This window comes from Lepidochelys olivacea (assembly GCF_965140295.1).
Source record: "Lepidochelys olivacea isolate rLepOli2 genome assembly, chromosome: 8".
Classification (NCBI taxonomy): domain Eukaryota; kingdom Metazoa; phylum Chordata; order Testudines; family Cheloniidae; genus Lepidochelys; species Lepidochelys olivacea.
The window spans coordinates 45551650-45803599 of NC_140418.1; the positions used below are offsets into that span (position 1 = coordinate 45551650).

The window sequence follows — 251950 nt, forward strand, 5'->3', positions numbered from 1 at the left end:
CTAAACTTTCCAGTGTTTTTTTCTAAAACCAGTGGCTTTAGGAGTAAAACTCATATGTGACGCTTGCTTCATGAGAAGATCTAGATTTAAAAATATAAGGCCTCAGACTGATCTGACTCATAGCAAGGCTGGGAGCAACTCTACCAAAAACCAGTGCTGTCACCACCAGCGTAAGATGGGAGAATGAGGCACAGAGAGTTCAAATTCTCCATGGGGGCGGGATTTCTGCCTCAACGTGTTTGGAGTGAAATATCCAGCAGCGAGCCGCTGACAGATTCCTCCGTGGTTCAGGGCAAGGAATATCTTCTGCTGCTGAATTACTTATCAGAGGGTGCACTATTGAGACCAGTGGTTTCCAGCCTTTCCAGGCAACTGTGCCACTTTCCCACACTTAGGCCTGGAGCCTTAATCGCCTCTGCTTTGTACCTTGCATGAAGCGGTTGTAAACTACTACCAAGCTGTTCCAGTAGCATTTCACGCTCATGCTATGTGTGTGTGTGAATGACCACACAAGAGAGGAGGCCAAGGACATTCAGGCTCCTTGGTGCTGCCAATCAGCACTCAGCAACTCCCTTTCAATCGTGCTTGTGTAGAGCGGCAATGAAGCTAAAACAATTCTTGACAATAAGGTCAGGGCCAATAGCACAGTTTCTCTGGAACTCCTGAATAGTTTGGCAACCAGATCCAAACTGTATAAAATTCCTAGTGAGCTCCACAGATGGGACTGAAGTGGAAGGAGCAATGATCAGCAACCAGGATAGAATAATAGTACAAAGAGGTCTTGGGAAATTAGAAACAGAGACAGAAAAAGAGCAAGATGAGACTCAGCTGCAGCCAGTACATCTGGGGAAAAATAATTCAACCTGCATAGGGAAACCTAGGGAAGCGGTAATGCTTGAAAGACACTTAGAGGTCACATGATTAGACATGGGTTTGTAGCATGAGATGGGTGCTTTGGGCTGTATATGCAAAGGCTTACATTTCAGAAGCAGCAGGTAATATCCCCTCTCCAATGCCTGCTCTACACTAGGGACTTTTTAACAGAAAATTCCAACGATTGCTAACCGTGATTCAGCTGCTCCAGTGTGAACAATGGCAGGAGCCTTCGTGGAAACAACTCCGTAGTCCTGGCATTCATTTTCAGGAAACTCATTAGCCTCACTTCCGGCAGGGTTAGAGATCAGAGTGCTGGGAACAATGGCTGGAGCCAGCCAGCCATCTAAATTAAGCCTCCCAAAGTTCTCATTGCAGTGCAACTGAACTGGCATCAGCCACAGTGACAGTTGTTTTATAAAGTCTCTCATCTGGCTCTGGCACAGCTGCCCCTAGACCATTTTGATACGTTCTTGGCACTGCATGGCCAGAAAGATATTTACAAACTGGAGGGAGTTCAGAGAAGGTCAGTAAAAGTGACTTGGGAGCAGGAGGAAATATTGCCAATGTTTATCGTGGTTAATGGACGACCAAGGAGGGACATGACAACACTGGGAAAAAAAGTCAAAGCCATAAACACGGAGGAGGGAGAGGAATGATTTAGTGTGAGACCCGTGGAGGTGTCTAGGAGAAATGGGAAAGTTTAGGCAGAAAATAAAGAAAAATCTTCCTATTAATCAGTGGAAGAGTCTCCACAGGAAAAACAGGAGAAGCCCCTTCAGTTAAAACCAGACTGGACAAAACACTTGACTATGGTCAGCAGGAAACAATCCTTCACTGACAAGGCGATGGTAAGAATTCTTCGAGGCTGATCCCCACTCTAATCTATTAGCGGACATAGCTCAGTTACAGTCGCACCTGTGTAACTAACTGAGTGCAGCGTTGTCCTGCCATTCTAACTGTACAAGTACTCAGAGAGCTCAGTAGACTTACACAGAAGTGACATCTAGTGGGCTTACATGGCAATATATGCCAGAATTTTTTTTTTTTTTAAAAACTCCTGGGTATATTTTTAATCTTGATTTCTTTTGGGCTGGCTAATTTTGGGTACTGCAAAGCTGTAACAAACAAGTTTTCTTAAAACCACCTAACCCCCATCTTGGGCTGTTAAGGAAGAAGGTAATTTCCCCCAAGCAAATTTGGTTCTTCCTATACAAATCAGACCAGCAGCCAAATGGGGAAGTGAAATAAATGCCTGAGCCAGAGTGTTTAGTGGTACATGCTATAGGTGAAAAGTACCCTCCAGTCTGTACTGGCAAATGAAATGAATGGACATCTACCATGTATGAGAACTCTGAAGAACAGAAGAATTGCTATTTCTGATGACAATGGCATAGAATTTATGTCCTTATACCTTCAACCCCAAGAAGCTGCAGTAGTTAGTACCAGGTTATGGCAGGATCGTGGTCTGGTAATATCCCCAGATATCTCCCCAGATGTTGTGACCTCCCCAACTCAGACAAAAACTTTGACATCTATAGCACTTTCCATCCACAGATTTCGCATCAGGCCTACACAGAGTTACACTGGTTTAAACAAAAGGTGTGCTTTCAAACCAATCTGCTTAAACTGGTGCAACTTCGTGTGTGGACACTCTTTAATCAATACACATTTGGTTTATAGCAGTTTAGCTTGCACCAGTAAGCTCAGGTCCTATGTGCACACAGAAGTTGCACTGCTGGTTTTTCTGAAATCTGGTGAGATGCACCTGACGTGACTTGGGTTTTCTGAATCTTTGGAACCCTTTACTTAAAGAGGCACAGTATTTCAATGCCCCATGGAGAATCCTTGTCAAGTCCTTAACTGAGCTACTCTGATCTCAGAGACACAAATGAGCAAGACAGCTACTGTTCTGAATAGCGAGACTCGGAGTGAATAAAATACTCAATGTGTTTCATCAGAGAATAATTCCTAATCATGAACAGTTCTGAGAGCATCAATAAATCTGCTCACAGATATTCCAAGAGAGGAGACAGAGGCAATATCCACATTCACTCAGCTCTAATATGATTTATTAATACTAAGTCCAGACATGTGACCCCACTTCATCACTTACAACTGTGTTCAAATCCATCTGCACTGATGTGTCACTTACCCCAGGCTGCTGAGTTTGGCCTGGAGACTTATGTGGATGCTGTACCCAGTTCACTGCAACCTGAACTTGGACTCTGGAAGGCTCAGACCCCAGGTACCCAACCCACTTACTACCTAGAGAAATAAAGAAGTCAGGACGTTTTAGACAAGTTCTTCCACCTGAAAGATGGGAAATGGTGGTGGGGGGCGGGGTGGGAGGGATCATACTGGAAACTGCAAAGCATCACCACTCTCGACCCTGGGAGAAATTGGGTACAGCAGGAGAGCTTAGATAGAGCTGAGCCAGATAAAGTTGCCCTGGTGTTACTGATTACCACCTTCGCATCAAAAGACCCATAGACTCACAGTTGCCCCCCAAGCCTCCTCTTCCTCATTTGCTTCCCCCTCCACCTCACTTGTCTCTGTGTTGTTGTGGGTGGGGTTAAATCTTTAAATGGGTCCAGTTAAACCCTGTTGAAACTTATGGCTGTGAATGCCCCCTTCATTTCAGCAGCTGTAAGAAACAGTTAAGGGGCCACACTAAAACCGGCCTCATGGCAACTGCCCAGAAACTAGCACCCTGTGAGCAGTAGATTCCCCTGGGTATTGTTCTGACCAGGTGGATGCGTGTTTGTCCGTAGAACAGACCAGCTGCAGGGAGCAAACAAGAAAATGGGAGAGACAGAGAGCAGAGCAAGAAAGCCAGGCAGTAGCCTATAAGCATGATGTGGCCTTGGGAGAAACCAAGGCAGATGTTTGGAGTCAGAGGTGCTGGCTTAGAGAAGCTTGGGCCTGTCAGCTGAGAAATTGCTCCTTTTATTTTTGGTTCCTCCTATGTTCGTAGAAACAGGACTTTGTAAATAAACAAGATTATGTTAAAAATATTTTTCACTCTATTGTCAATTTCTGCTCCCAGCTGGAACAACCTGCAAGGTCCCTACCTTTGACTAGGGTCGAAAAGAGGGAAGAGTGTTATTGTCTGCCAGCGAGATCTGGGGGTAGAAACTGCCAGCCAGCGCCAATGCCAGCTGTGACGATGTACACGGGCATGTCCTCAGGAAAGGGATTGACCAGGCCCGGGACTGAGCCCATCCAATGGCACAAAAGCCACCAGTAGTTATCACTGTCCATCGCTGGATCCAAAACAGCACTCCAGAGCTGACAAGCTCTCAGTCTCATTCTGAAATCATCTGTGCCTGCCACTCACAGCACGCAAAATAACCACCACCAACCAAAAAAATCCCTGGGACAGCAGCTGCCCTCTGTTAATCCCAGGCATTCTCCCTGGAAGTTGCTGGAAGTGGATTTCATGGAGCACAGTGCTCTTACTGGATACTAAACGTGCATCCTTGCAGTGTCTGACAAACACAGAGGAGAAGCTGCATGTAAGAGGAATGCATGAACCAGATTTTCAGAGCTGCTCCCCCTTTCCCATTTGCGTCCCCTGAAGCCTGCATTTGCATGTGCATGGAGCTGCTCTGGGCCATGTTGTAGTGGGGTATTAGGGACATCTGGAGAATCCAGCCCTATAAATTCAGCTTCCAGCTTCAGCTGATACGGTTCACGTTACTGAGATAGGAAATATTGACCAGTGCTCCGGGGTTACCTCCTGCTCTTCTCACCACTTCCCCAAGATCTTCAGTTTCCATGCACACAGAAATCAGGTACAGGCAGAAAGGACCCTAGCTTAACCTCTCCAAAGCACAGTGCATATAACAGTGCAGTCCCTCCTACTTCACCCAGTACTGCAGCTGGAAAGGATGAAGGCAGCATCCTTGGGACCCAGGCACAATATGTGGAGGGGGTCTCAATCCAGCCAGCAAGGTCAAACACCGGGTATGAGCCAGCGTCTCAGTTTGCCAGAATGTGTCTATTCAAGTCCCTCACCACGTGCACTCAGAAACAAAGCTGCCTGTGTTTGGGTACATGGAAAAGGTCACAGCAAAACCAGAGAGTTTCACAAAAAACAGACAATTCTGAAAGAAAACGATATGGGTTCGTTCTCTTCAGTGAATCTGAGTCAACTTTTTCATCTTAGTTTTTTGTGAAACTCTTCTGGTTTTCGGTGACCTTTCTTAGGCAGCTGTGACACGCTGCCAGCATTTGACATAACTGACATAACTGGGGGACACAATAAAGGGGAATTGGTGTTCTATTGTTCTCAGGTTCCCAGCACTGAGTGGGCGACACCAAACAATTTAGCAAGAGCATGTCTAGTGGTTAGAGCAGAGGGCTGTGCATCATACCTCCTGGGTGCTTTTCTTAGCTTAGCAGCATGCTCACTTTGGGCGCAATCCAACTTTCCACTGAAATGCATGGAAAGCCTCTCTCTAACATCAGTGGAAGTTGTACTGGGCCCTATGTGATGCTGGGAAAATCACTCAGGTCTTCATTTTCCCAAAAGGCCACTCATTGTGTGTCCCCAAATTTAGACACCTAGCATCTGATTTTCAGTGGCACTGAGCACCTACAACTGCACCTGATGTCTGTCTGCCTGCCAGTCCATTCGAGAGTTTTCTATTGCTGGCCCTCACAACAATATCAAAGCGTCTTCCCTGTAAAAATCATAGCAATAGAAAAGCCCCTAGTGAACTTATGGAGTCTCCCACGTGGTTCTTTCTTTGGAGTAAAAACTTGGCTTGGGGAAAGGCTTGTGGATTTGATTTAATTAATTTATTTGTTTTAGATTGATTTGTTCCAGATTTTTTTTAATGTTGGGGGGAGGGGAGTTGGGAGGGGTTGTTAGAAGGGGTGACAGTGCTGTGAGTGCCACTCCTTTTGAAGAGGGAGATTTTTGCAGTATTTTCCAAAGACGGCCACAGGTTAGACTACTCTCGTAGAGGTTAGACTACTCTTGTTGATGGCTATGGAACAGTCTCTTGTCTGTTTCATAGGCATCAACCTGGGACCAGAAGAATCTAGGTTTCCTGACTGCTAGTCTCACTTCCTATCCACTGGACAACATCACCCCCATCTCTCAGCACTTTCATTAGCACCAAAATTCAGAGGGACAAGACTGATCAAAAACAAGGTGAGGGGGAGAAATACTGAGAAGACAACAGAGGTGGTTTTATAGGAAGTCTCTCTGGCCCTCTGCAGATGCAGGAAATTCATATTTCCAACTGGGGTTAAGGCTGCATTCCTACATTGTGAGACAGCAAGCACATTTTTCATATTGAGTCTCCAGTCTGTGTTTTCTCAACTTGCAGTTTCTATTTCTTATCTTCAAGTTCACGATTCCTTCTGTCTGTGCCGTGCTCCGAGCAACTTCTCAGCTTCCCCCAGCCAAGTTCCTGTTACATTCTCATCTCAAGCACTTGCTTTCCTATAACCCTCCCACTCCTGGTGAAGAATCCTGCGCAACACAATTATTGACAGGGCAAGCGTATTGGTTTCCTTGGCTAGGAGACGGTTCTGTGTGGGAGGGGGGTGTCTGCTCTGCTGATTAATACATTAATGGGGTCAGGCATTGCTGAGTGCTTAATGATGTGGTTTTGCTAGTATTTTGCTAGTTTACAGTATTAAGCCCACCAGAACTTAGCCAAATAGGTGAAGATATATTCACCCAGGGACAGATAGAGACATACACCAAAGAAATCTCAGCTTAGTTCATCAGCAGTGCCAGGTTTTGAGTCAGGTCTCCGCTTGGCAATTCAGGCCTCCTGCTTAGTTAGAAGAGACACCAAGATCTGAGCAGACTGCTTACCAGCTGCTCCATTGTGCAATTCTCCCAATGCGCTGATCTCAGACTTCCAGTCACTTCCAGATAACTGCAGCTGAGGGGGCTGACTGGCTCATTTATGGTATCTCTGGAGGGCTTTGCTGAACCCCAGCAGAAAGTCCTGCTTAAAGAAACTTGCTCCTGCTCATTCAAGCTCTCCCCATTCTTTTCATCCCCTACTCAGAGCTTTCCTTGGCTCTGGCTGACTGCTTTACCTTCCTCTTCACCAACTCTGGTTCTGTCTCTCCATGTGTTCATTCGGCACTACTTAGCCTACCTGCCCCCCAGAATTCTTGTGACGCAGAAAGGCAGGAGCCCGTTCTGGCCCCTAGACTAAAAATCCCATTTACCTGCTTGCTCTCTGGAGCAGGAAGTAAAATTAAACCTGGCACTGAGCTGTGGTCAGTCAGGACTTCCCAGGAGAAGTATGCCAAAGGGCCCTGCCTTCCCCAGGCTCTCTTCACTGCAACATAATGCAATGGGGCATTCTTCACTTGCCTCAGGTGCCATGGACAAGCTGGACCCACATCCGAAGTTCCCCAGTGTCCTGGGATGCTTGGATCCAGTGTTCTGCTTTCCAGGGATTGGACACCAACAACTTCTCTTTATCACACGCCAGGTACAGCACGGGCAGTGGCAGGGCCTACTTCCTTGAAGCCCATGCCATAGCAATGTGCCTTGCCTGGATCAGTAAGGACTACCATTAGGGCTGGAAGTGTGGGAGGTTCTCCTTGCCTCACTCTGTCCTTGGCCTTTCTGCTGAGACTGCCAAAACAGGAGCCAGCTGTGGCTGTGATTTTTGAGGACACCTGTCCAGGAGGAACTGGACTGAGACCACCAACCCATTTCCAGAGACCCTGACTTGCTCGGTTCATTTTTAACACCTAATACATCCCTCTAACTGGGTGACACTAGATAAGCATCCCTGAATGGTTTCCCATATGTGGAGCTTGGTCCTGTCTAGCACAGGTCCAGAATGTTGCAGATACAAATGCAACACAAAGTGTGATAAGGCTGCTAGAGCAAGAGAAAGGATGGGCCAGTGGTTAGGGCACTTGCCTACGACTTGGAATACCTGGATTCAAATCCCTGCTCTGCTACAGACTCCGTGTGACTGTGGGCACGTCACTTAGCCTCTCTGTGCCTCAGTTCCCATCTGTGCAATGGGGTTAATAGCACTACCACTGTGAGGACCAATGCATTGAAAGAGTGAGAGTTGCTCACATCCCATGGTAGTGGGAACCATATAAGCACCTTAGATTTGGTGTGATGGGGACACTACCCCTACATTAAAGGGAGCAGGGAGGTCAGTTACTCCTACCTTGCAGCACAAGGAAGGTGAAAGAGGGTGCACAGACCTCACTGGCATGCCGAGGATCTCCTTCAGCTTTGCTCATTCTCCGCTCCATACCTGCGCCTGGGAGTAAGTGCAAGCATTCCGAGTCTCCCAGTTACTCAGCACAGCCGACTATGCCTAGTGCTTTATGTTACCTGGACTCGGCCATGCAGTAGCCTCTCGTGTTGTGTCGCTGGACACACAATAAACTTGTACTTCCTGTTGCACAGTGGAAAAGGGCTTGAAGGTTCAAGGCCTTCAAGAGGTAGGTACACATGCAAGTGCAAGAAGTCCCAGGAACACTGAAAAGCAGCTGCACTTTGGAGTTTTTCTCCTGTCTGTTTACACACATCTCCTGTGTGAGGTTCACACTTACTAGTGAGCGCATTCTCAACTGTGAGTCAGAAAAGCAAAAGTGCAGGAGGGCCACATGAGCAATGTTACATGTAACCACAAAACCACATCAGAGCAAGCCAGCCACTTCGTAAGCAGGGATAAGGCTGCTGCTCTGAGCTTGCTAGTCCCCAAACACAACTCTAAACATAGGGGAAAAGGGGGAAAAGAGGAAGTGTGGGCTGATCAAAACCCTTCCTGGCCCAGAAAGGAGGATTCATGCTCTACAATGAGCAGTGGGATCAAGACCTTGGTAATAAAATGAACAGAATGTTCAGTTGCAGATTTTCTTTTCTCTAGTTCCTGTTCAGCATCAGAAAGTCCCACATGTCTCCTCGATCAGGGATTAAAACTGGAATTAAAACCAACCTCCTCCAAACACCGTTGAAAAGCCAGTCACCATCGAACTATCTTTGAACACTAACTTCATTCCAGACAGGCAGGGGTCTCAGGGTTATGCTGAGTAGATCTGAATGTCAGTGAGGTTCAAGGTGCTGGGACTGGAGGCTTTAATTCATCCTGTTCCAGTGGTACTGTAGAGACTTTCAGACTTGCCTGTGGCTCTGAACCATCACTTCCCAAGGATGTAATTTGCTCCAGCACCTCTGACGTTCCGAGATGGATACACACATGAACGTAGGTAAAATTTGAGAGGGCTCAACACTATGGGTATTGTTTTGTCCCATCCATAATACTGAAACAATGTAAGGTATATACCTCCTTGTTATTGTCACCTCCATCTAGTGGCCAACTCAGCTATATGCTGTAGAGCTGAGAAGGCGAGCTTGGTTTGGGGAGACATTCTCTGGAATGCATTCCCAGCACTCGGATTTCCACAGAGAATGCAATGGGGGACTATAGAAGAAACAAACCCTCTTTCTTCCTTCCTTCCTTCCCATTTTCTCCTTTTCTGTCTGTTTGTTTTTCCTGTCCTTCTGGTCTTTGTTTTTTTTTCATGCTCTTGGTTGACCATCCTCTTCCCCTTCTTTTCTCTGGTGGCTCTGATCTCCCTCCCCATTCACTAGAAGGGTACAAGTGACTGGAAACGAGGCACGCTGGTTTGCATGGGAGCGGAACAGAGAAGCTTGGGGTGGCAGGCTGCTGCCTGAGCCTGCAGCCCTGTACATGTGAGCTGTTCTCACCATAAGGGGAGTAGAGAGGAAAGCTTTCAAAGAGTAACCCTGCTCCTGAGGCTTTTCTCACCCGCACTGATCTTTGGCCTCTGCCCCGAGCTAGTCTGGGGCCCTGCACAGGACCTGTGTCCAAGTTCGGGAGACGCCGGAGTACCAGTGTTTAAATCCATTTACTATTGGCCACAGCTGGCCTTCAGCATGTCCCCTGACACTGCTTAGTCTGGAGATGCAGCCCTGAGAGATCGGGGGGCCTACACCAACCCCAGCTGTTCAAGAATCAAGGGTCAGACTGCAAAAAAAATCATGAGATTGCCCCTCCGCCCCACGAAACATTAAATGATGTTTTTTTGGTCTCATGATTTTGAGCTCCCCCTGCCTATCCCCACCATGAGTGAGACGGCTACAATGCTCACATGTATCCAGTTCCTCCCGTTTATTCCCCATACTCCTTTTTCACCCTCCTCTGCAGCATGGGTATGGGGACTTGTAGGTTTAAACTAATGTAAATGGTGGATTCTCTGTCACTTGAAGTCTTTAAACCATGGTTTGAGGACTTCAGTAACTCAGCCAGAGGTTAGAGGTCTGTTACAGGAGTGGGTGGGTGAAGTTCTGTGGCCTGCAAAGCCCAGGAGGTCAGACTAGATGATCACGATGGTCCCTTCTGGACTTACAGTCTATGAGTCCTTGCGTTTGTGTAGAAACATCTAAAGTTTTGATTAGATTCCCCCACTGATTCCCTCTTGTTGCTTGTATGACTCTTTGGTAAGTTTTCAAGTCCCCCACAGCATCTAGCTCTCTGTTAAGGTCGCCTTTTTCTTATGCTTACTTGTGGGCTTTTGTCCTCTGTCTCCTTTGAACCTAGTTTAAAGCCCTCCTTGCTAGGCTGGCACGTCTGTGCATGACGATTCCGAGAGTCCAAGGCCAGAAGGCAGTGTTCTGATCATCTGACCTGGCCTCCTGTAGAACACAGGCCCTAGGAGAAGATGCTCTTCCCTTTTTGGGTCATCTCTCCCCAGCAGCCCTCCTTCCCAGAGCAGCATCCCATGGTCCAAGCCTTCCCGTCAACACTGTCTGTGCAGCCATGCATTCGTCTCCAGGATGCACCTGGCCCTGCCAGGGCCCTTACCCTTAACTGGGAGGATGGATGAGAACACAACCTTCACCCCCGAGTCCTTCCCCCTTGACCCCAGAGCCCTGTAGTCACTGCCGATTTGCTCTGGGTCACACCTGCTCCGGGTATCCTTGGTGCCCATGTGGATGAGCAGAACAGAGGATTGGTCAGAGGGACAGATGAGCCTCATCAACCTTTCTGTAATGTCTCAGACACGGGCTCCAGGCAGGCAGCACACCTCCTGGGACATCAGGCCAGGTCGGCAGATGGATGCTTCCATCTCCCTCAGATGGGAGCCCCAACCACCAGCACCCTATGCTGTTCATTTGTCCCCCAGTAGTTCTTCTAGACTGTGAGCATGGTCATAAGGCCTTTATCCTCCTCGTGTACTTCATCGCCTCCCTCTCCAGGCTTGATTAGGCCTCTCTTGGACTCAGTTACCATATGCAGGCAGTGGCAAGCACTGCAAGTCCCAACTTTGATGTGAGGGTGGGGTGACCGGATGTCCTGATTTTATAGGGACAGTCCCGATATTTGGGGCTTTGTATTATATAGGTGCCTGTTACCCCCCTACCCCATCCTGATTTTTCACACTTGCTGTCTGGTCACCCTATGTGGGAGTGCTCAGTAATGAGCATCCACCTGGACCCCAAAATGCAGTTCATGTGGCAGATTTCTGAAATGGGGTATTAGACTGTCACTTTTGATACTCCCTCCTTCCCTAACCACACAGGCATATACAGTCACATGGCCAGAGATTACAAGCCAGTGTGAGGCGTCTAATTGCCAAACAACAGAGCAACTCTCATGGGACAGTCTTCTACTCTCATGGGACAGTCAACAGAGCAAGTCTCATGGGACAGTCTGTCTGGGAAAGAACAGTCCGAGTCACAAGTCAGACTCCATACCTTGGCCCTCTCACAAAGAGCACTGAGCAATTTGGTCAATTGACCCAGATACCTGGGGGAAAATGTGGGCTTTCAGATGACGCAGCTTCCCCAAGCACACTGGGAAAAGACATGGAGAGATGGCTTCTGGGAGACAAACTGAAAGCAGGCTGCGTTCCTAGAGCTCCTGGCTTCCTGAAAGACCACAAACTGGTTCTGGGCTTGTAATGTCAGAGGAAAGCCCATCTAAATTAGCTTGTAGTGCAGCATGAGGTGAGATGTAGGCTGTTTGTTGTGAAATCCTCTCTCTAATGCTTTATTCCACTTGCTTTGTTTTAAAAAGGCTGCTGGTCATTATCACTGGTCTCAGGTTCCCACGTGGAGGAAAGGCAAGTACTGGAAACCCAGTCAGGCCTGCCAGGAGATAAATGGTGGGATACATGGGGTACTCTAGCCAGGCCTAAGAGTGGAAGCATTGCACAATCCCACCCTGAGACATGCAAGGGCAAGAGACCCAAGATCTGAGTGGGGTGCTCCTGGAGAGACCAGGAAGAGGGCAGTGGAGCAGCTACCCCTACTGCCATTCCCACTGAGCACACTGTCTGAACACATTACGTCTCCCCCTGGCAACTTTACTTACGCCCACCTACAACTATAACCCAGTCAGGGGAACTGGTTACAATATGGATAAAACACACAATGTGACCAGGTCCCCACAAATCCCTGGATTGGCCAGCCAGGTTACGGGGACCCAGCTAGGTCTCATCTACACCACAACTCTTTAATCATGTGCTATCTCGGCCCCTTGCACTCCTTATTACACCGCACAGATGATGCGCTAGCTTGGCATTCGGCCACCCCCTATTTTCCAGTGGCTGTGCCCCCCTGTTGCTCCTTCGTGCCCTGGGCACCCCTGCTGTCACCCAGCAAACTGAACACACCAGTGGGTTAGGGAGCAGCATTTCAGTGGTCCTTGTTTCAGCACAAGTCACACATCTTTGACTGCCACATCATACAGCAGTTTCCTCCCAGGTATGGGTACCACCTAGATACAGTCAATTGCCAGCTTTTGGGTCTCCCTTTTGTTCTCTAAACACTTTGCGTGACAGAGTTATACACTTCACTTCCTGGTCTGCTCGCTCTCTGTTCCGCTCTCAGCCTGGTCTTGCATAATGGACTCCAGGATTGCAGCCGATGGGGCATGCTCACTTCTGAGAGAGGAGCCTTGGTGCTAAGCCATCCTGACTCATGGGGAATGTGGAACTTCCTCTCTCGGGGAGGCATTCCAGGAAAAAGCTTCAGGACTTTTGGGATCAATTCCTGGTTTCACCATGGGCCTTGGGCCAGAGGCATCGCTGCTCTGTGCCTCAGTTTCCCTATTTGTAAAGCAGGCTAATACTGAACCTTGCCTCAGAGGGCTGTAGGAGATGTTACACATTCATATCTGTAAACCGCCTTGATCTTCTCAGATGAGAGGCGATACAGAAGTGCTACGTGTTATTGACACTAAATAATTATTAGTTTTTAAATTGGTAGGGTGTGGTGTTTAGATGTTGCTTGTAATTATTAGAACTGGGAGCACTGGCTGTTGGGAGTCTGAAAGGACAGGAAACAGGAAGGAGGGGGGAGGAGTTGAGAGGCTGGGAGAAAGCTATAGAGGGTGCAGCAGCAGCTTGGTAAAGAGGTTTCCACTTTGAAAATAAAGTCCTGTTGAAGCTTGCTAGTACCTTGCCTGGTTGATACAGCACAGGGATGGTACGAGAGCAGAAGAGGGAGAGAAGTTGAAGGTGACAGAGGTGAAAGCAGGAAGACAGAGTTGCAGAAGGTCACCTGGAAGGGGACAGACTGACTGGGACAAGGGGCCTTTCCAGCAATTCACTCCTCCCACCCTGCTGTTAAACCAGGACTGCCACGCAAAGCCAGGAGAGCACCCTCCCCCTTGCATTGCCTCTGTCACCTGTGCTCTCAAGAGGGCTCTGCTGGGAGATTCACTCAGTAGCTACCAGTGCTGATTCCCAAGCACATCTGGACCTATTTCTTTAGGCTGCTCCTAAACGGCCTGCTCCATTAAACTCAGCCAGTTGTAAAGCAACCCACTTTCATGCGTAGTCCTGCACTGCCCTCTAGCGGCTTTAGGTTGAAATCGGGATTTAAGCATGTTCCAGCCAGCGCCTGCTGTGTCCATATAAAAAACGCAGAAATTCAGTGGGGCAGATAGACTAAACCCACTGTACACAAGTGAACAGAAAGGACAAGAATGGAGAGTTCTTTAGGTACAAGAAAGCTCAGGAAGACTCTCCTGTTTCCAAGTTAATTTCTAGGCTAGTGCAGATCACCTGCACCTAGGGTACATCTTTGGGGCAAGAACCGTCTTTTTGTTCTGTGCCTGTACAATGCCTACTGCAGTGGGGTCCATGACCAGGACTCCGAGGCATTGCAAAAACACAGATAATACATAAATAAAAAATAAGAAAAAGAAAACAGTTTGGCCTGGCAGAATTAGACTTTTTGTTTTTAAATAATGTCAATGGATAAGATAAAATGTTTATTTTTAATCTTTTTTTCTATTTTTATTGCTTTTAATTATGGGGGAGGTCTGATAATTGAGGGGGGGGTCAAACAATAAATTACTTCATGACAACAGAATCATAGGACTGAAAGGGATCTCGAGAAGTCATCTAGTCCAGCCCCCTGCACTCATGGCAGGGCTAAGTATTACCTAGACCATCCCTGGCAGGTGTTTGTCTAACCTGCTCTTTCCTCTGGTATCTATTTTTTGCTCGCCTTATTCTATCATCTCATCATGGTCCTCCTATATCTCTTCCATTCATCGTCTCTCTCTCTCCCCTCCTTCCTCAAACACAAAAAGGTTAATTTGTAAATTAGTTGCCAGTTCTCAAGCTGCAGTGTGTTTTAAAGCCAATAACCCCGTGTACAGTAACTACTTTCTTGTGGTTCATTAAACCTGTCTAGGGCACCTGCCAAGCTCAGCTGCATTTCACTTTATACTGTGGCTTATGCTGCCATCTAATGGTCTCAGGTTAGAACGGCAACCGGTATGTATCTGCAATCACCATCATTATTACTCAAAAAGAAAAGGAGTACTTGTGGCACCTTAGAGACTAACAAATTTATTTGAGCATTATTATTACTGTATTACAGCGGTTTTCAATGTGTTTTCACTTGCAGACCCCTTTGGAAATTTCAAATGGAGATGCAGACCTCTTTGGAAATCTCCTGTCTGTATATATCGTTGGATTCTGTTCAGTCTAAGTTTTAGATTGAAAACTAACTGAACAGAATTCAACTGTTAAATGTTGTACGTGCTCAGCATGGCATTTGACACAGTGTGAGAAATAGCACTAAACCGTGGGCTTCTATGGTAAGGACACTACTTCTAGATTTTGACCTGTAGATAGGGCGATTCACATACTTTTGATCGATCAGAAAAACAGAAGGCCTTTTCTGGGATCTGAAACTTTATTTTCATAATCATCTTTCACGGACCCTTTAGACATAGTCCATGGAGCCCCAGGGGTCTGCAGGACCACAGCTTGAAAACCATTGCAATATTATTATTAGCAAGTCCTTGGTTCATGGCTAAAAGTTGTCATTATCTGACAGTTGCCAATAAGGGAAAGGCCCATTTTCAAGCGAACAGGTGCATGGATTGATGCGGAATAATGGTATGCTGTAGTTGCAGACATTCAGCAACTGTTTATTAAAGTTCTTTTGTAACTTTGTATCAAACAAAACAGAAAACAGAAAATGAAAAAGTTAGTTACACTTGTCAGTTCTGTAGATAATGCTGTAATCGAGCCTCCAGAGCACCTTCATGTGTCTGGGTGCTGTATTGCAGGGATTCCTTCAGTCTAGCGCCCCCTGTAGTCTTTCTGATGCCACAGCAGTCTGTCGTTTTATGTGGCCTTGCCCTCCAACCAAGTCACTGCTCAGTCCAGTCCCCTCCTGGGGTTACAAAAATCCAATTAAACAATCAAACTAAGCATCCCAAAGCAAACCCTGCTTCTGTCCCCTTGGGCTATTCAGCTGCGCCCCACAGCTTCTTTGCAGGGTTTCCCTATTGCCTCCATCACAGCCTTCTGGGGGGAATCGGCCCAGTCATGGGCCAGGTTTGCTTCAAAAGGCCAAGCAGCCTGTGACAAGTGCACTACAGCAAGCTTCACAGCTGTCAGGCTGCTGTCCCTACAATCAGTGGCGCCAGGGGAAGCCCATACAACGAACTTCTTCTCCAGTGTTGTCTGCTTTTTATGATCCATCTGTCAACCTCCCTCCATTTTATGTGCAGCCTCGTGTCCATTGTCCAAGCCGTGACTCTGGCATAGCCTGTGGAAAACATCTGCCGTATTGGCCTTCTTGGGAAGCAAAAGCTTCATGGCCCAGGTCACTATCCTGTGGGGACTCTTCAGCTTGTGGGTGCTTAACAGGCACAGCTGTGACTGCCCACAGAAGTGCAGCGTTAGGGGAGCCTGCGGCATCCGCAGGGCTGTCAAACTTAGTGGCCTCGAATTCCTCTGCGGGCAGATCATCAGGGCCCCAGCCGAGAGCACAGCCAGGTCTGCCAAGCTGCCATCATTAGCACAAAGCAGACCTTCGGGAGCAGCTGGGTGCAGGCCTGGGAAAGGACAGCAGGCTGCAGCCCCAGACTCCCAAGCAAGGTGAAGAGCATCAATGTTTTTTTCTTTTTTTCCCCAGCAGCATCCAACACTCTAAGGAGGAAACAATTGACTCATTCAGGTGAGTGCGGTGCCGGCCGCTGGAAGGTTTCTATCAATCAGTGGGCTGACTGAGGCGGTGTTTGCAGGCAAACATTGTAGAGCAATTGACAACAGCGCCACGTCGGCTGCACAAGCTGGGCAATTGTCAATCAGCCGCACACACAGTGGGCTCATAGGCAGCCCCTTCTTCCAATTTTTTCAGCCAATCTTGAAACCAAAAGCTCAGCGCGGGCAGAGTGTCTGTAGATCACAGCTTTGAGCCACCATTAGGGAAACAACAAGGGCATTTGCTCTTTCCGAGCAATAAAAGAGGCTGTTTCTCTGGCCTATCCATGTTTGCACAACATGATACAGCCCGTAGATACCCCCTCAAGCCCCCTCTCCCCCCCCCCAAAAAAAACCACACAACAACACTCTTCCATCAGCACCCAAGGCCTCTGGCCAGAAAGCCCCAGGAGCAGAGAGCCATTTTGTCAGTGCTGACAAGGTCATGTGGCTGTCACTCAGGCGGAATGCAGTGCAGGGCATCTGCTCTCTGCACAGCAGCTGCCAAAAGGGCAGGGCAACTTGTTGCTCGCTACGCTCCTTATGCCGACCCATGCTGCAATGGCCTTTCCACCGTTTTCAAAAGAACAGAAGGCCAGGAACTGAACCTCAAGAAGGAATTCAAAAAAGACTCAGAAACTAACTGTGATGCTGGCAGACAAGGTGCCCGCTCATGCCAAAGTGCTAGGTCAATTCACTTGTGTGTTAGTATAGATCAAAGTGCTTATTAAATGTATAAGAGTGTATTTGTTGTTTAAACTTCATGAAAACTAATGTGATGTTACTTGCATTGTTTTCACTTATCTGTATCCTGTTATAATGTAATAGCAAACATTTATATTGTGTATACCTCTGTAACGAAAGAACCCATCAAAGAAGTCTTGTGGAACGCTAAAGAAGGACTTTAACAGAAAAGTACTAATTTCAAAGCAAGTGTGGGTTGATCAGAGATCAATGACTCAAAGTGCATTCCTCATGTGAGCAGTGCCACTTTCAGCTTGTTTTCTGTGAGAAGGCGATATAAGAATGGATTCAAGGAAAGATCCTGCATCTCTGGACTCTTACAGGGAAATGTACCGGATGCAAAGCGCAGCTTCCCAGAGACAATCTAGGTATCCTGAAAAGACTTTTAGGAAACTGGCAGTTTATTACATCACTGCCACCATTTGGAATTGCAAACTTAGACTCACCTGTACATATATTTTTACCTGCTTTAACCGCTTTATAACTCTTATTTCCTTTTTCTAGCAATAAACCTTTAGTTAGTTTACTATAGAATTGGCTGCCAGAATTGTCTTTGGTGTACGATGTGGAGTACCAATTGATCTGGGGTAAGCGATTGGTCTCTTGGGACTGGGAGCAACCTGATGTGGTGTGATTTTTGGTTAAAGTACCCATTTTATCACAAAGTCCAGTTTGTCTGGGTGACAAGATAGACTGGACAGTCTCAGGGGGAATATCTGTGACTCCAGGGTAAGACTGGGATAGTGATCCAGGAGATTACATTTGTTACTGGTTTGGTGAAATCTAATTATAGAAAACACCACTAGCTGGGGGCATCTGCCCTGTTTTCTGACCATCTGCCCTGAAGTTGGCACTCACAGTTGTGAGCCATTCCAGACAGTGTGAAAACAACAGCAAAAAAGTGTTCAGTACATCAGAAGCAGGAAGCCTGCCAAACAATCAGAGGCGCCACTGGATGGTTGAGATACTAAAGGAGCACTCAAGAAAGATAAGGCCTTTGCAGAGAAGCTAAGTTAATTCTTTGTGTCGGTCTTCACTACAGAGGATGTGAGGGAGATTCCCACACCTGAGTCATTCTTTTTAGGTGACAAATCTGAGAAAATGTCCCAGATTAAGGTTTCACTAGAGGAGGTTTTGGAACAAATTGATACATTCAGACAGTAACAAGTCACCCGGAGCAGATGGTAATCACCCAAGAGTTCTGAAGGGATGTAACCTATCGCTTAAATCAGCTTTTTTACCAGATGACTGGAGGATAGCTAATGTGACACCAATTTTTAAAAAAGGCTCCAGAGGTGATCCTGGCAATTACAGGCCAGTAAGCCTAACTTCAGTACAAGGCAAACTGGTTGAAACTATAGCAAAGAACAGAATTATCAGACACAAATACAATTTGTTGAGGAAGAGAGTCAACACACCATTTGTAAAGAGAAATCAATCTATTAGAATTCTCTGAGGGTGTCAACAAACACGTGGACAAAGGTGATCCAGTGGATATAGTGTACTTGGACTTTCAGAAAGACTTTTACAAGGTCCCTCACCAAAGGCTCTTAAGCAAAGTAAGTGGTCAACGGATAAGAGGGAAAGTCCTCTCATGGATCAGTAACTGGTTAAAAGACAGGAAACAAAGGGTAGGAATAAATGGTTAGTTTTCAGAATGGAGAGAGGTAAATAGTGGTGTCTTCCAGGTGTCTGTACTGGGACCATAGGCGCCAAATTCTCCTCTTTCCCATGGGTGCTCGACCCCCCTCTGCCTCCAGCCCCGCCCCACTCCACCCCTTCCATGAGGCCCCGCACCTGCCCCACCTCTTCCCACCCCTGCCCCACCCCCATTCCAACCCCTTCCCCAAAATCCCTGCCCCAACTCTGGATAGTTCTCTGAAAACGTCTATTCAGTGGGCTGCGGCCATTAAAAAGGTGAACAGAATGTTGGGAATCATTAAGAAAGGAATAGATAATAAGAGAGTAAATATCCTATTGCCTCTATATAAATCCATGTGACATGTAACTGAAGAGGGTAGAGATGACCTTTTAGGGCAAGGACTGTCTTTTTGTTCTAGCACAGCTTGTGGTCCCACTACGCAAACACAGGCACGGCCACTATACAAACAATTATATCCAAAAATTATATATTACATTAAAAAAAACAGTGAGGCTGCAAAGTCAAGCACTCTAAAGTTAGGAAGCACCAGAATTTGGGTTGCCTGGGTAATCTTAATTTGGCCACTTTGTGCATTATGGCAAAGTCTTTAATTACATGAGTATGTCCTGTTTTTTCAAACAGGACCGCTGCCTCATTCAGTGCACAGGACAGATGGTGCTCAGGGAACGAGTCAGAGTTGTGTAATGAAAGAGGCTGTTGTCTGCAGAAGCCCAACCTCATTTGTTGCAGAAGTTGGAAGATGCATCATGAAGCATGGGATTGCAGGAAGACAAAGGATGCTCTCATGAAGCCTCTGCCCCAGAGTCCCTGTGTGATGCCAGGCAAGTCACTTAACTTAGACTTTTCATAGGGGGCCACTAGTTATGTGCTTCTCATTGTGTGGATGCCTGATGTGAAAGACTTGGAGCCAGACTTGCTGATGCTCTGAATGCTCACAAACTGTGAGTCACAACTGCAACTGTGGAGCTGCACTTTGTAAAGTGCTATACAAATGCTAAGTACACTGAAAAAATCAAGCCCTAGGTGTCTCAAGTTGGGCATTCAAAATTAGTGGCCACTTTTGACAATTCTGGCCTTAATTTCTCTCTGTGTCTCAGTTCCCCATGTGTAAAGTGGGGATAATACCACCACTCCCCTGACAGGGGCACTGTGGACATAAATACATTAAATAGTTCAGAAGCTCTCAGGTACCATGGTGAGAGTACAGCAGAAACACCCAGGATACAATTAATAATACTCTATTCAGTGCAGAGTGTGGATGGTTTGCAGTAAATAAGGCCCAGAGTCACAGATCGAATTAGGACAATAAAAAGGAATAAATGAATAAGTGCCCCATTGCTGACTGAGGCAGGGGTTCTGTGGAAAAAGTGGTATGTGATCATGTCATTAAAGACTCTATGATAATGCATATGCACAAGAGAGCTCAATTAAGGTTTCATGTGCAAACTAAATTCTGGTATTTCCTAACTTTCAAGTGCTTGGGCTTTGCAACCTTAGTGTTCTTTTCACATAGATTTTTTTAATGTCATTTCCTAATTTCTTTCTCTCTCTCACACACACACACACATCTCATTGTGATATTACATGGAACCATACAGAGTCATCAGCAGTGTTCAGACCAACCGCACAGGTCTCTGCCACTTGAGCTAGCAGAGTAGCAGTAGAGGTAGTAGAAGTAGCAGGCTCAGAACACGGATCAGGCACTAAAGGAGGGTTGGAACACACTCTTTGCCAGTGGGCTTCACAGCTATTTGCTGATGACAAAGACTGAATTCCTGGGTTCAATTCCAGGTTCTAGAGAGGAGTCTGTGCTGGTGGCTGTAAATCCCTCTGTCCTTAGACCCTCTGCTCTTATCCAACCCGTTGTCTCCTGCCTCCTCCCCCTCTGCTCCTGCCCACCAACACCCCAACTCCTGCATCCTTCTGCTCTGTGGCTATCTGCCCCTCTTATCTTCCTCCCACTCTGCTCCTATCCAACCCTCCTCTGCACTTCCACGGGCTCCAGCAACCCTCATCCTTCACCTCGTTCATTCTAAGTGTGGCTGCCTCCTCCCCATCCATGCTGCTTGGGCACCACTAGGGGGAAAGCACTGCACCCAGGAGAGAGTCTCCCTGCTCTTCTGGTGCCCAGCACCACAGTAGCTCACAGCAGCAATTGCAGAGAAAGTCCTGCTCAGCCCATGCAACCCTGGTCTGGAACAAGCTTGGCTGGTCTATGGGGATAGCACAGTCCAGTCACATGGGATGTTTTTGCTAAATTGTAACTATTTGGGCTAAGACATAAGCAACCCCAAACAGGTCTTCTAATGGGAAGTAGGGCTCCCAGCTCTGCCCGTACCTGTAACACTGTGCTGGAAGAAGACTAGAGAGAGGGTGGCAGTGAGAGAGGACGTCAGGGGCCGCTCACCTAAACTCCCCTTGTCATTACAGCGGGACGTATAGAGCCACCTGGGGATTGCACACAGTGTAAGGAGAATCTGGGGGTGGCCAAGGGCCACGCCACCCTCCTTACATTCCTGGGCATGATGGGAAGGGGGCAGTCACAGTGGAAAGGGCACACAGGTGGGACATCTCTGTGCTCTGGCTACTCTCAGCTGCTGGAGTGGCTCCTAGGGCTGTAAGCAGCTGAGTAAGTGTGAGACTAGTTGTCAGGCTGCTCCAACTTTCATGGGGAACTGGTGAAAGAGTCCAGTATTGCCAACTCCAAGAGGTCAAAAGAGAAGAGAGTGCTCTGCCCGCAGCAGCTCTGATTGATTGGCTGCCTGTCCCTCTTGCTCGCCTCCCGGGGCAGAATAACCAGAGGACTCAAATTTAGTAGTGGGCCAGAGCTTCCGGTCTAATCACTCTTGCAGGTGACATGATTTTGGCTAGGAACAATTGCAAGAGTTGGCGACACTGCTAGTCCCTGATTAGGCCTTAGATCTGTAGATTGCAAAGGTGACTTAAACCTACTGTTGCCCCATCCAGCCTAGGATCCCACATTGAACACAGCTCGGATAGAGCAGAGAATCAGGCCCATGGAATTCATCCATACTTTCAACCTCTTCTACGCGGTTACATCATGTTGGTGTGAGCTGTTACACAGCCAATCCCTGCACCCCAGAAGTGGCTGCATTTCAGCAGTGAATGAAGCATAGCCTATATTTCAGTATTTCCATATTTTTTTGGCCTTTACTAGAACATCGTCAAGGTAAAATATCATACAACTGTGAAAATGTGTTCACCTCATATACAAATAGCACCTAAGATTACAGTCACTGAAATCCACTGAAGGAAAAAACTCTGCAGAGCTGAAGAGTCCATCTGCACTGCAAAGACGTGACTGCAGCACACGCAGACATACCCAAGGCAGCTGGCTAGCTCTAGTAACAATAGCAGTAAAGCCAAGGGAGCATGGGCTCGCTGCTCAAGTACTCCTAGGTAGGCTTGGACAGCCCATGCTGCCACAGTTTCCCTGCTGTTGGTATTTGTGCCGGCGAGATCAAAGCTGGCTGGGATACATCTGCACCTGCAGTAGTCACCCCTCTGGTTGCAGTGCAGACATGCCCTCTGGGGCGCTTGGGACTGGCACTGGCCCTCAGTCTGGGATGAAGTCGAAGCACCGGTGTCCTCACTGCAGGGCTGAGGAGACTCCCACTTGCACTAGAAGCATCCCACCTCTGTCCCTCTGCCAGTTTCCTTTGCTCTCCTGGGCACTCCCTACTTCTCAGGCTGTTCTGTGCTCCTCCACCAGTCTGTTTCTCTCACTCCCTCTTAGTAGAAACAAATGCCTAGAGTAGGTAGCCAAGTAGGGGTGGGCTCCTTGCTCTATTTAACACAGAACTGCTCCCTTGGCCACCTATGCCAGGCACAGTGGGGAGTGCTGATGGCTTGACTGGGCCAGAAGAGGGGGCCCAATGGTTCAGAGGTGGGCAGCACTTCCACATGGCCAGCAGGAGGGAAGGAGGAGGATCCAGAGAACTACAGGCCAGTCAGCCTCACCTCAGTCACTGGAAAAATCATGGAGCAGGTCCTCAAGGAATCAATTCTGAAGCACTTAGAGGAGAGGAAAGTGATCAGGAACAGTCAGCATGGATTCACGAAGGGCAAGCCATGCCTGAGTAATCTAATTTCCTTCTATGATGAGATAACTGGCTCAGTGGATGAGGGGAAAGCAGCGGACGCGTTATTCCTTGACTTTAGCAAAGCTTTTGACACCGTCTCCCACAGTATTCTCGCCAGCAAGTTAAAGAAGTATGGGCTGGATGAATGGACTACAAGGTGGATAGAAAGCTGGCTAGATAGTTGGGCTCAACAGGTAGTGATCAGTGGCTCCATGTCTAATTGGCAGCCGGTCTCAAGCGGAGTGCCCCAAGGGCAGGTTTTGTTCAATATCTTCATTAATGATCTGGAGGATGGCGTGGATTGCACCCTCTGCAAGTTTGCAGATGACACTAAACTGGGAGGAGAGGTAGATATGCTGGAGGGTAGGGATAGGATACAGAGGAACCTAGACAAATTAGAGGATTGGGCCAAAAGAATTCTGATGAGGTTCAACAAGGACAAGTGCAGAGTCCTGCACTTAGGATGGAAGGATCCCATGCACCCCTAGAGACTAGGGACCAAATGGCTAGGCAGCAGTTCTTGCAGAAAAGGACGTAGGGGTTACAGTGGACAAGAAGCTGGATATGAGTCAACAGTGTGCCCTTGTTGCCAAGAAGGCCAATGGCATTTTGGACTGTATAAGTAGGGGCATTGCCAGCAGATTGAGGGACATGATCATTCTCCTCTATTCGACATTGGTGAGGCCTCTTCTGGAGTACTGTGTCCAGTTTTGGGCCCTACATTACAAGGATGTGAAAAAATTGGAAAGCGTCCAGCGGAGGGCAACAAAAATAATTAGGGGACTGGAACACATGACTTATGAGGAGAAGCTGAGGGAACTGGGATTGTTTAGTCTGCGGAAGAGAAGAATGAGGGGGGATTTGATAACTGCTTTCAACTACCTGAAAGGGGGTTCCAAAGAGAATGGATCTAGACTGTTCTCAGTGGTAGAAGAGGACAGAACGAGGAGTACTGGTCTCAAGTTGCAGTGGGGGAGGTTTAAGTTGGATATTAGGAAAAACTTTTTCACTAGGAGGGTGGTGAAACACTGGAATGCGTTACCTAGGGAGGTGGTGGAATCTCCTTCCTTAGAAGTTTTTAAGGTCAGGCTTGACAAAACCCTGGCTGGGATGATTTAGTTGGGAATTGGTCCTGCTTTGAGCAAGGGGTTGGACTAGATGATCTCCTGAGGTCCCTTCCAACCCTGATATTCTATGATGAATACAGGAAGGCGAGGAACATGGTGGGGCTGGGGATGCAGGGAAAGTGGGCAGATTCAGAGGGATCCAGCCTGCAATGCAGGAGAAAGAAAATCCAAAACCTAGCAGGAGTCTCTCCCCCGCCTGCGCTATGCAAATCTCCCTCAAACCTCTGGCTGTAACATGGCAGCTCTGCTCTTTGATCTCAGCAGCTGATTTTCATTTGGGGATGCCCATAAAATTGTCGCGGGCTGCAGAGAGCCGTTTGTGATGCATCTCACCTCCTGTGAGGAGCGATTGTTATCACGCTTAGAGAGTTGATCTCACAGTTTCTTGAGGGAATCTGCATTGTGAATCACCCAGGAGTGGGAGGGTGGTTTCTTGTTGTGTGCGTCGGCGTGATCTCAGTGTGTGAGATGGTTAAAAACAAAGCACATATAAGGGAGATTATGGGGGAAGGTGGACTATCTGGAAGAATGCCATTTTTTCCTAGTCCTTGAGCTACTGGGTACTATTATTTATTATCTGTATCACAGTAATACCCGGCTAAGATCAGGCCCTCATTGTGCTAGGTACTGTACAAACACATAGTCAGAATCCCTGCTCCAAAGACTTTACAATCTATATAGGCCAGGGGAGCAAAGGAGGAGACAAAACATTAGTATCCCCATTTTACTCACCATCTTCTGAGGTATATGAAATCCTGGCAGGAATGAGCTCGTGAAGCACTGAACCAAAATCTGGGATCTCTGGGACCAACAAAGAGGACAATTCTCTGATCTCTTCAATTCTCCTCCTCCAAAAAAGTTTCAAAAAGTGTATTTTTGCCAGTTGGAGACAATGATTGGAATGGCCATTGGGCCAGAACCTGAACTAGCATAGATCAGCGTTGCTCCCCTGAAATCAACAGAGCTGCAACTAGGTCAATCAACTGCAACAGCAACTAGGGATCTGGCCCTGTATATTTGTAAAGTTTTTCTCTGTACATTAGTCCCCTCTCTACCATGTTTCCCCACTTGCCATGGTTTCTGCTCCATTCCCATTTATCTTTATTAGTCTCCATTATCTTCTCCTCTTCTGACAAATGCTTTAGAGGGGCCTTATTCCAATAGATGGAGCAGCTCCCCCTGGACCCTTCTTATGGTTTGGTGTATATCCCATACTGCCCTGATCACACTGCCCTGGAGCAGCAGGTACCCAGTGGCTGATTTCAAGTGCCACTGAGACGTTCTGTGAGGGACCTATAGATTTCCTCAGGCAAAGTAAGCCCTGCAAAGACAGAGAGCTCTCCAGGAAAGCCATGCAGTGAAATTACGATACTGACCTTGCTGTGCAGTGAGGAGTTTTTCCTCATTTGTAAGAAACTGGGATGTCTTGAATTTGGGGTGCTAAACTTGTATAACTCCCAGGCCCTGTGACCATCCCTTCCACATCTTCTTCCCATTTTAAAGGGTTTCAGAAACACCGTGGTGGCTCTCAGCCCCTTCTCTTTATGGCATTGCAAGGCAGCAGAATGGTTGTGATGACTTATCCTGGTTAGCATAAATCCTTTTCTTTCCTCTCTCCCTGGGATCAGCTCCAGTCACTCAAGGGGCAGGCTGATTTCTCCAAAGAAAGGGAAAATAGCTTTCTAGATTCTGTTGCCACTGCTTGAGTCCCTCCTCTAATTGCACCCCTTCCCAAAGGCCTGTAGACACTAGCCCTATCCACAGGGAAATATTAAGTCTCCTGGTTGGTTAAAGACATAGGCACAAAGCATAAAATCCCTACACAAATTACACAACTCACCATGTGTGCTGTGTTTCACCATTCACGCCATTCCTCACTGCATCCCCTCCCACATAAGTTCTTTGCATGCCCTCTATTTGGATGGTAAACTCTTTGAGGCAGGTACCGTGTTTTAAACATACCTTCTATTTACAAAGTTGATGCTCTACAATTAAATAGTATTAATACAGATTTTGTAAACCTCTAGAGTTTGAGATCCTCAGATGAAAAGTGCTGTGAGAGTATTAGTGTTATTCTAAGTAATAGAGTTCCATCCAGGACAAAGCAATGGATCAGTGATGACCCTCAAGATCCAAGATATTCATTTAGAGATTGAATGTATGAAATAGTTAATGCTACTAGTTCCATGGCTCATTGAGTGAGCGTAAGCAAGCCGTAAACAATGCATTAATAAATGAATGTTATATAATAATCCTGCATCGGCTGAGGGGGGGATTAGAAGACTTGAATCAGATTCTCCAAAACTAGTGGTACACTTGCATGCCCAGAAATCATAAAGTCATAGACATGTAGGGCTGCAAGGGACCTTAAGGAGTCATCTAGCCCAGTGGTTCTCAACCAACAGTCCATGTACCCCTTGGTGCACACAGAGGTCTTCCAGGGAGTGCATCAGCTCATCTAGATATTTGCCTGGCTTTACAACAGACTATATAAAAAGCACTAGCAAAGTCAGTACCAACTAAATTTTCATACAGACAATGATTTGTTTCTACTGCTCTATATACTAGACACTGACATGCAAGTACAATATTTATATTCCAATTGATTTATTTGATAATTATATGGTAAAAATGAGAGAGCAATTTTTCAGTAACAGCGTGCTGTGACACCTTTGTATTTTTATGTCCGATTTTGTAAGCAAGTCATTTTTAAGTGAAGTGAAAGTTGGGGGTACGCAAGACAAATCAGACTCCTGAAAGGGGTATAGTAGTGTGAAAAGGTTGAGAGCCACTAATCTAGTCCATTCCCCATGTTGAGGCATGACCAAGTAAACCTAGACAGGTGTTTGTCTAATGTGTTCTCGAAAAGATCCAATGATGGGGATTCCACAACCTCCCTAGGTAACCTGTTCTAGTGGTCAACTACCCTTACAGTTAGAAGCCAACCTAAATCTCCCTTGCTGCAGATTAAGCTGATGTACTAGCAGCAAAAGCAACCATGCGTCAGTCCAGGTCCAGCGTATTCATATACAAATAGGTGTTGTTTTTTTAAAAACCATACAGATTTTGGAAAGTTATGGAGCAGCATGTAGGAGAATCAGATCAGGTTCCTCCTGGAAGGATTTTGCTAAGCCATTGAAATCCCAGATTTGTCTGGAAATGTGATGATCCAAGGGAACTGGAGTTTAAATTGAAATAAATAACACTCAGCTTACCAGTTCACTGTCATCAGGGCAAGTTTATAAGAGCAGAGGGACAGAAGCATGGTAATAACTAATTTCAAGCTAGAAAATGTCACAGTACTGCATAACACAGCAGGGAAAAAGCCCAAAACACACCAAAATGTGGAATTCCTTATGTCCGTTTTTAGAAGGAGACAGCATACTATGATCTAGAGGAGAAATTCCTTGGGTAGCCCTGCCAAGCTCAGTGACTGGGTCTCTGGCACTCAGAACTGTGGGTAAAATTTCCAAAATCGTCTTAGTGACTTAGGAGCTCAAATCTCATTTTCAAAAGTGATTTCAACTCATGGGTGCATAAGTCTCCCTGAAAGTCAGTGGGACTTAGGCTCCTAAGTCATGACCTAAGCTTTGAAATCCTTAGACGGAAGGTGCTCTCCCCATTGGCTTTCAAGCAGAACTGAGGGGCAGAGGTGGGGCAGAAGCATCATTTCATTAAAAAAAAAAAAAGTGTTAGGGTTTTGTTTCCACTTCGGTAGATTTTGCCAGATAGCAGCAAAACAAGCCCAGTCTCCTCTGCTATTTTCCAACCACGGTGCAGGGAGGAGGGAGCTGGAAAGAAACCCAGTTGAGACATGAGCAGGGGAGGAAGGTGAGATATGTTTGTGCCAGGCAAATGGAACAAGATTAAAGATCCCTTTAAAAAGGAGGATGCCTCTGGGTTAGTGCTGGATTAGGCAGCACAATTCATGGAGAAACGGTGTCTCTCTTAAAAGAGTGGATGGGGTCTGTATTGATCTAAAGCACCAATCACCTGAGTGTCGATCTGTTTCCTTGAAAGGTTACTGGAAAGCAAAACTAGCAGAACAAATGCCACAGTGTCGGGGATGGCTATGGGGCTGAGCCCCTTCTCCCTCCTTCTACGTCAATGTATGGAACCAATGTGATGGTGGAGGAGGAGAAGGTGCTATTTTTATGCCTGGTGGAAATATCGATGTACACTTCGACTGAGAACTCCTTATCTCATCAGATTAGCTTGAATATGGGAGGCTTTGGGTAGGATTTCATTCTGGTTACCCAGAACCTGAAATGGTTTAAGAGACTGTCTACAGGAGTCCCATGATACCTGTCCCTAACCCAAGTAAATTGATGTAATCAGAGCATTTTTCAAATCGGTGATCACCCTTATGCCAATAAGGCAGCATGAATGCATATAACTCCCTTACCTTTAGGGACATTCCCATTTACAGCTCCACTAGATCTGCGGCATGTCTGCCTGGCTCCCACAGCAGCTCCATTCTAATCCAGCAGGTTCCAGTCTCCTGTGTCCCAGAAACTTAGCCAGAAACAGGTTGGCGAGCTGTAGTGCTGCTGCTCACAAATCAGGGGATTTTCACATCCAGCTCCAGTCTTTGCCTGTGTAGTCTATCAGAAGCAAAAGAACACTCCCAGATAGGTCTTTTAATCAGCTCCTTAAGGAACAGCCAATAATCCTCTCAGAAGCAGATGAAATGCAGCTGTGGTCAGGTGAAATATCTGAGGCTGAGCTAACAGGTGGTTTCCTTTCTTGTAAACATATTTTGATTCCTGTTTGACTGCAGGGTTGGCTGCAGGGTTTTTCTCCCCTTTATTATCTTTTCCTGTACAAAACAACTTAGCCAGGATTTATTATTTCTATGTTGGTCCATGCTAAGAGAAGAAGATTTGACATTTCTATAGTATCTTTCATCCTGAAGAAACTCAAAGTACTTTAAAAAACTAAAACACCACGTGAAATGCAGCCATCTCTGGAATGGAAAGCTGTAAACAGTATGACACAAAGCACTATGTGGTCAAGCAGTGTTTTGGCCAAGGACACCAAGGCAAAATCCTGTCCTTAGGCAAAGCCCCATGGGATCATTCATATCCACGCAGATCAGATAAGACTTAAGCTTTTTAAGGTCTCACCTGAAAGAGACAGAGTAAACTGCCTTGCACTCAGTATATCTATCTGAGAAGGCTGAAGAGCTGAGTCAGCCCTGCTGGGCTTTGGAGAAAGGCACATGAACCACCAATGGCTGGAAGTTAAAGCCAGACAAGTACAAATTAGAAATTCAAATGAGAAAAAAGGCACAAGTTTTAGCAGGGAGGATGGTTACTTACTGGAACCTTCTCATTAAAGCAGGTCTTTCAAATTGGATGTTTATACTGCTAAAGCTCAATCCTCCAGAACCAGTTAGTGAGCTTTTAGGATGGCAGTCCCTCCACCTGGGCCACCCGTCTGGCCTTTGCAGCGCAAACTACCTGCAAGATCTAGAGACCCCGTTGTGTCAGTGACACTGCCCAAAAGAACAACAGCCACGCTGCAGCTCATGCGGCCAAAACAGTGAAGGAATAAGTGATTACAGCTGGGAGCAGATAATAGTTACCCTGCTCAGCGCCAAACTGGCTTCAAATTCCCACAGCAAGTCTGGAGTCACTGGTAAGTGTTTGACATGATTAATAGAATCTAAGGCCAGAATCATAGACTTGCAGGACTAGGAGGGACCATTAGATCATCTAGTCTGATGATTTGTATAACAGGTCCTTAAATTTCACCTAGTTATCCCTGTATAAAAAGTACCTTCCAGAAAGGCATCCAGGCTTGATTTGAAGACCTCAGTAGATGAACAATCCATCACTTCCCTTGGTAGTTTGTTCCAATGGTTCATCACACTCACTGTTAAAAGTCTGAACTTTATTTCCCATTTTAATTTGTCTGGCTTTAACTTCCAGCCACTGGGTCTCGTTACGCCTTTCTCTGCTAGACTGAAGAACCCTTCGGTACCTGCTATTTTCTTCTTATCAAGGTACTTATACGCCATAATTAAGTTACCTCTCAATCCCCTTTTGGATAAGCTAAAGAGAATGTGCTCTTTAAGTCTCTCACTAAACGGCTTTTTTGCCAGCCCTCAAATAACTTTTGTATTCTTTTCACCTTCTTCAATTTTTCAACATCCTTTTTAAAATGTGGATTCCAGAACCAGATGCAGTATTGGTCTCACTAATGCCACATGCACAGGTAAAATCACTCCCCTACTCCTATGCTCCTGTATATACAACCAAGGATCACATTAGTCCTTTTTGAAACAGCATCCCCCTGGGAGCTGATGCTGATTTACTTGTTCACTGTGACCCCTAAATCCTTTTCAAAGCCATTACTTTCCAGGATACAGTCCCTCATTCCTTGTTCCTAGATGTACAACTTTGTATGAGAACAGATTTTGTTTGAATGGGCCCAAGTTCCCAAGCAATCCAGACTGCTCTGTCTGATTGCCCTGCCCTCATCATTATTTATCACGCTGCTAATCGTTGTGTCATTTGCACATTTTACTCACCGTGATATATATTTACTTCCAGATCACTGGTGAAAATGTTGAACAACACTGGACCTAACACCAGTCCCTGGAGATCCCAACTGGAAACACCCCCATTGGACGATCAACCCTCACTAATGATTACTTGTTGCAATCTGTCAGTTAGCTAGCTCTCAATCCATTTAACATATGCTTTATTGATGTTGTTTTGTGCTAGGTTTTTAATCAGAATGTTGGGTGGTACTAAGCCCAACACCTTACAAACATCTACCTTTATCAACCAAATTTGTAATCTCATCAAAGAGGAGACAAGACCTATTTTCCATAAAACCATGTTGACTGGCATTAATTATATCCCTATCCTTAATTCCTTATTAATTGAATTCTTTATTAGCTTTTCCACTATGCCCAAGGTTGATGTCAGGCTAACAGGCCTACAGTTACCTGTCTTATCCCTCTTGTCCCTTTAAAATATTGGCACAATGTTAGAACTCTTCTGGCCTTCTGCAATTTTCCCAATAGTCCAAGATTGATTAACAGTTAATATCAGTGGGCCAGTGATCTCCTCAGCCAGTTCATTTAAAACACTTGGATGAACATTATCTGGGCCAGATCACAGAGGAGCATCCAAGTCCTGCCTTGGATGGGTGATTACTACTAAGGAGGAGTGTAACAGAAAGGCCTCATCCCTCTACTTCTCATATTAACTCTTGCCTTCCTGCATGGTCTAATAACTCTGTCAAGCTGGTGACGCACTCATACAAAACCTGGCCTTTCTTGGGAGGCTTTTTGCTTGTATAGCAGCCAATGAAGACACTAACTCAGCTAACAAGGTTACAAAAGGCAAGTGAGTCACCACTGAGCAATGTGATAGTTCAGCAGGGTAAGAGGTGTTTGGGACCATTTTGGTGTGCACAAGGTCAATTTCTCCCTCAAATACTAAATACTTCAGTGATAAGTGAGCTAAAACTGCTTGATTTGGATACACTTATGTTTGCTATCAGGAAACATCTCCTAGTCATGAGATGGCCTAAGGGAAGTGCTGGAAACCCCATTACTTGACTCAGTTAAAATTAAACTGGGCAAAAAACAGGAGAATATACCATAGGGAACAATCCTGCATTGGCCAGGTGGTGAATGGACTAGAGAAACTCACAAATTATATCCATCTCTAAGTTCTACAAAGTGAAAACTTCAAATTCTTATTTGGTTCTAAATGAACTCTTTGAGGCTCTTTTTTGTGTTTTAAATGGGTCAACTCAGCCTCCCATTTAACGTCTGCCATTAAAAATACAGCTGCACTCTGCCAAGTGGACATTAAGTATGAGCACCTTCCAATCAGGTGTGCGATGTCTAAAAGAATCTCCAAAACTGCAGGTGCAAAACAAGATGCTGGTTCTCAAATCCAAGCCTTTTAAAATTGTCCACCAGGGCTTCCCTCGCCATGACCTTCCAAATGTATCCTCACATTCCATCTTTGTCTCCCCTATAACTGTTCAAATCACTCCTCTCAAGGGTAGTTGGAAGCTCCTGAAGGAAGATAAAAGAACAAGGAGTACTTGTGGCATCTTAGAGACTAACAAATTTATTTGAGTATAAGCTTTTGTGGGCTAAAACCCACTTCATCGGATGAAGTTGTATCCAATGAAGTGGGTTTTAGCCCATGAAAGCTTATACTCAGATGAATTTGTTAGTCTCTAAGGTGCCACAACGACTTCTTCTTTTTGTGGATACAGACTAACACGGCTGCTACTCTGAAACCTGAAGGAAGATACTGTGCCTCCCGAAAGGACTCAGCTGGCCATGATACCGCCATTTGTATAGGGCGAAGGCTTGTGTAGAGAAATGCATGTTGCATTTGCCTTCAGGGAGGTAAGATTCAGTCTCCACTTGATTTGCAAGGGAAGGGAATTCCACAGATGAGGTGCTGATGCTTAGACCATGCAGCCTCCAGCTTCAGAGCATTTAATCCCAGAATCTATTGGGCTTCACATTCCCACTGATCACAGCTGCGCCAGCGGATTGCAGAACAAGATGTAATCGCCAAAGTAGCCAAGTACTGGGCACTTGAAAGTGTGACCAATGGTTTTCTATGGATCCAGCATTCATAGCTGGGTAGGACATTGATGAAAAGCAACAGAACCTTTGTACTGTTGCCCCTTTGCCAAGGTGTTGCAAAGTTCGCGGCCTTGCAGCTGGTCAGTTTCCGTTTGGGACAGAAAGTGGCGATGCAGATGCAGTTTTCTTAGTGCATTTTGCTTATTACAAAATGTAAAAAAAAGTCTTGATTTCCTCAGGCAGAGAAGGTCACAACCTGCACAGAGCCATGGTTCCCAGCCAATGGGAGCTACGGAGCCAGTGCTCGGATAGGGGCAGTGCACGGAGCTTCCCTGATTGCCCCTGCACCTAGGGGCTGCAGAGACGTGCCAGCCACTTCTGGAAGCCACGTGGAGCCAAGGAGTCTTCCTTAGCCCCATTGCACTGCCAACCAGACTTTTAATGGCACAGTCAGTGATGCTGATCAGAGGCACCAGGCATTCCAGTCAAAAAACGGACACCTGGCAACCCTAGCCCTGTCTCAAGAAGCAACAGCCTGGGGCCCCTCTCTCTCTCTCTCTCTCATGGATCTCCTGGAATCTCTCTGCAATCTAACTACATAAACACACTTCATTCCCCCAGTTTTCCCTTGGCCCCTGCACTTTACACCTGGGAATCTCCTGACCATAAGTACGGCTCACTCAGGATCACATGGCTTCCAAAAGCGGCGTGAACATTATCTCTCTTTTTGCAGCTGTTTTGCCTTACACAGAAACCTCAGCAAGGTGTTTACTGCCCAGCCGGAGAGTGCTTTCACCCACTTTTGCTTAATGACTGTGTGGGTGCAGCTACTGCATGGGTACTTTAAAGGCTTGTTTATATTTGAAATGCTACAGCAGTGCCACAGAACAGACAGAGAGAACAATGGGGTTCTCCCATTGGTGTAGGTAATCCACTTCCCCGTGAGACAGTGGCTAAGGCTTTGAGATCCTCTCCTATCTCTGGGTTCAGAGCCTGGGCTCTAGCCTGAGCCCAGAAGTCTACACAGCAATGAACAGCCCCGCGAGCCTGAGTCAACTAGCATGGGCCAGCTGCAGGTGTCTATTTGCTGTGTAGACAGACCCTGAAACTCAGTGTTGTGGAGTTTTTTGCAATGTAGACGTACCCGTGGCTCAGAGAGGCATGATGCCTCTGGGAGCAGCATGCCACCCCCTCTGCTAGGTGCAGTATACAACACAGATCTGCTGCCTGGTGCAGATGAGAATGCAGGGCTGTGGGTCTGGTGCCACAGTTTGTTCTAACCTTCCCAGATCCTTGTGTACTGGGAACAAAAGCACCCAGATCATAAGTGGCTCCTGGCAGGGATGGAAGAGGGAGAGGCTATGGGTGAGTGAAATAGCTGATGCTGTTGCCTAAGAGTGTGGGAGGTGGCTGGAAAGTTGAAAGGGGTCTGAGTGCTGAGAAGGACAGAGAGCTGCAGGATAGCAGCAGTCTCTGGTTTCTGTGATACTAGGAGCCTGTGAAGTTAGAATAAAATAATTTTTTTGGTTGAACACAAGCTGTCCTTGTAAAGAACAATACCCCATATGCCCTGCCCTCCTCTTGTACCCCCATAACAGGACTGAGTGTCATCTAGCTTTACATTTCCTAAAAGACCCATCAATAATGAGGGACGGGTGAATCAGTAAAGCATGGCCTTCTTCAACTTCTGCCCTCCAACCGTTGTGTATTGTTACTGTATCCCACACCGGGGTGGCTGCATTTCAGAGCTGATGGAAAAAATGGCCATGTGGGAGGGGAGTCGTTCTAGAAATGAGAGGATGACATTGTCCTCAGGCTGAGCTAGCAATGGATCCTTCCTGGCGTTCAGAAGGTGAACCTTTTCCCCTTTGAGAACCGGAGGGCTTGTGGCACCTTCGAGACTAACTCATTTATCTGAGCATGAGCTTTCCTGAGCTACAGCTCACTTCATCGGATGCACGCAGTGGAAAAGACTGATGAAGTGAGCTGTAGCTCACGAAGGCTTATGCTCAAGTAAATTGGTTAGTCTCGAAGATGCCACAAGTCCTCCTGTTCTTTTTGCGGATACAGACTAACACGGCTGCTACTCTGAGACCTTTTTTCCTTTGTCACACAACTCTGCTCTGCCCACTTTGGATGGTGTCTGCAAGTTGAAGAATCTGACCACCACCAGAAATGCTGCTTTCGTGAAATTTCCTGTCCAGCTGTGCAGACCAGACAGGTGGGAATGACTCCGTGAAGCTGGGAAAGGATCAGCAGGAGGTTCAACGCCAGTTGGCACCGTGCCCTGAGCACTGGGTGAGTGTGAAGTTCCCTAGTTCCATTGAGTGTGCAGTTTGGACATGTGTAAGGACACACGTGGAGCAGTGAGCTGGATGTGGGGATACTGGACATGTTCTTACAGATCTTGGCTAATCTATTTCATAGCAAATAAGGCAGTGAGCTATGGAGCTCACCTTCTCCACCTCTCAAACGTAGGGCCAGCTAATGTCCTGTTGATTTTCTTTCCCTTGTGTGTCCCTTTCTCAGTGAGCAGCAGAATTCTTGCATTTAGGGGTAGGAGGAAGAATTAACTCTACTTGGTTAATTCATTCTGGACCAGGGACATGAACTGCAGGCACACGTTGTTGTGTGGGTCACATTCATGACAGGGAAAAGGAGCAAAAGGGGCTAATGGATTAATGCTGTCCCCTCCCACCTCAGGGGGAGATTTGGGTTTGCATCCAGATTATCCCAGAGGAAACTGACTTTTGTCTTGGATGCTTGTCTTCGGTTCAAAACAACCACACACAACTCAGCATGACTTGGAGTGTCCTGAGACTGGCATACTGGGGACAGGGCTCTAGAGGACAGCACTGAGGTGCATGGGCCGGTTCCTGGCCACACAGACTAGTGTTATAAGTCTCATGACCACTCTTCTTCATGGAGTTCACAATATCCAGGGGCAATAGCAGAATGGTATTTGACCAGAAGCTTGGGCCTCACACATGTTAGCTGATGCCCCTCAACGCTGATCATCAGCACCCTGCTTAGTTCCGTCTGGTCCCCCTCTCAGGTCTGTCCCTGCACCTCAGTCCTGACTTGCAGCAAACCCTACTGTTAGACCAGAGCCTTGGCTGTGCATCTTGGTTGATGCACCTCAACTTTGACCTCCAGCTCCCCACTCCCCCACTAACCTGTTCTGCCCCCAAGCTGCTCCTCCCCAGAGCGAGCTTGGAGAGTTCCTGCCCTTTGTTTGCACGGCAAAGTAATGTGGCACCAGTAAAAGGAGCAGCAAGCTGACATTCAGAATGTGATTCCCGGCTCCAAAACAGCCCCGTGGAGGGCAAGGCCCGCATGTGATTCATAGTGATTTGCATTGTGTTATTGACTTTTCTTTCAGCCACTGGGACGGTTGAATCACACCAGATAATGATGAGGGCCTTTTTTCCACAAAGAGCAGTGGAGCCTTCCCAGAGATAGGCTCTCCCCTCTTCTTTAACCTCCTCCTTGTTTAGCAAGACATGGTTAATCCAGCAGAGTCTCCCAGAGGAGCACACCTCCTGTGCTGAATGAATCGTCAGGGATGCACTGAATGGGGTCACAGAGCAGGGGGAAAAGTGTCTTCTGAGCAGTCTGATACCCTGGCTGAGCTGGGTTAAATATGCGGTGGAAAGGAGATCCTCTTCATTCTGGGCTACCAGATTACCAGATGGGTTTCAGTCTAGACGACCCTTGTCATCCCTTCTAGTCCTATGGTTCTCTGATTCCCTCCTCCCATATGCAATCGGATGTCACATCCTCTCCCTTCTTGTAAGTCACAGGTTCTTAACCTGGGGTCACATACACATTTCAAAGAGTTGTGTCCACCCATGCTTCCTACATGACTAGACTGGAGGGGGTAACCCAGCATTTTTGTGTCATGGTATTACAATATGGAAAAGGTTAAGAACTGAGGCCGTAAGCCGGGAGGGGACACATCACGTCCTTTGGGGGTGAACCAGTGTTTCTTGCTATTTGGGGGCCAGAGGCTGGAATGGATTGAAGCCCTTCTTGGAATCACCGGTTTGACTGGCGTTGTGTATATATAGATGATACCACAAACAAAGTTCAAACAGGGCTGGAAGTTAGCAGCTCTATCAGATAAGCCAAAGGGAGCATCTGTTTGGCTGAGGTGGTGGGAGTTGTACCAAGCGTGCGTCCCATGGGAATCTGTTCTCCTTTCTGGAAGTTCTGTCTCCTGGAGGATGTACTTTTGTGGAGGAGGCTAGCTGCTGGCAGATCAGTGCTGAGGTGGCTCTGCCTGGGTACCCACAGAACTGACTCAGGCTCAAACGCCAACTCAGCTCTAAGCGCACGGGTGGAATGAAAGTATTTCTGTGCAGCTGCTGCATGGCTGTGGTGTGACAGGAGACTGGATGAGCCTGGCTTGTTTAACCTAGCAAACAAAAGGCTGAGAGGGGATCTGATTGCTCTACGTAAATACATCAGGGGGTAAATACCAGGGAGGGTGAAGAGCTCTTTAAGCTAAAGGACAATGTTGGCACAAGTTCAAATAGTCATGAACTAATTCAGACTGGAAATTAGAAGGAGGTGTCTAACCATCAGAGGGGTGAGGTTCTGGAGCAGTCTCCCAATCGGAGTTGTGGGGCAAAGCAATTAATTAGTTTTAAGAGAGAGCTGGACAGATTTGTGAGTGCTACTGTATGACAGGCTTGGTTGTGATGGTAGGGGACAGGGCTCAAAAGCCCTGGGTCTCACTTTGATTTCTCTCTTATGTTCCCAAAGCTCATGCTTCAGGGCTTCAGCTGGCTACCGCCAAGGGTCAGGAAGGGATTTGCCTAGTGTATTTTGGGACTTTTAAAAAAATATCTGTCCTCTGTAGCATCAGGGCTGCCATGGCCAGTGATGGGACAATGGGCAGGGAGAGCCAGGGCTCTGAGGTGGCCCCGAGCAAGCTCTCTCTCAGGCGCTTGGCTGGCTGGCTCTTGCTCACGTGCTCAGGATCTCACGGATTGCCGCATGTGGGGTTGGGAAGGAATTTCCTTCTAGGTCAGATTGGTAATGACCTAGGGAGTGAGGGTTCACCTTCCTCTGCAGCATGTGGGTCACTTAGCAGGATTATCTGGGTCTATCTCACTTCAACATTTCCCTTCCGTTGCAGGTACGCAGGCACTGGTGGACCTCAGTCCCTTCTGTTCTCTGCCTGGGGCACATAACAGTCCAGTCTCCTGTGTGTTGTAGCACTTCAGTCTAATTTCAGTGGTGGGGCTTCGCTTACAGGGGCTGGGTGGTGGTGTTGATGGCATGTGATATACAAGAGGTCAGATTGATCTAGCTGTAAACTCTATGCCACTTTCTCTCAGGGAACTCTCTCTCCTTCGGGTGGGGGAGGGAAAACTAGAGACAGGCGTTGATTAGGTTCTTCCTAGTCACAAGCACTTTTTGGGTGACCATGTTGTTCCACACATAGGTGCCTGTGATCATAACAGGCTCCTCTGAGTGACAGGCTCCATGATGTTGGGGGCGGGGTTAACTGCAGCTGCACATAAACAAGGGACTGCTAATTAGAGCAGGAAATACAAATAAAAAAGGCATTTCTTCTGTCTCTCGTGTACACACAGCGACAGGAAGCTGCACGCCAGTAGGTCGGAAAATGTAGGTTACAGATGTTAAGGTAGTGGTTTTCTTCATGCAGTTCCTGGTAGCAGTGTCTGTCTGTGGTTGCTCTCAGGTTTGTCAGCCGGGTGTCATTCTCCCAAGGGTCACCCAGGGAAGGCCTCTCCCTCAGAGTGTGTAAAGAACCCAAGCTCCCGTTGTCACCAGCTGGAGATGTCATTCTGCTATGCAGCCCACAAGGCTTGTTAGGACTCCTCTCTGTGATCTGGTGGGTCCCAGGTCAGCGTTCTAGGGTCATTCACACTGTTACAGCTACAGGGGTGAATGTCATGTGCACGGTTGAAAGCCCCCAGGGTGAAACTCTCCCTGGAAAAACTTAGGCCTGGTCTACACTAAAAAGAGAAAGTCACCAAGTGATTCTTGCCCAATAACATTTTGTTGAGCTAGAACAGATCTTTTAAAAAGACATCCAATTTTAATGTAAAGACCTCCAATGAGGGCAAAGCCACCTCATCCCTAGGTAAATTGTTCCAGTAGTTAATTACCCTCACTGGTGCTTATTTCCAGTTTGAATTTGTCTAGTTTCAAATTTCTGTTATTGGATCTTGTAATGCCTTGGCCTGCTAGATTAAAGGACCCTCTGCTATCTTGATCCATGTAGACTGTAATCTCTTATCCTTCTGTTCTGAAGTGAGACAGACCCAGATAATCCTGGCAAGTGACCCACAAGTGGCAGACGAATGTGATTCTCACTGCCAATCTGAGCTGGGGGGAAATTCCTTCCTGACACCACGCATGGCGATCAGTCAGACCCTGAGTAAGAACCAGCTAGCCAAGCAGCTGAGTGAACACCCTTTGCCATCTCAGAGCGCTGGCCCTCCCCACTCAATGTCCCATCTTCTTTTTATTATTAAATCTTTAGTCAGTTTACTAAGGACTGGCTGACAGCATGATAGTTGGGCAAGATCTGAGATTCATATTGCCCTGAGGATATCTGCCGGATCCTTTGGGATTAGAAAGAACCTGACATATGGTGAAACTGGTTTTCAGTAACCTCTCCCTGTATTAGATTGGGTTGCCTGGATGGGAGCCAAGGGCTGGAATGCCAATCGGACTATGTTTGTCTTCTGGTTAACCAGTGTGATACTGCAGAAGCTTTTTTGTTACTGGTTTGGTGAATATACTTATAGAGTAAACCACCAGCTCTGGGGATCGTCTGCCCTATTTCTTGCAGTCTGCCCTAAATGTGGCATTATCAGTGTGGTCTATCCCAGGCACCCAGTCGCAACATCCAAGAATTGCATTAGCCCTCTTAGCTGGAGCATCAGACTGGGAGCTCATACTCAGCCAGTTATCTACCATGACCCCTAAATATTTTTCTGGCTCACTGTTTTCCAGGATACATTTCCCCATCCTGCAAGTATGGTCTACACCCTTTGTTCCTAGATGTATGATCTTGTATTTAGCTGTACTAAAACGTGTTTGTTTGCAATGAGCTTACCAAATTATAGAGACAGCTCTGTATAAGAGACTGGTCATCATTATTTACCAGCCCACCAGTCTGCAGGCCACCTGCAAAGTTTATCATCAAGCAATGATTTCATATTTTCTTCCAGATCAAAGATATTGAATAACATGAGACTGAGAAGCCAGCTCTGTGGGACCCCATTAGAAACACCACCATTTAATGATGATTCCACATTAACAGTTACCTTTTCAGATCTATCAGCCAGTTTTTAATGGAACTGGTCAGGAATTTTCTGCCTACATAATTTTTTCACAGAAAATGTCATTTCCACAAAATCTAATTTTTTGGTGGGAAAATTTCTGATTTTCAGAAAGTTTTCAATTCTTCATTGGGAAAATCAAAATCAAATATTTTGTTTTGGGGTGGTTCCACTCAAATTGAAATATTTCATGTTGTAGACCAGAAACATTTAGGTTTTGGGTCAGGTCAATATTAAATGGTATCTGCCTATCGTGCCTCACGGGAGTTGTAATCCATATGTCCCCATTCATCCCTGTGAACTGTGCTCCTTGGTGATACTACTTTTCCCCACAATCCATTGTGGTCCTCCCTCTGACTGAAATGTGGTACATCATGGGAGTCACATGACTTCAGGTGCATCATGGGAGATGTAGTACTGTCAGGGAGCCCAGAATGGCAGGGAAGGGGAGCAGCAAGTAGAACCTGAACTATAAGTCCCATGAGACATCATGCACCTTAGGCATATGCAGTTTAAAATAGAACTCACTCCAAACAAAACATTGTGATCAGATTCAATAACTTGAAATAAAATGTTTCATTTCAGGAATGTCAAATAATTTAGTTTCAACAGCAAATATTAAAAGAAAAAACCTTTCAACTTTTCCAAATCAAAAGTTTTCTTCCCAGAAAAAAAATTTAAACTTTTTGTCCCAATTTGGGATGAAAATAAATATCAAAATATTGGAATTTACCACATGATGAAAATTCCAATTTTCACTCACTTCTAATTTTTAATCAAATTTAATATGTATAGTACAAATTTTTAAATCAGGATGTCAAATGCCTTACAGAAGTTCAAAAATATGTTAACACTAGGGCTGTCAAGCAATTCAAAAAATTAATCTTGATTAATCACGCTGTTAAACAAAAACAGAATACCATTTATTTAAATAGTCTTGGATTTTTTCTATATTTTCAAATATATTGATTTCAGTTACAACACAGAATACAAAGTGTACAGTGCTCACTTTATATTGATTTTTGATTACAAACATATGCACTGAAAAAAAACAATAGTATTTTTCAATTCACCTAATACAAGTATTGTAGTGCAATCTCTATAATGAAAGTTGAATTTACAAATATAGAATTATGTACAAAAGAACCTGTATTCAAAAATAAAACAAACAACGTAAACTTGTACAGCCTGCAAGTCCATTCAGTCCTACTTCTTGTTCAGCCAATCAGTCCGACAAACAAGTTATTTACATTTTCAGGAGATAATGCTGCCTGCCTCTTGTTCACAAAGTCACCTGAAAGTGAGAACAGGTCTTCGCATGGCACTGTTGTAGCCGGTGTCGCAAGATATTTACATGCCAGATGAGCTAAACATTCATATGTCCCTTCATCTTCAACCACCATTCCAGGGGACATGCATCCATGCTGTTGACAGGTGTGATGGGATCCTCCCAGGGTGCGGCCTGGGACCGTGGGACCACTGTGCCCCCTTAAGTCTCTCCAGCCCGGGCTGTCTCGCACAATGCCTTGCTAGTGACCAGCAGCAAACCCCTCCAGGCGCCGTGATCATTCAGCACAACAAACACCCAGCTATATTGCATGAATGCTCCCAGAGCCACTCATCACCCAGAGAAAGGCACCAGAGCCAAATCCCTCCAGCTCCCAGCACTGTACCCCAGGAATATACCATATTGTGCTGCTCAAGACGAAATTTTAAGGGATAGGCAAAAACTCAGAGTTAGTTACCAAAAGAAAAAATATAAGCACACAGTCTAAACTCTCAACCCTATTAGACTGGGCAACATCTAGATTAAGCAGTTTTTCTCACCCCACTGGATATTGCAGTCCTTAATATACAGGTTTGTTCCTTAAACCTGAACCAATCTCCTCTGTTGGAGTCTTGTCTTCTTCTCAGTGTCTTAGTTGCTTGCAGTGTAGGTGGGGGCAGGAGAAAAGGCCAAGCATGGGGCCCCTGTGGTCTCTTTTATACCCTCAGTCCCATGTGCTTGGAGAATGAAAATCCCTCCAGACATGTCTGGGGGCATTGCTGAGTCCCTAAGCAAGGGTGAGCAATTCCCCTGGTGTGGTCTCATGCAGGTGCATCATTGAATTGTAGTTCTCTTTCTGGACAATGGCTGGTGATTTCTGTTCAACAGCACCCATCCGGCTCTGGGTGTTGGTTACCTCCCTTGTCATTGTCTCTGCAGAGCCAGTATTTGGGTGCCTCCCAAACCCACAGTATATTTTAGTGACAACCATACAACATAATTCTCATAACTTAATATGCGTTGATGATACACACATTTAGATAGAACAATGACTTTCAGCAGATCATAACCTTTCCCCTGATACCTTACAAGGCATGCTTTATATGTAAGATCCAGATTATATAAAAATGAGGAATATGAGGGTTCCAGGATGCTCCCCCAAAGTATAGAATGTCACAACAAGTTCTGCTTGATAACAATCCAAAGCAGTACATACTGATGCATGTTCATTTTCTGAATCAGATGCCACCAACAGAAGGTTGATTTTCTTTTTTGGTGGTTCAGGGTCTGTAGTTTCCACATTGGAGTGCTGCTCTTTTAAGACTTCTGAAAGAATGCTCCACACCTCGTCCCGATCAGATTTTGGACGGCACTTCAGATTCTTTGACCTTGGGTCGAGTGCTGTAGCTATCTTTAGAAATCTTACATTGGTACCTTCTTTGCATTTTGTGAAATCTGCAGTGAAAGTGTTCTTAAAATGAACAACATGTGCTGGGTCATCATCCGAGACTGCTATAACATGAAATATATGGCAGAATGTAGGTAGAATAGAGCAGGGAACATACAACTCTCCCACAAGGAGTTCAATCACAAATTTAAAGCAAGCATTTTTTTTTTACCGAGTGTCATCAGCATGGAAGCATGTCCTCTTGAATGGCAGCCGAAGCATGAAGGGGCATACAAATGGTTAGAATATCTGGCATGTAAATACCTTGCACTGCCAGCTACAAAAGTGTCATGCAAATGTCTGTTCTCACTTTCTGGTGACATTGTAAATAAGAATAGGGGAGCATTATCTCTTGTAAATGTAAACATCAACCAACTCCCCCAGCACCCTCAGATGCAGCGCATCCAGCCCGATGGATTTGTGCATGTCCAGCTTTTCTAAATAGTCCTTAACCTGTTCTTTCACCACTGAGCGCTGCTCACCTCCTCCCCATACTATACTGCCCAGTGCAGCAGTCTGGGAGCTGACCTTGCCTGTGAAGACCGAAGCAAAAAAAAGCATTGAGTACTTCAGCTTTCTCCACATCCTCTGTCACTATGTTGCCTTCCCCATTCAGTAAGGGTCCCACACTTTCCCTGACCTTCTTCTTGTTGCTAACATACCTGTAGAAACCCTTCTTGTTACCCTTCACATCCCTTGCTAGATGCAACTCCAGTTGTGCTTTGTCCTTCCTGATTACACCCCTGCATGCTCAAGCAGTATTTTCAAACAACTCCCTAGTCATCTGTCCAAGTTTCCACTTCTTGTAAGTTTCCTTTTTGTGTTTAAGTTCACCGAAGATTTCTCTGTTAAGCTAAGCTGGTCGCCTGCCATATTTGCTATTCTTTCTGCATATCGGGATGGTTTGTTCCTGCACCCTCAATAAGACTTCTTTAAAATACAGCCAGCTCTCCTGGACTCCTTTCCCCCTCATATTAGCCTCCCAGGGGATCCTGCCCATCAGTTTCCTGAGGGAGTCAAAGTCTGCTTTTCTGAAGTCCAGGGTCCGTATTCTGCTGCTTCTCCCTTTTGTCAGGATCCTGAACTTGACCATCTGATGGTCACTGCTTCCCCGGTTGCCTTCTACTTCCCCTACCAATTCTTCCCAGTCAGCTGTTACAGAGGCTGATTTAAGCAATAAGCCATATACCACACTTTGTAGTTCTGCAATTTCATATTTGAGTTCCTTCAGAACTCTTGGGTGAATATCATCTGGTCCTGGTGACTTGTTACTCTTGAATTGATCAATTTGTTCCTAAACCTCTTCTACTGACACCTCAGTGTTGGACTGTTCCTCAGATTTGTCACCAAAAAAAGATTGGCTCAGGTGTGGGAATCTCTCTCACATCTTCTGCAGTGAAGACGGATGCAAAGAATTCATTTAGCTTCTCTGCAATGGCCTTATCTTCCTTGTGTGCTACTTTAGCACCTCGATCATCCAGTGGTCCCACAGATTGTTTAGCAGGCTTCCAGCTTCTAATGTATTTAAAAAAAATGCTGTTAATTTTTGAGTCTTTTGCTAGTCACTTTTCAAATTCATTTTTGGCCAGCCTAATTATCCTTTTACACTTCACTTGCAGGAGCTTATGTGCCTTTCTATTTCCTCAGCAGGATTTGACTTCCAATTTTTAAAAGATGTCATTTTGTCTCTAATCACCTCTTTTCCTCTGCTGTTTAGCCATGGTGGCTTTTTTGTTTGTTTGTTTGTTTTTGTTCTCTTACCATTTTTTTTTTAATTTGTGGCTTATCTGGGAAACACTTCAGTTATCTGACGAAGTGGGTATTCACCCACAAAATCTTATGCTCCAATACATCTGTTAGTCTATAAGGTGCCACAGGACTCTTTGCCACTTTTACAGATCCAGACTAACACAGCTACCCCTCTGATACTTCAGTCATGGATTCAGTTTACGCTCATCATTTTGCTATATCATGGTAAAATGCATATTACTGATCAGCAAGTTACAAGTTTTTCAATGATACCTCACCAGGCATGCCTTGTACAAAGATTATTACATTAGCATGTAGGGTGTGAATACAAGGGTGCACTCCATCACACTATACAATTGTTAACATTCTGTTTGTTCGTGATGTATTTTATGTCTGCATTTCTTGACTTGTAATTTATATTCATTGGTACAAACTTCCCCTTTGTTCTGTTTTATTATATACTGTCTTGTATTTGTTGTGACGCTTTCATTTCCCTTCTAAACCAGAGGGATTTTAATCAATCATAGCCTTCTTTCATGATCATGGCTTTTTAAGCAACAAACAAAATACTCTTAAACAGCTTACAACAACAGTTCACGTTTTCCTATTTAAATTTTCACTCCCAGTCAATTTTGCTCATCATTATTTTCAGCTTTGGGAAACTGGCCCTTTTAAATTACCAAGTATACTTAGAATCATAGGAAGGGACCTCGAGAGGTCATCTAGTCCAGTCCCCTGCACTCATGGCAGGACTCAGTATTAGTCCTTATTTCTGGCTGGAACTATACTCTGCTTGCATATAAAAATGTAATCAGGTCATGATCACTTACAACTAAGAAACCACTACTTTTTTTTAGTTCAGTGATCAATTCTTCTTTATAATGTTATGAGCTGGGTGAAACCTTCTTATGGGTTGAGTTAAAACCTCATTAAGATTGAAGGGTGCGTTCATACCTACCAATTAATATAACTGTAAGGATAAGCCCCTGACCTAAAACTAAAGGAGTATGTGAACCCACCCAGGAGATTTTTAGAGTGTGTTTTAGGAAAGAAAGAAAGAACACAAAAAATAAAAACAGACCGACCAAAGAGAGGCTGAGGGGAAAAAGCAAGAAAGCCCAGTAGTAGCTGGTGAACACAGTGTGACCCTGGGAAAACTAGAGAGAGTGTTTTTGGGTCTGTTGGCTAAAGAGGCTTGGGTCTAAAAAACTGCTCCTCTTGTTCTTGGTTTCTCCTCCATTCAGAGAAGCAGAACTTTGCATATTCCTTGTAAATAAACAAGATAGCATCAAAGCAAATACTGAACTTCATCAATTTATACTTCCAATTGGAACATCTCTAGTGCCCTGAACTTTGACTAGCTGATCAGATTGAACAAGAATGAGGTCTAATATAAAATTACCCTGCACTGATTGCAATATTTTGTGTTAGAAAATTATCTTGAATCATTTTTACAAACTCCAAGGACGTCTTACTCGTGGCAACATAAAACCTCCAGCATATATCCCCCAGATTAACACAGTTTTTCTTTCCACACGTAAATGATAGTTACTTAAGGAGGCATTCATCCTGTTCTCTAATCTGCTTTGGTGGTCTATAGCAGATCCACCCACTAGTAATTCATCTGGCATTTTGTTAACTAGAACACTGATCCATAAGCATTCAAGAGCCTGTGATTCTGAGTTGTCGGTAGCCCTAAAACAGGGAATGGGATCTGATCTAGAATGCCACCCAGCCCTTCCTTTTCCCCCCACTTTATCCTTCCTAAACAGACTTAACATTCCAGTCGTGCATCTTCCCACCAATTTTCAGTAACACCAACTAGATCACATTGCTTCTTCAAGAGTGTTTCCAGTTGATCCTGTTTTTTACTCAGACTCCTAGCATCAGTATGTGAGCATTTAAGGAACTTCTTCTCTTTGATCCCTCATTAATCCCCTGCAATGCATACCTATTTTTATATCCTGTAATCATTCTACGAATATGTCACAATGTCCAGATCGATATTATGGGGTAAATATTCAAAGAGCTGCAAAGTATTTGTCTAGCATGATTCAAAGCCCCACACAGCTGGTCATATACGTGTAATAGCACTTTCCACTTCTATAGCATATTCCATCTGAAGATCTCACAGCCCTTGAAAAGCCACTAATGAAACCAGCCTCACAACCCCCACAGAGAGGTAGGTATGTCCAGATCCTCAAAGGTATGTAGGTGCCTAACTTCTGCTTATTTCAATGGGAGTTAGGCACCTATGTACCTTTGAGGAGCTGGGCCACAATTCTTGTTAACCCCAGAGCGGAAACTGAGGCACAGAGTTTCACATGGTAGCAATGACTGGAACAATTTTGCAACGTTGCTTTGGTGTAGACAAGTCCTTGAAACTTTCCCTTCTTTGGGCGGTGCAGGAATAAGATCCCTGAATAACGAGCCACGAGCTGCTGACTCAGCGGTTATGGGTGAGGCTGATCGTTATTGGGAGCGGTTATGGGGTTCTGCCCACCCACCTACACCCTTTTGCACTCAGCAACAGACACTAAACAGGCACTCAAGATCTGGTTCTTCTCTGTAATCAACATGAGCCGAACAAAGACCACAGGAAGTAGCAGCTTCAGAATGTGAGGCCAAGGTGGTCGATGTGACATTCTCTTATTTGCAGAGGAAATTCTAGCGAACGCATCTGAGGGAGGTGGAGAGGAAGAGGAAGGGGTAAAAAAGAACATAAAAAAGAAGAGCAATTTTCCAGACTGGCTATGCAAAGCATGCTGCCAACAGACACAATTCAACGGCTTTGCAAGAGGTTTTCTCACTTTAATGCACAAAGGGGGAGCACTCACGTTCCCCAAAGCAAACTGTCAGCAAACAACAGAGGGGAACTAGCTGACTGGAAAAGGTGCACAAGTTACAGGGATGCTCCTAGTGATAAGAAGCGTATCCTGGCTAAATGAGGATATCGGAGGTCACCGACTCATGACGATACCTGGTCCCCTCATTATTCTAAGTCATTTCCCTCATGTAACCTAATTTTCCTCTTTCTTATTAAAGCCCCACATGTTCTGTTATTATGCTGAATGATTTTTGTGGCTGGGAGGGGGAAATGACCACCACCACCGAATACAGAATTGTTTATTTCCTGAGAGGCTTTGTCTCTGGTGAGCGTTTATGTAATTTCTAAGTGCTTCAGAAATATTGATGGATTTTATCTTCACAACATCCCTGTGACATTAGGTGATGTGATTTGCCCCATTTTATAGATGGGAAGTGGAGGCACAGAGAGATTAAGCCAAAAATGGTCAAAACTGCCTAAGAACAGTTTGATTCAAGTGACTTTCTTAGGCTCACACAGGAACTCCGTGGAAGGGGCAGGGATAGAATTCAACTCTCCAGGTGTCATTCAACTACCTTAGCCATGAGGCCGTCCTTTGTCTTCTTTCATCCCCTTCCTTCTTCACCACACACCTTCCAAATGCTGCAACAAATAAGACAGGGATCTTCCAGACAACTGCATCCTCCACTACACAGAACTGCCTCCTCCCCAGAGCAGGTCCATCCTGTGCACTGAATGTCTGGGGAGAATGTATCATAATGTATACACACAAATTCCAATTGCACAGAAAAGCCTTAAGTCTGGGATTTCCTAACTTTTCATGCTTCATTTTTGCCACCTGAACATTCATTTAAGTTAGTTGTTGTGTGTGTGCCATGTAAAAAAAAAAAAAAGCAGCTGCCTTCTCAGTGTTCCTTGAGGCACTCAGCGTTCAGTCCAATGGCCACTGAAATCAATGGAAGGATTCCCACTGGCTTCACTGCCTTGGGTCTGATCGTCAGCTGATTACTTTGCTCTCCAGAGAGCTACAGAATAAAAGACCATTCTGACTGAACAAACAATTAAACCTTTCAGATAAGGATCCTGCAGAGGAGAGGGATAAGTCTATTCACGAATTGTACAAAGGGCTGTTGCACACACACACACACACACTTCAATAGGCTGACTAGCTCTGCGGTGGTGATGAATGTTGCTTGCATCAGCATCCCTGGCAGAAGGACCACTGCTTTCCCAAGGTTCCAAGCCTGGATTTCATGCTGTCTGTCATGCTTTCTGATTTGTTATTTCCACTTGACTGATCAGCTAATGAGGTAGAAATGACAGAAACCAAATAGCCCACAATGTGCTTAATTCGACATACCATACCTAGAAACCATTCTAATTTTATCTCCCAGCATAATCACCAGACTATGTTCTCAACAGTGTGGTTTGCCTTCGGTCTCGCAGCTCAACGCAGCGTGGCCTTATCCCTCAGCTATCCGACACAAGAGGGGAAAGAGTTGGGCTCAATTTACACTCGGAGCCTTTGCTGCCAGGCACTCCTCCTGGTGACCACTGCCCAGCACCCCCAGGCAGATCACCACAATGTGACCTAGATAGGTCTGCATAGTATCGCACTCTGAAAGCTTAACCAGGCACAGAATGGGACTAGGACATCTCACGTTGCTAGGTTTTATGTCATGCAAATGTAAGCGGGAGAACGGCCCCGCTATTGTGGAGAACTTTCCTGGCTTATACGCTACCCCAATGAAGTGGGCTAGCGAAAGGATCTGAGTCCTTGCTCCCTTTATCCACAGGCCTGCCTGACCTCAAGGGCTCCCCTTCCACTCTCCTGTGTGGCAGAGTCCGCATAACCCCAACAAGGCTGGGCCCAGGATTCCCTCGGGGCTCGACCCCCAAACTTGTCATGGTCATTTAGGGCAGGGGCTAGGGAGTCCCCACTCCAGGGTGCTCTCGCTGCACTGGATGCTTCCCTGACCCACTGATCATTACATACAGTTCAAAGCAAATACAATTTATTAAACAGCAATCAATTTAAAAAAAATAAGGAAAAATGGGAAAGGTTAAAGGAAAACCTGTCACCCTGCTCTGTGGCACAGGGACATCACAACCAGAGTCTCTGGAATGTAAGGGAAGTTCAGTTTGTTCCTCACAAGTCCCAGGCCCTTTCTCAGGCCCTGGCTGTGCTGCAGGGATGCTGCCGGTCGGACACTTGCTCTGGCGGTAGCCACACGCTCTCAGGCTTTAGGTGGTAGGACCCTTCTTCCCAGTGTCGCCCCATCGGGGTTACGATCCCCCTCCAAGTCTGGCCTGCAAGGTGTCTTGGCTGGGGGCGTCTCCCTATGCTGGCCTCCTGCCCAGGGTCCTCCTCGCTTTCCCCAGCTGCTCACCACACCCGGCTCCGGTCTGCTCCAGCCCCCGCTCTGTCTCAGCTCCAGCTCCACTCTGCTTCAGCACGGCTGCTGCTGCTGCTCTGCCTCCAGCTCCCTGGCTCTGGTTGCTGCAGCTAGTGCCGGGTTTAAAATGGCACCAGTGGCTCCATGGAGCCAGCCCCATGCTCCGCTTGCACTGCGCCCCGAGACCCCGCTGGCTCCCCCTGCCCACCACTTGCTCCTCTCGGCCTGCCTGTCGGCTGGCCGAGTGCTCCTCTCCCGCCCCTGGCCCCACCCCCTGCTCCTCTCAGCCCCCTGGCCGGACCCCAGTGCACCTCCGGCTCTGGGCAGTTGCTGCTTCCCACCACCTGTGGGGCCCCACCTGTCTCCCCGGAGCTGAGCCGCCTGGGACTGGTGCAGAAGCCTGGCCAGTCTCAGCCAGGTGTGTCGGGGGAGGGGGAACAGTGTGGAGGGCGTGGCTGAGCCCCTCCAGGCAAATGCGTCTTGAGGGACCCGGCTGGGGCAGGTCCTTGCCTGGCTGATTGCGCCACTCCCGAGGGGCCAGAGTGATTCCCGGCCCTGGGACCAGACCTGGCTGCGCTCCCAGCTCAGCCCGGCAGACACAGCCACCAGCAGGGCTGGTGAGTGCAGCCAGGAGGTAGGGCTTGGGGGAGTGGGTCTGTGGGGAGTCTGGGCGGGTGCTGGGATGTGAAGGGGCAGGGAAGATCTGTGTGTGCTGGGGCACTAGGGAGTGGGGGTTCTGTGGGGGATGCTGAGCAGTTGTGGCAGGGCTGGGGGCAGGGGTGGTGTTGTGCAGGGCGCTGTGCATTTGTGGGTGGGTCTGCGGGGGGTGCTGGGCATAGTAGGTCTGGGGGGGCTCTGGCCATAGGGAGTCAGGGGGTGTTGGGCGGGAGGGGGGTTGTGTGGCATGGCATGGGCCTGCCCTCGAGGGGAACGGACATGCTGGCAGCACAGGGCCGGGCAGGCCACTTTGCATCTGGCAACTGCCGGTTTGTAAACAGCACGCTCGCATTGGATGGAGCAGGGCCACCCCTGCCACGCTATGCCCCATTGCCTCTGGCTGGCCCCTCACTCCGGAGACTGACCTTCCCACGCCATGCTCCATTGCCCTCATGGGGGCCCACAAAAGGTTAATCCGGCCCTGGCTGCAGCTCTCCACCGAGAACAGGTCTGCTCTGTGGGCTGCTTCTGTGACTCTGCTCCCAGCTCTGACTTGCTTCCTGGGCTGCTTTTCTGGCCCCTCTGGATCTGGCACAGCTCTGCTCCCTAGCTCAGCTTGGGACCCTGCTTTCTTCTTAGCTCAGCCCCACTCTGTCTAACACAGGCAATTCCAGCTCACACAGAGGATGGGACCCCACCCCGGCCTCCTGACTCCCTGATTAGCCTGCCCGCCCGGTCAATCAGGCTGACCTGGAGCATTGGCCTCTCCCCATTGTTCCTGGGGACTGTCAGTCTCAGTGTCCTGATTTCCCATTGACCCTTCCCCTTTCTTTTGGTACTGGGAGCTAGCCAACCAAAACACCCCCTGTCAGGGTTCCATCCCCACTCTGAACTCTGGGGTACAGATGTGGGGACACACATGAAAGACCCCCTAAGCTTATTTCTGCCAGCTTAGTTTAAAAACTTCCCCAAGGCACAAATTCTTCCTTGTCCTTGGATGGTATTGCTGCCACCACCAAGTGAGTTAGACAAAGATTCAGGAAAAGGACCACTTGGAGTTCCTGTTTCCCCAAAATATCTCCCCAAGCCCCTTCACCCCCTTTCCTGGGGAGGCTTGAGAATAATATACCAGCCAAATAGGTAAACAAGGTGAGCACAGACCAGACCCTTCGGGTTTTTTAGGACACTAAAAACCAATCAGGTTCTTAAAAGAGAACTTTATAATAAAGTAAAAGAAGCACCTCGGTAAAATCAGGACGGAAGATAATTTTACAGGGTAATAAGATTTAAAACACAGAGGATTCCCCTCTAGGCAAAACTTTAAAGTTACAAAACAGGAATAAACGTCCCTCTTAGCATAGGAAAAATTCACAAGCTAAAACAAAAGATAATCTAACGCATTTCCTTGCTTTACTTACAATTTTTTTAATCTTTGATGCTTATTTCAGATAGGGTTTTAGGAGAGGTTTTTTCCCCTGCCTGGTCCCTCTCTCTGTCCCGAGACAGCACACAAAGACAGCACAAACAAAACCTCCCCCCACAGATTTGAAATGATCTTCTTCCCTTATTGGTCCTTTTGGTCAGGTGCCAACCAGGTTATTTGAGCTTCTTAACCCATTACAGGTAAAGGAGGGATTTTATGCTACCCTTAGCTGTATGGTTATGACACCCCCACTGAACATTAGTAAGGGGACAACAGCCCCTTACACAAAGGAAAGAGAAAGCCACAGGGATGAGACACTAAGGGCTTTTTAAACAGTGTAAAGCAGCATCCAGGAGAATCAGGTCCCAAATTCTCCATTTTAACCACAGCACAGGCGGCAACCCCAACCATGACCTGGCTGTGTGAGGGGAGTTTGGTCTCCATCAGCCTGCCATTCCTTGGACTCTGGGCTAAGCTTGGTAACAAGAATTGGTGCTAATTGGGAAAGTGGTTTGTTCATCTAGAACCTGTACTGAGACTTTGCACTGATTCACTTACTCCACTGAGCAGACATCAAATCATACAGAATACCTAGTCCTTACCTAGTACATTTCACCAATAGATCTCCAAGCGCGTTACAAAGGAGGTCACGATCATCATCACCATTTTACAGATGAGGAAACTGAGGCACAGAGGTGTACTCTGGCTTGCCCAAGGTCAATGGCAGAGTCAAGAATAGAATCTATGTGTCTGGGCCCCAAAACACAGAACTCCAGTGTTCCATCCACATCTTTCATTTACAACCAGCCAAAGCAGATTTTAACCTTTGGTGAACAGGCTCTGCTCTGCTGCCAATCCCCTAAACCATTCAATTGCCTATGGTTTCTTATTTCGGGGAAACAGCCTCGTGGTCAAGTCTTATCTAGTGACTCAAGTTCATAACCAGAGGAAAGAAAGTGATATCCCTTGTCCTGATTTTATAAGCATATGAGCACCTCATATCATTGGAAGCACATCTATGAGGTTGGGAAGTATTGACCCATTTTAGAGATGGGGAGCTGTGGCACAGAGGAACTAAGTGACTTGCCCAGTCTGATTGACTGAGGCTATAGCTGTACAGTTTATGAATTATGATTAATGTTGTGAAGTTGCATTATGAAAATCTGCTGTTGGCAGTGTCTGCCAAGCACTGGCTCCATTTGAAAAGGCAGAGGGAATTCAAGCAGAAGCTGAACTTGCTCTGAGAAACCCAGGAAACTGAATTGCCATTAAGGAGGCACCCTCTGAAGTGGCGCAGCAAATTTGAGACCATTTATGGGATAGATGAGAAGGGTGGAGGAAGACAAAGGAAAATAGTAACAAACCAGCGAAGAACATGGGCACCAGCAACAGATGTTCTGCCCTAGATGAACTATAGCAGGATCAGACTGACAAGAAGCAGAGGACAGCCAGGGTCCGTCCAGCAATCATAAGGCAAGCCATGAAAGGGAGCCAGCAGAAAGGAAGAAGACGTAGGCCCTTTGATTAGTGGCTCAGTAGTGAGGACCCTGAGCCAAGGCCAGTTGGGACCCATATAGAGGAAACAGCATTGCATGCTGACCCCAAAATGGATATCACCAGCTGGTCAAGGGATATCCTAAATGCTGCTGGGGAGCTTCCACTGACTGTAGTCAAGGGGTGAATTCCTGGTCCATTGCGGTGAGTAGGAGTTTTCCCATTGGTTTCAATTAAGCCAGGATTTTACCCAGAGTGGGGAAGGAGATTCTGAAGAACCAAGGAGATCTGGAGAGAACTGAAGATAGGATTGATTGCAGTGACCTTCCCATGCCAGGTCCTGGGGAAGAAAGAAGAGTGATACTTTTCTCCATCAACCATTTATTGGTTCAGCTCAAGCAGGAAATTGGGGTTCACCAATTAGTGGCAAGTCTCCTATTATGAAAGGCAACTGTTTGGATTATATCATCTCAGTGTAAATGGGTGGGATGCCAATCAATGATATTTCTGGAGTGGCACTTTTCCAAAAAGGGAAGAATGGTTTCGCCCCCCATCCATTCGGAGAGGCCAGGAAGCCCTGTCTATCTTGTGTCCAAAGTCTCTCAAGTACTAGGTTAGTGTCCTAACCTCTGGACAACAGATGGACCACAACCATCTAGAATATAGTGGTGGTGAGGTCTGTGTCAGTGAGTTCAGCTGTTTAGTTTCCTCAGGCAGCAGCAGCCCTATGCTGTGCAGATCCCATACAAGTTACAGCCTCTTCATGTGGTTGATTTTGCTCCTCTTGCCCCTGCAGCTTACAGGAAACCACATAAAAAAGGCACCGAAAAGAGCCCTCAAGTGAGAGAGCTACCACTGTGCCTTGTGGAGCTGAGCTTTTAGTTAGGAAGCCATCACTGACAAAAATAAACCCGCTCCTTCCCTCAAGTGGCAATGCTATTCTTCAGCATTATGAAGCAAGGAGCTGTCTGGTTAGATGTTACTTCACATTACTATGCCACACTGATAGCACAATGGCATCCAGAAGAACTAGTCGTGATTGGGGCCCTGCCCCAGTGTGTTAAGCACTATGCAAACAAGTGGTCCCTGTCCAGAAAAGCCTATGGTCTAAAAAGACAAGTGCCACACTCAGAGCAGGGAGAAGGGATACAATTAAATAGATACACTTTTTATTTAGATACAGTCATTTGCAATTTAAAAATAAGAGTGTCTGCCCCTCAAGCCACCATCCACTGGCAGATTTCTTATAGGCAGCATGTCAGCTGAGGGGCTAGAGGAGATGTTTGATGGAGGTGAGGGTGTGGGTCTACCCCTCAGGGTAGAATTGTTCCTCCATCTCCACAGTATATTCTTGATCTAGAGTAGTGGCTCTCAACCTTTCTAGACTACTGTACCCGTTTCAGGAGTCTGATTTGTCTTATGTACCCCCAAGTTTCACCTCACTTAAAAACGACTTGCTTACCAAATCAGACATAAAAATATGCAAATGTCACAGCACACTGTTACTGAATAATTGCTTCCGTTCTCATTTTAACCATAGAATTAGCAAATAAATCAATTGTAATATAAATATTGTACTTACATTTCAGTGTATAGAGCCATATAAACAAGTCATTGAATGAAATTTAGTTGTGTACTAACTTTGCTACCGGCTGTTGTAAAAATAGGTAAATATCTAGATGAGTTGATGTACCCCCGGAAGACCTTTGCATACCCCCAGAACCACTGATCTAGAACACAACAAACCATCGCCTTTCTTAAGCCTTTTGAACAGTTCATTCTTCACTATTCTTGTTTGTGTTGTGGTAGCACCCCACCGCGCTAGGTGCTGTACAAACACATGGGCCCTATCTCAAAGAGCGATATCAATAACAACTACTTAGTCTGTAACAGTAAAGTCTGTTACCTTAAAGAAATCCATTGCAACCATGTGGTTTAATCCCCTGAGCAAACTGGATTTGTTCTAGTGCAAAAGCTCAATGGCCCTTAGCTATATCTACACAATGGACAGCTACTATAAATGTGATGCTTCCCCCTCCAGTCCCAAGATGTATCTGATTTTCTGTAATATGGAATGGCCTTTACGGGAGCCTGATCTCACTAATAGGGGGCTGTCCTTGACTAATAATAGGCAGTAGGGATCCTATTAGAGAATATTTTTCATGTATCTCTGTCTGCAAGTCCCTCTGATTCAGTGCAGAGATCACTGGATAATTCCAGTTAATGCAGTTTTACAACTAACGCTTACCAGATATGATCAAACAGCTGAGAATGGAACCAAACATTCCTACATCTCAGCCATAGTAGGGAATTTCATACCCATTTTTCAGCAGTGAAGCTCAGCAGGGTTAATTGATGCAGTGGTAAAAATGCCAGTGCTCTGTTTACACTAGAGTTTACACCATTGGTAGCAGCTGTACAGAGTCAGTTGCTGCAGCCATGATAGGAAACTCCTCCCTGCTAGCCAGAAGAGCTTAGTTTCCATGGCTCATTCAGTCCCCACTCCCCTTGCTCTGGCTATCCAATAAGGGGGCTTATTGGTGCTGATTCTAGTGGTGGATGTTCGTGAAGTGACATTCTGAACACTAAAAACAAGAGAGAGTGAAATTCATTTCCCATAGAACCCTCACCAGAACGTAAGGCCTCTCCCACCTTCAACTTCCAAATTGGATTCAAATTAGCAATCAGAGGGGAGTGGCTCCTGACACAATTACCAAAGGAGAGCACCTTGCAGAGCCTCAGAAGGGAGGGTGGGGTGCAATCTTTCCAGAACATTAGCTCAGCAACCCCACTGCTGTTTGTGGAAGGAGACCTGCTGAAAAGGCCAGAGGTCCAGGTATCTAAAGGAATGGATTCCCCAGCATCTGACCAGTCTTCAGTGGGTCTTGGAAAGTTACCTCAGTATTCAGCTCTCAAGACCCTGTAGCCCACAGGTGGCCAACATTAATCCCCTGTGGTCAAGGCTCTCAAAGCTTCCCAAGACAGGGAGTCATAGGAAATATGCTGTTACAAGAGTACGTAAAAGAGACTGAACAGTGGTGATGGTGGAAGTTAAAACAAATGACTATTGCAGGCAATAACAAAGGAAACTCTGCCAACAGTCTTTAGTGGACAAGACTTGAAATGGGGGGCCTGTAGAAAAAGTAACTGAGTTTTTATTGGAACCATTGGCTAGGAGCTGTTTAACATACATTTGCTTGAAACGTACTCCTTGATGTTTAACTGTGGGGTAAGGAAAGTACATGCAGTGCAATACAATTAATTAAACCTCAGCCCCCTGCACTGTCGGGTAGAATTATTAATCCCATTTTACAGATAGAGAGAAAGCAAGGTGCAGGCTGAGGTGAAGTGGTTTGCCTGAGGTCACACAGCAAGTCAGTGGTAATGCCAGGAATAGAAAGTCAAGTCCTGGTTCATTACTTCCATGACACCTGCAAGAAATCACTCAGCAACAGGTTGCTGGCTCTCTTTTGGTTTTTTGGGTTGAGGTTACCTGAATCATCAAGTTACTCACATATCTAAGCTGAGCATCCGCAGCCAAACCAGTTGTCCATCCTCACCCCATTCCCCCTACCTATTGCTTAACCTCATTCATGAAGTCATGTGTAAAATTAGATTCTAAACCCCAGATCCTCAAAGGTATGGCGGCACCTAAAGGCATGGAATCAATGGGCCTTAACAGACTAAATAGCTTTGAGGATTTAGGCCTAAGTTCTTTGTAGCAAGGCCCATCCATGCTCTAACCCCCCCGCACACACACACACAATTTTGAGTGCTATAAAAAGAACAGCATTAATAAATAATAATAATAATAATAATGAGTCGCCTGCTCTAACCATTAGGTAATACTCCTTGCTCCTGAGTTAAGAGTCTGGCTCACAGACACATGCCTTCTTCACAGCCCCATAGTGACAAGGGAAGTTCCGGATGTCACTGTAGACTCTTAAAGAGTGTTGTTTTAGCTTCAGATAGCAGATAATCAAAGTAGCAACTATGAGGAGGAACCCTCTGAATCCAAGATGGTGCCTGCAGCTGCTTTAGAAACATTAAAGTTTTGGTTTTGTTTCATTCTCTCTCTGTCAGGGCTGCAAAAACAGTCCCTTGTGTAAGACATTTCATCTGCTGTTCATTACGGCTAACAGTCTTAGCCAAGCAGTGTGAAACTGAGGGGGTTGAGTCACAGAAGTACACCTGAGTTGTTGGCGTTCACAACTCCAGCCATCTGGCACCGCAGTGCATTCTGGGTTGGAGAATGGGTAGAGACTTTTCTTCCCCATCTTTTGCTCTGTGGAGGTTCATAGTGCAGGAATCATGCTTCGTGACAATCAGCCAGCACGCTAGCCTTTCATTTCAGCTTCCAACACACCCAGGAGTTTGACACTGTTCCCACCTCTATCTGTCCATCAGCCCAGGTGAGCTCGCCTCAGGCTCGCTGGAGAACCTGGCTTGAGTTTCAGCTTTCAGAGGACATCCAGAAGTATGAACATGTTCCCTGCTTTAACAGCGTTCACACAGCCAACATTAAGGCTCTCCACTTGTCTGACCTCCACCCAGGGCAGGGCAGAATTCAGTGGAATAGGCTAGTTTCTCCCGTCGGCTCTGCAGTGCAAAGTGGATGGGTTTGAGTTCGAAAGGAGCCTCCTGCTTTGTGAGATAATATTGGCAGCAATCTTTAATACCCAGCTCTTGGATCTCAAAGCACTTTACAAAGGTCAGTGTTATTATCCTCATTTTACAGATGGGGAAACTGAGGCACAAAAAAGTGAAGGTGATTTGCCCAAGGTCACACAGCAGGCTAGCAGCAGACCCAAGAATTGAATGCAGGTCTCCTAAGTCCCAGTCCAGTGCCCTACCCTCTATGCTATACTGCCTCCAGTTAGAGGGAGTTATGTAATGATGCCCATTGCAGTGGGCCCATCTAGCCTCTAGGGCTGTGCATCTCCTTCCTCTATAACTGCACCTTACTCTGCACTTGGTGTGACATTCTCTCCCCCCTGCCCCCAAAGCTGAAACATCCTCTTCAAACCCCATGATGCACAAAGGGTTTCTCGTCATGATAGAAAAAACCTCCATCGCCCGTTTGACACAGTGTTCCCTCCTTGTCCCTCGCTGCCAGGAAACAGGCCCACTGCAGCATTACTGGTCCAATGTTTCTAAGAACTATGCATGCACCCTTCTCCTCTTCCTGTGCTAGGGCAGACACTTGATACAAGTCAACCACAAAAGGGATCAGACCTCGGTGACATTTCTCACTACAGCCTTCTCCATGTAGCACCTTTTCTGGGTCAGGGTTAGCCTAGCTCTGATGGGCTGCTGCACGGCTCAGACAAGCCTGTGCTGGCAGGAGCTGCTTTCAGAGCGTCTCACTGCGGCTGAAAAGTCCATTTAATCTTGGGCCAACCAGTCACTTGGTTTTTATTTTAATAAATGGGAGTGCAAACCTGATGCCCTTGGGAATCAGCTAACTGATTGCACCCACAGACAGCATGCAGAGAGCATGCAAGATTGGTACAAACTACCCCAATGCATGTAAGCTACTCTGGTAGTCCTGCCCCACCCCCAACCTGCCACTTGTGCCTCAGTTAATGGTGGATAACTGACTCATGTCAGATTGAAAACTAACCGAACTCCATCCTTTCTCCAACCCTACTTTTTTTTGTAAATACTTCAAGATCAGCACAGCTAAGGAGAAACCCACCCTTTTAGCTCTGTCTCTCTGCTCAGAGTCTTTTCTACTCTGTCCTTGGACCCCCGCCTTCCTTTTCAACCACCAAGTTTTGTTGTGGGGCCAGGCTGGCTCTCTCTTGGGCCTGTCCTCCTTTCAAGTCTGGTGTTCATTGGGTATGTCCCACAATGCACCATGAGCCGTAACATCCCAGAATTCAACCATGAGGCACCAAGACTCAGCAGATACCCATCATGACACTGCAGCACTTCTTCAAAGGTAGAGGACAACAGAGGCCCCCAGGCTGGCTCACATGGGAAAGAAGGGATGGCTCCTGCCGTGGTGAAAGGTGAAAGACAAGAGGTTCTGTGGCGATGGTTTTAAGGGATGAGGCAGTAGCATAGGGCCTCTAGAGATTTGGTAGTCCATTTCAGGTTTGGGCCAATATCTGAATCAAGTCTCGGACATTTCTGAGGTTCTTTTATCATTATTCAAGATCCATCTTCTCTGCTGGGCAAGTGACCACACTGTGTTTTGTCACCACTACAAATGTGAGTTTGCACCTGGCACATTCCCTCCACTCGTGCTTGGTCTCACGAGCAGTCAGAGTTATTGTCTAACACACTAATGTAGAAGAGACCCTTGGGGAAATGGCACTTGGTGACTGTTGGCCTGCTTTATGCTCCCCCACCCCCATGTGACACAGGAACGTACGGGCAGATCCTCCAGCCGCTAAGACTGGATGTGCCACATCCCAGCTTCCTCTTCCCACATTTCGTCTTTATTGCTGGTGCGTGAACCTTAGCTCAGCTTTGCGGCAAAAGGCAAGAGCCAACGTTTGGAAAAGTGAGGGTTTAAACCTGGGCACCTACATCTGTATTTAGCTCCCTCAAGGGCCTGATTTTTCAGAGGCGGGAGTTGTGGGAGCTCTGTACTTCTGAAAATTAGCCCACTAACTTTAAGCACTTCCTCCCAAAAATTTGGGCTAAGGCTCCTTGTGGAAACTAATTTCTTCCACGGTAAAGGCAGAATTCCCACAGCCCCAGTGAGGAGCAGAGCAATCAGTCCATTTTAGGGCAGGCTTGAGTATGGCAGGTTCTTGTAAGTCACTACCAGGCTTCCATTTGGTGCGGGGAGGAGAGTCCATGCCCATAGCCAAAGGCAGATTAAGGTCTCTTGGGGCCTTGCGCTGAAGCAAGTTGGGGGCCATGGCATGGGGGCCATGGCATGGGAACCGTGGCCCTGCCCCACCTCTTCACTTGCAACCCCATCCCATACACACACACACCCCACTGTGGCCCTGAGACTGGAGAAGCTCTTTGCTCCTGCTGCAGCCCCGGCACCACAGCAGGGAGCGAGCACTCCTCCAGCCCTGGGGCCACGGCAGGGGGAGACTTTTCCAGGGGTCCCAAATTTGCTGGGGCCTATGGGCCCATGTAGTAATCTGCCAGTGCCCACAGCCCATCTGAACACAGGTTGAATAGGTTGGATATTAGGAAAAACTTTTTCACTAGGAGGGTGGTGAAACACTGGAATGCATTACCTAGGGAGGTGGTAGAATCTCCTTCCTTAGAAGTTTTTAAGGTCAGGCTTGACAAAGCCCTGGCTGGGATGATTTAATTGGGGATTGGTCCTGCTTTGAGCAGGGGGTTGGACTAGATGACCTCCTGAGGTCCCTTCCAACCCTGATATTCTATGATTCTATGAACACAGAGGGAATTGGGATTTCTCACCAATGTAGAGATCTCCTATTTCTAAGGGCCCCATTCCAACACAGAGTTCTTAAGAGGGTAATTCTACTTCTTTTCAAAATGATTATGGCTTCTGCTACCCAGGAAATGAACTCTGCTTGGTTGGAAAGCGAGCTGATCTCCTCAGGAAGTAATGTTGAAATAAGAAACGGTACAGAGTTCAAGCATAGAAGTTTCTGGTTGTCAGGGGATAAGGTACAGATTATCAAGGGGTGTAAAATTCGATTTAGGAGCTGGTGGAGTAAGGATCACATAAGAATCTGCAATCTCCCCGACTGGGGGTAAAAGTTTAACCAGTCAGAGTACAGACATTGAGATATGGGGTAAGTTATCCACACAACGGCTATGTTCAGTATGCGGAGTATAGTGAGTGGATACGATGGTGGGGATGGGTCTACCCTCATTTGGTGGGGTTTAATGTTCAGCGGGTTTACGGTTCCAGTTCATACGGTACGAGGGGGAAGGCCTCTCAGTCTCTTTCCCACAGTGTGTGCACAATGTCGTACCGGCTCACTCCTCCTGGTACTGTCGGTGGCCAGTGATGTGCTCGATGTAGATGTCCCTGGACTATCGGATGGTGTCCGAGACCATGAGGCGCCGCATGAGCCGTGCATAGCGTCTACCGATCCCGCAGGTCCACAGCACACGCTCGTTGCAGGGGTCCCAAGCGCCCAGGGCTCTGACGATCAGGGCGTCCAGCTGCACCTCGTAGCCCTTCGCTCTCAGGGTGTTGGCCAGAGGGGCGTATTTTTCCAGTTTCCGAGCTCGGGCTTCTTGGAAGGCCGGGGTCTTGTTCTCGAAGGGGACCGTGATGTCGACGAGGATGATCTTTTTCTGGGTTTCGTTGGTGACAACCACGTCGGGTCGCAGCGGGCTGTCAGTACCGGGGATGGCGCAGTTCACGGCGACCTCCCCCAGGCACGGTGAGATGGCTCCAGGCAGTTCTAGATGGCGTTGTGCCACAGCTGCCAGGCTCTGGAGTGGGGCTTGCAGCTGCACAGGACGTGGGGCAGGATCTCTGAGTAGCCGCACTTCCTGCAACGCTTGTCTCGGTTCCCGTGGCAGACGGCTCCGTTGAGCGGGACGCAGTTGAGCCGTGCGCGGTGGATGAACCGCCAGTCAGCGAAGCAGGTGAAGCCGACCCCGGCGAGGAAGTGGTTGCTGGCGTCCCACTTGCTGGTCAGTTCGAAGGCTTTTCCCTGGTCCAGCTTACGCTTCAGGGCTTCTATGTACAGCGAGTGTACTCCCAACGGCAGCCAATGTGCTTCCCCAGGCGGCGCGTGGCATTGTGGGCGCGGGACCACAGTGAAGCGATGTCGCCCCCATCTCGGCCAAATTTGCCATCCAGGGAACCGCTCAGGAAGCTGGCGGTGTCTTGGCTGGAGGGGGCTCTACTGATCCGCTTTTGTGTTGCGTCATGGAGGGCTTTCGCTGCGATGCTCCTTACCATGGCATCGGGACACGTCAGCAGGTGGAAGGCATGGGTGATCACCGCGATGTCATACAGGTCACCCATGCAGGGGACATTGGCACCGCCATGCCTGTGGGCGATATAGACCACCTCGTTGCTGTCTCTCTGGGGAAGGAATAACCACTTCTTCACCATCTGCTGGATGATCTTGTCTGCCTTGTTGAGGGGTACCTTTGCCACGGCGGATCCCCTCAGGAAGAACGAGATGCGGGGGATCAGGAAGGTGTTCAGGGCGTTTATCTTTTGCCACGGAGCTAGCAGTGAGGTGTCGATCTTGGCGGCATCCTGTAGGATCTCTTGGATTGTGTCCTTGGGTGTCTGTCGGACACGGAAACCCATCGGTGTGCCGAGTTGTCGGTAGGCCTGCCCCTCTGCCAGGGGGATGATGGGCTCGCCCTGGATCTGGAATTCTGTCGCCTGCACGGAGTCCCTTTTGCTGCCATCTGTGTGGAGGGACGCGCACTTCTTTGCATTGAAGCAGAGCCCCATCCAATCGGCAACTCGACTGGTGGCATCTAGCATACGCTGGAGGTTCTCTGGGTCGTCTGCGGTCAGGACCAGGTCATCCGCGTAAGCCAGGACGCTCACCCTCTCACCGTGGAGGTTGAAGCCGTCTTCGCCCTTGGAGATCGCTTGCAGCAACGGCTCCATGGCAAGATTAAAGATGATGGGGCTAAGAGGACAGCCCTGCTTAACTCCGCTCCGGATCGGGATCTCGGCGGTCTCCCCTTCGACCGAGCGAATGGTGGTGCTGCATCCCTCGTAAATCTCTTGGATCACACGAAGGAAGTTCTCTGGCATCCCAAACTCCTGGAGCATGGCAAAGATGTGGTGGTGGAGCATGGACCCAAAGGCGTTGGCCAGGTCAAGCCATGCTACCATACACTGCCTCCGCGCCCTTCTGGCCGTTTCGATGATGGTTTGGAGGACAAAGTTGTGTTCATAGCAGCCCTCGCAGGACATGAAGCCTTTCTGGGTGGAGCTGATGGCCCCCCCACGCACCAACCACTCTGTGATCCTCGACGCCAGGCAGCTGGCATAGAGCTTGTACATCGTGGAGCAGAGGGAGATAGGCCTCCAGTTGCTGGGGTCATCCCACTCACCCTTCTTGTACACCAGAACCGTCATGGCCTTCTTCCAGGAGCTGGGAGTCCGGCAGAATCGCTTGCACTGGTTGAAGAGCGTGACGAGGACCAGGCAGCCGGGATCTGACTTTTTCAGGAGACTGTAGCAGATGCCGTCTTTCCCGGGAGCTGTGTTTTTTGTTTTTGAGAGTCTGGCCAACACTTCCTTGGGCGTGAAGTCAGCTTCCAGGGCACCCGCTTCGTCGACACGGGGCAGGGGGCGGAGGCACTCTGGGCGCTGCGCATCAATCTGGGCTGAGCGGTCAAATACATCCTTGAAGTAGCTGTAGAGGCGCTCAGATGGGATTGTGCAGTAGGGCGAGGGCCCGTCGAGGATCTCTCTCATGGCTTTGGAGCGGTTTGCCCGGTACAGCTTCTGGATCCTTGAAGCCGCTGCTGGATCGTAGCGGCGGTTGGCGCCTCTCCTTCTGGTTCCCCTGGTGGTGGTGTTGAGGTTTGGAGCAGGCGTTCTGTGGGCAGGCGGGGCGTTCTCCTGGCTGGGACGTCTCCTGGGAGCGGTTTCTGCAGACAGTTCTTGGGTGAGTCTGTCTACGAGGAGGTCAAAGTCGTCAAAGGAAGCTGTCGCTCTTAGCTCCTTGGTCCAGGCAGTCTGCCACGGAGTGGCAGCCCTCTCCACCGGCTGCTGGCCCTCATGGTCCTTGACCTCATCTGAAGCAGACTCAATGCCTGCACAGTCTACCTGCCGTCTATCCCGTGAGTCACCGTTCCCTTCGGTTGGGAGCTGGGGCGGGATCTGGCATTACTAGTGGTCGGAGGGACGCGGTCCGGCTCGGGGGGTGCTGGGACACCGCTGGTCCTTCTAGGGGTGGCTGCTGCCTGGGCAGTTGCTGCTGGAACGTGAGATCCGCTCTTGGCAGCGTCCCGCAGGATGGACTCGTGGGCCGGGCTGGGCCGTCTGGTGATGAGGGCCCGGTGGTTTTCTGTGGCTGCGGGGTTGGTTCCTTCAGTAATATCTGGAGCTTGCGGAGCAGCCTGTGCCACTGGCTCCCTCGGCGGTTGGGGTTCGCAGGGCAGTCTGAGGTGTGGATCTGGCTCCCTCGGCGGCTGGGGTTCGCAGGGCAGTCTGAGGTGTGGATCTGGCTCCCTCGGCGGCTGGGGTTCGCAGGGCAGTCTGAGGTGTGGATCTGGCTCCCTCGGCGGCTGGGGTTCGCAGGGCAGTCTGAGGTGTGGATCTGGCTCCTCCGGTGGTTGGAGTTCGTGGGGTGGTCTGAGGGGCGGCGCTGACTCTTCCAGCGACAGGATCTCGAGCAGCGATGCGCGAGGGGGCACTGATCCTTCTGGGGACGGGGACGTGCTGGGCAGGGGGCAAGGTAGTACTGAGTCGTCTCAGTATGGAGATTTGCCTGGCGACATGGGAGGGTGAGACGGGCCTCCTGCTGGCGAGGACCTGGGTGGCGTTCCCCGCAGCAGCAGGCACCTTCTCAAACGCAGCACCCCGTTGCGCTGGTCTGGCGACGGGGGCAGGCTTATTGACGGCAGCTTGCACAATCGCTGTTCTTTGTTGAGGCTCAGGAGCGGTGGGCCGGCGCACAGCAGCAGGGCTGGGAGCTGGGGCAGGAGGCTGTGTGGTTCCCTTGGGGCGTTTCCTGCAGGTGACTTGGTGCATCTTACATTGCTTCTGCGTCTCGAAGGGCAGGCTGCAGAGGGCACAGCTGAAGGCGACCCGCTTGCTGGGGCATCTCTTTAGGTGCCTGGTGACGCCACCAAGGAGGCGGACGCTTCGCAGAGGGAAGCAGATGGGGCAGATGAGCACGTCTGCCGCGAGGAGGTACTGCAGGTAGATGGTGTCCTTGTTACCTTGCAGCCGGGGGCTGCCAGCAGCACCAGTGGTATCGCTGGCTGGTTCATCCTGGTGTGGGCGGGTGGGGTCGAGAGGTCCGGCTGAGCGGGCATCTGGCAGGGGCCTGCGGTCTCTTTGGGTGCTTTCGGAGGCTGGGCAGGCATCTGGCAAGGCGCTGGTGACCCTCTGGGTGGTCTCTGGAGAGATGCTGGTCCCATCAATGAAGATTCCTCTCTTGCTGGTGTGTAGAGCAGTGAGAGCACCATCAGCGCCAGGGACCTGGGCAGCTGCGGGCGTGGGAGGAGATTGCCTGGGAGCCTCTTGCAGCGGCAGAGCGGGGGGGCTCTTCAGTGGCAGCTGGTGTTGCTGGAGAGCGGGGAGGCTCTTGGTCAGCAGCTGCTGTAAGGCAGGGGGGCTTGCCCTCGGCGGCTGGCACTGCTGGGGAGCAGGGGGGATGTTCCTTCTGGCGGTGACACTTTAACCAGATCTCATCAGCTAAGTGGGGGATTTGGCTCTGCCTGACCACAGCTGTGCTAGAGATCCCAGGCAGCTGTAAGAAGTGATGCTAGTGATTCAACAGGTGACATTCTTCCCTTTGAGCCAGTACTCAGCATAGCGTTAATTGGAATTACACTGCCAGGGAGGGGGCCTTTGGATCAGTTGGAAATTCACGGCAATTGACAATCTCGTAGCATTTTCTGCAAATGCAGGCCCGTTAGACCTAGTGACCCATCCTAATTAGAATCTCCCTGTCTACATTCCCCTAGTAATCTCGGCTGGAGAAGGGCTTTATTTTTAATCAGTCCCGCTCTCATGCTGTTGTTGTATGTTGGAACATTCTGCACCAGAGGTGGCTGTATGGCAGGTTAACTTGTCCATGAATCTGGGGCATTTTGTCACAAACCTTTGGGAGCCTTCCAGATGAAAAGTGCAATAAGATTTGTGTTACGCATTTGTATGAATAGGGTGGTGATACAAGCTGGAGGATTAAATCCACAGAAGAGGTAAGTAAGCCATATAACATTGTAAATATGCTCTGTTTGCCAGAAGCTGGGAATGGGCGACAGGGGATGGATCGCTTGATGATTACCTGGTCTGTTCATTCCCTCTGGGGCACCTGGCATTGGCCACTGTTGGAAGACAGGATACTGGGCTAGGTGGACCTTTGGTCTGACCCAGTCTGGCCATTCTTATGTTCTTAGCCTCGGCCCCGCCATTTAAAAGCATTTAGGCACCTGTCACTGCTCAGGAGTCATGGCTGTGACCCCTCTTCTGGAATTAGGTGTCTAAGGCAGCCCTTTCCCGTGAACCCTCATAGCATACTGGTTACAGCACACACCTGAGACGTAGGGGGTTCAAATCCCCTAGCTGCCGACTTTGGAGCATATCTCCCATCTCAGTGCCCTGACAAGTCAGTTACAGTTTCTCCTTCTCGGTGGCTCAGTGACTATTGAATTGTTTATACAAAGTGGAACAGCTGCCAGCAGAGAAAGGACGAGCACCCCATCTCACTACCCTCCAGCCCAGCAGTTATTGCAGTCACCTGCAATGCAGGAGACCCACCTTCATGCCTCTGTTCCCAATCAGACAGAGTGGCGATTTGAACCTGGTTCTCCCACATTCCAGGTGAATGTTTGAACTGGGGAGGGAAGGGAACACCATCCCCATCCCCATCCCCTCCTTTGCTATGCTTTGTGTAGGCCTGCTTTCAGACTGCTGTAAGAACACCTCCTGCATTAGGCCCCACTGGGGAGCTAGGCAGGAGACCTTCTAGCTGATGAATCCTACCACGACTTAGTGAGTTAGGTGCCAAGCAGCTCACCACTGTCAGGACTTCAGCAGCTGTGCACATGCCCCTGGGCAGAAATTCAGGTGTCTCAGGGACTTCGCCGGCAGAAACTCAGGCACGTGGGGTTAAGTGACTGCTAAGCGATAGCTTTGTGATTGCCAGCGACACCTGACCATTGGCCTTAGTGCCTAAGTCTCCCTTGCGAGCCCAGCCCTTGGTATAATTCTAGCTGTCTTTGAACATGATGCAGACAAAGAGAAGGAGCCAGGACCACGTCACCACCCAGCTCACTAGTGACCACCAGCAAGTGTTCCACCCACCACCGACAGCCTCTGGTGCATGAACTGCTGCTCTCAGCCGCACCCGTGGGGAGAGAGAGAGAAATCAGCAGGCCCCCAGTACAGATGCTGCCAATGAGGTGGTGACTTCAGGAGATTAAAGCGCTGTTCATCTGATAGCAGACTAGGGATCAGAGTCAGAGGAAATCTACATGGGTCCCTGGGGCCCAGTTATTATTTCTATTATAGCATCACATGAGATCAAGACCCCACTGTGCTAAGTGCTGTAGGAGACAGTCCTTGCCCCCAAAGAGTTTATAATCAAAAGAGATGAAGGGGAGAGGACAGGGAGGTAAGACAACTGACCCCAGATCACACAGCAGGTCAGTAGCAGAGCTAGGTCTACCTGCCCTTCCTCCCCTCCTCCACTCCAGTGTCTTAACTAACTAGACCCCTCTGCTTCCCCAAGACCCCCAGAGCAAACCCTATCTCCTCTCCTCTCCCAAACGGCACGGTGCTCAAAAACCAGATCTGGAGCCATATTTTGTGGCTTGGGCTCATCTCTTCCTTATTGTTTTGCCCGCTTTCACTCTCCTTCCCGGCTCAAACAATCACCAGGAGAGGAGCCTCCATAGTCAGGCTTCCTGCCTGCTGCTCCGAGGAGTGGTGCATCGCCGCCTGATAGCCAGCGTGCCCCTGATTCACGCCTTGATGCCATGTGGCTTCTTCCAGCAATTAAAATCATGCGTCCATCCCCCATGTGTCCCATCCCAGCCACCTAAACACTTACAGCTGGCAAAGACTGAAATAAATCCCAAGCTCGGAACGCGCTCAGCCTGCAAGGGGCTCAATTACCAATGTCACGCCTGCCCAATACTTCTGCCATGGGCCAGACCACACCAGAACACCAAATGGTGTGTGTTTGGTAGGATTGGAGGAGGACCGGAATTTGAACTGAGATCTGGACTCCACAGCTGGATCCAATCTTTATAATAGCCCATAAAAAAAAAATCTGGATCTGAACATCCTGGCGTTTGGAAGAACTCAGATCTGCCCTGTGTATAATAAAGACTGTTGAGGAGAGAAGGTTTAGTGCTTAGCTCTTATGAAATCCACGTTCCTAGTCACATAAATGAGACGAGGCCAATCACACTTATAAAAATAACATTATTTATGCTGTACATTTAGATATATATTATAGGAAACAATACATCAATAGTTTAAACAATTGCCTGCTTGACTGCTACATTGCTGTGTGTCACATTAATTACTCACAGTCTGGGGTTATGCTGCAACCTGTCCAGCAAGCTTCAAGTCCTGGTTTTCAGTTACTACCTAGGCCAAAAATAGCACTTCTGGTTAGGGTGATCAGATGTCCCGATTTTATAGGGACAGTCCCGATTTTTTGGTCTTTTTCTTATATAGACTCCTATTACCCCCCCACCCTCTATCCCGATTTTTCACATTTGCTGTCTAGTTACCCTACTTCTGGTAGCGACCGCATAGTGCTCACCAACATGTGCCATCCTTTGTGGAAGTGCCAGTAAAAACCATTACAGCCAAGTGATGGAACATGGAGTCAACTGATAGAAACTAACTGAGACTATGTGCTCATTCCGGGAAGGGCACTTGAGACATAGTACTTGGGGCATAAATACAAGCCGGGCCTTTATCTCAGGTATGGTCAGTGGAGGTTAGTCAGGGCAAGAATGGTTGGCTTTGCCTCCCATTTTCATTTCAGGTGCAGTCTGGCCAGTACCCACTGCTGTACGTTGGCTCTGATCGCAGCTTCCAAGCAGCTCTGCACTCTGCTTCTCCTGGGTATCCTAGTATTGCGCCCGTTCCCCAGACTAAGCACTAACTGGACAGACACCTGAACATATCCTGCAAACTCTGGGCCCTCCCTCGGACTCACAACAGCCATCCTATGTGAGAGCAATGGCTCCTCCAGCACATCCTCAGGGTTAGAGAAAGCTGGGGGGGAGCACTCAGCTGGTTTGCTGAATACTAGGGTTCCCTGGATGGGGACCAACTTTTACACAGCTGCCAGCTTTTGGAGGCACTCCCCCAGGGATGTTTGTGGCAGGAGTGGGTTTGTTAGGAGACCCGAATCAGGAGGACCCCCAGAGAGGAAATAGTGATTTTGTTCCCTTCCCTGATTATACTGTCTGCAGTTCACTCCCCTTCCACGCAATGCCCCGTTCCCCAAGTGAAGTCCCGCCCTGTCCCCTTTCCTCGCCAGGACCTGCCCAAAGTGAGATCCCTCTGCAGCGCCAGCCTCCTTCTTCCCCCACAACTAGCTGGTCTCACCTAACAGTGAGTCAGTGTGGGCTGGAGGTAGCCTGGCTACCTACCTGCGCCCCCGCCAGGGAGTGCAGGGGCACCTGGGCCTTGTGAAGGACCAAAGAGGTGGGGGATGGAGAAGATGGATAAAGAGGGATGAAGGGCCATGGAGGGCTGAGGGGGACCTGGAGAGTCAAGGAGGCCTGGGTGGCTTGGGGACCTGGAAGATGGGGCCCAGGGAGCTGGGTGGATGCTGGGAGAGTGGTGGGTAACAGTGGAGAGGCTAGACTGAATTGGGGGGGGCTGGAGATGCAGTTGGGGGCAGGGGAGCCATGGGAGACTGGGAGAAGTTGGGGAGACTAGGGAAGGCAGTGGGGTGTTTTGGGGAACTGCGAAAGGTTGGGGGGAGGAGCTGGGGGGTCATGTGGGAGCTGGGTTGCACTGGGGAGTGAGAGGAGGCCAAGGAGAGGTGCTGGGATGGATTGGAGGGCTGGGGAGCTGCTGAAGTGAAGCCTGGGGGAGGTGCTGTAGAGTGGTAAGTGCAGGGTAGACTGGGGGGTGCGAAGGCTGGGAGGCTATGGGGAGGGCTGGGTTGTGCTGGGAAGCCCAGGGAGGTGCTAGGGTGGATTAGGGAGGCTGGGGACAGGGTCTGGGTGGGCTAGGAGCTGTGGGGGTGGGGGAAGTTCTGGAGGGTTATGTGGGGGGATGGGTTGTGCTGGGAAGCCAGAGGAGGTGCTAGGGTGGGCTAGGTGTGTTGGGGAGCTGTGGGAGGCTGGGGTGGGTTGGGGAGCCAGAGGAAGGTGAGCTGAGGAGCTGGGGGTGGGTTGTGGTGGGCTGGGGAGCCATGGGGGTGGGGGAAGTTCTGGGGGGTTATGTGGCAGCTGGTTGAGCCATGGAAGGCTGAGGGGCTGCTGGGGTGAGTTAGGGAGGTGTGAGGAGGGGCTAGGGAGCCATGTTGGGGGGTGAGGGATGTGTTGAGGTGGTTTGGGGAGGCTGGGGAGCTCCAGGGAAGGTGCTGGGATCTCTTGGGAGTACCAGGGGCTACTGGAGGAGGGTCTGGGTTTAGGGTGGCCTGGAGCCAGGGGAATGGCCAGGGGAGCCAGGAGGGCTGGATTTGTGGAGGGGGCTGCTCTCTCCTCACCTTTCTCCAGAAGCTCCCATCCTTGCCCTGTTCCCTGACAGCTGTTGCCTGGTCCCAAGGAGCGGAGCCTACAGGGAGAACCCCCCAGGGGAGGCAGAGGCTGCCCAGCACCACAGCAGCCCCAGGGCTCAGGAGGAGCCTTGTGAGGTCGCCCAGCTGGATGCATGGCCCTTGCAACCTGCCCCGTCACTCAGGGGTTGCTGGAATTCCCCTCCACCCCCCGGGATCTCCAGGGACTCTGCAGTGAGACACGTGGGGTGTCCTGGGCTATTTTAGAGATGGGCCTGAACCAGCTCCCCAGCTGCAAACATCACCCACCTGGCGGGAGGCAGGGAGAGCTCAGACCCAAACCCATCTCTGGATGGTCACCTCAAAGTTCCTGTGTGCAGAGCAGGGCAAGGGCTGTCCTCAGAGCACCTCCTGTCCCAGCTCCTGGGGAGCTGCAGCCACGGCTCAGGAGAAGGCAGGCGACTGGGGTGCAGTTTCCCCTGGAAGAGGGGAAGGGGATACAGGCAACCTTGCACAAACCCCAGGAAAAATTCTGGATTTTTTCAGCCAAATTCATTTCTGGTCCCTAAACTACAGACCTCAATGGAGTCCCCGCCCGGGATTACGTGGGCCTTCTGGGTGTAACCCCATAACACTGTGCTCTAAATTCCCTCCAGCGCTCTTCCTTGCTGCTGGACCTTGCCTGAGTCAGCTGTGTTAGGACTCCAGATACCCACCGTGTATTGTTTGGCAGTGAAGCAGTTAAAAACAGGGTCTTCCCTCCCTCCACACTTCTGTATACTAAATTTTCCATGTAACTATTGCTTATCCTCTATAGAACATGGCCCAGATGAGCCCTGGGAATGAAATCTGGTCCTGGGAATTAAGCCATTTTCTAAGTCAAATGTGGGAAGTGGAGGGGGATACATTTTAGGATGAAAATGGCAAATAACTTTAAAAAACCCTACTACCCTGACATACCCTGCAGACACTTGGAGCACCTGCAAAAGCAAAGAGTTAAGGTGCTAAACGGCCATACATAATATAAATCTCCCCTCCCCACCCCAGCAGCAATGATTGCATCCTGCGCCAGGCAGCGAACACCCCAGCCCTGCGGAGATACACACAAACACCATCTCTCCAGGGGACCAAATGCTGTCCTTAGTAGGGTAATTGGGATTTTCATAGCTGTAACAGAGCAGAATTGGGCCCAATGCATCAGCTTCTTCTCAGGTAGTTAACACTCTCCTTGAGTGAGTAGTGAGTTTAAAGGAGGCCTTTGGCATGCTAGATTTTTTCATCTACACTTAAGGTTCTCCTAAGGTGATCCAAATAGTTCATAAGGTGAAAGTTTTAATCCTTGTAGATCCGTTTCCAAGTCAGTTTGGCTGTCGCATGTCAAAGACCAAACCAGGGATGCCTGGTGGGCTTCTTCCAGCTAGATCCTTGCTAGCCCAGCACAGTATTAGACTAGTCCTATGGACAGAATGTATCTTAAACTGTACAGTACCCAAGCCATGTTAATATCAGTCCAGAGTGCATATTTGCTGAAAGCAACGCTTTGGTGGTCAGCTCTAAAGTTTATATAAACCAAAAAATGTCTTGGTTTCCTCAAAATTAACCAGAGCCGTTTCAGAGACATTCACATACAAGCTGTCTGATTTGGTGAGGTTGAACAATGCCCCCAGGTAGCTGCCCCTGGCCCACATCTTCCCAGCCGCACAGTAGTTCATCTTTCTGTCCTCCATCAGCACCTGGCTAGCTGGGTAGGCTGGATTTCGTTTGAAAACCGTGTGATCTAAGGGCAGGTTGTTGCAGATCTTGCCTCGGAAGAACACCTTGGAGTACACAAAGTACAGGCCTGTTTCATTGATCACCAGGCTGCGCTGTCTGTATTGAATGCTGGAGGTGAAGGCATGCCCAAGAGTGGCCACCCATTCCAAAGGAAGGGCTTTCTGATCAGCTTTGCCTAGTAACAAAGATGAACAAGAAGCATTTAGACAGGCACGTGCATGCTAACAGTTTGCAAGTCAGACTAGTCGTGGGCAAGTTACTTAACCTCAGCTTCTTTCTGTAAAACAGACATGATGCCTGCCAAACTCAGAGTCAGGAGGCTGAGTTCATTCATGCATGTCAAATGCTCTGCAGTCTCCAGCCCACATGGTTACTCAGCCCAAAAGTGAAGCAAAAAACCCACATAAACATAAAAGTACCAGATGAAATGAATGGGGAAAGGAAGTGGGAGTAAATCAGAACCCTTGAGTCTCACAGGTCAATCCTGGAAGGTGAATGATCCAAAGGGAACGCTGCTGCTCAATAGCCAGATGACTAACTCGGAAGTAACCCAGAAACCACTTTCCCCATCCACATCCAGCTTCCTGCAGCCACTTCTTTCCCCAATATGCTGACTCTTTACCCTGTGTCACATACCTGTTAAATGTGCTGCCTTCCTGATCACCTTTTTCTCTGCTGTTACATTCAGAAGTCCTGCGTTAAAACAGAGAAAGGAGACAGCTTCAGGCTTTGTGGAGAAGACGCGGTGAGGAAATTAAGACTAGGAAGGGGGTCCCCTCCAGGGAATTACAGAGAGAGACAGTTACAATGGATTGGAGATATACTTTGTCAGGCAGGCATAATTAACCTGTGACACTACCTGCTGCAGGACAGCATTCAGGTATACTCTGTAGCTTGGTAAATTTAAAAAAAGGATTGGGCAGTTAATGCAGAAGACTCAGCGCAACATCCGTACCTAGAATAGCTAGGAAAAAATGCAAGGGCTATCAGATCACTTTAAGATGTCAAACTGATTCCCAGATGGGCTCAAGTAGAAATTTCTTTCTCACTCCACATGATACAATCCAGCTTTGCACAATCAGCTGCGGATCATTGGTCTGTTCTGATAAGACCATTTCCATGTCCCTAAAGAATAGGAGCCTTACAACATCTAAAGGTAGAAGGCCACTGAAGACTCTAACAGAGTGATTCTGTTGAACTTAGCAATCAAATCTTTGGACAAATGGAAGTAAAATGCATCTGTTTTAGCTCAGTTACAATTTTAAGACAAAGGCAGAATGATTTCCCAAGATGCTTCCTTTCAAACTGTTTTCTAAACAAAACTGCATTGAAATTGACACATTCATCCAGAAAGTTGCGATTTTGAGGTAACATTTTCCAGATGGGAAAATATTTGGTCAGAAAATGCTTAGCCAGTTTTAGTTACAACAATATAGCTTGTACACTAGAGACTCAAAAAAAATCAAGTTGCCCTTTAAAAGAGGCAAAAAGTCAAGGAAAACAAGAGGAAAAAATAATATAGTAATTTTGGAAACCCATCTGCTATCATTTTCCTTTCTACTCCTCTCTCCCTATATCTGTTTCTCACAGCATGGCAGGAAAACCAGAATCCCACCTTTACAGTGAAGCTCAGGCTATCACATGCATCATCCAAGAAAGGAAAAGGAGGGACCCTGGCTGCAGAGTTGGAATCCAAGGGAATCTGAATTTTTGCAATGTTTATGGGTGTTCAGATCTGGGGCCCATCTCTAATCAATGTTCCCCACAGGCTGCCTGCATTATGCCAACTTTCTTCTGCTTGAGGGCTAGAAGGGAGACCCCTACCGGCCCCCCAAGCCCATGACATGCACAGTTACTGCTACAGCCAAAGGAGTGAACGTGTCATCTGAAAAGCATCAGAACCTCACGGATATAACACCCCCATCTGCCACCCAAAATGAAGGCGTGGTAGGGGGCAGGAAGGGGAAAAAGCAGAGATGCTGCCATTCGCAGAATTCTTGGCCTGGGTTCTCCCCCACACACACTGACTCGCTGGGTAAGGATGGCTCACCTATGCGCTTCTCCATAGACGAAAGAACATGTCCGGTGCTGGTTAACTGTCAAAACAGAAGAGAGACAAGTTCACACCTAGTAAGTGACCATGACATGTAAAATAACCATCAGGAATAGGGACAGATCCTCAGCTGGGGCAAGTGGACATTGACTTCAATCCAGTTCCACCAACTTACATCCGCTAAAGGTCTAGCCCAGCATTCTCATTGCTGGCCACTTCTACGTCTATTAATAACCAGACGGACATTACCTCTCGGAGCTCAGCCAGTTCCTTCTGCAGCTGGACAATCTGAAACATCCCCAGCCCCACTCCAGCAAGGGCCAGCAGGATCAGTAAAAACACCACCAAGAAACAGAGGCATGTGCCATCCCTCTTGTTGCTCTGTTTTCTCCTCCTCCTCTCCGGCACGGGCGGTGGGCAGGTGGCAACGGGAGCCGACGGGGCACAAGTGGGACTGGCACAGCTGTCCACCCAAAAGATCTGGGGGTAGACATAATTCAGGTTCTGCTGCATGGTGGGCAGCGGAATGGCTGGGCCGCCCTGGCTATGGAACTCCTCTTTCATGCGGCAGCTAAATCCGGCTGTGCCAGCCACAGACTGAGCCCCAGGAGGGAAGCCGGCTCTGCCTTTATACGCCTGCATCACCCTAGCAGTGCGAGATCTACTTGTACGTGCCTGAGTCTGAAAAACCTGAGCCAGAAGCAGCAAACCTCAAAGAGCTTCCGCCCACCCCCTCTGATGCAAGACTGCTCCTCCCACATGAAGAGAGCAGGCACATTAGGTGCTTCTGAGTGAGCAACTAAAAGCTCAGCCATGGGCTGCAACGGTAACCTCCATGGGCCATCCCCATGAACTAGACCCACTGGCCAGGCCAAGAGAACAGGTGCCCTGAGTTAGGAAAGGGTTAAAAGAGTGGCAGAGGGGAGGGTTCCCATCCTCCATTCAGCCAGGTGCTGTGTAACCACATTAGAGCACAAACCTGCCTGCTCCTCCACCACCTATTTCCAACAGCCTACGCTGGTAGCGCTGCACCATCCCACCTCAGCAGCTGTTGACTTTGAAAGCTAGATGTGGGCCTGGGCATGGAGCAGGAGCAAACGAAAGGCAGGACAGTCTGGGTTTTAAGGCACTGGGACCCACAGAGCTTGGTTCAATGCCTATGTGACCTTGCGCAAGTCACTTAACTGCCCTGTGCCTCAACTCCCCCAGCTGTAAAATGGGGATAACAGCACCTCCATTGGCTTGCCTAGTGTGAACACTGAGGACGGGGACTGTGTCTCTGTACAATGGCTAGCACAATGGAGCCCCAGTATCAGCTGGGGCTTCTCGGGGCTACCCCAGTGCTAATAAGATCAATACACCTGGAATAAGCAGCTCGCCGGTTTTCTGGCTTTCTACATAGATCACTGGTGCCATCATTCCACCTACATAACGCGAGCACAGCCAGTGGGTGAGAGAGCAGAGAAGCAATGAATTTTGAGGCAGGAAATACACATCTGTTGGAACAGAGATCCAAAGTCTCCTCTCAAACCATCCTTCCACTCCCACCCCATGCGACTCCTTTCATTAACTAGCTAGTGATGGGAGAACCCCAAAGAGTCAGGGTTGGGCAGCCAACAGCTAGGACACTTATTGTCATCAGCGTACTCAGCATGACCCCAGCTGAACATCAGGAGCCATCCAAGATGGCTGAGCAGGCTCCCTCTTGAATCCTACTGACCTGCACAGTTCGCAGCCTAAACTTTTGCCCCCCTGCTCTGTAATGCCTGGACCCTCAAAGGTAAAAATGACTGCAGCATATCTACATGATTCATTAGACTTTTAGGCATTCAACACATTGCAGGGATCAAAATAGTCCAAACACACAGAGAGCATGATGTGAAAAGCCATGCCAGTTCTCCAGCTGCAGAGTGAAATATATTTCAGCAGCAGATGCAAGCAGGCTTTTCCCAGCCTTCTGGCTCAGTTTTACTTTCTACCACTCGAACAGTTGTCAGACTTGTCCTCAAAACCTTGACACCAACCCCAGCAACCTCCCTGCCTTTTGAAGATACTCACCACAGTCGTTCACTGAAGCAGTGCTTTGCAGTGAATGAGGTTTTGGAAACCCATGCAGGAACCCCTCATAACCTATATTTCTTTATATATAAAGACATAAAACCACCAGAACCCAGCGCTGTTTCCTTAAGCTTCTCCAAGTTCCCCCACCCCAACCACCCCGATCACTGAGGTCCTATCTACGCTGTTAAACTTGGTTGTGTCCCAGTGGAGTTCTGATGCTGCCCACATTGGCGAGCCAAGCTGAGGTCAATCATGTCAGGACTGTGTTCTCGTGTAGGTATGGGCCTCATTATAGCATGACTTTATTATGCTGTTTGAACTAGAGAATAGTTTCACCCAAGCCTTAACTTCCTAGCAGTTCCAGGTGCTTTGGATCTGATGTTCTGGCTTGAGTCCACAGCTAGTAGTTTGGCTCTTTTATACCAAGTTTTAAAACTAAACTGGTCAGCCATTGTAGATAGGGTCTAAAGCACACCCTGTTCTGCCAATACCCCTAGGCTGAGAAAATAAGATCTGTCGCTGAAGAGGGACAAGTGGATTAAAAGCTATTTTCTTGGGCCAACAAAACTGTATCATAAACCTCCCATCCCCAAAAGCGCCCAGCCTGATTGGAGGCCACCCCTCCCCCACCTGAATTATACTTTATTTGACCATTGGCTTCACTGTTGGGCACTACCTATCTGTAAATACAGTGCATGCCCATCAAGATATGGAATGTTACTAACAGCCCTGAAGGAGGAGTGAATAAAAAACAGTTGGGAGATGATGCTTTGACCCACCTAGCTGTACCAAATGGAGCAGAAAAAAATCATCTCAAACTTTTGGAGTGTCATGTCCATTTCCTGGCTATTAGTACAATGGAAAGGCTAAATTTCCCACCTATATCAAAGCCAGCTGCCTACTTACAACCAACTGGGATAGTGCTGCAGATTTCCTATCAGCTGAGCCGCACCGCACTGGTTAGACGCGTTACTTCCAGCTCCCATTGATGTGACCATTTTCATTTGTTTAATTGTTACTAAAGTACAAGAGAACCCTAGACGCAGGAAGGAGGGGAGAGAAAATGTTACTAGGTGTTATGCGGGTGTGGGTGGGGAGGGGGGAAGAGTTGGAGCAGGAGACAAAGGGGCTATTTTGGTCTCTGCCAATGATTGTGTGGGGTTCCTGGGACAAGTCCTTCATATTGTCTGTGCATCACCTCACCTGTGAGTAAAATGGATATTCCAATATTTACCTCCCTTCCAGGATGCCTGGAAAGTGCTCTGAGATCCTTGGATGAACTAGGCTCTCACTCATATTTATTATTGATCATTTATAAGCAAGACCACACACCATGATTTAAGCTTCCTGCATTAATATTGTTCTTCTACCCCGCATTCTATAACCTATGTTTTAACCCCACATGTTGGCTGTTACCAGGTCGGGTGGCACACTACTGAATGTATAACTGGTAGCCAGTATTATTTCATAAACCTTCAGACAATCAGCAGTTGCACAACTCAGGCTAAAGAGCACGTGCAACTATCCTTTTTTTCAGTGCTAGATACTGTGCTTAGTGCAGCGATGCTCGTTTGTGGGCAGGACAAAAGCACCGACAGCCTATCTTAAATGTCAAAAAATTGTTTGTTTGTCACCCACTGCTTCCTATTAGAACACATCTAATTTTGTTTGGGTGGGGCAACAGCGATAAGCTGATGAAAGCTGCTGCAGCTAAGCCCTTAGTGGGCTCTTGATCTGCAGTTGCAAACGAGAAGCACTGCAGCAAACACCACGCAATATAGCTAGCTAAATCAGCTGATTGTTTTAGCATCAGGAAAGCTGTTTGCAGTGAACATTACCATCTCTTCTGGGCGCACACTACCATGAGGATCACATCCCTGAGATGAGAGATCCTGGAGAATAATGGCAGCACGGTTGCTCCAAGGTACCATGCCACGAAGCCTTCTGGCTGCGAGCCTCCCTGGGATCCTGTTCTTCAATCAACTACACCCAGCAGTAGTATACACAGCCCTAAATAACTGTAGACTGAGCTCCTGAAGATGAGGCTGAGCCATGAGATTCAAAAGCGCAGGGCTGAATCTTTTCTGGTGTGGAGCCATTAGAAACAGGCCAAATACCAGATTGGTTCTGGATCCATTTGGGGCAGGCCCACAGCTGCCAGGCAGAAATGGGGATATAAAGATAAAAATGGGAGAGGGCCCTCTTCTCTCATCAGGTCCCATCTACATTTGAACATCTGCCTGTGCTGGGGGACCCAGTGATATTGATTATGAAATGCAAAATTGAACAGAAGGAAATATCGAAATATAAAAATGTGAACAATAATTGGGAATTGTTTAACTATGCTTTATTAGATGCTCCAAAAAGACCCCAAAATTCCATAGATAAGAAAGGAGGATTATTTGGTTAAAAACCATCCTGGTTAAGAGGAAAGGTAAAAGCTGCAATATGAAAAAAAAATTATTTTAATTTATCAAATGGAAAAAATGGGGATAGCCAGGAATACAACTCAGCAGCTGGGAAATAGAGACAACAGATAAAGGAAGCTAAAGGTATCAACAAAAACTCTTGGCCAATAGGGTTAAGGACAACTAAAAGGAAATCTTCAAATATATCAGCAACGAAGTCATAGCAATGGGATAGGTCCAGTTCTAGATAAAGACGATAAAATTATTAATCATGATGGAGAAAAGCCAACAAATATTTCTCTTCTGTGACTGGAAAGAAGCAGGATGATGTATTCATACCTTACAGTGACAATTATATACTTTCTATTCCATCAGTAACGGGGGGGGGGGGGTGTTAAACAGCAACCATTAAAGATAAATATTTTTAAATCTGCATGACTGGATAACTTTCACCCATGAGTATAAAAGAACCAGCAGACGCACTCTCTGAAATCATTCATGTTGATTTTTAACAATCTTGGAACACTGGGGAAGTTCTAGAGGAATGGAAAAAACCCAATGTTGTACCGCTGTTTAAAAACATGAAATAGAATGTCCCAGGAGCCTATAGGCCAGCTAGCCTAACCTCACTCCCAGGCAAAATCATGGAAAGACTGAAGTAGGATGCAATCAGTGAAGAATTAAAAGTAGGTAATGTAATTCATGCCAATCAATATGGTTTTATGGAAGATTGGTCTTTTCATACTTGAAGTTTGGTTAATTAAAGCAACGGTGGTGACAATCTACTTGGACTTCTGTAAGGCATTTGACTTAGTCCTGCATAACATTCTGATAAAAATAGCTGTATACAAAAATCAGTGCAACCCATGGATTCAAAACTGGCTAACTGATAAGAGTGCAAAATGTAACAGTAAAAGGGGATCATTATCTGCCAGGGGTGTTGCTAGTGGAGTCCTGCAGGGCTCTGTTCTCAGCTGACTGCATGGTACTGTTAAATAGCTTTGTCAATGATTTGAGAGCAAAGATAAAATCATTGCTGGTAAAATCAGCAGGTGAAAAAAATTGGTAGAGCGGTAAATAATGATGGGGATAGATCAGGTATACACAATGATCCGCTTGGTGAGGCGGGTTCATCAGGACAGCATGCATTTAATACAGCCAGAACATACATTTAAGAACAAAGAATGCAGGTCACACTTTGAGGCTGGAGAGCTGTATCCTGAAAAACTGTGGCTCTGAAACCAATCGAACCTGAGGCCCTGGTGTTATGCTGTAGCTACAAGGGCCAACATGCTCCTTGGATGTATGAGCAGGAGAATATCAAGTAGGAGCAGGGAGGTGTCTTCTCTCTCTACACACAGCAATAATGAGACCATTACTGGAATAGTGTGTCCAGTTCTGATATCTGCACTTCCAAATTGGAAAGGTGTTGATGAATTGGAAAGGGTTCAGAGAAGAGCCACAAGAATGATCTGAGGGCTGGAAAACAATCTGTATAGTGAGAGATCAAAGACGCTCTGTCTATTTAGTTTATCCAAGAGAAGGTAAAGAGGTGCCTTTTAACCTGGTGTAGAAGTACCTGTCGGGGGAAGAGATTTTGAACAGCTTTTACTGTAGCAGAAAAAGCCAGACTACGATCCAATAGTTAGTAGTTAAAGCTAGACACATTCAGACTAGAAATAGGGGGGCACATTTCTAACAGTGAGGGTGATTCACCATTGGAACAACTTATCTAGGAGTAGAGTCACTATCACCTGATGTCTTTAACTCAAGACTGGATGCCTTTTAAAGTATATCCTCTAACTCAGTCAGGAATTATGGGATTGATGCTGAGGTTACTGGGCAACATTCTCTGGCCTGTGTTATGTAGGAGATCAGACTAGATTATTTTAATGGTCTGTTCTGGGGTATTAACTGGGGTGCGACCATGTTGTAACTCGGTCATCCACTGTGGAAGATTCTGTAGTGTAGAATTTATTCCTTTAACACATGACTCTTTGTCCCCCCTCATTCTCTCTGGTAGTCTCTCTACCTGTCGCCCCTCTTGTTTATGGATAGATGCCAGGAGAAGTAGCTGCGCGTCCCTAGCGGAGAGCACTCGGACCTAAATCTTGGAAAGAACCAGGCCTGAAAAGCAAAGCACCAAAGGGGGCTGCCTATTTCTGACATAGCACTGAGCTTGTGCTCCAGTGTCTAAGACTCTGTGGTGAGCACCACAGGTTAGGTTTTGTTTCGTAATCACAGGGGTTTTAACACTTCACTTTGCCTTGGCAACGGCGCTTCGTTTCCTGAAGTACTGATCATTGAGGCATATTAGTGAGCAGAAGTGACGTGTTTAGGGGGAACTTGACCCCCTGAATCAGCAGCCCTCCGGGAAGTCACACTTTTGACTCAATTGTGAAGCTCTTTTAAACAGCAGGGCACTTTGCCTTCCCACAGCACCTTTGCTGCTGCGAGCGCAAAGCTCTTCCCTTACACCGCCCCCAGGCAGTTTGCTTAATGGTATTCCTATTTTACAGAGAGGGAAACAGAGAGAAAGCGGCAATGCCTACCCAAGGTCACACACCCATCAAATAGCAGAGCTATGACTAGAACTCAGAACCAACAACTACCAAGCTTACACAATGGCCACTAGCCAGTGCAGGCTCCCCTTTCCTGGGATGGCTATTGAGCAGCGGCACCTGCAGCTATCAGTGCCTCTTTACAGCTCAATCGCCTGCCTGCTGCCCTCCAGTTTAGACCACATTATAAATGATAAAAGAACAAGAGACTCCAGGCAAAAGTGGAAAAGAGGGTAAAGGCCTTGGCAGCAGGGCCCATGCATTGCCCATTTAGCAACTTAGAAGAAAAGCAGAACCGGGGGTGGGGATTGGAGATCCACTCACATACAGGGAGTAACAATCAGGGGAAAGGAATTATTTGCAGGGACCCACAGCTTGAAAGCACAGGGAGAAAATAGATCTAGGCATTGCAGAACAACTGCGCAACGTAAGGAGTTGCCAGGAGGGATTTAGAGGCTGCAGAAAGGGGGAGTCATAAGCTGCATAAGAAAAGAAGTTTATCCGCTAATTAAACTTCATGGCTAAACTGCAGACTAAGTGGCACTTCTGAGTTAGACCAGCTTGGAGACTCAGCAGTGGGCTACAGGCCCTTTTCTCCAGCTTGGTGGTTCCAATCCAGTCTAGTTCAGTGGGAATGGGATGCTGTTGCCAGCTCGACTCTTCGTTGGCCTATGGGAACTCACTTGGCAGGGCTGGTCTTAGCATGTTTTGCTGGGCCAGTCAACTATTTATGCCCCCACACCTAACAAAATGTACACGCCTGACTCTTGTCCACTCCCCCCACCCCCCAGCCAGGGTCTGTAGGAAAAATCATAACATGATTACAAGCACAGTCATTGGTTTGCAGCCACTACCCTGCCTTTGCCAGATTGGAGTCAGGGACTATGCTTTCCTATGTGTTTGTAAAGTGACCATCTCCAGTTTGAAACCTACAGCAACCACTTACTTCAATATAAATGATTAACAATAAGCCAGGAGCTTCCATTAAAACAGTGGAAGACAAGATTCTCATTTCCACATCTTGCTCCCTAAAATGAGGTGTGGGGGGAGGGCAGGGTTTGCTGGCTTTATCTAATAAACTATATACTACAAACAGCTTGCCTGCTATTGTCATAACAACACTGTGAGTAGTGATACCCACAGCTTCCAGGCTGTCTGCATGCTAGAGGGGGTGTTAAAGGAAGACAGGCTACAACCCTTAATTACGGAGCATTGCCCAAGGCATAGAGAGGACAAGGAATCTTTTGCTAGTGGCCTCATTTTTTTTAAATGCACACAGTAGGAAAACTTAAGAAGGCATCGTTCAACTTGCACTTGCCTTCAATGAGGCAAAGGATTTAATCCAGCCCAAGCTCTGTGAGCTTTCCAAGTTCTTCTGGAGCTGGAAGGACACCTCTCACTTCATTACACCGCACTGATGAGCTGACAACTTGAAACTCAGGGTTTCCAGATGATATGAGAGACTTTTCTTGATGATCTGCCCACAGCATTTTGTGGTCTGAGCTCAACCCTTCAAGTGTTCCAAGCGAAGTGGAACATACTTATACTTAACCAAGTGAAACTGATATTAAGCTGTTCCATATTATTTCACTGTGCACAGTGAAATAATCAGCAGAACCCACTGCAAAACTGGTTGATATTTAAGATGCATTAGTCTCAATTCACAGCAACACCCACTGTCTGGATGGTTTGCTTCGCTTCTGATATTTTCAATATTTCTGCACAGTGGAAATTGGATATTTGGGTCTACACATTGGATGATTAAAATACATAGATGTGGGGTGCATGTGATTGTGAATGGAGAAAAATACCACCAGCAGTACACTTGTCCATGTTGCATATGCATAGGAATACATAAGTTCCTACTGTCTGGTGCCCTGCCTTTGACAACAGCCACTACTCAGTGCATCAAAGGGGACCCTCCTCCTTCTACTTCTACATGCAGCTAGCCTCATCAGTGGGGAATTCCTTCCTACCTGAACTCCAGCTGTGAACAGCATAGGCTCTGACTCATAAAACTTGGTTACTTTACCCTTGCTCACCTACGTACAAACATTAGTGATCAAATTAAAATCATCCAGTCCTTTTTACAGTATAGCACAGCAGTGTCTGTATTACTGCCTGGTATGGTGAATTCCACAGCTTGGCTACATGCTGCATTTCAGTGGTTCTAGGGTACGTTTACATTGCAAAAAACCCTACCGCAGCGAGTCTAAGAGCCCAGATCAATTGACTCAGGGTCATGCTACATGGCTAAAATAGCCATGTAGATGCTCCTGTTTGGGCTGGAAACCATAAGAACAGCCTTACTGGGTCAGACCAAAGGTCCATCTAGCCCAGTATCCTGTGTTCCGACAGTGGCCAATGCCAGGTGCCCCAGAGGGAACGAACAGAACAGGTAATCATCAAGTGATCCATCCCCTGTTGCTCATTCCTAGCTTCTGGCAAACAGAGGCGAGGGACACCATCCCTGCCCATCCTGGCTAATAAGGCTCTGAAACCTGGCAAGGGAGGGTGGGTTTCAGAGCACGGACTCCAGCCCAAGCAGGAATGCCTACATTGTTATTTTGAGCCCCATGAGTTGACTCTGGCTCTGAGACTCAATGCTGTGTTTTGGGGTGGGGGGTTTTGCAGTCTACTGTCATTTACTATCATTTAAATTTCATCAGTGCATTCTTGTTCTAGTGTAGTACCGGCTAAAAGTGGGGTTGATCAGTTTCCACTGTATCCTTGGTTCATTTTGAATGTTTCATACTCAAGGCCCCTCACAACTCTGTTTCCCGGCTAAATACTGGGAATTTTTTCCTCTCCATTCATTTTCTCTGAGATCTTCTGCACTAGTCCACAGCTGCTTGAGTTAGCTCCTCAGTGCTACGTATGAAGATAATAAACAGAGAAATAAATACCTAGCTCTTACTTAGCACTTTTCATCAGCTAATCCCAAAGTGCTTTACCAGGGAAGTCAGCATCATTAGCCTCATTTTACAGATGGGACAACTGAGGCAGAGAGGGGTGAAGTGACTGCTGTGGGTTACCCAGCAGAGCCAGAACTAAAACACAGATCTCCAGAGTCCCAGTCCACTGCTCTATCCACTAGGCCGCAGTATATGGAATTAGGGCATGGACGTGATTCCCTTAACAAAAGAGGCTTGCTGGGTCACTAGTGTCAGTCAAAGATGTTGGAAACCCCACATTAGACCTGAACAACAACTTGAAAACCTGTATGTTTGAAAAAGGAATTGGAAAGAAAGAGACATACAAAGATGCTAACCTGAAAGTAGAGGGAGTCCAGGGGTTGTGATATGCAGGAGGTCAGACTAGATTATTAATGGCCCCTTAAACTCTATGGGGTGGCATAGAACATCTTAAAAATAGGCAGTCAGGTGGGACACTCTTCTAATTGTCTTTGGTTTGTGCCACACCAGATGCTTGGGGCCACCAAAGTCAGTCATGGGGCGAGCATCCCCCCACAGACTGCAGGGGCACCTTCAGAAGGCTGTGTCAGCCCATGCCTGAGCATTAGCCCTGTGAGCCTGACTCTGCCATCCCTAATCACACTGAGTTGTTCTTCAATCCCCAAGTAGGATCATTTATTTCGCGGGACTCCTGATTTCAGCAGGGGCCTTCCGCAGAGTAAAATACTAGTCATGGTGCATAAGGCAGGCAGAATCCCACCCTGAGTGCTCAGAGACAGTGTGAAGTAGAGTTCAGGAGGGCACTTCACACAGAGAACAGAGATCACACTGAGAACAAACTATTTAGAAGAAGAGGGTTTATTAGTACATAGCTAAATTATGTGACACTTGGCATCACATGGACTTGGTGGGATAAATCTCATGACTGGGATATTGGCATAGAGGGGTGTAGCTTATTCAGGAAGGACAGGCTGGAAAAAATAGGAAGAGGTGTTGCATTACACATCAGCAATATATAGACTGGTTCTGATGTCCTCAAGGAAGTGAGAGGCGGAACAGTTAAAAAATCTCTAGGTGAAGATAAAAAGGAGGGCAAAAACAGTGGCAAAGTCATGGTAGGGGAGCCCTATAGACCATCATATCAAGAGCAGGAGGTGGATGAGGTTAGGTGTCTATTACAAGAGTGGGTGGGTGAGGTTCTATGGCCTGTAATGTGCAGGAGGTCAAACTAAGGTCAGAAGGGACTATCGTGATCATCTAAAGTCTGAGTCACGAGGCATTTGTAGAACAAATCACAGAAATATCCAGAACACAAGACCTGGTAGTAATGCGGGACTTTAACTACCCAGACATCTGTTGGAAAAGTAATATGGCAAAACACAAAATGTCCAGTACGTTCTTGGAACGTATTGGGACAATATTTTGTTTCAGACAATGGAGGAAGTAACCGGTGGGCACACCTTTTAGATTTGATTCCCACAGTGAGGAATTGGTTGTGAATCTGAAGGTCAAAAGCAATTTGTGTGCAAGTGATCATGACATGATCCATTTAATGATTGTAAGGAAAGGCAGGAGTGAGAGCAGTAGAGTAAGGACAATGGACTTCAGAAAAGCAGACCAACAAACTCAGAGAACTGGCAGGTAAGGTCGCTCAGCAAGAAAATCTAAGGGAAAAAAAGGAGTTCACGAGAGCTGGCAGTTTGTCAAAGAGACAATATTAAAGGCACAACAGCAAATGATGCAAAGCAAAGATAGAAAGAATGGTAAGAGGCCAATATGGCCCCATCAGGAGCTCTTTAATGACCTGAAAATGAAAAAGGAATCCTCCCGAAAGTGGAAACATGGGCAAATTGCTAAGAAGGAGTACAAAAGAATAGCACAGGCATGTAAGAACAAGATTAAAAAGGCTGAAGCACAAAATATGTTATACCAAGAAAGGCAATAAGAAGAGGTTATATAAATACTTTAGGAGCAAGAGAAAGATGAAGGAAAGTGTAGGTCCTCTGCTTAGTGTAGAAGGAGAGCTGATAATGGATGACACCAATAAGGCTGAGGTGTTTAACGCTTATTGTGCTTCAGTCTTCACCAAAAAGCTAAATTGTGACCAATACTTATCATAAATATTAACATGGATTAATATTAAGGAACACAAGCCAAAATAGGGGAATTACAGGTTAAAATATTTAGATAAATTAGATGTATTCAAGTCGGCAGGACCTATTGAAATTCACCCTAAGGTACTTACAGAACTAGCTGAAGCAATCTTGAAACTGTTATCTTTGAGAACTCATGGAGGAGGGGTGAGGTCCAAAAGAACTGGAGAAGGGCAGATATTGTACCTTTAAAAAATGGGAACAAAGAGGACCCGGGGAATTATAGACCAATCAGACTAACTTTGCAGCCTGGAAAGACACTGGAACAAATTATTAAGTTTGTAAGCACATAGAGGATAATAGGCTTTTAAGGAATAGTCAGCACGGATTTGTCAAGAACAAATTGCTAAGAAGGAGTACAAAAGAATAGCACAGGCATGTAAGAACAAGATTAAAAAGGCTGAAGCACAAAATATGTTATACCAAGAAAGGCAAACGAATTTCCTTTTTCAACAAGGTTAATGACCTAGTGGAAAGAGGAAAGCAGTAGACTTGATATATCTTGATTTTAGTAAGGCTTTTGACACTGTCTTATATGACATTCTCATAAGCAAATTAGGAAAATGTGGTCTATGTGAAATTACTATAAGGTGGGTACACAACTGGTTGAAAGACTGTGCTCAAAGCATAGTTATCAGTGGTACATTGTCAAACTGGAGGGACGTATCTACTGGGGCTCCACAGAGATCTGTCTGTGGTCCAGTATTAAATTTTTCTATTAATGACTTGGATAATGGAGTGGAGAAGATGCTTACTTACTTTCTGGATGACAAGCTGGGAGGGAATGTAAGCAGTTTGGAGGACAGGATTAGAATTCAAAATGACCTTGACAAATTTGAGAAACGGTCTGGCAACAGGAGGAGTTTTAATAAGGGCAAGTGCAAAGTACTTAGTACTTCACTTAGGAATGAAAAATCAAATGCACAACTACACCATGGGGAAGAACTGGCTAGGTGGTCATACAGCAGAAAAGGATCTGGGGGTTACAGTGAATCACAAACTGAACATGAATCAACACTATGATGCAGCTGCAAAAAAGACTAATATTCTGGGGTGTATTAACAGAAGTATCGTATGTAAGATATGAGAGAGAATTGTCCCATTCCGCTTGGCACTGGGGAAGGCCTCATCTGGAGTACTGTGTCCAGGTCAGGGTACCACACTTGGGGAAGGATGTGGGCAAATTGGAATGAGTCCAGAGGAAAGCAACAAAACTGATAAAAGGTTTAGAAAACCTGACCTGTGAGGAAAGCTTAAAGAAATTGGCCCTGTTTAGTCTTGAGAAAATAAGTCTAAGGGAGGGGTACCTGATCATTTTCAAATATGTTAAGGGCTGGTATAAAGATGACAGGGAGCAATTGTTCTCCATGTCCCCTGAAGGTCAGAGAAGTTGTAATGGGCTTAATCTGCAGCAAGGGAGAGTTAGGTTAGGTACTGTATTAGGAAAGCTTTCTAACTGTAGGGATAGTTAGTTAAACTCTGGAACAGGTTTCCAAGGGAGGTTGTGGACTCTCTGTCATCAGAGGGTTTTAAGAATGGGTTGGACAAACACCTGTCAGGTATGGGCTAGGTTTACTGGGTCCTGCCTCAGCATGCGGGTGGGGGGGGAGGGGGAATGGGACTAGATGGCCTTTTGTGGTCCCCTCCAGCCCTCCCTTTGTGTGATTCTATGTACAGAATGATTTCTGAGTGAGAGCGTCTTAATCAGATACAGGCACAGAGTGTATTGGCAAGAAAGGAAGTGGCTGGTTTCCCACCTCCCTCCTGCACCCGAGGCTCTCCTGTGTGGGCCCAGTTTTCCATGACACAAGGAGTGCCAAGTGCTCAAACCACTTATTACCAAATAGAGGGCTGCAGAAAAAATGACATAAAACCTCACTCCTTCTGAAGAGCATTTTCTGACCTTCAACCCCTCACTCCAAACCCATTTTGGCAGCCCTTGCTAAGCCCAGGGAAAGCAGCAAGGCACATGCAATTTTACTCCCAAAGTCTCTCTTGTTCAGGTGTATAAAAGTTCAGTCCCAGACAGCAAGTCAGCCAGCTCTCTGGATATTAACTACTTACTTATCCTCCCTCTTGCTGAGATACAATGGAGAGAGAAGGAATGTGGGATCACCATGCCCGAGTGCTCACAATTATGACTCAGCTACCACAAATCATGACACTGGCTTAAAGATCACAGGATTATAAGAAATAATACATTTGGAATTTGGTGGGGGAGGGAGGAATGTCTGCTTGTACAGTGACTAGCACAGCAGGGTACTGGGCCAGGACTGGTTGTCCTCAGCACAGCAATTAAATAATTCTGGATTTTGCACCTTTAGGTTTTCCAGAATTTCTCTGCAACCATGAGGGCTAGAAAGTTGGGGGGGGGGGATGGTTTGATTTTTATAAACAAAAGCTGTGATTCTGAAGTATTGACATGACTCCAGGGTCTAGGACTTTACAAACACTAAATATTTCAAGACTTGTGATAAAAATCACAAGAATTGGCAACATGAAGTTAGAGCTCACCCCAATGCAGCATATTGGCATTGTTGGGCGTCCCATCCAAGCCTGTCCGTGCTTAGTTTGTGAGACATCACCAGATGAAATGAGACCCTTATTTTACAATAATTTCAGGTAAGACTCTGTTGAGCACTTTGAATGAAAGATCTATAATCTCTATAAACTCGCATTATGATCAATTTGAGAAAAAGGCCTAGAAAGAAACCGACATTTTGAAATACAGCATCATGTTAATAAAACTGTGAAATAGGAAATGAAAGATGACTGGGGAGCCCACATGAAGAGAAAAACTAAGCAATGAGGGAGCTTGAAATTCTAAGAGGTTTTTCATCAAAGAGGTGTTGCTAATAGTAAAGAAAAAACTACCAGCACAGCAAAAGAGGAAGCTGTGGTTCACTCTGTCCTAGCTTTCGCTGAGAGAAGGCACTGAACGACTATCAGCAAAGTGGTCTCACTTTTTATTTGAAAGTTCTTCGAGTGCTGGTCCTTCCAGCCAAAGCAGATGCAAGGTATACCCAAGGGACTAAAGGGGCCTACATTTCAAAATTTTGCTGCCATAACTCTGTTGATTAGGAGTGTGAAAAAAAACAAAACAAAACAAAAACACCCCTCCTAAAACTGCTTGGAAAAGTTCTCTTGTAGACAACCTTGCCAGCAGAGCTTATTTTGTTTGGGAACCTGATATAAGCTACACTGGGAAAAAAGGTCTCTCTCACTGGTATAAAATGTGTCTCCACTAGGAGGTTGGTATAGCAAACTCTTTCTAGGGTAGCCAAGGCCTTTGTTCTTACATGACACCAGTTGCTCAACACACACCCACTCAAGTACATCATGCGGTCAATAGTTATTGAACTCTCCAACGGGGCTGCAGGCCTCTGCTTCCCTGTTTCAATGGGCTGAGACTCCCAACAAATAACTCAGCTCTCGTCCCCTAAAGCCCCTACTCTACTTGCGCTATATTGATGACATCTTCATCATCTGGACCCATGGAAAAGAAGCCCTTGAGGAATTCCACCATGATTTCAACAATTTCCATCCCACCACCAACCTCAGCCTGGTCCAGTCCACACAAGAGATCCACTTCCTGGACACTACAGTGCTAATAAACAATGGTCACATAAACACCACCCTGTACCGGAAACCTACTGACCGCTATTCCTACCTGCATGCCTCCAGCTTTCACCCTGACCACACCACACGATCCATCGTCTACAGCCAAGCTCTGCGATACAACCGCATTTGCTCCAACCCCTCAGACAGAGACAAACACCTACAAGATCTCTGTCAAGCTTTCTTACAACTACAATACCCACCTGCAGAAGTAAAGAAACAGATTGATAGAGCCAGAAGAGTTCCCAGAAGTTACCTACTACAGGACAGGCCTAACAAAGAAAATAACAGAACGCCACTAGCCGTCACCTTCAGCCCCCAACTAAAACCCCTCCAACGCATTATTAAGGATCTACAACCTATCCTAAAGGATGACCCAACACTCTCACAAATCTTGGGAGACAGGCCAGTCCTTGCCTACAGACAGCCCCGCAACCTGAAGCAAATACTCACCAACAACCACATACCACACAACAGAACCACTAACCCAGGAACTTATCCTTGCAACAAAGCCCGTTGCCAATTGTGCCCACATATCTATTCAGGGGACACCATCACAGGGCCTAATAACATCAGCCACACTATCAGAGGCTCGTTCACCTGCACATCCACCAATGTGATATATGCCATCATGTGCCAGCAATGCCCCTCTGCCATGTACATTGGTCAAACTGGACAGTCTCTACATAAAAGAATAAATGGACACAAATCAGATGTCAAGAATTATAACATTCATAAACCAGTCGGAGAACACTTCAATCTCTCTGGTCACGCGATCACAGACATGAAGGTCGCTATCTTAAAACAAAAAAACTTCAAATCCAGACTCCAGCGAGAAACTGCTGAATTGGAATTCATTTGCAAATTGGATACTATTAATTTAGGCTTAAATAGAGACTTGGAGTGGCTAAGTCATTATGCAAGGTAGCCTGTTTCCTCTTGTTTTTTCCTACCCCCCTCCCCCCCCCAGATGTTCTGGTTTAACTTGGATTTTAACTTGAAGAGTGGTCAGTTTGGATGAGCTATTACCAGCAGGAGAGTGAGTTTGTGTGTGTATGGGGGTGGGGGGGATGTGAGAAAACCTGGATTTGTGCAGGAAATAGCCCAACTTGATTGTCATGCACATTGTGTAAAGAGTTGTCACTTTGGATGGGCTATCACCAGCAGGAGAGTGAATTTGTGTGGGGGGTGGAGGGTGAGAAAACCTGGATTTGTGCTGGAAATGGCCCACCTGATGATCACTTTAGATAAGCTATTACCAGCAGGACAGTGGGGTGGGAGGAGGTATTGTTTCATATTCTCTGTGTATATATAAAGCCTGCTGCAGTTTCCACGATATGCATCTGAGGAAGTGAGCTGTAGCTCACGAAAGCTTATGCTCTAATAAATTGGTTAGTCTCTAAGGTGCCACAAGTACTCCTTTTCTTTTTGCGAATACAGACTAACACGGCTGTTACTCTGAAACAAATAATCTGATTACCTGACTATCAGTTGGTGGAGCGAGGCAAGAGCTAAAACCCATTATCTTTTGTAGCCTGGCATAGACAAATCACTGACAATGCTTCATTAAAGCAGTCCAATTGTATCCTGTGCCCTTCTAGCTCAAATTTCAGATGACACACAAGCTTCTGAAAAAACAGGGAATGAAGAGTTAAGATACCCACCAATGCACCTTAACTCTGCACCCTGGAGCTAGGAACAACTGTTAGAGCAGCTTGTCCAAGCTGTGATTGGAGTCTGACAACGTCTGTGGGGCTTTTCGCCTCTGGGTGGGTCGAACCCTTCCTCATGTGATCAGAGGAGAGATGTGCATGTGTGATCCAGGCTGCCTCAACTCACTGGTGAATCCTGTAGATTTTGTCAGTAGCGGAGCACAGGAGTCTTCTGGCCTTGGAGATTGTCAGCAGTGAGGTAGGAAACGAGAGAGGGCTGTGGAAGAGGAAGTACACTGTTAGATGGAATCCCCTGGGTAAGAGCAATGGGGCTGTCAAATTTAGCAAGAGAGGAGTTATTGCTGTGTTATGGGTGTACTGAGGCATTGCTCAAAGAAGGCAGAATTAAGGTTCTGTGGGCAGGTACCTTAACTCTTATTTCATGGTTTTTAGAAGTTAGAGTTCTGGAAAGGCACAGGACACTGCAGGGCAAACTTAATTCCGCATTAACAATGCTTTGTGTCAGTGAATTGCCCGATTTGTTTGGTGTTGTTTTTGTTGTTGTTTTTAAAACAAAGATGTTTTCTGTAGGAGTTTGTGGCCCTTCAGGCTGTTATAGTTATCACATAGGTTGGAAGGGACCTCAGGAGGTCATCTAGTTCAACCCCCTGCTCAAAAGCAGGACCCATACCCAATTAAATCATCCCAGCCAGGGCTTTGTCAAGCCTGACCTTAAAAACATCTAAGGAAGGAGATTCCACCACCTCCCTAGGCAACGCATTCCAGTGTTTCACCACCCTCCTAGTGAAAAAGTTTTTCCTAATATCCAACCTCAACCTCCCCGACTGCAACTTGAGACCATTTCTCCTTGTCCTGTCCTCTTCTACCACTGAGAATAGTCTAGAACCATCCTCTCTGGAACCACCTCTCAGGTAGTTGAAAGCAGCTATCAAATCCCCTCATTCTTCTCTTCTGCAGACTAAACAATCCCAGTTCCCTCAGCCTCTCCTCATAACTCATGTGTTCCAGACCCCTAATCATTTTTGTTGCCCTTCGCTGGACTCTCTCCAATTTATCCACATCCTTCTTGTAGTGTGGGGCCCAAAACTGGATACAGTACTCCAGATGAGGCCTCACCAATGTCGAATAGAGGGGGACGATCACGTCCCTCGATCTGCTCGCTATGCCCCTACTTATACATCCCAAAATGCCATTGGCCTTCTTGGCAACAAGGGCACACTGCTGGCTCATATCCAGCTTCTCGTCCACTGTCACCCCTAGGTCCTTTTCCGCAGAACTGCTGCCTAGCCATTCGGTCCCTAGTCTGTAGCAGTGCATTGGGTTCTTCCGTCCTAAGTGCAGGACCCTGCACTTATCCTTATTGAACCTCATCAGATTTCTTTTGGCCCAATCCTCCAATTTGTCTAGGTCCCTCTGTATCCTATCCCTGCCCTCCAGCGTATCTACCACTCCTCCCAGTTTAGTATCATCCGCAAATTTGCTGAGAGTGCAATCCACACCATCCTCCAGATCATTTATGAAGATATTGAACAAAACCGGCCCCAGGACCGACCCCTGGGGCACTCCACTTGACACCGGCTGCCAACTAGACACCTCTGGTTCACCTCTTCCACACCACCATCACTTTTCCCTTCGTAGTAGACACCTTCAGGCCACTCGGTGTAATCTTCTCCCCGGGCTGTAAACTGACAAACCTTTAATTCTCAGGAATAAAAGGGCTTTAAAGAATTAATATGGTACACCTTAGGCTTTCGGTTTGAGGTGGAGAATGCGATGAGATAATTATCAGCTCCCAGGTGCTCTTGGACTGTGAATGGCCCTTCCCACAAGGCTTCCATTTTATGGGCCTGGAGCACCTTTAAGGCCACGACCTGGTCCCCTACTTTGAAGGAACGCTCTCTGGCATGTTTATCATACCATGCTTTTTTGCTCTTTTTGAGCATCTTTTAGGTTTTCTTTAGCAAGGACTAAAGAGGTTCCGAGGGTGTTTTGTAGATTGGTTACAAAGTCCAGAATGTTAGCTCCTGGAGAAGGTGTAAATCCCTCCCATTGCTGCTTCACCAACTGTAATGGCCCCTTAACCTCGCGGCCATGTTGCCAGCACCCAGTACCCAGAGGCAAACAACAGCAGGGGTTTGTTACCCGGTGTGCGTCACCCAATAAACACAACGGGGTGGAGAAGCAGAAAAGTTTATTTGGAATTCCAAAGAAAGGTACAGGGAAAGAAATCTCAAATCCTGCACATCAGAGCAGGTAATTACACACACTTTTATATTCCTTAATGCTACTGCACTACACATCAGCCAATCAAAGCTTTGCACAAATTCTCTGCCTTCCTTATATGGGTTACAACAATGTTTATTTCCTGCAACCTCTAACAAGCATTCCTAGCAACTTAAACAGCCAGCACATCCTGTCTGGCCTTGTAGCTCTCTCTCCTGTTATCTTTAACTTGGCATCAGCAAACCTTACACTATGAGGCATTATCTACAACTGCAACATTGTTTTAAGAGCAAAAGAGCTTACTCAAACTAGCCAGGCCTGAGTTCTATTAAGGGGGGTTGAAAAGAAGCCCTTAGGCCTTCAGCAGGGAGACTTCCTTGACCCTTATGGCCTTCCATCCCCTCGACTTAACTAGTGGCCATGCTCTGGAGTCTCCAACAGCCATATACAAGTTCAAATGGTGAAAACCCTAAACTGGGATGTGGTACAGCTCTGTAGGCAAAGAGCAACTGCTGCAACACTAGGTCCCAATCATTGGAGTGCTCATTTACAAATTTACATATCATGGCCCCCAGAGTTCCATTAAATTTCTCGAGCAGGCCATTTGTTTGATGGTGGTAAGGGGTGGCAAACAAGTGATTCACCCCATGAGCTTCCCAAAGGCTTTCCATGGTTCCTGCCAGGAAATTAGTTCCTGCATCTGTGGGGATGTCGGAGGGCCAATCTACCCTGGCAAAAATGTCTGTTCGTGCCTGGCACACACTTTTAACCCTGGTGTTGCTTAGAGCTACTGCTTCCGGCCATCGGGTGGCAAAATCCATGAAAGTCAATATGTACTGCTTTCCTCTGGGTGTCTTTTTCAGAAAAGGACCCAGAATATCCACAGCTACTCACTGAAATGGAACCTCAATGATGGGAAGTGGCTGGAGAGGGGCCTTGACCTGGTCTTGGAGTTTTCCCCACTCTTTGGCATGCCTCAAGACCGGACATAGGTAGAAACATCCTTGCCCATTCCTTCCCAGTGGACCGACTTTCCCAAATGGTCTTTGGTTCTGTTCACCCCAGCATGGCCACTAGGATGATCATGGGCTAAGCTTAAGAACTTTACCAGGTACTCAGTTGGAACTACCAACTGTCTCTGAGGATGCCAGTCTTCCTGGTATCTACCAGAAAGAGTTTCCTTTTATAAAAAAGTCCTCTTTCTACAAAAAACCTAGATTGATTAGAAGAGCTGAGAGGCGGTGAGTTGCTCCGTGCCGCCATCCAAGCTCTCTGGAGGCTTCCATCTGCTTCCTGTTTGGTCTGGAACTGTTCCCTTGATGCTGGAGACATCAGTTCCTCATTGGATTGTGGACCTGGGTTTGGTCCCTCTGGAAGCGATGCAGGTGATGGGGCTGTTTCCGTTGACTGTCAACTGCTCTCCGCTGGTGCACTATGTTGGAATTCAGGCTCCGGCTGAGCCTCTTATGTGGGGTTATCGGCTGCTGCCAGTGCAGGTTCGGTGGGGCCCTCTGGTGTTGGGGTTGCAAGCACTGGATTCAGCGCTGGCAATGGTTCTGGTGCTGGTTGTTCCACCGGTTCCGGTTCTGGGACTGGCTCTGTCTGGGTCTCTGGGACTGGATCCACTACTACTGTTGCAGTAGTACGTAGTAGTGCGTAGTAGTACTACGTTGGCATGGGGTCTGGTTCCATCACCTCTGACCGGGTCCTGGTAGAAGTCTCCAGAACAGAGCTAAGTGTGACAGCTTGCTTAGCCTGGCTGCGGATGACCATTCCCACCCTCTTGGCTAGCTTCACATGATTGGCCAAGTCTTCCCCCAAACAGCATGGGGATGGGATAATCATCATAGACTGCAAAAGTCCACATTCCTGATCAGCCCTTGTACTGGATCAGCAACTTGGCTGTAGGCAAGTCAAAAGAGTTTGACTTGAAGGGTTGAATCATCACTTGGACCTCTGGGTTGATTAAATTGGGGTCCACTAAGGAAGTGTGGATAGCCAACACTTGTGCTCCGGTGTCCCTCCATGCTGTAACCTTCTTCCCACCCACACTCTCAGTTTCCCTCCATTATGAGGGTATCTGGGAGGCATCTGGGCCCGAGGACCTTTGGTGGGACCCTAGTGCAATGAACTGTAATCTGTTGGGGTTCTTGGGGCAGTTGGCCCTTACATGCCCCGGCTCATTACATTTAAAACATCGCCCAGCTGACTAGTCACTGGGGCGAGGTGGGTTGCTGGAGAATGGTGCGGTGAGAGGATAAGGTGTTTGGGGTTTTTCTTGGAATGTAGTCTGAGGGTGTCACTTCTGGTATCCGCTCAAACTGACCAGGGTTGTTTCTCTCTCCTCCCTCCACCTGTTTTGTTCCGGTTTGCCCCCGCCTCTCTGGCAGACTGGGACTGCTCGTATTGATAAGCATAAGCAGCAAGACTTCTTGCTGAGTCCATTTTCTTATCCCATAAACACTGTTTTATATCATCCTTGGACATATTCAGGAATTGCTCCTGTATCATCAAATCCCGCATTCCTCCAAAGCTAGTTACATCCCGTCCTTTGAGCCATTTATCAAACAGATCTGTCATCTGGTTTACATAAGCCACATTACTTAGTCCAGGCCCTCTCTTAAGGGTTTGAAATTTTATTCTGTAAGTTTCAGGTGTAACTTGAAATTGTTTCAAAACCAAATCCTTGAATTTATCATAGAAGCCTCATCAATAGGCATCTTATTGAATATGTCCAGAGCTCTTCCAGTCAATTTTGTGACCAATGTGGTCATCTTGTGAGCATCAGGAATTTTATGGAGTGTGCACAGTCTCTCCAAGGTGAGAAAATATTCAGCAATATCACTGGATTCATCATACTGTGGACATAGTCGCTCCCTTTTGTGGATTGTTGGGGAAGGATTGTTAGGGTTATTCGGTATATTCTGCTGAGCCTTTGCCTTCTCTATCTCCAGTGCATGGTTCCTCTCTTTTTCCCTCTCCATTTCTTTTACTTTTGCCTCCATAACTCTCTGGTGGGCAGCCTCCTGGGCTTTCTCTCCCTCTCGAGCTGCCTCCATAGCTCTCTGGTGGGCAGCCTCCTCCTCGAGTCATTTTAATTCAACCATTCTCTTTCGCTTTTGCTCTGGCTAACTCCAGTTTCTGTTGGGCATTGCTTTCTGTCATCTTAGCCCCTCTGTTTTTAACCTAGCTATACCCAAGAGTTAGAAAGAAAAAAAAAAACCTGGCTTGTAAAATTTGCTGTGCTGTAACCTGATACCTTTGTCTCGGATATCTGTTCCCAGCCTACAGAAAAATCATTTTGTTATGGAGCTGCTCTGTCCCCAGGCAAAGAGACAGGACGTGCAGCTGTAATCACCTTTTAAAAAACCTTTTAAAATCCTGCTGTGCTTCTGGTTCAAAATGATCTCTGGTTCAAAATGATCCCACCACTCTGCCACCATGTCAGAGTTCCTTCCCCACTCTGAAGTCTAGGGTACAGATGTGGGGACCCACACGAAAGACCCCCTAAGATTATTTCTACCATCTTAGGTTAAAAACTTCCCCAAGGCACAAAGTCTTTGCCTTTGGATTAGGTAAAACCCTGCCACCACCAAGTGTTTTAGACAAAACAGGGAAAGGACCACTTGGAGTCCTATTCTCCCAAAATATTCCCCCAAGCCCTACACCCCCTTTCCTGGGAAAGGCTTGATGATAATATCCTCACAAATTGGTACAGGGGAACACAGACCCAAACCCTTGGATCTTAAGAACAATGAAAAAATCAATCAGGTTCTTAAAAGAAGAATTTTATTAAAAGAAAAGGTAAAAGAATCACCTCTGTAAAATCAGAATGGTAAATACCTCACAGGGTAATCAGATTCAAAACATAGAGAATCCCTCTTGGCAAAACCTTAAATTACAAAAAGACACAAAAACAGGAATACACATTCCCTCCAGCACAGCAAATTTACAACCCAAAACAAAGAAAAACCTAATGCATTTTCTAGCTAGTTTACTTACTAACTTTAGAGGAGTTGAATTGCTTGCTTTCTTGATCTGTCCCTGGCAGAGGCATCACACAGAGACAGACAGACAAAAGCCTTTTTCCCCCCCTCCAGATTTGAAAGTATCTTGTCCCCTCATTGGTCATTTTGGGTCAGGTGCCAGTGAGGTTACCTTTGCTTCTTAACCCTTAACAGGTGAAAGGATTTTGCTTCTGGCCAGGAGGGATTTTATAGCACTGTATACAGAAAGGTGGTTACCCTTCCCTTTATATTTATGACAGCATGGCTGTAGCTCATGTTCAATAGCCACAGCAAGTACTCTCAAGCCATCCAGGTCACGGACAACTGACTGGCTAGAAACCCTGTTGGCTAGCCTTTCTGCACATGTGCACTGTAATGTATTTGGCACGCACCAAGTCAGAGTGCCTAATTTTTAAAATCACATTTTCAATATTGCGTCCCCAAAGGATGCATTAGCTGGGATAAATGATGAGTAACAGATCAGTTGGGGGATGATCCAAGCCATGGTTTGAGTTCCAGGTGAATGCAATAAAATAAAATAAATAAATGGTGATAGATTGTGTCAACTTTAAGAAAAGCTTTGGGGGCTGGGGCGGACTCTAGTGAACCCCTTGCTAGCAGATCACTAATTCGACCCCACATGGTACCCCAAATTTCAAGGCAAGTTAACATTCTGAGTAGACATGGAGATTTTAGAGCACTTAAAAAAGAGTCAACTTTTATGTAGTGATGGCTTCTTAACTTCAACTACAGTGCAGCTGGTGTTCCACTAAACTATGAACTTGCCAGGAACAAACCTTGAAAGACCATGATGTGAGAATTTTTAAATGAAGGAATTCAGTTGTAGCATAAGTAATTAATCCAGTGATGAGCCTCTTGTTGGTCATATGCAAAATCAGGGGATTAGTTGATCAGAACTAATTCAGAGTTCAGAACAAAGATTGCGGACCAAATTCTCCCAAGGATGCTGGTATGAACTGTGCTGAAGCCCTTGTGGTGGGTAGACAACCAGGTGCTGCATAAAGACTCCAACTTTAGGGTGGCGAACAACAGGGTGGTTAAAAATCAATGATTAAAAAAGTTTAACAACCTTTATTTAAATTGAATTTTTATTTAAATTAAATTCATTTTTGTTTTAAAAAGTAAACCCATGTCAAATTAATTTTGAAATTATGACAACCCTACAATAAGGCCTAAATTGACTATTTACATAAAAAAATTAATATTACACAGTATGTTTGCTTCCAAACCTTTTTAAAAATAAATCAAACCACTGAAAACAGTGGAAGTCACTGGCCAAGCACCTAAAACCAGAATTTGATGAAGTCTGAAATCAGCTTTTGTAGCAGTGGACTTTTCTGCAGGTTCAGTGAGAGTATTTTCTTAATTTCAGTTTATTCAACTTGTTCAGTTCAATGCTGAGTTCATTCAAAGTTAAGAAGCCAGCTGGGAGCTGAACAAGCAGGAAAACTTATTTTCCTCTTCCAATTTATGAATAAAAACTAGGTGTGAGATTATGAGACCTACTACTTCTAAAATCTTGAAGGACATGGCAACCAGAAACAACCAGTTCAATTCACTGACTACAGTCAACACTTATTAAATCAGTTTTAAAAAAAAAACATGTTTGGATAAATATTTTTCTTGTGTATTCAGCAATTTTAAGAGGAGCTTTATTTAATAGAATTAAAATGCTGTTTTTCTAGATTTTTAATTGAATTTGAATTTCCACCCAAAGAGCTTGACACAAGTCACAAATAAAAAAAATGAATCGTTGCTGGTAAGAAATGCATCATTCACCTTTTTCTAACATAATAAAAAAATGTAAAAACTAAGATCTGAACATACGTTAAGCTATATCATTATTTACATATGTACAGATATAGCATATTCCCCTAGTTAGCAAAAAGTAGAACCAAATTTAGCATAAAGACTAAATTATTTAGTTGCAAATCAACATGTTTTAATGGTTACTAACCAATGAGAATAAACTTTTCTTTAGGAAAATAGCCAAAAGTACAAATGCAAAATAAGATTAAAATTATGTAAATCAAGGTTTCTTGCTTGCTGATTTAAATTGTTTTGATTTAAAACAATCCACACTGCTGATTAGTCAGACCAGTGCAGCCTGCAGAATAGTGACACTGACCTGAAAGGGGACATAGCCAAAGCTTCTTGGTGGTGGAACTCCAAATGAGACCTGATGAAACACGCAAACCATCCTCCTACTGGTGGAAAAAATAGGGGAGATCTGTTGTCAGTGGTGACAAGCCACTTAACCTCCCCTGGATAAATCCCCCCTTACACAGGTGGTTTTAGCAGGCACACAGACCTATAATGTGTGCCCGATGCCAGTTTTTCTGGATCTGGCTCAGTGTCTGTAACATTTAGGAACTGAAATCCTGACCATATCAGAAGTGATCTACCCACATATTGGGAAATTCAGATTTTTATCCTGCTTATACTATTTAATTAGAACATTCTACATTTTCACTTGGACACCAGTTTGGAATAGCAGAATGAGTTTAACAGCTGTTTTTCAAACTACATAAGGAACCGTTACTCACCCTGTGTAGTAACTGGTCCTTTGAGATGTGTCCCCCTAGGAGTGCTCCTCTAGAGCACCTTCATCAGAGATTTCTAGGTAGCAGTGTCCATTTGGCCTGTGTATGCATCCTATGCCTCCTCATGGCAGACACCGAGGCTATATATGGGTGCACGGGTGAACCACCCTCAGTTCCTTCTCAACTTGGTCATCCCCTTGGCCTAGGGAACAACCAAAAAAGAGAGGAAAGATGACAGGTAGTGGAGCACTCATAGGGACCAGCATCTCAAAGAATTAGTTACAGCACAGGGTAACATTTCCTTCAAGTAGGGTCCCTATGGGTACTCCGATTCAGGTGACTTCTGAGCAGTATCCCGAGGAGGAGGAAGGCACTTCAGAACAGGTTCCAGAACTGAAGACAGTACTGCAGAGCCAAATGTTGCATCAGATCTGACGGCACAGAGCAGGGCATAATACACTGAAAACCTGTGGACTGAGGTCCATGTAGCAGCTCTACATAGCTCAGAAGTTCCCCATGATCTATCTAGAGAGTCTAGATCAGAGGTGGGCAAATTACGGCCCACGGGCCACATCCGGCCAACGGGACTGTCCTGCCCAGCTCCTGGCCGGGGAGGCTAGCCCCCTCCCCCACAGCCACATCGCCGTGCGGACAGCGCACCAGGCAGTGAGGCTGCACACTCCTGCAGGCCAGCACAGCAGCGGGTCTGGCTCCGGCCAGGTAGCATGGCTGCCAGACATGCCGCTCTGAGCGGTATGGTAAGGGGGCCGGGGGGTCGGATAAGGGGCAGGGGGTCCCAGAGGCAGTCAGGGGACAGGGAGCAGGGGGTGGTTGGATGGGGCGGAGGTTCTGGGGGGGGAGAGCAGTCAGTGGATGGCAGGGGGAGCTGGATAGGCGTGGGAGTCCCGGGGGCCTGTCAGGGGGTGGGGGTGTGGATAGGGGTTGGGGCAGTCAGGGGACAGGGGGGTTGGATGGGTCGGGGGTTCTGAGGGGAGCAGTCAGGGGGCAGGGGCCAGGCTGTTTGGGGAGGCACAGCCTTCTCTACTAGGCCCTCCATACAGTTTTGCAACCCCAATGTTGCCGTTGCCCATCCCGTTCTAGATCTTCTGAACTGCTTAGTCCCACCCAGGTAGAAGGCCACAGCCTTTCTAACATCCAGAGTATAGGAATAGGATTCATGCGGAGAACTAAGAGGTTTTGAAAAAAAAATAACTGGTAGATAGATTGGTTAAGATGAAAATCCAATTTAGCCATTGGGAGGAGCTTATGATGTGAATGTAGAAACGTTATTAAAAAACATGGCAAATGGGGGGGGGGGGGAGAAGAGAGAAGATCTGCCCTCAAGTCTCCAATCTCCTTGACCCCACCAACCAACATGTTGGCAACTAAGAAGGCCGTCTTCATAGATAAATGAACCATTGGTTCAAATGGAGGTCTCATGAAGTGGCTGAGAATCAGGTTGAGGTTCCAGGATGGGATGGTGTTGGGGACACTGGGCACTACACTAGGTAACTCGGGAGGGTGGAAGACCATGAGTGTCGAGGAAGCCCTCCTGCTCTAGGCCCAGATAAACCAAGGCCCCTTTGCTTCTTGAACCCTCTGTGATCCTGCATAACACTGAGGAAGCTAGCACACAGACAGACAGGTTTGCACACAGCTCGCCAGCCAAGGCCAGCTTCGGCCTGGGAAACAGATAGATAAGGCAGAAATCAGTAACAAATAGGACCAAATAAGGCAAGGCTCGGGCAATGCTACTGAGGAAAAACACAATTTGCTGCTTTAGCTGATTGGCTACGGTATTGTACGGGGCCACATGTAATTGGTTGCATAAGCTTATGTAGTGAAGTAGGAAAAGGTATAAAATGTATACTGGAATCTGCTACACTGCTGCAGGATTTGAGACGGCTCAGTCTCCCTGCGCCCTATTTGGAGCTCCAAATAAATCTCTCTGCTTCTCCACCCTGTTGTGGTCATTGGCGCGACGCATACCGGGCAACGAACCCAGTTGTTGCTTGCCTCGGGCACTCTGTGCCGGCAACAATGGGGTGTCTAATGTATGGGAAGAGATTACCCAGACCCTTAATAAATCTGGACTATACTGCATGAGCAAAAATATAGAATCCATTGACCATGGATGAAAGGCTGATATGGCAGTCAGGTGTACCCTGATGGATAACCCAGGTGTCTTCCGATCTAGCAGGTAATGAGGGAAAGAGGAATGGATTCTGGTCAGAGGGAATAACGATCACACCAATAGATGAATCTCTTCCATTTCTTCAGGTATGTAATGTGCATTCATGTTTTTCTACTGTTTAATAACACCTGCCGCACCTCCTTAGAGCAGGAACCCTGCGCATAACTACCGCTGCAGAGACGGATCTGGCAGCAGTGTCTGCAGCATCTAGGGATGCCTGGAGAGCCATTCTGGCCAAGAGTTGGCCCTCCAACTATGGACTGGAATTACTCCCAAAAGCCATGTGGCAGCTGTTCAATAAAGGCTGTGAGCTTGTTGTGGTTCGTAAAATTGTGTTTGACCATGACCACCTGATAGTTCGCCATCTGGAACTGCAGGGTTGTGGATGAGTAAGACTTTTGTCCAAAAAGAAGTCATTTTTGGTCCTTGTCATATGCTGTAGTTCTTGAGAAGTCCTACAAATTTGGAGTGCCTGTGGCTTACCATTACAGCCTCCTGGCAAGAAAGGCAACATTTGAAGACTGATAAACCAGGCATACCCTGCCAGAAGACCTGTCTCCCTGGGGAAAAGAGGGGGAAAACAGTCCTCTCATCTAAAACAGTAAACAAAACTAAAACTACAAACTAACTTTGAGAAAGAGAAAAGGCAGAGTATGCTCTAGGAAGACGTGCTAGTGTTCTGTTTCAGGTCGAGGCAGTAGAGAAGTAACTGAAGGTGGTTTGCACATAAATCCCTGTGACACTGCACCTCATATTCTTCACAGTGATATTATGATGATTATGGCATAATTATGATGCATTTTGTACAAGATGGATCATGTGAGGTGTCATCAGAAAAGTTATGATTTGCTGAATATAATTATCCTATTTGTATGCATGTATCATTTTTGTATCTAAAGTTATGAATATTGACTATATATCTGTATTCCAATATGCTTTCTCTGGGTGACCCCCACAACTAGCCTTTCAGGTACAACAATGAAGAAGCCAACCAGTGGTGATGGCCCATCAGCAAAGACAATGGACCCTGGAAAAACTTAACCTTCCTGTAAGCATTCCAGACAGCTTGTAAGCAATGGTTGCTATGACTCAGCAAAGTATGCAGGGGCATGTAACAAGGCCACATGACTCTGGACTGTATTTTTCCACACATTGGTCTGGAAACTCGTTTTGGAACAAATGGTTCCCGCCATATGCTAAAGCTATATAAGGCTGGGAGTGATATCATGTTGTTCTTCACTCCCCACACAAGACGACTCCTGGAAACACCTGAGGAACAAAGACTGAACTGGGGGAAGTGTCCAGTTTGCCCAATGTAATCACATCAGCCATACTATCAGAGGCTTGTTCACCTGCACACCTATCAATGTGACAAATGCCATCATCTGCCAGCAATGCCCCTCTGCCATGTACATTGGGCAAACTGGACAGTCTCTACGTAAAAGAATAAATGGACACAAATCAGATGTCAAGAATTATAACATTCATAAACCAGTCGGAGAACACTTCAATCCCTCTGGTCACTTGATTTCTGACCTCAAAGTGACTATGCTTCAACAAAAAAACTTTGAAAACAAGACTCCAAGGAGAGACTGCTGAATTGGAATTAATTTGCAAATTGGATACAATTAACTTAGGCTTGAATAGAGACTGGGAGTGGTTGAGTCATTATACTAAGTGAAACTATTTCCCCTTGTTTATTCCTCCCCCCACTGTTCCTCAGATGTTCTTGTTAACTCCTGGAAATGTGCTGGAAATGGCCCACCCTGATCATCACTTCAAAAGGTTCTCTCTCCCTCCACCCCACTCTCCTGCTGGTAATAGCTCATCTTAAGTGATCACTCTCCATACAATGTATATTTTTTCATGGTCTGTGTGTATATAAAATCTCCTCACTGTACTTTCCACTTTATGCATCTGATGAAGTGAGCTGTAGCTCATGAAAGCTTATGCTCAAATAAATTGGTTAGTCTCTAAGGTGCCACAAGTCCTCCTTTTCGTTTTGTGAATACAGACTAACACAGCTGCTACTCTGAAACTTGTTTTATATTTTCATTTAAACCCGGTGTGCCTTTAAGTGAAAGGGGCGGGGGGGAGGGAAATTGCAGCTTGCTTTAACGCAGGCTTGTTGCATTTCCTCTGCCCATTGAGGGGGAGGCAAACTGGATGATAAATTCATACTGGTTGGGATATGGCCAGGGCAAGGTGGTACTGCTCTGCGGTCCTAGGCTGGGAAGCTAGTGGTTATTTTGGCTGTAGCCTCTCTATTGTTGATTCATGCAGTGGCTGGTCAGAGAGCTTGCACGTAACAGCAGCTGGGTGTGTCCCTGCCTGTGTGAATGCTGGTGGAAGTGTAAGGCCAGGAGCAGGTCTGCAGCTTGTCACAGCAGCACAGTGTGAGAGAGCACCCAGGCTGATAGGTCAGAGGGCTCAGTGGCACCCCAGTTCCAGGTGGCACCCCAAAGGGAACCCATCACAACCCCCATATGGCCTGTGTCTGCCATGAGGAGGAAGAGGGCACAGGTGTGGGCCGAACAGATCCTCCTAGCTATATATCTCCAATCGAGGGCGAGAGGTGCATGTGCATCTGAAGTGAAGCAACCACAGACACTATTTGAAGAGGATGATGTAGTTATGTGAGCTCTCCTCTAATGGAAAGTCACTAAGCTGCCATTCTCTCTGGTTCTTTGAATCAGCACTGCCAACTTTCACTCAGTCAAAGATGCCCTTTTATAAGAAGTTTAATGCAATTTTAAAAATCTTTATGAAGGATTTTGTTCTATTGCCCAAGGATTAGATATGGAACCCATCACTATGGTATCTGAGCACTCCCAGTTCTCTCTCTCTCATATATCGCTTTCGGCTTTAGGCTGCAGTGGGGAATTTTAAGAGCCACACAGTCTTTAAAAAGTTTCCTCCATTCAAGTTAACTTGATAGCTCTGTTCCCTCCCCATTGTTGTGTATTACCTTTGACGCCTGTGCTCATGGAATGACCACAATGGCAGGACAAATTCTGATGCTGCTCTTAGTACAGTACAACCAGTAGTATGCAGTGACTTCATAAAATATTCCAATACTGCTCATTTTAAACTTACCAGGAAGGCAAGGATCTTATTGTAGAAGACTCCACAGCGTGGCATGCAATACTTAGCTTACCTGGATATTTATAAGACGTGCCTATCACAGTCTCTAGAGATGCTTAGAAAGGTAAGGACTTGTTTAAGATGAACAGTTAGTGCACGGCAAGCTAGGGTGTAAATCTACAGTACACCACCGGTCCACGTGGACCCTGCTGCCATGCACAACAAGTTCTCTAGTGCAATTTGATCTACTCCGCTTTGATACAAGGGTAAGTCACTATACACTAGGGAACTTTTAGTGTGCAGTAGCAGGGTCCATACAGACAGTGCACAGCATGCTAGTGCACTGTATATTTACACCCCAGCTTGCTGCACACTCTTAGTCTAGACAAGAGCTAAGACAGTATATACCACTTATTGAGAAGCGTCAAAGACTTCCACTCAAGAGTAAAGGTCACTGTATTCCTTGCAATTCTGTTCTCATGAAAGAATGTCCTGTCCCTAATGTAGAGAGAGTATAAATAAAACAGCCCCCACTGTCTCACCTATCATGATAGCACAAAGGGAGAGACTGGGCTTCTTGGACAGCTAGGATTTGAGTCATAAGGAATTTACTGATAATTTGAAATGCATCCAGAAATAGCTAGTGCTGCCTTTGGAGAACAGGTGTAATATGCTCCATGTGGCCAAAACAATTAAGCAAGCAATTAGCAATATTCTTCTCTAGCTGTAGTTTCCAAGTTCAAGGATAACCTGTTTGCACTTGGCAGTAATATTACAAAAGAAGAGAAGGCTATAGGAGACAGGGCAATAATTAACAAGATGTCAAAATCAAGACTTTTTTTAAACACAGGCCTAACAACCTCTTGCCTGTGGAAATGTGACAGTATGCCCACTTTGTCTTCAAATGATGCTCCGGGTAAATTACAATTAAAGACACCGAACACGAAAAAGTTGCACAAATTAAGTTTCTTACCAGTGAAGTTGAAATGATAAATCAAGATAGAAGTGGTAAAATAGGTTATTTATATTACAGCAACATCTAAAGGCCCTGAGATCAGGGCTCCCTGATGCAGGGTGCTCTTCAAAACAAATAAGAAAAAGTCCTTGTCCCAAGAGTTTACGATCTAATTAGAGAACACAGATGATGGGAGGGTAAACCAAAGCACAGAGAGGTAAAGTGACTTGTCCAAGATCACACAGCGTATCAGTGGCCGGGCCAGGATTTAAAAAAAAAAAAAAAAAAAGGTTACCTTTCGTAACTGTTGTTCTTCGAGATGTGTTGCTCATGTCCATTCCATTCTAGGTGTGTGCACGCCCATGAGCAGAGTTGTTTGAGACTTTTCCTTAGCAATATCCGTCGGGTTGTCTGTGGCGCCCCCTGGAGTGCCGCACTCACGCATTGGTATATTAGGCGCCACTGACCCTATGTCCTCTCAGTTCCTTCTTGTTGGCAACTCTGACAGAGGGGTAGGAGGGTGGATAATGGAATGGACATAAGCAACACATCTTGAAGAACAGTTACGAAAGGTAACCTTTTTTCTTCGAGTCCTTGCTCATGTCGATTCCATTCCTGGTGACTCACATGCAGTATCTATGGAGGCGGGCTCGGAGTTCACAGTTTCGCGGCTTGCTGTACTGCCCTGCTAAAGCCAGAATCAGCCCGGGCCTGCTGGGTAAGAACGTAGTGGGACATAAATGCATCGACAGACGACCAGCTGGCCGCCCTGCAGATGTCCTGGATAGGCACCTGGGCCAGAAAAGTTGCCAAAGAGGCCTGCACACTGGTTGAGCGGGTGGTGAGAATTGCTGGGGGTGGCACATGCAGGCAGTGATCCAAGAAGAAATTCTCTGGGTGGATACGGGGTGCCCTTTCATCCGGTCAGCCACCGCGATGAACAATTACGTAGACTTACAGAAGGGCTTGGCCCTGTTGATGTAGAAAGCTAGCGCCCTCTTAATGTCCAAGGCATGCAGTGTATGTTCCTCCTCTGACTACTATGAGCTATGTACAGATTAGGTAGAACAAAAGACTACGAAGAACTGCTAACACTCTTGCTAAAGGCAAGACAAGGCACTCCAACCCCCTATCATGGGCGGTAAGAAGGAACTGAGAGGGCATAGGGTCGGCGGCACGTAATATACCGACGCATGAGTGTGGCACCTACGGATACTGCTCAGGCAAAAGTCTCCGAAAACTGTGCACGTGGACGCATATGCACCTAGAATAGAATCAACTTGAACAAGCACTCAAAGAAGAACCAGCCTAGTGCCCTATGAACTAAGCCACACTGCTTCATGAGTTTGAGCTTCAACCCATTAACATGTGATTCATAAAAGAAAAAAAATGCCACTAGATTTATAAGACAAGTGTTCAGATTTATTTGGAAATTCACAGTTTCTAATGGCACTACAGCTCTGTAGTTACATATTCTTGTTCCACAATGTTGTATGCTGCACTCAGATAGTATAACATTTTTTCTTCATTCTTGTTTGGAGCCCTTTCTGATAACATGTTCTATAAATCAGATCCATGTGTGCTGAATGACTAATTGTGCAGACCGACTCTAAAAGTCCATCATCTTAAAGTATTTATAAACTAACATGAAAGCAGCAAAAACAAAGGCTTTAAATAAGTCACATTACATACAATACCCAGAAAAGGCATTCGATCTGTTTTAAAAAGGGTACCACTGAAAGTGCTCAATAAGTTAACTTAGTTTTACAACATGAACCTATAACACCTCTCAAAAAGGAATAACCTTTTGTCCCATTCACTCAGCTACACATTCACAACGTTTTATGCAGTCACACATTCTATTTTATCCAAATATACACTCATGGTCAAAATAAAAAACACTCAGATATGAAAGTAACAAACATACATACATACACACACTGCACATGTGTTAGCCAATACAAAAGCAAACTTTATGGAAATATCCACTTTTAAATAGACTTGAGCTGTTAGACTTCAAGGCTTGGCAAACTCACTTTCATTTGTCATGTGAACTTGTACCCAGCACTGGTTAGGATAGTGATATATTCAGTTGTACCTAGTCACCCTTACATTTCTCCTTGTAGATAGTCCCCAGTCTCCAAATTCTTAGAACAGAAAACAGAGTGACCAAAATAAAGCATCGATCCTTTTTGGTTAAATATCGTAACAGAGAATTCCAAAAGTCAGTCTGGGAAACAAAGGCATGTTTGTCAGTAGGAGACCCGTCACGTACAGTGAGTGTTACTGCACAGCGGTCACTAATGGAACGCATCTAAATAAAATACACATCTGAAATTGATTACAAATGCAATTAATGGCATTACAATTCCTTCTAACAAGGTATTTTCCCCAAGTGAGTTTTCAAAATGGAGATCTAATCAACAAGTCTACCATGTTAGTATTTCTACAGTATGCAGCCCACATTACTGAATCCAGCTGAACGCCAACAAGTCCTTTTACAGCACTGTAGTGTTGCATCCTCAAAAAAGAGAGAAGTTACAAAAGAAATCAAATGACAATTTTATCTTTCTCCCTCTTCCAGTGGCATTATAAATAGACAAAAGGCACATAAATACGGGAAGGTGCAAGAAGTAGGAACAAAGCTAAAGGAAGAGGATTAAGCTTTTATCCTATTCCACCCAACAAACTGGGCTTCAACAATCTTTGCCCCAGTAATTTTGAAAAAAGCTTTATAAAATGATCCCTCCCACCCCCAAGCTGTCCACATAGAAAGTCTTCAGCCTTGTAAAGCTGAAACTCATAACCAAGATTGACACAATCCCATCTATTTAAAAAAGGCAGAAACCATAATTTCTGAATACTTTCCAGTTAGCTCATCTCTTCTCTCACCACTCTCCCACACGATACAACAGACTGTTCTCAGATGAACAAAAACTCTCCTGTATGAGAAGTTCGACTAGTTTTAGATTTGTCCAGAAACAGCTGTGACACCAAGTGTTCCCACTGTTATATCCTTGTTTCCTTTGATTATGTCATGTAGGCTTGGCATTGACCCAGTCTTAGTCTGTATTAGAGTTTTTATGAACTTCCCTTGGTCTGGAACTTTAGACTGCCTTCGTTTTAAAGCCCTCTTCTCCGTTTTTGTCTTTTGTGTCTGTCCATTGCACAGACTTGTGCATGCTGAAATGCCACAAAAATAGGATTCCTCAGATTGTGATGAGGTTTCGGAGCTTCCTTCAGATGGAGGACCCTTATATGAGGAGTGATATACCTCTCCAATATTCGAGAAATCTCTCTGGTTCGTAAAGGGTTTCCTTCCTTTTATTTCCCCATTGGCTAATGGCTGCAGAGGCTCTGATGCTGGTTTGATAGTCTCAATCTTTTCACTTTTATATTTGCAACGTTTCTTCTAAAGCAGAAAAAAGGAAACAATTAGCTTGTGCAATGCAAACAGGAAATAATATCCAGTATGAATACTGGTAGGTCATACATAGGCTGGGCAGAACTCTTGTAACTGATAGATAACACTGATGTTTATTTTTAAGCAGTTTTTAATTTTTATTTAAATTTTCACAGTTGCAGGAAATGTGGGGAGGGGTTAGAATTATTTAATGATTGTAGATGCAGAAATTCAAAAAGTTAAAAAGTTTTAACCGTTAAATTATCAACATCACATGGCAAAATACACACAGTAAATATCTTTAAATCAAACTAAAGTTCTCAGGCAGCATTTTTCTTATTGTCCCTATCTGTAAATTTTTATCATTGATGTAAATGTTTATCATCAGCTTGTGTGTGTGTGTACGGTGAAGTCAGCATTTACTGACATTTACCGATAAAAACCTAATTCTTTCAAGACTGGTTGTAGAGAAGTGACTGACAAAAGCACCACCTACTGGTCGTGTTTTCAGAACACTTTTTCCCCTGGCAGAAACCGGAAGGAAGCTACTGTACCTTTTTTTCTGGTGAAAACTTTAGCGGTTCTACAATGTAGAAGTCATCTGGATCCACTGTAAGAAAAGAAAGGATACATATGAAAGGACAATAAAAATTTAATTGAAACCACAGACAATTTCTAAAACCATGAAACTACACAGGATATTTCATTCCTCCTCCCCCCCAAGACTATTAGTCTGCTTTCCATGCAGACATCTTAAGCTCCTATTAGATATCAACAGGATGCATGTGCATGGAAAGTAAACTCATCACAATGTTCAGTATAAAGTTCTATCTCCAGAGTAGCTAATTTCTACCCAGTTATATCATTTTGCAACCGCAGATCTCATTTAAGGGATTAGACCATAGGCAACATTTGCAAAATACATTTTCAGAGGGAAGAGAGGGGAGTGTTCAAGGACCCTGTATTTGGGGCAGATTTAAGTATTACCTTATTAAATAAAAAAGTGCTTTTTTCTGGCCTCCTTGTACAATTCTCCTTAGAAGTTCACTGATCATCATCCTAACAAGCTCAGGATTAAATAAACTTGCTTGTGCTGAAAGACCATATAACTAAAGATTCTTCTGCAGAAATATTTTGGAAAAGGCTACATCACAGAAAGCCTGTCTACCGCAGGATATAATTGGAGGCATCACAATGTGTACCTAGGGCTGTAAGAAACAGACTGACACGACAGCAGCGTACCATGCCTTCAATATTTTCATAATCATGCTTCCAAGCACAAAGGTTTACCCCACCAAACATGGAGGATATTAGTAAAGAAAGTAATTTGGGCATTAGCTGGTCTCCATAACTACACTTTTGAAATTCACTCTCACTTTTGTTTGCGTGGTTTCTTTTGGCTCACAGGTAGAAAAAAATCTCAAGTGGCAAAAAAAAGCATAACTTCTTGGTTAATTGGCGATTAGCAGCACTTCATTTATTTTAGCTGGGTGCTGACCTGAGGAAATTGGATTCAATTTTCCTTTAACATGAAAGCTGGAAAAAAGATTTTATCTGTGAAAGAGGCAAAGTCACTAGTGAATTTGGATGCCTTAATATTTTGATTGCTCAGCTTGTGCCACTTTAAGACAGGTGTTCACCGTCAGAGAGAGTTATGATCTTTTTTAAATGGTCTCAAGCTGGTCACCCAAAATGTTGAGGGAAATGTTTTTGGAACCTAAACTCCTTTAGGGTTGTTACAAATGAACGTATTATAGAATGCTAAATTTCATATTGGATTAATTTTTTTCAGATCTCTCACACACACAAACTGTAAACATACCAGTGCATAGAGACTTGTGGATACTGACAAGTGTAAATTAAAGTTAAGGTCAACATTCTATCAGACTCAGATTTTTCCTTTCAGAGTTCCTCTTAGCAAAATATGGCTTAGTTCTGGGCCAATTCCCCCGACTTTAGAAGTGCTAGAGTGAAGATACATGGTCTGGGGAAGCGATCCTCCAAAAATAGCACAACTTACCAGCAGATTCCACAGCTAGGTGCAGATGATGTTAACCCCTTAAAGACAGTGACCCCAAATTTACAAGATATGAAGTGTAAATCTAACTATGGCAGTCTTCTTGGTATTTAGTATTATATTGTTGAACGTATCAAATAAAACATGTTTACAATATTTTTGCTTGGCCATTGCGGGTTGGGAGTAATGGAGGGGGTTGTAAATGTATAGTTAGTGTCATCAAGGACCTCCAAAAGAATTAAAAAATACTTTTTTATGTATATATTAATGTATAACAGACTAAAAGTCTAGCTAGCATAGCCATGGATAAAGGGAGTTCAAGTTTGCTAGAAACACCAGAGATTATTTTAACATCAATCAACAGCAATCTCTCAGAACATTACTTTTTTGAATTTAGTATCCCCCAGTTTATATAAACTCAACCAGATGCCTGATTTAACAAACACACATTCTTCTCTGCAGAGCATGGGGTACTGTAAGTGCACATTTCTGATGACGTATGGATTGAATGGGAGCTGCTGTCCGCTCACTTGTTTAGGAGCTTAAATTTAGGCTCACATTTCAGAAAATCTTGAACTTTGAGAAAAAAATTAAGCTTCCACCAGGTATAACAATACTCAAATTCAAGTTAAGTCTATAATTATACACAAGTTTTATATAGGAGTTCAGTTTACATATTCTGTGCCCTCATTTCATTGAAAAATATTTGGCAATATTCTTTGAACCGCAATTCGTTTATTCAAAGTTGACAAAACTATTCTAAAATGAACCCAGTTTCTTAAGACTCCCAAATATAAAAGTGCTCTCCATTTAATTTAGAGTAAGAATTCAGCCCAACAATGACTGATTTCTACCCCCACTTGATTGTTCTCAAGGCTTGGTGATCGCCAACTGGACTCTCCTGATTTACTCTTTTCTCTTCTGAAACTCTGTTCCTGAAGCAGGAAGTAGTTTCCACATAGGTTCATGTGGACTAAAATGGGGGATAAAAAAAAAGACTGGAAATATAGTTGCTGGCCAACATCTATGCTGACATAGAAAAACAAACAAGACAAATGAGAATTTTTTTTTAAATCTAGTCTGGTATTAGAGTATCCACTCGCTACCCAAAAAATGGAAATCCAACTCAGTGTTAATCTAGAGCAGCAAAAATTTAAGTATTATATTTCAGGGTTTACAGAAAAAAAATTTTTCATGACTTCCTTAAAGAATAGGCTTGTCTACCTCTGTAACTCCAAATTCAGCTGTGTAACTCATGCCAAAAAGGTTTCTCTCTCTCTCTCTCTTTTTTTTTTTTTTTTTTTTTTTAAGTAAAGCATGCAGCATTCCTTGTATTTCTTTTAAAAAGGTCCAAGATTAAGGAGTTAAAATTTTTTGGCTTGCTGAGGAGTCTTATATTAAAGTGAGCATATGGTGCAGTAGTATCACATAGCACTCTGACCTCCAATTTCTAGCTAAACAAGGTCAGGCCAAGTGATTACTGTGCTACGGGCTTCAAGTGGTGCATGCGCTCAGTCAGTTTTGAACTAATGCCCCAAATGTACAATGGTGGAGGAGAAATTAAAACCAAAGTCCTGCCTATTTATCTTTATTGATACCAAAGTATTTCTGTAAGAGTGTTAGACCCTGTGTCTTAACCAAATTCCAGCTTTATTATATCTTGCCCACCTAAAGTTTCCCTGCAGTTTCAATGGTTTGCTATTCTCCTCTTCTTTCCTAAATAGTTTAGCATTACTGTTTGCTTTTAAAATATTAAAATAAAGTGCTCTTACTCTTGATGTGGCTGACCATGTATAGTTGGCATTTTGTTTAAGTTTGTAAAATGTTCTAGGATTCCCCCACCCCATGAAAGCTTTTGTTAATTCCACTGTAGTAATCCTAAACGATTTTGATTTTTTGCGCTGAACTCAGAACTTTTATACATTTCTGTTTTAGAGACTATAAAAAAAACAAAACACATTACCCACTGAACTACTTCAATTCACTATTTCCCAATGTACACAGTTATAGACTTCAGTAACCTACAAGTAGAGTGCTTCTGGATTACCTTTTTTGAAATTGGTTTACAAACTACATGATCATACATCTACAATACATAACTCATATGATACAGACTTTACAACCACCACTAGGAAGAATTAGCCGTACATAAAACATACCTTCTTTGCTAGTTAGCTGAAAAGACTGGGACCTGACAAGTGGAAAAGAAGTTCTTCTTTTTAGATTCATATCATCATAGGAGGAAAAACACCTGTAATGACAAAAAACACAATAAAGTTCCATTTCCCAGAGTACTCTTGGGAGATACTCTCTTCCCCCATTACCACTCTTTATAGTTTTGTAACCCACACACCTCCTGGGTGTGGTGTTTTGCCCCATCTCATGGCACTGAGACGAGAGAGAGATCAACGAGTCAGCTCTACAGCCTTATCCAAAGGCCATGTGACTTTTAGCTCATGCATTTAGCTCCAGAGGTCCCAGGTTCGATCCCACCCACGGACGACCGGGCTCTGTCAGCGTTACACCTTCACACTGCAGCAAGCCTTCCCCATGGCAAGGTTTCTCAAAATTGCTCTGGACCTTGCTAGTGGTGCTCCTCCTGATGGCCAAAGGAAGTTACTGGAGAGTGAGATGCAGTGGTCTCTCTTCACATCCAGGATCTGATCCCATTCCTACATTAGTGATGTTAGACCCTTTTGCAAATAAAAGGCACTACTTTCTCCAAACTCCTTCACAGGAACTATTCTTCTATAGAAGTCTAGATGTTAAAAGGTATGTCTTTTGCTCATCAGAACCCAAACTTCTGAACTTACAGAAAAGCACAGACTGGTATAATTAAAATTGACGAACAATTCAACTGGATGGAAACAGAATAAGCGAGCAACTATCAAATGCTAGATAAAAATTGTAAATATAAAGTTGTAAGAACTGATTAAAATGTCAGATATATTACCTTTTGGGGCTTGGGTAGTGATTACTTTTGGGGATTTTTGAGAGGTAATCTTCATTGAATTGAGATGTATTTCTGCAACGCTGCATACAAAGCATCAAACCCAGGATGACACAGAGAACCAAAGAAATCACAAGATAGCTTTGTCGGTCAGACACCTGAAAAATAATTGGATTTTACAAATAAAAAATCCGAAGACTAAATAAGAGGAGTTTAAATACAATGGAGCTAGCAGCTGAAGCCGAACATGTTCAGCTTCATGTAAACTTTAATGAATAGATCAGTTTTCAAATCAACTCTAGGGATTTTTCACTGTTTCACTTTATAATATCCATTTCTCAAAGTTAAGTAGTCTGCTACATAGCTAACAGGTCAAGTCCCAGCATTTAATATGCTGTAAGTGTATCTGCCAGTGAAGTTTGACAGCTATTAAAGCCAGTATACCCAGCATTTTCTAAGGACGTTTTACAGCATTAAGATCAGATAAAAGTTCAGCTGCATTAAAGAAATGTTCAAACACGTTCACAGTCATACATGGCCTTAGGGTTAGGGTTTGCCAGAAGCTGGGAATGGGCAACAGGGGATGGATCGCTTGATAAATACCTGTTCTGTTCATTCCCTCTGGGGCACCTGGCATTTGCCACTGTCGGAAGACAGAATACTGGGCTAGATAGATCTTTGGTCTGACCCAGTATGGCTGCTCTTATGTGCTTCTGAATTTCATTACAACTTTGAAGAGGTATGCGAGTACACTGCCTGGATTACAATGACTTCTCATTAGTATAGAAAATGAGTACATTTCTGTTAAACAAATGCTTATTTTTCAAATTGTGCTGGAACTCACAGTAAGTTAGGTGATTTCTAAACAGATGGAGTTATAGTTTCTCCCATGAAGAGCATATAAAAATATCTTAATTTAGGTTTCAGATACACATGTAAGAACATTTTTAATAAGAAACTATCTTCTCTGAAGAAAAACTGTTCTACTCCATGGAACCTGGATAATCTTATTTTATATAAAGCTGATCTCTTAAAAGGTCACTCATCTACTTTGAAGGGACATGTCCCTTACCACGCCTCATCTACGTGGGAGGATTTTTTTTTTATGTATACACATTATAAAGAGTGCTTGATTCTGAAGATCACTGGCTGACAAACTTTATTAAGCTTGCTATTATTGTAGCAAAAAACTGAAATCCAAGGGCATTACTTTACAATCAAAGTAACTTTCAAAGGGGAATTATTCCAGCTTTTTTTTGGGGGGGTGGGGGGGAGCTCTAGCTACACTTTCCATGTATATTTTTAAAAAGGTTTTTAGAGTTTTGTGCTAAGCCGTTCATATTATATTAAAAAGCACAACAAGCTATTTCACAATTCCCAACCAAGTGAATGTACAACAACATAAGGCCAAATGTCGTCAGCTAATCAGAAAAAAGCAGTATGCATTTTATTTTAAATTACATTTCTTTAGATTTAAAATATAAAAGATGCCTGTCCAAGGCTCTAGATGCCCTGATACAATAAAACCTCAGAAGCATTAAAGTAATCATTTTAACAGGAACGCTGCCAGCCAGCCACTTACAGAAACTCCTTTCTATTCCTTTATTGTTGTTGGAAACACTCCCAACCCTTTCCAAACACCTTAAAAGATGTCTTTGGCAGCATGTTCAGAAATTCACCAATCTCAAGCTATTTTGGACCCTGGGGATTGAAGCAAGTTCCAGTATCTTGAAGCCTTCACAGAATGCCCTGCCCACCTTTCCCACTCTTTAACAGGGATCCTGCTCAAGTGCCTCTGCTGACCACAGCTGTGGCAATATGGCCCTTGAAGACTGCCAATATTAAATATTAAATATTTAAATATGTTCCATGGAATTTCAACTTTTTCCTTCAAAAAGCATGTATTTTTGGACCTGTTAACAACTGATAAATTAGGACACCCCAACACCTAAACAGTGAAAGGAGTTGCATTCCCTGCTTTACTGTTTACTATTATATCAAAGTGACCTTGACTGAGATTGTCCTAGGCACTGTGCATACACACTGTAAACTCAAGGCACAGACTGTTTTACTAACTAAATACACAAGACAAACAAGTGGGAGAAAACATTCCCATTTTACAGATGGAGAATTGAAGAACAGATGACACGATCTAACCAAGGTCATACACAGGAAGCCTGGAGATTAAACCCAGATCTCTCAAGTTCCAGTCCAGCACCTGAAACAAAAGACCAACCTTTTCCTCATGCAAGGTTTAGGTGCTTGAGTTTCATCAATTATTGCAGGAGAAACAAAATTCCACTCTTGCACTTTATGTGAGCTACTTACTTTTTAAGTGAATTTGTAATTTTTTTCTAAGTTTTCTTTTTTTTAAATTATTTCCACAGTGGACTATGTACACATTTCACACAATAATGCAACAATTCCAACTCAAGATCACAATATGTATTTACTATAAGGTACACCATTCTGTACTGTTTAATTTATTTTTCTTTAGCAGTAACTACAAAGCACTATCGAAAGTAGGTACTGCAGGAAGTGCAGCCCAAGCCATCCACAGTGACAGAACCCTGTGGCCCTCTGATCTGCCCCTATTTAACCCTAGGGGTTGATCCTGGAAGTTATCTGGGCAACACAGACTTCAGCCTGCTGCAATATCCTGACACTGCTTGATCTCTGATCTCCAATCTTTGACTCCAGCCTGACTCTGATTCATGCCTCTTTATGCTAACATGGCACTGCCTCTGATCTCTGGCCTTTGATCCCAGCCTGATCCTGACCCTTGCTTATGGAACCTGGCTCTTACGATTCCTCCAGCTCCTGTCCGGAGACTACCATCCAGACCTCAGCCCAGCTGTGACAATTAGGCCAGACCACATATGCCTTGGTCCATTACAGAAACTTTATATGTGGCTCAGTAATTCTGCTACACTGTAATTTATGGGAATCCACAGGATAATTAACAATCCTGAATTCTTGGCAAAGATTGGAGAACAACAGTAAATGGTTATTTCTTCTATCTTCTTGTTCATTTACCACGAAGCTGAAACATTAGTCTTTTGTTTATCCTTAGCAGCACTATGATGAAAAGGTAAACTAACATTTTTCCACTTGTCTCTATGCAGATTTAAGAAATACCACGCATACTTCTGAAAGTCCCTTTCATTCTTTTGATCCTGCAAATCAATGACTTGATACTCAATAACCAAAAATGAATAGATAGTGTTGGTTTTAAGTTTAGTTATGACATTTTTATTAAACGGCTTTTAATTGCTTTTGTTTTCGCTCTTTGAATCTGTTGGTATTCATATAGACAAATATTTAATTAGCTGCCTAGTCTCATTTTAGTTTCATTGGAGGCACCATGCATCAGAGAGTGAGCTGCTGCTGCTTTTCCACCTCACTTGACCAAAAGCCCTCACCATTAAGGCATGAACTCCAGGTAGTAGGTCAACCTGACTAGAGCCTTTAATTTTCTACCCATTACTACATTCTATACTCCTGCAGCCCCTTGTCCCCATATTTCAGCAGCTATTTTTATTAGCAGTCCTGCTGTAGCCAAGAAAACTCTCACTGATGACTAAATACTTGGCTGGCTGCCAAAGGGGGTTGAAAGCAATGCTACCTGCATCTCCTTGCAGATTAAGTTTTACCCCAGCAAGACTCAGCCACCAACAATCCAAGAAACATTTCATACAAGTCTCTCATGCCATACTGTTGAGTTCTAATTACCTCATGTTTTAGTTCAGCCACAGTTGTTGACAGATTGGAAACCAGCTGTGTCATGTTGGTCAACTGTGCTTGTAGCAGTTGGATGGCTTCTGTTTGCCGCTGATCCTGGGTTTAAAAAAAGTTGGTTTACCCCCACTTAGTTCAGTATGTGGGATTCTGCTAACACGTACCATACTATTTATCAAATTATAATTCCATCTTATCCACGAAAGCAACAGACACTACATAGCCAAAGGCTTATGAAAAATTCATTTACATGCTGACTAAAGACACAGAAAACATTTACAGTAGTTAGGAGATCTTATTCTATAATACAGAAAGCTATTCTCTACACAGCACCTGAAACAGAGTAAAAGCAACATTTTAGCTGTGTCAGATTTCTGCATGAAAAGCTTTATTGAAAATCTTTAGCAGTTCTAAGAGCCCTAACTACATCCAATAATCTTTTGTAATACAATACCAATACATCCCACTATGATGATTTCTAACTATTCCATTCTGTAAAGAGCATAACAAAAATGAAACCAATGTATCTTATGGTAAATTCATTAAATGGGATTTATGTTGTGTTCAAAAAGCAGTAGTTGAAAGACTTCCAGTGAAAGTCTGAATGCAATAATACTTGTGATATGTTGTTTAGAACAGTTTTTCCCCTGAATTTCAACAGTTACCATAGCAATATAAATATCCTATCCCTGATAAGTCACTTGTCAAGAACTATATTTTGATGAGATGACACTTAAAATGCTTCAGGACCTAGTGGAAACAGGATGTTTAAAAAACCTTGCATTTAAAGTCTGGAATTGCTTCTATTACCTTGCATTGCCAATTGCTCTGCAAACTACTTTAGTACATTTGGGGGAGGGAGATTACTGAATTAATTTAAAGCATGCTCAAGCAGTTTCAATCTTCACCCTCTAAATACATTAAGGAAGGTACAACATATGTTAAAAAAAACCCAAAAAACAAAAACACCACAAGTCTGACGCAAAGCCTTGTCTAAAGTGGCTGCTCCATAGGACTTCCCAGTATACACAAGGAAGGTGGATGAAAAAAAGTATTGTGCTTTCTGAAAGCACCAGTGTAGCAAACAAAACTTTTGCTTACACTTTCTAAACAGAAATTTCACTTTTGGACTAAGACAGCCTGTAAGATTTCAGCTCAAATAAGTTTCAGAAGCTTTAAATTACTGAAAGCAGGGAGTTGGAATGGAAACTCTTATGCAAGCATAACTATCTACAGGTGGTTCCCAGCCCCGCAAACCTCTCTCACAGCAGCTGTCAATTCATTCATTTTCAAAGTAGGGTGACCTACATTTATAAAGGTTGAAAATAAGAGTTCAAAAGAAGCAAGTGATCAGGTATGGATCTGTATAAACAGAAGGTAAAATTTTCAAAAATGCTTATGTGATTTAGAAGCAGAAGTGCTTAAACGATTTTTGAAAATGGGACTTGGAAGCCCTTCTGGAAAATTGTATCCATCGCCTTCAGATTACTTATACCAGTTATTTGTTTTTCTCGAAAAGTAAATTTAAGAAATTAAGATAGAAGGGAAAAGAGTCAGCTTCCCATTCATTTACAGAAAAGGAAATCACCTAAAATTTAATTAATTACAAAATGGAGAACAGGAGGACATTAAATAGAAAAGCAATCCTTATCAAATATGCAGCTTTTACATAACTGTTTCAGAGTAACAAAACATGGACTATTCCTAAAGATTTGTGCTCAATACAGTCACTAAACAAAAAGTTTTAAAATACTGACATTGTCCTTGTAAGCTTTTACACATTCTTGAGAATCTCTTGATTAAGATATACCGTCACCTACTTCTAAACAGAAGCAATTTGTACCTGCTCTTCTGCTATTCTTGAAGTGTTCTGAAGTTTGACTATAGTCTTATTGAAAGCCTTCTGCATTTCTTCCATTTGCTTTCGGTACCTATAAAATGAATTGGGTTCCATATTAAAGACTACAATTACACAGATTGTCACCACAGCACCTTCCTCCATTCATCTAGTACTAACTTCCTCTCTTCCCCTTCCCACAATCTAACCAGTTTTAGGGGGAAAACCTCTCTCCTTTGAAGTTTCCCACCCTCTGGAACAACTCTGCTGTTTTCCTGTCTTTACTCGTTTAATTCTCAGATAACTTTTAACACTGTTTAGGAGCCAAATTAAAGCCTATTTAATGGGTGGGTGAGATTCTGTGGCCTGCATTGTGCAGGGGGTCAGACTAGATGATCATAATTGTCCCTTTTGACCTTAGTAGATATGAATTTATTTTAATATTAAAAGAGTTAGCAATGGGTTGTATGCCAGAAATGTTTGGAGTGGGAAGGTGTTTCTGCTACTTACTGTTGGTGCTGATTAATAGTGAGTCACAGGAAGCAGCATTAAATAGCACTAACCAGAAGATTGGAGTCGATAAGCATGGTTATGGGAGCTACATTAGGGTGAATGCACTGCAAAAAGCTTTCAGTGTTGAGGCAGCAGCAAATAGGAGAAATGCAAACATTTACAACTATAGCCTTTATTAAGGAACGATTCTGTAATTAGTGTATGACGAGAAGATTAACCAACCTTTACTCCCATGCATGCATCAGAAATAACTATTGAATAGTTATACTAACTTCATTATAATCTGCAGGTTGTGTTTCCCCTCCCTATCCTTCTCTTTTTAAAAACACAAACACAGGAGTTTGACATTACTGTATTAACCAAAAAAGGACTACATGCCACCACAGATTACCATAGATTGTCGCACTTAGTAAGGGAAATTACTATAGGCCTGGATGCTTCTGCAAGTGACTTAAGAGACAGCAGAATCAGATCCTATACTGGAAGGCTTGCAGAAGGATTAGCGCACATCCCGAGGCAATACATAAACTCCTTAAAAATGGAGCACTGTGTATTCTGCAGTAGAATATAAAATTCAGTGGCAACCTGAAATACATAGGGAAAGATTCAGATACAGAAATCTAAACTTTTGGCAGCTTCTACTAATGGTCAGTTATTTCTCAATTGTCTGAAAAAAAGCTTTACACTGCTGATCGGTTACTCAAATACACGTTGCCTACAGATTTTTCTAATCATTGGCTGTGTCATGTTAAACACATTTTAAGACATGATAAAGGTAGATTTTCATAATTTATTAGGAGTCTTACCTTTGACTAAGTTCTTCTAGATAGCGGCTGCTGAGAGACATGTTTACTTCCAGGGCTTTAATACGATTATTAAGTCTCATAAACACAGACTCCTTTTGATTAGATCCATGAACAAGATTTCCATTAGTATAACCTAGATCTGTGGAATTCTGCAATTCAGCATAGAAGTCTGTAGCCATTCTCTGCTGTCCACCAGAAACGGGAATAGCTAGAAAAGCTTCTTCAGTTGTTTGCTCATCATATTTTATTTCTGTTGATGCAGAAGATTCTACAACAGGAGACAATACTTGCTTCTGCATTTCTGAAGCACTCACTTTTGCTTCCCCATCATCATTGCCTACTGTAGCTATTGTGTATTCAGGCTGTGGTACAGTCTCTGTAGGTTTTGAGAGGATTTGGACAGAATCGGTCTCTCTTGTGCTGATCTCCTTGAATTCACTGACAACGTTTGTTTCAGAGACCACAGACTGTTTCTCAGAACAAGAGCTCTCAGCTTTCTTTTCTGTTTCAGTATGCATCTCAACAGCATCCTCTTGGGGAATTATCTGGGAAGTTAACTGTGCTGCCTCACGTTTTGTAGGCTCCAAGGAGACCTCCATTGTAGATAATGGCTTAATTTCAGAAGTAACTTCTAAAGGGAGAGATTGAGAGACAGTCTGAGGATGACTGGGTTCCAATTCAATAGAATCTATAGTCTGATTAGTGATATACTCATGGAGTACACTGCTTAAGTCACTTGCAATAGTAGATCCAGGTGCTCTCCCTGTAATTTCACTGTCTAGTTTCTCAGGCAGAGGTTCATCTATTGAAACATGTAAAGATTCTGTTGGAACTGGCTGTGAATGCTGAATGGTAACAGAGTAATCCCCTTGCTTGCTCTCAGAAGTTTTGCTACGTTGCCGATGAACAGCTTCTGCAGCTGAACACCACTTATATAGATATTCTGAAAAGCTAGAAATACAACAAACCGTCACCAGCTCATAGCAATAGATTTCTGTCTCAGATTCAAACCATGTTGATGTTTCTTCCTCTTGTTCATCACTAGGCAGCAGGGTCACTGTTGATTGACTTGCCTCCTCTTCATACTCTTGAACTAGCTGAACAATGGGGCTCTCCTTCGTTAATTCCAGGACTAATTGTTCCTTGACTAGTTGTTCCTTATCTATTTGTGGCATCTCTGTAGTTACAAGCCTACAAACAGAAGTTAAAATAAACACAGCATATACCTTTGTAGGATATGGTGGTAGTTGTAAAAAATGAATGCATGAAAGTGATACTCAGGAAAGACTAATATCAGTTAATAAATGTCAGAAATAATGTAAGCAGGAGCCATTCCAATTAAGTAAATCACTCATTTAACTCAGCAATACATCTCAATCCTACTTGGTTTAATATCCCTGACTATCCCAGACATAGGTTTCTCTTGAACAAAAATTGACAACTGTGCTTTGTGGTTTTGTACTATGGACAAATGTCAATTTGGAGATCGCTAAATTTATTTTCATGTATCAGGATACATATTTTCTAGGTTGGTTCCTCAAACCCAGAGACCTATAGAAGAGAGTATCAATTACACAGAACCTATAGAACCTAGTCTTCCCTTTTAGAGCCAGTTCTACATGGGACTGAGTAGCGGTACCCTGCAACAATAAAGGCAGAGCAGAAATCAGATCCCAAGAAACTTGACTAAGGCCTGTGAAGAAAGAGGAGGAGAAGAATTCCAGGCTTGGTTCCAAAGCAGAACTCAATTCCAGATTGTTGTAATTAATGGAGAAAGAATAAGTTGCCTGTGGTCTGATCTGTAGTGTCAATATGCTAAGGAAGTGTTAAATTCCTTAACATTCAAAACCAAAAACCCTCAACAATGGCCTTCCTAGCCTCCAAAATAGACAATTTTATTTGCAACAATAGCCAACACGATACAGATTTATGAAGTGCAATTCACTTGTGACAAGTTAAGATATGATGAACCCAGGGCCCAGAAAAAAAGAAAATGAATTAGTCCAATGTGTTGCCTACTCTCTCTGGGTTGAATTTTTAGAAATTTTATATTGCCTAAGAATATTGTCCATTGTGTGATTAGATTGTTTTACAAAGCCTGTGTATGGTTTTGTTCAACTGTTTCAGTGGTCACAAAAACCAGTTTGACCCAGAACCTTTGACTTCCTGTTTTAAAAAGGTACAATACAATGATTTCATTGAGACAAGCAAGAAGTAATTTAGCTTTTCCTGGAAAAATCACTTTACACATAGTTTCATGCAGTGAAGACCATCGCAATACACAGTAACTACATTCTGAAAACTATCAATAAATATGAGAGACCTGAACCTCAAGTATGTTAAAGTCAAGCCCAAAGTCAACCTGTATAGACAAGGTGTCAACCAATGCAAGTGTGTCTACATTTGGGTTTTCTAGTATAAACGAGGGCTGAGGTCTAGCAGTCTGATGCAGAAGATTTCTAGTGATGGCCAAGCTCTACCTCATTAGCACTAAATTTAACACACAATCACTTACTCTGGTGAAGGAAGAAGGGTTGGTTCCGGCAGTTTTGGTGCATCTGTCGAAGTGGCAGCAGCAGCAACTGTGGTATTTTCAGACATACTGTTATTTCCTATTGAAGTATATGGAACCACAAATCAAATTAGTATAAGAAGCTTCCTGAGAGCTGCATGAATACCACAGAAGTCAACAGGAAGGAAGCATAAAAATGGGTGAGAAAACAGGAAACGTTAATACAGCATGCTCAAAAATCTGAATTCTCATTAACCAGGCATATTTATTTTCCCTATAAACATTTATTTGATAGCATTAACAAACAAGATACAGAATCTCAATGTTTACATTTAGATGAATTGGACACCTATTGGTGGTGTTTTGCATATGAAAGATGTGCTGAAGTATTTCTATGGAGAAGGAGGGGAGAAGAAAGATAGTATTTTAGTCTCTATAACTAAGGTTGTGTAAAGCTACAGGCTAAAGACCACATCAGGCAGAGTTTGACATGGAAAGAACAAACTGGTATGCATAACCCCAGGCTATTTAATCCATCAAGAATAGTTACAGAAATCACAGTAGTATCTTTTCCCTAATCAGGAGGGTGAGTTTATGGTGGCAGCACTATGGGGAAAGATATCACAGAAAAGGAGAGAAAACACAGTTAGCCTTCTGTAACTGTTGTTCAAAATGTGTTGCACATGTTGATTCCACTCTTGGTGTGAGCACACACTGTAGAGTCTCATTGGAAAATTTTCCCTCAGCAGTACCCACATGGTAAACTGGTAATGAGAGTGCTTCATTATGAATCAGATATTTTCTGGGATCTCAATAAATTGCCACATGAGAGTAGGCATCTTAAGTCAAGGGCAGCATAGTAGGATCCAGGGAGGGAATAACGGAAGCCAGGGTGGCCATGTAAAGCTTTAGATTTGAGATATCTGTTGAGTTAGGGTGCAGGTCTAATATTAGACCTCCCTTGGCTTTCAGGATTAGAAAAACAGGAATAGAACCCCTTCCCCGTGGGACACCACAGCGCCTCCTCTGTGGCTCCCATCCAAAGGAGACAACCTACTGGAGGAGGAAACCCTTGAGAGAGTGCTCCCTGAAGAGAGAGGGGGAGGGAGGGGTAGAAATAAATTGCACAGAACTTAAGACCCATTGGTCTGAAGTAGACCAGGATCAAGCACTAAAAAGTTGTAAACTAGTATGGCGTCCTTGAGCCACCCATCAAAATGCCTGTTTAGCAACCCCTGGGTGTCTAGGTGGAGCAAGCATTGATGTAGAAGCCAAAAAACGTAGCTGCCTGTGTCTATAACCTCTACTTTTCACTCTTTATATGTCCTGATGAGCAGCAGCAGAGTAACGGTGGGTCTGCTGCTGGAGAAAGTTTCCTGGGTGGGACAGGAGCATACAACCCCAAAGACTTTAAAGTAATTCCAGAATCTTTCCACTCATGGAGCTTAAAGTCTGTCTGCTCTAAAAAAGTGAGGACCCTTCAAAGGGCAGGTCTTGAATTGTTTGTTGGACCTAATGTGGAAACCCCCAGGGACTGCAGGCAAGAGCTCCTGTGCATGGAAACCACAAAAAAACAACAACCTTAGCAGCCAAGTCTGTAACATCTAGTCCAGCCTGCAGCAAACTTCTCAGCATGGATTTCCCCTCATCAACTAAAGAGAACGTCTAGCATCCTCCAGGAACATGTCCTTAATCTTTAAACAAGAAGTCTCAAAATGTTAAAATCATAATGTTCCAAAAGAGAATGTTGGTTGGCAATCCTGAGTTGCAAAACTCACAGAAGCCCACAGCTCCTTGTGAGCTGCCTCTGCCTTGCCCGGTACTAGGCCTAATACCAGACTGAGGACCAGGCAGCTCCTTGCAAGTAGACTCCCCATGCCTCTCTAAGTACAGAGAAGGAACAACTTGTGTAAGACCTAGAAACTGGGGGGAATCCCCCCAGTTTCCAGAAGGACCACTGAGCTGGTAGTGGGCCTCAGTGACTCCCTGGCCAGATGCTCAATCCCATTCCACCCAGAGGATCTCAAAGGCAACCCAGGGGAGTAACACCTAGGTGGAGAATACAGTGACTGGTTCCAAGGTTAGGAAAAGAAGAAGCCGGTCTCTCATTCAGAGGACAGCGAATCACCCTCTGCTAACCAAGAGGGGTGATGCTCACGATGGTGTCATAGACCAGTGCTGAGTTGGCAAAGAATGTACAGAAGTGAACACTGCAGGCTTCCCCTTCGACCGTACTGATGGGTAGGAAGTCTGAGGCACAGGAGGTTGTTGCAGTACCAAGTAATGCACCAATGATATTGGCACCCCTCCATTTGCAAGTACCAGGAGCGCCGTCTCCTGCACTGCCGTGGATACTGGTATCAATAGGCTCAGCAGATCTCTCACTGCCACAACCACCTCTGGTTTAATCAGTACCAAGGTTGTCTTAGGTCATTTTGGTACTGCAGAAGTAGAAGGGGCCCTTTGGGTCCTGGACTTGATGGTACCTGCCTTGGCACCAGAGTCAATGGTGCCAGTTTCAGCTGTACCAGAGCAGAGGAGTGCTTAGGTTTCAGCAGTACTCTACTCCCTATACTTAGGGGATTTGGTGCTGATGACCTTCCTCTCTCAGTGGTCTGATGCCTCTTTTTAGGTACTGGGGAGGGTGAGCAGTGCTGGGTCTTGGGCACAATAGGAAGTGCATGACACCAAAGCACTCAGTGCCGATTCAGGACAGCTAAGCTCCAGCACAAAAGATACAGGGTTTGAAGCTGGGTGACTGAGGCATCCCTCAGTACTGAGAAATGGAAACCCCAAAACTGGGAACTGAAGGTAACTAATCGTATCCACACTATGAAGTATGATCAACTATAAATCTAGAAACTATTTACTGTTCAGTGAATTTACACTGAACACACAGAGCATTTGCTAGGGCAAGCCAAGCAATTGTAACAACCACCACAGGCAGTAAGAAGGAAGTGAGGGGTCTCCGAGATATGCTGGTATAAAGGGCCCAGCTGTGATGGCAGAGGGTGCTCAAGGCGCCTTGACTGATACCACTGAGGGAAGAGTTTCCGATGACTGTGCATGGGGCACACGCATTCCAAGTGATTGCACATGTGCCTTCCACTCTAACTACTCTGCACTCAGATCACCCAAGTCCTTAGGAGAAATGAAGGTGGGAAACAAGGAATCTACAACACGTTTAAAATCCTGTATCTTTTAATAAATTAACAAATTATGCATCTAAGGAAACAACATTTACCTTCAGCTTCAGAAATCTCTTCAGTTTTTGCTCCAAGCATATTAGCAGCAATATTCACCATATTTAGAATGGCATCTGAACAAAAAACATGCCTTATCAGAGAGGACATGATGAGAAATCCTCACAGAAATTTGTACTATTATCTACCCATGCATTTGCACAAACTAACTGCCTGACATAATTTCAAACACTGGTTTCCAGGTTATTTTGCAAAATTATGCCAAATCTTTACATGTGGGGCTCTCAGCTAAAAGGTTTGTGCTGGCTTCCAAACATACTTAAAATAGGAAGTTGTAAATGTACATGTTTTATTTCAAGAATATGTTGGCAGAAAAGGCAATTAAAATTTTTCCGAAACAACATGCTGCTAACATATTTCCTGCACATGGTGGTGGCAGTAAAGGTCTTACTACAATTGAAGCAAAATGTTCCTCTTCCATCTGAACCGAGAAATATTGTTCTTCACTTTTTCCATGAAAGCAACTATCAAAGCTGGTGGAAGGTTATAGATCTTTTTGTATTTCTTGATTCAATACAGGTCTACAATGGATAAGAGATCTACTGTGGACTGCAGAAAAGTTCAGAGAAGCAGAATTCCAGGTGAGAATTTTTGCTATATTAGTATTGAATTGGTTTTCTACTCTTGAATCTTGTATTTCTAGCACAAGACAGGTGGAAATCCCTCTAGCACTCAAAAAAAATTCAGTCTTCTGAGTCAACAGTAGATTAAGCTCAACTGTCAATGCCTCAATGTCCTCTAGAACATTTTCAGCTCCTCGATGAGACAGAAGGAAAAAAAGAGTTCCCTGAGGTGAAACCATAAATTAATGGCCCAAGTAGTCTAGAACAATAAATAAAATAAATAAATAAAACTATTTCTTTTTTACTCTGATTGCCTACCCATCCTATCAAGGGATATCTTTACAGAACCAGAATTACTGAAAAGTGTTTGGGTTTTGGTAACATTGATTAGACTGGTTTCAGAGTAACAGCCGTGTTAGTCTGTATTTGCAAAAAGAAAAGGAGTACTTGTGGCACCTTAGAGACTAACCAATTTATTAGAGCATAAGCTTTCGTGAGCTACAGCTCACTTCCTCAGATGCATATCGTGGAAACTGCAGCAGGCTTTATATATACACAGAGAATATGAAACAATACCTCCTCCCACCCCACTGTCCTGCTGGTAATAGCTTATCTAAAGTGATCATCAGGTGGGCCATTTCCAGCACAAATCCAGGTTTTCTCACCCTCCACCCCCCACACAAATTCACTCTCCTGCTGGTGATAGCCCATCCAAAGTGACAACTCTTTACACAATGTGCATGACAATCAAGTTGGGCTATTTCCTGCACAAATCCAGGTTTTCTCACATCCCCCCCACCCCCATACACACACAAACTCACTCTCCTGCTGGTAATAGCTCATCCAAACTGACCACTCTTCAAGTTAAAATCCAAGTTAAACCAGAACATCTGGGGGGGGGGGGGTAGGAAAAAACAAGAGGAAACAGGCTACCTTGCATAATGACTTAGCCACTCCCAGTCTCTATTTAAGCCTAAATTAATAGTATCCAATTTGCAAATGAATTCCAATTCAGCAGTTTCTCGCTGGAGTCTGGATTTGAAGTTTTTTTGTTTTAAGATAGCGACCTTCATGTCTGTGATTGCGTGACCAGAGAGATTGAAGTGTTCTCCGACTGGTTTATGAATGTTATAATTCTTGACATCTGATTTGTGTCCATTTATTCTTTTACGTAGAGACTGTCCAGTTTGACCAATGTACATGGCAGAGGGGCATTGCTGGCACATGATGGCATATATCACATTGGTGGATGTGCAGGTGAACGAGCCTCTGATAGTGTGGCTGATGTTATTAGGCCCTGTGATGGTGTCCCCTGAATAGATAGATATGTGGGCACAATTGGCAACGGGCTTTGTTGCAAGGATAAGTTCCTGGGTTAGTGGTTCTGTTGTGTGGTATGTGGTTGTTGGTGAGTATTTGCTTCAGGTTGCGGGGCTGTCTGTAGGCAAGGACTGGCCTGTCTCCCAAGATTTGTGAGAGTGTTGGGTCATCCTTTAGGATAGGTTGTAGATCCTTAATAATGCGTTGGAGGGGTTTTAGTTGGGGGCTGAAGGTGACGGCTAGTGGCGTTCTGTTATTTTCTTTGTTAGGCCTGTCCTGTAGTAGGTAACTTCTGGGAACTCTTCTGGCTCTATCAATCTGTTTCTTTACTTCTGCAGGTGGGTATTGTAGTTGTAAGAAAGCTTGACAGAGATCTTGTAGGTGTTTGTCTCTGTCTGAGGGGTTGGAGCAAATGCGGTTGTATCGCAGAGCTTGGCTGTAGACGATGGATCGTGTGGTGTGGTCAGGGTGAAAGCTGGAGGCATGCAGGTAGGAATAGCGGTCAGTAGGTTTCCGGTACAGGGTGGTGTTTATGTGACCATTGTTTATTAGCACTGTAGTGTCCAGGAAGTGGATCTCTTGTGTGGACTGGACCAGGCTGAGGTTGGTGGTGGGATGGAAATTGTTGAAATCATGGTGGAATTCCTCAAGGGCTTCTTTTCCATGGGTCCAGATGATGAAGATGTCATCAATATAGCGCAAGTAGAGTAGGGGCTTTAGGGGACGAGAGCTGAGGAAGCTTTGTTCTAAATCAGCCATAAAAATGTTGGCATACTGTGGGGCCATGCGGGTACCCATAGCAGTGCCGCTGATCTGAAGGTATACATTGTCCCCAAATGTGAAGTAGTTATGGGTAAGGACAAAGTCACAAAGTTCAGCTACCAGGTTAGCCGTGACATTATCGGGGATAGTGTTCTTGACGGCTTGTAGTCCATCTTTGCGTGGAATGTTGGTGTAGAGGGCTTCTACATCCATAGTGGCCAGGATGGTGTTATCAGGAAGATCACCGATGGATTGAAGTTTCCTCAGGAAGTCAGTGGTGTCTCGAAGGTAGCTGGGAGTGCTGGTAGCGTAGGGCCTGAGGAGGGAGTCTACATAGCCAGACAATCCTGCTGTCAGGGTGCCAATGCCTGAGATGATGGGGCGCCCAGGATTTCCAGGTTTATGGATCTTGGGTAGTAGATAGAATATCCCAGGTCGGGGTTCCAGGGGTGTGTCTGTGCAGATTTGATCTTGTGCTTTTTCAGGAAGTTTCTTGAGCAAATGCTGTAGTTGCTTTTGGTAACTCTCAGTGGGATCAGAGGGTAATGGCTTCTGCAGTCTAAAAAGCTCAAGAGAGCTACACTCCTGAACACCATGAATTTTATCTGTTCCTCTAGGTTTTTATTCCATGCTTATCACTGTAGTTTCTGAATGCCTTATAAGAGATCATAAGCAACATAGGTCAGCTCAGGTCTGAAATCTGAACCAGATTCCTTGCTGCAGATAAGACACAGGAAAGAGAGACAACTAAAGCTGCTCTGTGAATCTTCCAGATGATAAGAGAAGGAGTGAGGGCACAAGAGCTACCTGCACTGGTCAATATGGCAAGAAAAACTGCAAGACAGCTCTTAAGATCATCCAAATCCCTAATCAGATTTCTGAGGTTTCCCTCCTTACCCTTCATATAACTTAGGGGTTCTAAGATATCTAATATCTTACATAGATATTAGCCTCACTACTTGAGATTAGAGATGGCATTGTACTAGATTGACTAAATGGAGGCTGCTTTTGTCCCTCTTACATTTGCCCAAGCACAGCCTCACAAAGGTTTTCGAAAAAGGAATGCAGATTATCCCAGAGTACTGGTCAAATGGCTCTCTCAACAACAGACTACTAGCCAAGGCAATGTAAGAGTTAATGAATGCTTAATGGCTATATAGTCACTGGTTTCTACACAAACTTTGGCATACTAAAGACACTATAAAAACAGTGTCAAGTATCAGGGCGGGGGGGTAGTAGTGTTAGTCTGTATCCACAAAAACAACAAGGAGTCCGGTTGCATCTGAAGAAGTGGGTTTTTTACCCACGGAAGCTTATGCCCAAATAAATCTGTTAGTCTTTAAGGTGCCACCGCACTCGTCATTTTTATAAAAACATATTTGACATCCATTAAAGAAAGTCACTGCACTTCTCACACCACCAAAGTTGTGGTCATATTAAGTTACATACACTTGTATTTGCATATATAGCGTCATATTTTAAAGTACTTTATCAACACTGTTCTGGGTATGGGTAACTCAAGACTAACGACTGGTAAAAGGATAAATGGGGCATCGTCAGGGAAACTAACACGCTGCTTTTTTGAGTTGAAAGCCCAACATATCTGGCACTTTGCTGTTTGTTTGAGAATTTATTCCTTCCCACTAAGATATTGTGCAACATTCCTGGCCATGACCTTTTCATACTTAAGCCACAGCTATACTCTAGTTTGCTTTCAGTTTTTCCATTTCAAACTTGTACAGTGTGGGATTAAAAAAAATGCTTGCCTATGCAGATACAAGACTACTAACCTGTTTGAGCACTATGCAGAAGTAATATTCATTGTGCATGCAAAAGCTAGATCACTAGCATTGATAAACAGGAACAAGCTCAATGAGGCAACAATTATTCTAGACGGGCTGGATGACTGGTGCTATCTTAAATAATGCAGTTGAAGTCGAGGACTCCCATTAAAACTGAAGTAGTGCCATGACTAGTCACCTTAGTTCACTAAAACTCACTTATTTTCAGAAGGTTAGGTACAGTCACCAAGATTAAATGAAGTTGGTTAAAGAGGAAGAATGTGAGAAGTGCCTGAGCCATCAGCTCCCTCAAAAGCAGACTGGTTTAAGAACGGATAAAGAAGCTATGCTATGCACAAAGATTTTGGCTCAGAGATGTACAGTGCTTCTCTATCCTTTCCCTTTAGCCAGGTGCTCAATAATCAAGGTTCTACTGCACTGTTAAACAAAACAGTAAATACTTTAAAAACAAACAGTCACATTTAACTTTTCACTTATTTAGGTTAACATGCTTATTGCTCTGATGCTAAGAGAAAAGGACCAAGTAAAATTTTCAAAAATGCTTTAAGTATTTTAGGAGTTTTAAGTCTTATTTAAAAAAGAGACTTAGGCACTTCGTCTCAGTCTGCTCCTAAGGCATTTAGGAGTTTGAAAATTTTGCCCTAAATCTGAATTATTACAAAAGCATGATTTTTCCCATTATTCAATGAAATAAATGTGTCACAATAAAGTGGAATCTCACTTTCACGTAAAATAAACCATTTTATTACTAGACAGCATTATGAAAGTGTTCTGAGAAACATGCAATTATACTCACTAGTAGCAGAACCAAGGAGATTTTTTGAAGATTTTTCTTCCCCTGTATTGTAATCCAATGGATAATCTGTTTAAAATGGAAGAAAATATTGTTGCAACAATAGAAAGTTACAAGCCTTATGAACAGTGAAAATACACCTCAAGGTCCAGTGTTGGAGTTATATGCAAAGAGTCTCACAAAGTAAAAATAAATTACAGTATCTAGGACAAACTAAAATTGAAAATCAGGGTTAAAAGTACATTGATACTGTCAATGAGCCCACTGGAGTATCAGGTTGTAGGCACTGAAGCCAGAGGAGTCTACAACCTCAGATCTCTCTCCCCCGTAACCCAGGGAATAAAGGCACAGCAAACCACAAATTTGGTTAAAAAATTGGGTTTCAACAAGACACGGGAAGCACAAAACATGGCTCATCCCTTTCAGGGCTGACTACAAGGCAAGAGAAACACCTCTTGAGGTCTTTGCAAGCCTCAGGGCCTGAGAGTCCTGGTAAGGGATGGTGGACTCTGGGGACAAGGGAGCAAGCTATTTATAGTACATCAGTGATTTATAATAAATCTTCATCTAGGATTCTAGGCTAAGGAAATGCCTATGCCTGAAGACATGACAGGATGAGTTCCATTATCTCTCTGCAGCGACCAAGAAGGAACTGAGACAGTTGAGGGGTGAAGCCCCTTTATATAAACTACAGACAGTACTTTTTAAGGCACTTCTGCAGGTTCAGAAGGAAGCTCTTGCAGGTAACTCCTACGAAATAAGGTGACTAGATTTTCAAAGTGAAAAATTTAAATATTTCTGATGAGGGAGGGGGATGAAAAAGCCGGAGTTACTCCCTGCATGTTTTGGAATCTGGGATGTAGGAAGAGAAAGCATGCCCACATTTTTCTATCTTCCTCAGCCCAGCAAAACCTCTTCTACACTTCTCTTCCCTTTAAGAATGAAAATGGGATGCTTCAGCACAAGGCTGAGTGAAAAGTCCATGTTTACTCCAAATACATTCTTTTTATTTTGTCTAATTTCCTTCACTGTATGTGCAAGGCCAGCTTTGTGTCTTCCTTCCGTCACCGTTCTCTCTTTCTCATTTACGTTCCTGTGTCTCCCCTCCTTTCAAAACTAAACTCACTTTTGTTCCCCTCTGTCCTGCAAGAAGCCAGGGCTTGCATCTGAAGCAGAGGTAATCAGAAATATGGTTGCCAGCTCAGGGTGGGTCAGTAACCACCTGAAGACAGAGCATGTCTGTCACCATGCGAATCTGTGTGTGGATGAAGGATGGCTTGAGGATTCACAAAGGGAGAAGCATGCTCACAACATCCAACGTGACAGGTCTGGGGAGGATGGCTGAGGTGTATATATGGTCAGCCAGCCTACTGTAGTTCTCACCAACTCAGACAGTAGTGCCCCCAAGTGAACAATTTTCAGAGGTTTATAACAAAGAACAGTAGGTTGTATAAGGCCTAATGGGATGTTCTAACAGCCCTTGAAAACAGGCACATTACTCAGATTCATAGACTAAGGCCAGAAGGGACCATCATATCACAAGCCACAGTACCTCACCCACCCACCCACCCCTGTAATAAGCTTATAACCTCTAGCACATTCCTAATTTTCCGGCAGATTTTATCACTGTAAGGATGAAGATAACTAAAATAATCCTTAACTTCAGAATAAAACATTCAGCACAGACAGAGGAAAAACACTAGCTAATCACCAAGTACAGAAAGTATGTTTGATGACTAACAAGCAGCAGTTAGTTCTGTTTGCTTACCATAGTCTTCATCAAACAGCTCTTGTCGTTCTGATTGGTATTGGGAGTCAGCAATTTCTTCATATTCTTCAACCATACTAGTGCCAAACACCCTATAAACATTTAATTAAAACTGAGTGCAAAGATCTAATTGCTGTACTTTCTGCCATAAATATGTATTAACTAAGCAACGCTTGTCCTTTGTTAGCCAGTCAGCAAACTGACACCTTCCATAAGCTGACCAGACTCCCTTCCTTTGAAACAAACGCACTTCCAAAAAATAATTTGTTAGCACTCTGCAAGTGTTGCATTTAGAACCTGCTGCTAACTCCTCCAAAACATTTCCAAAAAATTTTTCCAAAAAACTTTTCCACATCTACACAACTGGAACTTTCATTCAGACCCTTATCCTCAGTCTTGATTACTGCATCCTCCTCCTCTGGCCTCCCTGATGCACACAGTACCATCCTCTTCCCCACTTCCATTCAAAATGCAGATTCTAAGACCACATTCTTGGCTCAACAGTGACCATGTCATTTGATCTTTGAATCCCTCCACTGGCTCCCTGTTTTCCTACACCACCTTCTAGCTTCTTGTCCTCATGTTCAAGGCTAGCTCAAAGGCCATGGGGTACGGTTCTGGCTTACAGTGCCAGAGGTCCCAGGTTCAAAGCTTGGGAAAATGAAAATCCTAAGGACGAGGAGACTTTAAGGGGGTGTAAGGGGCTGTTGCTTGTACCTTTGAATTACATAGGGCGAGATTCACAAAGAAAAATTCATTGGGCAAGAGAGAACCTGAAAACATGTGACTGACTCTATAGACTGGTGGTTAGAACACTCACCTGGGAAGTGGAAGACCCAAAATCCAGTCCCCCTGATGAAATGACTTTTTAAAATTATTTATCCATAGTGGAACAGCTTCAACAGGAGATATTGAGGGAGCCCCATATCAGAATAACCTACAGCCCTGCGATTATGGCATGCACCTGAGAGGTGGCAGATCCCAGTTCAAATCCCTTCTTCCCCTTAGACACAGGAGGGACTTGAACCAGGGATCACTCACATCCCAAATGAGTACCGTAACCAGTGGGCTAAAAGTTTGAAGGGGTCCTCCTCCTCCTTGCCCCTTCAAGTGTTTTGTGTAAGCTCACCTACATGGCCCGAGCTGGTAGGCAAGGGCTGAGCATGCTTAACAGATTGGGCTCTGCAGGTGAATAAGTGGAGGAACCCCTATCTTTCCCCGGTCCATGCATTGTTCTAGGGTTTAGACATCTGGACGCCTACTGTAGGACTGCAGAGCGAATGATCAGAGGCATAAACATAGGCTTCTAGGGAAACTTAATACACAAATTTAGGCCCCAAGTAATTGCAGGTGTCTACAAGGTTCAGGGGCAGCTGAATCAGGGTTTTGCAAATCCTAGTGGGGCCTGACTCTGGGATTTAGGTACCCAAGGTGGCCATTAGGCATTTAAGTCCTTTTATGAATCTAGCCCCTAATACTGGCCACTATCAAAGACAGTATGATACTGGACTAGATGGAGCTCAGGAACTGCCAGACTGATCAGACCTATGTTTCCTAAGGCCTTTCATAGTCCTTCCCCTCCTTGCTTATCCACTCACTTGTTTTATTGTATTGCACTCCCCATGCTTTGCTCTGACAATTATGCCAGCCTTGAATGCCTTTGTCCACTTCTACAAACATCTCTGCTTTCTATCATGCTACTACTTAATATGGAAAACTTGAATTAGTCCATAAGGCTACCTTTTTTAAATAAAAAAGCTTTCAGTGACTTGGCAGCATCAAGCTATGCAGCAGCTTGTAACTTGATCTTATAAGCAAACAATACACTGATGAATTTCAAAAGGAATAAAGCTACTAAAAGCTCAAACTTGTGTTTTCCAGTTGGCACTAGAAAACATTACTGCAGTGCTGCAAAAGTAACTAAAGAAAACTCTCAGCTTAAATGTTTCATTCTATATTACCTTATAAGGCTTAGAGGACAAAAGTGTTCTGATCCAAAATGTGATACCAACTCCACCTGAAGAATAAGAAGTATTCAAAATGGAAGACCAGCAAAGAACCATCAAGTTAAACCTCCATTCAACATATCCATACCGTTTTCAATCTGCAAGTTAGGTTTATGTAAGTGATGTGCAGATTGCTCATTACAGAAAGGTTCTTGGAAAGCTTTATTCTTGCCATGCATTAACATGCCAAGCCACAGATTATACCCAAGCCTTATGCATTCAACATTCAGAAAGGAGGTTGCTAACCTTTATGTACTTGATGAACATCTGAAGCAAGAGAAAGGAAAAGAAAAAAAAAAAAGATATCAGTACAAAGGCCATGCCACAGGCAACTAGAATTTTTTTTTAAATAAGTACTATAAAATGCACAAAGAAATAAGACGTGAAGGATAAAGCTGCAACACTACATAGTTTGCTTTAAGTAAACCTAGATTTACTTTAGCCCTCAATTTGCAGACAGAAAGAAATAACATGCACAGAAATCTCTGTTTCTATTAATCGAAAGATATAGTCAGACTCTAAATTTTCTGTTATAGAATGATTAAAAAAATTTGATATGCCAGACACAGAATATTGAAATGAATTAATCTTAATAAATATGATTATTATTAAGTTGGGGATGGGGGGAGCATTAAACAGCCTACTGAAAGATGAGAACTTTTAGAAGAAACATTTAGTATGAACTTTATACATACTGTAACTGTTCTAATTTCAATATAACATGTTCTGTTTTACAGAAATATTTCTAGGGGAAGATAGGTGATAGAGCAGCTGAAGAACCAACAGGAAAGTTTTAGCCACTACTATATTTATAACATGCTAGCAAACTATATTCGATATTATAAAAGCCAATACATTCCAAGAACAATTAGCACTTTTAAGATTTCATGGTTTTTGGACCATAATATTTAAGGCAGATTATATACACAAGAGATTTTAAAAATTCTATAGCATCTAGCACACTTTTGGTACTTTACTAAAAGATAAAGTCACAGTTCTGGCTATACTGATTAGGCTATTAATTCAGCCAGCAGGCAGAGCAAATAGAAGTCTTTATCTTGTCATTTTACAGACTCATGCAGTATTTTTTGGGGTGTAATTATGCAATTAAGAGTTGAAGAGTAAAAGATCTGGATAGTTATTAGCATAGATTAAAGTTAAATCACTCCCACATCATTAGGAAAATAGATTGCTTAATTTTATGGCACAAGACAATTTTTACAGAAATTCAGCAATTTCAAGTGTTTACGTTTCCTTGGACAATGCCAAAGTTTAATTTCTGTAAAAAATTAAACAGTATTGTGATAGAATTTAAAGAAGGGTATAAAGTAAATTACCATGATAACATTAAAAAAAGATATACTACAACTTGAACCAACTATAATCTAAACACAGGTTCAAAGGAGAGAGAAAATGCTCAACGAAAGCTAGTATGCTGCAAATTATTTTTTTTAAGTGGGGGAGATTAGCAAATCAAAATCCGCACTGTTTCCATTCAAATTGTGTTACTCCAGAAACCACTGCAGTGCAAGTATATTTGAATTGCAGTTAGGGAATGAAAATGAAATGAAATGAGAATGAAAATAGAAAGCTGGCCTATCTCAGATTTAAGGTTTACTTATGGCACTGTTACATGCTCACTTTTATTAGTGAAAACAAACATTAAGCATGCCAATGCATCAAATAATGTGGTTTTGGATGCTCAGACGAGATGTTAACTAGAGAAAGAGATCGTTCTCTAAATAAATAAATAAATAATAAACTCTAAATGCAAGTATTTGGAAGCAAAAGTATCCTTTTCAGAACAAAAGCAAGTTGCAATTGTACCAATGCATTCTCTTCATTAACTATGAGAGGATTTCTAAATAGGCTAGATTTCACACGTTTTCCTGAAATCTTAAATAAAGTATTCTCAATGCAAAAACAAGCCTTTGTGAATTTATCAATTATTAAATTGTGGCTCCAGCAGCAAGCCTAACTAATTCAGAGGAATTAGCATATGTGGCAGTTACAGCTCAAGAACTCCACTATGAATACTATACTAGATATCAAACCTGATGTTCTAAAATTTTCAGATTTTAATGCATCATTATTTTTGTTTGAAGTTGTGTAGCAATATAGAGTAAAAAATACTGAGGAAGTGTATAATTGCTAGAGAGTAGGTTACACTGTAGAGATAAAGAATAAACTACCGCAGGTAATATGAACCTGTGGAAGTGTGCACCACATGTGTATTGGTATATATTGTACACCTCTACCCCGATATAACACGACCCGATATAACACGGGTTCGCATATAACGCGGTAAAGCAGGCCTCTTCCCCCACCCCACCCCAGGTCTGGGAGGCAGGAGCTGGGGGGGCACTTCTGGGGGCCCCGCAGGCCCAGAGTGGCCCGGGTGATTAGCGGGGGGCTGGGAGCCGCCCGCTCCGCTTCCCCGGCCCCAGCCGTGTCACTCAGGGGAGGGGAGGGAGAAGGGATTCCCTCCCCCGCACTCACTGGTGGTGGCGGAAGCAGAGACGCTCGACCCCAGCCCACTCCACTCCACCAGCTCCCAGCCCCAGTGCTCCACTTCCTGCCGCCGGCGAGTGCAGCGGGCGTCCTTTCCCCAACCTCCTTGCACTCACTGGCGGTGGGAAGCGGAGCACCATGCATTTTACTGGCACTCACTGTGCTCCACTTCCCACCGCAGCCGGTGAGCGCCTGTCAGTAGGCAGGGTGTCTCTGGAGGGGGCACTCAGGGGACAAGGAGCAGGGGGGCCAAAACAAGTTCGATATAATGCGGTAATATTTTTTGGCTCCCACGGACCACTTTTTATCGGGGTAGTGGTGTACTTATAAAGAAAATAAAGGTTCTGAAAATGTTTTGCTTCATTAATCCTAAAAAGCAAAGTAAAACAGTGGCAGCCAAAACCAAAGTTACAAAATCAGCTGCAGTTGAGAAAATTAATGCTAAAGTTATCAGCCTCTCCTTAATAACCTCTTGTATTTGAATTAATCATGGTATGTCAGTAAACAAAAATTCAGACTGCTAACTGAGCAAGAACTTTTCAACCGACTCTCAAGTAACATTATATTGGTGACTCATGCGAAAGTCATTCTTCAAAATTCTTTATTACATTGAAAGTGAGAATGGTTGCATTCAGTGCACATTAAAAATATTACCTTAACGTATTTCGCATACATCTGTTCATCCAAAGGAAAGCTTTGGACAATTCTCTCATCTCTTGCATGAAAAGTACCTAATTTAATCCATTTATTAGTTGGGTACCTGGAAAATATCAAAAACGTTGACTTCTTTAAAAAGAAGTAGAGAATCATCAAGAATTTTTTGCATAATTTTAATATTCTTTGAATAATTAAGGTTAATTAATATTTTTTTAAAATTGATATTTCATTTTTAATATTTTTCATAATTATTTTTTCATAACTTCAATATTCCCTGTTTAGCCATTCTAAGAAACTCTAAAGCAAATATTTTTACTGAAATCAATCCTGCTTCCATAATGCCTATACAATTATTAAAGGATTATGCACAAGGCCTGTGTTGCTGGGCACTGATTTTGAAATCCAAACAAAATATATTGAAGTATTTGCTTTGAAAAGGAAAAATGGTCTGGATGTTGCAAAGTAAAGAAGTTTGTCAGTCCCAAGTTCAACAGAACATCAGTATTGTTCTTTTAACAAAAGAGACCCTAAACCATTAGATAAAACACTGCTGTTAAAGTATCATACTCAGTGATAATAGAATTAGTCCCAGTTCAGTTACTAAATTACTGAGATTCCAGGCATTTCAAAATGCCTACAGTTTAGAGTGTTAGGGGGCTTATTCCTTCACCCACTTACTTCCCTGGTCCTTCTCGCATCAACAGAGAGCAACAATACCCGAAGTCCAAAGGTGCAAACAATTCGATGTTTATTGGGGTGAACTTCCAGCAAGCATGATTCCAGTTTCCTTCCTTAGTATCCTCCTTCCCAGCTCTGACACCACAGAGCCTTACACCTGTGTCCCTGTTCCCATTCCTACCCTTAGCCAAACATGATTCCAACTTCCTTACTCCCATTCCCTGTTCCCATTTCCCCCTTTAGCAAAACATGATTCCAATTTTCTTATCCCCATTCCCTGTTCCAATCTCACACACCCACATGCCCATGCCCACCCCCACCCACACCCCAGTCACTTCCTCACTGACTACAAATTATATAGTAAAACTTGAGTTCTGCTTAGCTATACCTTAACCAATCATTTTCCTGAAATTTAACTAACCAATCCTAACATATTGTAACATAATTATGTAACCAATTATATCCCACCACCTCAATTAGTTTACACCCAGCAAAATTAATTATACAGCAGACAGGAACAATCACAGAACCAGACAGAGATTATACAGACAAACAACAGCAAAGTGGGAACTATAATGACAAAACAATACAGAAGTGAGGATTTCACATCCCAGCTATTGATAAGTGAGTTCTTGCCAGACAGGATGCTATCAAACTAAGTTTCCTTTTACATTTTCTAGGCACTTCCCTTTCTCTGGAGGTGATAGGAATACAATCCTGTCCTGATAGTGCCTAACAGCCCAATAGCACCTTATTTCAATGTGACTAGTTTGGAATGTGAGGATGTGACCGTTCGCTTCCCAGCTTATGGCTGCCTCTGCTGCTTAGCCAAAGGCCTTAGCCTAAGAACAGGGCCTCAGACTGTCACAGTAAAAGAAGGCCCTTACACCAGCAAACAGTGATTTTGATTCTTTCTTTTATACCTCTATCACTAGCCAAGTGATAAGAATACACCTAAATTCTTAGAGTATAGGCCTTTACAAACAGGCCTGAATATCTATATCCTAACATAGAGCAAAGTTTTTTTCATGCTCAGGGATGATTTTAGCTAAGGACTTGCTAAATTAAGAACAAGTTAACTGAATATAAAGTTTACAAACATGTTAATACCTAGTTTAGTATTGCAATAAGGTGTGTGCGTCTGCTTCTTACTACAGACTGCTTTAGATGAATATATAGCTATAAGTGTTGCCCACGTTTAAGTAGCTGGAGGTTAGGGGACAGAGAACATGACAGCTACAAAGTTTGGAATTTTGAAATATGACCAGGCACCCATAGTTTCTGAGCCATCAAAGCTCAAGAGAAGATAATGTCCTTCACAAGTTACTGAGAAGGAGTGATCAGTAGATCCCCTATGCCAGGGTTCTGAACCTTTTTCTTTCTGAGTGCCCCCCCGAACATGCTATAAAAACTCCACGGCCCACCTATGCCGCAATAACTGGTTTTCTGCATATAGAAGCCAGGGTGGCATTAGGAGGTAGAAAGTGGGGCAACTGCCTGGGGCCCCAATGAAATTACACTGCTCAGGCTTCAGCTTCAACGCCAGGTGGCAGGGCTCAGGAACCTGGGCTTCAGCCCCATGCAATGGGACTTCGGCTTTTACACACACACACACACACACACACACACACAGAGTTTAAAACAGTGATTTTAGTACAAAAACAATGTGATAGAAATGTATGATTAACAACTTCCAGAGGGTGGGAAAGGGCAATAATGCCTAATGGTGTCATTTCTTCCGTTTTGAAAATGGTAAGTTAAGAAAATAAAAGGATGTAAAAAGCAAAAAAAAAAGGGGGGGGGGGGAATATGGGATCTACTAGAGTTAATATTTTACTTTAATGATAACATTGGTTGGGAGTTCAAGATGTGGGCAACTGGTTTTGTACCACTGGAAGGTAAAGATGTGGGATCTCTTAAAAGATGTTACTTGCTTTCCACAATTTAGGATGACAAAGATTGATCTAGAAAGTACAACAGGATATCAAGGTAAATAGCTGATCTACCTATTTTGAAAAACACCTGTTACACACACATGCAGAGTAACTCTTCCATATTATTTCACACCATTTACATTAAGCAAAGGAATGAGCCACACGTAGTATTTTGGTATTCAAATTCTATTAGTTATGAGATCATTGCAATTGTTGAGTATTATTCCTGCTTTATGTTGAGCTTCCTGAACGCAAGTGATCACAAATTCAAATTCTTATTATATGACATACCTGTCGCTAATGGACACTAGGAAGTCTTTAGGAGTAGATGAAAATAATTCATGATTTGCAATGTCAAGCTGCTTTACTTGAATTGGTTCACAGAGCTCAATAACAAACCTTTAAGACAAAAAAGGGATATTGGAAATAAGTGACCCCCAGCAAACACACCATTTCATTACACAATTCAAAACAGTTAGTGCTACTGAATCTTTCATTCACAATGGAAATGTGCCACAAGATAGCTTTACAACAATACAGAGGCACCACTCACTGCTACTTTTAGAAAATCTGTCAAAAAAAACTGCTCCTCTGATGTGTGGGTGGGTTGCAGATTATTCTGCTCTTAAATTCTATATACAGGGAATGGAATAAAATGTTAGCTCAAAACATCCATTTTCTCAAGGTAAAATAATGCAACTCTTGTTTCTTTCAAATTAAGCTTACTCGGAAAAGTGACATCTTATCCCACAGATCTGCCCCCTTTGAGTATTCAGGGCCATATCCATTTATTTCAGTAAGTACCTACTACTGTTTATTCCTGATAATATTCCAAAGCCAATACAACTCCAGAAGAGCAAACTAGATTCTATTCTGGCTTGCTCTTTATTAACAGAAATTATTAATTATTAAACCCCCACAGTAGAAGGAGCTAGTTCAACAGAAGAATTCTTCCATTGACCTAGCTCCCAACTCTTGGAGAGATGGATTACCTGCACAGATGGACCAATGCTTTCTGTCCGTGTAGACACTGCACAGGTGCCATGTTGTAGCTGTGCCGCTGTAGTGCACACACACCTTAAGTACGCAGAGGGTGTTTTTGGACAGTTTGGGGATTTGGTAGCTTGGAAAATGTATTGCTTTAAGGACTTGTGCCCACCACATGTACAAATTTGAGAACTGAACTATTAAAACAAAAATTCACACCATTTATTAAATAAAAAGAAAAAAGGTAGTGAGTTAAACTGTGAGGAAGATGGAGGGAATTGAAGAGGGAACCTGCATAAAGTTGTCTGTAGTTTATAGTCTCACATTGCCATAGCAGTTCCTATCACCTTCTGAAGATCCAAATTTCTAAAGATCACAAAGGAAAACAGAGCAGCACTCCCAATCATTGCATTTCCATGTAATGCACACAGGAAATTAAAAAAGTTTTACATTAACTTCTCCAGTTGTTCGTGCAGCCCAGAGTACGTAGTGTATAAAGTTGAGACAACATGCAGGAAATGGTGGAACCTGCACTTACTCCACAATACAGCTTTCTACCAGATCTACACTACAATCTTACATTGGTATAACTACACCACTGAGGAGTGTGAAAAACCCACACCCATGAGATATAGTTATACTGACCTAATCCACAGTGTAGACAGCACTGTCAAGGGGAGAGCTCTTCCCATAGCTACTGCATCTCATGGAAGTACATTAACTATGCAGACGAGAAAAGCTCTCCCGCTGTCATAGTAGCGTCTTCACTAAAGCACGACAGTGGTGCAGTTGTGCCACCGCAATGCTATGTATGTAGACAAGCCCTATGACGATAAGGACAACCAAGGGAATTATAAATCATTTCGCTTAACTTCAGTACCTGGAAAGGTAATGGAGCAAATGATCAGTTTGTAAACACCTAGACGATAAGATGACAAACAGTAAACCTGGATTTATTGAGAACAAATTATGTCAAACCAATCTAATATCCTTCTTTGACAGGGTAACAAGCCTTGCAGTTAGGGGGCAAGCAGTAGATTGATATCTTGACATTAGTAAGGCTTTTTATACGGTCTCACATGACCTTCTCATAAGCAAACTGGGGAAATATAGCCTAGATGAACCTATTATAAAGTTGGGTGCACAACTGGTTGGAAAACCATACTCGGAGTAATTATCAAGGGTTCACAGTTAAACTGGAAGGGCATACTGAATGGGATCCTGCAGGGATCGGTCCTCTGTCCTATTCTATTCAGTATCTTCATAAATGGTTTGGACAATGGCATAGAGAACACATTTAAAAAGTTTACAGATGATACCAAGCTGGGAGGGATTGCAAGCGCCTTAGAATTCGAAATGATCTTGACAGACCGGAGAAACGGTCTGAAATAAACAGGATGAAATTCAATAAGGACAAATGCAAAGCACTACCCTTGGAAGGAATATGCCATTTGTGCAATTGATTATGACTGCCTAGGAAGTACCGCAGAAAATGATCTGGGAATTACAGTGGATCACAAACTAAATATGAGTCAACAATGTAATACTGTGGAAAAAAGCCAACATCATTCTGGGATGTATTAGCAGTTTTGTAAGCAAGATACGATAAATAATTCTTCCACTCTATTCAGCACTGAAAAGGCCTCAATTGGAGTACTGTTTCCAATTCGAGACATCACATTTCAGGAAACGTGGACAAACTGCAGAACATCTTGAGGAGAAGAAGAAAAATGATTAGAGGTCTAGAAAATATGACCTACACAGAAACAGTGAAAAAACTGGGTTTGTTTAGCCTGGAGACGAGAAGACTGAAGAGGGACACGATAACAGTCTTCAAGCATGTAAAAGATGGTTATAAAGAGGAGGGTGATCAATTGTTCTCCTGATCCACTGAGGATAGGACAAGAAGTAATGGATTGCAGTAATTAAACTGCATCCAGGTTAGACGTTAGGAAGCTTCCCAACTGTAAGGGTAGTTAAGCACGAGAACAAAATTACTTATGGAGATTGTGGAATCACCACCACTGGAGGTTTTTAAGAATAGGTTAGATAAAAACCTGTCAGGGATGGGACTAGATAATACTTAGTCCTGCTTCTGTGCAGGATACTGGACTAGATGACCTACTGAGAGCCCTTCCAGTTCTATATTCCTATGATTCTAACCAGATACCTGAATATTTTTATATATGCTATCTGTTTAGAGGAGAAGCAGGCTTGTGCAGACTGCTAATTGTTACTTAGAAATAATAGTCCGAAACAAGAGCACTGCCACCAACTGAAGATGCATAAGAAAATTTCAAAGCATAAAGGATTAGCAAAAAAGAGCCCACATCAACTGTCAAGTGACAAGCCCAGTGTAAATAATGTAAATTCTTCAGATGACATTTATTATGAATATTCAACTTTCAAGTTCACTACTAAGGACTCTGTTAATTAGCCACTCCCAGGCCTCATTCCAGGTTAAACATTTCCCTTTATTCGTTTCTTCAGTGCACCTCATCTTAACTAGCCTGTATTTGAAAAGGACTTAATATGCTAACTGATTTAATCAGAGAAGATACAGTACAATAATGAAGAGAAACAGCTGTCCTAGTCTCTCTCCAGGATTCGAATATATTTGTTTCCATGGTGCTCCCAGCCCAGGAGAGTTAGAGCCCTAGGTTACTGTCTAAACTCAGAGTTTCAGCACAGTAACTCACTGTGCTACAATATCAATCAGTTTATTGAAAAAATTATAATCCTGAGATACATTTAATACTGTACAAGTCACAATTTGAATTAAAAGCAGACTTTCAATTTTTATGCAACTGGAACAGATTTACAGCATATATTCAATAGCATACTGATAAATGCCATATGCGCCAACATCTGATATACCTAGGGTAATCCATCCTACATACAGACCAAACTAAAAATCACCACAAACCTGGAAAAAAAAAAAATACGATTCAAATCAGTGTTTTAAACTCCTTCAAAAGCAACTATACAGTTGTGAAAGATTCACTTAGGTCTTTACAAAAGCCAAGTGGATGCACAGGTTTTTCTCTTCCCTAAGATCATAGATTTCACAGAAAAAGCTAAATAATAGTGTGTCATGAAAAACATCAGCTCTGTTAAAAACCATGGCACTCAAATGTTCTGCTGGTTCATGTGTGGAGAAGATTCAGAATTATGGAAAAGATTGGGCAATCAATCTTGAGCTAAGTGGCACCAGCTCTTGGACTCGGAAGCTGAGCTTGCTGATTACAAAAGAACTGATCATGAAGAGGGCTCCTGTGACAATGGTGGGCATGGTATAAGAAGTGTTAGACTGAAGCAGGGGAGAAAGGAAAAGAATATAGGAACTTTAGAAGAGAGATCTGACTCCCAAAAAACCGCACAGTACTGTTTTCTTTGAGGTGGGAAGGGCTAGAACTGCCTTCTGTGTTTTCTTTTCCCTTCTTCCTATGCTGCTCTCCTTGGTTTAGTCTGCAGAGCAACCTCCTTGTTTCAGATGCCATGGGAGCAACTAAGCTACAGAGACCAAGCACAAAACTCAAAACTTAGGTGAACCCGTCCCTCTATCACCATATCTCAACACCACAGAGAAAGTAGTACTACCACCAAATTGGGTTTTCTCTGCAGTGGAGGAAATTAATGAAGGTCCACCTTCTTCTAAACTCTTGAGTATTTTCCCTCTCTACCCCACTCTGAATAGTTTAGTGTCACTTAAGGCAGGCAGATTCTGATCTCAAGTAAATGGACCAGTTTGCACATATTCCCAGCAGAATGGCAAACCAAAAAACCCTATGCACAGTGCTACATAACTTACCAGATTTTAGTACTGCATGGATTTAGCATATAGAGGTCCATGTTTTCTATCAGAATTGCTGATGTACTCTAAATGGATAATAAAATTCTTTAGTTATGACAGGTAATAAAGAATTAAAATAAAGCAACATTTCCTTTAACATAAATGGCCTTTCAACCCATACTTCTGCATTTAGAGTGCACATATAATTCTAAGAGTCAAATACCAAGTTATGGAACTGGTTGAACAGGACAGCATGCAGAAGATAACACATCTCAGATCACATATGACCCCAGAGGATTAGTCCTTATTAAATAAGCTGGCAAGATTTTACAGCACACAACACAACTAGCTTCCATATAGATTCCTATGCTAGGTAGAGGTTTTCACAGAATTCCAGTATTTCAAAAGCCGAAAAAAAAACCCCACTGAAAAACGGTTAGAAACACTGACTTGGAAAACCAATGTTTTGTTTTAAGGTAAGTGTGGCTAGAACACAGTACAAGATCATATTTAAAATATGCACACATATACATTCATAACCCCAAATTAGTCAATAAAATTACCTTTGCTTCTGGATTAGCTGCCAGTATTTTGGCACCACACTCTACCGAGGCATAGTTATTTCTGTTTTTCTGAACTTTTTTTGTGGCATGTTGTCCTCCATTAGAGGATGGGTGCATTGATTGACCTGCAGACAACATACATTTTATTGTTAACAAGGTAACAAAAGACCTGTATGGGCTTAATCTTTTCAGATCTGAAGAAAGTATTGTTATTCAACATTTGAGTAACAAAGCTGCAAGCTTCAACATAAGTGTACAAATTAATTCACTGTACGTGATAAAACTGTGTAAAAATAATGCTCTTTCCATAGAGCTGCTTTTAAGGTTCCTCTTTCAATTTTTATGTAGAACTTAATAGTTAACTTAAATAATTTATCTTGTTCCCATGTTAGCACTTCAATTTGCCAATGCGGGGAAGCTTTCATCTATATGAAACAAGAATTTGGGCATGATTTTTAAAGTGTTAAACTGTTGACAAACTCCCAAAAGGGAAATTAATTGCCGAAGTGCAAGAGGCATTCAATTTGTTCTCTCTTCTCTATCAGAAGAGAGCACAATATTTCAAATAGATTTCAGTGACTGGTGCTCTGTAAATAAAACACAATGTAATACGTACCTTGTGTTCTTGACCAGGCGACAGCTGTACAAATGTCTGATGTGACGCATGTATGACAAGGCTTAGGCAACAGTGATTACCATTACTCAGAATTCCCTGACTTTTGTGGAATAAGGCCCCAAATTTTTTCTTTATGTAATTTGTAGTAAAGTTTTAAATATTATAAAAACCAAGAAAGATACAGTAGATATCGGAATGAAGATAATGGCCCACACGTCAAAACTTTTTGGACATTTACAGACACAGCTAAGTAATGGTGGGATAGACATGTTTTAGTAGCATTCATTCAGAAACTTCCTTGTACTCACAGGTGACAAAGGAAAAGAAAGGTATGCAGGGCATCCTAAATGAGTGTTGATAAAACTTTGCCATCATGTATTCTCTATATGCCATCTCTTTTACCAAAGTTCAATAATACAGACACTTGAGTTTTTAAAAATGTCACTAAGACTATTTTTTTGTAGACCTCCACCTAATGTCAAGTGTCTTAATTATTGAGTGAGAACAGCACAAATCTTAGGGAAACCCATAAAAGCCTTTAAATATTAATTTGTTTAGATTTACTATATATGCCATGACTTTAAAATAGTTATTGTAGGACATTTCTGGGCTCGAAATAAGCACCAGGTTCCATGGGAAGATGGGGAAATGTTCCCTTTCCCAGCTCTATAGGACTGCAAGATTACTATCTTTAAAATCTGATATTTCTATGTTCAGTTAAGGAGATACTTGAGCAGGACTAGCTGCTTCAGCATCAGGGTTTCTTCTGCAAAATGGAAGTCTGCCTAACAGTTTGCAATGAAATAGCTGCACACAAGTCCCAGTTGCTTTAATTAACGTTGAAATTCTTGTAATTTTGATGTTTATGAAATACTGCCAAATGCCAATGCCTTGCCATATTCTACAGGGATAATATTTTGACAGACAACTACAAAAGGAAGTCAGTTGCATTTCTGTATTATATATTTTTAGTACAGAAGTGGACTTTTGGGCTGTATCCTAATGCATTTACTTGTACTATTTAAATTTTAGACAAAGTTAATAGAAGAGGAAACACTAGAATACGGAAGTGGCTCATATTTAGACCAAAGGAATTAACCATAGAGAAATTACTTTTTTCTTTTTCTACTTCCATAACCTTCTTCTTCCACTCGTCAAATGTTGGGATGTCTCCTGGGTCCTTTGGGGTTATTACTGATGTAGGGTCAATTTCTCCTGCTTTTTTATAGTCTTTCTGCAAAACAAAATAATCAAGCAATATACAGGATTCAGGTTTTTAGACAGCAACATTAAATCAAGAAAATACAAAGAACTGCAGTGCTTTTTAAAAACCAAACAAATTCCAAATCAAAATAATATTAAATGGACGAGGTGGAGGAGTTAATATCTTTTATTGGACCAAATTCTGTTGATATGAGAGAAGCTTCTGAGCTTACAAAGGGTTTCTCTGCAGGTTTGGGAAGAGGAGCTCTTTAAGAGCATAAGACTGGCCATATTTACTCCTGAGGGCATTCTGCGCCAAAAAATTAAAATTGTATTTTTAAAATTATTTAAAGTTTTAAAATTAAAAGTATTTTAAAATTCTGCAAATCTTGTCAAATAAATGCGGAGGCTCCAGCAAGGCATTGGGGAGCACAAGCCACTAGCTGCAGAGGTGGGAGATCACTGTGTAGCTCCCGCCCCGGGACACGGACTCAGTGGTGAGGCTGCAACCAACCCTGACATAGCGTAAGGACAGGGCCTGCCCCAGAAATACCCTAGGGCCCTGCCCCTCCATGCCAGGTGCACCAGGTGTGGGCAGACAGGCTCAACAAGGCAGGAGCCAAGTGTGGAGGGGCTTAGTGTGGGGGGCTCCAGGTGGGAGTTGAGGGGGGTCTGTGTGGGGCAATCTGGGTGCGAGCTGCTCAGTGGGGGGATCTGGGTGCGGAGGAATCTGGATACCCAAAGGCTTCTTGGGAGGTAATGGGGGCAGCAGTAATGGGACTCTGCAGGGGGATCCAGGTGAAGGTGGTTGGGGATCCAGATGCTGGGGGAGTGGGACTCAGTGAAGTGGGCGACCAGGAACAGTGGTTGGGGCTCACTAGTATGGGGATCTGGGTACCTCATTGGGGTGGTCCAGGTGTAGGGGGAGTTGGGCTCAGCAGGGGGACTCTGAATGGGGCAGGGACGAAATGAGGCTCAGCAGGGGGATCTGGGTATGAGAGGGTCTGGATGCACAGGGGTTGGGTGGATGGGGGAGCAGCTCCCTGTACAGTGATCCTTTCCCCTGCAACTGAGGAGCCATGGGTGCAGGAAGTGGGAGTGGGGGGAGGGAGGCTTTGCAGAGCTTTCTACAGCTGGGAGGGAAATCTGGGGGTAAGTCTGATCCATCCCCCGATGCCGCGCAGAGAAAGAGGAAGTCCTATCCTCCCCAGCCCAGCCCAGCCAGGTCTAACAGCTGAGCCCGGCATAGGTAGGAGCCACCAGCCAGGTCTTCCCCAGTCCTGCCTCCTGCCCCACAGTGATTTATCTCTCTACCGGCTGCCCTGGGCATCCAACGCATACTGCTAGGGAGGATCATATGACCCCTCTTGTGGCTTCCTTTTGCTTTCCCATCAGTGTCATTTTTCTGCGGGGAAGCAAATAAATCTGATGGGCATAAATTTTGTGCATGCGCAATGGCGCAGAATTCCCCCAGGAGTACATACTGGGTCAGACCAAAGGTCCATCTAGCCAAGTATCCTGTCTTCAGACAATGGCTAATGCCAGGTGCTTCAGAGGGAATTAACCAAACAGGTAATCAAATGATCTTTGGATTACCTATTCAGGTAAATATAAGGTGAAACAGCATAAGTAGTTAACACATTCAAGGGACCATTCAAGGTGAAGTCGCCAGTTAACACCTCTCCAGTCATTGGGGGGTGGGGGAGGGGGTGGGGAGGGAAACTGGAGGGAATGTTAAGTGGGTTATAGATTGTCGTAATAAACCATAAATCCAGTGTGTATATTCAGGTCATGATTTTTAGTATCTACCAAAGTTATGAATTTAAGCTCCCAGGTTTGTCTTTTGAAGCTGTTGTGCAGTTTTCTTTTGTGGATGAGAACGGAGAGGTCAGACAGATGGATCACTTTGTGAAAAAAAAGCTGTTCACCCACAGGTGATAAGGTGTTTGTGTCTCATTTTTCTGAGAGTTCATTTGAGAGAGAGTGTAGCAATTGACTTGTTTCACCCACAGTTATTTGGACATTTAGTGCACTGGATGAGGTATACCACATGTTGTAATAGACATATGTAGAACCCATGGATCTTGAGAAGTGTATTATGGGGGTATTGATTATTGCAGAATAAAGATGTTTCTGCAGGTTGCGCATCTGTTCTGGTAGCGTCTCGTGCCACTTTGAGTTGGTGTGTCCTGGTCTATGGGGAGCTTGCTTCTGATGATGAGCTGGGAGAGGCTAGAGGGTTATTTGAAGGCCAGAAGAGGGGGTTCAGGCATGATCTTTCAGAATGGGGTCCCCAAAAAATATGCATTACAGTTTATGATAACCTGTACAGGTTCCAGTGTGCGGTGGTAGGTGACAGCTAGAGGTATGTGGTCAGAGGAGGTTTTTATTTCTGTATTGAAGCAGATTCTCTCAGGGTATTTGGGTGTCCTGTTCCATGATGCAACTACTTCTCTGGTGGAATGTCCTTGTTCGGTGAAGATTGTTTTAAGTGTGAAGTTATATATCCCAGACTTTCAACTTGAAGCATATTCGGTGGTATCTGAATGCCTGGCTGTAGATAGCAGATTTCTTGATCTGTTTGAGGTGCTTACTTGATCTATAAAGGCAGATGTGGTGATCTGTGGATTTCTCATACATAGTAGTCTGGTGGGTTTCACTGTTGAAGCGGATTGTGGTGTCCAGGAAGTTGATGCTAGTGTGAGAGTGTTCTACAGAAATTTTAATGGATGGATCATGGTGGTTGAACTTGTGGTGGAAGTCTGAGGGAGTTTAGGTCATCTGTCCAGAGGATGAAAACATCACTGATATATGTGAAGTATATCACTGATTTTGTGGTGCATTTTTCCAGAAATTCTTCAAGGTGACCCATGAAGAGGTTGGCACATTTGGGAGCCATCCTAGTACTTAGGGCTGTTCCCATGGTTTGGGCAAAGTATTTGTTGTTGAATGTAAAACTTATGGGTGAGTAGGGTGACCCGAGGGCAAGTGTGAAAAATCGGGACGGGGGTGGGGAGTAACAGGTGCCTATAAAAGAAAAAGCCCCCAAAATTGGGACTGTCCCTATAAAATCGGGACATCTGGTCACCCTATGGGTGAGGATGAAAATGGATGAATTTGGCGATGTGCCGCGGGTGGAAATCAGAGGGTTGTCCATTATCTTGTAAATATTTGAGGCAGACACACATGCCATCATTGTGAGGGATGTTGGTGTATAGGGAGGTGACATCCATGGTGCAAAAAAGACGGTGGTCTGAGCGAGGTTACTAATGTTGTGGAGTTTCTGGAAGAATCGGTTGTGTCCTAGAGGAAGGTGGCTCTTTGCGTGGTGAATGGTTTGAGGATGGTTTCTATGGGTCTGCCTGGATTCCCTGGTTTGTGTATCTTGGGAACATGTAAAAGGTGTCTTGGTTGGATTTGTGGGAGGATGAAGCTGTGGAGTTTCTCTTGGAGTAGTTTGGGGAAGAATTTCATGATATCCTTAATTTCCTAGGTAAATTGGGGTGTACAGTCTTCTTTGAATTCTTTGTAGTGGGTGGTGTCGGAGAAATGTCAGTTGGCCTCATTAATGGAGTCATGGTTGAGGACTACGATAATGCCTCCTTTGTCTGTTAATTTGAGCACTATTTGGTGGTTGGATTTCAGGGTCTGTATACCTGTCCCCTTGGCAGTGGAGAGATTGTGGTGGATGTGATGTTTGTTAAGGATTTCACAGTCAATTTTTTTCCTGAAGCAATCAACATGATCAAGAGTGTGGTTTTGTCTTCTCTGTGAGGTCCAGTCAGACGATTCTTTTTTCTTATGACTGTCAGTCGGGACATGGTAATTGTGGGTGGTGTCGCCATTGTTGTGAAAAAATTCTTTGAGGCAAAAGGCAGCAGAAGAACTCTTATAGTTCTCCCCATGTTTAGTATGGTATCAGGTTCTGTGTCATCGCCGAAGTTCAATCCCTTGGAGAGTACAGATAGTTCAGCTCTGGTTAGAGATAATCTTCATAAATTCATGATGTTGGGGAGTTGTGTAGTGTCCACGTGGCAGGTCCTTGTGCCATGGTTTCTCCCAGAGATGGCATTGTGTGGGCTCTGGAGTTGTAGCTGATTCCACTTTTTGTGTTGGATGGCGGTCATCAGGGTTTTTTTTAATAGTTGTTTTGGGGTTCTTGCATTATTTCCAAGTAAGTTTTGTGACTTTTTCTCTTCCAACAGAAACTGCCCATTTTACACAGAAGAATGGGGCAGTACAGGGGAGAGAAACCATTTTTTTATATTGAAAAGAAAGTGCTTTTTCTGCTGTAAATCAAATTTGTTTTTTCCCTTTACTGTTCTCCCAACTATGAGATAAAAGATCCTCGTTTGCCACCCTCCTGGTCAGCTTTCTACAATTTTTTTTAGATTTAGAATATCAGCCCTTCCTCCTCTGTGATGAAGGATCTTGGCAAGATCATTCAATGACCTAACTAGTGAAATCACATCACACAAGGCAGTAATCAGAACTACAGATCAATCCCCCAAATGAAGGGAACACTAATTCTTAAAGCAAGAGAGAAATGAAAACCTGATACTTAAAACTGAAAAAAAGCAAGGGGGGTTATGAGTTTTTGAAGAAATCTTTGAGGCAATGTACATATCAAAGCAGAGGAAAAGGCAAAAAGATAAGTTTACAATTTAAACACAACTCCTGGATAGTTTCTTAATTCTGTGTGTCCTGCCAGAATATTTCAAGTTATATTACATACCTCCCTTTTCAAGTTATCTGAAGCATTCAAAGCAGATTTCGCCTTCTCTGGCCCATTTTCAGTTGCTGCAACCTTTGACTCAAAGTCAGATTTAGTCATCTTTCCCTTGCCATGTGAAGAAGAGATGTTCTCTATATGCTGACCCACAAGGCTGAAAAATACACAAGAATATTAGAAGCTATAACAAACACATTAAGCAGTTTTATAATCTTCATATAACATTTAATATATACTGCATATGAACTTGTACATGAACAATGGATATAGAAGCAAGCAGAGCAGGTGAATGACCATGTTGCAAAGCCAGCATAGCAAAAGACATTGAAGTTATTTAGGCTCACAACCTACTTCAATACTCACCTCTCTGGTGGACTGACAAAAGAGGAAGGCTCACTCTGAGGGTCAGCCTCAAGTGTCCCACCAATATCACAGTCAGGTTCTGACTGCTCAGCTTCACTAGAGCTGACTACAGGGATATCAGCACGGGAATTTTCTATTGCACTGAAGGGAAAGAAATAACATGCTTTTTACCCTTCTGATATTAGAAGTACCCTGCTAATCAAAGAGGTAAGTTAATGAAGCTATTTTGATAGAGAAAAAGAGAGAACACATATATATGGTACCATGGAAATGTCAGTCATGTATCTTGTAAGTGGATGAAGAAAAATATGTAATGTTATGCCACTACTTTGGAAGTGTATTGCTCACATCAAGGATGATCTATTTCCCATCTCTATTCCATTTGCCATTGTACAAGAAGCAGCACACAACATCGGTCTTATAGACAGCCCAGTCCCCCACTCTCAAAAGACTCCATTAAGACATCTTAACACTCTTGCAGTAGTGAATTTTCCATTACTATTACAAAATAAAGAGGGAAACTATCTCTTCTGTCCAAACTTTGCTTGGGCTGGGGGAAAGGGCGCTGTAACAAGCTCATTTGTGAGATTCTCAGGGTGAGCCTTAACCAACACAACTTGGAGCTGCCTGACTGGCTGCAAGTTGCACCACTGATATGGTCTATGAAGAATCCTACACATCAAAGGGGAAATGTACAGCTGAACAGAGCACTGTCATGCCTCTTATGCCAGGAGGGGGTGGCATGAAAAGACACAGGGCCTGGCAGCAGCAGCACCACATGTGTGCTAGCAGGCCATTCCCCTATACTAGGGAAATTCTCTGCTGACCAAATGATGCTGCATTACAGCCCCTTTGTGCCACTGTGTAAAGGGGCCACAACTGTGCTAAAGAATCTGTCCTTGTGTCTTGATTATTTCCTTTCCAGAAAATTTGAACTTGCTAGGTCAATAAAAGCCCATGGCTGCCTTTCATCAGAGATGAAGCAGAAAAAAAAATGGAGAGAGAAGAGGGAACAAATGAATTTTTGACTGGTTCCTTTTTGCCTACATTCATACAGGGTAAGAGTACACAATGGTCTATAACAAGGGTCCTCAAACTTGGGGTTGGGACCCTTCAGGGGATCGCAAAGTTATTACATGGGAGGTCAAAAGCTGTCAGCCTCCATCACAAACTCCGCTTTGCCTCCAGCATTTATAATGGAGTTAAATATATAAACAAGTGTTTTTAATTTATACTGGGGGGGGGTCACACAAAATTAGCAGAGCCGTGCAGGCGTGCATACTGCACTCAGGGTTGTGGCCATAGGCGGGCCTGGAAGATGGCTGCTGCGGGACGAGGCTCCTCTCTCCCAGCCCAGGTGCTGTTACAGGGAGAGATGGCTGCGGGGAGTCCTCTCTCCCTGCTGCAAACCCGGGGCAGCCTGCACCTAAAACTCCTCATCCCCAGCCCTACCCCCAGAGCCCTCACCCTCTTTACCCCAACCCTCTACCCCAACCCTGAGCCCTCCCCGCCAAACACACACACACGGAACCCCTCGGCCCCACATCACCTCCATTTTGGTGCACATAAAATTAATTCCACAATGGATGGGAAAAATTAGAGGGAACATTATCTATTAAGGGTGATAAATCAGAACTAAGAAAAGCCTTTGCTCTGCCTCTCATATCTCAGCACTAGCAATCTTCACCTGAGGCAGTACAAACATTGTCACACCAATATGCTGACACTGGGCTGCAAAATGCTGTTCCCTCCCTTACCCCCTCTCCTCCAAAGCATAACAGCAGGTTACCAATCTAAAGGCTGAGTCTTTCAGTTTGCCATCTGGTGCTACTCCTACAACGGAAGCAGCAACAGGAAACAAACATTTAAGGAACTAATTTTGGCACCTTTCAAATGGAAATGCTAAATGGGAGAAAAAACCCAGACATTCAAAAACTTATTCTTGATCATGCAGCAAAGGGATCTGTCTATCCCTGCGAGTACAAAAGGAGGACTACTTATTATCCTGTTTAAAAGACTGATTTTACCAGACAGGTTCATTTAGGATTAGTGTTAAATATGAATCTTGAAAACCAGTGGTTATAATTACCAGTTATTCTGTCCATTACATTAATAGCTATTTCCTTTAAACCCCTTTCGGTGGCAGAGCTAGGTGAATCATGCCTTTGCATTAAACCTCAAATTCAGATGCCAACGTGTAAAAGCTAACTTGAACGTATTAATATTAAATTGCTCTGCACATTCCTGACCCTACAAGACCAAGAAGATGAATGAACAGGAAATGTGAATATGAATAATCAGTAATTCAATAAAATATGGTGCAACTATTAACTGAAAAAATCTTAGGGTATACCTTAACTTTATTAGCCACAATGAGAATTTTTTTTCACAGAAGATATACATGTGTAGTTTACATATATGAAAGAGTAGAACGAACACTAGGCACATGTACTTTGTTCTGTTTAGTCATTTACAAATGTAAATTGTTAAAAAAAACTACTACAAAATATGTGCACATCATTTGTTCACACTGAGCGCTAACTGAAACTCAAGTCAGAAAATAAAGTTTATATAACCATAAAATCTCTCCTCTTAGTCAGATGGCAACTGATTTTTCTGAAAGGTGTCTTTGGGCAGAGATGAATCATGAGCCGTTTCAGGTCCAAAAGGAACAACTCTTAAGTTATTACAGAGTAAAAACAGGAGTTTAGATGGAATGAGTCAGGTATGTTTGTGGTGGTTCTAATGTCTCATACTAACAGAGAAGGCAGCTAAACAGGAAGTTCACAACTCAATGCTCACAACAACAAAATAAGATAGCTATACAACTTTTTCTTTAACATCTTGGACTATAAAAGTGTTTGTTAAACTTCCATATGTTGTCTATGATTGAACACATGCTTCTTAAAAGCATCTATATAGAAAGAAATTAAAAGAGTCATTTTCTGTTGATTAAAAAGATTTCTAAGTGTAAAGAAACATTCACCTTCTCTTGTCACCCTGTTCCTTCTTCCCTTATTTATTCACGGAAGCCAATCCAAACCATTTGAAAATCATGAATCAGGCCCCATAATATCATTGACTAGCCCTAAAAACCACGATTTTAAAAACCATGTTTTAAATTTGCCTTCTCGTTTCAGCCTTTAGAGCTCACTTTTTCCAGCTTTTCCCCAGCCATGAGGGCTAGAAATGTTTTTAATGAAAGGTGAGTCTCATGAAGTTATATGACTCCATGAACTAAGGGGTTAAGAAGCCCACTAGGAGTGCTGCCAGCTCTTGTGATTTTTACCAGGAGTCTCTAACATCACTGGCATAGAAGAATATCAGTGAATGCATCAGGATGCATAGGGCAATTAAGGGACAAAAACTGCAACGGAGGCATTTGGGTTTAGGATGGAGCATATGCTCTGAAACTCCACGAGGGGGGTGGGTCTCAGAGCCTGGGCTCCAGCCTGAGCTCCAGTAGCTACACTGCAATTTGTAGCCCCACAGCCCGAATCAATCAACCCAGGCTCTGAGACTCAGTGCTGGGGCTTTTTTATTGCAGTGCAGACGTATCCTCAGACTTTAAATTTTTTTTAACTGATTACATTTAATGAGTCCAATTTATTCTGATTTTTCTTTAATCTGTCAATTTAATGATAGTGAGTCAGGCTTAATTTGTTCGGCTCTGCCTAAGTACTGCAGCAGAGATTTTTCAGCAAAATGATTAGCTGAGCATTGTTTTAAGACCCTGATGTGTCTGTGGGGACTGAGGGAACTTTGCAAGAGAAGCCTAAATTCTTATGCTAGGGCTTGGTGCTCTGGAATTTTACAGAACTTGAATTCTATAGCGACCTTCAACTTTTTCTTGTTATTTTCCTGCATGTTGTGTCGTTATAGAGTGGGCAGCAGAGTGATCCCTCTATGTCCCAGGAATGCCCTTTGAAGAGACTGCTTCAGAGCCACGCAGCCACTGATAACCTAGACTATGATCCACTGGGATCATAAGCAGTACAGGTACTGCTGAATTCTTTTAAATGAAGATGTTTTGAGATCCCATTTAAGCGGGGAAAAAAAGTCTCCTGCTGTCAGAACAGAGAGTTTAGGACAGCCCTGTTGCTGCTGCCTGGGAATAACAGAATTCTTAGAGACTTATCTCCTTAAGGGAAACACTATAGCCCAGCAGGGAAACAGTTCTGGTGCTACCCCTGCCCTATTTTCTGGCAAAGCCTATTTGTGAGGGCTAGCAGCCTTTAACAGGGAACAGATAAAGACATGTATTTTTCAGATATACTATGCAGTGTATATCGAATACAGTTAGCAAGCTTGCTATTGTGAAATGAAAAAAATATTTCAGTTCTCAGTACATATCACTGGTTTGATAATCAATATTGACACTTCAGGCAAACAGTGCAGGACAGGTACACTGCAGAAGTGGTACAGTCTATTGGAGTAGCCTTGCTATCATAAATCAGTATGTAGCAAAAATAGTAAGAGTGTGGTAGGCTGAAGTTTGCATAATACCAACAATAGTTTCCGCCACTGTAAATCAATGAGTAAGCTGTCGCCATGGAGATTTTGAAGAACTGATTAAATACTTTCAGGTGGCATTTTCTAACAAAAGCATATAGCTATGAGAATGCAACGGTACTCTAGGCAAGCAAAATCCCAAGACCTACACATTATTACAACCAATTCCTCATGCCTAAAAATTTAGGAGGGCCTCCTATTTGGGGAAATACTATTTATTGCAATAAAGACCAAAATGGTAACAAAATAAAAGGCTTACTCAGGCTGCGAGACTGGAGAGATCTCTGAGGTAGATGAACTGGAAATGTTTTCAATGCTTGCAGCTACGCTAGAAGAAGCTTCATTTAAGTCTACTGAAGGTAGTGTCTCAACCTGAGGCAGACTTAATTCACCCATTTCTGTAGTCTGTTTAAAATATTAGAAATCAGTGCAAAATTTGAATGACTTCTGATAAGTGAGATGTAATGTACATTTCTCCTGTATTTACATAAAAACAGACATCTGAATTACTGATCTCTTCGAAAACCGAATACACACACACGAAAGTGAGAATCTGACACCATAAAGGAACATTGCATGCTTTCATTCATAAGCAACATACGTGATACTAAATGCTACTTTGGGACATGTTTGCAACTTTTGTTTTATACCCAACAATACAATTGGGAAATTTTTCCTATTAATGCTATATTTCTAAAAATTGTAACATTTCCCCAAACCAAGAACGTATACCACTTTTTTTTAAACTAATAATGCCATTACAAAAATAAATAAATGTTTAAGCAACGGAATTAAATTATATTGGAACAGGAATATGTTTAAGGTCTCACATTAAGAGCAAAAATAATTTATACTACCTAATGCTTTCATCTCAAGGTTTCAACACATTTTACAAACATTAACCTTGACAACATCCCAGTTGAGATGTAAGTATTTTAGATGCATTTTTCATACAGGAAAATAAACAAAATGAGGTTCAAACAAACAAATAGCTTACCATTGGTTTTAACTCCTAGTCTTCTATTTTAGCTACCCGATCACATTGACTACACCATGCAAAACTATATAAACTGCAGAATACATTTGCAGATGTGCCTGTGGTAAGTGCAAAACAGACCAGAGTATTTCCTTCAGGAATGGAAAGTACTCTTAACCAAGCGCCCCTACTCATCAGTTGGATTAGCTTGCGTCATTACACTAAACACAAAAAGGCTGGGAAGGATTTATGATGGAATTATATCTATAACCTGAAATGCAGAGTTAAATATGTTAGCATACTTTGTCTTTTGACCCCTAGACAGTATGGGGTATATTTTAACAGAAATCAAATAACTTCTCTCTAAACTTTAATTTTTATACAAAGTTCTTGAAGTACATTATTATGCACAATCCTGCACTCTCCATTGAAATGCAGCCACCTTAAAGATGGAATGTAAGAGCGGTTTAGAAAATGAAGAATACTGCATTTAGGTAGGCAAAAAGTACTACAGATTCATAGATTTCAAGGCCAGAAGGGACCAGCACAATCATCTAGTCTGAGCTGCTACATAACACAGGCAATAGAATACTACCAAGTGGCTCCTGTTTCTAGCCAAACAAGTAGTTATGTGTTTGAGCAGCTTATAGAAAGACATCCAATCTTGATTTAAAAGCTTCTAGTGATGGAGAATCCACCACATGCTTGGTAAGTTGTGCAATCGTCAATTACCCTCACTGTTAAACATTATACGTGCTGGAATTTAATAATAAAATGTGTTGGTCCTTGGGTTTTTTTCCCCATATGAAAAGTGACACCTCCAGCAGCTCTGTGCCCAATATCTCCATGCAAGTAAAATGCAATATAAATAGTTATAAAACCTTGAAACAAAAGTGAAAAGCTCAAACCCATTAAATGTTTGAAAAATGTACCAAATGAAAAATGAATGAAAAAGCTTGCCTGGCGATCTTTTGTGCAGTCATCAAGTAAATCAGTTTCTCTAGGATAACTGTGTATATTTGAGTCCACATGTTCTAAAGACTCCATTCCAATGGGTCTGCCTGTTTCCTCCTAGTACATTACAAAGTAAAGAAACAATTGGATAATAAATATTCATACCATGCTTGAATTTAAACCGTGTTCTATTAAAAACACTTTCCCACTATTGATCTTGATGCAAACCTTGGAGTATTTTACCTTTCTAGACCTGAATAACCAACAAAAGAATAGCTGAGTTATGGAACATCTGAAGACATGTCTTACACACTAATGTATATAAGCTAAATGCTCTTAAATCGTTGTCTGTACAAGAAAAGTCACACCAGTTTAAATAATTTTAGTTCAATTAAGGGGTTTGCACTAAAACACAAACCAATTTAACATTTCCTTAAGACCTGGTGTACACTTAAGATTTAGGTTGACACAGCTACAGCACTCAGGGCTATGAAAAATTCACATCTGAGTACTGTAACCATGCCAACCTAATCCTGGCGTAGATCCAGCCAGGTTGACCGAAGAATGCTTCTGTTGATCTAGCTACTGTCACTTAGGGAGTGGTGTTCCTACAGTGATGGAAAAACCCTATTTGCTGCTGTAGGCTGCATTTACGCTATGGAGTTATGCCGGCACAGCTATGGTGCCACAGACATGCCACTATAATGTGGCCTAAATCTGTTTAGCTTAATTTGACTCAAGATAAACAGTCTTAACAGTTCTTAAATCTATGTAAGTGTGTCTGTTAGGGGTTTATGTCAGTTCAACTAGATAAACTGCTATAACTTCTCATACAGAAAATAATTTAGGGACTGTATATGCGGGAAGTTACACTCTTGGCTGGATCAGCGAAGGATATCTGAGAAATTGTTTACCTATAGTTGCAGTTCTTTGAAATATAGTCTGTATATATTCACAAGCTTGAGAAATGCATGCCTTCATTGTATATGCCCACTTGAAAAATCAGTGGTTCTGAAGGCTAAACATGCTAAATGTCTGAATACACAAAGAGAAGCAAGGCTATATAATGAACTGTAGCTCCTAACTAACCCTCAGTTGGTTAAGACAGACTCCAAAAAAGGAGGAAAGCAAGCATGGATCTGCATATGAAATTAATCTTGCACACTTTCAGGTAAGTGACCTCTCTTTCATGTATTAGCCGCTCAGATCCCCACTCTTGAAAGATTAACTAGCAGAAATTCCTCTAAAAGGAGGGTTAGTCAAACGCTGCAAGATTGCCCTCCTGAATTGAGGAGTTCTGAAGACCCAGTCAAGAGTAATATGGTAAAGAATCAACAACTCTAAATTGCATCTTCATACACAGAGTCATTTCTAAAACAAGCTACAAAAGATACTTTGGATCTGGTGGAATGAATTTAATCTCTAGGTTTAAATTTTAGACATCTGCTTCTGAAACAAATCAGCATTCTAAGGGAATAAGGGTGAAGGTGGTTATCAGAAAATCAGTACAAAGTGTACAAGGGTGGTTTCACAAACTCAAGCCCCACTACAGATCACTTGGCTCCTTCTTTGAGTACTGTGCGCATATTACATTAGCCATAAAATCAAACTGGGGCATGAAGGGTTAGTGACAAGTCCCATTTTTTATGATTGTGTAGTTTTGTTCATTTTAAACTTTATCTTGTATTCTTCTAGCTGAGGTCATCAGAACTGCAAGGTTGTGCACAGAGTGGATAAAAAAACCAATGATTTAAAAGAAAATCAGATTTTTTTGAGAAAATGCTTTTTGAGGAAAAAACCTATCTAAAAATAGTTTTAATTAAGATACATTATAGCTCAAAGATATCTCATCATGGAATAGGGATTATAAATTCTAATTCTATAGTATGAGACAATATATTCATGTAATGTTTACAAAAAGTTTTGTAAATGAGCTCCAATAGTACATGGATTAGAGAGACCCAATTTTATGGGGTTCCACAGGCTTCTGTATAGATTTAGGTTAATCTACACAATGGGACTCAGTGCTCAGTCTAGCAGATAACATCAGAGATGTTTAGTTTTGCAGTTCTCAAACTAGATGCGTCTCCCCAGAGGTAACATGCTTGTTAACAGCAAAAATGTTTTTAAATAAATAAATATATAGAGGTGAGAAATAACAGACCTCAACAATATTGTCCCTCTGCAAATTTGCGTACACAGAGTTAATCCCTTAACTCTCCCTAAAAGTGCAAAGTTTCAGAAAACTCAATGAATAGCAGATTGTTGGGGGCAGAATAGATCTGGACAAGAAGTCTGGAGATAAATGTGAGACTTGAGGGACATATAATATTTTAACAAAACAAGCATATATATGTTTGCTGTTGAAGAAAAAAATCCAGAATACTTAAAGTTGTTGTGGTAGTTAAATAAAAACAATTTAAATGTCTGTCTGGTGATGTTCTCCTCCTAATACAGCATGGCAAGAAAAATCTTCCAAATATTAATGATTAACCTGTTGAACTGGAGATAGTTCACCTCCCACTGACTTCATAAATATCTGCTTCAATTACCTTTGGTAAATGAAATCAAACAAGCATTCATTTTCTGATACAGCTGTAAAACTTATCTGAAAAGTTTTCAAAATAAATCATTGTTTAAAAATGTACAGTGTGTACATTCTAAAAATGAAACCTACATCTATCTCTGAGTTGTGAAGAATATGTTTTCACAACCAACAAGAATGCACTTTTATGTAGAAAACCATGCTTAAAGCGAGTCTTCCTGACTAGTGATTTAAATTAAATCCACCCTGATTGTGCATCACTTAGAGCACAAGCTGGCAAAACTACAGTGAGCCTGGACATTGCATGATCTAAGAGACAGAGACACGGTGGAAGTTAAAGAAGAAGATTTTCTAGATGACTAGCCCTAGGACCTTAGTTAATCGGAGCATTCAGTACATATTTTTTAAAATCACTGATTGAGAACCAATCTTAAAATGAGGACCACCACTAGCTTTGCAATTAGTCATGTGATATTAAGCCCATCTACTGAAAAATATGCAAACCTCCACTGTACCTTTTCGTGGATGTTCTCATCCTCATTTGCCAGGGCATAGTTATCTGGAGAGTACTGTGATGTAGATGAAGGGCTCTCGTTACAAAAAACATGCCAGCTGGGAAGCCTGTTAAACAAAACACAGACAAAACAGGAACTAAAAATTGAAGTCTCATTTTAAATACATACATTAATACACAGATTATTTCACTCAACCTTATTTTTGTTTGTTCCTATAAAGTACCTGGATATATTAAAAAAGCCCAACACTTTGTTAGGCTAATGATGATCCTTTGCAAGCAGTGCTAGGAATCTCACTTCAGTTTTACGAACTAATCTCATAGCAGGATGGACTAGGAAGTTAGCTCTGAAATATACTTGTACTTTTTACTGACTGATTTGTAATTAAGAAGTGTAGTCTATATAGGCCAATATTCACTCATTTCTTGTGCAGTGCCATCAGTGTGCTTAGTGGCTCAGGGTGTTCTATTCATCTTAGAAATAGACAATGCTTGGGCACGTGGGATATTACATTCTAAACTAGACTGACAACAGTCAAAGTCTAAGTTTCCCCCAAACCATTGGCCCATCGGGCTGAAACAGTTAATTTCATAGCCAACAGTACACAAGGAAGTGATGTGGCCAGCATCATGTCTGACCACCTTTGACTGCCCCAACCTAATGGATCAGGTATCCACTCTGCAGCTGGGTAAACTGGAGGTGGCTTTTCAGTATGAGATTGAGTAACACTCGAACCCACGACCTTCAGGATTGTAGTCAAGGGATGTGGCATTGACAGACGCAATCTCACAGTAGTACAGAGTACTACTTGCCCACACAGAACATGCAGAATTTTTCTGATCAAGAGATACAAAGCCTCTCATTAGAAAGTTCAGATTTTTTTTTATAAGTAGTTCTCAAAAGAACATTTTAGTTTATTATCTGTAACTTACTTTGCCAGAATGGTAAATCCAGTGATTATGGGCACTGTGCAGTAGGGAACTCCTACCCACCTGGCTATAAAGGCATCTGATATTTTTTAATACTTCACAGAAAAATACTCCCTTAGCACACCAACTGCATGATATCACAGCCTAAGGAGATGCCTCCAGAGCTGAACACCGGAAAACAAAAAGCACAGAATGGAAGTTGACAAGATACTGACTAGCTATCATTAAAAGGATACATGCCTCTCTAAAATTTGAGATTTCTTTACCTTTTAGTCACAGGTCAGAAACCAAAGTTTTCTCCGTTGCCTATGCACAGATCAACTGACGATACTGTACCCTTGGGCAGTAGCAAACAGTAACGAGCAATAAAGATAACTACCATACCTAAAAACAGGCTCTGTTGTCCCATACAAACTGAAAATATAAACAAACGTATTTAAAGTATATATTGTAAGTTGAGAGCAAACTGAAGGATGCTAACAAAGCTCTGTCAGGTAAAGAAAAGCCCAAGTTTTATAGTGCTTCGTGAACAAATATATGGTAAACCAGATAGTAGCTTTACATATGTGCTTGTATACGGCTTTTTTTTTTTTTCAGGGGGGTGGGGGGACGGCGGTTCATGAGGGAGTTGCACCTTTGGCTCCTTCAGGAGGAATTTTGTTAGTTGAGGATATGATCAATAGCTGTTCTGATCCAAGTAGATAAAGAAAATTTGATGTGCCCTTCGTGCTATATTTTCTAGATGTAGAAATGCAAATTGCCCTTTAACTTGCTTGGTAAAGAAAGATATTTAGGCTTGGATACCAAAAGATAGATATGATTTGGTTTACACAAAATTCTATATTTATTTGAGGGACAAACTCAGGAGCTAGATGGAGAACCTATTAGCTCAGAAAGAATTGAGGCACTCAAAGGTGAAAGTGGCTATATAAATGCCTAAACAGAGTGAAAAATGTTCTGAAGTGGTACGGAGAATGATAGCTGCCTGGAGACCAAGCAGGGCCTTAAAGCAATATGTAATGACAGCTCAGTTTCCATGTTATAATAGAAATGTCTTTTTAAAAGTTGGCTAACATTGTTTCAAATGATTTTTTAAAACAGCACTTTTTAGAATATTAGTTTTATTAAACAGTTTGTACTCCCAATGATACCTCTTACTTCAGTGAAAATGAAAAGTCCAATTATGCCACTAGAAAGTAAAAGTTTATTTTGGACTATTTTCTGAAATGTACATTAAAGAACTGTCAAGTAACACACTGAAACACATCATGCTGTACTTCAACTACAACTTATACTTCAGTTTCCAAACAAACTATTTCCTCTAATTATTCTAGTATCATCGACTTTGTATACTCCAAACAAAAAAGTTAATTCTAAATGAGCATGCTGGTAGACAATGTGACAGGTTCGGTCACAGAGATCCCCTTGGGATTGTCACCTGATGTGCTGAAATTACCTCTGAGCCCATTTTCCCTGCCAGCTTGGGACTTCAGAACCTGCCTTATTGAGCTGGACACACTAGCCTGCTGCAACACAGACCCAGGGTCTGGGCCACGCCCCCAAAGCTGCAGACTAAGTAAAAACAGCTCAGCGGGTTACCTGTCTCCAGCACCCAGACATCCAAATCCCAATGGGATCCAAACCCCAAATAAATCCATTTTACTCTGTATAAAGTTTATACAAGGTAAATTTGTAAATTGTTTGCCCTCTATATGAACTACTGCAACTAGATATACTTTTTATCTATGTAAAAGTCCAATCCTCCTTTGAAATTTGCTAAACTGGTGGACTCAATGACATCCTGTGGCAATGAATTCTACAGACAGACAAGGAAATGTGTCTACGCAATGGGTAATTAGTTTTCTATTTGCTGCCCTCAATTTCATTGAATCCCTCCCCCTTATTCTTGGGGTGAGAGGGAGAGAATGGAAGATCACTTATAACTCCTCTATACTATATTCATTACTGTAAGGTGAGCAGCAAGTGATCCCTATATTTAGGTTGCCTAACACTCTCCGTTATAAAAGATTTTTGTGATCTTTGACAAACCTTCACACCTCTACTGTTTGTTCTTTGACTTACTGAAATTTTTTTTTTCTGTGACAGAAGCTGCTATCACCACTATCACTTTTCTTCCCCTTGCATTCCTAAGGAAAAATGTTGGCACGGTGTCAGAATAATAGACATTCAAAGGCAGGGGTGGGCAAACTTTTGGCCCAAGGGCCACATCGGGGTTGCGAAACTGTATGGAGGGCTGGGTAGGAAAGGCTGTGCCTCCCACCCCCTATCCGCCCCCTCCCCACTTCCTACCCCCTGACTGCCCCCCTCAGAACTCCCAACCCATCCAACCCACCCTGCTCCTTGTCCCCTGACCAACCCAGGACCCCACCCCCATCCAACCCCCCGTGCTCCCCATCCCCTGACTGCCCTGACCCCTATCCACATCCCCGCCCCCAGACAGGCCCCCAAGGACTCCCACGCCTATCCAACCTCCCCCGTTCCCCATCCCCTGACTGCCCCCCCCGGGACCCCTGCCCCTTATCCAACCCCCCCACTCCCCGCCCCCTTACCATGCTGCTCAGAGGAGCAGCAGGAGCTCACAGCCCCACTGCAGCCAGCCACGCCGCCCGCACTACCCAGCAGGCCAGAGCACTGGTGGCATGGCACGGTTAGGCTGCGGGGGAGGGGCCAGGGGCTAGCCTCCCCAGCTGGGAGCTCAGGGGCCAGACAGGACAGTCCCGCGGCTCTAGTTTGCCCATCCCTGTTCTAAGGCCAGGCTCACCTTACCGCCAAAGCAGTAGCAGACATTGTACTGCCATAGTAGATGTGTGTGCATGGTGGGAAAGAGGGAGAACTGGGCCAGGTTAGAATCTCGCACCCAATCACATCCAAAACCCAGCAGTCTGTTCGCACCACCACCACCTCTGGGGAATAACCTTCCCTTCCTGCCAGCTAATTCAGTTAGTTCTTTAGCTCAAACCATGGTAATCTGCGCTGCAAAAATGAAGGTTCAGGATTCAAACTCTGCTTATGATGCGTTAACAGAGGGTTGTGACATTTGCACCTAACAGTTTGTTTTGTCCTATAAAAAAGGAAGTTACATATATAAACGTTAAGTTTTTTAAACGGCAAAGTCAAAAGATAGGGAATGCAAGATTTACAGTTGCCCACACAAACTTTGTTCTGACTCCTTATGTACATAAATTATAATACAGGCTTAATTACACAATCATATTCTTTCCACAGGACCCTTGCATCATTCAAGGGAGAAGAATTAAAGCTGCACTATACATCTGGCATTTCACAACCTGTTTGATTTTTCAACCTCCAATTGTTTTAATCTGTTAATCAAGTCCCTTCCTATTTCTTCTCTTTTTTGAGGTAAGCACTCAATACATTTTCTCCCAGGATCCGAATCACTGTTGCCCTTCTCTGAACCCCCTCCAATTCTGCCACATCCTTTCTGTGATGGGTTGACCAGTACTTCACCCAATACACTAGGTAAGGGTGAACTACTGGTCTATATAATCTCATTCCTTATACATCAACAGAGTTTGCTTTTTTGATTGCAGATGCAGATTGAGCTGAAGTCTTCTGTGAACTGTCAGAATGAAAAGCAGCAATTTTCCTACTATAGTTGTGGCCTATGTCTCTTAAAATAGGGTGTAATAATAAAAGTAGCGTCCATGATGGCTTGTGCTTAACAAAATAGACAAAGCATAGCAATGTAAATGCATTACTCCTTGGGGAATTCTGCAACAAAAAAATAAGAATTCTGCACATTAAATTTAAAGATTCTGCATATTTTGTTAAAACAAAAATATAATCATACCAGTTTCAATTATTTTTGGTCATTTATTTCAAAATACCTGTCAGCAAGTATGTCTGTAACAATATATACCACAAAAAAGATTGAGGAAATGTTTTTTGACAAATAGAGTCCTTACTAGGCATATTAATACAGAACTCTGAGTAATAATTCATTTAAACTACAATACTTGCACCCCCTCAGAACCAGTGCAAAGGCTTGAAAGAGTCAGGGGTAACGGAGGAGCTGAGGGAGAGGGAAGTAAATTGTTGGGAAGGAATCTGGGTGTGAACTTGGAGGGTTGTTGAGTATGAGTGGGGAAAGTATGGAACAGTGTTTTATTTTTTTATTATGGGGGGGAAGGGAGAGGAGAAGGGATTGTTAGGGATATTCCCCCATACAGACCCTGGCTGATCCCTAGCCTCTCCCATTCAGTCAGTCACATCTGTCCATGTTCCCATGTGTCCCTCCACCCCCACTCAGACACCCATTCCTCCCATCCCTTTATGGCTCTGTACCCACACCCACCCACTCCCCTGTCCCTATGTAGCTCTGCACCCTTCCCCCATCACGATGTCGCCCTGTGGCACCACTCCCATTCAGCTCCTGTCCCAGGCTGTCCTCCCCCACTAGCCCTTATGAGCCCGTCTGATCCCCACAGCATACCATGCTGTCTGTCTCCCCATAGTCCCTGTCTCCTGACCTGGCCTGATAGGTGCTGCGAATACAGCAGACTCTTTCCCTTCCTTATCTTGCTGGGAGCAGCTGCTGTGGTCTATCACCCCAGTGCCCTCTGGTGGGCAAAAGGTGGAACTGCAGCAACATTTCGGCAGAAGCTTTTTTCTGCACAAATAAAAATAAAGATGTGCCTGGCTCGTTAATTATGCACACAATAGCGCAGAATTCCCCCAGGAGTACTGCATCTATGGAACAGATTTTTCATAATGTGCAATCAGCTTTACTAACCAGGGCTGGACATTTTAGTTCCCAAGCTAAGCAGCTCAATTTCACTTCTCATGAAAAAACAAATCACAACTTACTTTTTCCCCCCTCCACAAGAGGTAGGGGAGAATTTAAAAAACAAAAACAAAATCACCACATGTACATAAGCCACGGCTTTGACCTCCGTAAGCTAGAGAAGCTAAAAACCAGAGAAAGGTGAATATAAATGGGTGACAACCAACAGAACAAGTTTTACAAAAACATTTTCATGTGGTTTGAAATGATTACGATTCTGTGGTGAGGATTAAGTTTATTCTAAAAATAGTACTAAAACCTTCAACACCACAATAGACAGGAGTAAATAACACAAGTGGTGTTTAAGTTAAAGTAATTTACAGAAACAAAGATCGAAAAGAAACGATTCGGAAAATATTTATGTTCCTAACTATTGCTTAACTATATACAATCACCAACCTCTGCAGTTTTGACATTTCAGTTCTATTATCACCACCACAATATCATAATTCAGGCACGTCAAACAGGCAGAATCATTCTTCTAATTTGAAATTCAGAGTCATCTTGCCTTCATGTTGCAGATATTCCCTACTTCCAATCTCCCCCCCCCCAAGAATACCACCTAAAAAGACACACAGAAGAGTGTTTTCAAATGGGGCAGCTATTTTACCCTCCTCTAGTCTCTAGCCCCTTCTTGGCACGTCTTCATCTGTTACCTTTCTCCTCCTACCCAAAATTCTAACCTATACCTCTCTATAAAAACTCTAATTTTAAGCATCCATTCAAAAACAGGGTCAAGTAAAGTCTGCAGCCTGCTGATTTGATACAATATGCCACTAAACCAGGGGTGGGCAAACTTTTTGGCCCGAGGGCCACATTGAGATTGCAAAATGGGGGTTGACTCCGCAAACAGCCTGGCCCCTGCCTCCTATCCACCCCCTCCCACTTCCCACCCCTTGACCGCCCCCCTCAGAACCCCCAACCCATCCAACCCCCCGCTCCTTGTCCCCTGACCGCCCCCTCCCGGGGTCCCCTGCCCCAACTGCCCCCCCAGGACCCCACCCCCTATCCAACTCTCCCTTGCTCCCTTTCCCCTGACTGCCCCAACCTGTAGCCACACCCCTGCCCCCTGACAGGCCCCCCGACCCACTCCTTGTCCCCTGACCGCCCCCTCCCAGGACCCCCCGTCCCTAACTGCCTCCCTAGGATCCAACCCCCTATCCAAGCCCCCGCTCCCTGTCTCCTGACCGCCCCCCCCCCAAACCTCCATCCCATCCTACCGCCCCCTGACTACCCCCCAGGACCTCCTGCCCCTTATCCAACCCCTCCTCCTCCCATCCCCTTACCATGCTGCTCAGAGTGGCAGAACAGGCTTATTGGAAAGTCTGGGAGGTGGGCGGGCACAAGCCGCACTGCCCGTGCAGATGCAGTGGAGTAGGGACAGCGGGGGAGGGGCCGGGGGCTAGCCTCCACGGCCAGGAGCTCAGGGACCGGGCAGGATGGTCCGTGGGCCGGATGTGGCCTGTGGGCCGTAGTTTGCCCACCTCTGCACTAAATAATGCTTGTATAAAGAAAACCAAGCAGATATTTCTAAACACTGGTTAACAGATGTTAGACTTGGAGATAGAGTATATTTGGCATATAATCTTATACTGAGAGTCACCTTCTGCTCTAGTAATCAGTGGCAAAATTTTATAGAATCCATTTGTGCAGGGAGTTAATTGTTTTGTTTGACCAAAAGGGAATCTTGCCCTTTTTTAACATGCTAACTCGTATAATATTTGCAGCTCTACCAGTCCAAGATACAGCAAACCCATTTAAGTAGTTCCTTAATGCAAATGCCTCTTCAAATGTTAGTAATTCCTTTGCCTCAGGCCAAACATGCCACACTATTGTTTATTATGTATCAGTGTGCAGATAGTATCAAACATATATTTCCACACTTATCGAGGAGTAACAAAATATACCTTGTACTTGAGTGAGAATAGCTAAAACTACCACCAGTCTTTTTCAGAATATCTGGACATTAAGGCTTTCTAGTCAATATTAAGATTTTATCATTCCCTGTCCTTGTTATTATATATTTCTCTTTTGGCATTAAGATTTACCCCCTCTCTCTGAATAAGTCACTGTTTCTAAGAGTCTCTGACCTTGCAGAAGTTTTTATATGACAATTCAAGTTTGCTACGGATGGTTCAATGACGACAGCAACAGAAACTATTTAAATCTGATAAAGAACAATGTGGCATTTTCACTGGTATATTTCTACACATGACTTTCCTGGATGCCCCACTGGATTCCTAAGGTTAAGAAGAGATACAAGTCCAAGTCTTGGCTGCTAGCCCAAGCTTACAAGATGAAAACTTTACCCTTCATATGATAGGCATGTGCTGTTCTCCTTTACTGAAGAGGAAGGAAAAAAACATCAGCTCACCACTTCTGAATAAAATAGTATGTGTGATGTTATGATTTAGCAGTGTTCCACTGACAACCAGGCATCCATAACAAACCAAGCTGTATTAGAATGTTATGATTGTAAAATCTGAGTGACTTTGAAACTGATGCTGATCTAGTAGACTGTCCAGTTTTGTTTTTTTAAACGTAGCTCTTAATAAGTTCCGCATTGTTTAAAGTCATTTAAAAGGTAGCAGTTATTCTTGATGCAGAAGACTATTATCTGAAGACACTATTAGAATAGTAGTAGTTTTTGGTCAAGGACCAAAAACTGAGTTAGCACCAAGTGAGTAGCCAGTGAAAGAGTGAATTAGACAAGTTAGCCAAAAGTAAATTGAACCCCTGTAAACATAATTATCTGATGGCATCCAGGATGGCACATGGAGATTCATCTGGTACATTATACTACAGGGACCTCCTCGGCAAAGAAAACCAAAACTGCTTTTTAAGGGATATTTTCTTATGCCAATACATTGTGAGATCTACCCATAAAACATGAACCACCACACCTTGTTCCAGACAAATTTTTTCCACTTTCCCCATAATAAAATGGCTTCATTTTTGGAGGCATATCAGATTGGGAACTTAAAGCATGAACTTGTTCAACACAATTTAAAATCAGACCTATGTTCAGGGGCAACTCCAAGCAGTGGGCAATGAAGCACAGAGTATAATCAAAAATGCTTATTTCCAGGGTCTTCCCACCTACTAGATAAAGGCATAAGCCCCTAAACTTCGCATCAGTTCAACCTAAACCCACCCAGTGTTAAGGAAGATGAGATAGGTTTTGAAAAAACACCAATATCAGGTAGGCACCTAACTGCCACTGGTGTTTTCAAAAATCTGTCCCATAGTCAGTGTCAGTTGTTTGAGGTTTTAAGAAAAACATCCTTGAAGGTCATAATAAATAAATAAATAAAAGGCTCCAGAGGTGATTCTGGCAATTGCAGGCCGGTAAGTCAGTACCAGGCAAATTGGTTGAAACCATAGTAAAGAATAGAATTATCAGACACAGACGAACACGATATGCTAGTGAAGAGTCATTGCTGCTTTTGTAAAGGGAAATTATGCCTCAAATCTATTAGAATACTTTGAGGGGGTCAGCAAACATTTGGGCTTGAGTGATCCAGTGGATATAGTGTACTTAGACATTCAGAAAGCCTTCACCAAAGGCTCTTAAGAAAAGCTCTCCAGTCATGTGAGAAGAGAGGAGAGAAGGTCCTCATGTATCAGTAACTGGTCAAAAGACAAGAAACAAAGGGAATAAATGGTCAGTTTTCACACTGGAGAGGCGCAAATAGCACGGTTCCCATGGACCTGTATTGGAAGCAGTCCCTGTTCAAAACTCACAAATAATCTGGAAAAAGGGGTAAATGGTGAGATGGCAAAGTTTGCAGACAGTAAGTATTCAAGTAGTTTTGTAAGTCCAAAGTTGACTGTGAAGAGTTAATGGGATCTCATAAAACTGGATGACTGAGCAACAAAATGGCAGATGAAACTGAATGTTGACAAATGCTAAGTAATGGCATACTGGAAAACAATCCCAACTATACAAACAAAATGATGGGATCTAAATTATCTGTTACCACTCAAAGATCCTGGAGTCATTGTGGATAATTCTCTGAAAACAGCTGTTCAACGTGCAGCAACAGCCAAAAAAAAGCTACCAATATTAAACATTAGGAAAGGGATAAATAAGACTGTAAACATAATAAAGACACTAGATAAATCCATGGAACACCCACACCTTGAATACTGTGTACAGTTCTGGTCACCCCATACAAATATATATATTAGAATTGGAAAAAGTACAGAGAAGGGCAACTAAAATGATTAGAGGTATACAACAGTTTCCATACGAGGAGAGATTTAAAACACTGGGACTGTTCAGCTTAGAAAAGAGGACTAAAGGGGGATATGATAGAGAAATATAAAATCATGAAGTGTGGAGAACGTAAATGAGGAAGTATTATTTACCCCTGCACGTAATACAAGAACCAGGGGTCACCCAATTAAATGAATAGGCAGCAGGTTTAAAACAAACAAAAGGAAGTACTTCTTCACACAATGCAGAGTCAACCTATGGCACTCATTGACAGGGAATGCTGTGAAGGCCAAAAGCAGGGGCAGTCAACAGGTCGACCATGGGTTAAATCTAGATTGCCAGACACTTTTGAACAGACCCCAAAAATAATTTTATTTACTTACTATCATTATTGGGATTTTTTTATTATTATTATTTTTTCTGGAGTCTGGATCTTGACTAAACCTTGACCAAGAAATTCAGACACTGACAAAAAATAAATTGACCACCCCTGGCCAAAAGAATAACTGGCTTCAAAAAATTAGTTCTTGGAGGATAGTCCACAAATGGCTATTAGCCAACATGGTCAGGGACACAAACCCATGCTCCTGCTGTTCCTACACCAGGACTGGATAACGAGATGGATTGCTCAATAAATTGCCCTGTTCTGTTCATTCCCTATGAAGCATATAGCACCAGCCAATGTCAGAAGATAGGATTACTGGGCTAGATGGATCATTATTATGACCCAATATGGCCACTTATGTTCTTATTATGCCCTTAAACTTTAGAAAGTCAGGAAAAACAGTTAAATTGGCAATTCTCTTGCAGTTTGTTGGCAATAACTATCAGCTCTCCCTGCTAGCATGCTTGAATTAAAAGGGCTAAGGACTCCATACAAGATAGATGCAAAAAGATGTGCAAACAGAGAGTATGGATGCCATGGCTGCTCATAAGGCAATGGAGGAGAATCTGAAGGCCCCCTTAGACAACTCTTGAGCTTCCAGTCTACCAAAAAAATTAAAAAAGAAGGTTATCCCTCCATCCAATGAAGTTAATATCTTACTATGCTGGTAGCAGACCTGGACGAGATGAAGGAATGAAAAATTTTGGACCCAATGAAAATTTGACCAACACATTTAGTTGCATATGGAATAGCTTTTAAATGTTGTCATATTCATAAGGGTTGTTGGTCTCAAGGAGGTTCAGGTGTTTTAAGAACATTAAACAGCTACATGTGGTCTGGCCATCTTACCAGACCATCTTACCATCTTAATAGAACAGTTTGTGGATAGATTAAATTAAAAATACATAAATACTACTAATGCATTCTGACTGGAAAAAACAAACAGCAATGCCTCATGTGAAATGTGCAGAACACAGGAAGGTAATAAAGCACATGGCTTTGATGCTTACTCCCCCGCATCTCCCACACTGGGGTTTTTAAACACAAGTTTGTGCAAACACCAGGTGTACATTCAGCTGTGATAACTGTTAAATATTTTTAAAGCTCTTGAAATCTAGTAAAGAACAGAGTTTCTTGTTAAAAAATTAAAAAGATGCTTCATTCAGCATAGCTGTGGTGGCAGAAAGTTCACACCTATGTTAAAAACAGTCCTCTTACTGGTGGGAAGTTATTCTAGAACAAGGCTAGAACAAATACAGTCTGACAGCCATTATGCTCTGTTCAGTGCTGGCCACACGGGAAGCAGAAATGGCAAAGAGCAGCAATGTTAAAACATGGTTGTTAGCAGGATTCTATCAACCTGTATGAATAAGAAATTTTGTCTGAAAACCATTATGCTGTATAACAGCCAGACACTTTATATAATAGATTTACAACAGGGGTGGGCAAACTTTTTGGCCCAAGGGCCACATCTGGGTATGGAAATTGTATGGCAGGGCATGAATGTTCACGAAATTGGGGCTGGGGTGCAGGAAGGGATGAGGGTTCTGGCTGGAGGTGCGGGCTCTGGGGTGGGGCTGGAAATGAGGGATTTGGGGTGTAGGAGGATGCTCCAGGCTGGGAGGATGCTCCAGGCTTTGGCTGGCGGGGATCAGGGTTGTGGCTGCCAACTGATGTGCTGAGACTACGTCTGAGCCCATTTTCCCTGGCAGCTTGGGACTTCAGAACCTTGCCTTGTCTGAGCCAGACACGCTAGCCTGCTGCAACACAGACCCAGGTCTGAACTACGTCCCGCAAACTGCAGGCTTAACTGAAAACAGCTTAAGAAGTGCTCCTGTCTCCAACACTCAGATGCCCAGCTCCCAATGGGGTCCAAACGCCAAATAAATCAGTTTTACCCTGTATAAAACTTGAACAGTGTAAACTCATAAATTGTTTGCCCTCTATGACACTGATAGAGAGTATGCACAGCTGTCCGTCCCCTCCAGGTATTAATTAACCCAGAGTATGTATTAATACGGAAAAAAGTGATATTAAATACAAAAAGTAGGATTTAAGTGGTTCCAAGTGATAACAGACAGAAGTAAATTACAAAACAAAATAAAAACACCCAAGTCTAAATCTAATACAGCAAGAAAGTGATTACAGAAGAAATCTCACGCTCAAAGATGTTCCAATAAGTTTCTTTTACAGACTAGGCTCCTTCTAGTCTGGGTCCAGCAATCACTCACACCCCTGTGGTTACTGTCCTTTATTTCAGTTTCTTTCATGTATCCTTTGGATGTGGAGAGGCTCTCTTGAACCAACTGAAGACCAAATGGAAGGGTCTCCAATAGACTCTCTCTTGTGGGTAGAGACCCCCTTCTCTCTCCTATGCAGAATCCAGTTGCAAGCTGGAGTTTTGGAGTCACATGTTCATGCATGACTCAAACTTTAGAGGTGGCAGCCATTGTTCACGTGCTACCTTGAATGTCCCAAGTAGACTTCTTATGTGGATTGGAGTCTTCCAAGGTTCCATAGTCCATTAAGTGTTTCTTGATTAGGCACCTAACTTGCAAATTCCTTTCTTAAGAAGCTGACCAAATGCCTTACTAAGGCTACTTAAAATAAAACAAGTACCCAGCCAATATTCATAACTTTGAATACAAAAATGATACAGGGTGCAGGCTCCGGGCAGCGCTTACTTCAAGCGGCTCCCGGAAGCAGCAGCATATCCCGCCTCCGGCTCCTATGTGGAGGTGCGGCCATGTGGCTCTGTGCACTGCCCTGTCCACAGGCACTGCCCTTGCAGCTCTCATTGGCCGCAGTTCCCAGCCAATGGTGTGGTGCCTGCGGACGGGGCAGCGCATGGAGCCCCCTGGCTGCCCCTAAACGTAGGAGTTGGAGGGAGGACATGCCACTGCTTCTGGGAACTGTGGCACGCATGTGCGGAGCAGCCCCTGACCCTGCTCCTCGACTGGAGCATGGGAGCAAGGAAAGCCCCAGACCCCGCTCCCAGGTGGGAGCTCAAGGGCCAGAATAAATCAGCTGGCAGGCCAGATGCGGCCTGCGGGCCATAGTTTGCCCACCTCTGATTTATAATAAACTTCCTGTCCTGAAATGGCCTATTGTGATATCTTATGGGGCTAAAAGCTTTTAGACTAAAAAGGTTCCCTTTTAAGTGATGTAAGCTTAGACAGAAAATAGTCTGAAAGAACAATGCCAAGTTAAAAATTGTTTATTAAACACTCCTAGATAAATATTTTTAATATGTTTACCATTAATGCTGATTTCTTTGACTTTTGCATCTTGGAAAATTAAGATTGATTAGTGAGTTTCATTTTTGTTTGTACTCAGTTTCACATTTCTAGTTCTCCTGCACTAACACAATGCTGCAGTGTTCAAATCCTAATGAACTATTTTCAAGAGATTTTAAAAACATGGGAATGTTTTCCTACAATCTCAGGGTTGGAAGGGACCTCAGGAGGTCATCTAGTCCAACCCCCTGCTCAAAACAGGACCAATCCCCAACTAAATCATCCCAGCCTGGCCTTAAAAACCTCTAAAGAAGGAGATTCTACCACCTCCCTAGGTAACCCATTCACCACCCTCCTTGTGAAAAAGTTATGGATTTCACAGATTTCACCATTTCACTAATTTCAGGTTTTAGAATACCTTGTTTTAAACTAAAAAGCATTCTAGCCTGCATTCTCCAAAAGCCACTAACCTCTCCAAGCAGACAACCACCAAAGAGCACCAAGAGCAGAATTTGAAATATTTTACTCCAGGCTAATAGTTATAGTCCATTTCAAAAGAAACATGGCTTTTCTGAAGGACAGATTAAGAATAAAGTAGATGTATTTTTCCTTGGGCATTACGTGATTTCATTGGAAAAAAACCAAAAAGGAAAAAAAGATTACAATAGGCAGAATAAACAGCAGCTTAAAGAATTAAGGAGCAATAGACCACCTGCAGGGAAGGAGAAAGAAAACTGGAAGACGACATGTCTTTGCAACAGGCAGGGTCTCACAGAGTAATGGCAGTGACTATAATTACAGGGTTGCATTTCCATTTAAGTAGGATTCTCTCACACCTTGAACAAACAAATTTGAAGTTTCTAGGACAAGCCACCGTTGAGATATGACATGACACAGAGGTAGTTGAATAATTTTCGAAGACAACTTAAAAAAATAAAATAAAACTCAATACATCAGAAACTGTTTGTCCAATTCATTTCAAGTTACCATAAAAACCCACAGGAAACACTTCAATTCAAAGGACCTCCTTGAGGGATTTAGCGTGGAATAAAAATAGGGCTTACAGTGAAAGTCTACATTTATGTTTTTGAGAAAAAAGTAGCCAAAGTAGATCTCAAGAGATAAATTCATATTCTAAAAGTATGCAAATCCCTGCTTTAATTGAAAAATACTCATCTTTAGCTACAGAGCCACAATTCGCACCTCCACAATAAAATTCTCTATACACAGAACATGCATTTCACTTAGAAGTCAGCAGATGGAAAAAGAGGTTTTGAATATATAAAACTGAGTGCCTAAGTCTGTTTCTTCACAAAAAGTTTCTTCACAACAGGTATGAAATAATTTTATTTTGATTTATTAAACATTTTAATGCCATAGCAGAAAGTTTTATGAACAGATTTAAATGAAATACAAAAAAAAGTCCTGAACCCCAATACCATTTAAAATGTTAAGATCTCTATGCAGAAGAGAGACCAGCCTGCTGCAAAGACTGCCTGTTCCAATTCATCAACAAAAAAACAACAACAATGAAACGGAATTGTAGAGTTGCTTTGTACACTCCGGAGAGTGAGCTTCCTATGATCCCCTATCTTTGGTCTGTCTCTTCTTCTGACAGCCTCTCATACACTGATGCACTAAGCCTCAAATACAGGGTGGCACCGAGTCTCACAAAGGGTATGTCTACACTGCAATAAAACACCCATGGTTGGCCTGTTTCAGCTGACTCGGGTTTGTGGGGCTCAGGGTGCGTGGCTATAAAACTGCAGTGTAAATGTTTGGACTCGGGCTGGAGCCCAGGCTCTGGGACTGGCCCAAGCCTGAACATCTACACTGCAGTTTTATAGCCCTGCAGCCCAAGCCTGAGTCAGCTGACACAGATCAGCCACCAGTGTTTTAGTACAGTGTAGACATACTCAGAGGATGGCACTGAGCCTCGCAGAGTGCACTCCTAACTCAGGACTTTTGAGGGGGAAGGGAAGAGGACAAATGAGAGGAGAGGAAAAATCGATGCGAGTTGTATTCACTGAATATATGCAGCAAAATCTCCTTCTGCCATTGTTACCCAGCCTCTTTTCCAATCACTGACGCAAGAGGAATAATTTCATCCATAGTACATGGGGGGAAAGAAGGGCTTCCCTCATCCCTACAATTTAGCTTGCAACAGTTGAGCCACTAATGGAGACTGCCCACCACTGTGGTAACTAGTTTGGCTAGAGCCTGATTCCATCTGTGGCAAGAGGGCAAGTTTGAGCTGTTGTACAAGAAAAAACTAGCAAACAACAACTGCTATGCAGGCATTGCAGTGTATCCTCTTGGGAAAGGAGGACTTGGTGCAGCATCTCTGGAAGCCTCTGTGACTGGCAGCCATAGAAGGAAAATTTGCAATGTTTATTATTTAGAGGATCAAGATTTGAGATTTTTTCCCCCTAACAGTTATTTCAGTTATGAAAGCTTGTAATAAACCAGCAAACATACAAATCCATGTAACCTTATATAATTTGTGCCAATAAGACTGTTAGTATAAAAGACAAGAAAACTAGGGAGGAAAGTATTTTAGTTCAACTTTAATGTTAAAGTTCATAATGAGTTTTCATGTAATTAATTTGTTACAGGAAGGGAAGGATGAATTATCTTGTATTTAGTAAACAGGACTGGGAATTAGGACACCTGGGTTCTACTCCAGGCCATGCCACTGACCCTGAACAAGTTATTTCAGGCTTTTACACATTAGAGATTTTGGCACCAATGTAGCCACTCTGGTTCAATTCCCCAGCATAGATATGTAGACGTGCTTCCATTGTGCCCTACTGAATAACTCACAGGGGGTGAATGCCCTGCTTTCCACTAGTGTAGCACAACTGCAGTGGGGATTCTGTACCAGCATAGCTACACCAGGACCAAAATCTCTCTTGTCGAAAAGTCTTTAACCTCTCTGTGCTTCATTCTCCCTCTCCCGACACCTGTGAAATGGGGTAATACCTGCTTCATAAGGATTTGTAAAGCTAAACTGACATGTGAAGCACTTTCAGATTCTGGGATGGAAGGTGCTATAGAAGTCAAGATTACAAAAGTCATTTCATTCATCAACCTGAGGTCCAACAATGCTTCTGAAAATGCTAGTAGTAGTGGACAAAAGCTGGATTCAAAACAATTTATACCATTTTATTTAGTGTTTAAATAGCCATCAAAAATAGTCTGAATTCAAACAAAGCAGCAAATGCTATGCAATTAAGTATCAAAGAATCCCAAAGTGATCTCAAAGCTTCCGGGGCTGCACCATTTAATTGGCTTTGCAGAAAACCAAAACTATTAAGTGTTAAGTTCAGCATGATACACACTGACTGTTTCCTGAGGTTACCACCGAGGGCCGAAGAACAGTGTTTTGCAAACACACAATATCCTTTACACATTTCCCAGGTCCCTTAGGACTGCCTGACAAATGCTTCATGTAATCGGAACTCTGACCCATATCAACATATATATTTTTAGAGGAACGTATTCCTAAAGCTTAGTTCCTTAATGTTGCCCTTGATTACTGATAGGGCATGGAAGCCTGGCATCAAAAGCAGTCATCTAAAACCATTCAAACATCCCGTTCTCATCAATTACCAGGGTCAGTATGCCCTTGATCCAGGTTTGTTTTTAGAAAGATGTGGTTTTTCCTGTATTTTAGCAGTACTTTGTGCATTTTGTCTCAAAGTTTTACGTCCAGATGAAGTTCCAAAACATAACGGTTTAATCCAAAAAACACAAGAAAATTAATGATACACCTGTTTTAATTGCTGTCCCATAAATTATGGATCTTTATTGCTCCACTGATTTAATACAGGTTTCAGAGTAACAGCCGTGTTAGTCTGTATTCGCAAAAAGAAAAGGAGTACTTGTGGCACCTTAGAGACTAACCAATTTATCTGAGCATAAGCTTTCGTGAGCTACAGCTCACTTCATCAGATGCATACTGTGGAAAGTGTAGAAGATCTTTTTATACACACAAAGCATGAAAAAATGGGTGTTACCACCACAAAAGGTTTTCTCTCCCCTCAGCCCACTCTCCTGCTGGTAACACCTTATCTAAAGTGATCACTCTCCTTACAATGTGTATGATAATCAAGTTGGGCCATTTCCAGCACAAATCCAGGGTTTAACAAGAACGTCGGGGTGGGGGGGAGTGGTAGGAAAAAACAAGGGGAAATCGGTTACCTTGCATAATGACTTAGCCACTCCCAGTCTCTATTCAAGCCTAAGTTAATTGTATCCAATTTGCAAATGAATTCCAATTCAACAGTTTCTCGCTGGAGTCTGGTTTTGAAGTTTTTTTGTTGTAATATCGCAACTTTCATGTCTGTAATCGCGTGACCAGAGAGATTGAAGTGTTCTCCGACTGGTTTATGAATGTTATAATTCTTGACATCTGATTTATGTCCATTTATTCTTTTACATAGAGACTGTCCAGTTTGACCAATGTACATGGCAGAGGGGCATTGCTGGCACATGATGGCATATATCACATTGGTGGATGTGCAGGTGAACGAACCTCTGATAGTATGGCTGATGTTATTAGGCCCTGTGATGGTGTCCCCTGAATAGATACGTGGGCACAGTTGGCAACGGGCTTTGTTGCAAGGATAGGTTCCTGGGTTAGTGGTTCTGTTGTGTGGTATGTGGTTGCTGGTAAGTATTTGCTTCAGGTTGGGGGGCTGTCTGTAGGCAAGGACTAGCCTGTCTCCCAAGATTTGTGAGAGTGTTGGGTCATCCTTCAGGATAGGTTGTAGATCCTTAATAATGCGTTGGAGGGGTTTTAGTTGGGGGCTGAAGGTGACTGCTAGTGGAGTTCTGGTATTTTCTTTGTTAGGCCTGTCCTGTAGTAGGTGACTTCTGGGAACTCTTCTGGCTCTATCAATCTGTTTCTTCACTTCCGCAGGTGGGTATTGTAGTTGTAAGAATGCTTGACAGAGATCTTGTAGGTGTTTGTCTCTGTCTGAGGGGTTGGAGCAAATGCGGTTGTATCACAGAGCTTGGCTGTAGACCATGCATCGTGTGGTGTGGTCTGGGTGAAAGCTGGAGGCATGTAGGTAGAAATAGCGGTCAGTAGGTTTCTGGTATAGGGTGGTGTTTATGTGACCATCGTTTATTAGCACTGTAGTGCCCAGGAAGCGGATCTCTTGTGTGGACTGGACCGGGCTGAGGTTGATGTTAAGATGGAAATTGTTGAAATCATGGTGGAATTCCTCAAGGGCTCCTTTTCCATGGGTCCAGATGATGAAGATGTCATCAATATAGCGCAAGTAGAATAGGGGCGTTAGGGGACGAGAGCTGAGGAAGCATTGTTCTAAATCAGCCATAAAAATGTTGGCATACTGTGGGGCCATGCGGGTACCCATAGCAGTGCCGCTGATTTGAAGGTATACATTGTCCCCAAATGTAAAATAGTTACGGGTAAGGACAAAGTCACAAAGTTCAGCCACCAGGTTAGCCATGACATTATCGGGGATAGTGTTCTTGACGGCTTGTAGTCCATCTTTGCGTGGAATGTTGGTGTAGAGGGCTTCTACATCCATAGTGGCCAGGATGGTGTTATCAGGAAGATCACCGATGGATTGTAGTTTCCTCAGGAAGTCAGTGGTGTCTCGAAGGTAGCTGGGAGTGCTGGTAGCGTAGGGCCTGAGGAGGGAGTCTACATAGCCAGACAATCCTGCTGTCAGGGTGCCAATGCCTGAGATGATGGGGCATTTACAACACACACTTTGCTTCTCTACAAAAGAAAAAGGACACTAAACTTTCTAAACTACTACATGCCACAAGGGGCCACAGCAACGGTTCCCTCAACCCACCCAGCAATATTGTTAACCTATCCAACTACACTTAGCCCAGCAGAAGCAGCTGTCCTATCTCAGGGCCTCTCCTTCTGCCCCTCCACCCCCACGAACATGATACAGTTCTGTGGTGACCTAGAATCCTATTTTTGACGTCTCCGACTCAAGGAATATTTCCAACACAACTCTGAACAACATACTAATCCACAGAGACCACCCTACCAACACTACAAAAAGAAGGATTCTAGGTGGACTCCTCCTGAAGGTCAAAACAGCAGACTGGACTTCTACATAGAGTGCTTCCATCGACGTGCACGGGCTGAAATTGTGGAAAAGCAGCATCACTTGCCCCACAACCTCAGCCGTGCGGAACACAATGCCATCCACAGCCTCAGAAACAACTCTGACATCATAATCAAAAAGGCTGACAAAGGAGGTGCTGTCGTCATCATGAATAGGTCGGAATATGAACAAGATGCTGCTCGGCAGCTCTCCAACACCACTTTCTACAAGCCATTACCTTCTGATCCCACTGAGAGTTACCAAAAGAAACTACAGCATTTGCTCAGGAAACTCCCTGAAAAAGCACAAGATCAAATCCGCACAGACACACCTCTGGAACCCCGACCTGGGATATTCTGTCTACTACCCAAGATCCATAAACCTGGAAATCCTGGACGCCCCATCATCTCAGGCATTGGCACCCTGACAGCAGGATTGTCTGGCTATGTAGACTCCCTCCTCAGGCCCTACGCTACCAGCACTCCCAGCTACCTTCGAGACACCACTGACTTCCTGAGGAAACTACAATCCATCGGTGATCTTCCTGATAACACCATCCTGGCCACTATGGATGTAGAAGCCCTCTACACCAACTTAGAACGACGCTTCCTCAGCTCTCGTCCCCTAACGTCCCCTACTCTACTTGTGCTATATTGATGACATCTTCATCACCTGGACCCATGGAAAAGAAGCCCTATAACTTCAAAACCAGACTCCAGCGAGAGACTGTTGAATTGGAATTCATTTGCAAATTGGATACAATTAACTTAGGCTTGAATAGAGACTGGGAGTGGCTAAGTCATTATGCAAGGTAACCGATTTCCCCTTGTTTTTTCCTACCCCTCCCCCCCACCCCGACGTTCTTGTTAAACCCTGGATTTGTGCTGGAAATGGCCCAACTTGATTATCATACACATTGTAAGGAGAGTGATCACTTTAGATAAGCTGTTACCAGCAGGAGAGTGGGGTGAGGGAAGAGAAAACCTTTTGTAGTGGTAAACACCCATTTTTTCATGCTTTGTGTGTATAAAAAGATCTTCTACACTTTCCACAGTATGCATCTGATGAAGTGAGCTGTAGCTCACGAAAGCTTATGCTCAAATAAATTGGTTAGTCTCTAAGGTGCCACAAGTACTCCTTTTCTTTTTGACTTAATACAGAAGATAGCTGTAATCTTTAAAAGAGGAACTATCCCTATAAATATACATGTTTATAGAGGATCACAAATGTAAAGTTAAGTGCATAATGAGTACCCAAATGGCCAAGTTACAAGAAATATGGGAATACCAAAGTTGAGATTTTTCTAGATTCTTTTAGGTTTCTTAGAATCCACAGCTGGAACAGGTAAAAACACTTTCAAGTAAAATTTACTTTGGTTCAAACTCAGGAATTATCTAGCTGACCTAGGAGAACTAAGGAAGTCCAATTAAAGAGTGAGATTAAGAGTCTGAATGGCTGCAAGCCATATCTACAGGGGCTAAAAGTATTATAACCATGGTAACAGAAATAGAAGAAGAAGATCTTTCCTAGTTTCCTTTGTATATCTGATCATTTCTTGTAGTCTGTGTCATTGTTACTTTCCCCTGTAGAAACAGCCATGCCGTGTTAGTGGAGGTTTTTCATAGAAAAAACTTTAATAACGAGGAAATGTGATTGTAGAGCCACAACATTTGTCATAAGAACTCACTGGCATGTGTGCAGACACTTGAAATTTAGTCATATTTTATTGAAGTCTAAGCAGGTGTCCCTTAAATATTAGAGGATTATTTGGTGGCTAGTAGGAAATGAGAGTTAGTATTCTTGGATTTCTTACCCATCATCAAGTGTCCATACCACAACTGAAAGTTGGAGAAAGTTGTGCTGCCATTCTGTAGAGAGTACTTTAATCTCTATTGTTGCCCAACCAGCACCTTCTACCAACACAAAGTTCACTTTAGAGAACTATTTTAAAAGAATGAGAGTTGTACCAATCTTATTTCCTTACCACATCTAGACCAGCGGTTCTCAACCTGCAGCCTAATCAGCACAGGACTGTGGTCCATGTCACATCCACAGGGCAATACAAGTACTTTTGAATGGAGCCCACAATGGTAATTAGGTTGAGAACCACTGATCTAGACTATTTAAAAAAAAGAGAGACACCAAGAAGAGTGTTGGAGCAAGTTGGGATAGTAAAGAGTCTGCAATTTTACCGCTGAAGTTGACAGAAACTACAGTACAACCTTGCCTGACAGAAGAATGTGTCCATCCTTGAATGCTTTAGAGATAACAAAAGGTAACAAAAAAAATCTCAGAGCAAGTTTCTCTCAAACTAAAATCGAGTGAAATTTAACAGTTACCTTATGATACAGAAACAGCACATTTCTTTTCAGTAATCTGCAGAATTTGGCACTCTTATAACCAAGAAGAAGGGATCCTAACTTTTCTTACTCTACCATGGAACAGATAAAAGTTGCTGTGACCTTCTGTATAACAGTTACTAATAAAAGAAGCTAGTTGTATTCTTAAAATGCAGGGAACTTAAGAGGACAACCTGTTCCATTATTAATGAATTTCAGCTTTGGAACACTTAATTTGTTATCAGCCCCAAACACGACACTGAGGAGATTAATGCACGTATGCAAGAAAGAAAGAAGAAATTATTCTACTTTTATTAAGTATCTTCATTGTTTAATGGATAAAAAACCCTTGTGGAAACCATTAAAACACCCCAATACAGTTTTGCTCAATAGGTTAAATCTGTGTATGAAAAGCTAATGGCAACTAACTGTTTAAACACGGGTTATAACAATTCTCATCTTCCAACAACTTGAACTATTTGCTAGATTCTTCCTGAATCCCCCCACCCCCCCACACACAACCTTAAAAAAGGGATGAGCTGAGAGATTTGTGCTAGAAATCTTTAAGCCAGGGATCAGCAACCTTTTGCACGCGGCCTGTCAGGGAAATCTGCTGGCAGACCAGGGCGGTTTGTTTACCTGCAGCGTGCGCAGGTTCGGCTGATCGCAGCTCCCACTGGCCGCGGTTTGCCATTCCAGGCCAATGGGGGCTGCAGGAAGCGGCAAAGGCCGAGGGTTGCCGATCCCTGCTTTAAGCTATTAGTACAGTTTGCCTCAATGTTTTCTGGTAGAGTTACAAACCTTGAGCCCCAATCATGCAATTGACTGCACAGGCTGACTCCCATGCCCCCGGGGAAATGCAATTCAAGGAGCTACTCATTAGTCCACCCATATGGAGCTAACTGTAGGATTGGACCCTCAGCTATTAATCATAGTGCACTGTCCATTTACAGATACTTAAAAATGTTTGTTTTCACAAGCAGCAAAATATTTACAATGTTACAGAATGAAGTACTCTGCGCACAACTCTCTTACAACGTTGAGGGTGTTCCTTTAATTCTTGCCCTCTTAATTCTCTAAATGTTTGTAGTTTGTTCAAGTGGAGAATCCCCTTAACAGCTTTAGTACAAAAATGTTATATTGATTTTTTATTCTAAGATTTTTCAAAAAGTCAAGTTCAGTGGTTTAAGTAGTAATTTGTTTTTAAAAGAGAATCCCGCATCACCCGTTATCCTTCAAAAAAGTAACCAAAATTAAATAGATTTCAGAGGAAAAGGAAAGCAATGATCCACTGGCAATAACTTTCAAGAGCTCATACTGTCTACAAGATTGACTGGTAACAAAAATATATACAGAGAGAAATTCTCTTACTTCAACATAAGTTTGCAACTTCTTTAAGAACTTCTAACACGTGCCTCTTGGGTGTTTTGGGCGCACCAATCTGAGGAGGCTACAAAGTGACTCTCCTCTGGCAGTCATATGTGAAATGTGACAAGCAAGCAACTAAGTCAGTTCAGTTCAATTATTTATGAAATTGGAAAGGAATACATGGAAATATCCCCTCCCCAAATTCTCTCACTTTCCATTAACATTCAATAAAACCCCACATGGAGTGTGCATTTACCAACTTCCCTCTCCACAGATTTCTGTGAAGTCTATACCATTCTCTCTCTAGATGTATTATTACTTCCTATTTACTTCTGTTTGCAGCTTCAAGATTATTTTATCTTCTACATAGCAATAGCACTTAAAAACAGCAGAAGGACAGCCCCTGCCTCAAAAGCTTACAATAATTTAGAAAAAGATGCCACTGTTGGAATAACAGAAGAACGAGGCCAAGGGAAACAGCAAGATCACATTAACAGGCCACATATATATACACAGCTTTTAAAAATAAATTTTAAAGTCCCTTTGAGTCAGTTGTCTAGTCATTATTGGTTGGCACCTTATCTTAGGCATTACAGCATAAGTAGACCTCAAGGACTTGGAAGGTAACAGAACAAGTTTTACAGACTAGTTCAGGGAGTGCATTCCATGTGTAAAGAAGCAAGCACAAAGGTGTCTGTGGGAAAAAATAGAGGCTGGCATAATCGAGAGCAAACTGGTCTTCAGATCTGCGTCTCACATCCTGGCCTGACAGGCTATGTTGTGCATAATTTTAAAATTTAAAGACAAGACGACATTTGATGTGATGAAGGGGATGACATGATCAGAAAACAAAACAGGGTTATTTTAGCTGCAATGTATCTGAAGAGTAAGGGGGCACACAGTGGGAAATGGGGGTCAGGAAAACCAGAGGGGAAAAGGCTGCAGTAGCCTGGATGGAAGACACAGACCTCGATGACAGCTCTAGTAATATGAATTTAGAAGAAAGCCTGGATTTCAAAAATATTAGAGAAAGAAACTGGAAGAATTTGAAATGGCCTAAATGTGCAGTCTAGAGAGGCAGCAGAGTTGAAGAAGACACTAAGATTACGTGCCTGAAAGGATGGTGGTGCCATAGGATCACAAAATTCTTTACAAACAGGCTATGAAGAAAATATGTTAGCCCTGTCAAAGGACATGGTCACCACAATAATATTCAGCCAAAGTGAAAAGTGAGATAGCTAAATGAAAGTTAATACAGTAAGTCAGTGTTTCTCAACAACCGGCCCATGGACCGGTGCTGGTCTCTGAGATTTTTCTGACAGTTCAGGAAGGCAGCAAGCCGGTCCCTGGTATCAAAAAAGTTGAGAAACATTGCTGTAAGTCATCCCCAGGATTCCACGGAGTTTAAAGACACCCCAACCGTCAACTACTTCACTAGGGGTGATGGTCCTGGTCACCTCAAGCACACAATGGGTGGGAGTAGAAGAGATATTTCCCAACCAAGGATCTTAAATCACTTTGTAAACCATTAAGCTCAGCCCTGGCTGCAACAGAGAGACAATCCCATTCTGTGATTAGACAAGGTCTTCCATCCTAAAAGGCCCCATAGCACTTTCCAAATTACACTAACATTGCTTCTCCTGCCACCATGAATGCAGCATACATGGGAGTTGATTATTGGGATTTGCTTGCTGGTACAGCAATTTAGATGCAGTGTCCCGCAGAAGGGAAGTCAATACACCTGTCACTGGAGATTATGGGGGCAGCACAGGATCTTTGTGGGAAGAGGTATCTAAGCCACAGGAAGGAGATACTAACTGGAAGGAAATCTCCTCTGGAAACTTGGGTGACTGGGAGCAGGAGAACCCACCACTCACAGCACGGGGGGGGGGGGGGAAGACCACCCCAACCCTCCAACACCCAGGGCTACAGGGTCCCACAGGAGTGGAGAATCCCACCAAACAGCACAAGGGAAGACACCCCTAATTCCCAGGGCTATAAGACCAGGGAAAAGCAGGGAAAGCCCAGCACACAGCACAGGTGGGGAAAGACAACCCCCATATACAGGGCTATAGGGCCCCATGGGAGTGGCAGAGCCTGCAATAGACACAGCATGGGTGAGGGAAGGCACCCCTCATACCCAGTGCCATAGGGATCCACTGGAGTGGGGGAGCCCGCCATACACAGCACAGGTGAGGGAGAACGTGCCCCACAGCCAGGGCCCCACTGGAGTGGGGGAGCCCGCCATACACAGCACAGGTGAGGGAGAACGTGCCCCACAGCCAGGGCCCCACTGGAGTGGGGGAGCCCGCCATACACAGCACAGGTGAGGGAGAACGTGCCCCACAGCCAGGGCCCCACTGGAGTGGGGGAGCCCGCCATACACAACAAATGCGACCCCCGTGCTCCATTTGGGAAGGGGCTCGGGATGGGGGAGTGCTCGGAGTGGCCACGGAGTCCGGCATGAAGAGGGGTCGGTGAGACCACCGCCCCTACCAGCCCGGGGCAGGGCTCCCCCCGGCTCAGCCCCCTGCCCCGGGCTCAGAGACCCACTCACCAGAGAAGGGAGCAGAAGAAGAGGCAGGAAGCCAGGGCCAGGAGCCGGCGGGGCGGCTTCCTCATCGTCTCCCCCTTCTGCCTCCCGCGGCAAGGAGGCGGCGGCGCATCCTCCCGCCTGCTGCCGAGGGGGACGAGAGCGTCGGGGCTGGAGCGCCGGGGCCGGGGCTGGAGCGCCGGGGCCGGGGCCGGAGCCTCGCTGGGGGTTCAGACACTTCCACCCGCCTCGCGCCGCTGCCCCCGTCTCGGAGCGCTCTCCAGGTCAGCGCAGCGCGAGCGGACCCAGCGGAGCCGTTACCCTCCCCCCAAGTCCCCCCCTTCACGCGCTGAGCTGGAAGAAGACGCGTCACGTCACCTCCCCTCACATAAACCACGCCTCCACTCGTCGCCAGAACACAATTGGGCCTGCACATTCGCTGGCTTCCTCCCACCCCTCACAGTGATTGGCTCAGAGGGACCACTGACTGATACCATCCCCAGCCCGCAGTCAGAACTCCCACTGTGATTGGACTACAAAACGGAAGGGCCTCTTCAAAAGACCCTCGCACCCTGGGGGTTGTAGTCTTCTCTCGGCATCGGTCCCTCTCAGAGAGCGGCGAACCAGGGGCGCCCTCCCCAAAGCCAGGACCGATTTAAGCGTCTTTAGAAGAATTAATAATAGAAGTAACAACAAAAATATACAGATAAGCGAAATGAGTTACAACATAATGATAAACGTTTCCGGGCGACTGGTAGCAGCCTAACACGGCTAGCACTGAAACCTGTCAGTATTGACCTAGCGATATTCAGGCTTCCTGTGGGCGCCGCCCCGAGAGAGCTGAGCCCTGATTGGTGGGGGCTGAGGTCCCCGAAGGTGAAAGTTCCTGAGCCGGGGCAAACTAAAGGGGCGGCTCATGGAGAATGGGCGGGGAGGGAAAGTGAGAGGTTTTGTGGCCCAAGACTAGGTTGGGTGAGCAAGTCCGCGGGACACCGTAGCTCTCGGCTGGATCCCAGCATGCATCGCTACAGCCCTAAGGCTGGCAGCCATTGGCCAACGCTCTCTGAGGAGGCTGGGGGTTGTAGTTTTCCAGGGCCTTGATGCTGTTCTAGTCATAGGTCATAGACTATCAGGGCTGGAAGGGACCTCAGGAGGTCATCTAGTCCAACCCCCTGCTCAAAACAGGACAAATCCCCAATTTTTGCCCTAGATCCCTATATGGCCCCCTCAAGGATTGAACTCACAAACCTGAGTTTACCAGGCCAATGCTCAAACCACTGAGCTATCCCTCCCTTCCAAGGTCTGAGGGACGTTTTACCCAACCTAGCCCATGCTCTGTTTAACCCAATTTTACAAATGGGGAAACTGAGGCACAGAGTGGGGAAGCAAGGCACCCAACAGACCAGTGGCAGAGCTGGGACTAGAACTAAGGTTGCCAACTTTCTAATTGCACAAAACTGAACAACCTTGTCCCCACCCCTTCTCCGAGACCCTGCTCCTTGTTTGCTCCATCCCCCTCCCCCCTTGCTCACTCTTCCCCCATCCTCACTCACTTTCACCGGGCGGGGCAGGGGTGCGGGACGGGGGTGAGGGCTTCGGTTGTGGGGGGGGGCTCGGGGCTGGGGCCAGGGATGAGGTATTTGGGGTGCAGGAGGGGGCTCAGGGTTGGGGAAGGGGGTTGAGGCGTGGGGGGTTGTGGGCTCCGGGAGGGAGTTTGGATGTGGGAGGGGACTCCAGGCTGGGGCAGAAGGTTGGGATGTGGGAGGGGGTTCAGGGTGCGCGGTCCTAGCAGCACTTGCAGGAGCTCCTAGGAAGTGGCTGTCAGGTTCCTATGGCCCCTAGGCCCAGGGGCGGCCAGAGAGGCTCTGCATGCTGCTCTCGTGCCTGCAGGCGCCGCCCCCGCAGCTCCCATTGGTTGCAGTTCCTAGCCAATGGGAGCTACGGAGCTGGCACTCAGGATGGGGGCAGTATGCGGAGCATCGCTGGCTGCCTATGTGCCTAGCGGCTGCAGGGACCTGGAGATGCTTCCGGAAGCCATGCGGAGCCAGGGCAGGTAGGGAGCCAGCCTTACCCCAGGCCCGCACTGCGCCGCCAAGCAGAATTTTAATGGCCCGGTCGGTGATGCTGACCAGAACCGCCAGGGTACCTTTTCGACTGGGCGTTCCGGTCGAAAACCAGACACCTGGCAACCCTAACTAGAACCCAGGTCTCCTGTATCCCAGGCACTGCGCTACCCCTTAAGGCAGTGTTTCCCAAACTTGGGACACCACTTGTGCAGGGAAAGTCACTGGCGGGGCCAGCTGGTTTGTTTACCTGCTGTGTCCGCAGGTCCACGCACAGATGAACTATTAGAGAAACTGGGACAGGCCCAGTTCATCTCTACCTTGGACTTACCCAAGGGGTACTGGCAGATACCGCTAGATGAATCCGCCAAAGAAAGGTCAGCCTTCACCACACATGTCAGGCTGTATGGCCGCAGTTCGCAGTGCCCAGCCAATGGGGGCTGCGGAAAGTGGCGAGGGCCGAGGGACGTACTGGCTGCTGCTTCCCACAGCCCCTAGTGGCCAGGCACAGCGAACCGTGGCCAGTGGGAGCCATGATCGGCTGAACCTGCGGATGTGGCAGGTAAACAAACTGGCTGGGCCCGCCAGGGGCTTTCGCTGAACAAACGGCGTCCCAAGTTTGGAAAACACTGCCTTAGGGAAAGCTGCCTAGTAAAACACCCTCAAGCGGCAGGGGTTGGGGGCTTCCAAATCCTGCCACAAACGAGGCAGACAACAGACTCCTTCACTGCACAACCCTGCTTCATCCGCAGTACATTATCCAGCCTGTCCATTGAATGGGGCAGGGTCCTGTGGAAAAACAGAATGTGATCAAATAATTAAAGGCTGTATCATAATGCGTATGCACCAGGGGGACAAATTAAGAAGCACAGGAACATCTGAAATGACTGAACCATTCTGGTTAAAACGTTCCCTCAAAAAAATCCAGCCCGAGGCATTGAAAAGTTCAGCTTAAACTATTAAAGTTTGGCAAAGTTAGAAGTACCTAAAAATGGAGTCTTGTAATGGAAAGTGTCAGGCAACCAGGTTCACCTATAATGAGCACTGGTGACAAGTTCACAGTAATTAAAGGTTGCACTGAAGAGTGCAGTTACAGTGAGGTATAATGTTTCTTTGGGTCCTCCTGGTTAATAACAACTTTGTCTGAGATCCCTAGCTGGTGTACATCAGGGTAGATCCACTGGCATCCACAGGCATCAAGGGTACTGTGCTGATTTACCCCAGCTGAGGATCTGGACAAGCATCTCCAGGAGGAGACAGGTGTTGCATCTGATACTTACATGTTTCTCCATAACCTTCTTCATTTATGCCATTTGACGAGGCGTGAATTTTACCATGACCAGGGAAGGAATTTTACTACATTGAAGTTAAAGGAGAATGCATGGATACAGGGCCATAGCCAAGATTTACAGGCCCTCGGACAAGATGTCAAAACAGATTCCCGCTGCAGCCCGGCCACTCTAGTGACTGCCCTGGCATAATCCATAGCTGTATCCCGTCCTGACTGTGGTCTCGATCCCCTCCCTTTGTTTCTGTCTCCTCCACATGGGTGTTTTTAAAGTCCAGCCTCTCTCCTAGAGCCACAGGGACCCACACTCAGGCAAGGCAAGCTATGCAAGTGCTGCCGTGGTGACAGAGAAACAGAGCACCTAGCTGTCTGTCAGGGAAAGGTGCAATGTGCCCAGAATGGGGCAGTATCAGTGGGGGACAGATTGCCTTTACAGCCTTTTTACTTCTTCAGTAAGATCCTAGGCTGACTGCATGCAGGGCTGACTCCCTGGTAGAAGTTAGAGCAGTCTACGGATTGGGCTGATATTTGACTGGAGATCACCAGGTCATACAGAAGCTTTGACCATGCCCCCTTTTCCCATGGCCCCTGCTGGGAGGATCTCCCTACACTGGGGTGATCCTCCTGCAGGTGGATATGCTGGCTTTAAGACCCCTCCGTGCTGGCATATCATGATGTAGATCAGCAGCAATGCAGCTGAGGATCAGGCCCCAGTGTCTCAAATCTAATCTTATAGCAATTAGCAGACCTTATCAGTAGTGCTCCTAGTGATCCCTGGCAGGACACAAAATCTCAGTGGCATCGCAAGTAACCAGGGACTACCCCCCCTCCTGCAATGAGCCACTCCTCTTTTACTTTCAACAGGGATATTTCTTCCCGTCATCATTATACATCTTATGTCTCCCATTAACTTCAGACATCCTCACGTGGATAACTGTTAATAGCAAGGAAAAGATCTCCAACAGAGTACTAATTCCAACCTCTTAGGCATTGATCTATAGCAGGATTAGCTGGCCAAAATCCTCTATTGATCTTCTTAAGCATTATACTCCTTACAAAATCCCTTTCACATGGACTTTAATATTGAAGCAATTAACTCAGATGTCTAAAAAAATTAACACCTTCAACATTTTTAGTGTATGCGGTTTGTCAGATGACCAGCGGGTGGTTCTGTGAATGGATTTCCCATTTTACTGTCTGAAACACAAAGAGCTTTGACATAAATTAACCAAGACACACAGGGCCAAATTAATCCCTGGTGTCTCTTTCTAGAAGCCTGTGGTGTTTCACCAGGGAGGAATGTGATCCACAGGATATGAAACAAAATGTGCCACTCCAGAGCAAGTTTCAGCTTGGATTTGAATTTCAAGATTAGTTAGTGGTTGATTAGGTTGGGTGGGGAGAAATTCTTCTTTAGAAATTGGAAAAACACACTGGATTCAGCATTAACTTGCATTACAAAAAAACAAATTAATCTTCCAGAAATACAGATTATATTTGCCCTCAAAGTGACCACTGTGAAGCTCTGTGCTCGATGCCTATGAAAAAGACAGACATGCAGTATGTAGGTATGTATTAGGACTGGTTGAACATTTTCCATGTAAACCGCTGTGGATGGCAAATTGCATTTTTGACTCAGCAATATTTTTTGCAAGAAGTGTCTGAAATTTTTGATTTGCCTTTGAAAAATGGAATTCCTGAAACATTTTAGATGTTGGCCAAAACTTTTCAGTATTTGAATTTCTGCCAAAAAAATTGAAATTTTCCACATGGAAAATACCACTTCTGACAATCTCTAATAGCTCTATTATGTATGGACTTCTGCACCAATTACTTTTAGGGTCAACAGAAGGTTTCAGGTACGTAGCTGTGTTTTGAGTGCATACTCTTTACAAGAATGTCACAGGTGAAAAGGAGAACAAATAGCAAATCTTAGAAACTCAAGAAATACAGAGGTGAGTTTATACTTTGGAACAAAGGCAGCCTCTTTCCTTCCCCTGTCGTGTGTAGGAAATGTGCACTACAGAGCCCCAGCTTTTGTGATTAAACATAGCTCTACTAGCGGAGGACCTGGCCCCCTGATTTTATCAGTGGTTTCATACATACGTCTGTGTTACCAAGTCTGATGATTTCTTGCCACACTAATTTCTGTTCTTCTTTCGTAAGTGCTTTAATAATGTGCACTGGGAAGAGGACTTTGATACAGGGGCAAGCCCTAACTCTGGGTCTAATGACACTTGGATAATTGGAGGTCACACTCATAGTACCTGATCCTGTAAAATGCAGAGCATCTTCTGTGAGGAGCAGAGTGCCTTTCTGTGAGAGGTAGAGTGAGGAATGATTGCCTTCAGTGTGCTTTTCTAAGGTCATGTCTAGATGAACAGATCACTTCCATAGCAAAGGTAAGGAAGCTGCAATTTGCTCAATTTTTTTTTGCAAATTAGGCTCCTGGGAAGTTGGCCCCTCAGTTAGGAAGTTTGAGCACCCCGATTTGGACTACACCAGATATAAATGGTTACTGTACACCATATTTCATAAACTCTGCTAATGGGACCTATCCTTATACAAGGTAGCATTGGTCTTCATGTCAGGACAATTAGTGTGCAGTCCATTAGAATGTGTAATCATTGCCCGGGCAAAGAATGAATAGACCCAGTATAAACAGAAGTCAGGCAAAAGCTCATGTAATAAAGATATGCTTTGTTAAACTCTGTAGGCAGGACTGTGCACGGCATTTCCACAGTAGGCCAATGGCATTTTGGGATGTATAAGTAGGGGCATAGCGAGCAGATCGAGGGACGTGATCGTTCCCCTCTATTCGACATTGGTGAGGCCTCATCTGGAGTACTGTGTCCAGTTTTGGGCCCCACACTTCAAGAAGGATGTGGATAAATTGGAGAGAGTCCAGCGAAGGGCAACAAAAATGATTAGGGGACTGGAACACATGAGTTATGAGGAGAGGCTGAGGGAGCTGGGATTGTTTAGCCTGCAGAAGAGAAGAATGAGGGGGGATTTGATAGCTGCTTTCAACTACCTGAAAGGGGGTTCCAAAGAGGATGGCTCTAGACTGTTCTCAATGGTAGCAGATGACAGAACGAGGAGTAATGGTCTCAAGTTGCAGTGGGGAAGGTTTAGATTGGATATTAGGAAAAACTTTTTCACTAAGAGGGTGGTGAAACACTGGAATGCGTTACCTAGGGAGGTGGTAGAATCTCCTTCCTTAGAGGTTTTTAAGGTCAGGCTTGACAAAGCCCTGGCTGGGATGATTTAACTGGGAATTGGTCCTACTTTGAGCAGGGGGTTGGACTAGATGACCTTCTGGGGTCCCTTCCAACCCTGATATTCTATGATTCTATGATTATAGTACCTTTCCTACAAGGAGCTCAAAGCTCGTTACAAACCACAGGGGCCCATCTATAGTGCGGCTATCATAGTGATTTTGTAACTAATTACAGGCACAGTCATCTTAACCAGTTACAAGAAACATGGGTCAGTTTGGCCCAGGCCCTCAAAAGTATTTAGGCACCTTTCTTCCATTGATTTCAAATAACTAAATACCTTTGGGGATCTTAAGCCTGTGTGTCCACACAATGGCTTGTCTGTGATTGCAGCTGTGTTTGCATGTTTGAACCCACCGGCCTGCCTAAACCATGTGTGTATGAGTGCATTGTGGGAAGATGCTGGATACCTACCCCATAATGTGTCAGTAGGATGACAGAGTGCCTGGAGGACATGCACAGAGTGTGGCATTAGCGGGACTTTGGGGATGTCCTACTACACAGAGAGCTGGAAGGAAGAACAGTTGGCCAAACCGGTTCCACAAACATGGTGAGCTCCTGCCCACACTACAAAACCAGTCTGTGGAACCCATTCCAGGAGACAGCTGGGTGCTAGCTGAGGCCTCCAGGGTCTTGGCTACACAGAGAAATGTAGGGAAGTCCCCCTACCATTGTGTCAGCACTGATACAGCTCAACCAGACCTAGCACAGACCGGCCACTGGTATTTGGATCACCATGTTCAGCTTACCCTGCTTAATATAATTCATGAGAGACTGTGTTGCCTAGAGGATATAGCAGGATGCCTGTATTCCGTTACTGACTTGCCATATGGTCCTAAGGTCCCATTGCCCCTGGGTCCCACTACTGACTTGCCACATGGCCTTTGTCAAGTCTTCTCTACACTAGACTTTTTTCTTAAATTTGCCCACTATTGGTACCACTGGTACAGCTCTTTGGGCGAGTGCAACAGCAGAGGCCCCAACACTCTCTGCAGGTTTTTAATCCCTCTCTCATCTAGGCCTGCTCTGAGTAGAGTTTGACCACACCGTGGTGAAAGTCTGTCTACACTAGTGCTCTCACTATTGCTACCACCAGGGTAGCCGCAGCAGGACTAAGGCACTGGTGGGAGAGTCCCCTACATTTCCTCACTCTACGTACAACCTAGCAAGCGTGAGAAAACAACTCAGCTGTGGCAGGAAATTTTAACTGTGTAGCTACTGGAGGCAAACCTTGCTGCTCAATGGTTAAAAGCCATAACACAGGCAAGACTTAATTGAAGTCCTGCCACCCCTGTGAGGTAGAGAAATATTCTTATCCCTGCTTTACAGATGGAAAAGCTGAGACACCCCAGGCTAAGTGACTTGGCCCAGATTGTGCAGCATGTCAGTAATAGAACCCAGGAGTCCTGACTCCCAGTCTCCTACTAGCATCTTCTGGGCAATGTTGACTCATGGGTTACACTGTTGTTCCTAATTCATGCACCTGGGGGAAGTCTGACAGTGAGCATCTTCGCCCATAATCTACAATATTCATCTCTTTCTTACAGGAAATAACTCTGTGATATCAGTCACCTGGCAGCTCCCTGTTTGAGTCAGAGCTCTCTGTGAGCACGTGAAATCCCAGCCAAGGCAGTGTCAAGGCAGTGCACCCATGCACCGAAATGCTAACTCCTTTCCAACAGCAATGCCAGCTCTACCCAAGCTGACAAAGCAATCCTGAATACCTCGAGAACCTCGTCAAATAGAGAACATTTCCCCGAGAGATCGTTTGTGTTCAGTGGTTTGTGCTTCTGACAGCTTGACTCACTGGTTCCAACAGCTTTATCCTCCCAGTAATGCAGTGGGTGTGACCATAGGTGCCAACTCCATGGGTGTTGGAGCACCCATGGAAAAAAAATGTCACTTGCCAATCAGCTGCTCTGCGGCAGGCAGGAGGTGTTGGGGGGAGGGGCAGAGTGGGGGTAGGGCCTCCGTGAAGTGGCAGAATGCAGGGGTGGAATGCCCACCTGAAAAGAAGAAAGCCTGTGGCTCTTGGACATAAAACATAAGGGGGACCAGATGGCTCAGGAGCATTAGGGAGCTTATGGAATCTCCATCCTTGGAGGTTTTTAAGGATAGAAAAACACCTGTCAGGGATGGTCTAGAATCTCTAGATAATACTTAGTCCTGCCTCAGTGCAGGGGACTGGACTAGATGACCTACTGAGGGCCCTTCCAGTCCTATATTTGTATGATTTTTATGAAATACAGAGACTTTCACCTCTGGGCTGTCTGACTCCAGACTGAAGGTTGTTTCTATACAATGCCTGTTTAGTAGCTTCTGTGAGAGGTGTTGGTGGCGTCAGACCAAAGAGTGGACAAGTATCCACATCACAAAACCAGCATAAGCACTGGTTGGCAGTGAATGGGAATTGAGGCCAAACTGCTCTCTTCCCTATAGATGGTGCCTTCAGGGCAGTGTTGGAGCATGTTGATGGGGAAGATTCTGAGTCAGACTTGTTCTGCCGCTGCCCATACCATATCTGCCCTGTTAGAACAGACACCATGCATCCTGGATATGGCTCCAGGGTACAACAGCCTGATACCTTACACCCTCCTCAAATGAATCAATGACATGAATACAGAGACTTGTGTCCTGCTAACTCCATTGCTAGGAGTGCATGCTCTCCCTTGATGTCTACTGTCCTATCAATAAATAGGGGACCTTTGTGTATAGCACTCAGTTGAGTTCCCCTTGTTAATCCCTCACTGAAGGGAGTGTAACCCTTCTGCCAAGTGGAGCCAGCAGCAAGCAGGGCCGGGTTCAATTTCTAGGGGTTTCTGTTCAACAATACAACTCAGAACTGGCTCAAGTCCCCACTCACTAACCTGGGAAAATTACACATCACTCTGGGCACCTCTAAGAGGCAATACTTCCCAACTCACAAGCACAGAGTCTGAGTGTAGCAAAGAAACTTTTAATGAAAAGAGGGAAGTCACCTGACATTAATTAGGGAAAATGCCACAAGCAGGATTCATAATCATATAGCTGTGAGCAAGACACCCACCCTAGCGTGCATGAGGCAGAGTCTTCTGTCTCATGTTCTTGAGTTCTACAACCAAAATTTCCTTTACTGTGCTCCCCTCTGCTCCCTCACCATACCCCACTCACTGTGGTTGTCCTTCATCAGTGAGGACCCAGGGTTCAGAGGTGCATCTGTGAGAGTTCACCTCCCACCCAGGGAAGAAGGAGGCACCTTAACTGCTCCACCATCTGAGCCTCCTAGCCAGCCACTCATTCCTCTCCGCTGTCCACCCCAACAGCCACTGTTCTGTTCCGTTCCACTCTGCAGGACGTCCTGCCAGCCACCGTTCCATTCTGCTGGCCACCTTGCCAGCTGCTGCTCTCACTGGCCACCCTCGTCAGCTGCCAGCTCACCAGTCACCTTTTGCTGTCACCTGCCTCTCTGCTGGGACCTCTGCAGGTCAGTCTCTTGATGTTCTACCCAGTTCTTAGTGACTGTTAGCTCTTAGTGGGGGAACCTGAAGAGGCTGGGCAGAAATGCTGTCCCATTACAAGTGATTTCAGCTCTAGTGAGCACTTAACATAACAAAAGACTCCTAATGGAGCCTATTTAGCGCTATCTTTGAACAGTGGGGAGGAACAGGTTAAACAAGACTAGGGACCCTTATGCAGAGTCCACACCACCTGGCTAGGACATCTCTGCCCACCCCTCTTCACTTTCATGGGGATCTGGCATTTGAGCCCCTGGCTTAGTGCGTTCCTTTCAGCTGAGGGTAACCCTTCCAATCAGGACAGATTAAGCACAGTTCTGCTCACCTTTACTCATACAATAAAGATAACAACAGAGATAACATTTCACTACCCCTGCGTTCAGTACTGAAGTGGTTTGTAACTCAACACCAACCAAAGTTGATCACTTTGAGCAACACAGTTCCACATGTTGCTGGATACCTAAGCAGAGTAGACGCAAAAAGAAAAGCTACAGCTCACATCGGATGAAGTGAGCTGTAGCTCACGAAAGCTGATGCTTAAATAAATTGGTTAGTCTCTAAGGTGCCACAAGTACTCCTTTTCTAGTGAGCTGTAGCTCACGAAAGCTTATGCTCAAATGAATTGGTTAGTCTCTAAGGTGCCACAAGTACTCCTTTTCTTTTTGCGAATACAGACTAACACGGCTGTTACTCTGAAACCTAAGCAGAGTAGGTGTGTTCATGTGAATACAGTTTGCTCCTGAAGTCTCTCCTCCTCCCCAGTTAGCTATCAGGGGAGAGCTCATTCAGACCCTGCTTCTAGGAGAATAGTCCCTTTATGCCAGTTAGGTGGATTTCAGTGGCTTAACTGTATCTGTGCTAACACAGCTGTTTTAATCAAATAATGGCCACACTTTATGTTATGGTTCCATGTATAAAAGGTTAATAAATGATTGTTGGAAGCATGCTACAGGCATGAGCAGTATGGATTGATGGTTAGGAGCACATCAGGATAAGGGGTTATAGCTGGTTATACGTCATGGTAATAAGCAACCTATTGACCTGTTGAACTTCATAACAAATCAATTAGCCATTTACTAAAATATCTATCAATCATTTGTTAACCCTTTGCAAAGTATAAGTAGAGCCTTAATAAGAAATGTGACTGAAATAATCTATCCAAAAACAGCTCGGAGCAAGGGGAAAGGTTTCCTCTCAAATCAAGGTTAAGTGGTAGTTCAGCGGTATGGTGCTAACAGGCAGAGTGGAACTGGCTTGTTTTATAATCCCATAGTATTGCTCCAGAGATGGTGATTTCCTTCAGTGAGGGAGGAGGAAGGTTTGGAAGCCAGGTTTGCTCTGATTGGGTGATTGCTCTGGAGTACCACTGATCCCATGTGTTGCAAGAAGAAAAGTATGGCCCTAGTACATCTAGGGATAAAGTGTATACAACTCACACAGAAAGAGTTATCATTCAAGATAGACATGTCTGTGAATTTTAAATCCTTACAGGAACAATGTGTGTTTTCTTTATGAACAGATATTTGGAGTTTAGGGCTGGTGAAAGGTCCCAGGCAGATGGTCCTGGAGAACAAATGCCTTTTGATGGTATCACAAGCATCCCTTGTGATGGTAGCTTTAATGATGTCAATTAGGAGCTGAACAAAGAATACCTGAAATTCATTTCACACAGACCACCAAATAGCCATGACATTGTAACTTATTTAAGCCACTACCAGCTCAAGCCAAATGTAACCCAGCAATCTAGAAGCACAATATCCCACCAGAAAGACTACGTGCCCAATTACCAATCCCTCAGCTCGGGCCCTGCTTCAGCAAGGTACATTCCAAACTAGTCCTATTGGGAATACTCGCATGCGTAAAGCAAGGAGTGTGTTTAAAGACCCTTGGTGAATCAAGGGTTGTACATGCCTGATGACACTATGTGGGTTATAACTGAGTGACTCAAACCTTGCTAAAATCGGTTATACTTGGTTTTTGAGTACTGATAAGATGATGAACTATCATAGTAAAAATGATAGGTCATCAATCCAATTTTTAAACTACAGCCTATAATTGACTGCAGAAGGAGAGGTTATTTACCTTATAGTATTAGTAACTTGAGTCCTTCTGGATGTTTTGTCCCTATAGGTGCTCCATCTTACGGTATGAGCATGCCCACAAGTTCTCAAATTAGCAGTGTCCATGGGTCATTGCTTATGCACTGCCCAACCTCGTGCTCCAGAGTGAGGGCATATAGGGAGATGTAAACGCTCCACTGCTCCAGTTCCTTCTCACCTTCAAAGCCTAGAATATCCACAGCAGAGGTGATTGAGGGCAGGAGGTGTAGCACCTCTCCTTCTTTGAGTAGATGTCCCTATGGGTGCTCCACCACAGGAGACTCCCAAGCAGTAGCTCAGCATGGAGGCAGGGGCTGAGGAGGCAGACCCAAGACAGTTCAGTGGATGGCATCACCAATTATGTCTGACTTGGATGCAGGTAGTATAGCATAACATTTGGAGAACACGTGAACTGAGGACCAGGTTGCAGCCTTGCAAATTTCCACTAGAGGAACATCCTTAAAAATGGCTATAGAAGTGTCCCGAGCCCTGCTGCAGTGAGCTTTCACTCTTGGAGGGGATGCACCTCAGTGGCCTCATGGCAGGGGAGGACTGAGTCTCTGCATGGAAATTGATTGTCCCTCATTCTTTCAGTGAAGGATACAAACACCCTGGGGGAATCCCTAAAGGTTCTTATTCTGTCCAGATAGAAGGCAAATGCCCTTCTATCAGTTAAGGTGCTGAGGCTAATGTCTTCTCATGAGGTGGCGGGCTTGAGATAAGATACCAGAAAATGGATATCTTGACTGATATGGAAGACCAACGAGACCTTCGGCAGAAATTGAGGATGGGGGCATAGCCTGACTGTGATGCTTTGGGGGTTCACCCAGAGCAGTAAGGGATTGTGTTGCTATCTGCGCTCTATCTCTGGGCGCTCCTGTGTGGTGCGGTTGTGGCTCAGAGCCCTGATACCAGCTGCCTGCTCAAAGCACAGTGGCCTGACCCTGGCTTCCACCAGCCTGATTACTCCTTGCAGGCTGACACCAACAGCCCTGCGTCTCCCCAAAAGAGGTCTCCCCTGCAGTGTCCAGTCCCTCTCATTGGGGCCCTCAAAGCAGTTATTAAGTTCACTGCCTTCAAAGAGGCTACTAGGCCGGTAGTTTGTCAGTGGATTTTACCCTTCAGTTTAACATATAGCACTGAGCTGGTTTTGTAATCAAACAAGAATAAGTTTACGTAGCAGACAAAAGTCTAACTCGATCCAATGGCTGGCAGTTGAAGCTGGACAAATACAGACTGGAGATAAGATATATTTTTAACATCAAGGGTAATTAATCATGGCAACAATTTACAAAGGGTCAGTGATGATGGGGAATCCACCACAACAATTTTAAAATTAAGATTGGCTGTTTTTCTAACAGATCTGCTCCAGGAATTATTTGGGGGAAGTTCTCTGTCCTCTGTTGTACAGGAGGTCAATCACAATGGTTCCTTCTGGCCTCAGAATCTGCAAAACTACAAAGTCCCAATCCTTTTACTTCTGATGCACTTGCTGGCTCTGTACAACATGAACTCTGTCTGAAGTACAGTTTTCTCCAAGAACTATAGAAAGATTTCACACCAGAGATTAACTTCCAACAAGGATATTGACTTAGTTATCACTTGCAACAGATCCTGTTTGTAATAGATCATTGCCAAATCTACACCTGCGTGCCGTATAAGTACGTATATTAGTAATGCATGTGTACAGTCCTGAAATCATTTCCTTGCATGATGAGGTAGCTACATGAAAGAGAGGAACTGTATCTGGAGTTTACCTAAAGTCTGTAATGAGTCAGGTGCTGCTGTTGGAATGACCAGGTTCTGGATTTAAAACAAAGGTCAACGTGACCAGTTGATTAATCTGCAAACATGGGGCAGGTCACCAACCTCTGTCATGCTTGAATTTTCACTGCATTTTATTTAAATGCCTAATTGCACTGAGTTACAGAAAGTGAATATAGCTATAAATTGGCTTTGACTGTTTCCCAACCCTCCCATGCTAGGAGCTTATATATATATTCATTCTCCCCCACAGGGTCCCAGTCCCACCCATTTCACGCTTTCTAAAATTACAGCTAGAATTTTTTCAGCCTGCTCTTTTAACAACCATTATGCTGGTCTAACTGCTGTGATATTTTCTTTATAGAGCCACAGCTGACTGATGCATCAGAAACTGAAATTAAAATGGTCCCTGACACTAAGGTCCCTGCAGCCTAATGATTAGCCAGTGTTTGGGACCCTGCAGGCTTGTTTCTGTTTGGATTAGAAATCAGCGATCTAAATCAGGTGTATTCTTGGTGTAACCCCGTTTATGTACAAAGAATATACACAACATCAAAAAGCAGGCAGTTCCCTCACTCAGACACACCTTATGTCTGCCACTCCAGTGAGCTCTGTTCCCAAGAACCTCTGTCTCTGCTTTTCTCCATGTCACACACACAATTCTCTCTCCTGACTTTCTGCCTGTAACACATACAGCCTACAACCAACAGCCTAGCGCATGTGTTTGCAGCCAGAGAAACACCTCAGTCCACTCAGCTTAGTTCTGACCTGCTATGTACTTTGTTGCTCCCAGTACCTCCTAGCTGTTTTTCATACTTAAAGGGGCTTGCTTGCTTGCACTTTCTGTTGAGCCTGAAGGAGTGCTCGGCATCCATTAGCTTTAGTGAGCTCTGTGACTGTCTTTGGATTCAAGCCAGCCGTTAGCACCTTTCTGTGTAACACAACTTTCAATTGTCACCAAGCCAGGCATGATGAGATCTGGTCACCTAGAAGCACTCGTGTTCCAAGGCCCAGATCCACAACGGCATGCAGGCATTGTGATGCGGAGTGTCACAGTGCCTACATTTTAGGCACCTAGAAAAAAATCACAAGAACACCCCGATGACCTCCAAAGCCTGACTTAGGCACCGAGGCTCCCTATATGAGTGGGGAGAGAGAGAGGCACCTTAGAATGCAATTCACAAAGCCAGCACGCTAGGTGGGGAACTGCCTCAGCTAGCCAATGGGAGATGCTGATGACAGGGGTGTGTCCTAAAACCTGCCCCCCTCATGGAGACGGGAGCCCAGGTCCAGGCTGTAAGGAAGCACCTAGCTCTGCTAGTGGCCCACGAACAGGAATTGCTTTCCTGGAGTGAGTTGGTGTTGGCGCCCAAGCCTGTTTTTGTGAGAGGCCTCCTCACTCCACTCACAGTGGCCAGAAGAGGAGGAGTCGTCGTCGGGCCAGTGAGCATGATTCTGTGGTCTGGCATTTAGCCAGAACAGCTTCAACAGGAGAAACTGAGGGAGCCCCCCCCCGCACCAGAATATCCTACAGCCCTGTGGTCAGAGCACTCCTGAGAGGCGGCAGCCCCCTGTTCAAATACTCTCTCCCCGTCAGGCAGAAGGTGGGAATTGAACCTGGGTCTCCCACATCCCAGGTGAGTGCACTAACCACTGGACTAAAAGTTATAAACTATACACCAGCACCACTGCTCCACCACCACTTCCTCTGTCTCTTCCTGCCAGATTTTGAATGGGACCTGACCTGGTAGGCAGCCTCAGCGCACACCTACTGGACCAGGACCTGCACTGGACATAAGCGGGTGAATGCCTACCTTCCCCAGGTTCATGGCTCCTCTGGGGCTTTCGCAGGAGGCAGGCATCTGGGCGCTTAGAGGGAGGCAGCAAGGTGCATGTCCAGAGGCAGGAACTTAGGTGCTGAATGATCTCAGGTGTCTACAGCATTCAGTGGAAGTTTTGTGAATTGGAGTGGAGCCAAAAACTGGGATTTGGGTGCCTAAATCTCAGGTTTAGGTACCCAAGTACCTTTGTGAATCCCATCCCAAATCCTGTTACAAAATCCTTCAGCCCACCCAGCCACATTGGCTGGTGAGTGACCTGTATAGAAAGAATCTGTGGTCTTAGGCCAGCATCCTCATCCCAAAACCCCATCCCATTTAACTCTACTTGGCCTTCTTGGGTATGTTTACACTGCACAGTAAGTCTGAGTGCTGACTCAGGATTGAGCCCAAACCCCACTTCCATCTACACACAAATTCAGGTCAGCAAGGACTCAGGACCTGGGTCCCAGGGCACTGCTAGAGAGTGGGTCAGAACCAGAGTCCTGCCGTGACTTGGTCCAAGCCCAGTCATTTTTCAGCGTGGATGCAACTCAAGCCACAGACTTGAGTCAGAAGGTCTGCACAGTGCAGTGTGAACGCGTTAGCAAGGCTGAGAGACCCAGGCCCAGCAATTGTAAGCCCAGGTTTACAATGCAGCATAGACGATCGAGAATGGATGTGGAAACACCAAGTCCACACGCCCAGGTCTCACAGACCCAGGTTTACAATGCAGTGCAGACATACCCCTTGTTTAGAATTTCAGCTGGGAAGCTAAGAATGGACAGGGACAGACCTGCTCTCGCTTCTCTAGAGGTGGTAACAGTTGGGGCATGTTGGCAGGCCAACGGTGCTTGTCCCTGCCGTCAAGGTTCTGGGAGTCAAGGACTTCCATTTCCAGGAATCTCCTCCTGGCACTTTTCACCAGCACTAAATTCACTTAAGTAAATTAAGGTTAAAATATGCATGGACTCAGACACCTGGTTACTGGGTTTCCAGTGTTTGGGGCTCACCAACACCAGGGTTTCAGCTACTGGTTGCAATATAATACATGGAACAAATAGACTTGAGTCACCAGCATCAGGGCTTAGTGTGACCCTGGTGACGTGCTCCTGCAGGGCAATCAGGGAGCACAAAGCACTCTTTTACTCCCTTGCACAGACCACCTGTACTGCAGCCAGCAGCATGGCAGGGAGAGCAACCGGGGAGGAGAGGGGGCTTCTACCCTATTGCATGGCAGGAAGTGTGCAGGGGAGGCTGGGAATGGGTGGCCAGGGGCAGGGAGTGAGCAAAGCCAGCACAGCAGGGGAAGAAAGCTGTGCCAGCTGAAGGGCTGGCACCGATTGTTTCTCCCCCATAATAGCCAGGGACCAGACTGTGCCTCTCTGTCCTGCCCCTTACTTAGCACTTGTGACAAAGCCTCCCTTGAGCCCGTCAACTTGTACCTGGACACTGAACAGGCACAAACCCCTCAGTTACACAAAGGTCTGGCCCAGACAGGGGATGATTTCTAGCCTTCCCCATTGGCAGGCAGGTGAATAATGCAACCAATGACTCTTGGCAAGGACTGCATGACCTCCCGTGAGCAGGCACTGTTCTAATTTTCAGCCAGCTGGTCTGTAAAAAGCCTTGAAACCTGCCCTGAGCGGATTGTTACTCTGTGCTCATGCCCACGTGGCTTTATGAAAAGTGGGCGAGGATTTTTCTGGGGCAAACTTCAGGAAGATACACAAAGTATCCCAGTGTGCCATGCAGCAGGCTCAGGACAAGTGCTTAGTGACATTTACAGCTTCTCCTCTTGAGGAGAACAGCACCTATGGCATCACTTGCTGTCTCTAGTGAATCCACTGCCTAGTGCACATGCCCAGGGACAGAGAGAGGTGCAAACTGCTCCTCGCTGCCCCTGGCAGCGTAAGTCTGGCTCTAAAACTCAGGCTATTCTGGTGAAGAGGCTCCAGGAAGCCTGGTTATGCCAATCAGATGAGATCCAAGATTAGAGCTGGTCTGAATGTGCAGAGTCAAGGTGGGGGAGGGAATAGTTTTTATTGGACCAATTTCTGTAAGTGAGAGAGCCACACTTTCCAGCTGCACAGAGCTCTTCTTCAGGTCTGGGAAACGTTCTCAGAATATCACAGCTAAATACAGACAGATTCTGCCCTTTTCCTGCTTGCAAGTCACTGACAAACAGACTTAGGGCAGGTTTCAGAGTAACAGCCATGTTAGTCTGTATTCGCAAAAAGAAAAGGAGTACTTGTGGCACCTTAGAGACTAACCAATTTATTTGAGCATGAGCTTTCGTGAGCTACAGCTCACTTCATCGGATGCATACTGACTTAGGGCAGTGGTTCTCAAACTTTTGCATTGGTGACCCCTTTCACATAGCAAGCCTCTGAGTGCGACTCTCTTATGAATTAAAAAGACTTTTTATATATTTAACACCATTATAAATGTTGGAGGCAAAGGGGGTTTGGGGTGGAGGCTGACAACTCACAACCCCCCCATGCAATAACCTTGTGACCCCTGGAGGGGTCCAGAACCCCAGGTTGAGAACTCCTGACTTAGGGTCTGATTCAGTTACCTTCAGGCCTCTGTAGGCCAGTCTGGCAACATAAAGGAGACAGAAACTGACCCCTGAGGCTATCCCCTATGCAGGGGCCTGGCATAGACCTGGTATAAGGACTCTACCCTGGCCCCAGCATAGGGGGTGTGTCAGGTGCAAAGAGGGGGCAAAACCAGAGCACAGACTTCCAATGATTCTTTGCTACCCAGGGCTCAGAACTAACTTAGAGCAGCCTAGAAGTGGTTGTAATTTATACAAAGGGCAGGAGCAGGGCTTTAAATAGCCACATAATACAGGGAGCATAGAGGGTTTAAAGCCACCTTTACCCCACACCCTGATCCCATCCCAAGTGCAGGAACAGAGTAATTGAGAATCACAGTTTGAGTTTGAGGAATTTGTCCCCTATCTGAAATTGTTCCACTGAGACGTCATGGAAGACACATTTCAACGCACGTTCCGCAAACTATCTGCTTGAAATACATCTTGGATATTCACTATTTGTGGTGCGTGACTGATCATGTAGGTCACAGTCTATTGTTTCAGCTGCCTGACTAGATGAGAGGAACTTTATACCAAAGAGAAGCAGAAAGAACAAAGATTTCAAGCGAGTCACATGAAAGCTTCCAGAATCCAGCATGAACCTTCCTAAAAACACAAATTCCCAAGAGTAGTTATGGGTGTCACTTTCTGGAATCAAAACCAGGCTTCTCTGAGCATTCAAGGCCTTAGGGAAACAGGTCGACACCCAACTGCAGCTTTGCTGACCTGACAAATCCTCTTTACAAAGCACTTGTCAAAGGAGAGCCATGTCTCTTTGTACAGGCAAGTGGAATGTGAACACTTCTGAATGCCATATAATCTAGTGTAAAAAGTAAACTTCCAGGACAGGAGTAAAAGTCACATACAATGGAGCTTAACATAAAGGAATAGATGTTACATTCTTCATAGAATAAGCCAGGGCATGTTGTATAACTCACTGCAAATACATACCTCCATGAGATAAAGATACTGAGCCTTTGTAAAGCGCTTGGAGATCTACTGATGAAAAATCTCTATGCGAGAGCTAGGTATTATTATTAGTATTGAAACAGAGTCACGTACACATAGATCTAGGTGGCTTAACCACCCACCCATGATTTTAACAGATAAAGCCACGGTCTCCAGATAGTTAACATGTCAGCAAGAGTTTCACAGTGTGCAGTGCCCATTCCTTGGCTCTGTCTGAAAAGGAAAGCTCTGCTCCTTTCCCTTGAAGACAGTGCCATGGCACCAGTGTAGTTTCTGCATCTATTCACGCCATCCAAAATATTTCCCCACAGGGCAACTTCCCGTTTTTGCAGACGGAGATGAAATTGCCAACCTGTCCTGACATTCCATACAGGACACGGTCTTTTCTCCAATAACAGCCCCAAAGCGGAAGGCCTTGGCAGTGGTTTGCACAGATGGCCAGGAGGGGAATTAAGATTTTGTTTTCTCTCTTTCATTTTCATTTAGTTTGATTCCAAACTAAACCTTCTGGAAATTGGCAGTCTTGTACATCAGCTGGTACATGCAACAGAGGGCTGAGGAATACAGGTGACTCAAACTTGTTCATCTTGTTAAAGGATTTATTACAGGCTTCACCTTTGCCTGAAGTCTACAAGTGGCCACCTGTCAGATGTAACTCACTAGACAAATTATCTAGGAAGCCAGATGTTTCTACCCAAACTTGAGATCTGTTCAAGTGAACAGGACTAGTACTCGTCTGACTGGAGCACATCACTATGGGAAACTGTCCAAGCAGAGTGACTTGCTGAAAGGCACCCAGGCTGATGTAACTCACGTTATACATTACCTGAGCAGTTTTAACTTTATGTGTAGGTTGGTCATTTGGGCACGACCTGGTTACCCTGTTTCTTTTACTCAATGGAACAGATTCCAAATAGGTTCTAGCCCCTTTGCACTGCCTGCGGAGCAATGGATCCAGAAAGCAGCCAGATCTGCGCAGAATTCCCCCAATGTGGGGGAGATGTCAGCTGGTGCAGAGCCAGGGGAGCAAGCCCCTGGGTTATATCCTCTCCCCTGCTTTGCCCCAGCACAAGGGAGTCTTATGCATATGGCCAAGGCACAGCATGGTCAGGCTATGCTCAGCAGGTGTATGGTCCCTTAGACTCCATAGCCATCTGCCACAGGTTGCAGCCACCCACATCTTGCCCTCACCTATGCTAGGGTAGCGCGGATTTGATTTGATTTCCACTACACACAGCAGAGAATAGCGTAACATTTCTAAACATACCTAAGTGACTTAGGAGCCTAAGAGGCATTGTAAGTCTATGGGACTTGGGCTCAGTCACTTAGGTGCTTAGGAAAATTCAACTCAAAACTAAACTAAAAATAGACTAAAAATAGAACAAAACTGTCTCTTAACAAGAGAATTCATACTCCCTCCTTGGGCCTTACCCTCTGTTCATTTTATTCCATTTCCTCTACAAAGTGGGGGTAATAGACAACCAAGGGGCTCTGGAAACAGACCGTGAGGGGTTCCATATTTATTCCCCTTCACTGATTCTAGATCAGATCAGCTCTGTTTACAAATTAAAAGATCTTTCTAAACAGCCACCGCCACAGATTCCCCCTGAAATCTGAAACCCCCGTGGTTGTCCTGTCTCTGGCTCATCCACCAAAACCAGCAATTAAGTTTCTGCAGCGGGAACTTCTGTCAGCTCTGGTGATGTACAAGACAGAATGAAGCCCAGGTCTCTCTCACAGCTATAAGGGCTCTGCAGAGATGAGAGGAAGAGATGCTTGCTTGGGACACCAGTCAGCAGGCCTGACTCAGAAGATACACAGGGCAAATTCTTGACACACACCCCCCTTGCACAGGGCTCCAGACATGATGAGATTTCTCTGTATAGGGATCAGGATTTCTAGGATGATCCCTTTCCGCAGCTGGGTGGGACTGGGGGAGAAGCAATGTGGATCCACCACCATGCTGCAGATCAACCGAGGGGCTAGTGCAATGTCTTCAGACTGCAAGGAATATTCTTCCCTGAGACAAGCCTGGCTGTGGGGGCTTGAAAAGAGCCTCAAGGGAACAGCAGCTGCTGACAAAAGTGTTATTCCAATGCCCCTTGTCTATTACCACGCTTTCCAGGGCAAACCAGTTGGGCTGGAAAGGTTCAGCAACTGCTGCTGTTAGAGGAGTCAGCCTGCTTAAAGTGCCTCTCTTCATTTGCAATTGTATTAGCTGCTAGCTGGGAAGCTACATGATCTCAGAGGTTGCCCCTGCCACTGCAATCAGGCTTAGTTGTTGCACTGAACCGGAGGACTTTGACCCGGACCATCACCAAGCTACCTGTGTCCGACTGAAAGGATGTGTCACTGTCAGCTGACTGCAATGGCGTGGCAAGCCGTGTGTCAAACTCCAGCTCGGGAGAGCACTGCAGGGATCCACGCAGGCAGATGGGACAAGGTTTCTTTACGCAGCCACGGTTGGGTTGGTTTGTTTTTAAAGTAATTGATTCCGCATGTTTGGTTTTAATCCCAGTTTAACCAGGAACACCCAGGAAAGATGCTCCTCCACTAAAAGATTTTTGCATCCCAGGAGAGCCCAGTGAGGTTTAAGCCACCACATTCATGAACTATCCACAGGGATCACCTCTTAGACCATTGAAATGCAGCCAGCTCTTCGGGGGGAGAGCAGGCAGCCACTCTGCAGCACAAAATGACAGTTTAATGCAGGAAGAAAAGCCCAGTGCATCCAACAGAAAGAGCGGGGAATGGGAGGGGGAAATTAGAGGGTCAGAAAATAATATATTCCCGATGGGATTGGGCCAGGATACTTTACAGATAGGTGGCATCCTCACCTTGCTCCAGACAAAAGCTTGACTGGCAGAGCCAGACAGTAATCCCTCGTGGGGCTGCTGTCTTGGTATTACCTTGTAGGTAGTAACCATGCACGAACCTCATCATAAGCCTTCCCTGCAAGCTGGGCTGCTTCTAGGGTTCCTCCCGCTCAGGACCGGTTCCTCCCAAGCCCCAGCACCTGTCTCAGAGGGCCATTCTCACTATCAATACAGAGTGGATCTAACAAGTCACAACTACCCCAGCCATGGACCTGCCACTCCCTAACACACCTGTTAGCACGGTGAGGTAGCTAGAGCATCTCGGTCCTCGGTACACACCCTGACTCCCACAAGCAGAGCTAGGAGACTTTGAACAATCACAGTAGGCTGAGACCTCTGATTTTACGTTCCCTCAGAAAGATGAAGCCCCTAGCAGCAGCCCAAGGCAAGCCCCCATCAGCCCTAAGATGCAGGTACCACAGCACTGAACCAGGTGGGATTCCTTAAGTGTCCTGTTTGCACCTTCTACTGGAAAGGACAAGCTCATTGGTATTTAGGTTTTTGGTTAGAAAGAGTGAGCCAGAGCAGAGTAAGCAAGCCATAGTGCAGGGTTCCAGTTGTTAGGAACATCCATGCACTGCAGATATGGGGTATCCTCCACCACTGGCATTTACCCAGTTGCAGAAAGGAGTGACCACAACCAGAACAATGCTGCCAACTCAGTCCTGCAGTTCCCCAATTCCCAAGGAAGCCAGAGGGTGGGTGTGCCCAATTCACCAAATGCTGCGTGGGTCAATGGCATTGCATGATGGAAGGCAGCACAGTGACCCAGCGGGGCCAAAAGAATGGCACCACAGTTGCATACAGGAAATTAATTCAAACTCAGTCTCTGTCTGATCCCCGGGTTTTCTCTCACACACATCACGATAATGGATTTGGAAAGTTTGCTGAGCTTGCGAGGAAGGGGATTCTGTGTGGAATGAAGTGATCAGTTTTCTGTAACCTAGCTCATTCAGGAAGGCATATTTAGTAAGCTGTCCTTCCCTCCGCCTGTTAGGAACACAAGACAGTAGCAGCTGACCTGCTCTGACCATCTGTTAACATCCTGCTGCCATCAGGAGCAGGAATTCCTACGCATACACACACAAATGAAAAACAATCTGGAAGATAGCAACCAATGTACAAGTCTGGAGCTCCCGGGTTAGAAGTCAGGGGAGCATGAGACTCAAGCGTGGAGTGTAACTTTGTTGTTACACAACAACTTGCCCAGTGGACTGATTCAGGACAAAAAATAATGTCTGGATTCTGATGATAACTGGAACATACAAACCAAAATTATCTGTCCCCCTTTATGACTGATCCCTGGGGACAGCTGTCTGCTGCAGCTCCCAAAGGCCATAGCCCTTTAGCTCACATGGCAACAATCTGTGTTTTGGAGTTGGGCAGATCTTCCCTGCAGCTCTGCCCAGGTGCTGCTGCTGATCCCCCTCTCACCTGAGTGGGGCTTTCATCCCAGCCTGGCTAGAGGTAAGGTTAGAGCCTAGGTGCTGCTTTCGCTTGGGCCACTAACCCATCCATTACTGCAAAGTGGGCATAGATTAAACCACTTGGATGCTGACTGTCCTCCCACATCTTCCCACCATTCCCCCATGAATGTCCAGGACAGAAATTCTCCCACAATTCACTCGGAAAGAATCACAGAGGGGAGGGACTCAGCTTAGCACAGCCCAAAGAACCAAGGGATGTGCCCCTAGAGAAGTCCTCATGACACACACAGAGAGTGTGCTCCAGGGAGGCCTTTTTGCAGGGTGGCTGTTCACACCTAGACTAGACTAACCCAAGGGCTCGCAGCTGGGTGCCAATCACCTGGGCTAACTCTGCAGTGAAGACAGTCTCAGGTTCAATTCCTACTGCTAACCCATCCAGGAGGTTGTTTAAATTTGGCTGATTATGAACAAACCAGGGCACCAGTAAGTTTGCTTCAGAGCTTTAGCACTTAAAGGGGAACTGCAAAACTAAAATTAAACTGTCCCTCTCACCAGGCTGAGGGGCATTCAGCAAATCACTTTAAGAGGTTTAGTAAAAAGATTGTCCTTAATTGAAAAGGGCATACAGAGAAATACCTACATTTGTGAGGACTCTGATTTGACAACCATAGGCCCTGATCCAGCAAAGTAGATACACACATCTTTAACTAGCCACAGGAAGCGTCCCAATAATGTGTTTAAAGCTAATCACGTGCTTAAGCGCTTTGCTGGATCGGGGCCATAGGCAGTCCTGTACCCACACTGAACTCCAATAGCTTCAATGTGATGGAAAGGTTTGCCTGTTTAGATCAGGACTGGGGCAATCTGAGGTATAATGGAAGGAAGTGTTTCTTTTATACCACCAAGAATCTTATTTTTTTTCTTTCTTTACAAACACTGTGAAGTTTCTCAAGTCCATTTGTGTATCAGGGCATTTTCTGATCTTTATTGCTGTGCGATGCGTAAAATTGCACAAGAAAACATCCAAAGACGACAAAATAGAAAGGCTTTCCCAGTTTTGTGTAGCTTTATCCAATTCCATATTAAATTAAGTATGTAAAGTAACTCAGAGTTCTCTGTATTATGTCTCCACCATTTGCTTTTTTCCCCCGTTTTGCATCATTTTGGATTCCAGTAAAGAGCCTGCATCAAGAAATATTGCTGTACTTCAAGTGTTGGATTGATTGCTACATTTCATGCCATTACACATGAATTCTCCCATTCTAACAATGTTACAGACATCGCTAAATACTGGTGGCAAATATTTATTTAGGAAGAAAAATCAGGTGTTAGGTTACCAAAAGAATTGAAAATAATTTGATTTTAAAAGATCAGCTATACATTGAACACCACCTATCTTGCAGCTCTTGAAATCCAAATTACCATGAAAGAGATTGCATTAAAGTGCTTCCAGGAGAGCGCTTTGCACTGGTGTTTTTTTAAATAATGTGTTCTTTGGGAAATCTTCCTGATATAGCACTATATCACTTACTGATTTACACCCTGATTCAACAAGCCATCCCTGTTCAGCAAAGCACTTAGGCCCTGATTTGGGAAAATATTCCTATCCAAGAAACCCATTGAAATCAATGGGCCTTAATCACAGCCTTAAGTTAAGCATGTGCTCAAGTGATTTGCTGAAAGGAGCCTTACTGGAGATATCCCAAAAAAACCCAATAAATTTTCAAAAGTCTCCTTGCCATCCATCTATCTTTGATATCACAGAAACATGCTTATCTTTCATAAGCAATTGCCAATGGTACCATAAGTTCATTAGCTAATTCACTTCACACTCTAAGAAGCAGGACATACAGATGTGTTTGCCACTCCTTATACGGCTCCTCACCAATCTTTATTTCAGCAGGATGTTCCTTCCTTTAAAACTGTTCAAACTTCTTTCCAAGAGAGGTTTTTAAAAGTTCAGTTTCTCTGCCATTTTTGGGGGCGCATCTTCCTCCACACTGGTGATGATTAGGGCCCTACAAATTCAGTTTTGGTCAGGTCAGTTTTGGTCAACTTCATGGTCATAGGATTTTAAAAATAGTAAATTTCATTATTTCAGCTATTTCAATCTGAAATTTCACAGAGGTGTAATTGTAGGGGTCCTGACCTGAAAAGGAGTGTGTGTGTGTGTGTGGGGGGGGTTATAAGGTTATTGTAGGGGGGTTGTGATACTGCTACCCTTACTTCTGAGCTGCTCCTGGGTGGCAGCACAGCCTTCGGAGCTGGGCAACTGGAAAGCGGCAGCTGACGGTCAGGAGCCCAGCTCTGAAGACAGGGCCACTGCCAGCAGCAGCACAGAAGTAAGGACGGCATGGTACGGTATTGCCACCCTTACTTCTGCACTGCTGCTGGCGGGGTACTGCCTTCAGAGCTGGGTGCCTGGCCTACAGATGCCACTCTCTGGCCGCCCACCTCTGAAGGCAGCACAGAAGTAAGGGTGGCAATACCGCAAACCCCCCCCACACACTTAAAATAACCTTGGACCCCCCGCAAGTCCCTTTGGGGTCAGAAATGCTGGTCTCCCCCATGAAATCTGTACAGTATAGCGTAAAAGTACATAAAAAGACTAGATTTCACGGTCCGTGACATGTTTTTCATGGCTGTGAATTTGGTAGGGCCCTAGCGATGATTCTTACCATTTTAGAGTCTAGAGAGGACCAAGACAGGGATCAAGGTCCCATGACAACAGGCACTGTAAGCAACAGGTAGGATTTAGTTCAGCAAGTAGCTGAGCATGCTGACCCCTGTTCCAGAGAAGTACTGAAGCACATGTAATTTAAAGTATGTGAGTAATCCCATTGTCTTTAATGGGATTGTGTACTTTAGGACTGGTCAAAAACTTATCAAAACTTTTTTTTCTGGGGGCGGGAGGTGATAGAGAATTGGGTTTTCAACTGCAGGAAAATTTTCACAGAAAGTTTCCTCCAAAAATTTCAGTTTTTCATCAGTCAACTCCCAAACTGAGAAATGTTCAATTTTCACCCATTCCCGCCTTAAGTGCTTTACTGCTCAGCTCCTTACTGGAACATGACCGTAATAAGGAGACAGTCACTGCCCCTAAAATCTTACAATCTAAGCATATGATGACAGACAATAGATTCATAAGACTCCCAGGCCAGAAGGGACCATTATGCTCATCTAGTCCGATTGAAAGCATCTTTAAAAAGAAAAGAAAAGAAAAGAAAAGAAAAGAAAAGAAAAGAAAAGAAGACATCCAGCCTTGATCTGAAGACTTCAAGTGATGAAGAATCCACCCCACTGGCAGATGGAGGCCTGCTTTCTGCCTTGCTTCCTGAGCAGTGTGACCAAGTGGCTAGAGCACTGAATTAGGTCTCAGGAGATCTGGGTTTTATTCCTAACTCTGCTAATGGTCTGCTGGGTGACCCTGGGCAAGTCACTTGACCTTTCTGAGCTTTGGTTTCCCCATATGTAAAACAGAGGAAAAGACACTGACCTCATCTGTAACGCTGCTCCCAGATCTGTTGGCGAAGAGAGCCACAGAGGAGCTAAGTGTTATAATTCCAAAGGCCTTTTTTATACCCTTTTGACAAGCTGTGTGTGGGGCTTGGAAGCAAACAGCAGAGACTGCTGCAAGGCAGAGCTGAACGGAGCCACGGCCTGAAGTAGCAGGGGTGCTACAGGGCAGGCTCGACATACCTCAGCACTGCTCAGGGTATCAGTTTCTCACTTGTCCACTCCCACGAGCACTAAAATTAACCAAAGTTCCAGCCCCCTCCAAAAAAAGAGATTTAAAAATAGAAGAGCAGGTTACCGGAATCTCCGGGGTCTGGCACACCAGGGGCTGCATTCCTCAGTGCTTGTGACTTGGCAGTATGATGGGGTCACTGCTCTTCCCCAGACAGGGGCCCTCCTGTCTCCAGCATCCCCTTTGGTGAGAGACATGCTGCTGGCCCAGGAGAGGCCACTTCACAGCCAGACCTTGTTTTTATCAATTTGTTGGCTTCTCCATTGCGCTCAGAGCATCAGCAGCTCCCCCGCACTCATTCCCACTCACAAGGTGCTTCGAGTTCAGCATTAAGATTCACTGTTTGCAGGATCGGGGCTTATGTTTCTCAATCCATCACTGTATTAGCTTTCCTTAAGCTGGTGAGTGTCTTCACTGAGAAAACAGGTTACGTTTGAACAGCCCACTTATACACTGGTAAAATGGAGCGGGGGAGTTGCATGGATGCCTTCTGCCACTCAGAATACAAATAATGAATAGTTGGCAATTACAGGTCAATTTTCAGATGCACAGATGAGAGAATGTGATTTAAACCTCAGTACAGACACAGCCATACTCTGGGCCAGATCAGCAGGGCTGGCTGCTGAAGACTTGTAGAGTAATGTCTTTCCACAAGAATTTACAATCCCACCCCTACCGCCTGCAACAGGAGTTGGCTGTGCAGCAAAAGACAAACACCAGTCAGCAATCCATCTCCACTGTCAAGGGACAGGGTTATGGGCCAGCCCCATCCCTGGTGTCATTCCACTGACAACAGCGGAGTTGCATCAGGGATGAAATTGGGTCAAATGGGGGAGAGGCATTCCATTCGATCACTAAGCCATTGCTAGTTAGAAAAATCCTGGCTTCAGCTGTGGCCATGGGTTGTGGGTGAACAAGCTGTAGGGGGAGACTAGCCCCTGGCCCCTCCACTTTCATCCCCCCTCCCCACCAGAGCCCAGAGCACACACAGCCCATGCCCCCAGCCCAAGAGCGCTGGGCAGGCAACGCAGCCAGAGCGCCCCCAGCCCTGGGCCTTGTGAGCACCTCCACAGCCTGCCTGCCCCCGCCTCTTGGCCACAGAAGAGAGGGAGGGAACTGGAAGCAGGCAGGAGCAGGGCTGGGAGCGGAGTGTGGGTGGGGCTACACCAGGCTGTTTGGGGAGATCTATGCTACCTGCTACCCATGGCTGGGGCTGACCAGAGTGTGATGGGGTCTTCGTGGGGAGAGATAAAAAGTACACACTTCCTACAGTCTGTGCAGAGCCTTAAGTCCTACAGGGAAGTCCTAACAACAAAACAGCACCTGTGAACTCCGCACTGCCACAGCTCTCTGCACAGAGAGAGCATTTTCACACATACACTGGCTGCAGAAAGCATCTTCTTCCTCCACCAGAGGAATGCTGCAAACACATTTCCGAAACTGCAACATTCGCACCTTCTAAAAAAACCAGACGGTTTGCATATCCCACTTCCTCAGATAGCCCCTCCTCTATTTCTGTCTTCAGTTGCACTTGCACAGCTCAGGAGCAAAAATACCTCTAGGATCCCGGGGTGGGAGAGTATCTAACACACAGTAACAATCTTGTGAGGAGACAGACAGCCTCTCTCTGTCTCTTTCATCCTGGACATCGGGTTGTGCACAGAGAGAAGGCTGATGCTGCCCTAAGAGTGTTTCCTTGTTACCCTTTTTTACACTAACAGTTCTCACTGGACATTGTTCTTTGTTTATTGTTATTACTAGATTTGTTACCACAGCAAATGAAGGCTCCAGTCAGGATCAGGCCCCAATTCTCCTCTGGAAGGGAGTGGGGTCTAGCCAGGACAGACCATTCTGCTCGTTCCCTCCAACCATGAGCCCTTCAGCCTCCAACCCCACCCTCTGCAATCCTGGCTTTTCCCCACCTCTGGCTCCTCAACCCAGCCCCACTCTCCTCACCTCCTTGCCCAGCAAGTCCTATTCTTACTCCTCTGGACCTCCGCTCTCCTAGCCCAGCCAGTCCCAGTTCCCCCTCTCCTGGCTCCTCATGTACTCTGTGTCTCTTCCCCACCTTCCCCCACCAGTCACCACCATCCCAGTCCATATTCCCATCCTCACTGGCTCCCAGTCCCAGTCAACATCCTTGGGTTCCTTGCCCAGGCTCAGTGTTCCCCCACCTCCTCGCCCCAGTCTCTTTGCCCACCCAGTGCCAGTTTTCTTCATGCACCCTGGCTCCTCGTCAGATCTGTCTCTCCTCCTCCTTCGCCTCCCTGCCCCTGCCCTACTGGTTCTCAGTCCCACTCTCCTTGTCCAGCCAGTCTCAGTCCTCATTTGAGGCTCCCAATCTGCCTCTTTGCAATCAGTCTCCCTCTTCCTCTGACCCAGGGGTGTGCGCAATGGGTGGGCGAGGGAAGGGGCAGCAGGAACTCCTCCCAGCCTTGGGGGCTGCAGGGCAAGGGAAGGAAGAGCAACCTCCTACCAGGCCAGGGTGGGGACACAGAACATGCCCCCCCCCCAAGATATCAAAGTTAAATTTCTGCGCACGCTCCTGCTCCGACCTCAACCACCAGTGCATTTCCTTCTCCCCCACCCCAGTCCCCTTTCCCTCCTCCCACAAATGTCCCCCACAAATGTCCCACCCTGCATTTGAATCAGGCAGTGGCTTCCTCCTCCAGGTTGGTTGGGCCCAGCCAGGGGGTTGCTGAGAGCTCAGGTGAGATAGGCTCTTCCTGCTCTCAGTTTGGGTGCTTGGACCCAGCATGGCCCACAGCAAATCAGAGCTGCAATTGCAGGGAAAGTCCTGCTCAGAATCTTCAGGGCATATAACTGCTACAAATCTAAGAGGTTTCTGTGGAGCACATGCAACCTACGATCAGCTTGGAGGGAGGCTCAAGTGGGGCTCCACGGGGAGCTGTTCTAGGTCCGGTGTTGTTTAACATCTTTATTAATGACCTGGATGTAGCAATAGAGAACCTACTGATCAGATTTGCAGATGACACAAAGCTGGGGAGGGGGTTGCTATTTGGAAGATAAAGCTGAAATTCAGAGGAATCTTGATGAATTGGAGAAGTGGGCTATAGAGAACAAAATGAAATTCAACAAAGACAAATGTAAGGTGCTACACTTAGGGAAGAAAAACCAAATGCACATATGCAGAATGGGGGGAAACTGGCTTGGCAGCAGCACTGCTGAGAAGGATCTGGGAGTTGTGGTGGATCACAACCTCAATATGAGCCAGCAATGCGATGCTGTTGCAATAATTAATAAATAAATAAATAATAATAAAAAGGCAATTGCAATTTTAGTCTGCATTAACAGAGGCATAGCATGGAAATCACGGGAGGGGATAGTAGCACTCTACTCAGCGCTGGGTAGGCCTCAGCTTGGGTACTGTGTCCAATTTTGGTCACCAATATATAGAAAGGAGGTAGAGAAACTGGAAAGGATCCAGAGGTGAGTGACAAAGATAATCCAAGGGATGGAATGCAAGTCATATGAGCAATGGCTGAAGGAATTGGGTATGTTTAGTTTGGAAAAAGAGATGAAGGGGGAACATGATAAAGGTCTTCAAATCCTTCAAGGCTGCCACAAAAAAGATGGAAAAAAGTGGTTCTCTTACCACAGAGGGCAGGAGTTCAAGAGGCAATGGGCTCAAACTACAGCACAGCAGATTTAGATTAAATCTCAGGAAAAGCTCCCGAATTTAAGAACAGTTCCTGAGCTGTGCAAGTGCAATCGAAGACAGACTACCTAGGGAGGTCGTGGAAGCTCCTTCATTGGAGGTTTTCTAAAGGAGGCTGGACAGCCATCTGTCTTGGATGGTTTAGACACAACAAGTCCTGCATCTTGGCGGGGGGGTTAGACTAGATGACCCTTGTGGTCCCTATGATTTTTTCAGAGGCTGACAGCTTGGCAAAATTTGGAGGATTTCCCAGGAACAGCCAAAAGCACCTCCCTGTTCCAAAGGCCACCCCACCTCTGGCGCCCCATGCTTGGGACTCCTCCCAAGCATGAGGCACCAGAGCTGCTCAAAGAAAAGGCTGCCTGAATTTTTCGACATGGTCAAGGATATGTTTTCCCCTACCTGGTTCCTGGAAATGGCTGAACTGTCCTGGCTGAAATTTACCTAAAACATTCAGCCTGAGGCAGACTCCTGGCATGGAAAATAGCAGTCCAAATGGATAAAGTTGGCAAAGTTATAATCAACTGAAAATGGTCTTATAATGGGACATGTTGGGCCACCTTAATAAGCAGTTCCACCAACTCTGCCTATAATTTCCGCATATTTTTTGGACAGAAATGGCAAATTTTTCATTTACATTTTCTGACCGTTTTAAATTTTTCAATGAAGTTCAGACTTTCTGGGAGAGGAAGCATTTGTTTCTGCAGGAAATTCCCCCCCCCCAATTATTCCCCTCCCCCCAACACCATTTTTCCACTGGAAAATTAAAGGGCAGAAAGAGGTATGAAAGTGAGGGAAAATACTCTCCAACTGTTTTTAAATTTACCCATCACTCCCTGTTTCCCTCCAGCGATAGGAAGTAAAAAAAAGTTCCATTTTGGTGGGGAAAAAAAAAAATCTAACAGCACACAGACTACAAGGATTGATGCTTGGTGACCTGGAGGACACCAAGGCCTGCCAATATGAGCATGCACTGTGCCCCAAGACTGGCCACCACCACAGAGGTAAGAAAGTGCCTTTAATCTGAGGTTGTTACTGATCGCATTAGCATTCCTTTGTCAGGTGTCTGGAATGTATTGTGTTATACTCTCATTGCCGACAATTAGCCATGTGCCGCTCCTTACATGTTCCTTCTAACGAGCTAATGTAGTTTGCTTAACAAAGAGAAAGTTGGAGGGGGGGATTTGATTACAGTCTATAAATACCTACATGGGGAACAAATACTTAATAATGGGGTCTTCAATCTAGCAGAGAAAGGTCTAACGCCATCCAATGGCTGGAAATTGAAGCTAGACAAATTCAGACTAGAAATAAGGCATAATTTAACAGGGAGAGTAATTACCCATTGGAACAATTTACCAAGGGCCAAGGTAGATTCTCCATCATTGACATTTTAAAATCAAGACTGGATGTTTTCCTAACAGATCTCCTCTAGGAATTATTTGGGGGCAGCTCTCTGACCTGTGTTGTACAAGCAGTCAGACTGGATGATCACAATGGTCCTTTCTGGCCTTGGAATCTAGGATGCTGCGGTTCAGTCCAGCCCCTAGGTGGACAACAGAGTTATTGGAAGATGTGTCTGTGCTGTCAATTTCTGCTTCTCCAAAGGACCCATAGATTGTAAGGCCAGAAGAGACCACTGTGGTCACCTAGTCTGACCTCCTGCATAACCCAGGCCAGAGAACCTCACCTTGTAATTCCTGCATCAAGCCCTTAACTAATGTAGATGTAGAAGGATTCTCCCGCTCCAGACAAGCGAGTGAGAACTGGGGAAAGCCTGGCAAGGAGCCTGAAGCCAAACAACTGCTTTCCAGGTTCTTCCCCTCCTCCACTCCCCCCACTCCCCCACCCCTCCGCTAGTTGAATGCTGTCTGACTGCTGCTGGGAGGTGAATAGGTTAGCGAATAGGAGCCATGCCAAACCCAAGAACACTAAGACCAGGAGACTAACAATGCACCGTTACTTATTTCCATAACCTGAAATGCACACTAAACCCACCTGGGCCCTACATGAACTACACAGCTCAACACAAAGCACTTCAGTGCACATGGTTCATAGTTTAAGGCCAGAAGAGGCCACTGTGATCATCCAGTCTGACCTCCTGCATAATTCAGAAAAAGCCTGTGGCCTGGGTTAATTCCTGCTTCAAGTCCAACAGCGCTGGTTGAACTAGTACAGATCTAGAAGAGCACTGAGTTTTGATTTTAGAGATGGAGAGATGTAAGTTGTTCCGGTGTTAGTTACCCTTATTATTAATCATTAGTCCCTCATGTGGGAATGCTTTGCAGAATCAGGGCCTCTCTCACCAATGGACACAGCAACACGTCACTAAAAGAACTACTCTGGGGTGGGAACGACCTGTTGGCTAGATGGAACATGCTGCTTTAGACAGGGCTGCTCTTCACTGACCAGCCTTACCAGAGTCCCCTACCTCTGTCTGGCCTGGCTTGCAACCCAGCTCGCTTTAAGCCTGGCACAGACTGGGTTATAATGAAGTTGTACCCCTTAGCTTGAGTCTAACACAGTACAGCCTCATCAGGGCAGTGTTATCTGCTATCACCATCCCCGGCCATGGACACTTTGCCACATAGATGAACCCTACTGTGGAGCCGTCTGGGGTTTCCCTCATCGCCGGTAGAAGGCAAGTAACAGGATGAAGGGCTAGATCCTGGAAAGAACACCACAGCTGCCAAGCAGATGAAGGGTGATTGATTTCTAGATATTTGGCTGGAGCGGACTTGGCCTGTTTTCTCTTTTCAAGAAAAGCAAACAAGTGAGAACAGGGAGGTGTGAGATTTCCGGCTCAGGTGAGGCTAGATAAACAGCGCACAGCAGGAAACATTCAAAAACTTCTGAGGAGAGCTGGGTGAAATTTTTTCCACTGAAATAAATGGAGATCTGGGTCAAATTTGATGAATTTTATGAATTGTTTCAGCAAAAAAACCAAACAAAAAAACACACATTCCAAAGAAGTTGAACTGTGTTGTTTCAGGTTTCAGAGTGGTAGCCGTGTTAGTCTGTAGCAGCAAAAACAACGAGGAGTCCTTGTGTCACCTTAGAAGCTAACAAATTTATTTAGGTGTAAGCTTTCATGGGCTAGAACCCACTTCATCAGCTCCATGGAGTGGAAAATACAGTAGCAGATATATATACATAGTACATGAAAAGATGGGAGTTGCCTTACCATTTATATATACCTGCTACTGTATTTTCCATGCCATGCATCTGATGAAGTGGGTTCTAGCCCACGAAAGCTTATGCCCAAATAAATTTGTTAGTCTCTAAGGTGACACAAGGACTCCTCATTGTTTTTGTGTTGTTTCAGTTTTTCATTTTGAAATGCCTTTTTGTGCTGAATTTTACCTTGATTTTGTGAAAAAAAATAATGAAAAAGTTTTGTTTCAGGCCGAGTGAACCCTTCAGTTTGACCCAACATAATTTTTAAAGCTTTTTTTTTTTTATTTTGCCAAAAAATTTAAATTTAATTTCAGGTTGACCCAAGATGAAGGTTCCCCTGCCATTCCCTCCTCACCCCCTACATTTTGACCACCACACTGGAAAAATCAGTTATTCACACAGCTCTGCTCCTGAACCCCTGCAGCCCTCGTACCGCGTCTCCCACTTCCCAGGTCTGGTCCCTTCTGTGACTTTTCCCCTCCGTGACCTTTTGAGATGCCTCCTTACTCACTCTCAGAGAGGAATACCCCTCTTCCATGTCTCCCCAACTCCACTCTCAATCACAACAGCAGCAGTTCCTTTGGCAGCCTCTCTGCTGGCTAAATTCAATTTTGGGGGAAATTGTCCCAAGTCCTGACACTAGTTTGGTGTGGTACATTTGCTTGTAAGCACTGGGCTGCCAAAGCTTGTTTGTTATTGTAGGGTTGCTCATAAGCGTTGGCTGTGAACATTGGCTTGATTTTGCCGAGTGGCTCATGAGCACCGGTTTGTTATTGTAGGGCTGTCCAGGAACGTTGGGTTGTTATGTTGGGCAGGATTTATTTTGAGACAATCCGTAGACTGTTAACAAAATTTGGAACGAGATAAGAAAAACAGGCTAATAGGGTGCATTTACAGCAGGAACACATTTTCTCTGGCTGATCAGATCTATGGACAGTTCTGGCATTTGGAACTATGCCAACCTCCCCCAAAACATTCCTGCAAAGGGAGACTATGATTACAAGGACTGAAAGTGAAATGCCCTGGGCTCAGTTGCCACAGAAACTAAGCTGGAGCGCGAATAGCTGCACTCAAGACAGAGCCCTGTGAGTCCTCACTACCCATGGCCTGCATAGGCTCCAGAGAGCTGCTGTTCAGCTCAGAACCACCACCAGTTACAGGAAGAGTTTAGAAGCAACCAAGTGCCAAACACTGTATATCAGGGGTTACAATTAGAGCAGCCTGCAAACTTGGGATTGGAACTGCCGCACAGTTCCTGGCAGCTGTTCTCTCGGTGTGTGCCTACACTGCATCTCGGAGCCAGCCGCCCAGCCCGGGGCCACAGGTTCATGCCACACTAAAAACAGCAGTGTAGACATTGGGCTCTGAAACTGGGGTGGGCTTAGAGCCTGAGCCGCAATGTCAAAGCGCTGTCTACACGGCTGCTTTTAGCGCGCTAGTGGGAGCCCTGCCATCACAAGTCTATGGAACCGGGCTGAGAGGCTTGCTCCCAGATGCCATGTAGACACACCCAGTGGGGCATCGTAGGGGTATGAGCACACCAGACAACTTGCAGGATTGGGGCCTTTGTGCCAGAGGCCGATCTCTAATTACAGTGCTGCTTTTTGGCTATTTGATCAATGAGCATCCTTAGCAGAAGTCAGAGTGCACGATGCTCTCATTCTCTCCCAAGCAGCACGCTCTTTAAGTGCTAAATACCTTTAAGGATCTTGCCCAAGTGTCTTGCCCAGGGTCACACACAGCATCTGTGGCAGGGTGGGGAACTGACCCAGGAGCTAGCGTGTGAAATTGAGAGCAGTGTGGGGGAGATGTTACCTACGTATCCAGGGTATGGAAGACCGGGCCTGCATCAGCTCTAAAAGCTCAGCATTTGGTTCAATCATCTGCCCCTCTCACTTGGCCTCAGGTCCTTTGGAAATAAACCAGCCCTTTGCTTGCCCAGTTCAATTCCAGCGGTCCTCAAATCCCTTTGGGCCTGGTAGCCAGACCCTAGTTCTCCTCTAGCTCTCACACTGCATGCAGGGAAAGGAGGAGCCGCTTAGGGTCTCCCCCAGGGAGTCTGGCTTCTGGTCCTGATCTTTGGGCAGCTTGCTGGCAGCCTGTTACTGACTGACAGAGGTTAGCCCTCACCATCTCTGGTGGCCACCGGCTCTACCTGGGCTGGAGCCTCTTATCCCAACTGTTGCTGGTCAAACACTTAAGCACAGTTCGGGAGGCAGCTATGCTGTCCCTTAACCCCTTCATGTCTGTGGCAGGGTGGGGTTTATACACCCCAGTGTCACATCAGCACATAGGGGCATTGGATGCCGCAAGGCAGTGCCAGTGAGCTTTAGAGCCTTTCCCCTGGAGGGCCCTCTGCAGCTAGAATCCTGCCCTGCCCAGCAGGGATTTGGTATGGCCAGCCTCAAGAGATCCAAAATCATGAGTCGGAACCCCCAGAATCATGGGACTGGCCTCAAATAACCATGAGACTTAAACCAGGCTCTCGACCTTTCCAGACTACTGTACCCCTTTTTGATTTGTCTTGTGTACCCCCAAGTTTGACCTCACTTAAAAACTACTTGCTTATAAAATCAGACATAAAAATACAAAGGTGTCCCAGCACACTATTACTAAACAATTGCTTCTGTTCTCATTTTTACCATATAACTATAAACGGAATCAACTGAAATATAAATATTGTGCTGACGTGTATAACAAAGGTGGGCGAACTGCGGCCCATGGGCCACACCCAGCCCGCAGGACCCTCCTGCCCGGCCCTTGAGCTCCCGGCCCCTCCCCCGCAGCCTCAGCTCACCGTGCCACCAGCGCTCCGGGCGGCGGGGCTGCAAGCTCCTGCTGGGCAGCACGGCTGCGAGAGCCGCCGGCCTGCCCTGGTGCTCTAGCCCAGTGGTTCTCAAAGCCAGTCCGCTGCTTGTTCAGGGAAAGCCCCTGGCGGGCTGGACCGGTTCGTTTACCAGGTTCGGCCGATCGCGGCTCCCACTGGCCGCGGTTCACCGCTCAGGCCAATGGGGGCTGCGGGAAGCGGCGCCGGCCCAGGGACCGGCTTTGAGAACCACTGCTCTAGACTGCGCGGCAGCATGGCTGGCTGCAGGCAGGCGGCGCGGCTGCCAGTCCTGGTGCTCTGCGCAGCATGGTAAGGGGGCAAGAAGCGGGGGGGTTGGATAAGGGGCAGAGGGTTCCGGGGGGCAGTCAGGGGACAGGGAGGGTTGGATCGGCGTGGGAGTCCAGGGGTGCCTGTCAGAGGGCAGGGGTGTGGATAGGGGTCGGGGTAGTCAGGAGACAGGGAGCGGGGGGGGGGGTTGGATGGGGGTGTGGTCACAGGGGGGTGGTTAGGGGCAGGAGGTCCTTGGAGGGGGCGGTCAGGGGACAAGGAGCAGGGGGTGTTGGATGGGTCGGGAGTTCTGAGGGGGTCAGTCAGGGGGCGGAAAGTGGGAGGGAGAGGGGGCCAGGCTTTTTGGGGAGGCACAGCCTTCCCTACCCGGCCCTCCATACAGTTTCAGAACCCCGATGTAGCCCTCAGGCCAAAAAGTTTGCCCACCCCTGGTGTGTAGTATATAGAGTACTATAAACAAGTCATTGTCTCTATGAAATTTTAGTTGGTACTGACTTTGCCAGTGTTTTTTATGTAGCCTATTGTAAAACTAGGCAAATATCTAGATGAGTTGATGTACTCCCAGAAGACTTCGGCGTACCCCCAAGGGTACGTGTACCCCTGCTTCAGAACCACTGACTTAAACCATGTGCTTTAGTCTTTTGACACTCCTCTGCCAATGGGTGTAGGATAATTTCAGGTTGCAAAGCCAACCTTTAACGCACACCTCTCCTTGCTCCTCAGCTGGAGACTCCATTTACCCTCTCCTCGCCCCTCAGAAAGGGGACCTGCCATTCACTTCTTATTCCTGTCTGGGTGCTCTCTTCAGTTATTTCCTGTGATAAAAGGAGGGCTGGATGGTAAACAATTTGAGGACCATTAATTGATTCACACTCGCACCTAGATATCACTGGCTGGGGTCAATGAACTACAGATATACAGCTTAACAAACTTTAACATGCTTTCGATTAGTCATATTAGCAATAACGTCTCAGTAAAAACAATATGGGACTGGGTTACCTTTTGTAAGGAGCAATACTTCTCTGCCTCCCCTGCCACTTCTCTGCCAGAGACTGGGCAGCACTCTCCCCTCTCCCAATTCCTCCCCCTGTTCCAGCACCCTTCCCTCCTCCTCTGGACCCCCCTCTTAACCCACATCGTCCTGCACCGCATTCCTTTGCAACTTCTAACTCTGCCTCTAGCTAGGGTAACCAGATAGGAACTGTGAAAAAAGGGGACGGGGGTGGAGGGTAATACTACATAAGAAAAAGTCCCAAAAAAGGGGACTGTCCCTTTAAAAACGGGACATCTGGTCACTCTACCTCCCACTCTACCTTGCAGGGTGTCTCTGCTGCTTCTCACAATCCCTGGGTCCAGCCCCGCCCCCAACCATACACTGGCAGCCATTTTGCCTGTGGGCAATGCTTCAAAATCACTAAAAACAGTGGGAGGTAGCAGACAAGTTTAAGGGCAGCCTCCCTTCCGCACCCACATGCAGATCGACTGTAGGGAAGTGGCTGCTATCTTGCTGGCTTCATCCCCAGTGGCAATAACAGGAGATGGGGGCCCTTTTGAGTACAGGAATAGTCATGAGCTGGCCATGGGGCCTTGATCTCAGCAGGGGCCCAAAATCACCTTCCTCACTACAGATCTGCTAGCTTTGGCAACCCTGTAATTGTCAAACACGCACATTGGGCATGAGCTGGGGGAGTCTGGGAAAACTCACACAGGGCAAGAATAATAATCATAGTTTAATCTTTTTGGGACATGTTCAGATTTTTGGGTCGATCTGTTTTTTGGGTCGATCTGGCAGCAGTGGCAGGAGAGCCCCGTAAATGTGGGGATGTTGGGCCCCTTCTCACTTCCATTGTTTTCACTGGGAATTTTCTCCGTTAACCACCATAGGAGCAGAGCTGGGTCCATGGAGAGGTGGCCAAGCGAGCAGGGACTGGAGGCCACTGAGGATACAGCCAGAACGATTGTACTGGGAGATTGTAGACAATCAGAGAAGAAGCTGGGATTCCAGCTGGGAATCCTCCTGTCCTGCAGGCTGCCCCGGCCTGGGGCCGTATTTGCAAGGGAATGTTATATTAAAGGAACCTGAGCAATGCATTGAAGTCTCTCTGAAAGAAAGACAAACTAATTTGCACCGTGCAAACTGGTTCATCTCCGCTCTTCCAAGGGGTGAGGGCATCCAGCCCCCTAGACCAGGGGGCCCACTCCCCATGGCAGATACCCCTCTCGTCTTGTTCCCACAAGTGAGCGGCTCTGTACAGTCCCTGCCCAGGAGGCCTCAGTCATGCCAGGCTTTCCCTTCCTCCCGTTCTTCAGACATTTCCGGTCACCTCTGGGACAGCTGATCCCAACCCCCCACCTATGATGGGGCAGCTCTAGGGCTAAACAAGAGTGAGGCAAACCGCAGTACCTGCAGCACTCCCGCTCTGGGAAGCGGTAGTTGGGCCCTGCCTCCTTTCCTCCTCTGCAGCAGCTGTTGGGGAGGCTGAAGCACGTACGCGTGCACCTGTGGGGCAGCAAACAGGGGGCGTCCCCCCTGGAGCAGGAGGGCAGTTCGCACTACTACAGCTGCTCTGATCTTGTAGCGGCAGAGGGTGTGGGCAGGGGTTGGAATCTTTCAGAGTCAGCCTTAACATGCAGGGCAGGGTGTGAAACAGTCTGATACCAACTCCCCACCTCCAAATGGACCAGCCCCCACCCAGTGTAAGAGTGTAGGGAGGGGCAGAGGAGCCTTTGGGTCCCACACTGAACTGGGCTCCCACCAGGACATGGGGCAGCTGAGCTGTATTTGAGGAGCTGCCCCCAAACTCCAAGCAGCACTGCTTTGGGGGGTGGAGCTGCCTGCAGTGGCACCAGGAATCATGGTGGCTGGCTGGGAGAGAGACCGCTAGCAAATTACAGATGAAAGGTCTGTGCCTGTAGCTGTTTGGGAGGCTAAGGGACACCACTGGCCATCTGAGCACTGGAAAGATCCAGATTCCAGACACTGCTACATCAGAGCTAGGAGCGGCTCTGGGCACCAGCTCTGGGGGCAGAGCAGGAATAATTGCTGCCTATGGAAAGCTCAGCAGTGCTGCTGGCATTCACAGCAAGCCAGGCTATGGGAGACCAAATACTTCCTGGGGATTGTTGGCGAGAGACTCACCAGCTGGTGTGCCCCTCCTTGCTGGGGACAGCCTAGCAGGCTCCCTTCCCCTGGCTAACAGCTGCTCTAGTACTGGGGTGGTGACTCAGCTCTCCAGCCAAGCCATGCTCAGTTCCACCCATCCCAGGGTACCAACACGCTGCACCAATCCACATCTGCTGAGATATCGATGATCAAGCCTTCAGCTCATGTTCCTCCTGGTCTCTTCTCTGTTCAGTGTCCAGTCCCAGGGCTTTGTCCCTGGAGACCCTCACTACAGCCCTGCCCCTCCATCCAGGCCCCCCACAGGTGCGCACGCCTGTCCTATAGCCTAGCCACAGCTTTCACAGCCCTGGGATCCCTTCTCAGGATATGTTTCCAAGGCCTAGACATCTCCTTCTGCCCTGACGCCCTTCCTTTAAATTTATACAAACCACCCAGCTCCCCCAACAGCTGAGTCTCATCCTTCATTGGCCCTGACACACCCTGTAGTTGCCACCCAATGTCCTAACTGAGCAAGCCAGTGCCCTTTAACCCTTTCAGGGCCAGTGTGGGGTCTAGCTGCCATCACAGTGATGTACAAACTCCCCCCCTTTGAACAAGAGATGTCCTGCCTTGCTCCCGATCACAGCTGGGGTTGTCAATGGCACTGAAGGGCGTTGGCAGCCTAACTGCCCCTCACTTTCATACACCCAAATATGATGATATTTTGTAGCACATCCGTTCTCCTTTCCCACTGATTGCACATAGCTGTGAGATTACCCTGCCGACTAGCACAGCGTAACAGCATTCCAAACATCTTCACTTCTTGCTCATTTCAAACAGGGGTGCAGGCCACCTGGAATCCCCTGGAATCTGCTCCCATATCAGCCTCACCCAGGGGAAGGATATATGAAAACTGTCTGTGACAACATGATGCCCCTCCAGGGCAGCAGCTGTCTCTGATAGCATGGAACCGTCGCATGCATCTGAGGGTCAAATGTTTCTTTGACCCTCCCTAGCCCGGCAGCAAGACCTCACTGTCTGTTAGGCAGTTGACACCCATCAGATATGTTACATTACACAACTAATGTTGCAAAACGAACAACTGAACTTACCATGTGCATAGGACCTGACTGTTTCCCCATTCAGTGCAATTTCCTGCTCTGGCCCCTGTTTTGTAGGCCAACTCCTGGTAATTTGTTCCAGAGTGTTAGAAGCCAGTGTTACGTACCAACTCCTGGGGATGTATGAATGCCTAGAGTCAGCTACTGCTGCATTCTTGCAGGAATCCTTTGTGGCATGTGTCTTGGTTGCAGTTTCAGCATGAGACGAGAGCAGATTAATAACTCTAATTCTCATGCAAATCTCCAAAGGAAAAACGTGCTGCTGTTTACTCCTGGAGTTAATTACTAATAACACATTAAGCTCCCTGGCTGGAAACCATTACAGAATGGCAAATGTTAATTGTGCCAGTTTGCATTTGCACAGCACCTTCCATCTAAAGAGCTCCATGTTAATTAACTTGCCCTTGCTCCCTCGCTCTCCCCATGTGTATGGGGGGGGGTATTATTTTACAGACAGGTAAACTGAGGCACAGCGTGGTTAAGTGAATTATTTTCCTAACTTCACAACAGAAGGCTGCTGAACCCAAACCAGGTCAGGAACCCCAGTCCTGTGCTTTAACCATAAGACCATACACAGTTATAAAAAGCCAAGAAATGACTATGTAATTAGGTAAGGAGTGCTGGTGAAAGCCTGATGTTTATTACCTGGCTGTAGTCACTCTACACAGATCAGGGTTACAGAGGATAATACCCCTGCCACATGGTAGGGGGCAGTGTCACTGAGTCCCATGGCTACTGTAACATCTCCTAGAAGGAGGAAGTTAGAAATGATGCCTGCCCTTCCGCTGTCACAGAAATGTAAATTACACAGGCTGTGAAACTAGCCAGATTAGACCAATTTTCTATAAATTTGCAATGGTTAAGGGCTTGGGAAATTTACCAGTATTACTATAATTATACCACAATAGCTATCCCGGTATAATAGCTATCCCCGATGTTTGTAGAATCTCCTTCCTTAGACGTTTTTAAGGTCAGGCTTGACAAAGCCCTGGCTGGGATGATTTAATTGGGGATTGGTCCTGCTTTGAGCAGGGGGTTGGACTAGATGACCTCCTGAGGTCCCTTCCAACCCTGATATTCTATGATTCTATAACTAGCCTGGGTGCACACTTAGGCCACTGCTAGCTGGCTAATTGTACCAGTATAATAATGCTGGTAATTATGTAGACAGGCCTTCAGACTTTCTGCCCAGGACTACAGCTGCTCAGAGTTTACACGGATTTTTTCATTCTATTCTTTTGTGGGTGGGAGGTGAATGGTCAGGAGGGCCCTTCCCAATTTGCAGCAGTAATGCATCTGGCATTAGTTGGCATATGGGGGGCTGCTTCAGAGCAGCGTAGGATGGAACAGGCCTGTTCTGTTCCCTCCTCTGTACACACTGCGTCATGGAACCTGGCCCTCCTTGTGATGTTTGTCTTTCCACTTCTCAGGCTTTCAGTTCCTGAAAGTAATTCATGAAGCTCTTATGTGTTTGGGCCCAGGCCAGCAATAGCTCATGAGCAGAAATTAAGGTGATGCATTCAGGATCAGGACACATCAGAAGAAAACTTGGTCTATAAGGAGGCTGAACACAAGTGCACAAATGCAACAGATTTAAAGAGCCTGCTAAACTGTCAGACTTGAGCACAGCCTTTGCCCTGTGTGGACCTCTCAAAGGAATCCCTGGATTTCTGTGCCACTGGAGCTGGATTCTAAGTAAATGGTAAATGAACAAACACACATGCAGCATAGCAGGAAGCGACTGGCTGGGTTTATTGTGAGAGAGGCAGAATTATTCAGTCCCACAACAAACAGTCTCCTTCATATGCAAAACGCTGGGCACTTATTGCAATGAACATCAATGCAATCAATCAAGGGACTAATCAATCAATTAACTAAACTAAGCTGCCTTTATTCCCTGGTCTGTCTTTCCAGTGTGTCGGTTAAGAATGTGTGTACCACGTGCAATACACTGTTCTCAAAGGCTTTCAGGCTGAAAGCATTTTGAACGCAACTATCGTTTACTACATATTTGTACCTCACCTAAGTGCCTATAGGCACTACTGCAATGTAATGTTAGATAGTAACAATGGCCTGGGTTGATTATTTCTTAATCTAGGTCCTCACAACACCAACGTCGGTTACACAGCTGCTTATCCTAGGCCAGGAATGACATAAACAAGTACACTTAGAGTCGGCTCAGACGACTAAAATCGATTTATTAGAAACGTGGTGCAGTGCCCAGAAGACTTTGGTCTTCAAAAAACAGCTCCACTCGGATGCCTGGCTCACTCACAGATAGTTAAATTCCAGCCCCTTCCCTCTTCTAGTGGTACAGCCAGACATTTTTAAAGGAGCAGATGATTAAACTATTCATAGGTTCACAGCAACACAACTCCATGGCATGCCTTTCTCAGAGAGCACGGATATAGCCATCAGATGGGGAGGTCACTGCCTGACAGTGATCCATATGCATATCACAATTACACTTTCACAGCAGGCGCCTTCTAGACTAAAATGAAACTAGCTACTGAAGAGCGACTTCTTCTCAATGCAAAGGACCACAGTAGCAGTCACATGGCAGGGTGGCAGCGCTTTGTTAAATAGAAGACCCAGGATGGTACGATCACTCACCCAATTGCTCATTCAACCTGGGTGAAATTCCCTCTTTTCTCCCTGACTAAATGGGCTTTGGGCAGAGCATGCCAGAGGAGCTGTGGGAAGGGAATCAACACCCAAACCGTTGGAGCGGGTGTCAGGCAACTCTGCAGCCCATCCTTGCCCGCTAGCTTCCTAGTACTACCTCGCACTTATGTAGCCCTTTTCCTCTGGAGCGCTCAAAGTGCTTCATAAAAAGAGCCAAGGGACTCATTGTTGCCATTTTACAGATGGGGAAACTGAGGCAAAGAGCGGGGTAGTGACTGCCCAGGGTCATCCAGAAGGCCAGTGGCAGAGCCAGGTCTCCTGGAGTCCCCACACTCCCTCTCTGAAATTTGTGGCCAGCAGTAAGGCATAATCCCAGTCCCAGCCACACCACCCAGAGCTATGTGCAACTGGCATGAAGCTCTGCAAAGGAGTGCAGAGTTCCCCTCTTTGTCTGCTCCACAAAGGCTCCTCCCATCCGAGAGGAACGGACGAGGTTTTACTCTAATGAGGATAAGTGCTCAGCCCCACTATGACTGTGTAATAAACTGTCAGCTGTGGTGACATCTACAGGATGGGTGGGTCATAGCTGACCTGTCTTATAGGCTTCAGTCTGAGCAGGGGGAGTATGTAAGGAGCCCCACATTGCTCCTGGAGGGGCTAAGGGCCATTAGTCTAGGTTCCTAGCTACCGAAGGGAGCACCCTGACCTGTGGAGCAGGGTGCCTCTGTCTATCTCTCTTAGCAACGTCAGCAGGATGAAAGGAGGAAAATTTGCTGTGAGCCAAAGATCTGTATTTGGGATACAATCATAAGCCATCATATTGGGGTAGGGGTCTGGAGATGGCCAAATGGTGACTCAGCCATTGTCATTGATACTGGAGAGGAAACAATTATACCATGATATCCAGCAAGGTGGGCCAGGTTCTCAGGGTGTCCCAGCCCTAGGAAATCAAATTGCTGTCCAGATGGTGCTTTCTTACTCTGCCGTCCCTAGGCTCCTGCGGCTCACAGCCCTCGTCTTCTTCTTCCCCCATGGAGCAGAGCGAGGTGTAGTGAAGGATTCCCGTGGGGTACAAAGTGTGGGGAGAGATGGGCTTGCCAGGAAGTGCTGCTGGCCTGGTCCAGAGCCTCTCTGGAGGGAGAAACAGTTTAGCTGCGGTTTCCTGGCTGCCATGTTGGTGGGGGAAGGCGGGTGTGAGAGGAACTGGTGCAATCGCAGAGCAAGGCGTGCACTCCATCCCCCCTCTGACTGAGCCCGAAATCCAGGGGCAACCTACAACCCCATGCAATCCATGCAGCTTTCCTCCTGCTCACGTTCACAACCCTGGGAGCTTCACGTCTCAAAAGTTTGAAGGGGCCTAGGGAAATGAGTGGGAGCCTGGAGCATTCCCCTAAATCCTGCAGATTAAACCTGCCTCCTCTGCTTCCAGGTGCCAGCCCACATACTGTTCTTGCTTTATGGAGCCCTACACCACTTGCTTCCCGGCTCACTCTGTTTCCACCATGGCAGCTTTCATTGATGTTCTTGAGCCAGCTCCTACTGGATTGGACCATTGGGAGCAGAGCATTATCTGTGGTGGGCTCTTGATTCTGAGACTGACTTCCCTCCCCTGGGCCGGGAGAGCATGATCATCAAGGCATGGTGTGGCATTCATTTGTCCTCAGGATTTTGCCTGGAGGGTGGGGTTGGTGTTGCCACTTATTTTCCTAGGTCCTTGGAGTGTCCACCCCCTTGCATCTGAGTGCCCCCCATTGCTGTCATGTTTATTCCTGACACATGATGGGAAGTCTCATTATTTTGGGTTAACAAGGGTCATTTAACTTGTTGCAGTTCCTCTTTTTGGAACTGCCCATGTGCCCATGATGGCATGTACATATATCCTCCACTATATCCGAAATCTGCTCTCATATCTTCCCTTTCCTCCACCCACACAGAGGTTGTACACAAGCATTTTTCTCAAGATCACACACTTGCCCTCCTCCCCCCAATGCCTCTCCAGCCATGGTAGCAATGGTGGGAATGGGAGCATCGGTAGGGGGCTGACGTTTGACCACTACATGTCTGCACCTACCCTAAGCAGAGGGGTGGATGCTGTGGCTAAAGGACAATACCCTGTCTGTGATAATGCTCCTGTCACTGGGGGAGACTAATGGGAATGCTAGCAGGACCGTGGTGGTAGCTGAGCTGCTGCCCAAAAGCAGGGCCTGGCTCGGGGCTCTTTTCTGGGCAACAGATGAACCCTGAATGATGCGTTTTCCAAATGGTATTTCCCATCCTACACATGGGACGACAACCACTGCCCTCTTCTAAGGGGAGGTGTGTACAGGTGGCCTGAGGCACAATCTTTCTTCTCCCCCAGTGGACAGATCCCACAGCTCTGCCTGCTCCAGCGCGTGCTGTCCTGGCGTCCTTCTCAAGGGTCAGTCAGTGAGTCTCCTGTGGGTAATAAACCCAGAGCTGCGGTTCAGGGCCATGAATGGAACTTCCTGCTGCAGGCAAAGGCTGGGGCCACCTCAAGTGCTGCGTCTGGAAGACGCCACGGACTGTCCTTTTAGACTTTGAACGCTCGTGTGTGCACAGGATGGCAACACCTAGCTCTGTGTGGCTGCCCAGTGTTTGCTCAAGCTGATGAGGATCAAGGCACAGCCAGGGAAGGAGCCCTGACTCAGCCCTCTGCTCTAAATACGAGAGCCCAAACTTTCTGAAGGAGCTGCTGTTGTTTGGTGCCTGTTTTGGGGGGTTGATTTTTAGAAGCGCTGCGCATGTGTAGCACCCACTGGCTTCAGACGGAGCTGTGGGTGCTCAGCACTGGAGAGAATCCTGCACATGGTGCTCTGGATGGGCAGGCAAAATCAGGGGCCACTTTTGAAAACTTTGGCCTAGCCGAACCCAGCCTCTTAGCTGTGTTTTGTGTGTGTGTGTGTGTGTGTGGGTGGGTGGGTGTGCATGACGGTCCATGTACACCAACCCCCAGAACAGGTGTTACCCAACACTGCCTATGGATCGGTTACATACCATGAAGAAGTGTTCCCATACATCTCCCTGCCTGGCAGCCCACCACATCCAGGGGCAGCTGGTGACAATGAGGAGAAGGTGTCAGTGAGCTCCTAACCGCTCTGTGGCTGAGGGCAGGGCAGCAGCCTGATCACACCTGCTGGGAGCGCGCCTCCCAGGGAGAGAAGGAGGAGGTGGAGCAGGCTACGGGTTGCTGTATAGTAGAGCTCTTCCATTGAGTTTGGTGCCTAAATACCTTAGAAGATCCCAGTCAAAGGAGCAGCACAAAGCACCTGAGGCTGAGTTCAAAGCTGGCTACTCCCTGCCCTGAACGCATAGAGCTGCTAATTGCAGAGAAGAGCGAATGTTTCAAGATGGAAGCCCCAGGGCCATTGCACCAAGAACGCCAAAGGAAAAGCCAAACCTGCTACGACGAGGCCACCGAAGGCAGGATCGGGGGCTTTGGCTCTCACAGGGTTGAGGGACATCAACCTGAGAACCAAGAAGGGAAAGGAGTCAGGTCCCCACATGCCAGGGCTATGGGTCAGGAGGGTTTGATCAGCTAGCAAGGGCAGGAACAGGGTGGCAGGTGTCCCCCTGGAGTTTTTAATGTGCCCCTCACTAGAGGATCTTGGGAATAGGTCATGATCATCTTCCCTTCCCGATACTTCTGCCTGCTGGGCTGGGAGCCAGGTCTGCTGGGGGAAATCCTGGCTCCATGGACGTCAACCGCAAAACTCCCACTGACTTCCGTGGGGTCGGATCTCATCCCGGAGCCTAACCCCAGCTTTGCAACTGACTTCTCCTGACCTAGCGAGACACACTCAAACCTCCCTGGGCCTTCTGCCCACACTTTCCCTATAAGGAACCTTAGCAGTCCAGCGGTTGGGGCCCAGAATGCACCCCCTTGATGCGCTGGGGCACAGCGCAGCCTGGCTGCTCCAAATGGCACCGTGCGGACAGGCTGTGCCAGGCTGACCCCACTGGGCAGCACATTGCATCGGCTTAGTGGGGAAGGGACAAGCCAGCACAGACACAGCTGAGCCAATGGTGGAGGGAGGCGGGGACAGCCTGGAGGTCCAGGTGGGGAGAGAGATCAGCCAGCCTATCCATTACACTGAATGATTCTTCCTGTGTTTAGCCCCTTCATTATTCCCCCTCAACTGGCTCCACTTGGTTTTTCAGGGGCTGGTTTGTGCTGAGGCTGTTGGGGCAGAAGACACTCAGCGCTTTGCATGTAACATTCTTATTAAAATGGCACTTTTTCTGGGACTTGCAAAACTTGGCAGCCTCCCTGTCTGCAAGGTGCTGGGCACCTTCAGCTCCACTGGGACCCTGGCAGGACGGGGCCCTCGACGTTCAACAGAACCCCAGCTTCCCCCTGAAAGACAGTCTCCTGCAGCAGCCAGAATACTCTGAAACGCCCCCAGATTCAGCTTCATTAACACTGCAGCCCAGCGCACACTGGACTGTTAGACAAGGAGCCTGGACACTGCATCTCCACACACGGAGATCTAGTCACGTGAAACTGGCAATGCTGAGCATACGTGCTGATTGGAGCGTCCTGTTAGGATTCCCACATTTAGAAACCCAGCTTGGCATGTCCCTCTGAAACCAATGGAAGCCAAGAAACACGAAGGTGAATGGAAAGATTTTTTTGGAAAGAAAACGAGGGCAGAACACACAGTATGAGAGACCTGCAGTGCGCTGTAAGCACATGCAAGTTGCACTCTGGAAGAAGAGACTTGGAAATAAAGTTCTTTCTCCGCTTCCTTGCAAAGTCCAGAGTCTCACTGCAAGAGTGCATCAAAGGCTACGTCCACACTTACGGCAACGTACCAGCACTACAGCTGTAGCTACAGGCTGCAGTGAAAGGCTCCGGCAACAGGGAAAGACATTGACATGGGGGAAGCAGCAGGGAAAGGCTACTGTAGTGGGGAGGCAGCAGGGCACCATACTACTAAAACCAGCAGTGGAAATGTGGGAGGAAGTGCTTGGGCATGTAGAGAACTGGGTAGGGTATATACCCTGGGGGTTCAGATGTGTGGGGCATGCTTCTCTACTCACCTAAACAGTGCCGTATGCTGCTATTTATAACCGTACTAGCTGGGCATGCACTGTCCGTACTCTACACAACTCCGTAAAGTGAATGTAGCCCTGCCCTAAGGCAATCTCCACACTGCAGTCAGAGGTGTGACTGCCACACACATAGACATTCCTGAGCTAGCTTTGATCTAGTTAACTCAAGTAACAGTAGCAGTGAAGCCATGGCAAATGGATGGCATCTGCCCAACTACGTTCCCAGTGTTCTGGGCAAGCAGGACGAGCCTATGCCACCGCCCTTGCTGCCATGGTTTCCTTGCTATTGTTACACAAGCTGGCTTTGAGCTAGCAAGATCAAAGCTAGGTCTGGTATCTCGAAACGTGCTGCAGTGCAGACATCCCATAAAGCTGAGCATTCTCCTGCTTTCTGTTGTGCATCTGTGAGAGCTTCCTAGCTTTCTGCTACCCCAAGCTAAATCCAGAACAACTCCTGTGACTTCAGTACAGGTACTCTGGATTTACACTCCAGGGCAACTGAAGAGCACTGGGCCCAGAGCCTTGGCCTCAAGTCTTGGCAGGTAGGTGGAGGAGGAACTGATTGTCCAATATTATAGAGTATCAAACATGTTTTGTTCTTATCAACAATATTTACAGCAAGGTGTATGCTGCATAGTTCAGGTCTGGCTCTGGCTGTCACCAGATTCTGGGTTGTTCAGCCCTGGGGATTTGGTTTGGGCCAATCTCTCTTATTCACGTATTTAGGGAAAAACAAATGTACAAAACAGGACCCAGGAGCAGCACTACCCCTTAGGTTTTACAATACTGCCATTCAAGTCTTGTCAAAACTCCTACTGATTTCAGTGGAAGGAGGATCGGTCCCCAACCCAACCTTCCTCTGTAATATTTAAATTGACACACACATTACAGATTTCAGATTTTATGCTAGGATTTTTTTAAGCGGAAAGCTTTAAAGCTAATGGTTTGAGTCACTCCCTAAGCTATCCTTCATGAGGGAAAAAACAGCCAGGTACGCTGTGTGTTAAGGATGGACTGCGTCTCCGCTAGCCTGAAGAAGAGCTCTGTGTGGCTCGAAAGCTTGTCTCTCTCATCAACAGAAGCTGGTCCAATAAAATATATTCCCTCCCCCACTTTGTCTCTCTAATATGCTGAGACCAGCACAGCTACAACAATACCACGATCTCCCTTAACATGGACATTTCTGGCTATTGCCAACTTGCATATCCATTTTATGGGTGTATAAAGACTTTGCTTGCTATTTAATGTTCCTGTTTGAGTAACCTTCCACACACACCAAAAATTGCCACTTTCTCATCATCCAGTCTTTCCCAGAAATGTGGAAATCGCATCAATTTACCTAGGACTCTGCTCTAACACTAGGGGGACTCCATTTCATAAGCCAGTGCCCCAAATTGGTCACAGTAGAGAGAGAGGCACAAACAGGAAAACCACACTTTCAGAATTGCCAACCCCAAACATAAAAAACCCCCATGAGATTGGCTTAAAAATCATGAGATTTAGAATGAACAAAACAATTTGGGACCTTTCTTTTGGCCTTCTGTTTTCTGAGCCCTTCAGAAACACCTGGGTCACACTTCCAAGTTTTTCTCTGCAGCATGAGGGCTAGAAACTTTTTTTTTTTTAATGAAAGCTGAGATTCTCATATAATCACATAACTCCAGGAGCTGGAGAGCGGTTTAGTAAAACATCAAATCTTGTGAGAGCCGGCAACACTATTCCCTGATTTGTGTCAGCAGTGCACAGTTTGCATGTGTAAATTACCTCTTTATTCGCTGCACAAGTGCAACTTGAGTGCCCCCCCTTTTTCTTTTTAAACTAGGCCTGCTATCCCTTAGCAGAAGATAACCCCTGAAAGTTTTTGGTTTCCAATGTATCCAAAGGGATTGTGCAATTTTTGGGATTTCGGGTTCATAAAACACTTTGATTATTAGCTCCATTGCAGAAGCACTGAATGGCCTCTCATTGTGCCAGGCAGTGCACAAACACACAGTACAGGACAATCCCTGCCCCTAAGAGCTTAGACACAGACCCTCAAAGGTATTTAGGTTCTTAACTTTCAGTAATTTCAGTGGAAGTTAGGAGACAAAATACCTTTGAGGACCTGGGCCTGATACAAGATGTGAGAGGTGGGTGAGATAAACAAGTAGGTTGGGGGAATATCATCTAAAATAACAGGATGTGTAAATATAGACTAGGTAGGTGCATCAGGGAACCAGTCAGCAACATTCTGACTAAGACTGGTTGGCTCTGTAAGCACATACATATCTATCTATCTACACACACACACTTATGTATATAAGCTATTGCTGCCCTGTGAGTCGGCTTTTATTTTCATATGGACACCTGGAGGATTTTAAAATGGCTGATCCATGGACATGTTTTTTTATGAAACTTGGTAGCAAGGTTGCTGATGTGCTGGAAAACTAACCCCCTCGAAGAGAAGGCTGCCTTGCAACAAACAGATGCTTTTACCTGGCTTTCCGTAAGTGCCCGGAGGAGGGAAGAGAGCGTAGTGGGTTTGCTTCAGTCTTTTGCTGCCCTAGTAGTTCTCTGTGATGAAAGCTGCCTGCCCTTAGACCAGGCCCTGGAGAAAAGCACTGTTCAAGAGTGGGAGAAGGAAAAAAACCCGCAGATATTTTACCTGGTACCACAGCAGCTTCTACAACATGACAGTCACGAATGCTCCTTTCTTGCAGCACAAACAGAACAGTATTCACGGCAGCTACTACCCCCCTCCATCGCCACCCCCAGTCCTAGGCCTCTTGGATACTAGATCATGGACTCATTAACATCCAAGGTAAACAGGCCCTCTGTAACAAGCAGTGCACTATTAACTAGGAGTAAGACAGCTCCTCAGTTTATATTTGATTCATGCATTAACGGAGCTTGTCGTATTTGGAGAGAGTGTGCAGCCAATGGGACAAAGACCAGAGTGTCATGAGCATCAGTGCCTTTAGACTTCTGTTTACTACTCCTAATGTAAGCCATATGACTTTGCACTGAGTGCAAAGATCTCAACCCTTCTAAAGGCAAGTGTTGTCATAGCAAGGAAAACTGAGGCAGGGAGGTTCTGGAGCTAGCTTGATTTCACACCCACAGTTAGTAGCAGAATGGGCAGCCTGAGCCAAATCTTCTCCTCCCACATCTCTGATTTAAGGGCTGGGCCCAATCCAGCAAAGCAGGAGAGCTGCTTTGCTCCTGAAGTGCTGTGCTGGATGGAGGCCAGAGTGCTCAGCTACTTCAGCCATGCTGCTTCCAGTACCAGATATTAAAAGAATCATCTAAATATTCAGATTCCCAAGCCATCTTCCTGCATAATCTATAGAATGACAAAATCTCCACCCATCGCACGCACACACAAAGTCCCCAAAATGTCCTTCTCTAAGCGATGGCAGACTTGCGCACAGATCCAAGCCCCTGAAAGGCTGTTCTATGCTGGTTATCGACACAGACTTCCTGATCGGGACCATAGATACGGACTCGGCGGGCTATAATATAATGACATTTAACATTCCTGTGGTGAGAAGAACACCTCAACAGCCCAACACTGTGGCATTTAATTTCAGAAAGGGGAACTATGCAAAAATGAGGAGGTTAGTTAACAGAAATTAAAAGGTACAGTGACTAGAGTTCAGAGTAGCAGCCATGTTAGTCTGTATCCACAAAAAGAAAAGGAGGACTTGTGGCACCTTAGAGACTAAGAAATTTATTTGAGCATAAGCTTTCGTGAGCTGCAGCTCACTTCATCGGATGCATACAGTCGAAAATACAACTGCATGTGTCCAATGAAGTGAGCTGTAGCTCACGAAAGCTTATGCTCAAATAAATTTCTTAGTCTCTAAGGTGCCACAAGTCCTCCTTTTCTTTTCTTCAGTGACTAGAGTGAAATCCCTGCAAGCTGCATGGACACTTTTCAAAGACATCATAATAGAGGCCCAACTTAAATGCATACCCCAAATTAAAAAACACAGTAAAAGAACTAAAGAAGAGCCACCGTGGCTTACCAACCATGTAAAAGAAGCAGAGAGACATAAAAAGCATCTTTTAAAAGATGGAAGTCAAATCCTAGTGAGGTAAATAGAAAGGCGCATAAACACTGCCAAATTATGTGTAAAAACGTAATAAGAGAAGCCAAAAAGGAGTTTGAAGAACAGCTAGCCAAAAACTCAAAAGGTAATAACAAAATGTTTTTTAAGTACATCAGAAGCAGGTAGCCTGCTAAACAATCAACGGGGCCCCTGGACGATTGAGATACAAAAGGAGCACTTAAAGACAATACAGTCATTGTGGAGAAACTAAATTAATTGTTTGCTTCAGTCTTCACGGCTGAGGATGTTAGGGAGATTCCCAAACCTGAGCGGTCCTTTGTAGGTGACAAATCTGAGGAATTGTCAGAGATTGAAGTGTCATTAGAGGAGTTTTTGGAATTAATTGATAAACTTAACAGTAACAAGTCACTGGGACCAGATGACATTCACCCAAGAGTTCTCAAAGAACTCAAATGTGAAATTACGGAACTATTAACTATGGTTTGTAACCTGTCCTTTAAATCAGCTTCTGTACCCAATGACTAGAAGATAGCTAATGTAATACCAATATTTAAAAAGGGCTCTAGAGGTGATCCTGGCAATTACATACAGGTAAGTATAACACCACTACCAGGCAAATTAGTTGAAACAATAGTAAAGAATAAAATTGTCAGACACATGGAAGAACATAAATTGTTGGGCAAAAGTCAACATGGTTTCTGTAAAGGGAGATCATGTCTTACCAATCTATTAGAGTTCTTTGAAGGGGTCAATAAACATGTGCACAGGGGGATCCAGTGGACATAGTGTATTTAGATTTCCAGAATGCCTTTGACAAGATCCCTCACCAAAGGCTCTTACATAAATTAAGTTGTCATGGGATAAGAGGGAAGATCCTTTGATGGATTGAGAACTGGTTAAAATACAGGGAACAAAGGGTAGGAATAAAATGGAGAGGGGTAACTAGTGGTGTTCCCCAAGGGTCAGTCCTAGGACCAATCCTATTCAACTTATTCATAAATGATCTGGAGAAAGGGATAAACAGTGAAGTGGCAAAGTTTGCAGACGATACTAAACTGCTCAAGATAGTTAAGACCAAAGCAGACTGTGAAGAACTTCAAAAAGATCTCACAAAACTAAGTGATTAGGCAACAAAATGGCAAATGAAATTTAATGTGGATAAATGGAAAGTAATGCACATTAGAAAAAATAACCCCAACTATACATACAATATGATGGGGGCTAATTTAGCTACAACTAATCAGGAAAGAGATCTTGGAGTCATCGTGGATAGTTCTCTGAAGATGTCCATGGGGTGTGCAGCAGCAGTCAAAAAGCAAACAGGATGTTAGGAATCATTAAAAAGGGATAGAGAATAAGACGGAGAATATCTTATTGCCCTTATATAAATCCATGGTACGCCCACATCTTAAATACTGCATACAGATGTGGTTTCCTCATCTCAAAAAAGATATACTGGCATTAGAAAAGGTTCAGAGAAGGGTGTGATGCAGCAGGGAGGGGTGAGTGTTGACCTGGGAATGTGGCAGGGGAGTTTCATTGGGAATGGGATACCTGAGACCCTGTAACCTGAGCCAGGAGGGGGATGGGGGAGGTAACACCTCTGCCCAGAGAAACTGGACAAAGGCTGCAGGGGAGAGCCTGCTTGGGGGGGGGGGGGCAGTTCGTTTCAGTTTGGTGCTGGGTGGTGGAACGCAGGGAACCCCAAGGCTGGGGTCTAAGCTCCCTGCCCCCCCAGAAGGACTTGACTGAGGGGTCCTGGTTGTACCCACAAGCTCTGTTTTAGACTGTGTTCCTATTGTCCAATAAACCTTCTGTTTTCCTGGCTAGCTGAGAGTCACAGTGAATTCCAGGAAGAGGGGTGCAGGGCCCAGACTCCCCACACTCCGTGACAAAGGGCAACTAAAATGATTAGGGGTTTGGAACGGGTCCCATATGAGGAGAAATTAAAGAGGCTAGGACTTTTCAGCTTGGGAAAGAGGAGACTAAGGGAGGATATGATAGAAGTATATAAAATCATGAGTGGTGTGGAGAAAGTGAATAAGAAAAAGTTATTTACTTGTTCCCATAATGTAAGAACTAGGGGCCACCAAATGAAATTAATGGGCAGCAGGTTTAAAACAAATAAAAGGAAGTACTTCTTCACACAGAGCACAGTCAACCTGTGGAACTCCTTGCCTGAGGAGGTTGTGAAGGCTAGGACTATAACAGGGTTTAAAAAAGAACTAGATAAATTCATGGAGGTTAAGTCCATTAATGGCTATTAGCCAGGATGGGTAAGGAATGGTGTCCCTGGCTTCTGTTTGTCAGAGGGTGGAGATGGATGGCAGGAGAGATATCACGTGATCATTTCCTATTAGGTTCACTCCCTCTGGGGCACCTGGCACTGGCCACTGGCCAGACAGGATACTGGGCTGGCTGGACCTTTGGTCTGACCCAGTATGGCCGTTCTTATGTTCTTATGGGCTAGTCCCTCCCACGTCCCACCACTCATGATGCTGAAGGTTTAGTGCACTAGCTCAGTCAAAGCTAACAGAGGTATGTCTCCTTGACCTGGAATTATCATCTTCCAGCTCAAAGAGCAGGCCTGCCCACCGAGAAATCGACTTATTTAACAGGCAGCTTCAACACAACATACAGCGGTTACCTGCAGTGTGGTGTTTGAGGGAGTATCTAAAAAGTGAATCAGCCTCTTCCCTGTTATGTATCGATGGCATGACAATCCTCTGCAGAGAACGGGCTGCAGCTCTGGCTGTGCAAGCAACAGTGTGCATCTTTATTTAACAGCTATGGATTGTGTGCCATTTTCCATTCATGGAGAGGCTTGAAGACCAAATGCCAAATGTCAAGGGCCTGATTTTGAGAACTTGCCTGCGGTTGCAGTTTCGTACCCCCACTAGCTATTCCTATTTAATCACAGGTGCTGTTTCTAGTACTTCGACACTGAGCAAGCTGCTGGGGCAAGAAAATAAGATAGGCAGATGGGCAAGTACTATGAACTGTGCCTGTAAAACGGGAGGCTGGTTTCAGGCCTTCCCAGATCCAGAGCCTACAGATCGGAAAGGAAAAGAAAGGAAAGGAGTCAGATACTGACAGTGAGACAGAATCTCCAACAGCCCCAGTTCCAAACAGATCAGTTCCCAGCTAGTCATCAGGAGATTGGAGGTGCAAATCAAGGCAAGGGACACTAAAGAAGCCAAAGCTAGGCCAGCTGAGACTTAAGGGTACTTTGAAGGCACCAGTAAAAGACTCTGGCAGACCATCACCACCAGAATGGAGCTCCTCAGTTAAGGACCCTCCCCTGCCGGTCCTGCCTGAAAAGTCCCTGCAGATAGCCTGTTAGCTGTCTGGGGCAGGGACTGTCAGTTACTACAAGACAGTAGAGCACCTACCACAATGAGGGCCTAGTCTGATTGGCCTCCAGGTGCTACTGCAATATAACTCTGCCTCTCTTGTGAAAGGGGAAAAGATATCCATGTCTCCACACTGGAGAATGAAAGCATCTTCTTCTGGCACAAGCCATCTGGTGGGCCAAGCTCACGCTGGGGCATGAGGCTTCAGGCTGTTGAATCTGGAGAGATGTGAAGTCCAAAGGAGGCATCCAGAATCATTGCAGTGTGACATTTTTCACAAGCTGAGTTTAAGTCAAGGTGGAGAAAATTCAATTAACTCCCTAGTTGAACTCAGTGATGCTGGTGTCTCTTGCCCCGAGCCCCCCTAAAAAATCTGCTGTGAAGCCCATGAGAGTCATAGTCTAGGGATCTCGGCATGGGCCTGAGAACCAGTCTGTGCCCTGTTTTATTTGTGGTGCATGAAGGAGGCCTGGAGTTCTTCTTCTTCTTTTAAGGAAAAGAGGCTATTTAGTCCTTTTTAAAAAAAAAGCAAGAGAAGACTCGATAGGTGACCAGAGAACTTGCAGGAGTAGAACATCACAAGTGATGAGTAAAACTGGCACTGGGGTATGGAAGGGAAGGGTTTTTACACCAGATGGTTTCAAAAGGTTTAGGGTTTGGTTTCTCTGTTTCAGCCTCTTCATCTGAATGCCTGGCAAGCTGTTGGAAGGAAACATGTGTTGTGAAAGATTGAACACCTCGGCCCCTTGACCAATGCTCAGAAAGCTCCTACGTGAGTGCACAGGGCTCCAGCAACCAAACGAACGAAAGCAAGACTGATGTCTCCAAAGTAAAAAAAACAAGCAGGGAAAAGAAATCATTCAACTAGTTCTGAGAAAACTCCCCAGATTCATTCTTCCTTCCCACACCACAAAGCAGCCCCAAAAAAACAGAAGCTTGTCTTTAATGCTCTCTCAAAACCACAGTGGATTTTCCTCTTTTCTCACCCTAATCTACACACTGTGACCAACACTTTCAAACAAGGGAGTCACAAGTTAGGTTGCTACTGAACACGAGTGGCCTGATTTTCACGTCTGCTGAGAACCCACTACAATGACACTCTCTAAAATCTTCCGTGGGCACATTGCTAGTCTCAGAAGTCCGTGAGAGCTGGCTGGGTGTCTCTAAGGAAGGATTAGACCTGCAGGCCAAAAACCAGGCCCCTAGAGCCATATACAGGCACCTAAATCAGCAGCCTACATGTCAGGGCTGCCAAGCCCGATAGGAAATGCACTTTACACTTGGAAAACACGTAGACTACAGGCACCAAGTGGGATTAAGTCTGACCACATCTGAAAATTAAATAGCCTTTGCTAGGGTGAGCAGTTTGCCGTGCTGAATGTTGAGCGAAGGCCTGACACTCCAGGGAATGGGGAGCATTCACTTTACCAAGAGACTGAGCCACCAGAAGGCAAACTGTTTGGGTGTTTGGTAGCGAATGTGTTTCTTGGTGTAAAACTAGTGGGGTCCCCATGTCAGCCCCATTGTCAGCTCTCCTTGTCCTTTGGTCTCTCTCCTTCCTCAGCAGCTGCCTTTCCTCTTTCTTCTCTCAGGGTCAAAGCTGGCTGCTGGAAGAGAAATGGAGATGAGCTTTGTCCATGCTCAGAAGAGCACAGTCCTAGAAGGCTTTACCCTGCAACTGGTACCACTGGGAGGGAAAGTACCTCAATGCATTAGCATGGCTCTCCATCATCGCTGTTGCAGCTGCCAGGTGGCCTGCAGAACCCACTGGGAGAGAGGGGCCCTCTACCCTGGGGGCTGCTCTAACTTACACCAGGCAGGACCCTGGATGCCCCTAGAACACAGGGAGTACACAGCGAGAGCCACTTTTGCTTCTCTCCCCCATCCCTGTGCTCAGTGCAGGTTTGGAGGGACTGAGACTGGACCCTCCCTTCTCAGACTCACTTTAACCTGTTTGAATTCCGTTGCTTTGTGTTTGTTTTATATTCCTTCTTAAAGTGCTCTTCCCATGCCCTCCCCCCGTCATCTCCTCTGGCTTCCATGTTGCTTTATTCTGTTGCACTCTTTGTTCCTTGTTTGTTTTTTCATTTGTACTCAGCCCATCAGGCTTTGGGGCAGGCGCCATCTTTATTTTGGGGACTGCATAGAGCCTGTAGGAGCTCAGTAAATCATTGCAATCACTTTGTCCCCTCTTCTCTCTCTCTGGCGCTTTGTGCCCATTCTGTGCATGCTGTGTGCTCTCTCTCCTGCACTTCACGTTTGTTTCCTGCAGTCTGGAAGTTTTTCCTTCTTGCTTTCCCCTCTCTTTCCTTGGCCAGATTCCTCTCTGTAATTGTCTTTTACCTTTTCTAGTCTCCCCTTTTCAGCTGTGCGAACTATGGTGCCGACGAGCAAACTACACCCCTTCCCCACCAGACACACACACACACACACACACACAAATACACACACATGCCACACCCACATCAGAGCAGGGCTGCTGATAAAGCGGCTGGGACTGAGAAGAGTCTGCATTGCTGCTGCTCCAATCTTGGCCTGTTATTCTGGCTCCAGTCGGAGACCCCAGGAGCAGATTTATTCGGACCTTTGTCCATTTCAAAGCATTTCAGCTGGAGCAGCCCTGAGGGGCTGTGGGAGGGGTTACCTGGCACAGATCTTCATTCAGAGCAGAGCTAGGGCATGTGCTTTACTGCGGGCAGCCAGTGCTCTATCTTCGTCAATAAAGACATACTGGTGTCACTAAAACCAGTCACTCTTGAGCTCTGGAGCTATTAGCTCTGTGTCCTGCGGGGTTTCGGGGCCACGCTGGGATGTGAGTGTGTCTGTTACTGACAAGTCACTGTCAGAGGAGGGAGGTCACCGCCTGACAGAGAGCCCAGTAGCTGGAGAGTGGCTGAGACCTAGTGGCCAGTTGAGTGTATTACAGAGGGGGATTCCAGATCAGGGGATGCCATCTGGGTCACAGCTTCTCCATTCATGGATATTTCAGGCCAGAAGAGACCATTGTGATTATCTAGCCCAGTGGTTCTCAAACTTTTGTACTGGTGACCCCTTTCACATAGCAAGCCTCTGAGTGCCACCCCCCCTTATAAATTAAAAACACTTTTAAATATATTTAACACCATTATAAATGCTGGAGGCAAAGAGGGATTTGGGGTGGATTTACAGAAGGTGACCCCCCCTGTAATAACCTCGCGACCCCTTAGGGGTCCCGACCCCCAGTTTGAGAACCCCTGCTCTAGCATGACCTCCTGCGTCCCACAGCCCAGAGACCCTCCCCTAATCTGAGCCCATAACCACCTCCTCCCTGTCTCATATTTACTCTCTGATATAGTATTTAGTGGGGGGGAGCTCACTTACTGCACTAGAGGGGGCAATCAGAGTGGGAGACCTCTCCTCCTGGGCTTGGAGTGGGGTAGGCCAGGGCCACCTGCCTTCTCCTTTTGAAGCTGAACAGCTTGGGGCTGGCGAAGAGGATATTCCTTTCCTCCCTGTGGGGAGGAACCCCCGGAGTGACCTTCACCCCAGCTCAGCCCGAGCCAAGAGCAGCCCTGGTCGCTTCGGGAGGCAGGGCCATGCATGGCCTCATCCAGAAAGAAGCTGGCTCTAATATGGGAGGGAGAGGGAAAGGTAAAGCAAGAGAACCCAGAGACCCCCTCCAGGATGGACACTCCCTGCTCAGGGCTGAGAGAGCCATAATAACTCTACAAGCGCTGCCCCCATTGATAACCCCAGCCTGAAAACACGACTGCTGAACATAAACAGGCCTCTCTACATTGGTGCAGCTTTCCCTGCCCCACCTCCTCAGCAACTGCTATTATTAGTGACCCCAAACACAGACCAGGACCCCACTGTGCTAGCTGCTGTACAAACACAGAACACAAAGACAGTCTCTGCCCCTGAGGACCAGGCAATCTAAGACAAAAGACTAATCAGGAATACAACAACCAGTTGTAATGAGAAAAAACCGGTCAGAATTTAAAGCCTGTACATACATAAGACCACTGAAATGCAGCTACCTCTGGGGTGGGGACAACTGGTATGCAGTGTGGGGGAAGGGGAACGATGGCCAAGGGCAACAGGGTATTTAAACAAAGTGTAGAGCTGACAGGACCACAGTTTAAGGTCTCATCTGAAAGACCCACAAGGAGCCAACTGCATGTAACACACAATGCTAAGCAGGTCCAATCGTCCTGTCTCAAACCGGACTATCCTTTTTTTGGGTGGTTTGTCCCCAGTGTGGTATTGAGACAAAACCGAACATGATTTTGTCTGGCATTGGACCGGGCCCCCCATTTTGAAGAGCGTGCTGCAGCGCTGGTGTGAAACACCAGTGGGGTGGAGCGGTTCCCTCTTCTGCATGAACTCCTCTTTGCAGTGTGACCTGCTATGCATCGTGCAAGCGAGGTCATGCCAGCGAGGCGGGGTAGGTGCACGCCCCAGAAGCACTGGAATGCCAGGTACACTGGCAATGGGTGAGCGGCTACCCAACCCGGCACACCTACTCATTCAGGAGGAAGCACTGAGTCAGATCTGGTATGATTCAAACCTGGGAAATCTAATCCAAGCCGGATGCTTGCACCACTGAGTTTGGCCTTCCAGGCAGGGGCCAATTAAAGGGGGAACCTCAATCAAAAGTCAAGATCTGATCCACAGGTGCAGGAAATGGCTCCTTTACTCCACTCAGATCCTGTCCCATTGCTTGTAAAGGAAAGGGGGAAGTGAAAAGGAGGTGACTATCTAACCCAGTGCTCCAGTGTGGGAAGACGAGGGGCAGCGGGGAAAGAGAAATAGACGGAGACATTCATAATCTTATGGGCTTTAGAGGTGGAAGAGCCCTAATAGGCCACATTCATCTCTGGCGGAACTGCCTGAGTCTGTTAGTTACTCTAGGAGTGATCTGGCCCATCAGGGCCTCTTGCATCCCTCCTGACAGTGTGGGACTGCCCCCTACACTATGACCGAGTGCTTTATATAATTACATCCGAGA

General features: G+C 45.3%; 2 protein-coding genes across 5 annotated transcripts; both read right to left on the bottom strand.

Moving 5' to 3' along the window:
* Window positions 1-72027: 72027 nt before the first annotated feature.
* On the bottom strand, window positions 72028-74942 carry FASLG (Fas ligand; the record flags this gene model as incomplete). The annotated part of the gene is made up of 4 exons (XM_084635663.1): window positions 72028-72422; window positions 72884-72940; window positions 74298-74343; window positions 74550-74942. The coding sequence occupies 4 exons, from the start codon at window positions 74940-74942 to the stop codon at window positions 72028-72030; spliced, it is 891 nt and encodes a 296-aa protein (XP_084491789.1).
* A 33174-nt stretch (window positions 74943-108116) lies between these two features.
* SUCO (SUN domain containing ossification factor) lies at window positions 108117-242323 on the bottom strand. 4 transcript variants are annotated; one of them, XM_084637823.1, is made up of 24 exons: window positions 242200-242323; window positions 164309-164414; window positions 161255-161365; window positions 159578-159723; window positions 154807-154947; window positions 154447-154597; window positions 149622-149742; window positions 147893-148017; window positions 147348-147415; window positions 142841-142948; window positions 139935-140040; window positions 137016-137036; window positions 136725-136780; window positions 134764-134855; window positions 132999-133064; window positions 127737-127811; window positions 124496-124592; window positions 121981-123171; window positions 120668-120755; window positions 118819-118923; window positions 115090-115244; window positions 114296-114387; window positions 110674-110729; window positions 108117-110128 (listed from the first exon to the last, which is right to left on the bottom strand). In XM_084637823.1, the coding sequence occupies exons 3-24, from the start codon at window positions 161339-161341 to the stop codon at window positions 109682-109684; spliced, it is 3594 nt and encodes a 1197-aa protein (XP_084493949.1). In that variant the 5' UTR covers window positions 161342-161365; window positions 164309-164414; window positions 242200-242323; the 3' UTR covers window positions 108117-109681. The 4 variants fall into 4 exon arrangements, with proteins under 4 accessions (XP_084493949.1, XP_084493946.1, XP_084493948.1 ...); XM_084637820.1 differs by lacking the exon at window positions 242200-242323 and adding an exon at window positions 190265-190572; XM_084637822.1 differs by lacking the exons at window positions 154807-154947; window positions 242200-242323 and adding an exon at window positions 190265-190572.
* Window positions 242324-251950: the final 9627 nt, after the last annotated feature.

What these genes read in the sequence shown, in the direction of transcription:
- SUCO (XM_084637820.1), bottom strand. Translation starts at nt 190,329, where the DNA reads ATGAGGAAGCCGCCCCGCCGGCTCCTGGCCCTGGCTTCCTGCCTCTTC. An exon ending in TGTTCATCAAGTACATAAAG is followed by an intron (nt 136,781 to 137,015) that starts GTTAGCAACCTC and finishes CTTATTCTTCAG; the next exon opens with GTGGAGTTGGTATCACATTT. An exon ending in GCTGTTTGATGAAGACTATG is followed by an intron (nt 133,065 to 134,763) that starts GTAAGCAAACAG and finishes CATTTTAAACAG; the next exon opens with ATTATCCATTGGATTACAAT.